The sequence below is a fragment of the Carcharodon carcharias genome, chromosome 17, assembly GCF_017639515.1.
Source record: "Carcharodon carcharias isolate sCarCar2 chromosome 17, sCarCar2.pri, whole genome shotgun sequence".
Classification (NCBI taxonomy): domain Eukaryota; kingdom Metazoa; phylum Chordata; class Chondrichthyes; order Lamniformes; family Lamnidae; genus Carcharodon; species Carcharodon carcharias.
The window spans coordinates 95,084,556-95,372,913 of record NC_054483.1 but is presented as its reverse complement, the minus strand read 5'-3'; the positions used below and the strand labels follow the sequence as shown (position 1 = coordinate 95,372,913).

General features: G+C 40.6%; 3 protein-coding genes across 10 annotated transcripts; 1 reads left to right on the top strand and 2 right to left on the bottom strand.

Moving 5' to 3' along the window:
- Positions 1-74,576: 74,576 nt before the first annotated feature.
- On the bottom strand, positions 74,577-81,113 carry hhex (hematopoietically expressed homeobox). Its single transcript, XM_041209834.1, has 4 exons — positions 80,606-81,113; positions 78,285-78,463; positions 77,713-77,763; positions 74,577-75,361 (listed from the first exon to the last, which is right to left on the bottom strand). The coding sequence occupies exons 1-4, from the start codon at positions 80,964-80,966 to the stop codon at positions 75,122-75,124; spliced, it is 831 nt and encodes a 276-aa protein (XP_041065768.1). The 5' UTR covers positions 80,967-81,113; the 3' UTR covers positions 74,577-75,121.
- Positions 81,114-94,829: 13,716 nt separating this feature from the next.
- Positions 94,830-135,010, bottom strand: kif11 (kinesin family member 11). Of its 2 annotated transcripts, none has more exons than XM_041210390.1 (24): positions 134,901-135,010; positions 127,173-127,268; positions 125,248-125,380; positions 125,065-125,162; positions 124,263-124,341; positions 122,935-123,120; positions 122,671-122,795; positions 122,171-122,261; positions 120,609-120,754; positions 119,895-119,991; positions 119,610-119,705; positions 118,805-118,893; positions 117,703-117,790; positions 115,698-115,886; positions 113,772-113,979; positions 112,138-112,310; positions 108,822-108,947; positions 108,234-108,392; positions 107,997-108,136; positions 107,512-107,791; positions 103,474-103,696; positions 102,144-102,301; positions 97,501-97,611; positions 94,830-95,303 (listed from the first exon to the last, which is right to left on the bottom strand). In XM_041210390.1, the coding sequence occupies exons 2-24, from the start codon at positions 127,241-127,243 to the stop codon at positions 95,181-95,183; spliced, it is 3,189 nt and encodes a 1,062-aa protein (XP_041066324.1). In that variant the 5' UTR covers positions 127,244-127,268; positions 134,901-135,010; the 3' UTR covers positions 94,830-95,180. The 2 variants fall into 2 exon arrangements, with proteins under 2 accessions (XP_041066324.1, XP_041066325.1); XM_041210391.1 differs by lacking the exon at positions 134,901-135,010 and adding an exon at positions 128,676-129,725.
- A 19,076-nt stretch (positions 135,011-154,086) lies between these two features.
- On the top strand, positions 154,087-287,291 carry ide (insulin-degrading enzyme). Of its 7 annotated transcripts, none has more exons than XM_041209437.1 (25): positions 154,087-154,198; positions 159,652-159,836; positions 164,084-164,291; positions 166,429-166,598; positions 179,230-179,352; positions 187,580-187,692; positions 193,896-194,058; positions 195,066-195,158; positions 195,727-195,818; positions 196,989-197,069; positions 198,553-198,656; positions 206,203-206,305; positions 209,697-209,819; positions 212,011-212,093; positions 221,379-221,523; positions 226,505-226,615; positions 233,198-233,318; positions 237,065-237,156; positions 251,526-251,637; positions 253,956-254,123; positions 258,550-258,822; positions 262,656-262,717; positions 270,897-270,969; positions 275,679-275,746; positions 284,284-287,291. In XM_041209437.1, the coding sequence occupies exons 2-25, from the start codon at positions 159,677-159,679 to the stop codon at positions 284,377-284,379; spliced, it is 2,937 nt and encodes a 978-aa protein (XP_041065371.1). In that variant the 5' UTR covers positions 154,087-154,198; positions 159,652-159,676; the 3' UTR covers positions 284,380-287,291. The 7 variants fall into 7 exon arrangements, with proteins under 7 accessions (XP_041065371.1, XP_041065370.1, XP_041065369.1 ...); XM_041209436.1 differs by lacking the exon at positions 154,087-154,198 and adding an exon at positions 154,230-154,461; XM_041209435.1 differs by lacking the exon at positions 154,087-154,198 and adding an exon at positions 154,551-154,771.
- Positions 287,292-288,358: the final 1,067 nt, after the last annotated feature.

The window sequence follows — 288,358 nt, the reverse complement described above, 5'->3', positions numbered from 1 at the left end:
ACAACCATCCATTATCACAGTAGGGTGCTTGCCATTTCGCAATTTGATTGACGACTACAAATGGTTACAGATTCCTTGATGTGGGGCTATGAATTCCAATACTTGGATTAAATGTTTGTTGTTATAAGGATTTATTTAGTTGAAGGAATGTAATTGTGATAAATGTTTTTTTTTATGAATCAGTATTTTCTTCAATATAATTAAGTTTGCAATAGACACTTAGAACTTTATTTTATAGAACTTTATTTTATCTCATCTCTGCATGGATTCTGAGGTCTGCCCATTATGGACCTTAGATGAGTTGGTATAGTAGGTGTTAGGGCAAAGGCTGGTGGGCATTGGGTGGCACTTAGTTGGCATAGGGGATATAAAGGCATGGGAGGTGGGTATAGGGGCATAGGTTGCCATGGAGGGTATGAGAGGTTATGGGGTTGGGGGACATGAAGTGGCATGGATGGGGAATGGGAGTGTGTAGAGGGAGTGAGGGGCTGACGGGTGAGGGCTAGAGAGATGTTTCATGTATTAATCTTTATTTTTAAACTTTGGACACAGTGCCAAAGCCCTAAGTCAGGTCTTCCACCCAGCCCACCTCTGCACCCGGCATCCTTCTCAGTTCTTCCTACGTTGCCCACCCCAATTTCTAATCCAGTCTGCCCTCCCTGGACTGAAAATCTGACATCCAGGCAGCCATTTTTAAAGGTCGGGTTCAAGCCAAGAGTTCACCCATCTCTGCACACCTGACCCAGGTGCAAAAATCTGGGCCTTTGTTACAACTTTGCTTGTTGGGTCTTTTTTTAATTCACTATTTCAACATATTAGAATCTGAATCTAAAAAATACTCATTTTGGACTAGTTTCACAATGAATTCAACTTGTATGATGATTCAAACAGGAGAAGTTACTGAAATTAAAGTTTGACTGTGTTCCTGAATCTACATCCATCAGTTTTCTGAAATAACACAAATAAGTTTTTACTCAATCCTATGGAATAGATATAGATTTTATTCATATTCTAACATATTACATCAAAAGAGGAGATATTCACATCCTTAGCTATTTATCCAAATAAACATGAAACATTGATAATCAATAGCTCAAGATTCAACAGCAAACACAATGTAGAGCTCTAGCTGATCCTAAGAGCATATGGAAGTATTCCTGAATCGTATTGTACTTCATATTAGATAATTAGCACAATAAAAAAAATATTTAAAAAGTTAAGATCTATATATAAAAAATATGTATGAATAAATGTAAAGTAATTCTATTCCGGCATTATTTGCATTATAGAAGCTGAAAGTCATATGAACATGCTAATAGATCTTTATTGTTCAAAGTTTAATCAATAAAGAAAGTCTTTTATTTATATGGCTCGTTTTAACTTTCAGGAACACCTCAATTATTGACTTTGTGAGCAAACACAGCAGCCATTTTGCACAAAGCAAAATCCCACAAATATCAATAAGGTGATGATTAGCCAGCTTGTATTGGTGGTGTTACTTGAGGGAAGAATGTTGTTTGGGACACAGGAGAACTCCTTACTCTATTTCCAATAGTGCCAGTGGATCTTTAACATTTACCTGAAATGCTGGAAAAGCAGGGTCATCCAAATGATAGTATCTCCGACAAAGAAGCAGTCCCTCAGAACAGCCCTGATATGGCACTTCTAAATTATGCATTTAAGTCCTGGAGTGCAATCATGTTTTTCTGAGAATATATGTTAAATTGTACATTAATAACTCTGCATCAGTAACAATAGCTCTACCTTTAGAATTAATTTTAACAAGCATTTTATGTTTAAAGGCAAATGTAAAGAAGGTAACATATTTTTCAAATGCAGTATGTATGTAAGAAACTATTATCACAGATTTGTGTATAGTATGTAAAATTCATAGAAACCTCAAAGCAGTACATTATTTATGACATTTAATAAGACTTTGGAATATAGGTGAGAGTACTCCCAAGATCAATAACCATTCATATCAGCAACAGAAGGATTAATTGTGTCAATATTATTATCTATGAACTGTGCTTTATCACACTAAACCATTTCTGTGTAATTTATTTGTTATGAGGTGTTCCTATCTTGTGATCATTGGATCATGGATTATGCATTGTTTATAGAAGTAATTCTATTGTACATTCACGTAGCTAAGTCTTCATTTAGAAAGAAAACACGCCATAGAAATAAAATATTGTATAATAGTTGTTTTTCCAACCTTGCGTTCTTTGTTTTTTTAATCACCACCCAGTATGAACAGTAGTTCAAGTTTGCTTGGGTCAAATTTACAATAATAATCCGCATCCGTAGGATCATTTTATAATGTTTTATGGAACCATGATTAATAAAATGGAAATAGTTCAGTATATCACTCAAGCATCTAATGCATTAAACTAACACAAATATTATAAATTGTCAATAGTGGAAAGGGGAAAGCAGAATCAGAATAGGAAAATCCCTGTGATGTCAGGAAGTAAAAGATACTTGGTTCCTGTTGCTTCACCCCTCCACCAACCACTGGTCAGAGAGAGCATATAAGGAGGTTTCCCTCAACTGTTAGATGGAGTTTGGGGATCTGAGATCCAAAAGGGAACTATCATTGGCCTTAGAAGAAGTGACAACTTCCATTTTCTTTAGATATACAGGGCTCGATTTTAACTCCAGAGTGGGAACATGATAAAGCAAACTGCATGTCCATCCAGACCCGGCAGGCAGGCTGATTTTTATGACTAGGCATCAGTAATATGCCAACATCCTGACCAAAGGGGCTGTTTCAAGTCCCACTCCAGAGACATGACACAAAACCTGGGCGGACTCTTCTGTACTAAGGAAGCACTGTACTGTTGGAAGTGTGTCTTTCACATCAGCTGTTAAACTGAGGTCTTGGCTGCCCTCTCCAGTGGACGTAAAAGATCCTATAGACCATTTTGTGGAGGGGAATTCTACTCGGGATCCTTGCCAATATTTTCCCTTCAACCACCTGTCTAAAACAGGTGATCTGACCAATATGCTGAAGCAGTTTATGGGATTTTGCAATGCACAGTTCAGCTGCCTACAATATAACACTAACCACACTTCAAAAGTACTCCATTAGCTCTGAGGTTGTGAAAGGTGCTCTAAAAACGCAAGTCTTTCTTACATTATCAATCCATCTTCACTAACTTTCCAAACTTATTCTTTCATGGGATGTGAGTGTCGCTGCCTAGGCCAGCATTATTACCCATCCCTAATTGCCCTTGAGAAGGTGGTGGTGAGCCACTTTCTTGAACCACAGCAGTTCATGTGGTGTAGGTACATCCATAGTGCTGTTAGGAAGAGAGTTCCAGGATCTTAACCTAGTGACACTGAAGGAATGTGATAGAGTTTCAAGGTGGGATGGTGAGTGGCTTGGAGGGGAAGTTGCAGGTTGCGGTGTTCCCATGCATCACCTGCCCTTGTCCTTTGAAGTGGTAGAGTATTTGGAAGGTGCGGTCAAAGGAGCCTTGATGAGTTGCTGCAGTGCACCTTGGAGATGGTACACACTGCTGCCACTGTGTGTTGGTGGTGGAGGAAGTGAATGTTTAAGGTGGTGGATAGGGTGCCAATCAAGCAGGCTGCTTTGTCTTGGATGGTGTTAAGCTTCTTGAGTGTTGTTGGAGCTGTTGTTGCCTTCATCCAGGCAACTGAAAAATATTCCATCACACTCCTGATGCATTGACTATGTATCGTCATTTTTGGCTTCAACTCTCTCCATTGAGTTTCACCCAATCTGTAACAGTTTCTAACTCTATGTACCAGGTGACACCTTCCATTCTACCCGCTCAGGTCTGCTGTGCATCCTCATCGACTATTGGGGGCAGAACCCCCAATCTTGAATTCTCCCAAACCTCTTCACCTTCTTACCTCTCTCTTTCAAAAGCCTTCTCAAGCTTATCTTTTTAACTATGCACTGACTACCTCTTCTGACTTATTCCCTGCTTCCTACTTAGCATCTATCCTACCACATGTGAAGCAGCTTAGGACTCAAAAGATACTTCTTAAAAATGTAAGTCACTGTTTTTAACCAGGCCAGTATTTAGAACATCAGAATTTGTGTCCCTGAACTTAATATTTTTTAACCAATAATGCCAGCTACAATTTCATTTAAAAAGCTTAAAAAATAGTTCCCTGTCAAATACAAATTTAAGTTAGTCATTAATGAGTTTTTGGCACTAGCCCTATCCTCAAGCTTCTATAGCAATCAATAGTATTGACTTCTCAATTCTGATATAATTAATCATAACTGGCTTGTTATCATTGCTTTGCAGTCACACAATTGATCCACTCTGAACAAGTTTCACCTGAAATCTGGCTTCAGTTCTCAGTGTATTTTACTGAAGGCCAGATAAGTGTGTCTATGAAGTACTGTGGTAATTATTAAGAAATGTCTGCTGACCTCACAGTTGAAGTAAACCCCATGTAGCAAGGGTAACTTTGATAAGACTTTGGTCACCATTGGTGACTGAGATAAACATAAGAGACATTGATCTCATCATACCAGTGCTAAATCTTGTCTCCTGACCTATGACTTTCACTACCACTTATAGTTAGCATTTAATGGCAGTAGTGAATGACAGAAAAAGTATTGATGACCATATAGCTACATAGGCTTGAGTGAAACCTGCAAGAATTCATCGTTAAGCCAACCTCAATTGTTTCTGTGTTTAGTTATACCTGCCATCACTTTAAAAATGAAACTCCAGTGGCCTCTACAATGAAAGCTAATCCTCAACAACAGTTTTATGCCTGGGCAATAAGTTTAAAATCTACCCCACCAAATATTTTTATGTTTTCATCATGTAGGAACCATTTTTAGGGTCATATATATTTGAATTTGAGGCAGAAAATGGGGGTGGCAAAAGACCTTTGGGGGGAAAATACATTTGAACAGTTTGACTTTTGTTATTTTTACTGGTAGATTTTTATTATAATTTGACACTCTTGACAGTTGTTTGATTTAGTTTTTGTTTCTTTTTTTTGTAAATTTTCCTCAGGGCTTATAGTATAGAGTTGGGATTGTTCTTTCTATTCAAGTTAATTAACTATTGTGACCCCCAGAGTGTGTGCAGAAAGTGTGACATAACAGACAATAAATATGCTCTATTGTGCTGTTTTAATGCATAATCAATACATAAATCATTTGAATTCACAAACAGGATTGCATTCTTTTGAACTGCAGACTGACTAACATTAGCTCATCACACCTTAGTGCTGAGGACTGGTAATACACAACAGGCACAAGAATAACAGGGATACACTTGTACTTTAGTGAACACTAGGGACCAGGCAAAGATGACTCAATCTTACTCAATATTACTGGGTAGGCTGGGTTCATATTAGGGTTAACATTTCTCATTTATAAAATTAATTGGAATAATCAAGTATGCCTAAAATTGACCTTTATTCATTTGTCTGGGTAATATTTGATTTTCTTCTTTATGAGCTCAAGTCCTAGATTCAACATTTGACTTCTGATGAGTGAGAAGTCCACAGCTGGGTCAGTGACGTATGACATTACAATTCACCTCAATGTTCTTAAACAATGGATCTACTCCCGGTTGTTCTGAAGTATATATATATCGACACATTGAAGGATAGCCACTGAGATGAGATTGCTATCAGTTTCTTTGAAGTATACCTCAATACGAGCCACCACCTTCAGGAACTACCATCATTTCTTTTCAGATTAAATGGCTGATCAATATAGTATTAGTCACCTTCAATGGTTCTGTTGAGCATAAGCTTTTGCATTTCATTTGAAATGTATGTCATCCCAACTTTGTTTAATTGTGCAAAGAGTAGGCCTTATTTTTTGATGGGGAGAGGATTAAAGCAGCATACTATCAAACTCTTTCCAACTCTGTGTATATATAGGCTTATGATTTTATTCCCATATTAAGAGGAAAGGACATAAAATCCCAAAAAGGGGAGAAGCAGAAAATCTTAGCTACCCTCTCTCTCAGCTGAATATCCTTTCTGAATTTAATGGAATACAAATCAAAAGCAGTAGAAGCTGTGTAACTAGTGTCATTACACATACTGTTTAAAATTAATTCCAAATAAACTTCATCTGAATAAATCTTTTGAAATTGTTCTCTAGCTTGACTTCAATTAATTTTTTTAAAAAACAACTGCTCATCGCTAAAGCAAGATGTTAAAATGTACTGATACACTGCACATATTTAGACTGGACAATTTGGAATCAATTTAAGGCAGTCACAGAATTGAGCAACATTAGTCTAAAACTAATTTTTAGGAAAGGGTGTAACCTTCAGGTTAAAACTTTAATTGAGGCATTAAAAGACAAAAAAGATAATTCAACAGACAAATGTAATCATTGTTTTTCAACAAAGGAATCTCCATAGAGAATGCTTACATAGCAGTTTTCAATGGACGGACAATCTAGAAGAATATTACTGTATCAGTGCAGGTAGAAGAAATAACAAACAATTTGTTTTAAAGCAAGTACTTAGACAGGTTAATGCCTCTAAGATATGAACTGTAATAATTTATTAAATAACACAAATTTCATACCTCTGCTTCACTTGCATGAACCATCTCCGACTGCTTCTCCAATCAAACTGTTCGGATCTTGATTCAAAATAAGCCCAGCAATGGATCTTTTTTAATCATGATTATTAGAAAAATCACTTTCGCTATTTTAACAGCTTGTCCAGCTTCTGCCATCCTTTAATAATAATCTCTTGTTATGAATAGATATCTTGCCAGAATCCATAACTCACAGTTTGGAATAATTTTACCATGCAATTCTAATGCCAAGTGAAAGCAGTGTGAGTGAGAAACATTTGCATAAATTTGGACTTCAGGGGCAGAATTTTACGGCCCTGTTTTCGGCGGGGATGGGGGCCGTAAAATGCGGCGAGCCATTATAAACCCCATTGGCTTCATTGGGAACGTAAAATCCCGCTGCCGTAAAATTCTGTCCCAGGTTTCTGTAACATGGGTGCCTCTCCAGCAACATAGCCATAACACAAGGCCAAGAGATTAGCCTCAAACAATATACAGAGACAAAGGTGCAGAGACAGATAAGAGATTATTCACAAACATGCATTGTTAGCACTCCATTGCTGTAACATTGCATGATGCTACAGTCCATTCCATGATATCTTACACAGTCCCATTTAAACTAGCCACTACCAAGAACAATTACAGATTAGAACAAAAGAGTTAGCTAAACTATAGAACAAGAAACAATCTGGTGCAGGAAATCCACAGGTCACCTTATGTAATAACATTGTAAATTTGTTTGTGAAGATTTTCTCTTGTGCTTTTTAGAAAATGTGTTTGATTCCCCTAGCAGCTTGGTTCATAGGAAATTTCCACAAGCTTGATGATGCTATATAAAATAATCAGGGGAAATTCTCCCTGCTTAATGTTTCTGTTAAAATGCTTCAAGATGGTCCTTGAAACCTAGCACTTTGTTTAAGCTTTTGGTTGCCTGTCCTAATATTTCCTCGAGTAACTTGGTGACAAATTTTCTTTTATAATTAACCCTGTGACGCACCTTGACATGCTTTTAACATGTTAATGGGTGTTATATAAATGCAATTTGTTGTCGTAGCTCCTCTCTTCTTTTTTTTCAGTCTGCTGTGACCCGGGTTTGATAATGGGAAGTTACATCAACATTATCCAACTTCCAGCAAGATAAATCTCTGCTGGTAGCACATGAAGAAATTGCCCTTTGTTGTTCCCACAGCTGCTTATATATCTTTGAGGTGCATTGGGAGAGCGCACTGTGTTACTATGGTGGCTTAAGTGAAGAAGACAAAGATCCCCAAACTACCCTTCTCTGTACACTTTCGGGTCTTTTTTGTGGCTTGAAGAAAGTTGAAATTCCTCTAATCCTCAAACCCCTACAGGATTGAATGAACTCAGAGGGTTAGAGTGAACTTGTATATCTCATCGCTTGTCACAGAAATATGTCAAAGCATTGCTTTTTCAGATGCAGTTGCTTGATATATAGGAAAGAGTGAGAGCCATTTTATATATAGCAATATCCCACAAACAGCAATGAGATGAATGACCCAATAAGTTATTCTTAAGTGGTGTAAATTGAGGGAAGAATGTTGATCAGAACCAAAGGAGAACTCCCTGCTCTTTTTCAAATAGTGTCAAGCAATCTTTAATATCCAGCTGAATCACCAGAACAGGTGGACAGGAATTGGTTTAAATGCCTTATGTGAAGGACGGCATCTCTCTGCACTGTATTAAATGACAGCCTAGGTTATGGCGGAATTGTCCCAAATTTGCACAAAGTATGGTAGAGGGCGGGAAAGAGGACATTTTACCCGCTGGCCGCAATGGCGGATTTTCACGTCGTATTGTCCCAATTCTGCCTCATTAATCATGCATTCCTGGGAAACACACCGTTTCTCTGGCAGGCGGCCTCTAATTCAGCTGCCACACCATCAACTCGCCGCTTCCTCATGCCGAGTACCATATTTTAAGTGCAGCCGTGTACACACAGTGCTTCCAGCCCAGGGCTGCTGTACAGAAGACATGGCCCCAAAAGGCAAGAAGACTGCAGCCTCCCCCAGTTCAGTGACGCATCCCTGGGACATCTTCTAGACACCGTTGGAGCCCACCACAACGTCCTCTCCTCTCGCCCTGGCTGCAGTAGGTCCATCAGTGTCACCACTCCAGCTTGGGAGGCGATGGCAGTTGTGAAGTGCAGCTTGCCAGATGCACGTCGCTTACGTACAGTTGTGAAGCATGTCGGCGTGATGCCTGCATGATCCAGCATGGAGGGATGATTCTGGCGAGCTGGGCTTATGCAGATGTATTACAATGAAGTTCTCAATGTGCGGCGGCAAGAAACACGGCCCACGGGAAACAGATGGAGTGGACAATTGCAAACTGGTTTCACGGTGTTGTGAAACCGATTTTTACCTTCCCGCCATATTGCCTGGTCACGTCTGCCGTGATGCCCAATGCCAGCGGGCACAGAAAATTCCGCCCTATGTGTTCAAGTGCATGGTTTAAACCCAGGACTAAGTTGACAAAGTAACAGTTGAAGCTTTTTTGTTGAATGAATATAGATCAGTTTGTAGACAGTTACTTGAAAACACATTTTGAATAAACTGCTTCCTTGTTAAATATATTGTTTGCATTACTAATTGTGAAATAAAGTCTCAATTTGCTAAGAAAACAACTTCAAAAGCAATCAACTTTTACAAATAATGATACATTTTTCCTGTAACCGTTCTGTAACTTGAAATTAAAAGGGCTGAACAACACTCCAACCAATGCGATTGTGCAAAACAAATTGGTTGTGTGGTGTGTAATGGTTGCTTTTCCTGTATTCTACCAGGGTTTCACAGAGGGAATATGTATTCCACCACTGTTTGAACATTAAATTATCCAAGTTCACACCAGTGATAATGTCTCCAAATAACACAAAAGATCCTAAATTTCTTTATGCAGTAATTACCAGAAGTATTCATACTCAAGTTTATTGTGTTTTACAGATCACTAACTGACAACAAAGTAATGTTATATGGCTTAGTACATCTTGCATACTGGTTATTGAATTCAGATGAACAATCCAGTCATGTGAAGTGGATGTAAATCTTACAGCAAAAGATGCATTTAAATGAATCCAATCCTGCTGGCTACTTACAAACAAAAATGCTCCTAAAATTAGAAAATATATTCTCCAATCTTTCCAAAATTAATCATGTATTTATCCTTTAACACAGTAGTAAGTTGTCCATATTAGTTTTTCAGGAGATCTTTTACCATAGCAAAATCCATGGTCCTTGAGAGATCTTCCATATTGTCAAATATTAAAAATGTATATCAGAAGAATATTAAAACTTGCCTACTAGTAATCTACCTTAGCATACCTGACAAAATGCCCAGATTTTGTGGTAGTTATGACAGAAAAACAGTCAGCATTCACCGCCATTACTTCTCTGTAACTGGCAGCAACATCTGGAGACCACTCATTCGTAGTTAAATGCGGGAATCCAGAAGTTACTGTCAGTGATTCTACATTTCTCCATAGGGTGAATTGTTGATGTAACCTCATGTTGCAATCAATTAGAAATCACTGAACTGAACATGCCCTTTTGTACTATTAGTCTCATTGTTAAAAAAAACCCTTGAAATTGTTACCTTGTTGTCTGAGCTGTAACTGAGTTTTTAATGGGTACTGAGTTCATAATTACGACTGGCAAACCTCGGTAGTCCTGAAAAACTAATTCTATATTTGTGGAATATCAAATTTCTCCATTATGATAAAAAGACATATTTAAAAATAACAATTTCTTTAAAAAGTATTTATGATGTTTCAACTTCAACCTTAATCATGTGTGTGTGAGGCAATCACTTATTTTGCTCGCTGTAAAATGTAATTAAATGTAATTGTTAATCAGTTCATTTTACTTCCTGGTTTGCTGTCTGCTCAACACATACAGTTGAAAACTCCCTTGACTTGGCCCCAGATTTGAACTAATGTTGGGAAAGAGGAAATCAAGGCCGCAGAGACTGCTACATCTTCTGGGCTGCTTTATTTGAGGTCAGTGGCAAGTGCCATTGCTTCACCACTGAACACAAAATATGAACCATAAAGTTATCACTGAACAAGTAATTGAGTCAGCTGAAGCTTCTATAGGTTTTCATTGAGAATTGGCCTTCTAACATCAATTGATATGTAAAGGAATATTTTAGAGTTCATCTGTTCAAAACATACAGCTCTATTTTCAATTTTTTTTCAAACTTTGTTACTTAATTTTATTAATTTTCTTTCAGCATTTCAGTTTTAATATTAATGTGGTACATGGAATATAAGGCACATACCACTGCAATATAGCCATTTACTATGATATATGGCTGCCAATCTCTAGGGGGAAAAGTTCTCCAATTATGGAAAACTGTCCCTGAACACCACTCTCATTGTGCCAATATGGAATCTCCATTAATAGAGGCAAACCAAAGACTTTCAAATTAGAAATAATGCCAAGAAGTTCTTCTTCACATAAAATGTGACCAAGAAGAGGGTAGAGTAATGGAGGCCAAAAGGCTATGAAATCACATGAGAAACAACTGGCAATAGTGATAGCTTCTTTCCAGGTGGAGGAGATGGGACGAATCAAAAAGCTATTTTAATCTGTACTTTCATTGTAATCTTGGTGAAGGAGGAGGTATGTGAACGCAACCCTAAACCACTCAAGTCTGCCCTTTCATTGACAGAAATCTTAAATGGTTAATAGATATTTTAAAAGTGGTTAAATTGTTGCACAAGCTTTACATTTACCATTAAGTTTTAGCTTAATACAAAGTATGTATGTATTTGCACACAATTGCCCATATTTCAGGAGCTATTTTTCTTCTATTTACATGGTTCAACAAAGCAAGGGAAAGGTTAAATTGAATATTAAACTGCTTTACCAGATTTATAGGTTAAATGTTTTTGAGACACTTTCATAGTAAAAAAAATTGCTGAGTGCCTTACGTTGGCACACATTAAAATCTTGCAATTATAGGTTAACTACAGAAGGAAAACAGGCAATACGTTCTCACTATAAAAACCACTGGGAAGGAACAGTTTTAGAGTGATTAATTCAAATAGTCTTAATGACCATTTGTTAATGTGTTGTAATAATCGAACAACTGAGGAACGTAACTGCACTAGCTGTTGACCTTGAGTAACCAGGCACCATTATGTAGTGTTAGTTTGATAAATTAGTGAAAGGGAATGTTTACCTTGATACTGTATCTTTTACTGTTTCTCAAACTCCTGTCAATAACTCTAATGTCACATGTGGCAAACAGAGGAAACTGATTGAGTACAGTAGATCCTGGCTCTGTAAATTGTCCAACTATAACATGGTAAATGCATCTTTATCAATTTGTATCTATAATTGAGAACATCATGACAAATGAGGCATTGAACAATTACTTTTGAAAAAAATAGCAAATGTTGGCCAATTTGGTAGCATGAAATACAGGGAGTCAAATATTTAATTTCACATTAAATTTATTTTCAACATCAGAAAGAGATTTCTGCCATATCCTGGAGTACAGTCTGGGCTCTGTCTTTATGCTCCAGTGCCTACTTTCAGCTTGTGCCCAGAATTCTACGTCTCTCTCTGACATCACAAATGTATTAACAAACACTTAAAAAGTAAATTGGTTGAATCACACACTATGCATTGTCAAGGTTACAGCAGAAAGCAGGGAGATCACAGGTGTGTACCAGCTCTGTTCATCTGTCAGAGCAGTCTTTATGCTGCCTTTCTGTGTTCATTTTAAATTTGTGATTGAGCTTCTGAAACACATCAGCTAGATTTAATAGAAACCTCCAAATAAGAACGATAAGAACTCAAAGACTGTATTGCTGCAAACTACAACTGTTCACTTCTTAGAGACCCTGAGTTAAAATCCAACCTGGGGCTTGGCATTAAACATTATTCTTCACTGATGGCTATTATGGATAATCAGCAGCAGGAATTTCTGGCAGTCTCAGTCTACTCACAGTGGATATGAGTCAACAGGATGGAGTTAATGCCAACTGCACCAGAGCTTAATAAATGAAAATATTTTTGTTAAAAGTAGTATAAATCATTGTCCTTGCTAACTGATCAGGACATTAATAGCTCGAGACGACCTTTTATCCAGCAGTGAGTTAGACTGGCAATTGAACATTTGATCACTGAACTATTCACCTCCTGCAGTCCTTCCATTAAAAGCTGAATTGTAATTTGAAACAGCTGATCACTAGCATGATAATATTAAGTATGAAGGGGAAATAATTTATCAAAACTTTATTTGCTGAGTATTAACTTTCTGTGGTAAAATATGGTGGCTGCATTTTTTTTAAATGTCTTGGCATTAGTAGTACTATCCTTTCGACAAAAAAGGATTGATAAAAAAACTATTTCTAGCCATAAAATACCAATACTCACCCCACTAATAGCTCACATAAGTCACCATTTAGAGGACACAGTTTCTTTGGCAACAGAAAAGTTTGATAGTTGCAGGGTTAATGCTGCACTGTCGGTTTTTTCCTCAGGTCTTTTAGAAGTCAGCATAGAAAATGTTAATAGAAAATCGCAGTCCATTTTTGAAATGTTATAATTATTTGATCTATTTTTTTTCAAAATGTATTTTGAACTGGATGCTCAATAACCAGGATGCTATAGTACAGGTTGTTCAACTAGAAAAGCCAAGTTTGAATTGTGATACTTCTCATGAGGCCATGATTGCCAATTTTATCTATGTTGTTTAAGAGGAAAAGAAAACTAGTGAAGAAGGAATGACTTCCCATAGTACCAAAGACTGCTTCCTAGTGATTGACCTATGAAACAGCATCAACATTTGGAAATGCCTGTAAAATTCCAAATAGTGAAAGTGTAGGCACGGTACTGAGAAAAGAAGCAAATTGCTGGCTATATAGTTATAATCATCCTAACACTAATAAGCCTTCAAAACATGTTCATGTAATAGAGTCATGAGTGAATAACTTTCTTAATTTTGAAAGACAAAGAGATATTCCACCTATATCAGAAGAAAATACATCACATAACCTGAAAAGCCAACGTTAATGTGATTTCCTTGATGTGCGAGTAACTCAGGATAACTGAAATATATTCGTCCTTTAAATATTAAATAAGTGGTCTCCGGGACATTGTTCACTGTAGTGAAGAAGACATAATACAAAAACAGAATTACCTGGAAAAACTCAGCAGGTCTGGCAGCATCGGCGGAGAAGAAAAGAGTTGACGTTTCGAGTCCTCATGATCCTTCGACAGAACTGTCGAAGGGTCATGAGGACTCGAAACGTCAACTCTTTTCTTCTCCACCGATGCTGCCAGACCTGCTGAGTTTTTCCAGGTAATTCTGTTTTTGTTTTGGATTTCCAGCATCCGCAGTTTTTTTGTTTTTAAGACATAATACAAAACTCTTTACTGTGGATCCCCACAGGGGATGGGCAGTGCAGTGGTGGGGTAGGTTTTATGGAGCCTGCAAGAGCGGATAACATAGCATGCAGGGTGACCGAATTAGGCAGGATCCAAAATTTCGATTTCCCTAGGCATGTTAAGATGCAGAGATTAAGTTAGTGGTGTGATTGTGGTGTTTCTGGCCTCATGCTGTCCTGTGACGGGTTCCCGCTTGTAATATAATTGCATCCATGAATATTCATTAGCATTAAAGTTTTTTTTAATTATATCCTCCGTTCAAGGTAATGTCATCAGCACATGAGAATCTTGTGGTATCCAGTTCACATTCCTTTAAAAGTGGCATGCACCAACCAGTCAGCTTGGTGCAGTTGTGTCCGAGATCAATGCTTTCCCTTGTTGAACTCTGTGGCACAAGGGAGGGGAGCAGGAGAATGGCAACTTGCTTGTAGGCTCGGTGAGTCAGTGGTGAGGGGGCAAAGTGGGTGTGGAGTGGGGTCATGGCTATGGAAGAGTGGAAGAGGATCCAAGGGAGGACAGAGGGCAGGATTGAAGCATGAAGCAATTAAGTAGAAAGGGCCTGGCATCCTGGGTATGTTGGGGACAGTCTGTCAAGGTAAGAAAATGAGGGGCTTAAAGGACAGTGTCAGTACTGTCCACATATGGGTACATCTCAAGCAGACTCCATACAGGGCTTCGAGTTCACCTACAACATTTCAATTATCCATGCTGAGAGTGAGGTCAGACAATGTCCTTTACAGTGCATAGATGGTAGGGCCTGCTGAGCCTGCAGGTTCAGCCATGTCCAATACAGTGGTGAGTACAACACTGGACACTAACATGAACATTCAATAAAGAGTGAATGCAAAAATACAACATTGATACTTCCACAATAAAGAAATATTCCTAACTCCCCTGTAACCATTAATTTGTGCCAACCATAAGGTGTGCCAGTACATTTAGCTCTCTGGCTAAGCTGGTCTCAACAAAAAATGATGATGCACATATGAATAAGGTGATGATTTTTCCTTTATTCTTTCATGGGCTGTGGATATCACAGGCAAAGTCAGCATTTGTTGCCCATCCCTAATTGCCCTTAAATTGACCTTGCCAGGTCACTTCAGAGGGCAGTTAAGAGTCAACCACATTACGGTGGGTCTGGAGTCACATGTAGGCCAGACCAGGTAAGGACAGCAGATTTATTTCCCTAAAGCACATTAGTGAACCAAATGGATTTTTAACCAACAATCAATAATAGTTTCATGGTCACCATTACGGAGGCTAACTTTATATTCCAGATGAATTAATTGAATTTAAGTTCCACCAGCTGCCTTGGTGGGATTTGAACCCAGGTCCTCAGAGCATTAAGCTGGGCCTCCAGATTACTAGTCCAATGATATTAACACGACACCGCCATCCCCCACCCCCCAATGTAATGTAAAATATTTATAAATGAAATTTAAATTTGAAGAACACCAATGCCACCTTTGTGTTCTCATTAAGTCTTATGTTAACGGCAATGGAGTTGGGCAGGAAAGTTGTGGTCATGATGAAGAGTCTCCCTATTTGTCCAGGAGGCTCTTCTATAGCCCGCCCATATCTGCAGCATCATCAGCTAATGGCGGATTTCACCACTGAAAAGCTTCCTCACCACGTGATTGTACGTGCCTCCTTTGCACTCCGTCAGAACTTTAAACTTTTAATTGGAATCGCACGGGAAACAAGAAAAAGCAAGAGAGCTGAAGTGGCACCCACTTCCTGCACCACCATCAGACACGTTCGCGCCACGGTTAAAATTCCACGCATAGACGTCCACCGTCTCCTTCAATCAGCTCATTTCTTAGGGCAGTCAGTTATAGGTAAAGGTGAATAGAAGTGAAGCACTTACCCTGACAAATGGAGAAAGATTTGAAGGGAGCATGTTGTGCAGAAAAGATTTTAAAAATTGTAAAGTGACATAATGCTTGTTCAGTTTTAGATGACCAACTCCACGGGCAGAACTTTAGGTTGCCCGCTGGAAGGTTTGTAGGCGGCAGGGGCTGGTAAAATTCCTCGAATGGCCTTCCCGCCAGGCTCCTTCCCACCCCGAACAATTTTAGAGTGGGACGGGCAAGGCCTAGGCCGTCCTGCCCACCCTTGCCCCAGTTGAAGGCATTAAGTGGCCAATTATTGACCAATTAAGGGCCGTTTCCCACCCAGCCTCAATTTTCAGGCTGATAGCAGAAATTCAGGGGCAGGGGAATTCCGAAAAGAGATCCTGCTCAGGCCTCACTGTGAGGCGGGGGCCCCTCTATCAACACCCTCCTTTCAAAACCGAGCATCCCTCCAAAAAAGTCCTTTCCTTGTGGGTGCTCTAACACCCCCAGCCTCTTCACCAATACCCCCACCATTCCCTCCCATCCCCGCCAAACCCCCTTGGCCTTACCTCTCCTCCCTGCCCTAAGACCCCACACTGACTTGGTCCTGGACTCCCACGACTTAGTCTCTGTGAACTGCTTCCAGTCCTAGTCCTGTCCATTGCAACATCTGGTGCTGCCAACCAATCAGATTGACCAGCAGCTCTCTGGGGCCGGACTTCCTCCTGAGTGAGGGACGGAACTGCCATCCCCAGCCAATTAACACTCATTGGAGCATGAAATGGCTGCAGGGCCGTCAGTATTGGCAGCAATGCATTGACCACCAACTCCTTGGAGTGTGGGAAGGGAAACCCCACCATCTTAAAAATCCTGGCCCAGGACTATAAATAAGCAATTAAATTTTCCTTGTTTGTACAGCAGAGGTAAAACAAAAGTGCTGACAGGAAGCAGTAAAATGAAGTGACATTATCTGTACATCTACCTTTTAATCCATGAAGTTTGGTCTTTATATGTATTTGCAGCAATTGAATCAATCAGATACTAAAATTAAAGTATGATAAATGCAGGATGTAATTAGTGTGAATTTCAGGTGCATTATATTGTACAAATAAGGAATGTATATTTTAATGACAGAGGATTTATAATAAAGCATTTATTTCGTGATTTTAAGCAAACAAAGTTAAAATTGTTCTAAAGGAAAGTGAACTTGCAATTTTCTGGGTATAATTAAGAGGAATTATCACATTCAGTTATAACCACTGTTCAGTCAAATGAAATCCCACAGCTTCTCAGCACCAGACTAGATGGCACCTAATTCAGTTTGGATAGAGCCGTCTGATGTAATACTTACACAAAAAAAATACATAAATCTGATGTATTACTTTTGGTTGGTTGGGAAACACCACCAGTTATACCATAGGATAGTTTTACAGATTAACAGAGAAAAAGAGGGCCATTGATAGGACCTGAGACTCAGCCTTGTTCACCACAAAGTATAATTTAAGAAAATTGTGTTTTGGAATTAATATTTACCTTGTGAAAGGGTATGCTGGGAGCTTGAATATAATTGCATTTCAAAAATAGCCCCTTTTCTCTTATACATTTCACTGTGACAAAGACCTGAGATAAATCCATGCACTTAACCCATAAAGAAAAAGAATAGCAAAGACAGTCACTCTGTCCCACTCATTTTTTTTATAATTAGTACATTCTAATGGACAAATACCTCTCTAGAGGATGTGTATGGTATGGAGAGACTGTTGGAAAAGGGAAGAAATGATTTTAAATGGTCAACAAAAGCCCCTGTATGGACTTCTATTTACTTTCTGTCGAAGGGTCATGAGGACTCGAAACGTCAACTCTTTTCTTCTCCGCCGATGCTGCCAGACCTGCTGAGTTTTTCCAGGTAATTCTGTTTTTGTTTTCTATTTACTAATGCTGGTTTGACTCCTCACATGGTGCCTATCCTCTCCTGTTGGATGCTATTTCTGTCCATTTAGCATAAATTCTTTAGGCCAGGATTGATTGATCCCAATTAAAACCAAGAGGGCTCTCCAAATACACAGATCTAATTTTTACTCACCCGTGGCCTGAAATCCAGAGGCAATACTAGGCCTTGGGTGGATGTAGTACCATCAGCCACCACCACCTTTCCAGTGGCGCTGCTGTTCAATCGGTGCTAGATCGTGGGGAAGGCTCACCTATGTACAGACAGGTGCCTGAATGGCACATAAATGGTGGGTTTTTCCTAAAAGAGGTGACGTGGGGCTCTCACCAACTCTCCAGCTGGGGGGTGAGACCAGTCATCTCCATTTAATATTGCCCATCGGCTGCTATCCCCTCCCTACACGCATCCCCACAGAAGTCACTAATTTTCACAAACTAAATATGAATTCTGAACACACCACAGAACTGATTTGTAATTCTAAACAACAACAACAACTTGTATTGACATAACATCTTTCACATAATAAAAGATCCTAAAGTGCTTCACAGTGGGAGTTATAAAATAAAATATGACACTAAGTCACCTAAGGAGATTTTAGGGCAAACGTTAGGTATTAAGGAGTAAAAACAGAAAATGCTGGAAATATTCAGCAGGTTGGGCAGCATTTGTGGCAAGACCTGTTTCAGGTCAGTGACCTTTCAATAGAAATGATGAAAGATCATCAACCTGAAATATTGAGCAGGCTTTTAGGCCCTGTTGGAGCGGGTGGTGGTGGTGAGGTTGGGGGTGGGGGGGGGGGGGGGGGGGTGGGGGGGATGCGGTGGGGGTTGGTGGTGGTGAGTGCAGAGGCAGGTTGGTATGAAAGTTCACGCCACTGGCCAGCATGCTGATTTGCTGGCTCCATCCCGACGTTGGGATCAGAAAAGTGGGACTGGAGTTGGCAGGGTTATCTATCCATAAGTGGTAGGTAGCTAATTAACAACAGTTAAAGCCCCTATTAAGGCCTAGTGTCAGGGGTCAGCTCGAATTTTGCAGACAACCCCCAGGCCCCCTGAGGTGTTAAGGACTAGATCAGCCTAGGGTGGCCACTGATGGAGGCCAAAAATACAAGACATCGGTGGGGGAAAGATGGCACCATGCACAGAGATTACATCATTGTGCATGGAGATGATGTCATCATGCATGGAGATCCAACACACCTTGCATTTTCACTCATTCCTCTCTCTACAGACACCTCACATTTCCATCTGAACAGTCAACATTCACACTCAACCTCAGACTATCGTGCTCTTGCACCCATGCCACACAGTCGCCCTCCACAAACATTGTCATTCGATCCTCACCACACAATGCATTCCCTGCACTCATAATCCTGCTTTCACTCCTTGCAGAGGAAAAGAGCACACAACCTCAGGGGGAGGCAGGCCACTTGACATGTAATGGCAATGGGTGCCCACCAGCTCCACTGGAAGGAGGTCTTGTTCGAGGAGGCTGCAGGTGGCAGCAGTGACCTGCTATGAGAGCCCAAGCCTCCTGAAGGCACTGTGCTCAGGCATGTCAAGTGAGCTGATCCTCTGTTTGTAGAACCTGTGCCTCCTTCCAGCTGGATCACTGAGTCTGTCCTCTCTATTCTGTTGTCCGGTGTGTGGCTGAGGAGAAAGCAGCTGGTGCTTTTGCTGGTGTTGCTCCTGGAGCTGCTAGTGTTACTGCTCCTTTTGTTCCTCTTCAGAAGTGCAAGGTAGAGTTGCATAAGCTGCTCCCATTCCATAGTGAAGACTGACAACAGGGAAGTGCAGCTCAAGGTGAACAAAGTGCAAGGCAGGTTAAATGACTTTCAAGCAACATCTGTCAAGCAATAAGGGCACAATCTCAGAAGAGATGCTGTGAGTAGCAGCCTCTCACCTGGGGCATGGATGCATCTGTTCCGTTATACTATTCAAAGGCTTCCCAGCCTGTCAGTTTCATTGAAGAAGCACTCCCTACTGCACCTCACCTGGTTGACCCTGGAAGGTTGGGAAATAGGTGCACTGCTGTTAAAGCCAGAATGGTTAGTTAGAATGACAGTCAATGACATATTTGCATATGACAATTACTTACCCCACAGCTCCAGAGGAGTTCTCCACTCACCTGCGGCTTTGCTTGGGTGAAACATGGAAGTGGACAGGGTGATGTGAGGATTCCAGCCCAACATCACTTGTAGGAGATTTAACTCTGTGAGCACCCAACCTGTCTTCTCTTACCCATTAAATTTCCCTCAATGCAAAAGCACTTGATGGAATAAAGATTAATTTCTTCAAAAAAGAGACATAAGTGACGGAATATGAATGGGATTGAAGCTATGGGGGTGAATGTAGCCTATGCTGGTTGCATATTCCGGAGGACATGATGGTGTACATTCATTTGCTGACTAGTCATTTGAACTAAATAAAATCTAAGCCAAATCTATTCTGAAATTGGGGCCTAAATTAGGGAACAGACATTATAGTTCACACTCCTGGATTAGGACCTCTTATTTTGGATACAACAAGAAGCTCAGAATATATATATATGGCCTAGATTTTTACAGAACCATGGAGACTCCAGGCTTATCCAAGGTGGGGCCAGAATCCCAGATCTGGAACTTTTGCCCCCATTTCTGACAGGTCCTAACTTTGCTGGTAGAGGAATGGGGGTGGGACTTAGACATGAGGAAAACTTGAACCCAGCGGAGCCATATAAACTCAGCGCTGAATTCAAACAGAGCCCATTTTTGCTGGAGTAAGGGCCTTTTCCTATAGTGTGTGACTTATAATGTTTTTAAAGTAGACATAAATGATCTTAAAAGGTGGATAAGGCCTGTAGAACTGTGAAGCTGTCAAGTTAGTTAAACCCACTACCCTTTAAATTTTGGGGGAAAAACAGCCTGCTTCTGTCTCTGAGTTGAAAAAATGGTGCTTGCAGTTTCAACAGCTGTTTGTTGACATAATCCTAAGAGTCATCATTATCACTGCTTGACTGCTTCCACAACCTGTCATTATCACAGTGGCGGCCTGTAAGTTCACAGTTTGATTCACAGCTCAATCAGGTTATTAAAGGCTGAACTGTCTTTGATGTGGGATTATGAGTACAAATGTTCATTTTTATAAGGGAGTAAGTACTTGAGGGGATTTAAATGTATTGAATAGGCTTTTGTCAATGAGTGTGTTTTTATATTGTAAAGTCTAATAGATATTTAGAACTTTATTTTATTTCATCTCAGCATGACTCCTGAGGTCTGCCCATAGGGGGTACTGGGTGAGTTGGCATGAAGGGCATTAGGGAAAAGGGTGGTAGGTGGGGGCATGGGTTGGCACTAAGTTGGCATTGGAGTGAAAGTCTTAGTCCTAGTCCTAACCTTGAAGAATGCCAAGGTACTGAAGGGTTATCAGCAACATGAATCCTATCATCAGCAGAGGAACTTAAAGGAGCAATATCAGAGCAGAGATTGACATTGTCTACCATGCTCCCATCACCCCACCCCCCACTCCCCACCTCAGCCCAAATACCGTTGAAGCCTTTGTCACCTTAATATTCAATTAGTATAGTGTTTCCTGGTTCAGCCTGCCACCCAACAGCCTCCATAAACTTCAGTTCAACCAAAACTTTGCTGTATGTATATATCCTAATCTGACCATCCACAGTTTTTCACATTCATCCTCATTGACCAGCATTGTCCGGCCCATCTCCCACGCATCCGCCCTCACTCCTTCTCCTCCCTCCCAGAAACATGATAGGGTCCCCCTTGTCCTCACTTATCACCCCACCAGCCTCCGCATTCAAAGGATCATCCTCCGCCATTTCCGCCAACTCCAGCATGATGCCACTACCAAACACATCTTCCCTTCACCCCCACTATCGGCTTCCGTAGGGATCGCTCCCTCCGGGACACCCTGGTCCACTCCTCCATCACCCCCTACTCCTCAACCCCCTCCTATGGCACAACCCCATGCCCACGCAAAAGATGCAACACCTGCCCCTTCACTTCCTCTCTCCTCACCGTCCAAGGACCCAAACACTCCTTTCAAGTGAAGCAGCATTTCCCTTGCATTTCCCCCAACTTAGTCTATTGCATTCGTTGCTCCCAATGTGGTCTCCTCTACATTGGAGAGACCAAACGTAAACTGGGCGACCGCTTTGCAGAACACCTGCGGTCTGTCCGCAAGAATGACCCAAACCTCCCTGTCGCTTGCCATTTTAACACTCCACCCTGCTCTCTTGCCCACATGTCTGTCCTTGGCTTGCTGCATTGTTCCAGTGAAGCCCAACGCAAACTGGAGGAACAACACCTCATCTTCCAACTAGGGACTTTACAGCCTTCGGACTGAATATTGAATTCAACAACTTTAGGTCGTGAGCTCCCTCCCCCATCCCCACCCCCTTTCTGTTTCCTCCTTTTTTTTTTCCAATAAATTATAAAGATTTTCCTTTTCCCACCTATTTCCATTATATAAAAAAAAACCCACTAGAGCTATACCTTGAGTGCCCTACCATCCATTCTTAATTAGCACATTCGTTTAGATAATATCACCAACTTTAACTTTAACACCTATGTGTTCTATTGTACTATTGTCATTGACATCTTTTGATGATCTGCTTCTATCACTGCTTGTTTGTCCCTACAACCACACCAACCCCCTCCACCTATATAATAATACCCCCTCCACCTCTCTGTCTCTCTATCTCTCCGCCCCCCACACACACACCTTAAACCAGCTTATATTTCAGCTCTTTCCTGGACTCGAACTCAAGTTCTGTCGAAGGGTCATGAGGACTCGAAACGTCAACTCTTTTCTTCTCCGCCGATGCTGCCAGACCTGCTGAGTTTTTCCAGGTAATTCTGTTTTTGTTTTGGCTCTCAATCCAGCAATGTTTCAAATCTAAAATTCTCATCCTCATGTTTAAGTCTCTTCTAGGTCTCAGCACTCAATATATCTCTATAATGTTCTCCAGCTCTACAGCACACCTTCTGTGACTCTGGCCTCTTGCGTATACACCATGCCACCTCCTCAATGACCACCCACTTCTGCTTATCATTGGCAGCTGTGCCTTCTACCACCTAGATCTCATTCTCACGTTTTCCCTCCCTCAACCTTCCCACATCCCTCTCCTCCTTAAAGAAGCTCAGTACAACCCACCTCTTTGATAAAATCTTTGGTCACCCCTCATAACTTCCCCTTCTTTGGCTTGAAGTTGACTTTCTGTACAGTTCTGAGAAGCACCTGAGGACAATTTTCAGCATTAAAAGGTGTTATATAAATGTCGTTAACTGCTGTTTTTTAACAGTAAGTTTAAAGTGCTTAATTCAATTGAAGTTGTCTTATAAAATCACTTTTGCAATGCACACTGAGAAAGAAAGGGTTGATGTGATATACGTGGAGGGTTTAAGAGGACCTCAAGTTATATCAGTTCATAATTTTTTTGCTTTAAAAGGACATAGAGCTGACTGTATATATTGACAAATGTTGAGGATAATTTATTATTTCCTATTAATTTGAAAATTTTGGTCTATGTTTCTTAAATATTCTTGCAAGAATGACCATTTCATTATAGAGTTCCTGCTGCTCAACAAATTTTGCTCATGACGTTTGTGTGAGATGCTTGAAAGGACACATTTGATGGTAAACTTTCATTGTACATCAGTAAGGATCAAAAATATTCTGCACCCCTGGGACGATTTTTTTAATTTCACACATACATTCGAGTGATGCTATTGCACCGTCACCTGATGACATCGACCGGAGACCCGATCGATTTTGACAATAGCGTCTTACTTAAAAATACTAAGGAGCCGCCAGCACAAAACAAGCACGAACATCGCGGCCGCCAGTTGGTGGGGGACGGGTGATTCAGCAGTCCCTCAGTGGAGCTGAGCCAGTATGAAGATTGTGAAGCAGGCAGCAAGGGGAAGAGGAGAGGGGAGACTATGGAAGGACAGACAGCGGGTGTATGATCTTAGTGAGCCCACGAAGAGCATTTATGCTCCTGGTCAAAAAGAAAAGTAGGAAAAATCTGAGCTGTATGTTTACTGAGCGGCCACTTTAGGACAACTAGTCTGACTGCTCTCCTTTCAGTTCCACCGGACAGGAGATGGGCAGTGTGTTTGCTCTGCTTAGCTGAAGCCCAAAATTACGTGTTGGAGAACCCCGCCCATTTCCAGCTGCCAAACTCAAGACTCGCATGAAATTGGGAACAGACAGCTCTTAGGCGTAAACTCGGCAGTAAGCTTGTTCCTTGAATTCATATCTTGCTACCGCCCCTGTTTGTGCTGTAAAACAGGGCCACTGTGGGGCAAAAAAATAATCTCCCCTAACTTTCACTTTGATGGGTACCAGTTTTTATCGACTCATTTCTCCACATATTTTTTCCGACTAGAGGAAATACAGGTTATCTCCTTTCAGGTTCTGCTGTTGTCTGTTAAGCTTTATTTTAGGAAGTCTAGTCATAAGCTGGTTTTGAGCCCGGAATGATCCCCACCCCCGCCACCTACTGCTCTCCCCAAATTAGCTCTTCCTCCTTAGAGTGAAGCACAGTGGTTCATGAGCACAAACTTGTGGTAGTTTGCAGTTGTAAAACGTTGTGTTGCTTACACGTTCTTGATTCTGATGCAAACTTTGGAGTATGATGTATGATCACGGGTGATCGGGTGAATAGCATATGTCACATTCACGACCTTTCAGAAGTTGTATTTTCCTTCATAGTCTGACACCTCATTTACGCTAAAGCACGTTTGTTTAGAAAATTTGCAGTTCATTTGCAACAAAATTCACAATTAACTTAGTGCTGGAGTGTTTATTCCAATCTGAAATATGTAGATCAGAATAAAAGGGTGTCTCCTAACAAAAGTAAATTTGAATTTGAACTAAGCTGTGCAGAGGAGGTTTCAATAGTTGGGCACAGTAACTAATGCAATGTAATATTGTTAAAACAAATCAAACACTACATCACTCAACCTGAACTGGCACAACAACTATACTTTGATGGAGACCGTTAAAGAATATTAGCTTTTAATGACTCTCACAACTTTCTGTTTACCTGTGGACAATAGTCTGCACTAAATGTTGAATTTCAGTTGTTGGCAGGTAAATGTTCTGTGATATCAGCTGGACTCAGGTGTTATGGGGGGACTGGGAAATTTCCTCTCAATTTTATGAAAGTTTGGTTTGCCAATTTTGGAGATTTGCCCTTTTCCCGGGAGAATTCCCCAAGGTCTGGAGCTGTGTGCAATCTCACTCACTCAGCAAAGGACCAGCCTTTGTGTCTCTCCATCTCTCATCTGCTCTAGGGGAAAAGGCTTGGTTAGAGTATGCACTGTGGGCTTTGGTAGAAGAGGCTGACAACAAAGGAGGACCACATGATGAGAGATGACATGCTCATTCATAGAGTAACCTTATTACAACCTGACTTGGACACTTCACATCCACGTTTATTAGTGAACAGTTCTGTTGAAGGGTCATGAGGACTCGAAACGTCAACTCTTTTCTTCTCCGCCGATGCTGCCAGACCTGCTGACTTTTTCCAGGTAATTCTGTTTTTGAGTAGAATCTCACCTTGATTCCACTTATAAACATCCAAAACATATGAATGTTTACAGGGAAAAAAGTCAGCTTGCTGTAGACACGGCATGGAAGTTACACATGAGGGAGTAATTTTAACCTAACTTGCTGGACAGGAACCCCGTGATTGGGCAGACTTCAACGGAGAGTAAAATGGGACTGAGTGTAAATCTAGTGATGTACCAAATCCTATAAATTTCCCAAATAGCATGTTGGATTAAAATTGTCCCCAAGTCTGTCCTACCTAGAAAAGTTAAACCTGGGAGATTGTAATCTCTTTTAGACCTAGGATTTTCTTTTCATGAAAGGCTGGGCCAGGAATCAATTCTGCAAGTGCCCCTTAAAAGGGCATCATTCATATAATAATGAAACAAGTGATCCAATGAAACTAAAATACTTAAAATAAACCAAGAAAAACAAACATAGCTTTACCAGTCCAGAGTGTTATTCTGAGTGTCTAGAATGCCTTGCAGTGCAGAGGGCTTCTAGTTTGAACCTGTTTTACTGGGCCAATGAAATTGACGCTGAATTGACCCAATATAAAGACGTGCATAAATTGGCATTTCAGAAATGTTCAGCATGCAGTCAATAATCAGAAGGTCTACGTAGCTGGAATGCAGATATTTTCTTCAATTAATTTTGTTACTACTTATCTACTTGACAAGTGTGAAAGGAATGTTACTAAGTACCTATCATGATTTACTGATTTTCCATACTACCTGCCAACAATTTTAGGTCTCTGAAAATCTTCTGCAACAAAGTAGTGCACAACCAGGATTGTGATTTGTGATCATTACATTCTACAATGTAAGGCAAATGTAGACCAGGTAATTGGCCAGCGAAGCACAAAGTTTTACCTTCAATTAAACAATCAACACAGTCAAGCATTAAATACAGTCATCCTTACATGCTTCTATTCCAGCTATCAAGTCAATATTTGATCAACTGTTGTCACGGTAACCACTTCCTCTACACTCCTGGACAGGCAGTCAGGGCCCACTCTCTATATCATTAATTCAATTAGTCTGGTGTAATTTGCAAATAATGGAACTCCTTCACTAAAGTAGATTCCACAAGCAGCTAAGGAAAAGTAAGGCTTTGATTCATTGTGCACTTAACATCATTATTTGTCCTGCAATTAGACATCTTCCACTCGGTGTTGTGATGAGCCAGCCGTGTTCTTCTGTCACTTAAAAAAATTACAGAATTTTCTGCTCGAATTCCCTATTTTGATAACTTCAAACAAGGCTGAATTAGAAAAGTATATAATAGAATTAACAAAACACTAGCCCTTGGGAGGATGTTTCTGTGTACATTAGGTGAGTGATGTTTTATTCTTCAATTACTTAACATTACCATTATATGTTTACAGTTTAGGCGGTTACAGCACCTCAAGAAGTGACTTCTTAGCTTTCAACATGCTTTATATAAGTCATTAATCCAATGCAACTATTAATTGGAAATCTTGACGCAAATTAAATGGCAACTTACATTTATAAAGAACTTTTGAAAAACAAAACATCCCAAGGCAGTTCATGAGGGATGTGACAGGCATTACGAAGTAGGAATAAAGAGTAAGGAGGGAAGCTTTATGAACAGAATTCTAGAACCCAAAGGCATGGTGGTTGAAGATAAAGATGAAAAGGGTGATGGGGTTTGCGTTGCTCAGTAGAGCAGAATCAGAAGAGTGGATGGCATTTGCTGGATGGGGTTAGATCAGTTGCAGAGTCAGAATGGAGTAAAACCATTAAAGGGATTTTAAAACAAGGTCAAGGGTTTAAAGGCCACAAAATTCAGCTTGGTTTTGGTACAGGTGCCTGAAGAAGATTAAAATGGCATCGCATCTTGCGGCACAGCTCCCACCAATCAGCATGCTTGCAAGGGCGGTGGCGAAAGCATGCAATTCATGCACCAGAAGCATGCAGACTGGGCAGATCATAACATCAGTCAATGTCTAACACTGCTCAGGCTCCCGACCTACCAGTTCGGGTCTCAAAGGTCCTGTTAACGCCCTCTCTTAAACACGCACCACTGAGCAATCAGCTGCAAGAAGGAGTTACCAACAACACTTTCAAAGGGGTCAGCTTGGAACTGTCAGGTGAGATGATTTTGACTTTCTTTTGCTGCTGCAGAATTAGTGGAGGCACTGTGTACTATGTTGTTGAAGGACCCCACACAAATTTTGTTTTGTTCATTCATAGGTTGTGGGTGTCATTGGCTAGGCCAGCATTTATTGCCCATCCCTAATTGCCCTTGAGAAAGTGGTGGTGAGCTGCCTTCTTGAACCGCTGCAGTCCATGTGGTGTAGGTGCACCCACAGTGCTGTTAGAGAGGGAGTTCCAGGATTTTGATCCAGTGACAGTGAAGAAATGCTGATATATTTCCAATTCAGGATGGTGTGTGACTTAGAGGGGAACTTCCAGCTCATGGAGTTTGAAGGTCGCTGCACAGAAAGCTTGCTCTCCGTCATGGGAGTTAGTGTTGCAACATAAGAGGGATATGAAACGCAGGCTGCAGAGAAGGGAAGTTGTCTGCAGAGGGAGGAGGGCTCTCAATACACCCAGGATATTCTCCCACCTCCACCTCAGCCATGCTTCACCAAGGAAGTGGTCACTGAGCTGTGCCACCTCCTCCAATCTGACCAGCAGCAGCAGAGCAGAGCAAGGATGATGCTGTCACTGGCTGCCAACTCTACCCCTCCCTCAATCTCTACACCTCAGGATTCATCCAGATTGGAGCAGCGATATCATCAGCATCACTGTGCACTGCTGCCTCAGGAAGGCGCAGATACCTTGTACATGAGGAGAGGGGACTTCATGGTTTTCTGTCTAACCAGAGAGAAGCAGGAGGAGCAGGCCTGTGTCTTTTCCAGGGTTATGGATTCCCAGTGGTGCAGGGAGCCATTGACTGCACATATGGCTCTGTGGATATCACATCTCAGAGAGAGAGTTGTTCCGAAACTGCAAAGGGTTCCATTCCCTTAATATATAGTTGGTGCGTGGCCAAGCACAGAACACCTTGTTGGTGAATTCACACCATCTTGGCAGCAGTCATGGTGCTTTTATCCTGCGCCAATCAGCCGCTCCCACCATCTTTGAATTGTCACAATCAAGCAGAGGGTGGCTGCTTAGCAACAAGGGCTATCCACTCTATACCTGGCCCATGACTCTCCTCCCACCTAATCACATGTGGACAGCAATCCTACAACGAGAGCCATTCTGTGACGAAGAATGTGTGGAGTAAGCCATTGGCATTCGCAAAGCAATTCCATTGCCTGGGCCTCTCGGGGGGGAAAGCTACAATACTCATTGAAAGACGTCTCCAGAATTATGGCGATCTGCCTTGCGCTACACAGCCTGGCCATCGTGAGAGCACCACTATTGCCACCAGGCCTTCAACAAGCAGCTCAGGAGGAGGAAAGGAGGGATGAGGCATCTGGGACATTGTTGTTCCAGACAAGGTGTCCATGAGTGGCTTATCAGACTCTGGTTCACTTGAAAACATCCTCACATCAGTATCACTCCAGAATTCCCCACCATTCCACCATTGCAGACCACCTCAGAATCCTCTTGGCCAAAATCATGAAATGAAAGACATCAACAAAAAAAAATGATTTCATAACAACTTTATCCAATACCACATCCAATAATACATACATAACTCAACTATTCACCCTTGTGAATTCAAATAGTGCATGCCTTGTGAGTGCCTTTGCCTGGTACATCTATGCAGAGCTAGCCTAGTGGCTGCAGCATAGCTGGAGGAAGGCTGCTAACTTTCACTGGGGGAGACCCTAGTTGGCCTTGCAGGACACCCACGGGCAGTTCTAGGTCTTGAGGGCCTGGTTTCAGACTGTACCATCTCGACATGGGTGGACAGTCTGGGCTGGCTGGCTGAGAGGATTCAGCAAGGGCACTGGAGGAGTGGCAAAGGTGGGAGCACAAGTGTCGTCATCCTGGGAGAGGACAGCAGGTTCGTGCTCCAGGGAGCAACCGCCACTCTCCCAGTGTGGAAACTCAGCAATTCGAATAATGCTGAATCACTCATTGCTGTCTGCTGTGAGAGTCTTTATGTCCCTTAGAGCACGGAGCCATGATGGCAGTGTTCTGAGCCTGCATGGCAACATGCTGAGGTCTCATGATATCAGTCAGAGTTTCCACTGCAGCAACGAGATGATGGGTGGCTTCTGCCTGTGCTGCAATAAAAGCTGAGGCAACAGCTGCCAGATGCTGTGTCACAGCTGGATCTGCAATTGCTGTCATGGAGTTGACCACCATCTCCAAGATGGAAAGGATGAGATCCAAGATCTACACCTAACCCTATACCAGGTTGGAGCTGGACTCTTTGACAGTGCCAGCAGGTTCTGTGGCAGGCTTGTCAATGCACTAAGCATTTCAACGTGGATGCCCATCAGTATTTTCCTCTCCAGTGCCCTCACATCAAAATCCTCATCTGAGTCCTCTGTAGCAGAAAATGTCTGTGACTTCATCCTCCACTGAGCTGGAACACACACTATCCTTATCCCTAGTCTTGCTTGTGCCTGATGACTCACCACATGCTGGAACCTCCATACTATTGCCTGCTGAAGTACATGCAGTGCCACTATTTGAGCTGTGACTGTGAGTTTCAGGTCAGGAGGCGATGCTTCTTCGTCAGGCCTCTGCTCTCTTCACCCTTCATTGTCAGGCTGCACTGGGAGGTCAGGTGGCAGCTCTTGAGGAAGTGGAGTGCTGGGGTGAGGGAATGAGTGGGTGGATGGTCCACAGTCAAACCATCTGCAACTTGTAATTCACAACAGATTGCAGGATGAGGTTGATGTGGAGTTAGAGAAGGTGCATAAGCATACCATCAACCTGGATGGTTTCAGTGATGCCAGTTGCAACAGCCTCAGTGACTGCTGTGCCAATAATTCAGTGTTTGGGGCCAGACTGCTTGCATTGACCAATGTAGCCATCTACCCATAAGCCCATTGCCTTCACAATGCATGCCAAGAGGACCTCATGCTCCCTGTGGAAACAGAACATTTCCTCCTTCCCTAAATGCTGCATTGGAGAACCTGATTGCCCTCTCTCTGGCCTGCTGTCCCCTTATACATTGTTTTTTTGCTTGTGAGAAATACTTTTTGAAATAGTTCCAGCACTTGTTGCAACCAGACTACACCTCCACTTTAAGAGATACAGGCTGGTTTTAAGAAGTGCTGGCTAGCTTTAAGTCATGCTAGCCTCACACGAATCTGGGCCCCCTGCTGAGTGTGCAGTCAGCAATGCGTTTAGCACTGGGCTGCATGCCATTATCATGGAGATGGCCAGAAAGCGCATTTGCGTTCTCCCTACATCACCTCAATTGGACACAAAGCGACTGTGTATTGCAACCTCCATGCCCACACATGGCAATATCCAATTTTTAGCCCAATGTACTGCAAAAGGGGACTAGTGGTAATTGGCTAGAGTAGTTGTGATAGATGTGGGAGATCTTGTACAAGCTAGGATAGAGAGGACAGGACTTTAGATGAGTTGGTGATTGCATAGGGTGGAGCTGGGAAGATTGATGAAAAGAGCATTCAGGAAATTGAACCTGAAGGTGACATTGCTATATGTAAGACTGTTACCGTTGAAGGGACTGAGGCTTAAATGAATGATATTCTGGAGGTTGGAATGATCTGTCTTAGTGATAGACTGGGTGTGGGGTTTGAAGCCCATCTCAGGGTTAAACTGAACATAATTGGGATCTGCAATTTGTACTAAATTTTCACCTCATAGATAGACGGTGCTAGCTGCAGACAATACCCAGTGGGAGAGATGATGCTGGCTATATAAAGGTCGCAGAGCATCATGAATAGGTTGTTCTTGCTGCATAAGACCTGCAGATAAGTGCTGGCTCCAGACAAGACACCAGAGCTTCACAGGCAGGCAGCACTGGCCAACATGATCCTTTCATCATGGTATATTGGTGTATTCTGGGTCATCCGCCTCTACCGTGGTTACATTCTCTCACCTGTTTTGCTGTGGTACGCACACATGGCAGCCTTCTGATGGTATTGGTCTTAGTAGTTGATTTTTCTGATAAGCAACAAACATGAGCAAAGTGGTTGGATTTTCCACAGGCTTTTTACTGTTTACCAGTAGCAGGACGCTCTGTCTGGAGTGGGTAAGCACCGCCACAGTCATTCTTTGGACAAGTCACAACTCTGCTTTGAGGTGGCTGTTATTGCTTTGCAGGTGGTTTCTTGGCATGTGAGCGATGAACAGTGTTCCCAGGAATTCAACTTGGAGTTTGGTAGTCGGCAGCCTCAACTTCAGTAGTTCTAAACTCTGAAAGCAATATTGATCTTGCTGACTCCAGCAGCTCTGACAGTTTTCTGTATTCTCTACTTATTTTCGGCATAGTTGACCAGAAGTACCACCTCTTATTATTTGTGTTTTGATTTTTCATTCGACATGTTCAACATCTTCAAAGTCACTTTTGGTTGCTAGTTGCCTCAATTGTGTGCAATGTTGATCAATTCTCTCATTTGTGTCTTGAAGACAATTCTTTTGGATATTGTATTTTTCTTGGGCATGAAACAGGTTGTTAGTGCATGTTTTCCTGATTTGTGGCCATTCAGAAACTGAATTGGACTATCCATATAAATACTGTGGCTACAAGAGCAGGTCAGAGACTAGGAATAGTGCAACTATTAATCCACCTCCTGAATCCCCAAAGCCTATCCACCATCTACAAGGCACAAGTCAGGAGTGTGATGGAATACTCTCCACTTTCCTGGATGAGTGCAGCTCCCGCAACACTCAAGATGCTTGACACCATTCAGGATAAAGCAACCCAGTTCATTGGCACCACATCCACAAACATTCGCTCCCTCCACCACCGATGCACAGTAGCAGCAGTGTGTACCATCTACAAGATGCACTGCAGGAATTCACCAAGGCTCCTTCGGCAGCACCTTCCAAACCCACAACCACTACCATCTAGAAGGACAAGGGCAGCAGACAGATGGGAACACCACCGCCTGGAAGTTCCCCTCCAAGTCACTCACCATCCTGACTTGGAAATATATCACCGTTCCTTCGTTGTCACTGGGTCAAAATCCTGGAAACCCCTTCCTAACAGCACTGTGGGTGTGCCCACACCACATAGACAGCAGTGGGTCAAGAAGGCAGCTCACCACCACCTTCCCAAGGGCAACTAGGGATGGGCAATAAATGCTGGCCCAGCCAGTGAAGCCCACATCCCATGAATGATTTTTTTTTTAATTCTCACCTTATGCAGGCATAAGTAGGAACATAGGACTAAGAGCAGGAGTAGGGTATTCATCTCTTCGAACCTGCTCTGCCATTTAATAAGGTCATGGCTGATCTGGTGTGGTCTCATCTCTGCTTTGCTGTCTACTCCCCATAACCCTTGACTCTCTTGTCTAACAAAAATCTAACTCTGCCTTGAATAAATTCAATGACCCAGCCTCCACGGCTTTGTGGGGAAGAGAATTCCTTCAACCTTTCTTCATAAAATAAGCCCCTCATTCCAGGAATGAGTCATAAAAGCCTTCTCTGAACTGCTTCTAATACAATTTTATATTTTTTTCAAATAAGGAGATCAAAAATGTACACAGTACTCCAGATATGGTCTCATCAATGCCCTATATAGCGGCAGTAAAACTTCCCTACTTTTATATTCCATTCCCCTTGCAATAAATGCCAACATTCCATTTGCCTTCCTAATCACTTGCTGTACCGCATATTGACTTTTTGTGATTCATTTATCAGGACACCCAAATACCTCTGTACCACTGAGTTCTTTTTTTTAATTCATTTACAGCATGTGGGTGTTGCTGGATAGGCCAGCATTTATTGCCCATCCCTTAAAAAGGTGTGGTGAGCTATTTTCTTGAACTGCTGCAGTCCCTGTGGTTTGGGTACACCCACAGTGCTATTATGGAGGGAGTTCCAGGATTTTGAGCCAGCGACAATGAAGGAACAGCGATATTTTTCCAAGCCAGGATGGTGCGTGGCTTGAAGAGGAACTTCCAGCTCGTGGTGTTCCCATGGGTCTGCTGCTCTTGTCCGTCTAAATGGTAGTGTTCATGGGTTTGGAAGGTGCTGCTTAAGGAGCCTTGGTGAGTTTCTGCAGTGCATCTTGTAGATGGTACACACTGCTGCCACTGTGCATCGGTGATGGAGGGAGTGAATGTTTGTGGAAGGAGTGCCAATCAAGCTGGCTACTTTGTCCTGGGTGGTGTCAAGCTTCTTGAGTGTTGTAGGAGCTGCACTCATCCAGGCAAGTGGGGAGTATTCCATCACACTCCTGACTTGTGCCTTGTAGATGGTGGATCGGTTATCTCTCTTCATTTAAGTAATATACTGCTTTTCTATTCCTCCTGCCAAAGTGGACAAGTTCACTTTTTCCCACATTATACTGCATCTGCCAAATTTTTGCCCACTCACTTAACCTGTCTATATCCCTTTGCAGACTACCTCCTCTGGACAGCTTACATATCCCTACCTATCTTGGTGTCATCGGCAAATTTGGCTACCATACATATGGTCCCTTTATCCAAATCATTGATGTGGATTGTAAATGGTTGAGGTCCCTGTGGTGCTCTACTTGTTATACCTTGCCAACCCGAAAAAGACCCATTTATCCCTAAAATGTGTCTCAAAGCTATCTTCCAATTCTTCACCTCCATTGTGGAGAAATGAGATCTTTTTCCTTTTTTCATCTGCCGATGATGACTCCAAATGCATATTAAAATGTGGTCAACTGGGCACAGGCAATGCTATCTTGATCAGCAATGTAGTGATAGTGAGTGATCAGGGATCCGTGTTTGCATTCATTTAAAAGAAAAACTACTCTGTGCTGATCATAGATTTTCTTTCCTTTAGATGATCATTTTAGTGAAATTGATATGTGTGTGTGTGTGTGTACACATTGCAGTTTTCCTGTCCCTAATTCTGAGCTGGAGTGTCTCTTGTGTATCTAACAATAGGCTATAGCCTCAATGTGTTCCCTAAATCCCCAACTTAAAATGCTGACTGAAGAAAGTAGACAAAGACCTTCCAAAAGTTTCATACCTGAAAGCAATGTTTCCAATTTCTCAGCATCTTGGTTGCCACTGTGAAGTTCTTGAGAAGAAACAGTAAGATTTGGCAAGATTCAGTAAGAAGCATTCAGAATCAGAGCTGCATGTACTGTTAAACAAGGATTCCTTTATTCACCTTCTAGATCCTTTGGCTGGTACATGGGTGTATGGTAGCCTTAAACGGGTAAAATGCACAATGCAATTTCCAATACACTACACCCCTCATCCATTATTTTGCCACCTCTAGCCTAGACTATTCCAGTGCGCTCCTGGACAAGATCCATAAGCTTCAGCTCATTTAAAATTCTGCTGCCTTTATCCAATCTCATACAAAATCCTACTCCACCATCCCATTGAGTCCTCAATACCTCAAATTTTCAAATTCTCTTCATCCTATTCAAATCCCTTTATGACTTCACCCTTCCTTATTGCTTTAACATCCTTCAGTCCTACTACTCCCTCAGAATTCTGTTTCTCTGAAAGGAGCCTATTGTTCAACCCCCATCCCGCCTTGTTGGCTGCTGTGTGTCTTCGGTCATCAAGACCTCAGTCTCTGAAATTCCCTCCTTCAATCTCTTCACCTCTCCATCTCACTCTCATATCATTTAAGAGCTTCCTTAAAACTTGTTTTGCTTTATCAAGGTTTGACTATAGCCCCTATTATCTCAATCTTGCCTTGGCAAGCTTTGTCACTGATTACACCTAGGTCCAAGAACTTTGTGACCAGAGCTGGATTAAGAATTCTTGGGGCCCTGGGACCGAGATCATTCAAAGGTCTTCGACTATACCCACACAACATTCTGCACCCCTCCCATATCTATTGAAACACAAACCTGTCATAAATGCATGAAGAAATAAGCTCATAGAATGTACATACTGCATTAATAAAGCAAATTATTTCTTGTATACTATGCTTAAATGAAATTGTTGTATGGCAAGGGCCCAATATTTGCTTGAGAACTCTGGGCTCCATAAACTCAAATGTAAATCCACCAAATGCTTTGGACAATTTTCTATGTTAATCAGAAAAGTAACAATTTAATGTTATGTTAACAACATATAATAATCAGTTGCTGTATAAGAGTGACATTTTGCGTAGTTGTTGGCTAAATAAGCTTAGTTCCCATTCATTCCTTTTATACAGGATGATATAAAGGACAGACTGCAGCAGGCAAGTGCCATTATTTACTATAACATATCATAGTTTAGTTTATTTCAGCCTTTATTTAATATGAACAAGTCCAGAAAGATAACAGATTCAGTGCAAGTATGCATGCACATTTATTGCAGCTTTTTTGTCAGAATGTTGCAATTCTTCAAAATTGATAAGGAGGAAGTGTTGAGCAGACTGTCAACACATAAAGCTGACAAGGAACCAGGACTGGACGAGATGCACCCAAGAATATTGAAGGAAGTGAGAGTAGAAATTGTAGGGGCACTGGCCATAATTTTTCAGTCTTTCCCAGGCTCAGGGAAGGGAGAGGACTGGGGAATTGCAAACATTACAACCTCATTCAAAAAGGCTGTAAGGATAATCCCAGCAATTACAGACCAGTCGGTTTAACTTCAGTGGTGGGCAAGATTCTAGAAACAATGTGTGGAATTTTCCCCCTGTTGGGTGGGGGGGAGGGTGTTGGCGTGGGCGGGTGCAGACCCGATCAGCACCCCAGGTCATTTCCACGCCGCCAATTTACGTGGGCAGGCCAATTAAGGCCTGCCCAGCGTGACACACACCCGGAAGCACTATGCGCTCCCTGTGCAGGCGCGGGGAAGGTGGAGTTCTGAGTCGGGAGTGTGCTCTTTCGCGCATGTGCGCAAAAGAGCACAGAAATCTTCCTGAGGCACCTCTGTGCCTCAGGGAGATTAGTTTTAAGTTTTAACAGTTCAATAAAGTGTTAAAAAAATTATGACATGTCCCCTCACATGAAACTGTCACATGTGCATTAATTTCAATGAGAAAATTTAAAATCATTCATGAAACCTCATCCCGCCCGTGGATGAGGTTCCATGAAAAATGCCAAGGCCGCCTGGGCTCTTCGCCCTGCCCACCAACCTTAAGGTTGGACGAGCAGCTCCGTTAATTATTTTAATTGTTAGTTAAATAGCCTTAATAGGCCTTTGACAGTTCAGCGGGCGCGCAGCCAAGTGTGCCCGTTGAACTGAAAATCTAAATGACACGAGGTGACATCGTGACGCATGCCCGATGTCACCCCACGTCATTTTACGCCTTGGCTAGCGGGCCCCTCACCCCCCTCCCTGAGCCAAAGATTCTCCCCAATTATTCGGGATAGAATTAGTAGTCAAATGGAAAAATATGGGTTGATAAGGAAGAGCCAGCATGGATTGCTCAAGGGGAAATTGTATTTAACTAACTTGCTGGAGTTTATTTGAGGAGGTAACAGAAAAGGTCGATGAGGGTAAGTAATGCTGTTGATGTGGTGTACATGGACTTTCAAAAGGCTTTTAATACAGTGCCCACAAGTTATTGCTCATGGAATAAAAGGGACAACAGCAATGTGAATACAAAATTGGCTGAAAAATAGGAAGCAGAGAATAATGGACAGTGGATATTTTTTGCACTGGAGGAAGGTTTGTAGTAGAGTTCCACAGGGGTCAGTATTGGGAGCCTTGCTGTTCCTGATATATATTAATGATCTAGATCTTGCTGTGCAGGGGACAATTTCAAAGTTTGCAGATAATACAAAGTTTTGGAGTGTTGTAAATGGCTAGGAGGACAGTGCAGAGCTTCAAAAGGATATAGACAAGTTGGTAGGGTGGACAAAAGCAAAATACTGCGGATGCTGGAAATCTGGACAGATTTCAAAAAGTGGACAGATAGGTGGCAGATGAAGTTCAGTGCAAAAAAATGTGGGCGATACATTTTGGTAGGAAGAACATGGACAGACAATATAAAATAAGGGGTGAAATTTTGAAGGGGGTGCAGGAGTAGAAAGACGTGGGTGCAAATGTGCATAGATCATTGAACGTGGCAGGACAGATGGAAAGAGGTGTTAATAAAGTATATAGTATCCTGGGCTTCATTAATAGGGGCATAGAGGACAAGAGCAAGGAGGTTATGCTGAATTTATATAAGACAATCATTAGACCTTGGCTGGAGTATTGTGTACAGTTCTGGGCATCACATTATAGGAAGGATGTGAGCACATTGGAGAGAGCGCAGAAGAGGTTTACAGAATGATTCCAGGGATTAGGAACTTCAGTTACAAAGATAGATTGGAGAGGTTGGGAGTGTTCTCCTTGGAGAGAAGAAGGCTAATTGGAGATTTGTTAGAGATGTTCAAAATCATGAGGGGGCTGGACAGAGTAAATAGGGAGAAGCTGTTTCCACTTGTGAAAGGATCAAGAACGAGAGGGCACAGATTTAAAGTGATTTGCAAAAGAAGCAAATGTAGCATGAGAAAAAAACTTGATCACGCAACGATTAGTTCGGGTCTGGAATGTACTGCCTGGAAGTATAATGGAGGTAGGTTCAATCGAGGCATTCAAGAGGGCATTAGAGGGCTATTTGAATAGAAACAATGTGCAGTGGTACAGGGAAAAGGTAGGGCAATGGCACTAGATCATAATGCTCATTTGGAGAGCCAGTGCAGACATGATGGGCCAAATGGCCTCCTTCTGTGCCATTAAAATTCTGTGATTCTGTGATTCTTCAATTATTCTAAATAGTGAAAACAAAATTGAACAATGTTTACAGTGAACTGAAGATATCACCAAGTTATTATAAGACTGGCAGATGATTGGTTAGAAATATGGCCAATCTGACACGATAGGAATGCAAATCTGCAATACCATCCATCTTTGTAAAAGCCAAGAAGTAACACTGAAAGTGCAGGAACAGACAGCCAAAGGAATGTTGCCAGCAGTCTGATTATTTTATTCTTTCGCAGGACATGGGTGTCACTGGCTAGGCCAGCACTTTTATTGCCCATCCCTAAATGCCCTTGAGAAGGAAGTGGTGAGCCGCCTTCTTGAACCGCTGCAGTCCATGTGGTGTGGGTACACCCTCAGTGCTGTTTGGGAGGGAGTTCCAGGATTTTGACCCAGCGACAGTGAAGGAACAGCGATATATTTCCAAGCCAGGATGGTGAGTGGCTTGGAGGGGAACTTCCAGGTGGTGTTTCCCATGTATCTGCTACCCTTGTCCTTCTAGATGGTAGAGGTTGCGGGTTAGGAAGGGTTTGAATGAAGATTTCCCAGACCATCATCAGCAGCAATCTTCAGCACTGCTCAAACCTGCAAAATCTCCCCAACAATCAAGACAATTAAGAAAGATTAATTTCAAAGCCTAATTTTTGACCAATTGCATGCACTCAAGCTGCTGCTGCTTGCCTGAGCGGAGTTATTTTAAAATCTGTTACAGACTATATATACATTTCTTTGCTCCAGCTACTTCCCCAGTTGTAGGGGAAGCTCTAACACAGCTGAGTGATGCTGAAACCACTTTGCTAGATGTATAGGGGAAGTGGGAGGGTTTCAAGCGCCATGCAGAAGCAACACATCCCGGGATTAATATTCCATTCTGCATGACTAGCATGTAATGCACAAGTGGGTGCTGGGAAATTGGGTGGGATCAGTTTCACCAGATCTGCACTCATTGTGCAACACAAATCATTTTCTAGCTGGGCCTTCAGAAAGACCGATGGTGTTCTTGGCAAAAATAGGCCACGATATCACATTAGTATTATAAACAATGTGAATTACAATGGAATCAGTGCAGACGTGATCCCCTGGAGTATTCTTGGCGAACGTATTGTGTTCTCAGTTCGCCCACATTAAATAGTCAGGCACATTCAGGCAGAAGTCTCTTTAAATGAACAGCACCTTACTTGGGTCATATGTAAAAGTGTAGTTGAACCTTTGGTGAGAGCTGAATGTTTCAGTGCTTATATTTTTTGGTTTTTTGATTAATTTTGGAGGTTTTGCCCATTATTTTCACAACAAGATTTGTCACTGCTGGAAATCCTTCTGTTTTTGCGCTATTTGCAGGAGGAAGGAGGGGATGAGAAGAAGAATCCGAACCAGATTTAATTGCTAAATTGTCTACATCCATTACCCCAATCCAAATCTACAGGACCAGGCACTTTGAGAGTCCAGATGCAGATGATCAGCTAGAAGCTTTCCTTACTTAAACAACATTACAGACAACTAGAGTCAAACAGTAAACTCTTATAGAGAAGGACTTCAGCTAAATATCACATCCACCCAATGAACGAACAGTCATCACAGGTGCAGTGGCCTAACATACCTTCAGTCACATTGGCCTCTGTGCTAACTTAATTGTCACGGATACCAAACATTCATCTACCGAAGCCTTATCTAACACCCTCAGAAGAAAATTCTTATTGCAGTTAAAATGAAAATTCCCTACAAATGATGACCAGCACTTTTTGGCCTTTGATGGTAGTATGCGCTTTTTGTGCTCTGCATCCTAATCTTCTCAATACTTCATTAATGACAGGAGTAAGTGAGGTGGACAGTTTCTGAAGGTCAGTGAAAGGCTCTTGCAATTGTACTTCCTTGCGCTGGGTCATGGGAGATGTCCCCATGACTGGTGCTAATGAGATGCTTGTTCAAGGCTGGCTGGAAAATTTATCATTTGGCAGGTAACTAGATGAACCAGATGTGAGGTCACTTTGAGAAGCAGCAGTTATCTGTGATTATTCCAATTATTCTCCATACTGCTGAGAATTTTCTCATTATGTACTTTGAGCTCTGTAGGAATGCAAGGACAGTCCTGTAGAATGACATTATCTAACTGATCACCTAGCCCACCTAGCCTGTTGAAGCTGGACACAAGAACGTGTTGCAGACTGGAGCCCAACCTCTATAGCTGTAGTCTCAGCATTCACAAAAGATACCCTAACTGGGATTAGGACCTCTACTACTAGGGATCCAATACAGGTATTCCTGTGGTTGCAATGTGTCCATATTGGATTACAATTCTATAAGTAGTCATAAAAGACGCATAGTAGTTAGTAGTGGACTGTTCCACATTCTGAACCATAATTACTGGGATGCTTAGCCTGCTAATGCATGCAAGAAATAGTGACATTCAGACAGCACTCTTCTCTTAAATGCAGGCCCCATGAGGTCCAAGTTCCAGTATTGCAAAACAAGGGAAGAAATAAAGTTACCCCTCAACAGTCAGGGTCATTATCCTCCACATCTGCCTACATTTGCTCACTCATTCTCTGTATCTCACCCACTGTCATTTCTCAAATTGACTATCTAAGTACCCCAGAATAAACTTTGCTACTGAAGAAGGTAATCCTGTGAGTTGCTGGCTTCTTGGGTACCATGAGCTCCATGGTTGGTTCTTTTGGTTCACCTACAGAAAACAAAAAAATATGAGAATGTGAGTTAATTATGTGAGGTGTGCTCAAAACTAAGCAAGTGAGTGAAGCACAGCAGGCAAGAGTAAAGTTCTTGTCCTAGCTTCAGGGAGGTCTCTAGATTCATCCTAACTCACTCCCTCTATGTTCTCAGGCATAAACTGACTCAAAGGTGTAAGATTACAGTGCCTGTCACCAGTTCAGGCTTGCTGGCTTGTTCTGCAAGAGAAAAGTAGTTGAGATGTGAAAGCTTGAAGAGCACATGAAGAGTGAATGCCAAATGTTTACCTGCTTCCCAGCCAATATATAGGAGTAAATGAACATGCATTAGGCAGGAAGGTTGTTCTGTAACATTGGTTTGTGGATTCACTGATCAAAATGGTAATGTAACAGTTGTTGTTTGAAGTTTACCCTGCTAGAGTATAGCCATGCATGTAAAGCCTGGAAACAGCTGTTTTGTAATGCTTTAGCGTGCAGCCTCAGTTATGGTTTAATAGAGCAAGTGGAAGCTTTGTGTGTCACGCATAATCAGCCCATCGAATTGGGCTGTTGCAATATTTGCCGGCCTCACTTTGGCAGATTTCCTGTTGCTGTTAAACTTTTTTTTTTCATCTGTTTCCATGTCCCTGGGCAATTAGATATGGAACTGACTCTTGTCCATCACTTCATGCCAAATAAGCTGAGGTAGAATTCCTGTGGGAAGAATACTCTGAGTCCCAGCTTACCTTTGCTGTATTTCTTCCAGAAGGGTCTCTGAATCAATATCATAAAACAGACATGCTCTGACTCCTTATCAGTCACTTGTAGATTTATACCTAGCAAAAAGTTAGCAGCCCTCTTTTAATAGTGGCTGCATCCTGAAAGAACTATGGCTGTGCATTACTTCCCATACCCCCATCTGTGAGTTCACAATGGCTGTTCCAACATTGACCAGTTGCTCACCAGGCTCAACTAGTCAGGGCAAATTCATGAAATCTAGTGAGATCTGATATGACTAAATCTGCATGAAATACTTGTACATGACTTGCTGGTTACCAGGGAGCAGCCTTGATGATACATGCAAAGTGGCCCAATTCACCCTGTGCTCTAACTGAAGGTGTATAAATAACAAAGAATTATCTTTAAAATTAAAATGTGCCCTTGAGAGTTGAATTCATTTTGACCTTTAAATGGCATTCATGATGCTATTGAAGGCTGTCTGATCAGTTTTTAAGCAAGTGCTGAAAAGTGCACTTGAATACTTCCATTTACATTTAACTGGAAATTAAGCTGTATGATATTATGGTACGAACATTTGAAGAAATTGTATCAAATCCCTTTGTGCATTATAGTAGAGTTTTCCCATTCATTATTTATAGTCTGTTAAATTGCAGACAGGGGATTTTGATTTTGCATGTGTTCGTGTGATAACGTTGCAAAGTGCAATTTTTAGACTTTAGAGTTGCAGCAATTGCAACTCAATGCAGCAATTCAGATAAGGATTCCTTCCCTTTAAGACAGAGCATAATCAATTATTTAGAACTTCATTTGTTTTGAATCATTCTGGGAGCTCCATTTAAATGTAACTTATTTTGATAAATAAAGGATAATTCATACAAAATGCCAGTCACATAATTAAGAAAGTAAATCACCTAACTATAACTCAGAGAATGGCCTGATTTTCAAAGGTCACCAACCGAAAGGATCAAAATAGTTGTACATAAACAATGGATTACTCACACACTTTCGAACTGGATTCAGTGTAGGTCTTCCAATCATTAACATTCTGCTTACCAAAAAGCTCTTCTGTGTTTATCTTTCTGCTAAATGATAACCTTTTTCAAGTCAAATTTCTGATAAAAGAGTCAAAGACAAGAGCAAAGTTGTGTTGTAAAGGTCATATAGATGCTGATTCAACAGTAAATAGCCAACAAGCAAACAAAGGAAAATAACTGGTTTACAGAGAAATTTTAAAGTGTTTCACTTGAAGTCCCAATACAAACTCATTTGTTCTGCCAATCCTTACACAAACAAAACAAGAAGTTCCAGGAAGAGGAAATGAGCAACTATTATTTCTAAAATCTAACTTTGTCAGATTCATTCTCGTGTCTTAATCCATGACAAAACAGATGTACTGTTCAAATGTATAAACATTACAATAATATACAGTGGTCCAGAAAAATCAGGTTTTGGAGCTAATGGTGTCTTGATCCTCCAATATAGTCAGCAGGAAGTTTGCACATATTCCCAATGGGAAATGTTCCACCCCTCATATTGGATAAAATAGATATGCTTGTAGTAGGACTGTATGGCAGGAACATTTTAATTACAGAATAGTTAATTTAAACTTTGTTCCTGCATATCTTTCAGGGTCTGGTTCTGATTTCTGAATGCCCTCACACTTCATTCACCAAGTGCTGAACTTGCAAAGCATAACATGATACTAACCAACAGGAAAGTCCCAGTACTTAGCTGAATGTTGAGCCAAGAGGAGCAGGAACAGGAGTTCCCCTCAATCCCACATTTCAAAATCATATTGCTGGCTGCTGACAGCCACTATCCCACCTTTCCACCAATTATCTGACAATCACCCCCAACCACTAATTGCTAATTCCTAACCTCCCCCAAAAAGGTCCAATGTACCCTCTCCCTGAGGCCCTATCTCTTGCCTCTGGGCACAGATCCTTCCCCAGATTCTGCTCCTTCCCACTCTACCCCTGGCCTTCATTTACCTGAAGGCCACTGCACTGTTAGCAATGGCATTATCCTGCTTCAGTCTTTGCCTTATTGACGATACTAATGAGGCGTGACAGCCAATATTAAATGTTACTCATACCTCTCCATTCTGATGCATGTATCATACCTTGTTTTTCCTGCACATCCAAAATTGACACCCACAAACTTCTAGACAATTGGATTCAAACAATTCCAGATCTTGCTGGAGCAGGGCATCTCGTATGCACCATTAGCTATAATGTGTGAGTTGGTAACAGCATGGCAAAGACAAGGGGACATTTGGGACCTGAGTAAATGACAGGACTAATAATGTATCTCCTGAACCAATGAGATTTAGAGATTGAGAAGGAAACAGAGGAATGCTGAAGAAAGAAATAGCGAATTAGAGTCAAATCAGGTACAGAAAGAGAAATAAAAAGACGGAAAGAAAGATTGGATTAAGAGAGAGAGAAATGAGACAGAAAGAAAAAGTAAGAGAAAAATTAAAATTCAAAACTTTACACTGTAAAAATGACTTAGAAGAACTTTGACTGACATTGGATTAACAATGATCATGTTGGTGAAAGGTACTTACACTGGCAATTACTAGACTTAACTTTCTGAGGCACTTTTATATAAAATTAGTTTGCAAATCCAGAAAGTTGTGAAAAATTAAGAGGAGGTTGAAGACAAGATGATGTTTATGTGAGGCAAATGGTGAAGTGGCATAAATCAAGCAGCAAGCTCTGGAGATTCATAACCTATGGCATCGCACTTAATCCCCTAAATATGCTGTCCAATTTGACCAATAATAGTAGTTTGTGTCATTAATATGCCATTATTTTTCCAGCAAGATCAAGTCAATATATTTCCACATTAAGCCATGAACTCAAAATATAATCAAAGTAAATGTTTTACACTCCATCAAAAAATTCACTTCTACACCAAGCATTTCAGGTTGTAGGTTTTCTTATCACTAGTACAGATATGCGGAACTCTCTTCTAGGCAGGGGTCATAGCTTGATACTTGCATGAGAAATGAGACCACAGGCTGCTATACTGCAGGTGGATGGCAGTGGAATTACCTGGCATCACAATAGACAGTATATCAATAATTTGAGACCTAACATATGGTAATTGCGGCATGTCAGGGAGGAACACATGACTTTGGACCTATGGTTCCCAAAGCTTTCCATCACTGTGGTTTTCCTTTCCACATGTCTGCATCTGTTGTGGACTAATTGATCAAGATTAATTGCCAAGTTTAGTCCGAAACCTCATTATCATTGTATCATGCAACTACAAGGATGGTAGAAGGTGCAGTTTTTTTCATTCATGGGATGTGGGCTTCACTGGCTGGGCCAGCATTTATTGCCCAACCCTAGTTGCCCTTGAGAAGGTGGTAGTGAACTGCCTTCTTGAGCTGCTGCAATCCATTTTGTGTAGGTACACGCACAGTGCTGTTAGGAAGGGAGTTCCAGGATTTTGACCCAGTGACAGTGAAGGAATAGCGATATATTTCCAAGTCAGGATGATGAGTGACTTGGAGGGGAACTTCCAGGTGGTGCTGTTCCCATCTATCTGCTGCCCTTGTCCTTCTAGATGGTAGTGGTCATGGGTTTGGAAGGTGCTGTTGAAGGAGCCTTGGTTTATTCCTGCAGTGCATCTTGTAGATGGTACACACCACTGCTACTGTACATCGGTGATGGAGGGAGTGAATGTTTGTGGATGTGGTGCCAATCAAGGAGCTGCTTTGTCCTGGATGGTGTCGAGCTCCTTGAGTGTTGTGGGAACTGCACTCAACCAGACAAGTGGAGACTATTCCATCACACTCTTGACCAGTGCCTTGTAGATGGTGGACAGACTTTGGGGAGTCAGGAGGTGAGTTACTCATCACATAGTTCCTAGCCTCTGATCTGTTCTTGTAGCCACAGTATTTATATGGCTAATCCAGTTCAGTTTCTGGTCAATGGTAACCCCCAGGATGTTGATAGTGGGGGATTCAGTGATGGTAATGCCAGTGAACATCAAGGGCGATAGTTGGATTCTCTCTTGTTGGAGATGGTCATTGCCTGACGCTTGTGTGGCATGAATGTTACTTGCCATTTGTCAGCCCAAGCCTGGATATTGTCCGGATCTTGCTGCATTTGCACATGGACTGCTTCAGAATCTGAGTCATTGCAAATGGTGCTAAACACTATGCAATCATCAGCGAACATCCCCAATTCTGACCTTACAATGGAAGGATGGAGCAACTGAAGATGACTGGGCTGAGGACACTACCCTGAGGAACTCCTGCAGTGATCTCCTGGAGCTGAGATGACTGACCTCCAACAACCACAACCATCTTCCTTTGTGCTAGGTATGACACCAGCCAGTGAAGAGTTTTCTCCCTGATTTCTATTGAGCCCGGTTTTGCTAGGGCTCCTTGATGCCACACTCAGTCAAATGCAGCCTTGATGTCAAGGGCAGTCACTCTCACCTCACCTCAGCAGTTCAGCTCTTTTGTCCATGTTTGAACCAAGGCTGTAATGAGGTCAGGAGTTGAGTGCCCCTGGTGGAACCCAAACTGGGCATCAGTGAGCAGGTTATCGCTAAGCAAGTGCCGCTTGATAGCACTGTTGATGACCCCTTCCATTAATTTGATTGAACTGCAGAGCTTAGATCTGATCCGTTGGTTGTGGGATTGCTTAGCTCTGTCTACCACTTGCTGCTTACGTTGTTTGGCACGCAAGTCATCCTGTGTTATAGCTTCACCAGGTTGACACCTCATTTTTAGGTATGCCTGGTGCTGCTCCTGGCATCCCCTCCTGCACTCTTCATTGCACCTTGGTCTTTTTGCATCTAGCAATTACTATGCTCCTATGTCTTTTCTGTTAGTTTACCTTAAAAAACATTTTTAATATCTGACATTTTGTCGTGACGGATTGTGAGGTATTAACACCTTGTATATAATAACTCAAACTTCTGGGAAGACAGAATAATTTGTCCCCATTCCCACATACAAGTGGTAGGCATGGGTGCAAACAAATGCAGGATTACATTCCCACATAGTTGACCCCTAGATGTTCCACAGCATTCCTCCTTACCCATCCAATTAGAAGCAGTGCTGACAAGGTCCACCAGAAAGAAGGTGGTGACTAATGAGAGCAGACTGACAGTACAATTTCATCTTTGGAGTTTCCCATCATCACATCTTTTCCTAAGCGAGGCCCAACAGCACAGAACAGTCAGGATGTAAGATTGCAAAGCAAGTTTCTGGAAGTTAGTTAAAATTACGGAGAATCTACAAAGGTCAGTGGGGAAGTAAGCTATGAGGAGGGTGCAAGGAGGTTGCAAAGAAATATAGACTAATTTAGTGATGAGGCAAGAAACTGGTAGATGGAGTATATTTCCATGTGAAATTACCCTCTTTCATAGGAAGAATGGAAAAGCAGAATTTTTTTTAAAAGGCGAGAGACTAATAAATGTTGGGATTCAGAGGGATTTGGACGTCCTTGTACACAAATCACAGGATGTTAACATGCAGGTGCAGCAATCAACTAGGAAGGAAAATGGTACGTTAGCCTTTATTGTAACTAGTTTGGAGTATAAAGGCAAGGAAGTCTTGCTGCAGTTATATAGGGCTTTGGTGAGATCATACCTGGATTACTGTTGGTCTCCAAATTTGAGGAATGGCATTGTTACCTTAGAGGGGCTGCAACAAAGGTTCACTAAATTGATTTCGGATGAGAGGGTTGTCACATGAGGAAAAATTGAGTAGAATGGCCTTATATTCATAGATCACAGAAGATGGCAGGGCAGTTGGAGAGAGGAGTTAATAAAGCATATAGCATCCTGGGCTTTATTAAAAGAAGCATAGAGTCCAAGAGCAAGGAGGTTATGCTGAATTTATGTAAGACACTCGTTAAACCTCAGCTGGAATATGGCACAGTTCTTGGCGACACACTATAGGAAGATTTGAACACATTGGAGAGAGTGCGGAAGAGGTTTACAAGAATGATTCCAGGGATGAGAAACTTCAGTTACAAAGATAGATTGGAGAGTTTGGGACTGTTCTACTTGGAGAGAAGAAGGCTAAAAGGAGATTTGATAGAGATGTTCAAAATCATGAGGAGGCTGGACAGAGTAGATAGGGAGAAGCTGCTTTCACTTGTGAAAGGATCAAGAATGAGAGAGCGCAGATTTAAAGTGATTTGCAAAAGAAACAAATGTGGCATGAGAAAAAACTTGTTCACACAACGAATGGTTCGGGTCTGGAATGCACTGCCTGGAAGTGTGGTGAAGGTAGGTTCAATCAAGGCATTCAAGAGGGCATTAGATGATTATTTGAATGGGAACAATGTGCAGGGGTATGGGGAAAAGGCAGGGCAATGGCACAAGGTCATAATGCTCCTTTGGAGAGCCAGTGTGGACACGATGGGCTGAATGGTCACCTTCTGTGCCGTTAATATTCTGTGATTCTGTAATTATTCTCTGTTGATTGGAACTACCACCACTGACCAGCAACCATTGGTGTAGTATTCACAAGGACTACAACTGCTGTTAAATCATACCCTAATCCATGCAGAAGACAGTACTCAGTACTTGCTCTTGTTAATCCATGTGAGAAATGCAAAATGTACATGGGGAAAAGTGTTTTTAAAAGCTGTGGGGGTGAAAGGTTCAACATTGCAAGAATGAGCACAGATTTACACTCAATGTTAAAACCAATCAACATTAAACTTTGAAACATGTCTTTGTTTTTGAATTTGTTTATGGAGATTACGATTGCCCTCAACATTTGTGGGCTAAAGAGATTAAAAAATGTTTGCCCAGTGTCTCTACTCTTCCAAGAAAACAACAGGAGAAAGTGTATGACAGCCATGCAGAGCAAAAAAGAGAGCACGACAAAACAGAAAACGTGGAAGCAAAAGACAGAGATGAACACAGAAAGAATTCGAAAAAAGTGGCAAAAAGAGAGATACATTTTTCAACCTTTGCCACTGTGCAATACTAATGTGATTCTTACAAAATCTCATTATCTCAATAAAGAGATTTTATTTACCAATTAATTGGCAAAGTTAGTTAAACACAAAATCACATCAATTTTACCCTTGTGTGTTCCATTTACTCCCAAAGACTAAGTTCAATTCCCAAGCTAAGAGCAAAACAGCAACCTCACCCAGACATTGATCTACACCACCCTAGAAGTGTCTGAGATAAGGTCTTCCCATTTCTGACTTTCCTTCCATCATATGAAAAATGACCAGGTGCTTATCACAAAGTGACCACTCCTCTTTGGTCTCCATGCGAGGAGGTAGCTAACAACATCATTGCCTGATATATGCATTTTCCCAAAATTTGTTTGTTTCCATTGGGAAAATCCTGAGTCAAAATTATTGCAAACTATTTTTTAAAATTTTAAAAAGGAACTGGCTTCACAAAGAAGCAACAGTTAATGGGTTAAACTTTTTGTATTGCAAAATACGTAATGAAGCCTGTAACGAGTAGTTAATGCTGTTATGTTGTTACCATGTATTTAAAATACTGTTTGTTTTTCATATGTGTTAAATAACTGGTAAACATCAACATATGGCTTAAAATTTAAAATCTATCACCTGCTAATCACTCTGGTGCATTGGTAATTACAGTTTTGGAAATAAGCCAATTTCTTGTAGTGAAGCATACGATAAGGTTAATGCTATAGTTCCATACCGGCATCAACATCATCTCTTAATATTACTGTACCCAATGAATGTTTTATACTAAATTGTTACAATATCTCATGAATGTTACCTGATAACAACATCACATTACGTTACAGAGGCAGCTCACTTAATCCCTCATCCAGCCAAGAAATCTTCCTGTTCATTTCTATTTGAAACAAAAAAACAGGCTAGTCCAACCGGGGAATCAGAAATGAATTTCCACTTCGATTTAAAACTTTGTTTTTGTTTGGATTTGAGGTTATATTTATAGATGAGCCCTGAAAATGTAATTGAAGCTCAGTTTTGAGGCTAGTGTCTCCCGCATAGGGAGTTGCCCTGTTTTTCCTAGGAAAGGCTCACTAAGGCAGGAAACACTTCAACCATTATTGAATATGCTAAGGCCCTCCTAATCTTTGAACACTACATTTTACTTCACCTACTGCTAATTTGCTTTGTTATACCACATAACAAATATAAAATAAACACAACATTTTTATAGAATTTAAATAACTGTCACCTGTAGGGTTGTGGACTCTCCCATACTGTCCTCGAGTTTCCAGGAATTGAAGATTAATCTCCAGGACACTGTTGCGGGTAACCTGGGAGCATTATAAAAACAGTTCTTTTTTATTTTCTTTGACTACTGCCATTTATTGGTTATAAAAATATAGCTGGGGAAAGAAAACATCTGTTTGACTAAACAGTCATCCAATCAGATAATAAAAAGTCGATTCACTTTCTAATTGGAAAAGCAGAAGGTCATGCGATGAAACCTCTGAGAATATGTCCAACCAGATTTGGTGATGCTGGTCACCTGGGGTCTATGCTCCATTATCCCTGCATCCAGATTGAGACAATCTTAGAATATTGACAGTAAACGTGGCGGGAATTTTAATTCCTGGGAAGGAACAAGCAACTGACTTCCACAGAAACACCCCAAGTTGTACATCTAGTTTTTAAAAACATAATTGCAAGGAGATATGAGATGAAGCGGAAAGACTGCAGGAGATTCCCCTGAACAGCAAAGGTAAGATAAAGTAAAATATCCATTTAAGAAGCAAACAAGTGGGGGGAAATCAGACATAAAAACAGGAAGTGCTAGAAAAGCTCAGTAGGTCTGGCAGCATCTGTGGAGAGAAAAACAGAGTTAACATTTCAAGTCCAATATGACTCTTCTTCGGGATTTCAGAGCTCTGACGAGTCATATTGAACTTGAAATGTTACCTCTGTTTTTCTTTCCGCAGATGCTGCCAGCCTACTGAGTATTTCTGACACTTTCTGTTTTTATTTCAGATCTCCAGCGTCTGCAGTATTTTGCTTTTAGAAAATCAGGTAATGTTGTAAATTGCATGGTAAACCTATTAGTAAGATCCAGGCAATCATGAAGCTTAATTGGAAAGAGGAAGATCAATTACTGAATGCATAGCAGCATCAACTTTTAGCATAAGTGGCTTACTCTCAAATTAAATCAATTTAAGAAGCCAAAGTAGTTTTGGTTGAGCTTGGAAATGGCTTCCAAGTTAACTTGCAGTAATAGTGCATTTTATAAATTGGTGTGTCCAGTACAGAATTGCACTGAACAGAAGTGTAAGCAACAAATTCAGCTATGGGGACTGGCAGTCCCAACACAATCTTTGACATTAAAATAAATCATTTAGGAAGTGCTGATTTCCATGGCAAATTCTCAATATGTACAGTTAAAGAGAGGAGTGTGAAATATTAGATACAATAAACATAGTGAGTGAGTAAGTACTGGAGGGACCCACATCCTTGAAGGTGGATAAATCACCATAGAACCATAGAACCATAGAAAAGTTACAGCACAGAAGGAGGCCATTCCAGAGCCAGATGGATTATATCCCAGGCTATTGAAGGAAGCCAGGGAGGAAATAATGGATGATCTGAGGATCATTTTCCAATCCTTACCAGATACAAGCGAGGTCCCAGAGGACTGGAGGTCTGTGAATGTTGTACCATTATTTAAAAAGGGTGCAAGGGATAGGCTAGAAAATTATAGGCTTGTTAGTCTGACTTCGGTGGTGGGAAAGTTATTGCAAACAATTCTGAGAGACAGGACAAACTGTCACTTAGAAAGGCACGAATGATCAGGGATGGTCAGCATAGTTTGTTAGGTGAAGATTGTGTCTCACTAACTTAATAGAATTTTTGAGGAGGATTGATGAGGGAAGTGCTGTGGTTGTTGTCTACATGGATTTCAGTAAGAGATTTGACAAGGTCCCACATGACAGACTGGTCAGAAAAGTGAGATCTCATGGGAAGGTGGCAGGTTGGATCCAAAATTGGCTCAGTGACAGGAAACAAAGGGTAATGGTCAAAGGATATTTTTGAAAATTGAAAACGGTTTCCAGTGGTGTTTCACAGGGCTCAGTGTTGGGGCCCTTGCTGCTTCTTGTATACATTAATGATTTAGACTTAATTGTGGGAGACATGATTGGAAAATTTGCAGATGACACAAAAATTGGCCATGTCGCTGATAGTGAAGAGGATAGCTGTCAACTCCAGAATGATATCAATGGATTGGTTGAGTGGGCAGAGAAGTGGCAATTGGAATTCAATCTGGAAAAATGTGAGGTAATGCATTTGGGGAGGGCAAACAAATCAAAGGAATACTCAATAAATGGGAAGTTATTGAGAGGGGTTGAGGAAGTGAGAGATCTTGGCATGCATGTCCACAGATACCTGAATGTGGTAGGACAGGTGGACAAGGTGGTCAAGAAAACATATGGAATGCTTTCCTTTATTGGGCGATGTATTGAATACAAAAGCAGGGATGTAATGATGGAACTGTATAAAATGCTGGTTAGGCCAAAGCTGGAGTTTTGTGTACAGTTCTGGTCACCACATTATAGGAAGGACATGATTGCTCTGGAGAGAGTGCAGAGGAGATTTACAAGGATGTTGCCAGGGCTTGAAAATTGCAGCTATGAGGAGAGATTGGATAGGCTAGGCTTGATTTCCTTAGAACAGAGGAGGCTAAGGGGTGACCCAATTGAGATGTACAAAATTATGAGGTGTCAAGATAGGGTAGACAGGAAAGATTTGTTTCCCCCAGCTGAGGGGTCAATTACCAGGGGGCATAGGTTTAAGGTGATTGGTAGAAGGATTAGAGGGATGAGGAAAAACTTTTTCACCCAGAGGGTGGTTGGCGTCTGGAATTCACTGCCTAAATCGGTGGTTGAGGTTGAAATGTTCAACTCATTTAAAAGGTACCTGGATCTACATCTGAAATGCTGGAACCTGCAAGGCTATGGACCAGGTGCTGGAAAGCGGGATTAAAATTAGTAGCTAGTTTATCTTCTCTCTTTTTGGCTGGCGCTGACATGATGGGCTGAATGGCCTCTTTCTACACCGTAACTTTTCTATGGTTCTATATACAATCATCACATGAATTGCTTAGCAGGAATGGAAATTCATAAAATCTATCTACCCTGTATAGGGCATTGTAAAATGCACTTGAAGATCACAGGCCTGAATTTTTAACATTGCGTGCAAATGCGATTGGCAGGGCTGGAAGTGGATGTGGAACCCACTCCTGACTGCAATCGGCTGTTGACCGTTATTTCATCCTGGCTGGCCAATTAACTGCCGGCCAGCATGAAATACGCGCTGAGGCAGGCTCAGTGCTGCCAGCGGGGGCGGGAAGAGGGCGGGCACTGGGAACAGGAACTGTGCGGGTGGGGGATTTAAATGCAGCTCTCTGCAGGCTGGAAGTCTCCATTTAGAGCCTCAGGGATCTTCTTTGCAATGTTTGGGCTCCGTTACAGAATGAAGTGCTGCTTCAACGCCTGGATCCTGTGTCAGGTGTGACAGGAATGCCCAGATCCAGTTTGACCCCCATTTCTCAGATGAGTGCCTGAAGATCTTACAGGAGGCAGTAAATGCCCGCCATCACCAAGAGAGCCTGGATGGAGTGGCAGCCCTGGTCACCGGCCATGACGTTGTAAGCCAAACCTGGAACCAGTACTGCAAAAGGTTCAATGACCTTCCCCAACAGGATGAAAACTGATTCCAGTTGGACCCTTGGGTAGATGTCTTTGTGGCTGGCAACACATTTTGGTGCTCGGGGTGTGAAATGCAGAGCACAATGTGGCATATCACGTGCCCTGATAGATCATGGCTGGCATGTACGTCAGGGTCACGTGCGACAATATGACAGACAACTGTTTCTGCAGCTTTGAGGGTGGGGAGGCTGTAATGTGGCTGTATTTTGCAGTGGACCAAAGCAGCATTTCTTTCCCTTACAGGAGAAGAGGATTCACAATTTGCTGGAGTGAGGACGGACTGGTGGGGGGATACCAAACCTGCTTATCTTCAGTCAGGCGGAGGAACAGGCTTTGGAAATGGCCTGAGAGCATGGAGCCAGGTCCACAGGTCACGGAGAGATGGGGTGTCAGATCAGGTTAAGAGTCCAGTTGAAAGGGAAGAGATTAGTGTCTGGTCTCAGAGAAGTGGGGCTGTTGTTGTAAGACTGACATGTGAAATTCATTTATTCCCGTTGCTCATCCATTTGAAAGTATTTGCTTAGCCAGATGGCAAACGTAATAAGAAAGCAGACTGTATGCACTTAAGTTTCATAATGATAGTCGATGCTAACATTTTTGCTTCCTCCCTCAGATGCCTCATTACCATTACCCCTGAAGAACCTCCAGCCCCACCTTGGCCCTCAAGGAGGAACATCTGCCAGATGCACCCATGTCACATCCTCCCTCTACACCATCCACCCAGCGCAAATATATGCCCACGTTGGTGGGCATAAGCATCTCGGATTGGATGGTAGTGCACAGTGGTGAAGGCACGTCACACTTGGCTGAGGAGCTGGCGGATGCTGGGAGTCCACTGGGCTCCAGAAGATGGAGGAGTGCTGGAGCCCAGGGAGATGCTGAGTCCAAGGCAGTTGATGAGCCTCTGTAGTCGTTCATCAGGCAGCAGTTGCTTGATGTCCAGCGGGAGGTGCGCAAGGGTCTGGAAGATCTGAGGGTCCGCATGCCATTGTGTGTGTCTTGGAGGAGTCCATGTGGAGCATGAGCCCTGTGTTGACCCAGAACTTAGAACGCAGAGCCTCTTCCATAGAGAGTGTGGCGACTCTAATGGGAGAGGCAGATCCAGGAACTCAGTAAGGGGTTTCTGGGGATGTGCTTGGACTTGCAAGCCCACACACTGGCAGTAATCTCAGCAGGTCACTGCCAGTGTGAGAGATGGATGAGGCACCTAGTGACTTTGCTAAATGCCCCTCCATCAATGGTGAGCAAGGAGGTTCAAGCCAACCTCACCCTGGCAGACCAGCTGCATGCCCCAGCTGCGGGCTCCTCTCAGGGTGCTCCGGATAAAGGCAGTAGCTCCTCCACCCCTCTGCCAGTGCCCGTTGCATCTGATGAGACCACAAAGACTGAGCAGTGCCCAATCATGGCACTGGATTCTCCCGCCCAGGCGAAGCCTACACAGGCTCCAGTGACCAGAGGATGGCCGCCAAGGTTATCAAGGCTGACAGGGCACCAAAGACAGCAGGCTGCCTTGAATCCAGTTGTCAGTGAGTGGGGGTGGGTGGCAGGTGCACCAAGAGGTAGCACTTGTAAACAGAAGTTTAAGTCTGATCACATAAGGGGTTGGCACAGGTAATTCATATTTCCTTGGCGTGTGTGCACTGGTTCATTTGTACATTTGCCTTCATTATAAAAATGTTTCATTATGTGCAATGGTCTTAGCATGCTTCATGCATTTGACAGGGAAGAGTTCTGGAACTTGCAAGTGACACAGAAGAAGGGCTGCAAAGTTTATTTCAGAGGTTGACTTAAGGGTGACACGATTGCCTTATCATGAGAGATCAGTAAGGTAGCATACCCTTTGCCATCACCTTGAATCTTGGTTTGGATGTCTAGCTGAAAGTCATTTGGATCAAGGTCTCCTTGGTCTCCCTGCCTCCCATAAGGATCCTCACATCAGGATCCTGCTCCTCACCCTGGGACTCATTGAGCTGGTCCTCGGACTCAACACTTGAGCCATCCTCTGCGGCCTGTTGAGCAGGATCACTGTCTTCATCCTCCAGTGGGTCCCCCCTTCACAGAGCCAGATTGTGCAGTGCACAGCAAACAGCAACAATAAGGAAAACGCACTCAGGAGGATATTGAAGTGATCCCCCTGAGCGGCCCAGGCAGTGGAACCTCATCTTGAGTAGGCCTATGGTCCTCTCAATTACTAACCTTGTGGAGGCATGACTGTGATTATAGCTCTCCTCGGCATCAATCTTTGGGGGCTCAGCGGCATTATGAGTCACCTTTGCAGTGCATACACTTTGTCCCCCGAGAGACAATCATCCAAATGAGCTGGAGCCACGAAAAGCCTTGCTCCTGGGAGTGATGGAGGATGTAAGCATCATGGCAGCTTCCTGGATACCTGGTGCAAACCTGCAATGTCTGAACCTTGTGGTCACACAATCTGGACATTAAGGGAGTGGAAGCCCTTCCTATTGATGATAGCCTTTACGGCCATATGTATGCGATCAATGGCTCCCTGGATGCAGGGAAATCCTACAATTGCAGCGATGCCTCTGGCTCACTCTGCCTGGCTGGCCTTGTCGGTCTGGAAGTGAATGAAGGTGCTGGCCCTTTGGAACAGAGTGTCAGTGACCAGCTTGATGCAGCTGTGGGCAGCCAATTGGGTGACACCGCGTAGATCTCCCACTGACCCCTGGAAAGAACCTGAGGCGTAAAAGTTCAGATCAACTGTCACCTTAAAAGCCCCTGGCATAGGGTACCAACTTACAGTTGGAGGCGATCTCTGGACCAATCAACTGGTATATGGAGTTGACAGTCTCCCTGGAGAGGCAGAGCCTTCTTCGGCACTGAACCTCAGACATGTCCAGGTAGCATGGTCGCTGCATGTAGATTCTGCCTGCTGGATAATGGTGCCTTCCTCAGACCCTTCTGCCTTGAACTTCCTGCTGGCCCTGCACCCTTTCTGGCTACACCTCTCAATCCACAGATCCCACTCTGGGTCACTGCCAATGGACAATTAGCTTCCTCTCCCTTCTGGCCCTCTCCTCTTCTGAGGGGTCCCTCCAGCAGAGTACACTATCCCCATTTCTGTGCTGATGTTTCCACAGGTTTCTGCGCTGAAGGGGCTTATTGTCTAAAGGTCTCTGCAAAGGCTAACAAAGCAGAGTTCTTTAGAACAACACAAAAATACCAAAAGCTATTGATAAACCAGCTCCAAACCACTCACAGCCAAACTATTCATCTTTGCATCTGCCCGTGGGCCTTTTATCCCACCCTGGATGTAGAATCCATGAAAAACGTGGAGGCCGAGTGGCTCGTGTGCTGAGCATAAGAGCGCACGGGCCACCTAAAATCCCAGTCAATTGCCATTTAAATCAGCTTAATTAGACCTTCAACTGTCGGCAGGCATACTTCTGATTTCCGCGCACGCCTGTTGACCAAAATATGAGGTGGCGCAATAATATCAGGGTGCCCTCCTGACAGCATCACATCCCATTTCACAAAGCATTGGTACCACCGCATGTCCGCACAGCGAACGTAAAATTCTGGCCATAGATGGCTGAAATTTTAGTCACTATGTAATCTCCTTTCCTTTCATTTATTTATTTCTTCCATTTTCTGTTCTTTGTTCCATACATCTGACATGCTATTAGACTTTTTTTTTAATTAAGAAACCAACTTGAGGGGTTAAAAAGTGTAAGACACAGTTGTGGGTGAAAAGAGCAAAATTTGGAAATAGAGATCTGGTGAAAACAAAGTTTTCCTGTAAAAGTCTGAAGTTTGCAGTTTAAAATGTTCCACAGTTTTAAGGGAAAGAATATGTAAAGAGGGAGAGACTCTTTAATATGCCTTGGTTTCAACATAATGATGATGTAGAAAAGAGGAAGAGCTTGCAGGAAGCTGTAATTTAGTTTAAAAGGACATGAAAGTTTAGAGGAGTCAGGGCTAGTGCAACCACTAGACATTCGAGGCAGGCGCCAAGGGTGGCAAAGTTTGGCAGCAGCAAAAAACTGAACTGGAGCCCCATAGAACTTTAAAATGATGTGAACAACTTTCTACAAGTGTCCGAAATTTCCACAGATGAATCCAAAACTCTGGAACTTTCTGAAGCTTTCCCAGCCCCACCCAACCCCTGCACATGCTTGTTAAACCTCCAATGACAGCAACACCGTTACCTCTGAGTTCGCTGATTCACCAAGCAAAACCTCCCCTTGCCCTTTGTGCTCGCTGATCCACCAATCAAAATCTCCCTTTGTCCTTTATGCTTGCTGATCCACAAATGACAGTTTCCCCTTTCCCTGCTCTGCACGCACCCCAGATGCTCACTGATTCTTCAATCACAGCCCCCTATTTCCATCCGCGTGCTCACTGATCATCCAATCATAGCTTTCCCTTCCCTTGCCCCATCCCGCTCATGCTCACTGATCCTCCAATCACAATTCCGCCCACCCCCCCCCCAACTTCTGGTTCTCTGCCACCGCTCATGCTGATTACCTTAGAGTGCCGTGTCTTCAACCAATCAGAAAGCTGCTGGGTGATCTCGTGCTGATGCAGGTGTTGAGGCATCTTGAAGTGTGTGGGAGAGTGCAAATCGAATGAGTGGCACTGAGGAAACATGGTGCTGCAGAACAGTGCAAGGCTGAGACTGGAGCAAGGGCAAGTGAGTTTGACAATTTATATCGGTTGCGTGAGAATGGGATTGGTGGGGAACAAGTGTTAGCACCATTTTATCGTATTCATTTTAGAAAGTTAATTTTGTGGGGTGGGGGAGAGGCGCAAGGCTAAAGGTTCACCTAAGGTACTTAATACTCTTGCAGCGGCCCTGATATTAATATCTATAAAATAAAAGTCAAGGAAGATTACAGCAGAAAGGTAAAACAGCAATGGCTGTTTAAGTGACAGACTTAGAGAGGGGTTCAATGTGCTTACCCAGATGTTTTTTTTAATATGTTTGTTCCTGCGAGCAATGCTGGAAAGGCCAGTATTTTTTGCCCATCCTTAATTGCCCTTTAGAAGATGATAATGAGCTGCCTTAACTGCTGCAGTCCATGTGGTGTTAGGAAAGGTGTTCCAGGATTTTAACCAGTGACAGGAAGGAATGGCTTTATAATTCCAAGTTAGGATGGTGTGTGACTTGGAGGGGAACTTGCAGGTGTTGGTGTTGCCATGCATTTGCTGCTCTTGTCCTTCTAAGTGGTTGAGGTTATGAGTTTGGAAGGTGCTGACAAAGGAACCTTGCCAAGTTGATGCAGTACATTGGTGCCACTAGGTGCTGGTGGTAGATGGCGTGAATGCGTGCAGTGGTGAATGGAGCACTGATCAAGTGGGTTGATTTGTCCTGAATGGCACGAGATTCTTGAGTGTTTCTGGAGTTGCAGTCATTCAGGAAAGTGGAATAGTATTCCATCACATTCCAAGATGGTAGACTGGCTTTGGAAAGTCAGGAAATTACTTACTTGCTGCAGAATTCCCAGCCTCTGACCTACCCTTTTAGTTACAGTATTTAAAAGTCTGGTCCAGTTAAGTTTCTGGTCAATTTTAATTCCCATGATGTTGATACTTGAGGATTCAGTGATGCTAATGTTATTGAATGTCAAGGGGAGATGGTTAGATTGTCTTTTGCTGGAAATGATCATTGCCTGGCACTAATGTGATGCACAAGCCTGAATGTTGTCTAGGTCTTGCTGCATTCGGGAACTGACTGCTTCAGTATCTGAGGAGTTGCGAATGGTGCTGAACATGGTGCAATCATCAGCAAACATCCCCATTTCTAATCTTATGATGGAGAGAAGGCCATTGATGAAGAAGCTGAAGAGAGTTTGGCCTAGCACACTACCCTGAGGAACTCCCGCAGACATGTCCTGGAACTGAAGTGATTGACCTCATGCAAACAAAACCATTCTCCTTTTACTCAGTGTGACTCCAACTTTGAACAATGTTTCCCATTGATTCCAGTTTTGCTAGGGCTCCTTGATGCCACACTCAGTCAAATGCTGCCTTGATGTCAAGAGCAGTCACACTCACCTCACCTGATGGGAATAGTATTCAAGTCTTGGACAGATTTAAACTTTATAGAGAGGCAAGAGTTTCTAAAGGGAGAATTAATGTTTGCACAAGAGAAGAAACTAAGCTTCTTGGAGGCAGCTTTAACAATTGGAGTTTTATGAGAGTTCTATTTGAGGTCAGAAAATGCTCATGAAATTCAGTTATGTAATGCCCAGTGCAAATGTATACTTCTGGCGTGGGCCATGTGGGTGCCATCTTGAGTTGGGCATTAGCATGGCCATAGGGAGTATGCACTGATAGTGTGCAGTGTGCATCACTGACGCAGATCATGATGTCAGTAGCGTGTAATGCTGATTTGGTGCCAGCATTGCCATTTTGGACCTCAAAGCTCTAGCTAATATTCTCTCTTAAGCTTGTAAGGCTGAATATGTGACCAGCAATAGGAAGGAACCCCCTGCCATTAGCATTATTTACAGGGATCGTCAGTGTATTTTAGGTTAGTTTCTGATTAACTTCTATTAACACTTTGAGATTGTAGAAGTGTTCAGTGATTTTTTTCGTTCATAAGAAACAGGAGCAAGAGTAGTCCATTTGGCTGCTTGCTGCTTCCACCACTTGCTCCCAGTCAGGGATGCAGTAATTTTCATCCTCTTTGGCCTACAGCATGACCGGGAGAATTAACAGAGGTGTTATAGAGCAGCACAAGCTGCTGGAATGGGGAGAAGGAGGAAAGGGAGAAGGAGGGCTCTCAGCAGGAGGCCTTATCTGCTCATGGTGTTTTGAAAGGACGTCTTGTGGCACACTGATAGCACCCATGCCTTTGAACCAGAAGCTCTACGTTCAAGTCCAGGACTTGATGTCCAAGGAAAGTGTGTTCATAATACTGCCAAACAGATTGAGTATCTACCTGAAAATCCTTCCGATATATACCAATGGCAGTGGTAAGAGCTGGAGAGATTCCTGGTCGACCAATGTGATGGAAAGAAAATTGGAGCCTCTACAATTGTTATTTGTAGTTCTGGTCTATAACATGCATGGAAAAGTACATGTTACGACAGCAACTCGGACTCCTTTTCGGGGATTTGGGATGTGGGGGGAAGGCAGACAGCCGGTGTGGAAAAGATTGGTGCCAACAGCATGGAGTTTAATCCCTGTTCTGGCTGGGGTGGATTCAGGTCCTGCCTCCTTGTCCCACCTATGATGGAGATCATGGTACTGTGGGTCGGGCATACTTTCGGGCAGAGAACAGAAGAAGAATAAATGTTCAGGAAGCAATTCTCCTACCTCAACCTCAGCAGGATACAGTGTGTCAGATATCTCCACTTTTCTAAGAAGGTGCTCATTGAAATCTGTCACCTGCTGCAGCCACAACTGCAACTTCAGAACAGCGTGTGGACAGGCGGCATTGCCAGTGAATGTGAAAATGAGCCCGGCAATTAGCTTTTATACATCCAGCTCCTTCCAGGCAGGTGGGTTGTTATTGATTGTTACATAAGGAAGCTCACTGAGGCTGGGTAAGCAAAGACACTGAATGCATTTCATTCTGTCTTGCCAGAGAGAAGCAGGCAGAGCAACCATGTGACTTTGCAGGGCTTGCAGGCTTCTCCATGGAGCCACTGCCTGATCAGGTAGCAATTCTTGGGTATCTGAAAGAAGAAAGGCACAACACTGTGTTGCAGTGAGTGAGAGGGGAAAAGGAAATGGCATGTCCTTACATCATCTGAAGCTTGCAATTCAGAAAAGATTGTTGGTTGAGAATGAAGTGGGATGTGAGAAACAGGATTAGGTTTGAGCATAACATTACCTTTGATGGTTTCAACCCCACTGCTTGCCACAGCCTCAATCATGGCCACTCCAATAATGGTGAGCACTGTCTCTTCCATGGGGTAAGGACATTCAACTGTGCCTGTCCCCACCAGTTAGTTGCTGCTGCTTCTGATTATGCATTATCTTGACCTGCAAGAGAAAGGGAAGTATGGCAGTGTGTATGATGCAATCTGTTTGGGTGATGTGGCTAACGTGGTTGAAATCTGATATGAGTATGATTGACTCAGGTTGAGATGAAGCTATGAACGTTAGGTATGAGACCTGATTGATAGAGTTTGTTGGTAGGTGAGTGACGGGAGGGTTTGAATGGAGCAGTCTCTGAGGTTAGCAAATCTGCTGATAGGATTTAGCATTTGCAGATGTATTTACTGGCCTTGACCACTGTTGTGAACTTCTTGTGGCACTGTTCCGAGGACCCTAGTCTAGGCTGGCAGCAGCAAACATGGCAGCTACCTGTTTCCATTGTCTTTGACCTTCAATATCTGTTTGGAGGATCTTGTAGCCCACTGTGAATAGAGAATATCAAAATATAGGAGCTTAGACATCACTCCTCTCCATCTTTTATACTAAGGCCTCCATGCAGTGTTTGGCTACCTTAGTGCATCAGGGAAGAGAATATGCTCCATCAGTCACTCTTCTGACAAACTTCAGCCACTTGCAGCCGGTTCTGGCCAGAATGCATCTCCCCTTTAAGAGGTGCAGGCTGGCTTTAAGTAGTACAGGCTAGCTTTAAGTGTGAGATGCAAGCCTCAAATGAACTTGTGTCCCCTACTGAGACATGCAACCAATCAACAATATGTTTAACACTGAGTTGCATGCTGCAATCAGTTAAATAAGCAGGCAGCATGTAGTTTGCATGTTACCTACATCGGAAGCATTAGGCATGGGTTAATCATGCTTTGCAATTCCCATGTCCCATTTACTGGGGCTATCCAATTTTGCCCCCTATGAGTTCAAGAAAGCTTATGGATGATGACATGCCAAGAGCGAGCCATCAAAATGAGTGGATGCACTGGTCAGATGTAAAAGAGACATCTAGAAATGACCATTGAACCACTGAAAGAAGCAAGATTTGTATTCTATTTTTGAAGGGTGTAGAATGCTTAATGATTGAGCAATTTTACTTAAAGTGAGAAGAGGTTGTGAGCTCAGGGCATTTGATCTAAAGGCAGTTGATGAATATGAACTGGGAGTCACATGAAAAGATAACGCTTGGAGGAAATCATTGATATGGAGATGGAATAGGATGAGAGATCTCACATACACAGAGGAATTAAAGTCAGAGGAGTCAGAGGATGAGCTACAAATTGCTCTGCTGAGTCCAGTGATTCAAGAAGTGAGATGGTCATCAGCTTTGGTGGAGGGTCATATGATGTAATTTGTTTAAAATTCCACAGTTCTGGGCTACGTCAAATCATCAGGTACCGTGACAGATAATTCACCAGAGTTCAAGAGCCTGAGTTCAAAAATCAACATTGGGGAGCAAGAGTGCTGCAAACCATACTGATAATGTGAATTATGTCAAACTGCTGATACGGACAAATTTAGGGATAAGCTGAATATGACTAAATCTCCAAGGAAGTAAGCTGGATTGGGAGAAAGAGATGGAAGAGCTATGGCTCGTACATCCTGGGGAAAGTGGGAAGAACATTACTGGAACCAAAGATCTTATTGGAGTACAGGAGGAGAAAATCCAACAGAGCTGGCGGCTCTGACACTTGATATTTAGACCATAAGACCATAAGACATAGGTGCAGAAATTAGGTCATTCAATCATGGCTGATAAGTTTCTCAACCCCATTCTCCCGCCTTCTCCCCGTAAGAGATTTGCATTGGAGAAGAAGAGTGAACAAATACAGATGCGCTTGCTTTTGGCAGAGATAACTATTCCTACATTGGGATGGCAGAGGAATGGGAAAAAACGGAGATAAATTAGAGAACATTTTGAAAAGTGACCAGGGTAAGCAGGAATGCTTATGGCTGCTGATGGTTCTTTTTAATAAAGCTATGTTTAGTAACTCTAACAATGATTTTTACCGAAGTTAGCAGCAGAGTTAAAGGTGATAAGTATGTTATTGGTGCAGATGAACTGCGCCCTCCCAACACAACAGCAATGCAGTTAAGCAATTACATGTTGACCCCTCGCTAAAATGTTAAGTCTAATAAAACTGAAGCAGAAATTTGACCATTTGGAAGTGATGAAAAATGGTTTAATGAATGGTTCGGGAGTTTAACGAGGAGACTTCCTTGTTGCTGTAGGTGAACCAGAGGGGGTTGTCTGTCTGTCTCCCAGTTCCAGACAGAATGTTTCTATCGAAACACAAGATGCAACGAAATAGCAGAGATCGCAGGGAAAATGTTGGCGGGTGCTTTCCAGGGTGGAGCAAAAGGTCTTTGGTTCACTGCAAGTTAGGAAAGGTAACTTTTGGATTTTCTTCTCCGTATTTGAAAATGAACGATTAACTCGATGAATTGCAAATTAACGTGCGAATTGTCTCGATGTCTATCATAATTTAATATAATTTCAATACTCCAAAGTGACAAGGATGAAGTAACAATTTACATTCTCCCTGGATCTCTGAAAATCTGAATTACTTTCCACTCTTAGTAAGGTTAGCGGACAATGGACTGAGCGAATCTGGAAGACATGAAGGTGCGATTGGATCAGGTTCCTTTAGTTAAATAGTAAAACTCGTAGCACGTGGCACGATTACCTGTCTGCTAAGTGAATTTTTAAAAATGTTCCCAAATATTCATTTAGTCACAGACAACAGGACTGCTACAAGAGGACATGCTACAACAGGCATGCTACAACAGACATGCGAGACATGCTACAACAGACATGCTACAAAGTCGATCACAAAAAAGTGCAAATGTTGGCAATCTAAATGATAAACAGAAATACACTGCAACATATTTAAATAGATAAGACTTGTGGTGCTATATCTTCAACAGAAGTGAATGCTTTTCTCTAGCAATGTTTTCATTCCATGATATTCTAAAACTTACTTCCTAGCCACGGTTATTCTGCCTAAAGTCGTGCATTCAGAAATGTGGCTCCATTCCCACCAAATCATTAAATTAGTGGAATTGTAACGAATAATTTATTGAGATAAGTCTAATATTTGGTTGTCTCTGCTTTTGAGCGCGACGCCTTTTTACAGCAGCATGTTTTAAGGACAGTAAGCAAACAGTGCGTTTCCAGTTTCTTTACACGGTCGGGCGCAACATTAGTAAAGGGCATTATGAAGTCCAACAACTCACCGCTAATCAGTAATCTAACATTTTGTATTAGATAACATTTGTAAATCTATTAATTTTTTACCGACAGCGGTGTACGTGCTCGTATTTATTCTAATTTTCTTTAAACACCGCAGTTCAACAGTAATCAAAAATCTTAATACATGGAACGATCTGTTTTGTAAAGGTCGGACTAACATATCCCTCCAGTTAGATCATTCTTTTATTCTCGGAATGCAATCAGATTGACCGAATAGTTAATAGAACTGCAATTGTTCAAGGTCGATGACAGTAAGGGGGGGTTGACATGGGTCGATAACAGTACTTTCAGCCACTTCAACACATCTTTTGAACAGTGTGTGCTCGTTGTAGTGAATAGTACAGCCAGTTATCAACTCATTTACTGTTAAGACATTGCAGGACATAATCGTCACCAACACTGACATTGCCTTTTCCTGTATTTCCCCTTTCTGCAGTTCTGTGCGAATGAGATCTGGATTTTACATGCCTCTTTTACATGTGATATTCGGCCCCCTTTCTATTTGTTAATCTGACTCTGCCAAAGTGAGACATCAATGACTTTACTGTACGTGGATTTGTGTCTACGGCATTGGCCATGACAATCACTGGCAGATTCATTTGACTTTCCAAAAATTTGGCAAGTCCGTTTAAATAGATACTATAACAAAACACAATGATCAAATGTGTTGTTTTTTGAATTGATGGCTGACGTAATTGCAACATTAATTATGTTCTTGTTTTCCGCAGATAGTCTTGGCCTGCTGAAGATTTCCATTTTTTTTTATCTTTCAGAGTTTCAGAGCTCTTTCAGTTTTTTGTAACATTTGTCAAGTGTTACTACACATCACACAGGAACTAAACAGCAATTGTCGTTCATACTGGAATTGAATTACATCTTGGGATCCGGTGGAGAGATGCAAACTACATTCTTGGCATTGCTCAATTCAATTTCATTTCGAATAACAAGCGAAGATGCAATGATAATGTTCGGCTACTAAACAGGAAAACAGGGGGTTAAGTACTGGACCAATAATAGACGCTGCTGGATATATAAACCTATTACATTTCATTGCGCAAGCAAAGTAGGCTAATAACACGGATTTATCTCGCATCAAATCATTTTGTTTTCCAAGGAATCCCATTCAATAATGGTAGGTTTTAGCAAAGAAAGCGAAACGACTGAAGGCTAACATCGCCTAAATGCTAACACAGTCAAGTTTTTTATTCAAAGAAAATGTAAATGTGTTCGTATCAAAATACTGAAACTGTATAACTTATCCATTAGTATCTTAACTTATACTGTATGGTATATTCATTAATCTCTAACTTATACTGTATAATATATTCATTAGTATATGTAACTTATACTGTATGACATATCTATTAGTATCTGCAATTTATACTGTATAACATATCTATTAGTATCTGTAATTATACTGTATCATATATCAATTAGTCTCTGTAACTTATACTGTATAATATATCCATTAGTATATGTAACTTATACTGTATAATATATCCATTAGTATATGTAACTTATACTGTATGACCATATCCATTAGTATCTGTAACTTATACTGTACAATATATCCATTAGTATTTGTAACTTATACTGTACAATTTATCCATTAGTATATGTAATTAATTATACTGTATTACGTATCCATTAGACTTTGTAACTTATACTGTATAACATATCCATTAGTATATTTAATTTATACTCTATAATATATCAATTAGTCTCTGTAACTTATACTGTATAATATATCTATTGGTATATGTAACTTATACTGTATAATATACCAATTAGTCTCTGTAACTTATAATGTATAACATATCCATTAGTATCTGTAATTTATACTGTACAATGTATCCAATAGTATCTGTAACTTAATCGGTATAACATTCATTAGTATCTGTAATTTGTACATAACATATCCATTAGTATTGGTAACGTGTACAGTATAGCATATTTAGTAAAATCTGCAACTCGCCCTGCACAACGTATCACTTATCCATTAGTGTTCTCACTCAAATTATATAGATTATGCATCAGTAGTTGTAACTTGCACTTTATAGAATATCCATTTATGTCTGCTGTAACATTAAAGCCAAGTCAAATTTCAAGCAAAATTAACTCTTACAAGTAGCAGCATTATTTAGGGTTTTGTTACATATATGATGCCAAAGACAGAATATGCATGCAGGGATGTAAAAGTAACTATGGAACAAAGTAGTTTAACTTCTAATTATCTTTGACAAATGTTGAACAAATTTGCACTTTCCTACATTTTAAGAGCATTGATCCAGTGAACCTGGCTACGAATTGCTAAAGACGTAAGGCATAATTCTAAATGAATGCTGTTATTGACTGTAATGACAACTTGTGCACTGCAGTCTGCATTTTGTTTCATTTCAAACTCCACTGTAACTTGTTCTCTTTGCATTATATATTAGGAAGCATCAATATTTGCCAATGTTGCTGGCAGTGCCAAAACAAGAGGAGCAAAATGTATTCTTCACAAATATCACCACTGATTGCATATCTGTATCTAATTATATGTATATATAAAATCAAACCAAGCTTTATCAAAATGCGTTTGTACCCTGTAACCAGCCATCTTTCCAATTTTGATACCGTGCCCCCTACATTTAAATGGAAAATCTCATGATCTGTATCGATTTTTCAAGGACAGTTTTATGAAAAAGAAAGCACATTGATTTTAATGTACATTTTCTGTCAATTAGAAAATCTGTGTTTAAAAAAGTGTGTTGATAACAATGTTGTAACTAGTAGCAGGGAGCTATTTGGTTTGATTTCGTACAGGAGGAGAATGAACTTTAATTGATATTCATTAATCTGAGGTACTTCAGTCATTTCAATTGTGTACTGAAATACCTGAAATCTAATATGTGAAAGGATATCAATTTGGAAACTCATTTTAAAGGAGTTTGAAGTTGTTTATATTGATTTAAAGTAATTATAATAGAATCAAAGTCCTCTGTAAGAGACGGTGAGTTAGCATTTACATTTTTTGTGTGTCTCTTTTGTGTAGTGGCTGCATTCTCTTATAGAACAGATTACTAAAACTTAGAATATATATCCATGTAGTGCTTTAAAAGGGTGATTGATGTGAGAAGAATATGTCCAGTTAAAGCAGCTGGAATGATAATGAGTAATAATTGGTCTTAAGGAGTTACAGAATTATTTTCTTTAAAGTTTTTCTTTAATTGGCCAAGGTTTCTTTTGCCTTTCCCAAGCAAGTGTGTGGTTAGAGGTAGGTAAATGCCGCATTTATGGCTGTACCCTTGTTCAGTGTGTCTTAAAACCCTGCAGCAGTGTAAAGGCACATTTCACTTTGCTTGTACAGAGAGAAGGAACAAGTGGTATCCAGCTTCATCAAGATGTCAACAGTTGGGCACAGGAGATTATGCTAGATAAAGTTCAGGTGAAGAGGAATATCCTCTTCCCCTTAGATGGGTACTGCATCCTGGAGAGTTAGAAAAGAGGTTAAACAGTTGGTCATCTACCATGCTAATGCTGCAGAAATACACCAGATCTGGCTGTAGTGCAGGACAAATCCACTGACCACAACAGATCTGCTAAGGTAGGAAATCCAACTCAACATTTCCCATTGTTTCAACTGTACAGAGGATGACCCACACCATTGCTTTCCCTCAAACAGTCATGATTAAGGAGAAACGAAGACTTCACTGAATCTCCGTTATGCTTTTCTTTGGACTCTGGTCCCCTGACAACTTCTTTATCTATCGTAATAACATGAAGCTTGTTTCTGTAATCTTACACAATTTTGTCAGCACACTAACACATAGTTCAGACGAAAGTCTTTTATTTACCTCTTTTAAATTTTCCGCAGGAGAAGACTGCATTTAAGAGAGAGTTGTATAGAAGGAAAAGTTCCTCCCCACACCACCCCAAACTCCAGGTTCCCTTTTAAAGGGGCTGCAAAAGAAGTTATAGTCAGGAATCTGCAAGGAGTAGGAGGTGGGGAGGAGAGAGAGGATGTTTCTGCCTTCTGTTTTCATGCTCTGTTCCTTGATTCGCTGCCTCATTTGCTTTATCTACATCAGCCAATGAATAATAAAGCCTTGCATTGCATTGAAAATGACTTACCATGCATTTGCCATCCACACTACGTCATGATCCATGTCCCTCTTTTAATTCCCTGGTGCACCAGGTGATTCACAGGTTGGGATACAGGGAAAGACCTTTAGATAATGTGCCCAGGAGCTTTCAGCAATTGGTGCTAAGTGTGGTGGAGTTCTGTTGTATGACATTGAAACTCTCTAGTTTGCCCGAGTGTCCTTAATCACTGCAGGGCCACCTGCAGAAAAGTCCACCATAACCAATTCCGTAACATTTCGTAAAACTATCTGTCAGGAATATTCACATAGTAGCCATTCAGGTCCTATTATCTCCTCCACCTTGGATAGTCTGGAAGATCATATGTATTAGGGTACAATGTTGTCTTTGAGTCTGCTCTCCAATAGATCGGTGGATATGCTGGGATAGCCCCAATAGCAAGGGCAGGTTTGTAACTGGCCTGAATGATATTGCTATCTCTATGGATGACAACTACTCTGTACACCAAACAATGTCTGCACAGGTGCCAGAAAATTTTGCATCATCAGATTATCCAGCAGTACAAAGTCGAGCAACTTGCTGCCAAGACAACTACAGACCTGTGTTCATAGAGATCAACAATCACAACCTCACATCACCATCTCAAAAGCTTTGATTGCAATTCAGCAACCAGTCCCCTCCCATGCACCACCTTTTAAAAGCATCAGGTTAGACACTACAACAAAACATTAATGGATGGAAATCAATAACAAGACAGAAAAATGGAGCAATAAAATAAGATGGCATTTCTTTTGCATTGTGTACAGAAATTTCTCCTACAATGTGAGCAAAGATTGAAATCTATAGGGAAATGGTTTTGGCAGCGTGGAGTAGATATTTTATGTGGTGTGGAAGATGCATCTTTGCAGGAACTGCCGATGGTAGCTAATACCAGGGAGTCATATGAAGGACTCCTTCAGTAATCAGATCTTGCTGAACAGCTCTGGTAGTTGACAATTCTTCCTCAGAATCATTCCTAACATTTTCCCTGTTTTGTAAGTCTTTACTCTTTAGTTGGCTGAAGGCAATGCTCCCCTGTTAGCTACATATGAAGTCTTAATTCCATAGCAAGGTTGTGTGCATGCAACAAATTATGACAATTCATGATACTCTGGCTGTGTTGTATTGGAGAAAGCCTTTGGATCTGTAAAGGCATCTGAATCAAAACCAGAAAATGATGGAAACTCATAGCACAAGTCAGCATCTGTGAAATTAACAATTCAGAGATGTGTGCACAATAAAGGTTTTTATGTCCTCATTGTGCCCCTGTTCAGCAGGTGTATGTGGATGTTCTAAATGTGTCTTGACCAAGGCCACAATAGATAGCCTTAGTCTCCAAGGAACCGACCATGCACTTATTGTCCAGGGTAAAACAGTGGAAGAATGGAGAACTGGCATAAGAGAAAGGCATGATGGCAGCTGCCACAAAAACAGGCAGTGACTGGCATGGCCCTGTGCAGATGGTGGCAGGAGTAGGTGAATTTTGATGGCCTGAAATACTTTGTGATTCATGAATAATGTAGGCTGTGGTGAGGAGCACTGAGGCAGCAAGTGCAGTCTATGGTCCATTGACTCTGAGGACTCTGTGCAATATCTTCCCCTGTTCCTTCTGCATGTAAATGAAAAATGTTATGAATGTGTTTGCTGTTGAAGGCAAGCTATTTATCACCTGCATGAAAACTATAGGACCCCCCAAAGCTGTTGGAGGTATAAAGAGTTGAGACCTTGACTGGAATAGCCAATGTGGTATTTGAGTTGGAGATTGGTTGCAGATCAAATTGGATCAGGCAATAAAAGGTGTTTCTCACTCACTCCATGGAGAAGCATGTCCTCCTTTTGAATCAAGCTTTGGTTAATCACCTGTACACTCAGTTACCATACCTCAAGCAGCATCCCTGTTTCCTCCTCTTCCTTGTCCTCCAATTAGGCCAATTATAATTACACCTGAATGACACCTCTAAGTGCAAAGGGTAGAAACGATGGCCTAACAGGCATTATGACTGCAAATGTCCTTCACTCACCATTTTGCGTGCAAATACCTATAATTATCAGTGAAACGTGCACATAATGAAAGAATGATTACAACAACAACTTTAACATGTGTCATTAGGCAAAATGACTTAGAGAGTGCATGACAGATGATAGGAGAGAAGGGCAAGAGTAACATTAGAGGAAATCTAGCCCATTGGGGTACGGAAAGGGAGGAAAGCCATAGAGACAGATGTTCATATGCTTCTCACATTTGCTGTTGGAGGAGACAGTGCAGAGGGATTTAAGAAGAGTGTCTATAGCAGAAAAAATAGGTTAGGTTTACATTCCAGGACAGACCTGGAATTGAGGGCTGCACCTGCTAGCAGCTACTGAACAATTTAGAAAATACACTTTTGAATCTGCCACCTAAATTGGAGTAATGTGCACAGTTTGTGGGCAAGGTCAGAACTAGGGTTATGGTGGCACAAACAATGTGAAACTGTGTCCACATTCTAATGATGTAATTTTGCTCTAATTACCATATATTGGTGAGTTCCTTCCCAATTCTGCCAAGAGATACCAATACCCACCTGAGGTCCAATCCGGAAATCCAGGTGAACACAAACAAGGCAGAATTTATTTCCAAGCAACTTCCTGGTCCATTATATTTTGTGTTGGTTTTGGGGCACAATGAACAATAATATAAGCACCGCTATGGAATATTTTACCATCTCAATCTATCAAGCACTTGATTGGCACCCCATCACAAACACCCACACCCTCCACCACCGATGCACAGTCGCAGCAGTATGTGCCATCTACAAGGTACACTGCAGGAACTCAACAAGGCTCCTTGGACAGCACTTTCCAAACCCATGGCTGCTACCATCTAGAAGGACAAGGGCAACAGATGCATGGAAACGCCACCACCACCAGGTTCCCCTCCAAGTCACACACCATCCTGACTTGGAAATAATTGCTGTTCCTTCACTGTTGCTGGGTCAAAATCCTGGAACTCCCTCCCTAATAGCACTGTGAGTGTACCTACACCACATGGGCTGCAGCAGTTCAAGAAGGCAGCTCACCACCACGTTGTCAAGGGCAATTAGGGATGGGCAATAAATGCTGGCCTTGACAGCACCGCCTAGATCTCATGAATGAATTTTTAAAAACTATAATCCATCGTGCCCAATTCTGGTCTAAAGGAAATATATTATGTTAAACACGTATTTAGAACCTTGGTTAGGCCACTTGGATTACCTTGCACTGTTCTGCCCTCCACATTATTAAAAAGATATCGAGGTCCTGGAGAAAGTGTAAAAATGTTTTACAAGGATGATACCAGAAGAGTAAAGTTATACCAAAGAGAGAAGAATGCACAGGCTGGGTCTCTTTCCTCTTGAAAAGGAAAAATAAACTCTCACATTTATGTAGCACCGTTCACAAACACAGGATATCCCAAAGTACTTTACAGCCAATGAAGCACTTTTGATGAGTAGCCACTGTTGTAAAGTAGGAAATATGGCAGCCAATTTGCGCACTCCAAGCAGCAATGGATAATGTCCAGATAATCTGTTTTAGCGATATTAATTGAGGATAAAATTGGTCGGGATACCTGGGATAAAAGAATTGGTGTTCTCTGAAATAGTAATTGGATCTTTTACATCCACCTGAGAGGACAGATGGGGAATTGGTTTAACATTTCATCTGAATGGCAGATGAAAGAAGACTGAGGGGTGACCCAATGGAGGTCTTTAAATTATAAAAGGTTTTGATAAAGTAAACACAGAAAGAATGTTTCCACACGTTGGGAAGTGCAAATCAAGAAGCTATTTATATAAAGGTAGTGACCAAGAAATAAAATAGGGAATTCAGAAGAAATGCCTTTACCCAAAGAGCGGTGAGACTGTGGAACTCACTATTACATGGAGTGGTTGAATCAAATAGTATAGATGCCTTTAAGGGGAGGCCAGATAAGTATATAAGGGAGAAAGGAACAGACAATGATGCTAATAGTGTTAGATGGTGAAGGATAGGGGGAAGCTCAAGTGGATGGACTGCTGGGGCAAATGGCCTATTTCTCTCAGAGATAAAAACAAAAAACTGCAGCTGCTGGAAATCCAAAACAAAAACAGAATTACCTGGAAAAACTCAGCAAGTCTGGCAGCATCGGCGGAGAAGAACTGTTGAAGGGTCATGAGGACTCGAAACGTCAACTCTTTTCTTCTCCGCCAATGGTGCCAGACCTGCTGAGTTTTTCCAGGTAATTCTGTTTTTGTTTGGGCCTGTTTCTCTGTTGTGTAAATCTATGTAAACCAGGTATTTACCTAGCTCATTTTCAACTCCAGGAAAACATTTTTGCTGGCTGTAAGTGCTTTCTGTTGCGCAAATTTGGACAATTTCAACTCAATTCCAAGCACACATGGGCCAGAGGACAACATTGATTCTAATGCAGCACTGATGAGCAATTTCGCTAAAGGCAACATCTAGGTGGTCAATACTGGAAGTGCAAAATGTCGCAGTGGTGCAGCAAAGGGTGTTCCTCAAGGTTGGATAAGACAATTTTGTGCAAAGTAAAGGGAGCTGTGTGATACTTGGTACTGCTTGATACAGACATTGCATACTTAGTTATCCATGGGATCTGATCAATGCTGGAAAAGCCATTATTTATTGTCCATCCCTAATTGCCCTTGGGAAGGTGAACCATTGTAGTCTATGTGGTGTGGTGCTACCATAGTGCTGTGAGCTAGGGAGTTCTAGGATTGTGACTCAGAGACAATGAAGGAATGGTGATACCTTTCAAAGTCATCATGCTTTGTGACTTGGAGTTGTCCAGGTCTTGCTGCATGTAGGCGGGGACTGTTTCATGATCTGAACTGTTGCAAATAGAGCTGAATTCTGTTCAATCTTCAGCAAACACCTCCACTTCCAACTTTCTGATGAAGGGAAGGTCAATGATGAAGCAATTGAAAATAGTGAGGCCTCAGATGCAGTCCTGAGCAACTGCTGCAGTGATGACCTGGGGCTGAGATGATTGGAGCTGGAATTGTAAAGTGCTCAGTACCTATACTGGCACCCCTCCTTCAATGCAAATAAAAGTACAGTGAAAAGTTACTGTTTAATTTAAAAAATATATTAACAATATGATGCCCAGCATAATTATCAGGCAAAATGTGAATCGATATTGGATTCTAAGAGAGCAAACATTTAAGATTTAAATAAGTGAAATAAATTCCAATCATTGCCTGTCTAATGTAATTTTTTGATTTCAGTTGCTGGCACTTGGCACTTTTTCTACTGTGCAAGTTAAAGGTTAATACAATGCTGTTAACTTCTGACCTGTTCTGAGCAGTATATTTATAATTGAGGAACATTTTATTCATTTACCATGAGGGACCTTGTGCTGTATGTGCGGATAAAAAATTGAAAACGCTGAAAAAGTCTGATTTTGTCTCAAAATAGAATGAGCTCTTAGTACAACCCCTTCTTTTACTATAAAACAAGCTGCTTGAAGGGAAAGAGCAGGCAATCTACAAAGCAGGCTCAGATCTTCATACCTGACGTATTTAGAAAATACACGTTCTCCAGCTTTTCCATGCACACTTTATGAGAACATTCGGGCTACAATGAACATGGAATGATCCAAAACTCCGGTGTAACGGGGAAAAAACCAATTGTTGTACATTGCAGCAAATAAAGTAAAAAGAATGCATTTGTCCGGCACTGTAATCCTTCAATGCGACAGCACATGTGTATTATGATCAAGGATTTGTTAATACCTAACGCTGTGACTTTAAATCGAACAAAACCTCATCATCGTATTTCGACAGTGACAGAGGCCTGATCTTGAATTATGTAGGTGTGCTGCAGATATAGTTTACACATTCCATAAATCTGATGCACCTTGTTAATATTTTATGCATAACTGCTAAATGCTATCAATCTGGAACAAGATTAGAGGCTCTTATTAATATAGGAATATGTGTGTGTTGATAGGTTAGATTATCGTTCAATCCAGCTCTTCCCTTCATTCCTATACCAAGTAATGGACTGTTGGATGTGTGTGTGTAAACTCATGCAAATGCTGTATAATATTCCATTGTCGTGTTTTACTGTAAGGCGTAAGATAAGAAACATTTAGACCAAACATTGTACAGTATGTTTGGTTATTGACACCGCAGCAAATGGGGATAGTTGATAACAAAGTACACGTTGGGACTGATAAGTTATTTCATGTTTTTTTCTGCATTTATTAGCCACGAGAGCGTCTCAACCAAACATGTATTTACACAAAATATACACAATACTTTCGGAGTATGAGGTATATAACCACTGACGAACTTTTACTGAAAGCTACCAATCAAATACACGGATGCCATAGCTTTGTGTGGTTGTATAAATTACTCGACTCTTTTTCTGCTGTCTAACAATTTTCTTACAAAATTGAATATTACAACAAAAAACATGTTCTGTACACGAGTATTAAAATATTCAAATTACAAAAATTATGTACTGTACATAAATATAAGACAGTGTGTTACTTAGAGTTAAACACAATCCTTCATTCGATCGTATTTAGATACCGATAGTATGGGCCCGTTCACTAAACATTATAACCCAGGCAAAAACGTTTTGAGCCTCACACCTTATACATTCTTCCCATCATTGAGGTTTTAGGAAACAGATCCTACCTACCAGTCCAGTCCCCAATAAAGTGCAAGGATAAACCACTATCCTTCCATTCTCCAACCGAATTGTGTCCCAAATGGTTCGATTATACATTTGCAGGGTAAGGACTCCTGTCGTCATCGATATCCACTTCTTCGTCACTATCCTCGGACACTTCCGATTCATTTTGCTGAGAAGCGGGGGAGGTCGAGCAGTGCGACCCATTCAATAACACCCCTTTATTCTGTTCCGGACTCAGGCAACTCTCTCGACCCTTCTCGCACTGGCTTTCGATGGATTGATCCGAATTGTCTGATTCTTCTCTTTTGGCCCCTTGAGGATTTTCCTGTAATTAAAAAAAAATTATTTTCTTACCTTACGTGCAGCAGGAGTAAAATATGCAAGCTAACTACTGTGACTGAAAGCTCATGATATCCTATGTCATAGCGTTTTAAGTAACCTTCACGATTTATCATTGTTCTGTAAATAAATTTCGACGCTGCATATGGTTAGAAAATAATGATCAGGTTAAGAATTCTTTTCAAATTATTTTGTTAAAACGCGCGCGAAGCCCCAAATTGCACCTGAGAAATTCAGTTGATATTCTGAAGTGTGAAGACTAAGTTTGTGGCTTGTAACTTTATTTTGAACAGCCAAATAAGATTGATGCTGTTGCTACATTCACACATCCATATTTTAAGATGCACATTTTGATTGCAAGGTGCTTGGAAAATGCTTTAACACATCCGAGGTTTATCTTTCTCATTGTAGGTGTTATTTAATTAGCCAGGTTACATTGCCAGTTTGCGGCCCATAGTACTGGAGGATCTAGCAAAAAACTCTCAGTAGTTTTAAGAAAAAGTCATCGACCTGTTTCTCTCTCCACTGATACTGCCGGCCTTGCGGAGTATTTCCAACATTTTCTGGTTTTAGCTCAACAGAAAATATTTTTCTGCGTTGTAACTTAGAGGCGGGCAGTATCATCCAAGCCAATGTTTTCCTCTCAGGCATATGTGGCAGCCTGAAAAATCAACACAAATACTCCTGCCATTTGGGCCAAGGTAGCAAATATGTGCCCAGAATGAATAACTGAAATGCTTCCTCTCCCTAAGACATGAACTCGTTTGCCTGGCACTCTCGACTGTACAGTACTTCTGTAGCCTTCGGTGGCGTTAAAAGGGAAGAATTATTTGGAACGGTTTGAAAAGCTATCCCCCCACTAGTAACTGTTACTTATACAGTTGCACGATACAGTGAAGGTACCTTAGCAAAGCGATAGAGCGATTTTGGACCTGATTGACTTGCCTTCACACTCTCACAACTCCATTACATGAATGCAGTGTTCCACTAGGTAGTCTCTAGGACTTTGTGGGGCTGTTTTTTTTTTAAATTAGTTCCTCTTTGGCTACGAGGGAATGTCCTGGAAAGCTGAAAAGTTAACGGCGGTGACGTTGTCGCTGTCAGCTTATCTACAGTCGATCACTTAGAAATCATAATGAGTTAATATAATTATTTCTACAGTAAATCTAAGACTTTAAGAACAATTTCGGAGTATTAGTACTTACCACAGTGTGTTATTACATTTAAAAGGCCTGGACCTCAACACAATGTTTACAACTCTCTTTCAAAATAGGAACGTCTGTAAGCCACTGCTACAAATTAAATCAAAAATTGGCTGGGTAAAAACTATCTGTACTATATCCAGAATGTCATTGTCCAGTATACTTTTTCCTGTTGTGGGAAATAACTGTGCTGTCAATAGTGTAAGGCCCCTTTATGAACGAGCCTATTTAGTTTTGGTATTTAAAATTAACTTCGACCAATTTGAGACTCTACCTAGAAGCAAGAGTGAACTGGCCAGTCTATGGGATTACTTCATTTAAATTAATTGGCTATTAAATTTTTGGCTTCACTCTTTTGATTTTTCTGAACTAAAAATACTTTTATTTTAAGAATATTAAAAATCTATTGTTTTAAATGTAGTTACCAATAAAATAAGTAGCAAAATGTCAAATTTGAGCCACAATGCCTCCAACTCCCCTCTAAACTGGACACAACAAACTTTTTAAAACTCACTGGTGAACAATGAAAGTTAATAGATTTGTAAAAAAAACGACATTTTTCTAAACGATACACATTCGCAGATTGTATCTAAGTTCCTAGTTGGCCTGTACTTTTATAGCCTGCTGCTATCAGACTACTGTCTAAATTGCTAGGTGCAGCATTATGTTCGAAGCCGAAAATACAATGAACCAGGTGTATTATGTAATGCATGTCAATAATTTAATAAATGCGTTTACTCATGTGCCCGTTCAACGATGGAATAATAAATATTCTTTGAATTGCGTGGATACTTTGTCGACATTTAGCAAGAATTAATTAGACAAACAACATATGGGATTGCTGAAGAATTAATAGATACTTAATGCAGAGAACGTGAAACGGCCAAAATAATTGATATAGGAACTACATTAGAAGCTTTTAACATTTGTGCAGCTCCAGTGCTTCATCCTGAATTCCAGCATGACTATTTGTCTTTTCAATCAAGGTAGAGAGGTTAAATAGCCTTTCAAATTACTTCAGCACACAAAATTTAATAGGCTGCAACAGTAAAGATAAGTTCATTAGAACATTCATTTCTATGACAACGAAAACCTCAGTCTCCACAGAGAGTAGATGGGAGCAGAATCTCCGTACCTGTTTGAGCCGCCGCCACTTAGCTCTGCGATTCTGAAACCACGTCTTTACCTGCAGAGAAGAACAAACAATCTGAGCTTTAGTGCAGTGGATAGTTTTTCTACGGATTCCTGCCAGAAATCTGTACATAAAATCAGTGTAACTGCTGCTTTGAGGACTATTACATAGAATGCATTCTAGAGTTCTTTTTTTAAAAAAAACTCAAGTAACGTGATCCCCAGAATTAACAGAAGCTCAAGAACGTTAAGTATAAAGAACAAATAAAATCATTTAAAAAAAAACTGAAAATGCAGTGGGAACATACTTAACAAGCAGTTACAGGAACTCTATAGAGTATAATATTCTAAATGATATGGTGGGGGGAAAAACATTCGGATTAATTTTAGTTTTGTGTGTAAAATTAACGATCCCTATATAAAATATCTTTGAACATTTTCATCATCAAATGTTGATATTACGTAGAATTACCCTATGTGCACCATCGCTGTTTGTACAAATGTCTACAAATAGTTTTGGCATGGAAGCTATTTACACAATTTTACATTCAGTTGTTTATCGTGCTTTTCATGTACCTGTCTCTCACTTAGTTGCAACATCTTGGCGAGTCTTTTTCGTTCAGGGGGTGAGAGATATTTCTGGGTCTCGAATTTCTTTTCCAGTTCAATGGTCTGATCGTTTGAGAATCGAACCTGCCCCCCTTTTCTTTTGTGCGGTGGCCTTTGAATAAAATGGCTCCATATCAACGGTTTTCCTGCAGGAAAATCAACCAAAACAATAGGAATGATAATGATATGATAATGATCATATCACAAAGTGCTAATTGAATCAAGGGATTAAAATTACATTTGAATGTTATTTCAGCAGCTTCTTTTGTATAACCACACAATTGCATGGGCTAATATTCATGTTATACGAATTAAAACGTCGACATAAATTACACAGAAGATGGAAATCCAGAACTGACCTAACTATTATTATAATAGAATTATATATTCACAGAAGGCTAAATCTGACGACAAATTGGTTGTTTATTTGTCGCTTATACCCCATATTAAACTTGTTCTTATTTATTTGCAGCGCTTGATAGACAGTGAATTATAAAAAGCTCCAAAAGCAAGTTAGGACAAGGACGTTGAAAACAGAGGTCCGGGGTCTCTTTCTCACAATACAGCATTGATTTCATACGAGCCTTGAAGGTTTGTGTGAAACCTACCAATTCAGGACTATGGCAACATTTCCGTCAATGTGTTTCCTGTTGGTCTATCTTGCAAAAGGGCTGTTATTTCCTTCTGCTCGTTGACAAAAATGAGTCAAGGAAGCCGAGATATGCTGTTTTATGGTTTCTATGTAACAGTTCACTATAGTACACTACAAGCAATCTTGAAAATGCGTTAAAGTTTTTAAATGCCTTGTAAAGATCGACTGGGCTATTTACTTGACACTTCTAGCACGAAGTCTAGTTGAATATAAATTAGAAATTGTGTATTCTTGTTTCCATTCCAGTTAACTCAGAGTAAATTTATCATGTGATGTTTTATGCTTATCAAGTTACTTTGCAATGATTCTGATTCTTGCTCCTTTCATCACTGAAAGTGCCCGTTTGTTTACGATAGAACGAAATACACGTCCACATTGCCGAGATAATTCCACCAAATCATGTTAAATTAATGTATTCAAAAATTGACTTTGGCGAGAATCAAAACGCAATTAAATCCTTCTAATTTCCGCATAACAGTTATTTTCCGAGAGTTTCGCTTGCGTCATCTCCCACTTCAATTGCTACAAAACAGCCGCAAAAAAAGGAAGCAACTGGTTATTTTAGCTGCCATAAAGTCACATCCCACACAGAGGAAATGAACAATATCAGAAAAACGTATCCCGGCTATCAGAACTCGAGTGTTTCCTGTATATGTCTGTATTGAGGATGTCGATAAAATAATCAGCAGTGTGCACGACTCCCGGGGAAGAGTCTGCCTCTGACTAAGAGGAAAACATTTAACAGCTCTGTAACCAGATTTACTCCTATCGAGAGCTCAAGATTTCCTGTATGAACGAAATAAGGTCAGCCCTTGAGAGCACAAGCTGTTGGATTAGCCCAAGGTGCAATTTGTACAGAATGTGACCTATCAATGAACGGATTTGCAGAAGCAAAACTCGCTTATATTTATCGGCTGCTGATGTTTATTTTTCGAATGGCTCTCTCAAAACATGATTTGGCAACAATTTTAAAAATAAGTACAACATCCTACGGCCAATGTTAGGGTTGGTAAAGATTTCTGACAATCCCCTTTCCTCTTTCTCCCAAGGGAGTATGTCGGGTAGAAGCAATATGCAAAAGAACAAACTGCGAATAGTTCTTTCATTTTCATTTTCAGCTCTTTAAAGCAATCTTCAGATCTCATGCGGCTTATTATTTAAAGAAAAAAAGGGGGGGCATAATTAGTTTTATTTCAATGGAAAAGATTTAGTTCCGTAATCCCATCGCTGGATGTCCCGTGTGCATGGTAATCAGAGATACCAGCTCCTTTTGGAAACTGTACTCGAAGTCATCATTCCACAAGCTCTTGCGAAAGAATGAAATTGTCCCTGGGTTTGATTCGCCAAACGGTGTTAAATCACACAAACTGCTTTTAAATGTTATATTTAAAATCACCGAACGAAAACGAGCGCTCGAATTATGCCCAAGTGTTCACTTTTTAAAAAATCCTTCAGCGCAACTAAAGGAGCAAAATACATTTAGTGGGAAGGTTGTATCATCTCAACACACCCACCCCCGTTGCAGAATTCCCCTCCTTTCTGGAACAAAACAAAAACATAACCGACTTTAAGAGAACTTAAGATTGCAGCATATCGTTGGCAATGAGAAGAAATCTGAAACTAAACTGGTTCTTACCCAGCGTGTCCTGTCTGAGGAATGCGTGCGTGTAGTCGTTAACAGTCCTGGCAAAGGGGTACAGGGGTCCAGTGAAGGCGCTGCTGCCGTACGGTGTCAGGGCCGGGTGGTGAAAGGCTGGATGGATTGGAGTTGGCTCGTAGATTGGAGTTCGGTACGGGGAAGCTATACTGGTGAAGGACGAATTGGGGGACGGCAGAGCAGGCCCGGGGGCCACTGTGGTCGAGTGAGGGGCCCCATTGCGTCCCAGGATGTCGTCGATGTAGAATGGGGTCGGGTGCACCGCTTGCATCGGGGTCGGCGCGTACAGCGGCAGATTCACACTCACGGCCGACGAGCTGGCGTGTTGCTGGTATTGCATCACGGCCGGTGTCCAGAGCGCTGTGTGTGTGTTTGGAGATTGGGAGGGGAGGGGCGGGGGGGGGAAAAGGGGGGTCTCCTTCAGCACCGCTCTGGATGGAGGAAAGGATGGGAACCGCTACAAGTCAGGACCGGGATATTCCTGCAGTGAACAACTTAAACTTAGCACCAGTGCAGCCAGAGAGAGATTTCTATGGGCCTGGGCGGAGCCACGGTGCCTGTGTCAATTTCCCTTCCTTAGCCACTCGCTGATTGGCTGCAGATCAGGAGCTCGTGCTCAGACTTGCTGATCCGCCCCTTTGTCCCAATGCGCAGCCGCACTGAGGGACCTACCTTCAAATGACGGGGGCTGGGGGAATGAAAACACATTATCACTCAGGTAAACACAGGCAGAGCAAAGCGTGCAGACAGTCAGAACATATAGAGGGTACAGTAAGGTGTTATGCCAAAAGGGCCCACAGATATTGCGACCTTTTATTTACTGACAATGCTACCTATGTTATTTACACATGAGCGACCTGGAACATGCAGTATTTCCATCCGGCAACTGTTTCATCTCAAAAAAGGCCACATTTAGAGAAAACAAAACAAGAGGTCATTCAGTTCATAGTGACTTGGCAGAATCCTGACATCCGAATCTACCCCTGTAGATGGCGGCAACTATGTTCCGCCAGCGGTTGTAGAAAAAAATGCTCGCGTACCTGTCTCTATTAAAATAGGCATGAACATTGGTGTCTCTGCTGGGAATTCGGCGCAATATTCACTTCCATTCTGAATGCTTCAGCAGAGCCGGTCACGAAATATTTGAAACTGTCGATGGAAAAACAAACCTACAACAACCCTGACCAACTTATTTGTTCCTCTCTTTTTATGATTTTAAGTGTCTAATTCCCAAACCTATTTTTAAACATAAATGGTATTTTGTGTTCTTCCATAACAGTGACCACCTGCTCCTTAACTAGGAGAAGAACATAAATTGTATCGGAAGTAAGCGTCACACATCAGAAGTGCGTGTTGCTCACTGTGATGAGTATTCAAAGATTTTCATGTTTGGCTGCCTGATGATGAACGGCCTTTGAGCTCATGGTGACAGTTTATTTCAGGGACTGAGACAGCCACAAACCAATCAACAATTTCAATCAGTGTTCTCACTTCTCCATTAGAGCGTTAGCAATACTTCAAGGAGAATGTGTATTACTAGGAATGATTGTGTTGTGGAATCGCGGTGTAGTGTTAAATGCATAACAAGTGGCTCCGAACGCTTCGGAGTTCTAATATACATTTGTTTACATTATATAAGGAAACACATTTGCACGAGTAAAATTAACATTTTTAACCTTATGGCAATGTGCTAAATTATTAATCTGGAAATACGTTAAAAATACACAAGGCGAGTTAAAGCATAAATACTTATAAAGGTTAGGGAAATTGTGCAACTTCAGACTTAAAACCAAAAAAAATCACTATGACACTATTGAGATTTAGTAACTGTAGTAAAGAAAGCGCGTTTAATTCCATGGTCGAAGAAAGGGCAGCAATTCCTAAGGTACTGCCTATATTATCCCCTGATAAAATAGTTAGTTTCATGAGTTCGTAATTTGTTGTAAAATATTTCGACTAAATGACGACAATAAATAAGTTAAAAGGCACAAATCAATCTGTCGGACTCTATTTCATCAATTACCATCACTGCCTGAATTTGACCCGATTCTTCATTATCCCGCTACAATTTCGGGGCGGGAAGCATTCTGAGCAACTGAGTGTGGAAATATTTCCAGCTACGCGGCATGTTATTCAATTTGTGAGCAGTATGTAATACGCTTCAATGCACATTCTATGGGAATACTCATTTAATTGAATCGACTGTATTTTGTTTTTCCAAGATCTCGCTGGCTGAGTTTACAGCGTTTATTAACACTGAAAACAGTCGCGGAAACAGAATGAAAGCAAATACCATCGGAACATGATGCCCTACTCTTTGCTGGATGACACTGGCTGTTTTATTTTTTTAAAAAATTACTTAAATAATCATGAAAAACAATTTAATTGTCAAGATAAACTGTCCGATATTGTAACATTTTGAATTGTCCAGAACTCACTTGTAAATTGGAGTGCAGATTAGAAGAAATGTATTAAACTAATCTAGTTTAACATTGGACCATCTATTCTGACTAACTTTAAATCGATGACATTGAAGCCTTGAAACTCCTTTAACTCGGCAATTGTCTTTCGGTTTGATGTAGTTAATACTAATTGCCTAATCTGGTGATTATCACCGATTGCTGTTGCCCTCAATGACTGCTTTCTATAGTGATTATATTATATCAGACAATACATTGATAATTGCAATCAAATCGCTTAATTCGTCAAATGACCCGAATAATACATCAGACTATATTTGCTTTTAAACTCATTGTTCATCTTGTGATGACAACGTTGTTTTTGTTAGAGGTGAATTATAATGTTTGCAAATTTCAGTAGATTGAAAACAGAACAGAATTAGCACATTAGCCATCAGGTACCAGCACTAAATCATTGCCTGCGGCAGTAAGATTCAGTTATCAATTGATTATTCCGCGATTGAGACTTGCAACAAAATAAGTTGCGCGTTCAATCGATTTCATCTCAGTAACTGGAAGGAAAAAAAATCGAAGGATTAATTATGAAAAGCTGAAGACATTAACAAGTTATGGTTAACTTCAGAATAACTGGGTTGTTCTGACAGTTTGGCAGTTAATGAGCCTTCCTAGTCTTTTCAATGAATACACTTTACCCTCAAATAATCTCTGCATTGAAATATATTGTACAGTTTTCAATCACTCATTTGCTAAATTTGTGAAAATTGTAAATATGCTTGGATGAACACTCTCTGGACCGAGACATAAGAGTTTCAGGATCCATCTGTACTGATGTAACTAACTACTCTTTAGTTGTGGAAATGATGGCATACGGCAATTGGCCTCAGTGTCCCAAGACTAAAGGCCGAATTTCTGGATTAATGACCCCGAGCATGTCAAGGCCCTCGGCGGAGGAGGGACTACTGTTTAATATTAGCCATAAACTGGTGAATAATTGTTGGTGAGCAGCAGAGTTCGCAAGCGGATATCGAATTCTGCCAGTACAGGAAATAAGTGATGCTCCGATGAGATTGACAACAATTTATTAAAGTTGTACTAGGGGCGCTCACCTTAGCCATCCACTTTACTATGTAATCAACCGACCTCTTACAAATCTTTTCAACACTGGCTATTTTCTGTCATTTAATGCTCGTAAAAAGCAGGCCAATTTACGTTGCTTCGAATGACAAATCTGGTTATGACGAACTACTTTGAAGAAGAGCTCCTTAAACTGTTCAATGATTCCGCCTCTTGGCGCCGTAATGGGCACCTGCCGCTAGAACGGCTCTTGACAGATAAAATAAATTATATTGAAGTCTTTCCAAATCAAAGACCTAGCAATATTCGTGCTGAAGATTCCAAGTGGGCCAAACGATGGAGGGTCAGGACGGCGCCACTGGTAAAACACGCCGGTGTTTAAACGAGGTTGCATCAGTCTCTTAAAGATAACTGTAATCTATTCTGAATGGGAGAGTGCTGGGGGCCATATAACATGTGAAGCGTTGTAAAATGCAGAGAGGCCACTGTTATACATTGTCAACACTTAAATCAGGCTTCAGTACCGCCAAAAAAATTCGAGTAGTAACTTCATGGAGTGTTTTCATTGAATTAGGCGTCTGCATATAAGTATAGTGGTGTGCAAAAATCTATATTTTCTTTGAGATAACAGATGCTCGAAAGTGTTCAAGCGGTTGTGACGCAGACCCTCATAGGTGCATAACATGGGGGGGGGCGGGGATGAAGATATGAGTTATTGAATTTGCACATATCCCGAGATGCTGATAAAAACAGATACAGGTGTTAGGCCCACCAAATTCCAATTAAACAAACCAGTAGGCAATAAATCTGAGCACAATTAGGATTGATCTGCCTGGGGTTGCAGAGCTGCCGTTTCTGGGATTCCGACACATGTCTGGACGAAAACAACAGATTCAATGGAAATCAAAGGACAAGCTCCTTCCATCAAAAGCACACTTACATAGAGATTCAGCAGCGCTCTGTCAAAACATCATTATATACTTTCCAGTTGGATTGCTGCTGTTGCTAGGAACCTAAAGTGACATTGTGCCCTAATTAACACCTCGTTTGAGGGCTAATTGTAATTTCATGGGTCATGCTGAAAAAGAACTATACATTGGGAGCTTGTCAGGATCTTTTTAACGCTCATTGTTGTTTAGGGACGTTACATGGTTAGTTTGCCATGAAGTAAATAATAATAAGTAAAAATATTCCTTAGTGAATGTGTTTATGAACAACATTTTTTTATCATGGGATGTGGGCTTCGCTGGCTGGGCCAGCATTTATTGCCCATAACAAAAACAAAACCAGAATTACCTGGAAAAACTCAGCAGGTCTGGCAGCATCGGCGGAGAAGAAAAGAGTTGACGTTTCGAGTCCTCATGACCCTTCGACAGAACTTGAGTTATTGCCCATCCCTAGTCGTCCTTGAGAAGGTGGTGGTGAGCTGCCTTCTTGAACCGCTGCAGTCTATATGGTGTAGGTACACCCACAAGTGCTGTTAGGAAGGGAAAGTTATTTAGATCGTAACCGCTGATGAAGATTTATTTACATTCATTCCGGGGACAGAACAATAATGTTAAGATATTCAGATCTGGAGTAGTGACATTTTCATGAATTAATTTCATGAATTATTCTAGCATAAATGGATAGGTTTAATTGGGACGTTTTAATGATTATTCAATCACCTCACATTACATCCGTAAAACTTCCTCCGCTATTTAAATTTGTATTTGGCCAGATGTCCTTTTACTTTGAGGTCAACTGTTCATCATCTGTACCACGAAGTAACATTGTGCATTTAATAACAAAGCTTCAATGATTTCAGATTGTAGGGAACAGCACAAAGCACAACATTTAAACAACTGATATAACTGTCTTATTTATCTCACCTAAACAACCTATGCACGAGCACTGTTTCCAAATAAGAATCCTATTTTGCCATATTACCAGTTCAATATCACATCGATCGCACACAGGAAGGGGTTTTGCTGTGCTCATGTTACCAATGAAAACCTTGCTGATTAATTAAAATGACCCCCTCCCAACAGAAAATGGCCACCCAGAATAATTGTCCTCATTTTAAGTCTGTCATGAATGCGTAGGCAAATCTATTCAAAACAAGCTTATTAAAATAAAATCCAAAATAGTTGAATACTTCTTAAAGCGCTATAGTTTTAATGCCTCGATCTAATTTTGAAATTGTTTTACCTCTAATTACGCTTACTGTATAACGGAATTAAATATAAAATGCCGCAAAACCTATTATTATTAGTGAAATCTTCAGTCAAAATTTTACATCTGACCATTTTAAGAAATCGGATATTAATCCAATTATATACCTGTAATCAAAACTTTAAATCCGCTCACAGAAACCTGTTCTCCTATACACTTGGTACTTCCTTTTGCACCAACTCCTCTGCAGCTGTGCGATTAATAGACAATAGATTGATAATTACTGTCTCTAAGGGAACAAGTCTTGACAGGTAGCACAAGGCCGTCAAGCGAAGGGAAGAGCTGCCACACTATTAGTTTGGAAAGATAATTGTCAAATGACCAACATTTACAAGTAGATGATCGGTGAGTTAAGCAAGGGTCCGAGCAAGGCAAGTTTCAAGCAAATATATGAATATTCTCGCATCATGTTGCAATTTATGGGATTAAAGACATTTTGGTTAAGAACTAATCTAATTAAAGTTGCCTTTCTATCGGACAGATTTTAACAAAAGCAAAATACAACAGTTGCTGGAAATCTGAAATAGAAACAGAAAATGTTGTTTATACTCAGGTCAAGCAACATCTGTGGAAAGAGATAGAGAGTGAGTTAATGTTTCAGGTGGATGATGTTTCATCAGAACTGGGAAAAGTTAGAGATATAGCAGGTTTTAAGCAAATACTGAGTAGGGGTAGGGAAAGAGGAGAGGCAAGAAGAATAAAAGGGAAGGTCTTTTCCTTAATCTTTCCTGCTTTCCACCCCATCACAGGCAATGTTCCCTCTAAATTACTATGCATGACCTGTTTGTTGCATTGTGTGGACCCGTTAAAATTGCTGCATGGCCCTGCATGTGAGTATGGGAATATACGAATTAGGATCAGTAGGCCATTCGGCCCCTTGATCCTGCTCTGCTGTTCAAAAAGATCATGGCTGACCTGACCTGATTGACCCGCCTACCCTCAATAACTTTTGGCTCCCTTGTTAGTCAAGAATCCATACCTCTGCCTTAAAAATATTAATTGACCTTGCCTCCACTGCTCTTAGAGGAAGAGAGTTCCAAAGATTCACTCTGAGGGAAAACATTTCTTCTCATCTCCGTCTTAAATGGGAGACCCCTTATTTTTAAACTGTGTTCCCTAGTTCTCATCTCTCCCACAAGGGGAAACATCCTTTCAGCATCCACACTGAAGTGCCCTCAGGATCTTATATATTTAAAAAAGATCATCTCTCGTTCTTCTAAACTCCAATGAATACAGACCCAGCCTATACAACCTTTCCTCATAAGATAAACCCCCCCATCCCACGTATCAGTTCAGTGAACCTTCTCTGATCTGTTTTTAATGCATTTATATTCTTTCTTAAATAAGGAGACCAAAACTGTACATGGTACTCCAGATTGGTCTCACCAATGCCCTGTGCAATTGTAGCAAAACATCCTATTCCCCTTCAATAAATGACAACATTCCACATGTACTTTGCATCAGTCTTCACGGTGGAAGACATGAGTGACATCCCCAAAGTTCAAGAAAGTTGGGGGGCAGAGGTGAGTATGGTGGCCATTACCAAGGAGAAGGTACTAGGAAAACTGAAAGGTCTGAAGGTGGTTAAATCACCTGGAACAGATGGATTACACCCCAGAGTTCTGAAGGAGATAGCTGAAGAGATAGTGGAGGCGTTAGTGGTGATCTTTCAGGAATCACTGGAGTCAGGGAGGGTCCCAGAGGACTAGAAAATTGCTAATGTAACTCTCCTGTTTAAGAAGGGAGTGAGACAAAAGACAGGAAATTACAGGCTGATTAGCCTGACCTCAGTCGATGGTAAGATTTGAGAGTCCATTATTAAGGATGAGATTTCAGAAGGGGCAAAGTCAGCATGGTTTCATCAAGGGGAGGTCATGCCTGACAAATCTGTTAGAATTCTTTGAGGAGGTAATGAGTAGGTTAGACAAAGGAGAGCCAATGGATGTTATCTACTTGGACTTCCAGAAGACCTTTGACAAGGTGCCGCACAGGAGGCCGCTCAGTATGTTAAGAGCCCATGGTGTTAGAGGCAAAGTGCTAGCATGGATAGAAGATTGGCTGTCTGGCAGAAGGCAAAGAGTGGGGATAAGGGGGTCCTTCTCAGGATGGCGCCCGGTGACTAGTGGAGTTCCACGGAGGTCAGTGTTGGGATCACAACTTTTCACTTTATACATTAATGATCTAGATGAAGGAACTGAGGGCATCCTGGCTAAGTTTACAAATGATACAAAAGATGGGTGGAGGGACAGGTAGTATTGAGGAGGCAGGGAGGCTGCAAAAGGATTTGGACATGTTAGGAGAATGGGCAAAGAAATGGCAGATGGAATACAAAGTGGGGAAGTATGAGGTCATGCACTTTGGTAGGAAGAATAGGGGCATAGACTATTTTCTAAATGGGGAGAGAATTCGGAAATCTGGAGTGCAAAGGGACTTTATATTCCTAGTCCAGGATTCTCTTAAGGTTAACTTGCAGGTTGAGTCGGTAGTTAGGAAGGCACATGCAATGTTGGCATTTATTTCGAGAGGACAAGAATATAAAAGCAGGGATGTGCTGCTAAGGCTTTATAAGGCTCTGGTCAGACCACATTTAAAATATTGTGAGCAATTTTGGGCCCCATATCTCAGGAAGGATGTGTTGGCCCTGGAGATGGTCCAGAGGAGGTTGACGAGAACGATCCCAGGAATGAAAGGCTTAACATATGAGGAACGTTTGAGGATCTGGATCTGTACTCAGTGGTGTTTAGAAGGTTGAGGGGGGATCTGACTGAAACTTACAGAATACTGTAAAGTTGTGATAGTAGGAGATTTTAACTTTCCACATATTGACTGGGACTCCCATATTGTAAAAGGGCTGGATGGCTTGGAGTTTGTCAAATGTGTTCAGGAAAGTTTTCTATATATATATATATATATATATATATATAGAGGTACCAACGAGAGAGGATGCAATACTTCATCTCCTGTTAGGGAACCAGACAGGTCAGGTGACAGAAATATGTGTTGGTGAACATTTTGGGTCCAGTGACCACAATGTCATTAGTTTTAAGTTAATTATGGATAAGGAAAGGTCTGGTCCTCGAGTTGAGATTCTAAAATGGAGAAAGGCCAATTTTGTGGAAATGAGAAAGGATCTAGGAAGAGTGGATTGGGATAAGTTGTTTTCTGGCAAGCATGTGTTCAGTAAGTGGAAGGCATTCAAAGGTGAAATTTTGAGAGTGCAGAGTTTGCATGTTCCTGTAAGGATTAAAGGCAAAGTTAACAGGCATAGGGAACCTTGGTTTTCAAGGAATATTGGCGATCTGGTTAAGAAGAAGAGAGAGGTGTATAGCAGGTATAGGCAACAAGGAGCAAATTAGGTACTTGTATAGAAAATGTAAGAAAATACTAAAGAAGGAAATCAGGAAGGCAAAAAGAAGACATGAGGTTGCTTTGGAAGATAATGTGAAGGTAAACCTGAAGGGTTTCTGCAAGTATATTAAAAGTAAAAGGATTTTAAGGGACACAATTGGTCCCCTTGAAGATCAGAGTGGTCGTCTTTGTGTGGAACCTCACGAGATGGGGGAGATCTTAAACAGTTTTTATGCATCAGTATTTACTCAAGAAACTGGCATAGTGTATAAGGAAGGAAGGGAAACAAGCAGTAGTGTCATGGAACATATCGAGATTAAAGAGGTGGAGGTGCTTGCTGCCTTACAGCGAATAAAGGTAGATAAATTCCCCAGGCCTGACATGATATTCCCTCGGACCTTGAGGGAGACTAGTGTAGAAATTGCAGGGGCCCTGGCAGAAATATTTAAAATGTCCTTTGCCATGGGTGAGGTGCCGGAGGATTGGAGAGTAGCTCCTGTTGTTCCATTGTTTAAAAAAGACTCCAAAAATAAACCAGGTAATTACAGGCCAGTGAGCCTGACGTCAGTAGTAGGTAAATTATTGGAAGGTGTTCTGAGAGATCGGATGTACAATTATTTGGACAGCCAAGGGCTGATTAAGGATAGTCAGCATGGCTTTGTGCATGGTAGGTCATGTTTAATGAACCTTGTAGAGTTTTTCAAGGATGTTACCAAGAAAGTAGATGAAGGAATGGCTGTGGACGTTGTCTACATGGACTTTAGTAAGGCCTTTGACAAGGTCCCACATGGGAGGTTAGTTCAGAAGGTTCAGACACTTGGTATCCATGGAGAGGTTGTAAACTGGATTCGAAATTGGCTGTGTGGGAGAAGACAGAGAGTGGTAGTGGATGATTGCTTCTCAGACTGGAGGTCTGTGACTAGTGGTGTGCCTCAGGGATCTGTGCTGGGACCATTGTTGTTTGTTGTCTATATCAATGATTTGGATGATAATGTGGTAAATTGGATCAGCAAGTTTGCTGATGACACTAAGATTGGAAGCGTTGTGGACAGCGAGGAAGGCTTTCAAAGCTTGCAGAGGGATCTGGACCAACTGGAAAAATGGGCCAGAAAATGGCAGATGGAATTTAATGCAGAAAAGTGTGAGGTGTTGCATTTTGGAAGGACAAACCAAGACAGGACATACACAATAAATGGTAGGGCACTGAGGAGTGCAGAGAAACAAAGGGATCTGGGAGTTCAGATACATAATTCCCTGAAAGTGGCGTCACAGGTAGACAGGGTTGTAAAGAAAGCTTTTGGCATACTGGCCTTCATAAATCAAAGTATTGAGTATAGGAGTTGGGATGTTATGGTAAGGTTGTATAAGACATTGGTGAGGCCAACTTTGGAGTATTGTGTGCAGTTCTGGTCACTTAACTACAGGAAGGATATCAGTAAGATTGAAAGAGAAGATTTACTAGGATGTTGCCGGGTTTTAAGGAGTTGAGTTACAGGGAAAGATTAAAGAGGTTAGGACTTTATTCCTTGGAGCGTAGAAGGATGAGGGGAGATTTGATAGAAGTTGACAAAATTATGAGGGTTATAGACAGAGTAAATGCGAGTAGGCTCTTTCCACTTAGATTAGGAGAGATAAACACGAGAGGACATGGCTTTCGGGTGAAAGGAGAAAGGTTTAGGGGGAACATTGGGGGGAACTTCTTCACTCAGATAGTGGTGAGAGTGTGGAAGGAGCTGCCATCTGATGTGGTGAATATGGGCTCACTCTTAAGTTTTAAGAATAAATTGGATAGATACATGGATGGGAGTGGTCTGGAGGGTTATGGACTGGGTGCAGATCAATGGGATTAGCGGAATAATATTTCGGCACAGACTAGAAGGGCCGAATGGCCTGTTTTCTGTGCTGTAGAGTTCTATGGTTCTATAGTTCTACTGAAAGGCCTGAATAGAGTGGACGTGGGGAAGATGTTTCCATTAGTAGGAAAGACTAGGACCTGGGGCACAGCCTCAGTGTAAAGGGACGACCTTTTAGAACAGAGATGAGGAGAAACTTCTTTAGCCAAAGAGTGGTGAATTGATGGAATTCATTGCCACAGAAGGCTGTGGAGGCCAGGTCATTGAGTGTATTTAAGAGCGAGATGGATAGGTTCTTGATTGGTAAGGGGATCAAAGGTTATGGGAAGAAGGCAGGAGAATGGGGTTGAGAAACTTATCAGCCATAATTGAATGACAGAGCAGACTTGATGGGCCGAATGGCCTAATTTCTGCTCCTATGCCTTATGGTCTTATGGTCGTATGCCTTCCAAATCACTTACTGCACCTGCATACTAACTTTTCCTGATTCTTGTACCAGGACACCCAGATTCCTCTGTTCCTCAAAGTTCTGCAAAATCTCTCCATTTAAATAATATGCTGCTTTCTGACTCTTCCTGCCAAAGTGGACAAATTCACACTTACCCACATTATACTCCATTGGCCAATTTTTTGCTCACTCACTTAACCTATCTTTGTCCCTTTGCAGACACTTTGGGCAGAATTTTATGGTCCTGTCAAAGTCAATGGACTTTTGAATGGCTCATTACATTTTACAGTCCCACTCCCACCTCAAGGGGACCATGAAATTCTACCCCTTATGTCCTCTTCACAAATTAATTTTCTTCCTATCTTTGTGCCTTCAGCAAATTTAACAACCAAGCCCTTCACACAAGTAATTAATAAAAATTGTAAATATAAATTGTGGAGGCCCCTGCACTCGTCCCTGTGGCACTCCACTAGTGCCAACCCGAATAAGACCGATTTATCCTGACTCCATTTCCTGTTAACTAACAATCCTCTATTTATGCTAATATGTTACCCCCTACGCCATGAGCTCTTATTTTGCGTAGGAACCTCTGATGTGGGACCTTGTCAAATGCCTTTGGAAATCTCAGTACAGCATATCCACAGGTTCCCCTTTATCCACATTGCTTGTTACTTCCTCAAAGAACCCCTATAAATTAGTCAAACATCATTTTTCTTCCTCAAAACCATATTGACTCTGCTTGATTGCATTGAGATTTTCCAGCAAATTCCCTATGTAAGATGTTAAGCTAAGTGGGCTGTAGTTTCCTGCTTTCTGTCTCCTTCCTTCCTGTCTTTAGTAGTGGACTCATATTTGCTATTTCCCAAAATGATGGGACCTTTCCAGAATCTAGGAGATTTTGGAAAATTAAAACCAATACATGTACCATCTCAGCAGACACTTCGTTTAAGACCCTAGGATGAAGTCCATCAGGTCTTGGGGACTTGGAAGCTTTTAGTTTTAATAATTTTCTCAGTACCCTTTCCCTGGTGATTGTCATTGTGTTAAGTTCCTCCTTCCCTTTCACCTCCTGATTCATAATTATTTCTGGGATGTTATTTGTATCCTTTACAGTGAAGACAGATGAAAAATATCTATTCAATTCATCCACCATTTCCTTATTTTCCATTATTAATTCCCCACTCTTACACTTTAGAGGACCCACACTCACTTTTTAAATATCTGGAGAAACTCTTACCATGTTTTTATAATTCTAGTTAACTTTCTCCTGTACTTCAATTTCTCCTTTCTTATTAATCTTTTAGTCATTCGTCACTGTTCTTTATATTCTGTCCAATTTTCTGACCTGCCACGTAAACTTACAGAATTATACACATTTTCTTTCAATTTGGTACTATCTTTAACTTCTTTAGTTAGCAATGGGTGGTGTGTCCTTCCCTAATTCTTCTATAATTATTTTATATCATGCTCAATGTGACAACAACCTTGAGGAATTTGATTACTACCAATCCTTTAGGTGCAGAATTAATTTATAATGTTTTTAACCACAGGACTGTTTTCCCATTGTTCCTCCTTCACATCCTTTTTAAAAAATATATAATATACATAAAATAATTTAGAAGTCCGTTGAAAGATTGATATAAATATACCCACCAAGGGTCACACTGGACAAAACTCCAGCAAGACCATTGCGGCAGCAAACTCACAAAATGGTAGAGCACTGATTGTTGCCCCAGAAAACTGCTCCAGCTCAGACTAAACCAGAAAATAAATCTAGAACCTCAGGTTGTAATGCATTACATAGCACTTTAATCCACTGGGTTATTAAGTGTAAGGCTTTCAGACAATAAACATTGCAGATATAGGCTGTGAATTCTTTAGAAATGCACAGAGTTCTGAGGATACATGAACCACATCATCAAAATAATCAAATAGCAAGTCATCAAGAGCTTTCCATTTGTGTTCAGATTCCATTCATGGGAAAGGGCACCTCACCAAGCATCCGACAGAATGCACGTGGCAGGACAAAAGAGCAATTCCATTCCATGCAAATGCCCCTCCCCATAGAAAACAAAATAGGCAATTACATCCAATGTCAGAGATCATCCTAGATCTCTGCTTGACTATCATGATCTAAAGCTACTTGCAAATGTGCCCAAGCATCTTAATCATTCTGTAACCACCTGTACCTGTTTTTAAGCAGCATGCACCATCTGGTGGTTCTGAGTTCAAATTCCATTGATACTTGAGCAGAAAAGAAATCTAGGCTGATATTCTAACACAGGGAGTGCTGCACTGTCAGATATGCTCTTTCAGAATGATATATTAAACTGCTCTCACGTGGACATAAAAGATCCATTGACACAAAGAGCAGGAAGTTATCCAGAATGTCCTGAATATTCCTCAATTAACATCACTAAAGAAAAAAATTGTCTGGTCATTGTCACTTTTTTGTAGGAACTTGTTGCAAATTGACTGCCTTTTTCCTGCAGCAGTGACTAATTTGTCATAAATCACTAAGACAAACTAGTTATGAAAAAGGGCTGTATAAATGCAAGTCTTTCTTTATTGGTAGGGGACAATTGAAGCAATCTCATCTGCTACTCAATCTCACTTTTTCCCCTTCATTTTTGATGTTTCTTTGCTGTATACGGATCAGAATGTTATAGGAGGACACTAATTTTATTGCGTCTGTGTTGGTTCTTCGAAAAAGCTATCCAATTAGTCCCATGCTCCTACCATAACCCTGAAAAACTTTACTCTTCAATTATATACCCAATTCCTTTTTGAAAAGAACAATTAAATCCGCACTTCTAAAGAAAGCAATTTACACCTTTTATACAAAGTTTTTGAATCATTATGAAATTTTATTTTGAAATATATACAACCAGATACAGTGAGATTAAGCCTATAAAGAGCTTTAGATTATCCAGCATTAAGATATACATATTTTGTAAAGACAGGATATAGAAAGTTTTTAAACAATAATTAAAAATATTAGAAATAGTATGGAACATTATTTGAAAGGATTTTTTTTGAAATGATTCAATGTTGAAAAAAGGCAATGCTTCGAAAGTAACAATATTTGGATAATTGGAATTTTGAGGCAGTGAAACAAAAATATAGACAGCAATATGCATAAAAGCAGAATAAACCCTGATATAGAAATGTAATTAAAATTACAAATCACAGATTCACTAATTTTGTATTCTGAGAGGCAACTTAGATTTTGATACTGACAGGACTGGGTTGTCTTCCACAGACTTCAATTTGTCAAAAGCAGTTCTGTTTTCTTTGTCCTTTTTGTGTCTCTTATTGTGCTAAAAAGGTGAAAGCAGAGATTACCAACAGATTTAGTACATTAAACGAACAGGTAAATACATTCATTAATTCTTGGAACTTCTAGCCTTTATTTTGAGGCATTTTTGCAGCAAAATATTGAAATGTCTATACAAATTAAAGCATATAAACCCATTTGCTTTGAACTTGCTAATTAAGTACAGTATGTTTAATCTACAGCACAGAATTCATAAACACATCATGGAGTGATATTTGACTATTAGGCAACAAATTGGATCATATTGGGATGCAAATGGCTATTTCACCTGTAAGAATCTAAATTAATTTAACCATATATGAATGAAATGTAAACTATCAAGATCAGAGATTCTGTATCCATTTGAGCTTGTTACAGCTTCCCATAGTGTCTTTCACAATTAAGTTCCATCAATATTTGTACCTCTTCACTCATCCATCTGACAATCTTTATACTTAGCACATTTTGTACCAAGTTCTAGCATCTAGAGGTTCCAAGAGTCAATTAAAAAATATCCACCTATGACACATTGATCATGGTTTTAAACATTGACCTTAATTTTACAAAAATATAATATAGCTCCCTCTGAACATATTTTCAGCCCATTATACTGATATTTCCAAAAAATATTACATGGGGTAAAATTCCTACTCATTTGTGTCCATTGATCTCTGAAGGCAGAGGGGCATGTTAGCGGGGTGCTGAAAAAGGCATATGGGACTTGCCTTTATCAATCAAGGCATAGATTACAAAAGTAGGGAGGTCATGTTGGAGTTGTATAGAACCTTGGTGAGGCCATAGCTGGAGTACTGTGTGCAGTTCTGGTCGCCACATTATAGGAAGGATGTGATTGCACTGGAGGGGGTGCAGAGGAGATTCACCAGGATGTTGCCTGGGATGAAACATTTAAGTTATGAAGAGAGGTTGGATAGACTTGGGTTGTTTTTGTTGGAGCAGAGAAGACAGAGGTGACCTGATTGAGGTGTACAAGATTATGAGGGGCATGGACAGGGTGGATAGGGAACAGCTGTTCCCCTTAGTTGAAGGGTCAGTCACAAGGGGGCATAAAGTTCAAGGTGAGGGGCAGGAGGTTTAGTGGGGGGGGGGGGGGATGTGAGGAAAAACTTTTTTTTACCTAGAGGGTGATGACGGTCTGGAATGCACTGCCTAAGAGGGTGGTGGAGGCAGGTTGCCTCACATCCTTTAAAAAGTACCTGGATGAGCATTTGGCATGTCATAACATTCAAGGCTATGGGCCAAGTGCTGGTAAATGGGATTAGGTGGGTAGTACAGGTGTTTCTCAAGTGTCAGTGCAGATTCGATGGGCTGAAGGGACTCTTCTGCACTGACATTGTGATTTGTGCTAACTTTCTCAGCACAGTACAAAAACAGCCATTCCAGCACAAAATTGAGGAATTTCAAGCACAGCATTATGTCGAATGCACACAGAGCATCCATGACTTTTTGCACTGTTTTAAATAATACCGTGCTGGAAGCCAGTCCCTCCCAGAAAACAGACCACAGCCCCATATCAGATTATTCACCATGGCAAATTTCTGATAATTGTGTCTATATATGGGTCTTTGAAGAGGCTCTTAAAATTAAGCTTTTTATTCTAGGTGCTAAGGCACTTAAATGCATGTTAAAATCTTTTAATTTGCTAAGAAACTAACTGCTGTACAATGTAACTAGCAAATGGTTCTGCATAATTTTCATGGTCATTTTCAGTCAAAAAAAAGTAATCCATTAAAGTTGGTGCACCAAATGGTAAACCCATTTTCAGCTGTATTAATATAACTGCACCGGGTCACCACTCAAAATGATTATGGAATACTTTTTAATGCTAACGTTTGCCAAAAAAAAAACCCAACCTAAAACACTGTCCGCGTGCACTGGCTCATGTAAGATTTTATGCTTTGCAATTATGTTTGAGTGGAAACTTGAGCAAAAAAAAAATTACACTTTTGAAAACTAGCCCAACTTTGAACACAATTTGCACTCAGATTGCTGATTGCACCCAAAGCACATGTTTATAGCATTCCAAGTGAGTAGCTTTGCTGAGATCACCACCAAAATTTTATAAAGTTTGTGATAAAATAGTTGCCCACTAGATTATTTTCACTTACTATCTCACCATTCACCTATTTTACACTAATGAAAATGAACCCAGCAATGCAAGTTAATGGCACAACTTTATTTACCTTGAAGAAGGGGGCACCATCACTACTAAGGTGTAAATTTTCTTCAGTACTAAACTTCTCACTGGTAATGCTGTCATTCTGGATGCTTGCTTGCTCATCTTCCACAGACTCCTGAAAAACAAAATTTTATAAACTTATGCCAAAATTAACTGATTTTGAACTACATAACTCCCTGCCACCCATAATGAATGCTCCTCCAATCAGACTGTTTCTTTCCTGCATTTGCTGCATTTAGGCTCAGAGCCTATCAGATTAATCTCTTCAAATTTACTTCATTGCTCCCACCTGTCCACTTTGGCTTTGGCAAAGGATGTATGTTCCTTTGTCTGGAGTCTTGGAATTGTTAATTCTTCAACCATTAAGAATCACAAAGGAGGGGTTGCAAGGCAAATCCTAGCAGACTGGTAGACTCTGGTGGCTTTTATGAAATGTAGATGGTTTTCGCAGAATTCCCTTTGATTTTGGTCTCAATAGTCACAGGGGTCATTAGCAACTCTTCAGAGATAACGAGGTGTCAGCTTCTCTGAATGCCAGAAAGTTATTTTCTTTGAGTCACAGACTTTAAAATGACTGAAGCCATGGCTGGTTTTATCCAGTTTTTAAAATTTTACAAATTAACCATGATGATATATATATTTTTTTTAAAAATAGAGAGGTCTTAGCCCTCTGACGACCCTTGCTGCCCTGGGAAAAAATGAATTCTTTCATTTTTCTTTTTTTTTGGTCTTAAGGAGGAAGAATAGGAAATGAAGTATATTTGCATTTTCTCATTAATACTGGCACACCAGACACAGCTAGTAGGTACATTAGCAGCTCCCTGCTGCATTTTCTTTGAAGTTTAAACCTGGCTCAGTGCATCAGCAAGGACATTGTCCAGTCCTGGGAGTTAGGTGACTTCAGAGGATTAAAAATTTATCTTTATGGGGAAGTCTATTTGGGGCTACAGTTCTGAATGCGCTCTGTTGGGGGCCAGGCATAAGAAAAGCCATGGGTTTAAGAACTCTGCTTGCCCAAATCCAAATTAAGTATCCTCAAAAGGGTCTGGAGATTTTTTTTTTTAAAAAAGGTGGTTAGCACTCAGGGCAAGTGATGGTCAAGCTGCTCTAGGCGATCCGCAGGGGAATACTAGGCATCTCACTGTGGGTGCCAGGCCTTCGGATTATGGGGCTGAGCCGCTCTTGTCCATAAAACCATAAGACATAGAGGCAGAAATTAGGCCATTTGGCCCATCGAGTCTGCTCCGCCATTCAATTGTGGCTGATAAGTTTCTCAACCCAATTCTCCCCAAAACCTTGTCCAGCTTAGTTCCTGCTATCCCACTTTGGTAAGCCATGGATTCAGCTATTCAGACCCAGGGACTATGGTTAGGCTGACTGTCAGGAGATTGGAATGTTTTAAAGGCACTTTGACCACTTTTGAGAGTTCCAATTCAGGATCCAACTCAGCACTAGCACAACTGGAGTGTTGCAGCTTCTGTTGCTGGATGCTTTAGGGAGACACAACAGGCAGGCTCCTGAACTTGGGCCAGCCTTTCTGGGCCCGATTGATAGGAAGATGGCCTTCTGGAAGGGGTCTCCCGCATCCATACCAGGTGCAGCTAACGTGTGTAGCCTGGTGGGTTGCTATGGATCATTTTAAATTAACTACTGCCCTCTGGCCTGGTGGCTCTTCAACTGAGTGAGGCATCACCCTTACTTTCTGGGCCAATTGGAGAACTTCCCTTGTCTACATTTAACTTTGCTATAAAACTTCCAGCCAGGCCAATCAATGGCTTTCTAGCTGGGGTCTTCAGCTTTGGAGGGGGTGCTCTCCTACCTTGTTCCATATCCCCAGGAACACTTCTGCTCTCAAGAGGAGGTGCAGTTCCAGCTACACTCCCTTGTGGCTTTTCGACTCAGGCATCTCACTTCCTTTCTGCTCATTGGTTTGGGGACTCCCTTTGTCCCTATCTATTGTTGTAAACAAGGTTTCTGCTAGCCACACTTAAGGAAACCTTTTCCTTTCCACGCTTAATAACCTGCCTTCCTTCAGGCTCTTCGGTTATATGGGGCATCAACCGCACTGTTTCTTCCTCAGCTCTGGGACTCCTCTGGACCCTTTTTTATTGAGATACTCAATTTTAGATTCTAGGGGCCTTTCCTAGACCTTTAACTTTACTGGCCTCAGTCTTGCTACAGAGCAGCCCTCACTCAAGGGTCATGATGCTATTTCACCCCTTTGAGCCTCCAGACCCGTTTCCCTCTAACTTTAAAGATCGAGTGGCCCGTGTCCCGGTCCGTACAATGGACTTGCTCACATTTTGGAACGGGTTGGGGTATCCTGTTCCCGACAGAGCAAAACTCCAGAAGCTTTCTGGGGGTCGGTCTGGCTCAGGCACACAATGACATGCCTTCCAAAGGGAAAGTTTATGTAGCACGAATCTCTGCCTGCTCTACTGCACTACCCATTGGGGCGTCCTTCAAGGGACTACTCGTACGGAGCCCTATTAGGCCAACGGGCTTGCTGCACAACCTCCAGCACTCGCTTCTGGAATGGCCTATTTTATTACAAGGACACTGACCTTCAACAGGTCCTCCTTTCAGGCTCCCGGAAGGCTTCCTGCACCCTTCTTTGGATTTTCTTTTCTGGGTTAGGGAATTTTCCTATCTAGAGCACCCTACTCATTTTTCCAAGGCTCGTGAAAATAGTTTGGAAAGTTCTGCCTGAGCTTCCAGGCCTCTGGGTGATATCATAGCTGTCTACTGTGACTGCTACATCCCTGGCTGTGAGGATTTCTCTGCTCCTCCAAGTGTAATCGCAGGTTGTAGGGTAGGCAATTTTTGAATTCCTCCAGCAATACCAATTCTCATAACCCCTCATAGGTGCATAGGGATCTTATCCATCAGTTGAATGCAATTTGCTTCAGCCATTCAAACTCGTGAGCTTATGTGAGTTTCTTACGAGCGTTCAGAATTTCTAGCGATATACCGCTTAGGTCTAACTCATAGGCACTTAGGATGGCAGTCAGGGACACATCAGGAGACAGCATGGGGTAGACCTCGAGCTCTCTCTCTTAGCTGCCTTTGAATAAAAAATGTCTGGATCTCTGATGGCCATTTTAGCTGTCCTGCTATTCTCTCAAAAAAATGACTGCACATCACACTTTTCAAATTTGGGAATAAATCTAGCATACTTGAGGGCCTCAGAGACCCTCCAGGGTAGAGGAATAGGAGGTGCTACTGGGTAGAGAGAAATTCTCCCTCGCAACTTCCAGTTGACAGGGGTCTCTAAGCCTTTGAGCTGCTAGCTATTTTACCAATTTTTGGAGCTGGAATTCTTCTCTTCCATTCTCTCTCCTGTTCCTTTGCACTCTCTTTTTCTTTTGCTTCTATTTTTCCCTCTCCTGAAATTCTAGCTGCAAACTGAGCTTTTCCAGCTCAAAATCAGTCATGATTGAGCTTTACATCTATCGGTAACATGAGACCCAAATGTTCTCCAAACTGGAGCAGTTCACTTCTCTTCACTGGACAATTTTAAACTATACCTCCCCTAGCTACAGCTTTTAGTTGTTCTGTGCTAAGGGCTCCTGGAGCCCCACTGTTCAAATTCCCTTGCTGAACAAACATCTGGGCATCAAAATTTGCCATTTTCTTAGTTTTAGAAGAAAAAGGAATTTGCTGCAGCAAGTTAGTTGTGTTTAAAATTCGTTCCAGTCACCAAGTTTTCCCCTTTCGGCTTGCAATTGACTAGTCTGTATCAGATTTGGCTTGTCCCTTAACTTTGACTCTGGTAGAGATGACTTCCACGATGAGATGGGCACGCAGAGGCGAATTAGTCTTGTAGATGATAGCACAGAAGTTGCAGTAGAACCAGCCTAGATGGCACCAGGTATTCAAACCAGGACAGACTCCTTTTTCAGAGCTGCTGCTTGGTTGATGGAAGATGGCAGACTGATTGGGAATACAGCAAGACTGTATTACAGGTTCCTCCAGCTACAGGGTCACGTCACATGTCTCCCACCTGTCCACTTTGGCTTTGACAAAGCATGTATATTCCTTTGCCTGGAGTTTTGGGATTGTTAATGTTTCAACCATTAAAATTTTCAAAAGGAAGGGTTGCAAGGTCCTTTGTCCTGGCATACTGTTAGACTCCGGTGGTTTACAAAATGTAGGCAGACTTTGTAGAATCCTCTTTAAATTTGGTCTCTGCAGTCACAGGGATCAGTAGCACCCCTTCAGAGATAATGAGGTGTCAGCTTCTCTGAATGCCAGAGACTTATTTTTGTCATAGGCAGCTATGGCTTCAGTAATTTTAAAGTCATTGCCCAGTTTTTAAAATTTTCTAAGTTAACCATGGTGATATATATATTTTAAAAATAGAGAGGTCTCAGCTCTGACACTGATGACGAATATCTTAAGCATTCTAGTCAGATTCAGCTCTCAGCAAATAGGAAGATATAGAAATCTATGGCAACTAATTCAGTTGCTTCTTAACCCAAAATTATTAGTTACCTGCTTCAGCAGCACTACCACGTGGCAGACATGTACAAAAGTAGTATTTTACTCCCAACATCTAAAGCATTGCTGACATGCAATCTGTGGGAAATGTAGATATAGGTTTAAGGGAACTATACCAACTATGTTAACATTTTCTACAATATTCACCTGCTCAGGGACCAGTTCCTCTTGGATGAACATGACAGTATCCAGAGAACTCTGGAATTGTTGCTGTTGTACTTTGTACTGATCAACCAAGACATCACGTGACTCTGTTCTCAAGAGGACTCGTGGATACGAATATTCTTTGCGCTGTGGAGTAGTACCTGAAAATCAAAGTGTAATTATCTTCAAGACAAGAAGAATTCCAGAATCAAATTCTTTACTGCCCAAACAACTCCCTCATAGGGATATGGGGCCAAAACCAGACAGACCATCTTTAGTAGTTTTCCTAGTGATCATTATTCATAAAAATGCATCAACGCCACACATACACTTCCTGTTATAATTGCTCCATGATAAGCAGGATTTGGACCCCAGCTCATCTATCCTTCCCTAAACCCAGGGACATTGACTGAAAGCAGCAGTCCTGTACTGACTGTAATTCAGACAGGCACCTTTCTGGTCTATATTGCTGAGTTACGAGGACACAGGCTTTTAAACTTAGATGTGCAGCAAGCAAAAAATAAAGGAAGTTACATCACATTGAGAGATAAAGATCAATTAGAGAACTTTTTTTTTGTCCATGCATTTTCAATGTAGCTCAATTATGAACCCTCATCTCCAATTCAGGTGTGGGTTCATGATTGATTCCATGGCTGGAGTACATAATCTGGGTAGATATTCCAGTGCAGTAACACATCATCAGCAATGCTGTCTTCTGAATTACTAATTAAAGCATTTATTTTGATGGTTTTAGCGAATGTAAAGATACCAGAGAAATATTGAAGAACAGGGAATCCTCCTGATGTCCTCGCCTTTACAAAAGCCACCAAAACCAGCTAACTGGTCATTCATCACTAGCATTTGTGCGATCTTGCTGTGACTGAAATAGGTTACTGCAATCGAAGTAATTCATTTTGAGATTGTTGAGATATGGCACTAAGTGTTTATTTAATGTTTTTAATGGCTTATGAATTACTTGCTAAGTACAAGATAACTTCATACAAATAACATTCAAATGAGAAAAGCTGTTCCAATTATTTACTGCTTCACGCCAACTTCAGTGCAGTTGAAAGATATATTTTGTTAATATGGAGGACAATTTAGTCCTCCTGCAAGTGGAAAGTCATCCCCTGCTTTTCATACAATTTAGTAACAACTTATTTCTACAATAAATTGCAAGTTTGAGGATAATACTGTTAGTAAGCTAGTGAGCTGTTAATCCATTCACTGGTTAACCTGAACATTTCCCATGTGCACTATACTTTTTAAAAACTGCAAATATTTACATTTAATCATCCTGTTCACTTCTTTTTACCAAAGGAGCTGATCATACCTGTTGGGAAGTCCTGTTGGAGTTCTTCATTTAAGAAGTTCAAGACGTTACTTAGTCCTGTCTGGGCTTGATCAGTTAGCTCTTTTATGCGTTGTATCATCTCTCCTTTATCATTATGAACCTGATCACATATGGTGCAGAGTGCTGATTCCTCAGTATCACATTGCTCCTTCAGCTGCTCTGTTACCTTGCTGACTAGAATGTCACAACTCTCATTGGCAGTCTACACAAAGAGGGATAAAAAGACTGTAGCGTAACTTACATTGTATACATTGAACTGACCTTGAATGTTGACACAGATTTAGAAAAAATGTCAAACCTTGATAAATTTTAAAACAATGCAATATTCATTGATGCCTAGAACTAAGATATTTACAAAAGTGAAAGATCAGAGGTTAAATTTGCTGTTTTATTTAATTACAAATTTCATCCCCAGCTCTCTGCGCTGTATATTTTTACATTTGACTCAAGTCTTCCAATTCATCTGAAAAGTTCTGAACCTCATTACTCTTGTGTACACAAACATGGGATTCTCATCAGGTCTAATTAAGAGAATGATACTGGATATGATCGAGGCTGCAAATTTCTAATCTCCTCCTTGTCCACAGACAGGAATTGTTACAATAATTCTGAGAAATTAGAACTTTTGATCTTTCAAAATTATTAGGAGAATTTCCACCCACAATGGCCTTTTATTCCTCAGAGGTGAGGGAGGAGCAGGGGGAAAGAGAAAGATAATCAGAGAAGAGGTGAACTCTCAGTATAAACAAAGGAGAAGTAAGTGAAGAATGTCAGAGCTCCAGGGGGTGGGAGGGTTATGATCTGAGGGGAAGACAAGGCAGCTGCCATTTGGAATGGGGAGAGAAAGGGGCTGGTAGGAAAGTATGCTTCTGTATCAAACACAACTGTCAAAACATTTATCAGTTAGATATGTAACTGAGAATACTAACCCATATTCACAATTTCTCTAAGAACTGAGGGGAAAATGACAATCTTTCACTATTACAAGTGATGGAACATTGGATAAACCAATACTTTAGAATTTTTAAAAAATCTTTCATGGGATGCAAGTATTGCTGGCAAGACCAGTATTTGTTGCTCATCACTAATTGTCCTTGAACTGAGTGGCTTGCTAAGCCAATTCAGAAGCCAGTTTCAGAGGTAATCACATTGTTGGGGAGGAGCATAGTGGTAATGTCACTGGATTAGTAATACAGAGGCCCAGGCTAATGGTACAGGCTAATGACTTCAAATTCCACTATGGCAGCTGACGGAGTTTAAACTGAGTTAATAAATCTGAAATATAAAGCTAGTCTCAGTAATGGTGACAATGATATCTATTGATTGTTGTAAATAATAACTAACTTGTTTCCACTATAAGTCAAATGTTGACATTCATGGTTGATCAAATGGCCAGGTTTTTGTGGGGTGGTATTAGCTTTTAAGGGTGGGCATTGCATTAGCTTTCAGTTTGCTACATATGCTGCTCCCTTATTCCAGCACTTGACTCTACATCACCAAGGAGGATCAGGAACGGTCAACCTGATTCATGGACCTACAGCTTGCACCAGAATGACCAACCTTGTGGAGAGTCTGCCAGATTCATGAACTTTGGGGTTAAGAATTAAGGGTAGCTACTAAATCCTGAAAGGGGTCTTTGAGTTGGACCGAGTAAGTTTGGGGCAGAAATGTGGGGTTTAGCCTGTAGTTCTACTTTTCAGTGGAGTTTTAGAAATGAGTTTGTGGTTTAGAGTGTTGTGTGACGACATTACACTAGTTTAGAGCTCTTGTATTAGCGGCAGTGGAGGTGTTCCATCAATAAATAAGTTTGTGGTTGAGCCTAACCCAGTGTCCCGGTGAGCTTGTCCTTTATAAAATCCTAAAGTCAAGAACCAACATTAAAAGGTAAATCAGCACCGATTGAACCCCTTAAATGAGTAATTAGACACACTCTGTAGATGACCTGAAGGCATATGAAATCAGCAAAGAGAAGAATATGCCAAAGAGTGTTGGTGCCAGAACACAAACCTGTCTGACCCCACTGCAGATCTCAAAGGGTTCTGAGGTTGCCCTGTCATAAACAATAACTAACTTGTTTCCACTATAAGTCAAATGTTGACATTCATGGTTGATCAAATGACCAGGTTTTTGTGGGGTGGTATTAGCTTTTAAGGGTGGGCATTGCATAGCTTTCAGTTTGCTACATATGCTGCTCCCTTATTCCAGATGTAGCTAACCTACATCTTATGCTCTTATTTTAATCAGTAAGGGAATCAAGAATTATGGGGAAAAGGCAGGAAAGTGGAGTTGAGGGTCATCAGATCAGCCATGATTTCATTGAATGGTGGAGCAGATTCGATGGGCCAAATGGCCTCCTTCTGCTCCTATGTCTTATGGTACTAGAAGTGAGAATTCCTATCTTGTGAACAAATAGCAATTCCTGCTTGCATTATTCCAGATTGTGGCAGGACCATTAGCTCAGAGTTATAATTAGAATCAACAGAAGGACCATGATAAAGAGACCAAATGTTACTTTGATTTGGAAAAGGGGAGAGAATTTCTGAGCTAGAAGATTAAAAGAATGCACCTTTGAAGGGAGAGCGAGCAAATGGCTATTGAGCTGCTCCTTGAAGAATGGATGGCTGCAAACTGTCCCTCAAGATTACGAGTCTATTAAATCGGGATTTTTAAAGTACGTGTTTAAACCAAGTCCAAATTGTATGCCCGAGTGTGAATAATTACCCATTTGTAACTATTAAATTCACTTCATAAGAGCTCTGAACATGGCTTTGTGCCTATATTACCAGAAAAATACAGTTTCCCCCCCAGTTGCTTATGACCCATTGCGGTTCTAGGTTAAATGACAACTTGATTTTAAAATTCTAAATAGTTTTTTCAAATCCCCCCATTTAATCTCCACCACCCTTACAGGCCTGAGATATCAATGTTCTTCCAATTCTGGCCAATTGATTTTCATCATTCTACCAATGGGCACTGTGCCATCAGCTGCCTGGGCTCCAAACTCTAGAATTTAATCCCTGTTTCTCTCCACCTCTGTTGTGCTGTTAAGGCACCCCCTGAAAATCTAACCTCTTTGACAAAAGCTTTTGGTTCTCTAACCTAGTGTGGCTGGGTGTCCAATTTTGTTTTATATTGGGCCTGAACTTCTGTGGACTGGCCATGTGTCAGATTGACAATCCTCTCCTTTTTTAACATTGTAATCTTTTCGATCCTGTCTCACACGACCTTTTGACGCAGGCTGGGTGAGAATTGTGCAGGGCAGTGCACTCCTAAGACATTCAACTGAGCATTGCTGAATCGGAGGCAAAGGCCATCTCACCCTTTTTTTTTTAAAAAACGGCACAGGCTGTTTAACGGTCCAGCCAAGGAGAAGGTAGGGTCGTCAGCTAAGCGGTTAGAACTTGGTGGTGGGAGGCAGGGAGGTTGAATTGCACAGACAGGTTGGGCTGACAGGGGTTGGGTGTTGGGGGTGAGGGTGGGGAGGGGGGGTATTGTAAGGAACCCCAAGGGTTTTGGTGTGGGCCTGTACAATATTTATCCAGAAGCTAGAAATGGTTTTAATTTTTCTGATATTTTCTGAATGTAAGACAGATCAGAACCATCCAAAGTTTGCAATTTAAATTGAATTTTCAGATGGTTCCCAGGGCTGGGCAATTGCCCATCAGAAGTTTTCACTTGCTGGCCAATTGCCATGCGATCCTTAGCTGGGATCTTTGGGGTGCCTCCCAGTAACACTGCCCCAGAGGTCAGAAGTTACAGCCCAATGCGCCTGCAAAGCATCTTTGGATGTTTTATTATATTAAAAGACACTATATAATTACAAGTTGCTGCTATTGCTGGTATTTTGGCAATTTTTTTTTTAAAAATAGAAAAACATGCTGAATTCCATTCCAATATACTCTTCTTAATAACTGGAAGTTTGTTTAATTCAATTAAAATACACTACTTCTGTCTCTTGAGGCAAGATGTGAGGTCAAAACCCAGGAAAGAATTATGATAACAGTTACAAACTCCTACCTGCTCATAGTTCTCTAACCTCCTCTTCTTACGATTAAGGAAACTCAGCTGATCCTGACTGAACAAGTTGACAGTATCGGCTGTTGATTCACACCATTGACTGCTTTCCTGGCAAAGTACCAGCATACCAGAACTGAGCTGTTGGCACTCATTGTTTGACTTATCTGCAGCCTTTAACTCTTCACTGAATGTTTTTCTGATTTTGCTTGCCAAACTGTCTAAAGTAGTAGTAAGTTTCTCTTGGTGGGAAGCAGTATCCTCCATAGCGTTCACAGATTGTCTAAAGGGGAAAAAACAAATCGAGCCCTAATGAATTAAGAATAGAGAGAATCCTACATAAAATCAAAAGGCAAGGTGCAATGTGAAGTTCTAAAGTGGGCACCAAAACTCCACTCAAACTGTCAAAACCTAAACATTAGAACAAATTTGCATTTTCAGCATACTTAAAATTATTGGAAGACAGAACAGCAAATCCAGTTACTTACTGCTGCACATCATCCTGAAGTATAGTCAACGAGTGTTGCACATTTCCATTTTGTTTTAGAATATTATCAAAGTTCTGCTGAGTTTGCTGGGCTAATACACCAAGCTGACTCTGTAGATTTGAGATGACTTTTGAAATACCCTATTTACAAAGAGTCAGAGTTCAATCATCAATCAATAAAAGAGCCCCACAGAAACAAAAACAAAATATTTTCAGAGCCAATTAATTTTCACAGAACCTCCATCTGCTGCTGCTGTGATTTTTGTAGTTCCTGCTGGAGTTTTTCATTCTCATGTTGAATGAGGACCAAGGCATTGCAAGTGGTTTCTTGTATTTTATGAAGCATCTTGCTGTGTTGCCCAAAGAAGGCACTAGAATCTGTTCTCATGACTTCCATCTGAAACAATTCAAAACATTCGTATAATAAATTGAATCTGGCCATTTTGTGGAAATGTAAAAGCATCACTGCAAAAGATCTTAACTAGTTGCGAGACTTGCCTTCAGTTTTGTTAGTTTGTGTGAATCTACAACTCTTAAATTAAGGTGTAAACCAAAATGGTCATCTACTGTCTTGCTAGTTTATTTCAAGTTACTTTCAATCTCATTCGATCCCCTCAAATGAAAGTGTTCTGCTGCACAATTATCTGCTAGTTACAACTCACTAACATCAGCAGAAAGCGAGTTAGCAGCCAGATTAATTCCAAAATGATAAAAGTTTAATGCAGCAGTTACAAAATATTTTAGAAATAGGTTGGGGGGGGGGGGGGCGGGGGTGTGTGTGTGTGAAAACTTCATGTAATTAGACAGATAGAGAAAATATTAGTACCTGCTCTGCTATGCCAGAATAAGTCTGAATGTTCAGTTTATGACAGTTGTTCAGTTCCACAATGGAGATAACAATGGGCTGTAAATTCTTCTTCAGCACCTTTTCTATTTCCACTTTATGTTCCTCCTGAAGATAAAAACAAAGAACATCATTGTAGAATTCTTCCCTAAATTATAAAAACAACCTTCACTGCTCCCCATTAGCTGCCTGTCCCAAATACAATAGCAGCAGGTTCTGTATTGAAAATTAACTGCTTGACAGAGTCTAGAATTTTCCTCTTTAGACAAATGGCCTGCATGGTTGAGCCAAATAAAATTGCTCAGACAACAAAGTTACAATCAAAACACAACATTCCACTGGTTCCTTTGGCAGTGGATTTGCTTTTCAGTAACATAAATACGCCTGGAAACAGAAACTTCACATCACAGAAGGAAGCCATTTCAGCCCATTGTGTCTGTGGTGGCTAATAAAGGGCAATCCAGCCTAACTCCATTTTTTTAAGCTCTAGCTCAGTAGCCCTGTAGGTTATGGCACTTAAAATACCTATCCAAGTATTTTATAAGTGCGATGAGGGCTTCTGCTGTCACAGCAGCCAAAAGAGTGTTATTTTATCCCAAATCTGATACAACTTCAAAAAATTAAAAAATATATTCAATAATCATGAGCAGAGCGTCCATGTACCAAAAAGCGAACTTCTAGTCTGTTGAAGACAACTGGTTAATAGGGTTATGTTCACAATATTGTTTGGGTGAAAATAGTTTGTGATTCAAGAGAGAAGTAAGTTTGGAGCTTGTGCAGGGATGTCCAATCTACTGCCCTAGCACCCCCTAGACCTGGCAATCTGACCCCCTCCCCACAACCTCACAAACCCCAGACAATTTGTCCCTAAATTTTTCTGGTTTGCCATAGCTGCATTTCACAGGTCTGGTGCTTCTGTTTTGTTTGTTGTTTTTTTTTTAAAAACAGCACTGGATTTTACAGTTGCTCACTCAGCATGTTTTCAGCCCTTGGGGTGGGTGGGGAGGAGGCCCCAACACCTTTCTGCCCACGTCCTAGCAGCCCCCCATTACATGTTAAGTGGACATGCCCAGAAATGGACAGCCCACCCCGCCTCATTTTTAAATAAACATAAAATAAGCTTGTTATCAAGTCAATTGGCTGGAATAATATGCTGGTCATGCCATCAGACGGTGGGTAGGTGGGCAATTATTTTACGGAAACTGCCTAAAAGGAAGTGGGTTATGTCCTTCAGGGCATGCCCTGTGCACATCAGAGGCACCCAACTCCTCCATGATGACACCACCCTTTGTTTACCCCTGCCTGGCCTCCAAAATCTGCCCCCCTGACTTACCTCCCTCCGGGATCCAAGGTTTCTTCATCTGTGGGTTTTCTTGCAGTCCTAAAAGCACCCATTATGAGTTCTGGCACTGCTGGCCAATCAGATTGGCTGACAGCTCGAGGGCAGGACTTCCTCCTATTGATGGGCGGAAATCCCACACTTAGTTTACCCCATCAGCAGTGCAGGACAGGCTTCATTCAGGTGCACAGGCTGCTGGCTGACTTGGATCTGGGGTTGTGGGGTGGGGGGTCTGTCAAATCCAGCTGTGAAATCCAGCCCATCATTTCATTGGCAACAAAACTAAGAATCTGAATGGTATGCAACCATTCAGCCCATAAAGACAGTGCCTGGATAACCCTGATTTAGAGTCTAATAGGACACAAGCACACTATGAGTCAGACGTTGTAGGCAATTTGCAAGTAACTTTTAAAAGGTTATCCTAGTGAAATGAATCTCTGGCTTTATTGTGTTGAATTAATGTAATGCAGAGACTTGCAGAAAGAAAGCTGAATATTTTCATTGTCTGAACTTTTACTAAAAAACTCATGTTCACAGATTTCCTTGGAATGAATTAGTTTCAGTCATTCAGGAGTGGGAAGTTGACCATAGTGTGAGCTCCTCACAATCTAAAGACCTATGCTGGAACCACGCATGGGTGGCAGGTAGTGCCAGGACTGCACTTGGATGTGATACTACTATCCAAAGGTCTGCCGACACTTGCTGTCAGAGCGCGTGTGCAAATATACACTCCGGTGAAGCAGCAGAAAGTGCCAGCAGTTATAGAACTGGAATTTATGATCCCAGTAGAGACTGATAATTTTTAAAAAAGAAATTTGAACTTCCTGTGGATGAATGAAAGGATTACATGACAATTAAGATTTAAGCCTTTTACTGTATCAAACAAAAGCCACATTGACTAAATACTATTTCAGTAGGCAACTTATACTCTAAACTACAGAAAAGACCCCGCCCATTTAAAATGGCCAAAATCCTACTCCAGAGTTATACTTCACTCTGTCCCTTAAGCAGGCACTTATTTCTCCAAGAACCAGTTCAAAGCAATTCTCAGATCCGTTTTCCTTTTCCAGCCAGATAGTTTCTATTCCCCTGAATTAACTTTTATGGTGAGGGACAAACTATAGATCTCTCCCTCTAGCCCAAGCTAGACAAATCTTCCAGCTTTATTTAAACTCTCATGAACTTTGTCCCTTCAAATTGAGTATGAGCTCCCACCTGCATCCTGCATAGAAATTGAACAATAGAGACTTGCTGTCTATCTCTCTACTCTCTCTTGGATTCTTGTAGACTGACCATGTCCATGATGTTCAGGGATCATTTAGGAAAGCCTACAACCCTATCCTACAATGGCTTCCTATGGATTCTTCTCCTCTCAAATCCCATCTCAATGGCAATGTGAGTCACATGGGCCTTGTATCCAGATAGAAATGCTCATTAGGTATCCCCTAGACGCTCAGCTTCATTCCATCTTGGAATTAAAATACATAGTAAAACATAACAGTTTACAAAGTCTAACAATCCTAACACCTCCCTTGAATTTGAAGACCAACAGTCCATCCATCCACTGTCAGCAGAGCTCAGGCCATTGTTACATGTGTGAATATCTTGCAACTTCTTCCAAGTAAAACAACCGAGCCACTCAGGCTTGCCGTTATGCAGAATTTAGAACAGCTCACATGACTCTCTTCATTCACCCACTTTACCCTGAATTAAACACAGTCCCAAAACATTCTTACAAACTTCATATTTGTAACAAGTTTCACAGGAAGTATTTTCAGGAGAAATGAGGAAGGAGAAAAAAAAGTGACAACAGGGACAAAAATGCAGACAGTATTGAGAGACATTCCAACCTAATAGACAGAAAAGGCTATCTACACTCTCAATGTTTTAAGTATAATGACTAAACACTTCCTGTCCCTCTCCCTCCAGCCCTTCCCATGCATCTCTGAATGAACTTACCAGGGTCTTCTGCACATGGGTCATTGATTGCTGAGTCAGACTTTCCTGTTTAAGCAGTTCCTGAAGACTTTGTGACACTTCGGAAGAAACCATTTCCTTGACTGATGCAAGAGAAGTGGCCACTGCAGATATGGTAGAACCAAATGCAGAGGCATTTGCACTCAGGGTATTACCTGAAAAAAACAGCTTAGTCAAGAAACTGAAGAGACCAGAGCAAAAAAAAACTTTTGTTGTCTACCATTACTGTCTTGGAACAATTAACTTGCGTCTTTAAGCACTTATATGAAACAGCGCAAAATTTTCCACTAGGAGGCCTCAGTCAACTACAATGGAGTTCATTTCCTGCCCCTCCGGTAACTGGAAGCCATCAGCAGCCTTTAGAAATGTTAGTAATTGAAAGCCAACCCTGCAGCCACACAGCCAATTCCACTGACTTCATCCTTGGCCTAATAAAAAGGTAACCTCAGGACAGGCTTGTCTAGATACTGGGCAGATTATAGATTTGATTCAGCTCACTCATTTGGCTCATGAAGAATGTTATCAGAATGTTGGCCTTCAATAGATCACATTTGTTTATAAAATTACAGCACCCCAACATGGGCATAAAAATGGATTCACATGCTCAATTAAACCTTTAATTTCTTAAATGATTCCATTGCTTTATCTGGAAGCCCCTTCCATGTACAATTCTTAATTAAAAACTCCCGATATTAGTCTTAAACTGCCTATTACTTTTAAAGGGAACATACATTTAAACTAAATTTCCAAGTATACTTATTCCATTTCACTTAGAATCTAATGCAGCCCCATATAGCCTCCTCCCAGACCAAGCAGTCCAAAATGTTTTTTACATTACTGATAATTCAGATCTCTGACACTAGGGATCAGGGACCTTCTGTGTCAGATCCAATATCGAAGTTCTTTGTTCATGGTGACTTGAACTGAACACAGTACTCAAAATGAGAGTCCAAGCAGTGCACTGTACTGTTTGATTAGGATTTTGTCTCCACTGAATTCCACATTTTCATCTATATTTGAACTGAAGATCTGGCTAAGAACTCTCTTCCATAACCCAAGAAACCCTATCAATTGCACCATAAGGCCTTACTAGAGACACACCCAGTTACAGCTGCAAAACATACTGTGCGTTTCATGCTACTGTTCTGTTCTTGCAGGATTGCCCATCTGCTAAGTGACTGAGCAGCACTTTTGGGGAACCGCTGGCATGAAATATGTGCTGCTGAGATGAACTGTTTTTCTCCTGCATACACAAGGTCCAGCTGCAATACACTTCCACCCTGAAATTACCATATGAAGTTACCAAAGTTGCCTAATCACCTGATCATTCATAAATGTTAAAGATGCAAAAAGCAGCAGTGCAGTTTTGTTTTTCCTCCATAGCTTTGAAGGTCTTGGGTTCAAAATATTGGAAGGAGACTGGGGTTTAATACACTTCACTTCTAGGTCAGTCATTTTAAACTGAAGTTATTGGAATTAAACAATTTTAAGCTTTATTTTTAAAGAAATAAACAGCTTAAATTCAGTCACATCACAAAAACAAACATCCATTCCAAATACGTTAACAAAGGTTACAGTCAGACTACAAAGAAACAACTGAATTAACTAAAACTTACCAATTGACTTTGAATAGGAATCAAACATTTCCTGCTGCTTTGCATGTGTTTCATCAGTTTTCCTCTGCATTTCAGTAAACAGGTCATTCATCTGCTTCACAAAGCCATCCTGTGCTTTGCTGTTATGAAATTCAACCTTTTTTTTGCGGTCAAGTTTAGCGTGGAGACCAGACACATCTTTTGTACTGTCTTCAACAGTTTGTAGCAACTGAAACAAAGCAACATATTTTTTTCAAATTAGAATACAACAGTAAAACACAACTGAAATGAGCAGATGGGAAGACAGACTTGTGGTGTGCCTATCAATCAGGCAATAACACAACTTGCACTTATGCAGGACCTTGAACATTATGTTCCACAGTGCTTCGCTGGAGCACAAGTCAGGCAAATAATTTGATGCTGATTCAAAGAAGCAGACAGAGATTAGAACAATCTTACACAAACTTAGCCAGAGGTAGATTTTTGAATGTGTCTTAAAAAGGTGGCAAAAGACGGGGAGAGGTTTAATGAATGAATTGCAGAGCTCAGGGCCAAAGTGGCTGAAATACTCAATAAACCAAAGAGGTCTTAAATATCAAATCAGCAAGTCTCACAATATGGCAAACAGCATCAGTGTATATTTCATGCTAGTCAACCAAACAACAGCTGCCTCTAATTTAAAACTGATATACAACAGATACCAGTTTCATCTCAGTATTCAGACTAGTACAATCAGCTTTTGCAATGTATTATGTGCTGAAACACACTTTTCCTATCCTGGAAATGCAGACTGAATATACATTGACAGATCAAGGTTCAGACAGGAAATGAGCAGTGTTTATTTACATGCAAAAGACAAGAGAACACTACATAGTACAATACACTGAATCATGCACTTCAGGATTCTCTGATGGACAACTGAGCTGATGCCATGGAACATACTGGCTAAGTTTCTCTGCCAGTCAGCACAAATTTAAAGCTAAACGTTTTTTTGCTAGACATCAAGTTGAAAACTGACTGTTAACTGGCAGAAGGTTAGAGCAGACACACGGCATCTGTGAAGATCTACTGAAACAAAAGGCTACCTTCGCCTCAATATTAAGCATTTTGTTATCAACACCACCATGAGATGCTCAGCATGCAATGTGAATTCAGGGGCCATGTAACAAAATGGTGAATGGGGTTCTGATGATGTCATGAATCTGAAATACCAACTGTAAATGCTGCCTGATCTGCAGAATGTTTCTAGCATTTTTTGTTTTTGTAATAAAATTAGCAGCTTGGTCCTGCTACCATACTTTCTTCAGTAATCTGTACCTTGTGATGCCTGCTGCAGCCAGTCAGCCAGCCTATCCGGTCTCTGAATTTGTGGCATTTCTCAAAAAGTAAAGCTACGGCTAACTGGTTTTTAAATGTTCCACGTGCTGCTCCCAGCAATAAATAAAGAAAAAATTCAACACGTGGAAATCAATTTGTCACAGCCTTTTTAAAAAATTAATTTTACATAAAAATTCAAGCTAGAGCTACATAAATGGACACAAAGACCCCATGAAAGTTAATAAAAATGCAGTAAATTAACAGATTCTGAACTAAAAAAGATTTTTTTGGCAGTCAAGAATAGAAAGTGTGTGGAGTTGAAAGATAGACAGACACAAGTACCAATGGAGCAGGTCAGATTAAGCAGTTTACTTTAGAAAACTTAATTCAAAGGAAAAAAGGTCCATCTACTTCAACACAAGATTATCCCGCTTAAACATCAGAGCAGAAGTATGGTCATTTGCAAAAAGCAGAACTACAAAGAGCAAGAGACCCCACAGTCACCGACCATCATGAAGCCTTGCAGAGGTCTGTCACGAGGACAGCCTGCCATGAAAGTGGGGCAGTGGGTGGTGACAAGAGGCATCTGTAACTGGTTTTGTCATGCTAGGAAATCAAACAGCCTCTTACCTCACTGGCTGTATTGTAGAGTTTTTCTTCAGTGTGAGCATGGGCATCACAAACAAATTCTTCCTCAGACAATTTTCCTTTGGTCAGCTCCAAATCTTGCTGAGTCTCCTGAAGTGCTTGTTCTCGCTGCTGCAGTTCAGAGGCACAATGTTCAAGCTCCTTCTTGCTTTCTATAAATAGATCATTGACCTAGAAATGAAAAAAGGAAAAACATCAATATTCTTTAAGAAATTGTGCAGCAGATAAATAATCAGATAAATGACAAATTAGACAAATATACAGAAGTATTTAAATATCATAACAGCATGCCTTATATGCTGCAACATGACAGATTTATAGAAATCCTAATGATTAAGGTTATTGTATTCCTTTGAAGCAACAAAGGCGTGAAGAGTATTCCTCTGAAATATCACAACCCTACATATTAATAAAAAAGTGTGCATCCTGACTAGGATTCTCCCTTGAACATTCACTACGCAACTAGTAAAAAATCACTTTTGCCAGTGATTAGAGAATGTTTGTGTAGTTCCTTTTTCGAACCACTGTGGGTCGCAATAGCATTGACAATATCTTGTGCCTTCCCCAGCAACCTCCATTCAGTTGCTTTAGGAAACCCGCTACAGGATAGGTTTGTGAGCAAGGATGATCGAGCCTTTTTGTACTGTAGACTTATGGACAACAGTAACAGGGTTGATTGTCCAAACAAAATCCAGAGAATCCATACAACTTGCTTCTATATAGTGTCATTAACTTAGCAAAATATTCTAAAGTGCTTCACAGGAATATTATCAAAAGTTGACACCACAGAGACACATAAGGAGATATTAGGACACGTGATTAAAAATTTAGTCATAGAGGTAGGTTTTAAAGAGCTTCTTAAAAGGAGAGGGGCAACACATTTTAGAGAGGGACTTGTAAAGCTTAGGCCCTAAGCAGTGAAGGAGAATATGATCACAGGATTTCATTCTGCTGTCTGGTTCCCAACTTTAACTCACCACCCACTTTAAAACAAGAAAATGTCATAATCGGACCTTATTCTTTACCTTATGTTAGTGTCTATCCTTAACCCCATTCTATTTCTCACTACATACTACCCCTTGGCAACAACATGCAAGAAAAAAAAAAAGGCTAGTTTCTGCATGTACACTAATAGAACTTCATGATTTGGCACACTGCTTGTTCAACATCCAGTACAGGGTGAGCAGAAACTTACTACAACTAAACATTGAGATGATCTAAGATATTATTTTTGGGCCCGACCACAAATGCTGTTTTGATCCCTCTCCCTAGTAACTGTCCAAAGCTGAGCCAAATGGGTTGCACCCTTTTGTGTTTGAACCATACTCACCATCACAGAATGCTCATTTCTACCTCCATAATGTCACTTGACTGACCCTGCCTCAGCTCATCTACTGTTGAGACCCTCATTCATGCCTTTATTACTCTGGACTTGATTATGCCAACACCCTCCAACCCAGTCTCCCATCTTCTATCCTTCGTAAACTTGAAGTCACCCAAAACCCTGCACCCACAGAATTCACCAAGTTCCATTCACCCATCACCCCTATGCTTGCTGACTTACATGTGTTGTTGGTCTGGCAAAACTTCAATTTTAATATTCTGATTGTTTTCAAATTCCTCCATGGCCTTGCCCCTCCTTATCTCTATTATCTCTACCAAGCCCTATAAGGCTTCAAGATCTCTGTTCTCCTCCAATTCTGGTATCTTACGTATTCCAGGTTTTAACTGCTCCAGCACTGGTGACTTTTAGCTGTCTTGGATCCAAGTTCTGGAATTCCCTCCCTAAACCCCTCTTTCTTTTATGATGTTCCTTAAAACATGCTCTTTTGTCCAAACTTCTGGTCATGTTGTGATATCTCTTTTAGTGACTTGATGTTGAATTTTGATTGATAATGCTTGTGAAGTGCTTGGAATATTTTGCCACTTTAAAAAGGTGCTACGTAAATGCAAGTTATGATCAAAGTATTCAGTTATGTTTCTATACCTGTTTCAGTTCCTCCTCCATAGCAGCAATCTTTTCTACATAGTCACTAATCAGTTCTTCCTGACCAACCACCTTACTTTGCATAAATCTAAGGAGGAGAACAAAATATGCAGTTAGGTCATTACTCCAGAATAAAGAGCAGCTGTTCCATATCAAATATTTAAACCGAATATCAATGTAGCAATTTCTCTGCAGGATATCCTTGTTACTTTCTATATTTTGAAGCAGCGCGGCAGATCAGCTTGAACAATTCAACCCAGTCCAGGAGAGGACGAGATCAAGCTCAACATTTTAATTCTTGTACAAGATTGAGAAACTGATGGCCGCATCATTCCACTTGAAATACAACTTGCACTGGCCAGTTAGTTCCAGTACAGCATTCAATGACTGTACAGAGTGTCCCCCTATGGCTGAGGTTACACAACATTAAAAATTCATCTGTATACACATACTAAAGATAGTGACATTGTCAGTTCAGCCATAATGCATTATTCAATCTGAAAACATGTAGTGTCATTAACCATCCCAAATGTATTTAAATAGTACCTACTACTTGCAAAAAGGACATTACTGAGGCACTGGATAAAAGGGGATCAAATCACTGTAAACGGAAGTGAAAACCTCCATAGCCAATTCTCCAATGCACATTGGCACCAAGTAAGGCTCTGCATGCAAAGATTAGCCCAGAGAAGACAATTCTGAAAGATAAAAGCTCAAATGTTTGCATCGTTTCCATGGCAATTCAGGCTCCCAACACATGTTCTAACAAATAATAGGGGGAGACCCTGGTGTAGTGGTAATGTAACTAGACTAGTAATCCGGAAGCACAGGTTAATGCCAAGTCTCAGTAATGGTGACCACGAAACCATTGTTGTAAAAACCCATCTGGTTCACTAACGTCCTTTAGGGAAGGAAATCTTCCATCCTTCCCCTAATCTGGCCTACACATGACTCCAGATCCACAGCAATGGACTCTTAACTGCCCTTTGAAATGGTGTGGCAAGACACTCAGTTCAAAGACAATTGGGGATGGGCAACAAATGTTGACCTTGCCAGTGATGCCCACAACTCATGAAAGAACAAAAAAAAAAAATACACTTACTCATAGTTTTCTGCCGACAGGTACACTCCATTTTTCTCACGTGCTGCAGCAAGATCCCGCTTCAGTCTTTCAATCTCTTCAGTGTATTCCTGAATAATCAATGCACAATTACCCAATTACACCAGATATGCAGTAATTTAGGACCTAATAAGAGCAGTTGAAAGTGCAGTAGAGCGGCGGCGGTCATAATGGTACATTTCATTTTAAAAAATATCATTGGAGAAAGGTCAGCGAATGCATTTATTGTGCTTTGTAAAAGCTAATTTACTATAGACGTTTAATCTTAAACACGTGTCAATATTTACTGTCTCAAATAATAATGCTGTAAGTGAGTTTATCATCAGATGGACAAGGCACCCAAATCATATTTACACTCAATTTTTTGGGAGACATGTTTGTGGCTCTGCTATGCATCCACACAGCTTCTGGTATGGAAATATGGAGAGTTTTTCGAATTTCACCGAGATAGTGGGAGGTCAGCAGTTGTACTACAGAAAAACAAGGAAGGGAGACAAGACAGCAACAGTAAATGAGAACAGTTCTATTACAGACAGAAAGGCTGGTACAACTCAGCTGGACTGCTTTAAGAGTATCACACTTTTTTTTGTTCAGACCAGCAAAATGAGAATTTGCTCTAAATTGATATTTTCAGTATCAAGGAATGTCCTTTCAACCAATATTAAAAATTACTTCAGAATGATGACTATAGAGAAATGCTATGTATCTACTTTGTACGGTTACCTTCTTGAATGAATATAAGACTGCACATAACTTTATACTTTGATTGAAACATCATATTGAATACCTTAATCAAGGCCCTCTTTGTGAGCTTCTGGTTGACTTCAGGTTTATTCATAATGTTCTTTGCTCGGTAGGCATAATCCAGAGTGCTGACAGTTTCCTATAATTTAGGAACATCGGACTGGATTACTGAACTATAAGCAAACTTGTCAGTTCCAGTTAAACATGCATTGTGAGCAGATCAATTTTTTGAGAACTACTTTAGAAGCAAACAGTACACAAGAACAATAGGAATTGAAACTTGCTCTATGTGGGATAATTGTCACTAATACTAGGAGGTCATACTAACTTCAAAATTCACAGAAGCAGGGGAAATGGTGGCAATGATGGAGGTTTTAGTCCGTCCTCCCAGAGAGTCCTGGAGGATCCTTGTTAGCTTTGATTCTCTGAAAATGTACAGAAGAAAGGAAGAAAAGATTCAAAGATTTGAGAAAGGTGGAAGTGCTCCACATATTCCCTCCCCTATATTGCATGGTGATCACTGCAAATGGCCAAACTTAAAAGGTATAAGAAGAGTTTAAGAGGCCTGTATTTCCAACAAGCAGTGATCTGCTGGAATCTATACAGTTTCTGTTATCTTACTCAGAATAATCCACCTTCATTTCTGTTTTGAGATATTCAAGTAACATCTATTCTAAAACGTTTACAATGGTTTTGGAAGATAGATTTAAGTGCACTGTCAATGATTAAAGTTCAGTCACAAAACAGTGCATCAGTCACAAAAAACAGAAGTTGGATCCCATTATCATGCAAATGTAGAAAGTCATTATCGCCAAGTGTCGGGAGCAAATGCACATTACTGCAGTATCCTAAATTCAGGTTACATTAGTCATGTTTGTTACAAGCAAAGGCCAATCACCAAGTGTTTACTTCAAAAATATCCCTATCAGTCTTTATACACACACCTTGGTATAAAATTTGATGGAATAGGCTCCTAGATATTAAATTCTATTGAGCATTCAGTAGATGGATAAAAGTTATTGAATGATGATTTGGTTTTTACCTGTATGGCACATGAGGGGCTCTCTCCACCAGCGCTGTGATTACTCTGCCCAAAGTAAGCAGTGATTGATTGATGTTGCCAGCTTCTCGAGCTCTTTTATCAACAGCTCCGGATCGGCCAATATTCTCACTTCCAGCAAGATCCACCTTTGCAGAGACAAGGAGGAGTTAGATCAAGTTATGTCATTGCCCTTTCTCACTGACTGCACAGTAACAGTTTTGGACACAGTTTCTACTTTTAAACAGGGCTGAGCTCAATTTATGGGATATTACAGCATAATGTTTTCAATTGCGAGATGGAACTTCTTCCCCCAAACATGATTTGTTTACAGATTATAGAATTGAACTGCATACACAACATTGCCCTATGCTTTATGATTTTGCGTGGGAGCTGCATAGTGAAGTATGCAGTGACATTTGATGGTGTTAAAAAAGTCAATTATTGGTCAAACTTTTTAAAATGTGATTTTAAATAAATTTATATCAGAAATGCAGCTTCAAAAAGAGTAAAAATGTTGCATTAAGAACATTTAAAAAAAACATTTTGTCCACACCTATTTTATCCCATTCCTATGGTTCTACAGGTAGCCTACAACATCCCACCCGAGCTGCCATTTGTCATCTAAGTTTCAACAATGGGCAAAGGTTATTTGATCCAAGAAGCCATTGCAAATGCTTCAGGTTCAGTCCTAAGGGGATGTTACTCTCTTAACATACTGTTGCATCAGAGGCTACTGGATGTTGATAAAAAAAAAAGGGGTTCTGGCCATTATGCACTTACTAACTTGGATCTGAATTGTGGCGTCCCACTGAACACCAGAGATCAACGGACTTGGCAAAGACCAGTGATAGAACCCGAGACCTGTACGTTCAGATACCTCATTTGATACACGTGTGAGCCATCAAGGAGACAGGTTTAAAAAGAAGTTAAAATGTAGTTTGTTATTCTAGTAGGAATAAGGAAGCTAGTACTCAGTTGCTGGAATCAAATTTGGAAAAAAAGTGGCAGATTAATTGAACCGATAAATAAATTAGGAAAAACAATTAAATAGACAATCTAGCAAGGTGAAGCCAAATAAGATGAAAGTGAGAAATGGATGTTGTAGGTTAACCTATAATCTCTCTGCAATATTTCAACTCACTAAATTGTGCAGTATACGTTTTCCGTTTCTGATCTGATGCTGTCCACTATCATCTGCACAAACCATGAAATGAAGCATACTTGAAAAGTAGCCAATGTGAAGGAAATGAGAAGTAGCATGAAAGGATTAAACATTCTCTGGAGGCTAAAAAAAAAAGGATCAAAAATCCCCAGCATCATTATAGGCTACCTATTCTACAAATAGAATTCAACAACACAAAATGACCAACACCTGATAGGGACAACGGTTTCACCGAGGCCTGGTCAGAGTACAGCTTTTACAGATCAACTTATCACATCAGTGTTTATGAAGCCAGCATATTCAGGTTAAGGTTTGCAGCTCCAATACAAGCTCTAGGCATCAACAAAATAATAGATGCACAAGCTGTGTTTAGGGCAAGTTTGCATAAAATGATACTCACCAAATTCAGTTTGCCAATCTTTACAAGCTCCTCCCCATCAAGTGTTGTCTCCTTCATATGGATTGTAATGGAAAAGACTGAATGGGAACGACTGGAAAAAGAATTGCAAATGTAAAGGTAAATACAAGCTTCTATAGATAACACTTCACTTTTGAGCAAGTTCACAATTCCAGAACATTGTTGCTAAGACAACACACTCTCTGGAATAGATGGTCTTTGCTCATTCAAGCAGGTTGTTGCAAGAGCATAAAACCATTATGTTGTGAAAGACAACATTAAAGACATTCAGTACAGAAAATCCAGCTTTCAGGGTTGGTGCTGAAGGTTTTTTCTGAATACCTTTAGCAACACTAATTAAAGGCCAACTAAATATGAAGGTAATAAAATTGCTAAAATATATCAGGTTGTATTGTGTTAAAAAATCTGCAAATTCATGCAATTAATTCAGCCCTCTGTGTACATAATTTAATGAACTTAAGACAAGACTCAACCAGCCATACCTTGAGTAAGCATTCATTAGAGTCGCTGCAGTTGTCCTCCTTGCTGCTCCTCTCTCCAGAATCTGATAAACTTCATCTTTGTTATGGACAGAAATTTCTTCAAGTCCTTTAATTATAACTCCCCTCTACCATTTCACAAGAAAAGGAAAAAAAACAGTATGTCACCAAGTCCTACATTCTGCAGAGAGAAGCAATCTGCTTGTAGAGCATCGGATTATTGCAATTTTACCAATCATTGCACGGTCCAAAGACTAACATGGCTACCTTATTGCGGGGATCATCAAACATCTGCAGCCTCTCACTAACATCCGAAGTGGGGCTCAAAAGATCAAAGAGTTCCTCATTATAAATTTCCAACAAAGAGACTTTCACTGAGAACTCAGCACCTTGCGATGCCAGCCTCTCAAAAATCTGATGCAGCGTACGTGGGATAACTCCAGCCAGAGGATCCTACAGAAAACATAAACATCGGGGAAACCCATTAATGGCAGAGGGATTAATAAAAGGTCCATTAAAAAATCTATTTATATAGCACCTGAGGGCATCCCAGAATGCTCGAAAGCAGATTAAGTACTTCAAAAGAGCTTAGGAAATGAGAAAGCAGTGGTCTGGGATCCAATAAGGTGAAAATACTGTTCTGCTCATTCATCAGCAGCTCTTGATTTTTAGTTTTTCCACAAGGCCTTAATCAATATTTTGCCTGTGGATCAATGGATCAGCAAATTTTTGGTTTGGAAAAACAAAAAGCCCTGCAAATAGGTCATACAATCTGACTGACAGAGTCAACAGTGCACAAAAGTGATGAAGGTCACAGTTTGAAAGTTAAAATTTCTTTTACTGCTATTGGCACAACTCCAGCAACAAATTTTACCCTTAAATAAATTAGCGCCTCTTCTCTACCATGAAATCAATTAGTATGCGCCAAAAATAACTCTCAGGACAGTATTTGTGAAGCCTGAGTTACAAATCAAGTAGTCAATGATCCTTACTGGAGTCCTGCTCCCTGCCATGAAATTAGGGGTTCAGTGCACAAACTTGGTAAACCTCAAGGCACAGAACATCAAAAATCAAACGGTTTAGAAACACCACAGGAGATCCTTCTGTCCCATGGCAAAAGGCAGTTTACACATTTTAAATCTTCAATTGCACTATATTTTCACAGATTATGAATTGCTTCCATCTTTCATGCCTGCTTAATAATTTTGATCTTCAGTCTTTTGAAATTGCCTGCCACATTTCCTACATTAGTGACTACACTTAAAAAGCATTTCATTTGCTGTAGGTTGCTACTAAATGAGAAAAATAATTTTTTTTTACTGAATCTTATTCAAATGAAGCTAGTTTTAACATTGACTGTGCCAACAGCATAAACTGCCTCAATATGTCACCAATACTTTAGGAAAATAGAGGTAAAGTCAATGGAATGGACATTAATTTACAAAGAAAACCTGGTGAAACCATTATTAACTGGTTTGCTGGAATTTTAGATGTCCAGTTTTTCACAACTAAAAAGAATGGAGGAATAATCTACCAAAAAAAAGAATCTGCACATCATTGGAGAAACTGCAACAACCAACAATTCTGACACTTACTTCCTCCCAGGTGTATTGTTCCTTCTGAGTTCTTTCACCTTCCATAGTAAAGGTTTTCCCAGTACCTGTTTGTCCATATCTGAGCCAAATTTAAAAAGAGATTAATTTAGGAGGTATCATGACAGCAGCTTGGAAGCAAACGTTCAGAGCCTTCAGTGATTGATCCCCATATCACATGGCTCAGAGATCCCAGCTTTCAGCCAAGTTAGCTGACTTCAGTTGAAGCATTATACCAAATACCCAGCCTGTGATGTTAGGGAGGGAAAAGTTGACAGGGATTCCTGCTCCTGAATAGTAAGCCGTGAGTGAAAAAGCATGAATACAGACTCCTGGTAAAGTTAGGTTTGGGCTTGCTTAATATACAAGTGTTTCCAACTGTATGCTCAATTGAGCAATAAAGAAAATGGCATATGAAAACTGAAGCATTTGAACAAATTCAGTTTTCTGGTGATTGGCAAGCAGTATCTTTGGAAAGGAAAATAAAAACTTTCACTGGTCAGTTTTCTCATTTCCACTAATCATTGCTTGACAGACTGGTATTCTTGAGGTGCAACACCTGAAAGGTGCAAGAAAGCAGAGGTCTGCTAGATTCAAAACTTTGAATATGAATTTGGAGCACAGGTAGCTGAGCAACGGATTAACAAAATATGATGATAAAAAACATTACATGCCTGTGATTATGGAGATCAACTGAAAATTAAGAATTTGATTTCATGGGAAAAGTCAAAATAGCCAGTGGCAAAATCTGAAGAAAAATTTAATTTCACAGTTTCCACTGATGTTGAAAAGTGATTAAACTTACGCAAAAATGGTACAGTTGTACCCCATGATTACTTCATCCAGGATGGGGTACACCACACTTTTGTACACATCTATTTGCTTTGCAGAGGGTCCGAATACCTGGAATTGAAAATATGTTGTTAAGTATTAATTTCTAGATACTTTCTTGATGATTTCTGTATTTGAGACAAACTATGGTTCTTACCATGTCAAACATATACTTTTTGGCTGCCTTTTCACTTCCTGGTCCAGAAGCACGTATAGTGACTTCTTTCTTTCCAGGATCACAGTCAACCACACTGGAGGAGTTTGCCTTGCGTTCTGCTAAACTAAAAGGCCTGTGGAAAACAACATGTCATGTGACATTTTAACAAATGCAGTGGCAAAGTTTCTGAGAAGGAAAGAAAAATATACATCTTAAAAATTAGTCTTGTTCATGGACAACAGAGTCTAGAATCAGATCTCAGACAGCAGGCTTGCCAATTCTACTTGACAGCACTGTAAATCAGCTTGTAAACAGAGAAGACACAACCAAAACTTGGTGGGACACTTGCTGAATTCCTTCTCCAGTTATTCACTCAGTGAAATATCTATCGATTTCAGCTCTGAGAACTGACAGCAAGATAAATTTGAGAATTTAAATTCAAAAGATTTTCTGAATCTTCTTTTCCATTTTTGAGTTTAACAGCATGAATTAAAGGCTTGCAAAGATGAGGCCAAATTGAGAAAGGCAGAGAACATCAGCAAGAGATACAAAAATAAAGAAAGCTTCAGATAACACAACAATATGGTGGTTTAAGAGAGAGTTAATTGAAAAAAGAAAAAATACTAAATTAGAATTAAATGGAAGACTCAAGATTGCAATATGTGTAGGTCAAGTTACATACGTTATTAAATGGCAGCATGAGGTTTAGTCAGGAGAAATTGTGAATTTTACATCCTCAATCCAAGTACAAAAGATATAGATATTGTCCAACAAAATTAAAAGGTAATTACAAACTAGATAGATCAAAGCCCTCAAGTGCCTAAACCGTAGTCTAAAAGTTCTGAAAATCTGACCCTCGGACTGCAGACAACTTTGTCCTGCCTGAGCTCATTGAATTTCCTTATTGCCAGTTTGAACTTTTGAGGACTGAGAAATTTGTAAAGGACCGAGTTTTAACATTTGTTGTTATATTCGTGGCTAAATCTCAAATCACATTACCAAAATCCACACCAGTAACCAAAGATTTATACAAATTAATGAAACTATGTACTTAAACTTCATGTGCAGTTCTGTGGCAATATCACCATACAACCAAGAGTAGACAAACAATTCCCACTATACATATGGACTGCAAGCCACACGACGCCACAAGTAAAAAAAAATTCTCTCAGGTGGGAAGTGGGAAACAGTTCACCCATAGTCTTTATAAAGAAATACTCATGAGAGTTATCATCTCTGGAATTTTTCTTCCCTTTCTCCAAAAACATTGGCCTAGATTTTGTGATTACATTTATTTTAAATGTGTTTTCAGCACCAAAAGATGTCTACTATTGTCTCATGCTATAGCATGGTTCCACAGGCTCTGGCTACTCGGTGTTCAAACCAAATGTCAATTTTTCATAGTTAGGCCCAGGCAGTGTAATCTAGGCTATTCATAGTGGGGGCATCAAAGCTGAGACAGCTCCAGTCATTATCCAATTATGGATACATATATACTCTTTGCAAGATTCACTGAATCGAAGTCTGGAGAAGAAACTCTGGTGGGTATTAATCCTTCATTGCCCAGGAGCGCAGAGGCCAATTGTAGCCTCTGTAGCTCCAACTGAAACGAAACCAATTCAGCACAGATCAGGAGTCAAATCTGGGACTTTCTGGTTTATATGGTTGTGTCACAATTTCGCTTTACCAGCTAAGTAACAAAACCTATAACACCTTTCTTGGGAACTTTAAGTGGTAAACAAATTTTTTTCAAAAATTCTCATTTGAGTTATGGCTGGCTTCAAAGCCACCATTTCTCTACTTACCTACAAATTCGAAGGCTGAAAGCAACAAGGACCAAATATACATTTCACAATTTGTTTCCTTTGGGAATTGGAGACTTACTAAACAAAAAGTTGGTAACACAACATGATTATTTCCATTACCTGCATCGTATAACCACTTGTATGTTCTTGCCCTTTTCTTCTTTTTTACTCGAAGAGTTTTGGAATGACATTTTTGGTTTTGATTTACAAGAGGACCTGCATTACAGAAATTCATATTAGCAAGTTCTAATATTTCACATGACTCATCTATGGTACAAATCTGGGCTATCCCAAGCACAGGCAAGTTTTCTTCAGCACCAATTACTACAGAAAATTACACACCATTATTTTTCCATCTCTAGGTGGGTTAAGGAGCATTTCCTTATAAAATTCTCCTTTGTCTTTCCACCAGACGTGTTTAAAACATTAAAAGGGTTCAACAGCATAGATAGAGAAATTATTTTATCTGGTGGGGCAATCAAGACTGAGGGGACATATCCTTAAAATTAGATATAGGTCATTTAGGAGTAAAATCAAAGGTCAATTTCACCACACGAATATCCACAGAAGCATGGAATTATCCAGTCCAAAAGGGTGTAGATTTTGAGACAATTGGAGCTTTCAGGGCACAGTAGATAGTTTTTTTTGTTAGGTAAGGATTTCAAGGGATGGGGAACAAAGGCAGGTAAATGAAGTTTAAGTAAAGATCAGCCATGATCTGGCTGAATGTTGATACAGGCTTGAGTGAGTGAATGAATGATTGTAGGAACAGGCGGAGGCCATAGAGTAAGAGGTGATAAAGTACAAACATCGCAGGGACATTAGTAAAGTAGTAGAGGAAATCTGAAAATGGAGCATGTTTGGAAAGTTGGGGTTATTTGTGTGATGAGAGGGCAGTCATTAATAGTAAAAGATCTGCATAGGGTTCAATCACTATTGGAACCCCAAAGGGAACCATGTTAGAACTGTTGCCCATTACATTGCACACTGATCTGAGCAAAGACTTTAGGGAATACTCAAGTTTGTTGAGGACAGTTTGCAGTAATTAGGACTAATAGGTAAAATAAATTGACTAAGTTTGATTTTGATGCAATAGGGGAATGTGCCCTTCACTGTAGCTAGATGAAGAGTCATGTCTTTCAGCTGGTCTAACACCAGGTATATGAAATCATGCAAGTTCATCTCATAAGTTTATTGCTGCAAAGTAGAGGCTGAGCCTGGAAGTCATGATTCATGAAACATGAGAGGCCCATGAACTTTCACCAGGCAATAAGCTAATAGAGCATTAGGGCATATCACTAGAACAGTTAAAGTATAAAACTAGAAATACATGGCTTTGTATAAGGCTGGGTACAGTCCTTTATTAAAATCAGATACTCAAGGAATCGGGTTTTTTTCATTGGAGAAGGGTAAACTTGAGTGATACGACTGCAGTTTGTAAAATGGGAAGAGAAGATTCCTTTTTGGGTTGATGGATTAAGCTATAAAAAGGGTGATTGCAGATATTGCACAAATAAGAGAATATACATAGGAAGAACTATTTCTTTCCACAGATAGTTATCAAGCTCTGACCTATTTCCAGAAGACATCAAGAATAAAATCTAGGATTTGGCTTCGACTTACCATCTGCATTGTCTCTAGTGATTAATTTATACATCAGCCTTCCAAGGTCCTGCAGAGTCAAGACCAACTGTAGTCTTTCTGATGAAAAAGTGGAATATTTGGACTGGGGCACAGAGATTAAATTTGGTCCCCATTTTAAAGGCACACATTCTGACCTAAATTCTATAAAAACAAAACCAAATGATATAACTAACAGGACAGGAACAGGTCAGAGGCTGCAGCACAGAAACAGGCTAATCAGCCCAACTGGTATATGTACTGTTTATGTTTATCATGAGGTTCCTCCTGTCTCACCCTATCAGCATATCCTTCTGTTCTTTTCTTCCACATATAGCCATCCAGCTTCCCCTAAATCCACCTATGCTATTTAGCCCAAACATCCCATATCAGCATATGGGATCCTGAGCTTTATAAGGCAGAAAGTACAAAAGGATGGAGGTTGTAGTGAACATGTATAAAACACCTGTGCAGCCTCAAATGGAGTATTGGGTCCAATTATGGGCATCGCACTTTAGATCGGATGTGAAGGCCTTAGAGGTGGTGCAAAAACAATTTACAGGAATGGTTCCAGGGATGAGGGACTTTGGTTACAATGATAGATTGGAGAAGCTAGGGTCCTTCTTAGAAGAGAAGGTCAAGAAATTGTTTGATAGAGGTGGTTAGGATCTAGGATGCACTGATTGAGAGTGTAGTGAAGGCAGATTGAGAGTGTAGTGAAGGCAGATTCAATGGTGATTTTCAAAAAAGGGTATTGGATAATTATCTGCAGAGAAAACGTTTGCAGGGCTACGGAGAAAAAGGCAGGCGACTGGGACTAGCTGAGTTGCTCTTGGAGAGCCAGCATGGATAAGACAGGGTGAATGGCCTCCTTCTGTGCTTAACCATGCTACAGATTATAGAAGTTCCACAATCTACTGTCTGGGTAAAGAACTTTCTCCTGATTAGATTCATGCTGGTCTTATATCTGTCTCCTCTAGTTGTGGACTATCACAAAAGCTAACATTTATTCTGTTTATTCCCATAAAATCCTTTCATAATCTTAAAAAAGCTCATTGAGTCACTCTCTGACTCCTAGAGAAAAGAGGCCTGGTCTGTTCAGTCTTTCCTGGTAAATTATAACCTCAAGTTATAAGCCTCTGGTATCATCCCTGTAAATTATTTTTGCACATTCTATATCCTATAGTTAAATTGCAAAATAGTCGCAATTTGCAAAGTTGATCTGGCTGAAGTATAGAAGGTTCTTTGAAATAAAAGCTCTGGAATTTGGGGATGTTAAATTTAGGTGCTAGAATGCCATCATGGCTAAAGGTAGTAATTACAATGTGACATGTTAACAGGCAGTATACTTTTGTGTGTGGGCATCGGGATTTAGAAATGGAAACTGTTGACAAGATTTGCAGATGGGAAGATGAAATAAATGCAAGGTGTTTGTTATATATTTAGAATATAAATATGGTCAAGTAATTAAATCATCCCACTTCAAATTGTGCGTTTCTCCAACCGCTTACGTCATCACTGTGCAATCTAAACCCTCAGTTCCCACTGGCCTGCTTCTTCCACCCCACCCCCCGCCGCCGGCCACTGCGGCCCTTGCCGTTCCCATTGCTTCTCCCCACCGTGTTGCAAAGGCAAGCCGCTGGCTGGGGAAACAGAAAGATGTCGTTGGGTTATCTGCACGGTGTTCATTTGAATGTAAGGAGCCACCCAGGAAGCTGGCGTCAGTGACGTCACAGGCACTGACAACATCTGGGCATGTGCAGGAAGTGCTCCCCCTAGTGTTACAGCACCACGCAGCACAGCCTTTTCTCAGCTGCACCCCTTCCCTGATGAGTGCACAAAATGTATGTATTGAATACTAATTGTATTATAATTGCATTGAAGCACCTCAGAGTGCAACATGATGTAAGTTGATAACTCCAACACCAAGTGCACTGTCTGACGTCTGATGATTTCATGTTGAAATGATTGTAATATTCATTGATCGTATTGAAGCACCTCGTGATCCATGTGTAAAAGTTGAATCTGATTGCACTTTTTGTGATGGCAATTTAGAAATGTTTTGTAATGTTCTTTCAGATATTTTATGAATAAAGGATATTTTTCACAAAAAAATGTTTCCAAACTCCTGACCAAATAACAATCTCCGATTAACTGGATCCTGGATTTTCTCACCGAAACCTGGCTTTCAGAAACAACAACTGCTGAAACTGTTTTCGGCACGATTACCCTGAAGATTCATATTAAAATACAGGTAGTATCTTTTTGTACTTCAGCCGAGGGGTCACTCATCATACATGAGCTTAAACAGTGAACGCCTGCAAATGTTTTCTCCCCCTCCCTTCATCAGAGGGTCTGAGGTACTAAATGAATACTTTGAGCTGGTCTTCAAGAGGACACTGTCAATATTGCATAGTAAAGAAATTGTACAGGATGAAACTATAGAGGTGGTACTGAAAAAGTTGGAGCACTCAAAGTAACAGAAATCACCCAGGCTTGATGGGATGCATCGTTAGCTGAAGAAAATAAAGCTGGAGATGGTAAAGGCTTTGGCAGCAATCTTTCAAGCTTCCATAGAAATGGGACTGGTACCACAAAACTGAAGAGCGTCCATATTTCTCTCTTTGAGGGGCATGAGTGAGATGGGGGAATAAACACAGCAACTGTAGGTTGGTCAGCCCAAAAATCAGTAGTACAGAACATCAACCAGATACAAAAATCATTTGGAAAAAAATGGGTTAATAAACAAACAACACAAATTTATTACAAAAACTAAAACTTTCAGCCTTCTCTTTTCTTCAGAAATCATTCATTCTTTTAGAATGATTATAACGTCTCAGTCCCGGTATCATCCTTGCTAATTTGTTGCACCTTATATAGAGGCACTAAGGAAGATGGTCAGAACTGTGTACAATACTTCAAATATGGTCAAAGGGTCTATAGTTTGAAATCACTTTTCCGTTTTTTTTAATTCCATCCCTCTACAAATTAACCTTCAGTGCTTGGTGTACTTTACTTCTACTGAATGGCTACATTAATGTTTTGCCATTTTTACAGGTTTGTGTATTTGTATCCCAAGATCTCTGTTTTCTCCCTATGCACCCTATTGAAACCGGTTTCTTCTAATCTGCATTGGTTTATTAGTGAAGAAGTCATAATCACCAAAATAAACAAGGAAGGGGCCAGGATGACTTTCTTTCCATATATGAGGGTTGCTGGGACATGTGTGTGTGAACAGAAACAATGGCAGAGGCAGAATGCATAACAGCTTTAAAAAGCGAAGTGGAAAAATGTAACATTATGGGGAAAGGTCAGGAAAAATGAAATTAAGATAGCTTTTTCTGAATGCCAGACATATGATAGATATTCAAATCACCTCCAATTGTGCTGCAAAATCCTACAAAACAAACCCGAAAACATATTTCCTTCATTTACAGATTCTACATTTTATGAACAATGCAGAGCATCCACATCAACTCCTGCAACCTTTTGCTCAATGTTTTGAGGGTTTTAGGTTAAATATTTGCTTGTGGTTCACATCACCAGCCATTCCTGTATGCGATCCATATGTTTGCTTAATCCCTCATTATTCATGTAAACAGCAGCAAGACTAGAGGATAGTAATGGAACCCTCGCTCTGTACATTGGCAATTGCAATGCACCATATGTCACGTAATAAAACAAAAAAAGTTGGAAATATTCAGCAGGCTTGGCAGTACCTGTGGAGAGAAACAGAGTCAATGTTTTAGGTCAGTGTCCTTTCATCTGTTCTGATGATGCCCTGAAGTGTCAACTGGTTCCCTTTCCACAGATGATGCCAGATTTGCTGTGTATTTCCAGCATTTTGCTTTTTATGTCAGATTTCCAGCATCCACAGTAATTTACACTTGTACATGCCACGGGATTGTTGTCTCTAACCATATTGAGGCTTAAGTTCTGAATCAACAAATGCTTTTATTGAATTAAAACAGTGAATTATACAGTCTACTCTCCACCTCTAACAGCAAAGATGCCATTTGCTTTCTCTCCAAACAGATATAAAAGTTACTTGCCGTAGCCTCAAACTGTCCCAACTTCCTCAAAAACAATTCCTCAGCTGCCGAGTACAACACAGACACTTAATGCAGACGGAGGATGAGGTTATACTGAAAGAAAGCCAAACTGTACTTCCCCGGTCAACAGCTACAAACACTGCATTTCTCTCATCAATACAGATGGATAATAATTGACAGTGGTGAAAACGTTGATGATTGAATGCGATGGTTCCAGCAATTCACACTTGAGAATTCCGATTGCGCTTGCCGAAAGCAACTTGCCCATTACAACCAATTCCCATGATAAAGGTCATTGACCCAAACATAAACTGCTTCTCTCAAATTGTTACATGACCTGCTGAGTGTTTCGCAACATTTTCTGTCTGGTTTCAGAGCTTGTTGTTTCTATCAATACAAAAGGTTCAGATAAAAAAAATGTCATCTGTATTTTTTCTAAACTCACGCGTTTGGAGCATACGACTTCTAGACTTAGAATACTAAGATCTTTTGACTCACTAGACTTCTGTACAGCTCACTGATTCCACAACATGCAAGTGTTCCATCACCAAATCAAGAAAGCTTTCCTACTGAAAAATTTGTAGAAGAAAACATCCTGGGACAATTAGTTTACCAATAGGGTCAAATTCCACTCCAGGAATTGACATTCCTAAGATTAAGATTTCCAGCATCCGCAGTATTTTGCTTTTATCTTACTGATTGTAAAGCACTTTGGGATATATCTGGTGGTTGCGTAAGGCTCTATATAAATGCAAGTGTTTCTTTTTCAATAACCTCTCATTCAATCCCCCACCCCCTTCACCTGCCAGCATTTAGCTGTGTTTTATTTCTAAGGTGAACCAATTGTACATTAATACACACAATTATTTTCATCCTGAAAAACTACATGGCAACAAGGTAATTCAAACAAATGCGTCGACTCTTAACCTGGATATGAAGTATTAGAATTTTGACACATCCATTCCAACTTGCGCAACCAGACAATTCAATCCTACATTTGTTTACTGGCTCCTTTTGCTTGAACGTTGGAAAAGCTAGTGGTTTGTAAAGTCTGTGTATAAACTCAAGTGCTAGATACACCACAAAATCAGAGCATTCGAGATGTGACGAGCATCTGAAACGTTAGGTTCCATCTCAGCAAAGTTTTAATCAATTGACAAAAAGTTGCTCATATTTTGAGCACATTACAAAACAGAAATTTCCAAAATTTACAGGCTTTACATTAACTTATATTCACATGTACACTGTCAAAAATTTCACTTAAGGTCACGAGCTTAATTTTTAAGCGAGATCCCCATAACGACATACATTAATAACATTCGATATACAAAATCGCTTGAGTAAGGACTTCATACTATATTCTAGAAAATGTACTCCTTTTCCGGTTAAATTAGTGTTTTGATCCATTTGACTGGAAGAAAAACTATTTCCAGGATTGAAACATCTTAGATTTCTCTTAAAACTAAGCTAAGATTCTTCGGGGAATTAAAAAAAAGTCTCAGGAGTAGATTGCGGAATCTGATTGAAACGTCTATACTATAAAATAGGGACAATTTGGGTTTCTTCTACAGATATTTAGGTAGCAAACGGCACGAAAACACGGCATGAAGCATCTCGCTATAAAAGCCCCTCAAACCCTTTCTCGAAATAGGCGCAGATCGCCAGGGGTTTTTTTTTTTGGGGGGGGGAAGAAAAAAATACGTTGCTGCCAAATTTAAAAACCCTCTGGTTTCAGAGCAAGTAATGTGAATCGGGTAACACAACCACAATAGGATGCGCAAGAACAAGCCACACGTCATGAATACCTCTTACTTTGGAGCCAAGGGCTCCAAGGGCTTGGCGGGGCGGGGGGGTGGGAATTGAACAATTCCCCCTAAAATGCGACTTCAGCCTTTATCAACATACAAACCTCAATAAGAGGCCAGACTATAACTCTGTCACTCCTATCGAATTAAAGCTGAGAGCGCTGTGAGGAAACGTTCACACTATAACCTTATGAATGAATCACTTTTTAATTCCGACGTTGAACAAGCTGAATACAACAACAAGACGACAAATGGCGGCGGCGGACAGTGAACTTCAATGGGCCATTCTCAGACTAGGTGGAGTGGGAGGGCAGGGGAAGAAGGCTTCTACATCAAATGCTTTCAGAGGCAGGCAGCAGAATTAATCTTACCAAAACGGAAGAAGTGTTTGCAAATCCCTTTTGCTGTAACTCTGCAGAAATGATTTTTCCCAGCGGCTGAGAATCTCGCCGAGCAGCCGCCCAAAATGCCGTCCCGTAGTTGCAGCTGCACATTTAAAAATTGCGTTTCCGGAAGCCTCATCCAATCAGAGCACGCCAATGCCGCTCTCGCGTTTCCGATTGGTTCGTGTCTGTTTGATCCGCGGGGTATGCCGGGAGAATTGATTCTGCGACTGCGCAGAGAAGGGCTCGGGCACTTGCGGCGGCCATGTTGATGAGGGAAGGTTTAGCCGGATGTACCTTGGAAGGCGTAGCTTTAACCTCTTCTTCTCCGAAAGGTTTTAAAAGGAAAAAGAACGGCTTCAAACTTAAAACATTAGGTCGAAGAAGCTTAGGCCTTAAAATCAAGAATTCCATTTAATTGTTAATATTCTTTATTTTTATATAGTTCTATCTCTCTGATGACCAGCATTTTTGTGTTCAGTTTCTCGCCTAAAGGAGGATTTGTTTGTACCTGCATAAGTTGAGGGATATAAATGATAGGTAATGGAATACATTTCGACACATGTAAACATAATCGGAAGGGAAACAACATCATGCATTTATACAACAATTTTAATGTACTAGAAAAACTTCCTCACAACTGATGAGGTCTAATGAAACAAAAATGAACATAAAGAGATAGAGGGAGATATTATTAATGGAAAGCCAAAAGCTTCGTCAAAGATGGAAGATAATTCCAGATTGTGAGATCCAGACAGCTAAAGTTGTGGCCAGCAGTAACAGCAAAGGCGGTGTGGGAGGTGCCAGAGAAGGAGCATTGTGGAGCTGTCAGAGAATTGTTGGATTGAAGGAGGTAGCAGACTAAGGGAGGGTCAAGGCACAAAGGAACTAGGACAGGAGAGTTAGTTTTTGTTATTTTATGGGATGTGAACATCACTGGCAAGGACAGAACTCATTGGTCATCCCTAATTACGCATGAGAAGGTGGTCATGAGCCACCTTCGCAAACAACTGCAGTCCATCTGGTATAGTAATATCTACCAGTGTTGTTAGGAAGGGAATTCCAGGATTTTGGATCGGCGATAGTGAAGAAAGGGCAATATAGTTCCAAGTCAGGATGCTGTGTGGCTTGGAGGGGAACTTGTAGGCAATGGTTTTCCCAGTCCTTGTCATTCTAGGTGCTGGAGGTCATAGGTTTGGAAGGTGTTGCTGAATGCGCATTGGTGAATTGCAGGAGTGCATCTTGTATATTGTAGACCCTGTTGCCAGAGTGGGTGGTGGAAGGATTGAACATTTCACTTGTTAGATGGGGTGCTGATCAAACAGGCTGCTTTGTCCTGGATGCTGATGAGCTTCTTGAGTGTTGTTGGAGCTGCACTCACCCATGCAAGCGGAGAATATTCCATCACACTCCTGACTTGTGCCTTGCAGTTGTTAGCTTTAATGAGTCAGGAGGTGAGTTACTTGCCTTCGAATTCCCAGCCTCTGACCTGCTACCGGTAGTCATGATTATATATGACTGGTCCAGTTCAGTTTCTAGTCTATGTAACACCCAGGATGTTGATAGTGGGGGATTCAGCAATGATAATGCCATTGACTGTCATGGGGAGATGGTTGGACCCTCTCAGTTTCATTGATTCCAAGATGGCTGATCAGTACACTGTGTGATCTGCAGACTCTGCCACATGCTTGATGAGTTGGGTACATGAGTTGTTTGAAGGTTTGTGCGGTCTCTCTGATGCCTTAACTTCCTCTCTGCCTGCTCCCAGCAATGTCTGTCAATGTATTCTGTGCTTTCCCAAAGGGGATGCTTTGAGAGCATCCCTAAACATTTCTGCTGTCCTCCTGGGAGCCTTCTGTGCGACTGAGTTATAAGTAGAGCAGTTGCTTTGGGAGTTTCGTGTCAGGCATATGAACAACATGCCCTGCCCAGTGACTAGCATCTTGATGCTGGACATGTTGGCTTGGAAGGGGACATTGTTGTTGGACCGTCTTTGGAGGATATAGTATGCAAGTTTATTTATTTTTTTAAATATACTTTCTTCATAAAATATCTGGAAGAACATTACAAAACATTTCAAAATCACCATCACAAAAACTACAATCAGATTCAACTTTTACACATGGATCATGAGGTGCATCAATACAATCAATGAATATTACAATCATTTCAATATGGTCATTACAGACAATCAGACAATGGTATTGAGTTATCAACATACATCATGTTGCATCATGAGGTGCAGTCCTCCAGTTGATGTTTGTCTCGGTGTGTGTCCCTGGGAACAGCCCATAGAGCAGAGTCCTGTGTCACAGAACTGCTCAGGATGAACCTCAACAGAAACCACTGCATCTCTCTCCAGACCTTCTTTGCAAAGGCGCCATCCACAAGGAGGTGAACAACAGTGTCATCCCCACCACAGCCACCTCAAGGGCAACGTGCAGAGGGGGTGAGACTCCTGCCGTGTTGGAAGGATCTGACAGGGATGGCCTTTCTCACCATCAGCCAAGCTACACCTTGGTGCTTGTTGGAAAGTTTTGGCGATGAGGCATTCTGCCAAATGACTTTGACAGTCTGCTCGGGGAACCATCGCACAGGATCCCCCCTCTCTTCCTCTAAGACGTTATGTGCCAACCACTGCCTGATGGATTTGTGGTTAAAGGCATTGCTCTGCATAAATTTTTCTACGCGGGACAGGTGGTATGGCACGGTCCAATTACTTGGAGCGTTCCGCGGTAGCGTGGCCAAACCCATCCTTCGCAACACCGGGGACAGGTAGAACCTCAGCACATAGTGATACTTGGTGTTTGCGTACCAAGAGTTTACACATAGCTTGATGCAGCCGCACACAAAGGTGGCCATCGTATGAGGGCGATGTTGGGCACTTTTTCTCCCCCCTTATCTTGTACATGGTGTCCCTGCGGACACGATCCATTTTCAACCTCCAGATAAAGCAAAAGATGGTTCGGGTGATCGCCATCGTGCAGGAGTCTGGAATGGGCCAGACCTGTGCCACGTACAGCAACAGCGAGAGTGCCTCACACCGGATGACCAGGTTCTTACCCGCAATGGAGAGGGAGTGTTGCTCCCACATGCCCAGTTTTCTTTGCACCATAGACACTCGCTCCTTCCAGTTTCTAATGCATGCCCCGGTCCCTCCGAACCATATCCCCAGCACCTTCAGCCCTGACGGTGAAGGGGACAAATGATCAGTCAGCCCAGTTCCCAAAGAACATGGCTTCGCTCTTCCCACAATTTACTTGGCTCCCAAGGCCAGTTCGAACTGGTCGCAGATGTGGATCAGTCTGCGCACCGACAGCGGATCTGAGCAGAAGACAGTGATATCGTCCATGTACAGGGAGGCTTTGACCTGAGTGCCCCCACTGCCTGGGATCGTCACTCCTCTTATGCCCGGATCCTTGCTGATGGACTCAGCAAAGGGTTCTATGCAACACACAGACAGGACGGGGGAAGAGAGGGCTGCCTGACTCCAGATTTAATAGGAAAACTATCTGATTCCCACCCATTGATTGAGACTGCACTACTGATGTTAGTGTAGAGCAGTTGGATCCAGTTGCGAATTCCCTTCCCAAACCCCATATTGGAGAGCATATCCACCATGTAGGTGTGCGATATTCTGTCAAAGGCCTTCTCCTGATCCAGGCTGATAAGTCAGGTGTCCACAACCCAATCCTGCACATAAGCAATTGTATCCCTGAGCAGCACAAAGCTGTCAGTGATCTTCCTGCCAGGCACAGCGCAGGTCTGGTCAGGGTGGATCACCAATTCCAGAGCAGACTTGACCCGATTGGCGATGACCTTGGACAGAATCTTATATTCCACGTTCAACAGTGAAATGGGTCGTCAAATTCTAATTTCCTCCCTTTCCCTCTTGTGCTTGTAGATGAGGGTGATGATGCCTTTCCTCATGGATTCTGACATGCTGCTGGCCAGAAGCATACTCTCGTACACTTCTAGCAAGTCTGGGCCGATCCAGTCCCCCAGAGCTAAATACAATTCAGCCAGCAAGCCGTCGCTTCCAGGAGTTTTACTCTCCTTGAAGGACTCAAGGGCCTTAGTCAGTTCGTCAGGAGTTAGCGGTTTGTCCAGGCTCTCCTGTGTACTGTTGTCTAAGACCTCTGTAATAGAGGAAGGAAGGACTGGGAGGCCATGCTGTCTGTGGGCTTCACGTCATACAATCCAGCATAAAAGGATTTGCTGATCCTCAAAATGTCGGATTGCAATGAATTTACTGAGCCGTCTTCTTCCTTCAGGCTGCTGATCACAGAGCTCTCTCTGTGTAATTTTTGGAAGAAGAAACGTGAGCACGTCTCATCCTGCTCCACGGAGAAGACTCTGGAACGGAAGGTGATCTTGGAGGCCTCTGAGGCAAAGAGCGAGGCTTGCTAGCTCTTCACCTCTTGGAGTTCCTCCTTGACATCGACCCCCATCGACTGCAGCCAAAGCAGGTTCTGCATGTTTTTCAGGAGTTGGGACATTTCCCTCTGTTCCTTTCTAGCTTTCTGGACGCCTTTGAGGATGAAAAACCTCTTGATGTTTCTCTTGATCACTTCCACCAGTGTGTCAAGGACTCAAAGAGGGGTTTCATGTTCTCCAACCTTTGTACTCCCTCTTGAGCTCCTCAGTGTTCTCTGGGATCAGCAGTTGCACGTTTAGCTTCCATGCCCCCCCGCGAACCCTCTGGTCTTCCTCTAAGTGACAGTCAGCCAGAAGCAGGCAGTTGTCAGAGAAGAACACCGGCTTGACGTCAATGGATCTGACTGCAAATGCAAGGGACACAAACAGGAAATCTATCCTGGAATGGATGGACCCATCTGGCCGCAACCAGGTGTCTGTATGCTGCGCTCCGTCTGCAGGGTTGCTGAAGACATCATGCAGCTTGGCATCCGTTACTGTTTCCATCAGGGATCTGGAAGTGGCATCCAATCTGCTGTCGGCCCTGCTGGATCGTCCAGCCGCATCGATGATACAGTTGAAGTTGCCGCCCAGAATGACCGGTCTGGAGGTTGCCAGCAGCAGTGGGAGCTGCTAAAAGACCGCCAGCCGCTTGGCCTTTTGTGCTGGGGCGAACACGTTAATTACCCGGAGTGGAGCATTCTTGTACATTATGTCTGCTATGAGGAGGCGCCCGCGCACCACCTCCTTAACCTTGGAGATGGTGAAGTTGCCTCCCCGCAGCAGAATACCCAGGCCAGAGGAACAAGAGTCGTTTCCTCCCGACCAGATCAATGGCCCGTGGGACCACCATCGTGACCATTGCCTGTAGGAGCTGAGGTGCGGTATCGCACACTCCTGCAGAAACAACAGGTCAGCTTTCACCTCGGTAAGGTAGTTCAAGGTTGCAACACATTGAGTAGTAGATTTAATGCTATGCACATTTATGGATACAATCTTGACACCCATTTTAAAGCATTTAGTCTCTTACCAAACCTTTTGTCTTTGAAAGTTCCAGACCTTTGGTCTGCTCCTGCATACCCATGGTGTTCACAAATTGCCTCACTTTGGATGGGCTGAGGAAACTGTCCTGAACCACCCCATTGGAGATGTTCCGCTCAGGTGGCATCTGTGGGTTCATGCAAGGAATGAGATTTGAATTGTTCTCTGTTGGAGAAGTTTCTCCGATCCTCTCCCATTCTGGGGCGTTGCTGCTCTTGGCTTCCCAGAGCTGGGGTACGCTGAGCGCTTCACTCCTCCCAGATTCCTGGGGCTAGGGTGCGCTGGCCTCTTTGGGTTGTGGGCAAAGTTGGGATGCGCTGCTCTCCACATTGGCTCCAATGTTCTGGAGCTTGGGTGTCTCGTCTTCTTTTGTAGGTGCCGCCCTTGCCCTTCTTCATCTGAAGAGCAGCTGCCCTTGTCATCTGTGTCAGATGGGAGACGCCTCTTGCCACTTGTCTGGGAAGTGGCTTGGTCCCTTCTTAGCCTGTTCTTCCTTTTGGCTCTCTTCACCAGCTGCCACTCCTCCTGCTGATTTTCTGCTGCTTCCTCCTCCATTGATTCGCTCTCCTGAGGAGTGGGAGGTTCAGGGGGCAGTGCAGTTGATTGGCTGTCTGCTGCCTCAATCTTTTCCTCCACTTTGTCTCTCTCTGTGCCCTCCTTTGTCCCGTTGTTCTCTTAGCCTTAGCCAAGGGGGCCTTGGTGGTTGGAGGGTTGCAAGTGTCCTTGGTAGTAGTGACACAAAGCATTTAATCTGCTTCCCCCTTGTTGGCTTTGGCTGCCTGTGCACAACTGGGGCAGCGTTTGGGGCAGGTACTGTAGAGGTGGCCTGCCTCGCCGCACAGGTTGCAGCACTTAGTCTGTTTGCAGTCCTTTGTCTGGTGCGCTTCCTGCTTGCAGTTCTTGCAGAGGGCGGCATTGCAGTTGGCTGCCACATGACCAGACATGCCGCATGAGCGACAAAGTTTGGGCTGCCTAGCGTAGATAAGGTAGCCATGGCTTCCCCCGATAGCGAAGCTGGAAGGAAGGTGGAGGATGGCTCCCTTACCATTGGCCTTTAGCATGACCTTAATCTGGCGTTTGCTTGTCCAAATCCCAAAGACGTCTTTAACCTCGGTGCAGCTCCCAACCTTGTCGACATACCTGGCGAGGAAGGTGAGCACATCGGCCACAGGGACGTGGGGGTTGTAGACATGCACAGTCACCACATGGTCCCGTTGCAACAGCAGAGCAAAAAGTGACTCCACCATCAGGATCTTCATCTCTGGCTGGTCTCTCTTCTCCTCGAACACCTTCAGGAACTTGACGCAAGCTGCTACGCTCCTGAAGGTCACGTCGAAATATCCAGCACTGTGGAAGTCTTGCAGGAGTAGATCTCCGCAGCTTCAAATCCACACAACTTCAACAGGATCCGCTTGATGAAGAAGGCGCGATCCGTGGGTGCTCGTCCTTCGTTGCCACCCGAACCCTATGGTTTGGGGCTCGACTGGTTATAGTCATCGCTTCACGACTACAATCGATTTTAGCCAAAAGGCTAAGCGATATAGTATGCAAATATGCCAATTATCAGCCAGAATCTGAATATTGTCTAAGTGTTCCTGCATGAGGACATGGACTGCTTCAGTATTATCCCATTCACTTTTAAATTGGAGTTATTGAGGGACCAGTATACAACGTATGCTGATGAGCCCAGAGATAATTGGTGAGTAGTACATGGTATAATTGAGTTTTTGATAATCTGAAGATTATGGAGGGATGAAGATGGGAGGCCAGCCATGGGAGTATTGGTGTAGTCAAGTATGGAGATTACATTGGAATGGATGAAGGTTTGTGATTGTGATCTAATGATATTTGCTGTAAAGTTATATGCATCAAGTGAGATGAGCAGGGTAAATTCTGACACCTTTCATATCTAAAACTAGGTTCATAGATGAATTATGATCATTTCAATGAGCTTCTAGTGATACCTAATGACCATGGAATTATAAACCTGTAGAAGTCAACATTTTCAGGTGAGGAAGTCAGAAAATTAGCAAAAAAGTACAAAACAATAGGCAAAACTGACTTAACCAGATGCAGCAAACAGGAGCAGAAAAATACGTGAAATTGATCAATCTATTTTACAACACTACAAAAAAATAATTGCCAGGCTCTGATCAATTTTAATAACGTGAAATAGTATCCAGCTTCACGACATCCTATTTTATGAATGTGTTGAAGGTGCTCACCGGCTCTGGGGAAGGGCCACTGGCAATGTATATGAGGTACATACAGAAGCTGCATCCACATTTGATGATGTAGAAAGCAGAGCTAACTGGCTACTTTATGCTGGTTGATGGTGAATTTAAAGTCTTTCCTCATCATTCAAAGTTTTTTATGGGTGATAATTATTTGCTTTATCCAGTAATTCAAATTCATTTCAAACTAAGAGAAACAGAATGCATCTAGACTGAACTGAAGATGGAATGGGAATTTTGATCAACAGTCATAGAGAGTGCAGGATTCCTTTATAAATCAAAAAGGTGATGGCAATGGAGGTAGGTGTATTTTATTGTGGGCAGTTTATACTTAACACCTTGATTTTGTACGGTGTGCTTGTTTGTGTCCATTCCTGTTGGCAAGTTAAGTGTGGGGGAATGCTCAAGTAGTAGCCGATCCATCTCTTCATGTCCTGAGTTGTGTATTCCCAAACCTGTTAAAAATGTGTATTTAGTTTGCTTGAAAGAAATCAAAATGAACAGCAATGAACATTTTGAGGGTTTGAACATCAATGAATAGAGCTTGAGCTCGTGCTTTTTCACATTCCCACAGTTCTGGGAACCTAGAGGGAAATCAGAGAAGAATTTATAAGAACAATCTCTTCTTGGTTCCCTTCTTTGATGTTTTTAACACAAAGATCATGACTTTCTTCTTTCTGGATTCAGTTTGTCAGGTCATCAACTTCTGCAAAGAGAATCTTCTCTGTCTCGAAAATGCTTTGTTCAGTCAGTTAATGCCTTCATACATGCAAATCTCTGTAGAATTAAACTGGTTTTCCATTTTGAGAACAGAGCCAGGAACCACTATTAAGCATGGTTAAGAACCAATCACACTAGTCTGCCAACCAGATTTTACAGATGTATCTGCAAAGGGAGTGTGCATTGAAAATTTGAAGTGGGAGAAATGGTATTTCTCATGAAAGAAAAAAATTACATATCTTATTCAACATACATGAATAACTAAACATAAATTAATAAAGCAGTTTAGATGGTACATGGGTACAGCAATTACATTGCCAACTGAGGTACTATTTCCTTAATAAAGTGCAACCTTTTTAAGAAAGTATAAACTGAACCTCAAATTAATGGCTTACTACTACTGATGCAATGCATTGGTGTTAAATATAATTTCTTGAAAAAACTGAAATTCTACTATGATTTTGCATTTGGTAAATCTGTTTGTCCCAACTTTGTTCAGTATGTTAAATTCTTTTACTCAGAGTGTAAATGGGTGGTTGTTACATTTGAATATCTTGTACCAAATATTTGACTGGGATTCAGCATTACCAACCACACCTCTAAACAAATCTTTCATACTCTATCACCCAGGGTGTAACTAATGTTATCTTCTTAATTGATAGCAAGATTCAGGGATCAAATAAAAGCCCTTTGCCACTGGCTTAAAGAAATCTACCATGTGGCATCATAGAATTTTCTTTGTCATTGGTGGGCAGATTATGTGTGAATGAGGTAACTCAGGTTATAAACCAACAAACAAACACAGCATTCAGCATAAAACAATATATTTACAAACTTTATTATCCTTCATGATACAAATATCAAAACAAAAATCAACCCTTTCAACATAATGTGATCTCTGAAAACAGTTGTGCCATGCTTGCACCCATACAGCCTAACAGATCCTTTGTTGGCTCAAGACTGCAGATCCACAGAAGTATAATTTCGAATCCATTTAAGATGTGCATAATTTCAAAAGTCCATTACTAAAGAAAGACTATTTCCTGTGTTTAATTTAGATAGTTAGCCATTTATTAGTTAGTCAAGCTGTTCCAGTACAGCCACAACACTGGCATCTACCCAGTAGAGAATTGCCCAGGTATGTCCTTATTCAAAAAGCAGGACAAATCCAATCCGGCAAATTACCACCTCATCAGTCTACTCTCAATCATCAGTAAAGAGATGGAAGGGGTCATCAACAGTGCTATCAAGCGGCACTTGCTTAGCAATAACCTGCTCACTGACACTCAGTTTGAGTTCTGCCAAGACCACTTGGCCCCTAACCTCATTACAGCCTTGGCTCAAACATGGACAAAAGAGCTGTACTGCCGAGGTGAGGTGAGACTGTCCTTGACATCAAGGCAGCATTTAACTGAGTGTGGAATCAAGGAGCCCTAGCAAAACTGGGATCAATGGGAATCATGGGGAAAACTCTCCACTGGTTGGAGTCATACCTAGCACAAAGGAAGATGGTTGTGGTTGTTGGATGTCAATCATCTCAGTTCCAGGACATCACTGCAGGAGTTCCTCAGGATTGTGTCCTAGGCCCTATCACCTTCAGCTGCTTCATCAATGACCATCCTTCCATCAGAAATGAGGATGTTTGCTGATGAGTGCACAATGTTCAGCACCATTCATGACTCCTCAGATACTGAAGCAGTCATGTCCAAATGCAGCAAGACTTGGGCAACAGCCAGCCTTGGGCTGACAAGTGGCAAGTAACATTCGCGTCACACAAGTGCCAGGCAATGACCATCTCCAACAGAAGAGAATCTAAACATCGCCCCTTGACTTTCAATGGCATTAACATTGCTGAATCCCCTACTATCAACATCCTGGGGGTTACCATTGACCAGAAACTGAACTGGACTAGCCATCTAGATACTGTGGCTATAAAAGCAGGCCAGAGGCTAGTAACAAGTAACTCACCTCCTGACTCACCAAAGCCTGTCCACCATCTACAAGGCACAAGTCAGGAGTGTGATGGAGGACTCTCCACCTGACTGGATGAGTGCAGCTGCAATAACATTCAAGAAGCTTGACACCATCCAGGACAAAGCAGCCCACTTGGTTGGCACCCTATTCATAAACATTCACTCCCTCCAGTAGCAGTATGTACCATCCACATTGTGTATTTCAAGAACTCACCACGCCTCCTTAGACAGCACCTTCCAAACCCACGGCCACTAGAAGGACAAGGGCAACAGACAGATGGAAACACCACAACCCCGAATTTCCCATCCAAGTCACTCACCATCCTGACTTGGAAATAGATCCTTCACTGTTGCTGGGTCAAAATCCTGGAACTCCCTCCCTAACAGCACATGGATTGCAGCAGTTCAAGAAAGCAGTTCACCACCACCTTCTCAAGGGCAGTTAGGGATTAATTAGAGATGGGCAATAAATGCTGGCTCAGCCAGCGATGCCCACATCCCATGAACAAATAAGAAATAATAATAAGAAGAAAAAAATCAGTTCATCAGCTACTGAATCCCTCATCATAATCCTTTGTCACCTCTAAGCTTGACTATTCCAACAAATTTCTACTTGGAATCTTGTGACTCAGGGGTTAGAGTGCTACCAACTGAGTCACAGCCAAAAGTCCTGTTCACCCATCGCAACTGTGTACACTGACCTGTATTGACTCCAGGTTAAGCCAGCTACCAGCGTCATCATGTCAATGATCTGATAACCTGATGGATTCTCCAATCGTTTTAATGGATAAGCAACAACTCAATTTTAAAACTGTCATCCTTGTTTTCAAATCCTTCCATGGGCTTGCCTATCTCTGTAGCCTCTTCAAGCCCCACAACCCTCTAAAATACCTGCGCTTCTCTAATTCAGGGCTCTTGAGCATACTTGATTTTAATCGCTTGACCAATGGGAGTTGTACCTTCAACTGTCAAGGGTCTAAGCTTTGGAATTCCCTTTCTAACCCTCCCTCCCTCTTTATCTCTCTTCTTTTAAGATGCACCTGAAAACTTACCTCTTTGACCAAGTTTTTGGATGTGACTGAGTGTGTTTTGCTTTATAACAATCCTGTGAAGTGCCTTGGGATGTTCTGTGCATTAATGGCAAAGGACGTTTGTATTCATTTGAATACCTGTGATAGTTGAAACTTAACTCTTCGCCTTTCCAGCCATTAAAGATGCTATAAAACAATACAAAGCTTATGCACTCATTAAATATTATACCATCTTTTTGATCCAGCAGAAACTATTTTAACCTAACTCGCTGGATCCTACAGGATCAAGTGCAACACTGACTTTACATCCCGCCCATTGACTACATGACTAGAGTGAAGAGTAAGATCTAGTGAGGTGTAAGGCTAGCATTGCACCCAATCCAATTGGTTTCTCCTGACAAGTCAGTTAGTTTAAAATTGACCCCCTCCCCTGTCCCCTTAACACATGTTAATCACCCTTCACCTGTTAATATTAAGAAGTGTAATTCCGTGCATTACAAACAGCTCAAAGAAACTTTAATTAACCCTGTATGTACTGTTTCTAGTAATAAGGAGCTCTAATTAATGCATAATACAGATAAAAATGTGTTTTTGTCACAGTGGTCTTTCGTCAACTTTTATGAAATTTTATCCCATGGCCCTGCTGAATCCAAAATAGCAGGAAAGTGCATCTTCTTTAAGATAAAAGAAGAGTATTGTTTTGCCTAGATTCCTTCTTGCTCCCCAATCACAACATTGGAACTATCAGGACAATATCTTCATTTAGTAATATTATTAATTTTCCTGAACTTAATTTAAAAACAGTTCAGTACCTGCTCTCCGTGTTACCTGCTCTGAAAATGACAAGCAAGAGATAGTAGGGAACAAGTCATAACTCTTGTAATTTAATGGAAAGGTTCCGATAGTGCACCGAGGGGATGGGAAAGGTATAGACCCCTCGGGCTGTACAGCTCACAATAAATGTTTGCATTGAATATTAATTGTATTAGAATTGTATTGAAGCATCTCAGAATGCAACATACTGTATGTTGATAACTCTAATACCATTACACTGTCTGTAATGAACATATTAAAATGACTGTAATATTCATTGATTGTATTGAAGCACCTCGTGATCCATGCGTAAAAGTTGAAAATGATTGTACTTTTTGTGATGGCGATTTAGAAATGCTTTGTAATGCTCTTTCAAATATTCTACGAATAAAGTATATTTTTTTTTTAAAATTTAATAGAAAGGTTCCTATGATATCACAAACTGAAAGCAGCATATAGATATCATTTGAATGTTAAGATTTGACCACAGCCTTCGAGTCTTTGTATCATCTGTTATTTCACAAAATAACATGTTTCTAAATTTTTTTTAATGTATAATTTATACTATTTCTGTGCTTCATTTTTAGATGTTCTTTGTAACTGACCATCTGTTCCATGTTCTTGATACAGAGTGATGTCCACTGAGGATCTAAATGTTCTGTGGCATTGTTATTACAGACTTGGTGAACTAAAACCCAAAGTTGAATACTCAATAATCCTATGACACTATATTTTGTGCAGAGGATACTGTATAGTTTTAAACATTATGAACATAATGATAGGCTGGGTTTTGTGGTATGTTATGCAAGAGCAAATGTTAATTGATTGACAGGACAGAAAGTTTTAGGAGTTAATGGGTATTGTTTGGATTGAAGAAGGGTTGGAAGTGTTGTATCCTAAAGGTCTGTCCTGGGTCCACTTTTGTTCTCAATTTGGACTTGGGAAAAGGGCAACACAAATTGCTGACAACACAAATTAACAGTTTCGCAAACAGTAAGGCACATTGTGACAAACACTAGGAGAATGTACACAGGTTGGTTGAATGGAAAAACAGAGAGCAGATGTAAATTAATGTGGAATATTTTGTTGGAACATATAGTAGGAGGAAGGACACAGAATAGAAGGCTGTGGAAGGGTATGGTTGAACAGAACAGAGTGACTCACACTTCAAAAATATAATTCGCTAATGTACAGGGGCAAGTGAATGAAGCCATGAAAAAGGCTGATAACATTTTTTTGAGTTAGATAAGTAGAGACATAGAGTACTGCACTAAAGAAGTAACAAACATTTGTACAAGACAATTGTAAAGTCGCTATTAGGAGTATTATGTGTAGTTTTGTGTACTCGATTGTAAAAGAACATTAGAAACTTAGCGATCGTGCAGCATAGATTCATCAGGATTATGCCAGGGACAGGAAACTATACCAGATTCTATAGGAAATACTTAAGAAACTGGGAATTTTGACCACGAAGCAAGTTAAGACATGATTAAGTGAAGATTTAATTGAGATTTAAAGAAATTTTGAAGTGGCAGAAGAGAAAGACTATTTCCTCTGGTTGGGCAGTAAATGTTAAAAAGTTATCAATTTAGTGTTATCAGCAAGAATGAGGAAAGAGGATAGAAGAAGTTTCTTTACTCAAAGGTTTACTTGAGCATGAAATGCTTTGTCATGGAGCAGTAATGCAGTGTAGTTTAAACATAAACTGGATGAGTTTTTGAAATAGAGAAAGGTATAGTGCTGTGATAAGACAGCAAGGCAATGGGATTAATCTTAGATTGCTCTAGCAAAGAATTGGCATGATAAAAAAAAGGCCAAGTAACCTTCTTCTGTGGTTGAGAACATAAGAAATGGGAGCAGAAGTAGACCATACAGACCCTTGAGTTTGCTCTGTCATTCATGAGGATCATGGCTGAACTTCTACATCAACTTTACTTTCCTGCCTTATACCAATATCCACTGATTCCCATAGCATCTAAAAATCTATTGATTTCATTCTTAAATATACTCATTGACTGAGTATCCCACACATTCTTGGGTAGAGAATGCTAAAGATTCACAAGTCTGAATGAGTAAATTTTTCTTAATCTCCGTCTTAAATGGCTGACCCCTTCCTTACCCTGAAACTAATCTAGACTCTCTCACCAGGAAAATAGCCACTCAGCATTCAACCTGTCAAGCCCTTTAAGAATTTCATATGTTTAAATGAGATCACCTTTCTTCTGAATGCTAGAGGATATGAACCCATTTTACTCAATCAGTTCTGATAGGACAACCCTGTCAACTCAGGGATTAATCTAGATTTATGACAAGTTGTGCAGTTGCAGAGCTGATTAATCCAAAGGTATGAAGGCCAGTTGTTGTGCTTTTACCATTTGGCCAAATTGATTTGGGAATTAAATCTAGAATCATCTTAGCTCAATACCACACTTTCTTTTAGTGAAGTGTTAGAAACGTGAACAAATCAAGTGCAATGTTTGATATTGGGGCAAATCCCTCAATTTACCTATTGCTGTAATGAGATATGTCAACAAACCATTGTTAATGGACAAAAACTGGCTTTGCAAGCTGAAGTTAGACTGGAAACAATTTTTTGTAGTTGAAATGACCAAGGAACCTGATCAACTATTGAAGAACTACAGAAACATTTCAAGGACAGTTATGAAGTGTAGAAGGACACACCCGAATCAGGCCTGATGCAAGACTAGTATATTGCAAGGCCAGGCCTGTTTCTAATGCTCTCAAAACTCAGGTTGAAGAAGAACTATAGACACTAGAGAGAATGGTATGTTCGTGGAAACTGACTACAGTGAATGGGTAACCCCAATTGTAGTTGTGTCCAAGTCAGACCAAGCCGTGAGACTATGTGGGGATGACAAAATCACAATCATCCAGGCAGTGGACGATAAGCAGTATCCATTACTGACTTCCTAAGATTTTTGTGCAGGATCCACGAATTCAAGAAGTTGGATTTGTCTTGCACTTATGCACAGCTTAAAATGGATAGGCGGAGGTCTTGTGGCGCAGTAGTAATGTCTCGCCCTTTGGGCCAGAAGCTCCAGGTTCAAGTCCCACTCTAGGACTTGATGGCCAAGGAAGTTACATTCATAATGTGGCTAAAACAGGTTGAGTATCAAATTGTAAATCCTTCCAGCATACACCAGTAGCAGGTGGTAAGAATGGGAGAGATGCCTGGTCAGCCATGTGATGGAAAGAAATTGAAGCCTCTACCATCATTATCTATACTTACACAACATGTATGTTGCCACAGCAACTCCTTTTTCTCAGGAGGCCAATCAGCTGGATGGCCAACAGCATGGAGCTCGATCCCTGTTCCTGCTGAGGTGGATTTGAGACCTGCTTCCTTGCCCTATCCGTGGTGGAGGTCGCAGCACTGTGGGTCAGACTGTGTTCAGGCATAGAACTCAAAAGAATAATAACAATAGTATAGATAGAGAGAGTCAACAGTACCTCACAATAAACGACACATGGGGTCATACTCTTCCATTACATTTACCTATGATGTGAAATCATCTCCAAAAATCTTCCAAGTTACAATGGACAAGATTTTGCAAGGACTGATGGAAGGAGCAGGAAATCTGGCAGGAGGCTGATACCACCGCAGGCTCAAGGGAATAGCCCCATTAAGATTAGCGCTGGGAAGTGGAGTCTTGAAAGTGATGCTAGTGGTGAGTGGGAAGGCCAGGACTGAAGAGGCCCAAAGATTCCTTGCAGGGCCCGGAGGAGCACTCCTGCTCTTCCTAGTCCAAAAGTCTGCCATGGGGAGGCAATGGCATAGTGGTACTGTCGCTGGACTAGTAATCCAGAGACCGCAGGGTAATACTCTGGGGACGTGGGTTTGAGTTCCTCCATGGCAAATGGTGAAATTTGAAATCAATAAAAATCTAGAATTAGAAGTCTAATGATGACAACAATGTCAATTGTTGTAAAAACCCAATTGGTTCACTAATGTCCTTTAGGGAAGGAAATCTGCTGCCCTTACCTGGTCGGCCTAGATGTGAGTCCGGACCCACAGCAATGTGATTGACTCTTAAAAAATGCCCTCTGAACAAGTGATGGGCAGTAGCCAATGATACCCACATCCCATGATCGAAAAAAAAATTACTAGTTCAATCAGGGCAATATATTGTTATGAAAAGCCGATTACAGCCACAAATTAGTTATATTGAACTTTTTAAGGAAGACGTGTGTTTGTAAAGAAATATGAGCAAGGGCAATGAGCAAAAGATGGCTGATGGTGTAAAGTGACCACTTTTTGGAAAATTCCTATGCAGATTATACTGACAGACCTGTCCTGAGAGAACTTGGAATATCATGAAAAGATGTCATGGCTTTCTTCAAGCAGATACACTTGAAAGGGAGATAGGAAAGATGCAAAAGACTGAACTTAAACTTGTGGTTGCAAAGACAAAGACTGATTACCACATCTCAGCAGTCACCTAAAGTCCATCTCCTGTTGATTTATATCTGAATGTGTAAAATGGTAGGAGATGAAAGAAAACAGATGTGGGTGCAACACTTGTTATTTTCCCTTGCGGGAATACTCAGGGGAAAATGGGTTAAAAAGCTAGCTGCAGAGCAGTGCAGTGTGTACTGGTGTGCTGTGTGTGAGACAGGAAGAAGAAGACCAACTAGTTACCCCTGTAGTTGCAGACAAAGTCTCTTTCTCTCTCTCTCTCTCTCTCTTCCTCTGTTGTTGGAGGCAAGGCTCAGAAGAAGCCACAATCAAAAAGTAAATAGAACACTTCTTCAGCCAACCTGCAGAATCAAGTGTCTCCAAACCAACTGCAAAGCTGCCAAAGTCAGCTCTACGGAATCACTCAACTTACCGGCCACAATATTTTGCCATCAACACCTCACGGACAAGCCACAGACTGATTTGTACACTTGTTAAAACTTTTATTTGGTCTCGTAACTTCTCATTTCTGATCTGTGTGTATGTGCGTTGCATTTTTATTATTTTTCTCAGGTGTGTAGTAAGTAATAAACTTACTCTTTCTATGACTCTAGAAAGCCTGGCTAAATTGGCTCCTTCTAAAAAAAAACATTTGAACTGGAAAAAGGTATCCAAGGGGGAAAGGGACCCTTTTTAAATTAACCATGTCCCAACCAACCAAAGGGGTTGAATAAGGAAGGGGAACCAGCTCATTCCTCCTCACCTAGGAGTATAACAAAATTGGGGTCCCATTTGGAAAGTTAACAAATTCAGGAACCTCACCCAGGGACTGGTTGTAATAATATTGATCACGACCGCAACAGAGGAAGAGAATCTTCATGTGTTGGAGGAAATGTTAAAAAGACACAATGATCACAATGTGAATTTGAAAAGGATCAAGTGTGCTTTTGTGCAATCTGAGATAATGTACCTTAGCCTGAAAATCAATGAAAAGGGGCTAGAGCCAGTGAAAAAAAAGATAGAGGCTAAAGTCAAGGCCCCAGAGTTAAAATATGTGGCTGGGCTTCGATCTTTTCTAGTCATGGTCCAAATTTGTGAGAACTACCTGAGCTTACAACAGTGTTAGCTCCACCATATGAGTTGTTGAAGAAATATGTCAAATGGGAATGGTCTAAATCACAACAAGATGATTATGATGCATGTAAGGGAGGCTGGACCAATGATGCACTACTCATTCATTATGACACAAATCATGACCTGAAGCTAGCATGCGATGCTTCAAAATATGGAGTTGTTCAGTAATCTGTCATTGTCGTGGATGATGGTCAAGAAAGCCCTCACATTTATATTGCATACACTGACCAAGAATGAATCTAACTATGTGCAAATAGAAAGGGAAGGGCTTGGAATCATTTTCGGAATCAAAAAGTTACACCAGTATTTGTTGGGTAGAAAATACTGATGGTGGCAGTGTCAAGGATGCAACGGTGGGCTGCACTTCTCTTTCAGTATGACTAAAACATTGAATATCGCAGTTCAAAAGAGAATATGATCGCTAAAGTGCTGTTGTGTTTGGTGCATGAGGACTCAGATGTAGTCTATTAAGATGCAATCTTCATAATACAAGTAGTGGATGAGCACTTTCCAATATCAGCAACTGAAATTACAGCTGGAACTCAGAAAGATTCTGTTTAAAAGAATCTACAAGCGGAGATTGAATGGATGGACAAAGTTTGACCAGTGTACAGATGAGGAACTGAAACCATTCCACAATTGTAATGAGATGTAATGTGAACAGGGCTGCATCAAGTGGGGTCACAGAGTGGTGGTACTGAGTTCTTTGAGGGATAGAATTATGGAATAGTCAGTATGAACTCCATACTGAACATACAGGAATAGTCAGTCCTAAATCCATAGCAAGAGGATTTATTTATTGCTTGGTCCAGTGACCTAAACTCAATAGTAAGCAAATCTTCTGCCAAAACTATAGAAATAAGCCACTCAAAAAAACTCCTTTACAATCATGGTCATGGTCGATTCTTCTATTTTAATGAGTTCATGGAGACTTTTGTGAAAAGGAAAACGAAAGATTGCAACTGAAATTGAAACGAGGCAGGTAGACTTCAGTCTGAGAGCTAATTATGAAAAAGCTAATTAACCAGGAACGTGCACTGGAAATACAGGCTTCCAATAAATTTGCTGAGATTATGGACTGCAAGTATACCCTGTCTTGTGAATGGAGATTTTAGCTCGGCTGGGTGGGGGTGTGCATATGTTGTATGAATTATGAGCAACACCAACGATATGATTCATTGTCCTTCCTTACTTGTATTTTACCTGAAGAGAGCAATGGCTTGGAATATGTGATCAGCAGCAAAGTGGAGGCATACGCTGTTGACTACATTTAAATTATGTTCTTACCCTTTTTCCGGGGGTGACCAGAACCAGGGTTCCGGGAGGTGGGGTGGTGGGGGTGTTGCGGGAGTGGTTTGACGCACTTCTTGATTTGAGAGGCCCGGGCAGCCCTGAGCAAGCCCGAAACAAATCAGCCTAAGTTTTCATGCTGACGATTCCCGGCGGGACCATCAGCGTGGGCACTTTTGCAGCCCTTGCAGAAGAACCGCAACTTCCGGACCTCAGCGTAAGTGGGCTTCCCCGTAAGTTGCGGTTCTGTTGTGGCCCGGAATAATGGCGAACTTCTCAGCCTTCGCCTCAAAATCCGGGCCATTAAAGTTGTGAGGTGCGGGCAAAGCAAGGGTAGTGACAAGGAATTGAATGAAGCTCAACCTTGAGGTTGTATTGGTTCAAGTGCCAAGCTTTTCCAAGGGGTGCATTGGGTGCGAGAGCCATCACTGTTTTAAACTCCCTCTCACCACCACCCCCATCACCATCTTATTATTTTAGGTGAGCTTAATACCATGAGCATGGAACAAAGATTCTGCGATGATGACATCATCGCGGGTGGTGTATATAAGGCGGTGATGTCAGCTTTATTGTGATGTCACACACGGTGAGGGGCGATATTACCGGGTATTACAGCAGGTGGTTGCGGGTCAGCGGCCCGTTCCGACCGTGTTCCCTCTCCCCCCCCGAGGCCTGCCGCCCGAAGCCGCTGCTGGGCACGGACGGTCAGGAGCCACAAACCGAGCGAGGGCCGTTCGGCAGGACACGGCCTTTAGAGAGAGAGAGAGAGAGAGGACGCTGGCGGGTTGAAGTGAGTAGGATCGCGGCGCGTCGGAGGGTCGGGTCTCTCCTTTCTCCCCCCACCACCAAATCCATCCCGGGAACCGGCGCCCGCCCTCCCTGTGAAGGTGGGCGGCCGAGTGAGAAATTGCGGGCGGACATGCAATGCGTGCGGCGCTTCCTGCAGCTCTCCTCCCGGCGCCAGCGGTAAGTGCGGGGCCCAGTCGGAAGCGCGGCGCCTAGTGAGGGTTAAGAATGGCGGGGGCTCGGCCTTCTTCTCTCTTTCCCCCCCCCACCCCCACCCCCCCGACCGATCGATCGATCGATCGCTGCAGGCCCCTGTCGGCTGGAGGTGTCGAGGCCTCCGCCCGCCATGAGGCGGGGAGTCATGTCGAGGGGTGAAGGTCATTTTTCTTTTTAATTGGTTGGGTTGACAGCTGTTTCGAGGGGTGAGCCGTCCATCCCACCATCGGGATTAAACCGGCTTTGGGCCTTCGGCGATGCCCCAGAAAAGCGGCGGCGGTTAGAGGTGGCTGCAGTTGGTCATTCCGGGAGAGGGCCGAGAATTGGGAACTTATGAGTTGGGAGTGTTAACACAAGTTTGAGTAGTGGTTTGTACCCCAGGGCAGCGTTGTTCCCCCTCTGGAATGCCCGAGTTTCAGAAGTTTATGTTCCTTTTACCACGAATGCCCCCCCCCCCCCCCCAGTGCAATGCCTGCCTGCCTGCCTGCCTGACTTTCTTAATGGGTTTTTTAACGGCACTTATTTTTAACGTTTATAATGTATTTCACGGTGTGAGTACAAAATAGGCTGAACGAGTTTAGTCAACCCACACCCCTTCCATTCAAGAATTTCTGTTTTTATTACGGTAGCAACAGGCTTCCGTAAAATCTGTGACATTTAAGTGGTGGAAGGAACTGAAAGTAGTTTGGAAGATCTGTAAATTTCTATACTTCTAACACATTTAGCCCAGCTCCATTTTAAGAGCATTCCATAACTCTTTTGCTAGGGCAATCCAAAGCTCATCCAACTGTCCTGAAGTCTCCGTACAGTTTTGATCTGCCCTGCTTCAAATGTTTGTTGATTTTTTTTGTTACGTTGTGATGAGCTACGACGAACGGCAAAGCGGCATAACAACATTTCTTTTAATCTTTGTCCTCCTTGACACTTTCTTCCAATTAAACTGACTTCCGAATTAAACCAATCAGCATTTACCAATTCACTCAAGTTTTTGGTGCGATTTTTTTTTCCGGAGCATCTGCATGTGTTTTACGCCTGCACAAGTCAGCAAAGAAGATTTTACTCTCAAATAAAACATACTGCTTGTGTCCTCGCCTTTTAAGAATTTCAAGAGTCAGTTACTTGTCTTTTTCCCTCTAGATTCCTGAAAGAAGTTTTCTTGTGAAAGTTCAGATAAACTATTTTACTTTTGCAACAGATGCCAGGCTGAGTGATCAGCTCTATCCAGCGAATGGGATGTAACTTCCAATTTCCTTGTCCGTTGCATGGTCCGCTGTGCTACTATGACATAGGATTGCTGTGCCTCTGGTAGGGACGAATCCGGGTTCCCGAACAGCTGATTCTCGGGTTTTTAGCTAGAAGTGAGCTTTTGCTTATAAGCAAAAATTTTAAATGGTATACGTGCCAGAGAATCATGTATTCTCCACTACACCCTGTGTCACTTGTACATTTTCATCACCTGATGCAAAATCCACCAGGAAAAGGATTAATTGAAAGAGGGAATGGGATGTTTTAGTGATCGTATTTCTCTTAGTAAATTTCTTAAATCATCCAAAATTGGCTACACTTGGCAGTTATTTCCCCCCCCCTTTACCTCCTTGGTGAATTAGGGCTGTATTTACACTATAACAGCAAGATTTCTACAAAATGAATTTGTTTCATAACGATGCTAAATGTGTACAAATATGCCATGGGTGTTGGTATGAAGAAGCTGTTTCGGCTTTGCAGTTTAATTTGGCTTTAAAAGTGCAACATTAATGACTAAATTGACTGAATATACCTTAAGAAATTGAGTTTTGAATGCGAAGTCACCACTTGCCTCTCAAGTAAATTATATAAAATCCATATCTCCTTTTTAATATTTAACTTTATTGGTGCTACAGAAAATAATTATCCCTGGCTGTAATTTTTAAATGAAGGATCACACTTGAAGTTTTTTGCAGTGATTCAAGCAGAAGGTCTGCCATTGCCTTACCAAGACATGGGCAATAAACGCAAACCTTGCTAGTGATGTCTGTTCCCAGCTGTTGTTCAAGTCTGCAAGAGTGACCCTTGGCTTTTGTTCACTTGCCATTTTAATTCTCTGACCCATTTCCACTCTGACCCCTCTTGTCCTTTGCCACCTCCTTTTATTTTAGTTCATGATATGTGGGCATCGCTGATAAGATCAGCATTTCTGGTCCATCCTTAATTGCCCTTTTAGTTGATGGTGAGCTGCCTACTTGAACCGTTACTAGCCAGTTGGTGTAGGAACACCCACAGTGCTTTGAGGGAAGGAGTTCCTGGACTTTGACCTAGTGACAGTAAGGAATCACAATATAGTTCCAAGTCAGGATGGTGTGTAATTTGGAGGGCAACTTGCAGATGGTGGTGTTCCCATGCATCTGCTGCCCTTATTCTCCTAGGTGGTAGAGGTTGGAAGGTGCTGCGCAAGGAACCTTGATGGTTTACTGCAGTGCATCTTTGTAAGGGGTACATACTGCAGATACAGTATGCTGGTGGTGAATAGGGTCCTAGCTGAGCAACTTGCTTTGTCCTGGATTGTGTCGAATTTCTTGTGTTGTTGGACCTGCACTCATCCAGGCATGTGGAGAGCATTCCATCACACTCCTGACTTGTGCCTTATGGATGATGGCCAGGTTAAAGGGAGTTGGGAAGTGAGTTACCTGCTGGAGATACCCTGGCCTCTGAGCTGCTCCTGCGGCCACAGTGTTAACATGGCTGATTCAGTAAGTTTCTGATCAGTGGTAACCTCCAGGATTTTGCTGGTGGAGGATTGTGATGGTAAGCCACTGAATATCTAGAGGTGGTGGCTAGATTTTCTTTTGTTAAAGACATTCGTTGCCCAGCACTTGTGTGGTGTGAACTTTTATCAGCGCAAGCCTGAATGTTGTCCAGGTCTTGCTTCATATGGAAACAGACTGCTTCATTATCTGAGGAATTAGCCCCTATCGTCAGTGAACTTCCCCACTTCTGACTTTTTATGATGAAGGGTAGGTCATTGGTGCAGTAGCTGATGATGCTAGGGCCTCGCACATTGTCCAGAGGAAATCCTGCAGTGATGCCCTGGAGCTGAGATGATTGGCCTCCAAAAAAAACAAAACTATCTTTATGCTAGCCACGATTCCAGCGAGTGGCAAGATTACCCCTGATTCCTGTTGACTTAAATTTTACTAGAGCTTCTTGATGTCACACTTGGTCAAATGCTTCCTTGTTGTCAAGGGCAGTCACTCATCTCCCTTTTAGAAATTCAACTTTTTGTCCATGTTTGGACTAAGAATGAAATGAGGCCTGGAGCTGAGTGGTCCTGGCAGAACCCAAACTGAGCATTAGGGAGCAGGTTATTCATGAGTAGGTACCACTTAGCAGCACTGTCAATGACAGTATTAAGGAGGCTGATTTATTTAATTAATTGGATTTAAATTTCCTTAGCTGCCATGGTGAGGTTTGAACTTATGTCTTCGGATCATTAGTCCCCTGGATTACTATCATAATGACATGACCGCTATGCTACTCTACCACATGAAGCTCGAGGAATAGGACCTCTCGTTTGATTAGGTACTTTACAACTGCCCAGACTCAACATCATGTTCCACAATTTCAGATTATAACCATTGCTTCCATTTTTTGTTTTGGACAGCAGGTGCTGTCAATAATGCTGCCATACCGTTTACACCTCATTGACTGATCTTTCATTTCTTTTATTTTCCCAGGTTACTGACCTGAAATGTTCACTTTAATTCTCCACAGATACTGCCTGATCTGCTGGCCATTTCCAATGTTTCCTGTTTATGTTGGATATTATGGGGATTTTTCCATGAGGGCCGAAAGTCTTTATATTTTGCCTGAGAAGTGAACCAGTAATGCCCAATATAACAATTAGCTTTTTTTTTTAAGAGAAAAAGATAAATAGTTTCAGAGGCATTATTTAATGGGATGTGGTTCCATAGTGCATGGCTCCATAGACTCATGGTCCACCTCTGGCACAAGGTGACCCTTCTTGGAGTTGTGGCACATCAGTGGGGGATTGTTCAACTGTGGGTGATGTTGCAGCCAAGCCTGATACTGTTCTGACTCGATGTCCACACTTGGGTGTTATCCAGCTGCTGTCAATGGGGTAATGGAACAGTTGTGAGAAACATTCTAATTTTTCCCCCTAGCCATTAGTGGTATGGTCACTTGGAGTGTCCCCTCTGCCACACGAGCAAAGATCAGCATTGACTGGCAATCAGACTGGCAATTGTAATTTGTAAAGTCAAGCTACACGTTGCCTTTATAAACTGAGTTATTGTGAGAGTTCCAGCTTGTGCTATCCAGTCAGATTCCTTCTATGTTAAGGGCTTTGAAAACACAAACTAGTTGCCATTTAAAATATTGCATTTGTGAACTATTTCTTTGTTGATATCAGCCTTTCATTATTATGCCAATGTTTTCCTTGATATTTGTCCCTGTTTCGTCAATAAAAGGCTTTCTTAGATCAAAGTATTTATTTGAAATTTAATACAAATTGTCTTTGAGGAACTGTATCCAATAACGTCTACGGATGATAGCACTTTCAATTTGAGATACTATTCATGACTTATATACATGGGTTTGTATTTCCACCAATAGTTTTTCTGCAGCAAAAGTACAGTAATTCAATATATTTACTGAACTGTCTCCCATTTGCAGCCTGCAGCCAACAAGAAACCTGAGAATGAATAATCCTGCAATCAAGAGAATAGTGACCAATGTTGTCAAATCTCCTGAGGATAAACGTGAATATCGTGGATTGGAACTCTCTAATGACGTCCGTGTATTACTCATTCATGATCCCACTACTGACAAGTCCTCTGCAGCTCTGGATGTTCACATTGGTATAAAGAGTTCATATCCTGTCTTAATATCAACTAAAGCATTAATAGTTCTTCTCTCTGCTTTTTTACCTTTGTTATATGTGAATTCTTTAGTAAACCTGTACCCCGTTCAGCAATTAAGTCATGTTTATGGTTATTATTGCTAGTTGGTTTTTAATTATTAACCCATTGGAGATTGATGGATTTTTGTTTGGAGCAGCTCAAAAAGAATGTGCATCCAGGTATACTTTTACCATACTCCTCAGACTGAGCCAGGCAAATGTGTTGTACTTTTACCTGTAATAGGCATGACACCCTTTAGAAAAGCGACAGAAAACTTCCAAATAAAGGTTATACATTGTGATCCTTTAATACAATATTAACTAGATAATCAAATTTGCCTGGATTTGAAGGCCTTCATATGTGATGCTGGGAATAATGAGTAAACCATTTTGAGTCTATTATAGCATTTGATAGGGCATATTCAACTAATAATTTAAATTAGCACAATTGTTTCTACCTTCAAAGTTGTTTTTCCCAGTTTTCTTCCCCTGTAGATGCAAACTCTAATTTATTAGATATTCTTCTGGTAACATGTTGTCTGTCACCCAGCCTTGGTTGAGCTGCAGTTTCCCCCAGTTAAACTGTGGAGAAAACGATGCTATTATCTTTGCCCTGCCAAAAACTGTGCCTTTGTCAATGATTTCCCTCCCTGGTCACTTTCTCAGGTTGAAGAAGGCTGTTTGCAACCTCTGTGCCCTACCTAACCCTGAGCTGTGCTTTGGTCCATATCTTCCATCGCAATGATGGCTAACTTCTAGATTTGCAGAAGCAATGCATACCTCAGACTCTTCCTCAGCCAACATGCTGTTGAACTAGTTATCCTGGCCTTTTTCCACATCCACACCTGGCTTGTTCAAATGCTGGCCAGCCTTTCATCATCCATACAAAAATAGCTGGAAAAACTCAGCAGGTCTGACAGCATCTGTGGAGAGGAAGACAGAGTTAACGTTTTGAGTCTGTATGACTGCTCATCAGAACTAAAGAGAAATAGAAATATGGTGAAATATAAGCTATTTAAGGGTGGGGGGAAGAGACACCAGGTGGAGCTAGATAGAGGGCCAGTGATAGGTGGAGGCAGAGGAGAGATTGCCAAAGATGTCATAAACAAAGGTCAAAGGGGTGTTAATGGTGACATTAAGTGTAGAAAACAGGATGAGCAAGTGACAGATGCCTTCGGTCTGTCCGCAAGCATGACCCAGACCTTCCTGTCACTTGCCATTTCAACACACCACCCTGCTGTCATGCCAACATGTCCGGCCTTGGCTTGCTGCAATGTTCCAGTGAAGCTCAACACAAACTGGAGGAACAGCACCTCATCTCCCGATTAGGCACTTTACAGCCTCCCGGACTTAACATTGAGTTCAACAACTTCAGATCATGAACTCTCTCCTCCATCCTCACCCCCTTTTTTGATACCCTTTTTTCTTTAATATACATATACATATAGTTTTCTTTTCCCACCTATTTCTATTAATTTTAAATATTTATTTCCATCCACTGTTTTATCTCCAGCTTTTAGCCTATTTCAATCCTTTCCCCCTACCCCGCCCCAACCAAGGCCATCTGTCACTTGCTCATCCTGCTTTCTACCCTTAATGTCACCATTAGCACAGCCTTTAGCTAATATCACCACAGTTAACACCCCTTTGACCTTTGCTTATGAAATCTTTGACAATCTCTCCTTTTCCTCCACCTATCACTGGCCCTCTATCCAGCTCCACCTGTCCCACCCCCCTTAAACAGTTTATGTTTCACCTCACTTCTATTTTTCTTTAGTTCTGATGAAGAGTCGTATGGGCTTGAAACATTAACTCTGTCTTCCTCTCCGCAGATGCTGTCAGAGCTGCTGAGTTTTTCCAGCTATTTTTGTTTTTGTTTTAGATTTCCAGCATCTGCAGCATTTTGCTTTTATATTATTGCATTCATCATCCATGCTCTGCAGACTTCAATTGATCCAAAACTTTGCTCTTCATATCCAGTCTGTACCAAGTCCTGCTCACTATCACACCTGTCCTTGTTGACCTTCATGGGTTTCAGTTCCCCAAACACAATTCAAACTTCTTTTACTGCCTTCGTTCTCCTCCCTTATTTCTGTAACCATCCCTAGTCCAAGAACTTTCCATTCTTCAACTTTGGCCTCTCGTGCATTCTTGTCTCCTTTGTCCCACCATTGGTGGCTATGTTTTTTAACTGTCTAGACACCACATTCTGCATTTCCCTGCTTGAATATGCAACATATTTTTATATAATTGTATTTCTACTTGCCTTCCTTAGTAAATTAGTAAGAATCTCTTCCTGAACAAAAATGAGTACTTTCCACTAGGGCTGGAGTATTTCCAGTTTTTAATTACCATATTCTTTGGATCTTAAATCCTTTTCATTTATCTCATTTAATAATCATCCTGTCTCTTTAACACCATTTTAGCTAATTAAATGTGGCAACTTTGTTACAAAACGCACTTACAGGCTCTTTAATATCACGAGCCAGTAACAATGAGTAGGTTTCTGGTTGTTTTCTGTCTGGTCTCCCCTTTCCCTTGTTCGCTGTGTTAGACAGTCACTTCCTTGTTTCCTGGAGCTGTATTTGCTGAGTTTCTCTCTTCTGATTCGCATTTCTCCCTTCATGTGACCTCTCTTGTCTGTTGCTTTGCACCAACCGCTGTCTCAACTTCCTGACAAGAAGCTAAGAAAAGATACCTGTAATGCTGCATGGAAAGAAAATACTTTGTTGCTTGCCAAAAAAACCTGCATTGTTTTTGTAACAAATTCCTTCTGTCTGTCTTCCTTGCTGAATAAACATTCCGTTGTAAAATGATTATACAAAATAGAACAGCAAGGTGTTTTGCTCTAAAAGATTTAGAGCCTAATCCTGCCTGTATACATGGACTTTCGGACCTGGGTACAGGAGAGCAGTCCAGAGGCCAGCTATAACACATCCTGACAATGACTGAAATCAGGTGGCAACTTTTCTAATTCCTTGCAATAGATGGTTGAATTAAATAATTCTCCTTTTTGATTAATGTATTTCCACCCATATGATTGTCGAGGAGATTGAGCTGAATTTGAAATTGGCTTAATTTCATCATTTGAGATTCTTAACATGTTGCACCTCCAGTGATGGGATTTGGATGTGCACCTGTCCTTCACCAGTGTTCCTAATTTCACATGTTTTGCATTGCTTGATTTTAAGCAAAACACAAAAACACCCAGTGATGTCTTGTGCATCACCTGGCAGCCAGTTCAGAGTGGAGGCCATAGAATAGATCAGTTGGGAAGGTAAAGGTGTACGAATGCCTGAAGAAAGACCAAGTAAAGATTTCTCCTCTTCTCACGCCCCCACCACCTTAGCCAAAATAAAGGAAACTAGAAACTAATTTGGAAGATTAAATTGAAGAAAAGTGTTCTTGTGTTTAATAAATTAAATAATGTTGACTGAAATCAATGTAATACTTATCTTGTCCTCTTTGGGATGCAATAGAAATACACTAATGCTGAATAATTGTTTAGAAGTTATTTAGATTACACTTGGTATCAGTGTGATAAATAACAGCTGAGGTCTGAGATCTAAATGTAGGTAATAGGATAAAGCAAATCAAAAGATTGGTGAATATTCTGATAAAACTTTTGGTATTTAACAGTCTATTTTGAAATGTAACCACTGAATATTTGCTTAGCAAACATGCAATTATTAGATGGGGCTAGTTGTTTTGGTGAATGCTCTATTGGATAGTTTTCCTAAAACATATCTTTCTTTTTGGGAGGAGTGGTGGCAAATTATACTCAGGATATCATGAGCAGAGCCTATTAAACTTAATTTTTAAGAAACATTTGCCAATGTTTTCATTAAATTCATTATCCAGCTGATTTAATTTGATTTTTTTTTGTACTCCACAAAAATTTTTGAACCAAATGAAGTCACCTATACAACTCAAATTGCTGCAAATCAGCAATTCGTGTCTAGTAATTTTTAAAAATGTAATTGTACAATTTTTGTTTTGAAAAACAAGCCCCTTTTTTTTTGTAAGTGAGACAGCTTTTGGCTCAATGACATTGTTCGGCATGTGTGTTTTCTATTATGCTTTTTAAAAAAGATACTCATCCATCACTTATTGGTTTCTGAATGGCATAAGGAAAATGTTCAGGATTAAGCACAAAATTCAGTTGACCCTGCAGTTTTAAATTTTCTCCTTTTTATTGGTTTTCAGGCTCCTTGGCAGATCCCAAAGATATACCTGGACTTGCCCACTTTTGTGAACATATGCTTTTCCTAGGGACTGAGAAGTATCCAAAGGAGAATGAGTACAGTCAGTTCCTCAGTGAACATGCTGGGAGTTCAAATGCATTCACCAGTGGAGAACACACCAACTATTATTTTGATGTATCAAATGAACATTTAGAGGGTGCCCTGAACCGGTAAATAATGACAATATAGTTAAGTTTCCCTACTTCCTGTGTGCTTGCCTACCCACCCGCAATCATGTGCTATCTTCATTATTGCTATATCCTTGCCAAGTTCTTGTCTCACGACATAACCGTAACCACCTCCCCTCACCCTTAGGTGAATGACCCAACTATGGTGCTACACTTTGTTGGTTGAGAAATGGAACAGCTGATTTCAGTGTATTTAGATGGGGAAGTTTACCTGTTGGCAAATGGATGTATATGTTTTGTATTCATGTTTTGATAAGGTTTGAATAATTCGTATAATTGTAATTTAACACTTTTTTTTGCAGAGGGAATTTGTACACTGAAGTTTTGTTTCTCCTTTCTCTCTCCCTCTCTCTTGATCTTGGCCTGCAATTAACTTTCTGTGCTGCAATTTAAAATGTGGGGAAGCTTGACAGAGGATGATCTCTGTAGTGCATTATAGCTTGCTTGGTATAATTTTTACATTTATTAAGTTTGATTTGTGATGTAAATCTGGATTTAGTATCAAACATACTATATTGTGGTGAGAACCATTTTGTCCTTCTTGTCCAATGTCAAATCAAGCATTTTCTGATCAGATTACCACCTTTTTCACAGACCATAGCCTATAGAACATTAATGAATATGGATCCTAAATGGATCAGTAATTAACCTTCATATTTTCCATTCAGATGGAACCTTATAGACCTTGTAGGACTCCTACATCCAAGCCTATGGTCCAGATTTTCATCTTTGAAGCAGGCATCATGAATTGGGTCATTTCCCAATATCGTGATCCAGCCTCTTGCCCGGTAGTGCCTGCCCATGTTATTTTCATGGTGGGAAGGCAGGGGCGGACTATAGCCTGAGGGGCTGCCTCCGGAAGTAGGCCCAAGGCAGGGGGATGCTGAGCTGGGCTTTTAACATCTCTTCACTGGGACATTGGCCTAATTCTCTACATGAGTGTTAGGGAGCCTAGCCCTTGCTTGGCCATCCCTCCCTCCTGGTATCCACTATGGACAGAACTCATAAACCCTATAATAACATAGGAAGTATTTGAGATGCTTATAAAACTATCAAACAAACAGCCATTCAAAAACCTTAATCTTGCTAACTACTTATGAACTATTGATCAAAACAAAACTCAGTCCTCTTGACAACTGTGTCAACATCCCCTGCTAAGCTGAATCTGTTAGTTGGGTTTGGAGCTTAGTCAAGTATTCATAATGAGATTCAATTGCACGGCTGTATAAACAAAGCCTCAACCTAGAGCTGAATACATCAAACCCTTTCTAGTAATGGATAATCAGTTCCACTGACTCAAAGGCTCCACAGATGGCTGCACTGTCAATCAAAGAAAAGGGTCACTCACAGGGTCCAAATGACACATTAAAATCTAAATCTCAATACTGTTGAATAAAAAAGAGCACTTTATGCGATGGAGAAAGTACTTTAATGCATGTGAACACTTTCATAATTCTGAACAATTTAATGGTCACTCTGTTAAAATTGTCTTTTACTTAATCATACACCATTGCATTGACATGTGAGGTTGTCAACGCCTTTCGAACCTGCCTGTCAAAAAGTTCCCAACTCCAGACTAGGGTTTCCCCATGGTTCACAATTCCTCTGAGGTGCCATGAACCACGTAACTTACTTAAACAGGCCTAACTAGAAGTCTAAAATGCCCACCCCTGTAATAGATAGGCAAGGACAGGATTGCAGCTTGGAGGCTCACTTCCTGCGCCCTTAAAAATCCCATATGATGGTAGGAGGGGTAGGAATCTTGGAATGGGGTCCCACCCGCAATCTTTAAATCCTGGCTCTTCTGTCCTGACATGGATAGAAGCATGAAAATCTGACCCTTTGTTTTTATTTTTGGGTCGTTGCCATCAATGAATTGTATGTGTTCATCTCATTAATCTAAGATCTGGTGGTAAGACATTGTTCGAACTCAATGTAATTCTTATCTTCTTTCCCACCCATGCTCTCAACCAGTGACATACAGTACACATGTATTATCTACGATACTTCTTATAAATAGTTTCAATATTGACATTTTGATACCTAATGTACAATGGAGTTCTATTTAAAACAGCTATAGTGGGATGTGGATGTAATTGTACTTTTTTTTCAAATCTAGGTTTGCCCAGTTTTTCCTCTGTCCTTTGTTTGATGCCAGCTGTAAAGACAGAGAAGTCAATGCTGTCGACTCAGAGCATGAGAAAAATCTAATGAATGATGCTTGGAGACTATTCCAGCTGGAGAAATCTACAGGCAACCCAGAACACCGATTTAGTTCATTTGGAACAGGTTAGTATTTAGTACTGGTTGTGATGAAAGGTCATAGAGAAACAGTTAGTGTGTTAGGTCTATCTACAGATGCTGCCAGACCTGCTGAGTATTACCAGCATTTTCTGTTTTTATTTCAGATTTCCAGCATTTGCATTATTTTGCTTCTGTATTTGTATTAACTGATCTCTGCTGTGGTGTTGACATCCATGTCACTGCTTGAAAATTAAGTATAAACCAGTGTTCCACCCCCAGGCATTCTTCAAAGATTAGTGCATGAAATATTCATGTCTGGGTGAGGGCAATATATGGCTCGGATGCGATGCCTTCTAGATGCATAGTATGCTAAAGTTCACTAACACAGGTGAAGAATGGCTGCTGGAAGGTTTGCAGATGCATTTTCAAAACTCATGTTTTGTGCAGAGATAGTCACATTGTCCTATTAAATTTAACACATCTCCTGTTTTTTGATTACTTAGGAAGCAGGCACATGTTCAGTATGTTATTAACTTGACACATTAGAACTGGAAACCCATTTGGAATTGGATGTTTACGTTGATATATTCATATTTCCTGGATGAACAAAATAATTGCTGTTACTCAAAGTTTTCCATTCCAAGCTCTAAACTATTCATAGATATAAAAACAAAAAAATGCGGATGCTGGAAATCCAAAACAAAAACAGAATTACCTGGAAAAACTCAGCAGGTCTGGCAGCATCGGCGGAGAAGAAAAGAGTTGACGCTTCGAGTCCTCATGACCCTTCAACAGAACTCAACGTCAACTCTTCTCCGCCGATGCTGCCAGACCTGCTGAGTTTTTCCAGGTAATTCTGTTTTTGTTCTAAACTATTCAAATGGTTTTCAAGCTTGTGCTTTGTGTTTAAGTAGACCTATTGATTGCATCTAAAAATGCTGTTCCTATTTGTGAAATGTTCACACTAATAGGCTAACAAAGTAATTTTGTTCAAAATATTATGCTTGCATTTGGATATTTTTAATTTATCTAGGGTAGTTAGGATCCTAGAAACTTAACACTTTCTTTATACAGTCTTTCAAATTACCACTTAGTTACTATATCAGTAATCTGCTGAGCACAGCAAAGCAGATATGTTTTTTGTGATTTACTTGAATTGTTACAACTAGTAACATCTGAACTGCAGGATACTTGACCTCAAAGTTATTGATATTTTTATGAGGACCTAAATGTGGAAACCCAGAGTTGATCTCTGTTTTTGTGTTATAACTTGAAATTTGAGCATAGCATATGACTCCTAAAACTATGCATTATACACTTCAGAGTGGTTTTCTAAATTGGTTTCATTAACTGTTTTTAACATTTTGATTAAAGTACCTGAGTGGCTCTGGAAATATTCTATTAACCACAAACACTGGTGGATTGGTACAGAATAATATGTAATCGGATCTGCTTTCCGTGCAGCATGGATCAGTCTTATTAGCTCAGCTACTGCAAAACAAAACTCTTAAGCATTTTAGCCTTTGCACTTCAGAACCACATTTTGCTGCTCACATTTGAAAGTTCACCAAGCTGTTGTTGTATTTCAATTTAATTGACTTAACTGTAGTTTGGATCAAAATTAATGACGACTCATTTCTAGTCTTCACCATATGCTCATCAGCCTGTGCCTTAGACCTAATGGTGTGTGTTTTCAAGTTGCCTCTGCCCTTGACTCCAACTGATTTTGTAATTGTCATTTCTCTCTCCTTGGAAAAGGAGGAAGAAATCAACTTTAAAATGTACAAGGCTTTCGATCAGTGCCCTTTTTCTTCTAGTGAGTTTTTATGCGATGGATTATTTTAAAATAACACAAACACCTGCAAACTCTTAACTCAGCTGTTTAAGGTTGGTGTGATCTGATTTAATTCAGAGTAGCTTCTGTGCTGACAAAACTCTGTATTTAAAAAGGGTTTACAAGATTTTAAAGAAACCTGTGTAAGTCAAGAAAATAATGAATAAATGAGTCATTACATTTAAGAACAAATGCGAAAACTGGGGGTAAAAAACAGTTGAAGCATTGTGTGACCATATGTACAATAAGTATATGTTGTTGTACCTTGACTTCAGAAAATAGTGTCCTTTGAAGAATGTCTTAGCATTACTTTTTAGATAAATCCCTCTTACAAATATACTCTATAGTAGAGCATTATGGCTTCTCCTTCGTTAAAATAACCACCACCATTTCTTTTGGTAAGAAATTTAATTTAAAACATCGGGCAAAAGAAATAGTGATTACTTCTTGACAAAACTCACCTTAGTCAGCAAGATATCAGGTGAATGCAAAATTAACCTGAACAGTTGCTGAATGATTTATCGGTTGTCTTGATTTTACTTGCGTGTGCATAGAGAATTTGAGTGCATTGAACAAGCCTTAAGAGAAAACGTGTGTATCTGAATGACTATTTTCCAGAATATCGAACTATCCTATGGTTGTGATTTAAAAACACCAAGATTTGTTTGAGAAAATCAGAAGTGGTTATATAAATTGGAGCATCAAAAATTAATTTAGACGCTACAAGATCGTAGAAGAAAGAATGTCTGTGCAGTTTCTCTGAAACTAGTAGTTTGCTTAATTTTTTTCTGCCTGAACTAAGTGTTAGCAGCATTTTTTTGTTTATGTTGCATTCATTATTTTGTTTGCTTTAAGCTATTTAAAAGGTTAGGATCATTGTAGTACAGAGGGAGACTATTCAGCCTGTTGAGTCTGTGCAAGAGCAATTTAGCTAGCCCCACTTCATGCCCTTTCCCTATATCCCTGTAATTTTATTCCCTTCAGGTACTTATTCAATTCCCTTTTGAAAGCCACATTTGAACCTGCCTGCTGTATCTCCTGAGGCAGTGCATTCTAGATCGTAATTGCTCATTGAATTAGCTTTTCCTTGTGTCACTTTTTTGGTTCTTTTAGCCTATCGCCCTAAATCCTGGGTTCTCTGTTTCTCAAGCCTTCAGCCGATGGGAACAATTTTTCCCTTTCTATTGTCTAAACCCTTCATGAATACCACCTCTATTAAATATCCCTTCAACCTTCTCCCAAGAAGTCCAGCTTCTCTGATCTGTGCATGTAACTGATGTCCCTCACCTTTTGAATCATTCTTGTGAATTTATTTCTGCAGCCTCTCTCAAGCCTTCACATTCATCATAAAAAGTGAAATGCCAGAATAGGTCACAATACTCCAGTTGAGTTTTATAAATGTTTACCATAGCTTCCTTGCTTTTGAATCTGCCTCTATTTATAAGGCTGAGGAATCCGTAGGCCTCATTTAACCACTTTTTCTCAACCTGCCCTACCACCTTCAGTGCACATAAACCTCCAGGTCCCTCTGTTCCTGCATCCCCTTTAGAATTGTACCCTTTATATTTCCTATTCTTATACATTTCACTGCATACTTTGCATTATATTTCTTCTGTCATGTGTCTGCTTATTTCACCAGCCTGTCAGCGTTCACTTCAATGCTACGTCTATCCTCCTGTCAGTTCACAATACTTTCAAGTTTTGGTATCTGCAAATTTTGAAATAGTACCTGTACACCCAAGTCTAAATCATTAATGTATGTCAAGAAAAACAGTGGTCCTAGTACCAATCTCTGAACTCCCAATGCATACTTTCCTCCTGCAGGAAAAACAACCATTCACTGCTATGCTGTTTCCTGTCACTCAGTTAACTTTGTATCTGTGTTGCTGTTGCACCTTTTCACTCCATGGGCTTCAACTTTGCTGACAAGCCTACGATGTGATACTTTTATCAAACAATATTTTCAAAGTCCAGCACATCACATCAACTACATTACTGTAATTGACCCTCTTGGTTGCCTGGTCACAAACTCAATCAAGTTAGTTAAAGACAATTTATGTCTAACAAATATATGCTGGCTTTCCTTAATTAATGCACACTTGTCCAAATGACTGGTTTTCTCTGAAATGGTGCCACCAGGACTTTTATGTCCACCTGAAAGGGCAGATGAAATCTCGGTTTAACATTTAATCTGAAAGATGGCACCTCCAACAGTGCAGCACCAGCTCAGTTGGAATATTTTCATTTCACAGAACAAAGAATGTTTTGCTATCATAGACTGTCACACAATTTTAGTAAAAAAAACTAGATGTGTTTTTTGTTTATTGGATGTGAGCATCTATCATTTGTTGCCATCCTAATTGCCCTGGAGTTGCTTTCTGAACCACTGCAGTCCATGTGGTGTAGGTACACCCACAGTGTAGCCAGAGAAGGAGTTCCAAGTTTTAGACCCAGGGACAGTGAAAGGTCAATAATGTCGTTCCAGGTCAGATGGTGTGTGGCTCAGGGGACTTTGCAAGTTGGGGTGTTCCCATGCATCTGCTGCTCTTATCTTTGTAAGTGGTAGAGGTGACTGATTTGACAGTTGCTATTGAAGGAGCCTTGGCAAATTGCTGCAGTGCATCTTGTAAATGATACTCACTGCACTGTTGTTGGAGGGAGTGATTGTTTAAGGTGGTGGGTGGGGTGCCAGTCAAGTAGGCTGCTTTGTCCTGGATGGTGCCAAACCTCTTGCGTTGTTGGAGCTGCAATTAGTAAGCAAGAGGAGAATATTCCATTACACTCCTGACTTGTGCCTTGTAGATGGCAGAGAGGCTTTGGAATAAGGAGGTGAGTGTTTATCACAGAATCCCTAGCATCCAACCTGTTCCTGTAGCCACAGTCTTTGAATGGCAGCTTCAGTTAGCAGTAACCACCAGGATGTTGGTGGGGGATTCAATGATGACAATGCCATTGAATGTCAAAGGGTTAGAAGATTTCTAGTTGCATGGTAAAAAGCTCTGATGACGAATCATATGGACTTGAAAAGTTAACTTGTTTCTGTCACCACAGATGCTGCCAGACCTGAGTTTTTCCAGCATTTTCTGTTTTTATTTCAGATTTCCAGCATCCTTAGTATTTTGCTTTTATCTGGTTGAAGATTGGCATCTGTGATGCTGGAGATCTCAGGAGGAGGCCGAGATGAATCATCTACTCGGCACCCCTGGCTGAAGATGACGGCAAATGCTTCAGCCTTGTCTTTTGTTCTGACATGCTGGACTCTGCCATCCTCGAAGATGGGGATGTTTGTGAAGCTTCCTGCTCTGGTTTGTTGAATTGGCCACCATCATTCACAACTGGATATGGGGGAGCATCAGTTTTTTTTTATCTGATCTGTTGGTTGTGGCTTTGCTTTGCTCTATCTATTTTTTAGTGCTTCCACTGTTTAGCATGCTGGCAGTCCCATGTTGTAGCTTCACCAAGTTGCCACTTCATTTGTAGGTATCCTTAGTGTTGCTGCTAGTATGCTTGCCCTACACTCCTCATTTAAACCAGGGTTAATCCCTGGCTTGAAGGTAATGGTAGAGCGAGGGATATGCTGGGCCATGCAGTTACAGATTGTCGTTGAATACAGTTCCTCTGTTGGTCCACACCACCAATGGATGCCCAGTTTTGAGCTGTTGGTTAAATCCCACTTAGCACAGCTGTAGTGCCATACAAAATGATGGAAGGTATCCTTAGCGTGAAGATGGGACTTGGTCTCTACAAGGACTGTGTTGGTGGTCACTCCTATAGTACTATCATGGACAGATGCACCTGGAACAGGTAGATAGAAACATAGAAAATAGGAGCAGGAGTAGGCCATTCAGCCCTTTGAGCCTGCTCTGCCATTCAGCATGATCATCGTTGATCATCCAACTCAATAGGCTGCTCCCGCTTTCCCCCACTTATCCTTTGATCCCTTTCGTCCCGAGAGCTATATCTGATTCCTTCTTGAAAACAGTGTTTTGGCCTCAATTACTTTGTGGTAGCAAATTCCACAGGCTCACCACTCTCTGGGGTGAAGAAATTTTTCCTCATCTCCATCCTAAATGGCCTACCTTGTAGCTTTAGAGTGTGACCTTTCGTTCTGGACTCCCCCACCGTCGTGAACATCCTTCCTGCATCTACTCTGTTTAGTCCTGTTAAATTTTTGTTTCAATGAGACCCCCCACCCCCCTCAGCCCAGCCTATTATTCTGAACTCCAGTGAATATAATCCTAACCAACTCAATCTCTCCTCATATGTCAGTCCTGCTATCCCAGGAATCAGTCTGGTAAACCTTCACTGCACTCCCTCTAGAGCAAGAGTATCCTTCCTCAGATAAGGAGACCAAAACTGTACACAATATTCCAGGTGTGGTCTCACCAAGGCCCTGTATAATTGTAGCAAGACATCCCTGCTGCTGTACTCTAATCCTCTCGCTATGAAGGCCAACATACCATTTTCTGCCATTACCGCCTGCTGCACCTGCCTGCTTACCTTCAGAGACTGGTGTACGAGGACATCCAGGTCTTGTTGCACACTCCCCTCTCTCAATTTATAGCCATTCAGGCAATAATCTGTCTTCCTGTTTTTGCTACCAAAGTGGATAACCTCACATTTATCCACATACTGCACCAGCCATGCATTTGCCCACTTACTCAGCTTGTCCAAATCACACCTGAAGCATCTCTACATCCTCCTCATCTCACCCTCCCACCCAGCTTTGTGTCATCTGCAAATTTGGAGATATTACATTTAGCTCCCTCATCTAAATCATTAATATATATTGTGAATAGCTGGGGTCCCAGCACCGATCCCTGCGGTACCTCACTAGTCACTGCCCGCCATTCGGGGAAAAAGACCCATTTATTCCAACTCTTTGTTTCCAGTCTGACAATCAGTTTTCTATTCATCTCAATATATTACCTCCAGTTCCATGCGCTTTAATTTTACACGTTAATCTGTTATGTGGGACTTTGTCAAAAGTCTTCTGAAAGTCCAAATAAACTGCATCCACTGGCTCCCCCTCATCAACTCTACTAGTTACATCCTTCAAAAATTCCAGTAGATTTGTCAAGCATGATTTCCCTTTTGTAAATCCATGCTGACTGTCCGATTCTGCCACTGTTTTCCACGTGCTCGGCTATTAAATCTTTTATCATGGACTCCAGAATTTTCCCCACTACCAACATCAGGCTGACTGGTCTATAGTTCTCTGTTTTCTCTCTACCTCCCTTTTTTAAATAGTGGGGTTACATTAGCTACCCTCCAATCTGTAGGAACTGTTCCAGAGTCTATAGAATCTCGGAAAATGACCACCAATGCATCTGCTATTTCTCGGGCCACTTAAGTACCCTGGGATGTAGATTATCAGGCCCTGGGGATTTATCGGCCTTCAATCCCATCAATTTCCCCAACACCATTTCCCTACTAATACTGGTTTCTTTCAGTTCCTCCCTCTCTCTAAACCCTGTGTTCCCCAACATCTCTGGTATGTTATTTGTGTCCTCCTTTGTGAAGACAGAACTAAAGTATGTATTTAGTTGGTCAGCTATTTCTTTGTTCCCCATTATAAATTTCTGTTCCTGTTTGTAAGGGACCTACATTTGTCTTCACCAATCTTTTTCTCTTTGCATACTTACGGAAACTTTTACAGTTAGTTTTTATGTTCCCTGCAAGCTTATTCTTGTATTCTATTTTTCCCCTTCATAATCAATCTCTTGGTCTTCCTTTGCTGAATTCTAAACTGTTCCCAATCCTCAAGTCTTTTTTAGCTAATTTGTATGCCTCTTCCTCGGATCTAATACTATCTCTAATTTCCCCTGTTAGCAATGGTTTGGCCACCTTTCCTGTTTTAATTTTGAGCCAGACAGGAATAACCAATTGTTGCAGTTCACCCATGTGCTCTTTGAATGTTTGCCATTGCCTATCCACTGCCATCCCTTTAAGTAATGTTTCCCAATCCATCATAGCCAACTTGCGCCCCATACCATTGTAGTTTCCTTTATTAAGATTCGGGACCCTAGTCTCAGAATCAACTACGTCACTCTCCATCTTGATGAAGAATTCTATCATATTATGGTCGCTCATTCCCCAAGGGGCCTTGCACAACTAGATTGCTGATTATTCCTTTCTCATTACACAGTACCCAGTTGAGGATGGCCTGTTCTCTCACTGGTTCCTCAATGTATTGTCCCAAAAACCATCCCGTATACACTCCCAGGAATTCCTCCTCTATGTTATTGTTACTAATTTGTTAAAATAGATTGGGGAAATCTATATGCAGATTAAAGTCACCCATAATTACAGATGTTCCTTTATTGCATGTGTCTTTAAATTCCTATTTAATGCCATTCCCAACATCAATCCCCGGACTGGTCCCAATGTCCCAGGAATCTGAAACCCTCCCCCTCATCATCTCTCCAGCCACGTATTTATCTGATAAATCCTGCTGTTTCCACTCTGACCAGCACGTGGCACTGGTAGTACTGCTGAGGTCACTACCTTTTGAGGTCCTACTGTTCAATTTACTTCCTAACTCCCCATATTCTGCTTTTAGGACCTCATCCCTTTTTTTTAACCTATGTCGTTTGTACCAATGTGTACCACGACCACTTCAGAATCCCTTGTAGCTGCTCTGAGACATCCTTGACCCTAGCACCAGGGAGGCAACTTATCATCCTGGAGTCTCTTTTGTGACCACAAACGCCTATCTTTTCCCCTTACAGTTGAATCCCCTATAACTATTGCATTCCTGCACTTTTTACTCCTCCCTTGTGCAGCGGAGTCAACCATGGCGCAACAAATTTGGCTGTTGTTACTTTCCCCTGAGAGGCCATTCCCCTCAACAGTATCCAAAGCAGCATATCTGCTGCAAGGGAATAGCCACAGGAGATTTCTGCACTGCCTGCCTTGTCCTCTTGCTCCGCCTGGTGGTCATCCATTCCCTTCCTGCCTGTGGACTCTTAACCTGTGGTGTGACCACCTCTCTATTCGTGCTATCCATGATACACTCTGCCTCGCGGATGCTCCACAGTGTCCCAGCTGCCGCTCCAGCTCCGGTACCCGGGCTTCCAGGAGCTGCAGCTGGAGACACTTCCCACACACATGCAGGCTCCGGGCACTGGAAATGTTCCCAGCTTACCATGTAGAGCAGGAGGAGCACGTCTCGGCTTTGAGCTCTTCTGCCATGACTTACCCATTTTAAATTAAACCTTTTGGAAGATACTTAATATCAAATAATGTCAATTACTCTAGGGCCCTTCTTCCCTGCCCCTCATTGTTACAGAATATAGCTCTGACAAATGATGAACTGCAAAATAAGACCTTTAAAAACCAAGCAATAGAAGTAGTAAATACTTACCCGACCGTACTCATGGTTCTCAAAGGATCACCTCGTTCCCTCCTCACCGAACTTCCAAAGCAGTACTCCAGTGCAGACTGTGATGCTGACTGCAAGACACTTTTCCCAGACCACTTCACAGCAATGCTGACTGCAGGGCACTCTTCCCAGATGGGTAAGGTTAAGAAGGTTTCTCCTCCTCAAAGGTTCTCTCCCCACTTGTCACCAGCTCAGTGTGGCCTTTAGAGCTTGATGAGTAGGATGCCACCAACCCACTTTTAGTAATGGATATTCAAATCCCCCACACACACTACATTCTGTACCCTTGCCATCCTCAATGCTGCTTTCAAATGGCATTAACTTGGAAGAGCATCTGCTGAGGGAAGGTGGTAATTAGTAATCCGCTGGAGGTTTCCTTGCCTATGTTTGACATGATGCCTTGAGACTTCATGGGGCCTGGAGTCAATATTGAATACTCCCAGGGCCACTCACTCCTGACTGTAAACCACTGTGCCACCACTTCTGGTGGCTTTGTCCTGCTGGTAGGGCAGGACATAACCAGGGGTGGGAATAGAAGAGTTTGGGATATTTGTTTGTAAGGTATGATTCAATGAGTATGACTGTGTCAGACTGTTTGACTTGCCTGTGGGACAGCTGTCTGAATTTTGGCAGAAGTTCCCAGCTGTTCGTAAGGAGGATTTTGCAGGGTTGATTGGGCAGGCCTTTGTTGTTTCTGGTGTCCAGGTTGATACCAGGTGGTCCATCTGGTTTTCTTCAACTTTTCTGTAGCACTTTAATACAACTGAGTGGCTTGCTGGCCATTTTGGAGGGCAATTAAAAGTCAACCACAGTGTTGTAGCTCTAAAGTCACGCACAGGTCACACTGAAAGTGAAGGTACATAAACAAATAAGAAATGGGAGCAGGAGAAGACCTTGTGGCCTGTCTTTGCCATTCATTATGATCATGGCTGATCTTGGGCTTCAACTCTGCTTTCCTGACTGTTCCTCATATCCCTTGACTCCTTGATCTCAGCCTTAAATATATTCAATGATGGTGCATCCACAAATCCTCTGGGGTAGAGAATTCCAAAAATTCACAGCCCTTTTGAGTGAAACATTTTCTCACCTCAGCCCTAAATATCCTGAAACAATGCCCCTTCATTATAGATTCCCCAGCCAGGAGAAACAGCATCTTGGTATCTACCTTGTCAAACCCCTTCAGGATCTTAAATATTTCAACAAGGTTACTTCTCATTCTTCTAAAGTCCAGAGAATATAGACCCAATTTTTACTCAGCTTCTCATCATAGGTCAACCTTCTCATCCCAGAGACCAATATAATGAACCTTTTGCTGTACTGCTTCCAATGCAAACATATCTTTAAATATGGAGACTAAAATTGCACACAGTATCCCAGGTGTGGTCTCACCAAAGCCCTGTAGAATTGTAGCATGACTTCTTTATTCATATACTTCAATCCCCTCACAATAAAGGCCAAGATGCCATTTACTTTCCCAATTATTTGCTGTACTTTATGCTAGCTTTTCGTGTGCCTTGTTCAAATGCACCCAAGTCTCTCTGAACATCAACATTGACAAGTTTTTGCTTTTCTATTCTTACGACCACGTTATTATCCATCTACCACCTTTGTCCACTCACTCAACCTGTCTATATCACCTTGAAGCCTCTTTGTGGTCACATCAAGCTCCTTGCAGCTTCCATTTCCACCTAGCTTTGTATCATCAGCAAACTCGGTACATTACGCCCTGTCTCTTCACCTGAGAGAGAGAGCAGGAAATGGAGTTAGATTAATTTGAATGGTGGTAGGTTTTTGTGGAGCTTCAACACTAGTACAGACTGGTTGAGCCAAAAGGCCTGTTTTGTGCTGTAATTCTCTGTATAAAACATGTATCTGAAACTTGGACCTCCGAGGCAATGAATTATAAAGTTTTTTAAAAAAAAATCACTTAAAGCCACTTTTCCTGGTGTGGGCTGAAATCACTAACATTTTAGTTAATAGCTGGATGTCCTGTGACACAACACTCATTACAATATAGTATATCAAATTTTCAGGTTGAAGTGACAGAGCAGCTGCCCGCTTCTAGCTTGCTTTTCAAAATTAAGTGTGACATTCATTCTTGAAACAGTGGAGTTGGTGCTCGTTTGGAGCATAAATGCTGACATAGGCCAACAAATACTTTTTTTCCCTTGTATGTTGGCTTTAAAATCTATTGACATTGACTGGCACTGAAGTTGACTCTGGAGATTTCCTTGGCCTGATTGTTATGCTTCTGGCTGAAGAAAAGTGAGAGTTGGAGGAAAAAGACTTTTTGTACCTGTATTGCCCTTGGCAGAAAATGCTATAGTTCAGCAAAGCTGCTTACATATATTGGTTTGCTTGATATTATCACCCACTTGATATTCTCAGCTTTGTGGTCACAACCTAATGAAATTGAAGTTGGAGTAGCTCAATGCTGACACCTTGTGCATTTGGAATTAGCTAAATACCGTAGTACTATTTTTAATACAACATGTACTCAGTGGGTAGTCTGACTTTAGGGGAGAATGGACTGGAGATCTCATGACAACACTCCAGTTCTCTGACCTGCATTCCCTTCAAATTCATACTGTACCTTTTTTATTGGAAGGTCAGGGTCAATGGACTGGGTTTTGGGTTAATCTTTGAGTGTCAATAGCTGTGTTGGATGCAAAAATAACTGGTTTGGTGTTTAAATGTAATTTTCACCGCAGTTTCGCTTTTTTAACTGGATTATTGTTTTTACACACAATTGCAGTACCTTGCTTTATGTTTACCTTTTACATTGTCAGTTGTGCTAAGTTGGTGACACTCTTGAATCTGAGTCAAAAGTTTGGGCCTTCAAGCTCCAATCCAGGACTTGGGCTGAAAAATCAAGGCTGACATCCAGTGCAGTATTGAGAGGGTGCTGCACTGTGGAAGTTCATCAGTTCTGATGAAAGGTCATTGACCTGAAAAATTAACTGTTTTTCTCTCCACAGATGCTGCCAGACCTGCAAACATTTACGGCATTTTCTATTTTCAGATTTCCAGCTCTACGGTACTTTGCTCTTGAGCTCTGTTTAGAAAGATTAGCACTGTAGGGGGAATTAATTGCCTGAGAGAGTGCTTAATTTAGTTACTTTGACCTCCTGAGACCTGAAACTGCAATATATAACAACAGTCTCTTATATGTACTGAAATTATAGTGTTATTTAGAGTTCTCAAACTTTAGCAACAAGTTTGCAGCTCCCTTTTTTTGGAAACCTTTTTCAAATGTGAAACCAGATGTTGACATGTAAACCCAAACAATAACCAGCTTCTTACAAAAATAGAACACAGGCTGAGCAATGGGACTCGAAACATTAACTGTATTTCTCTCTGCAGATGCTGTCAGACCTGAGTTTTTCCAGCTATTTTTGTTTGAGCAATGAGCTAATTTGTTAGACTGCTTAAAACTATCTCTCCATTTTCAATATTAGGCAACAAACTCACCTTGGAAACTAGACCAGCAGAGATGGGCTTAGATGTACGACAAGAACTCCTGAAGTTCCATTCAACTAATTATTCATCAAACCTGATGGCTCTCTGTGTCCTAGGGAGAGGCAAGTATTGTACTGGGTAAAACTTTTGTGAATATGTAATTCTTTATCTTGCATTGCATTTTATCTGTTACTCTGGAAAAAAATATTTTGAAATATGATCACTGGACCATTGAGCTGTTCACACAGCATAATTGATAGTTAATAGAGTATTTGGTAACTCTGTTGAGCAACCAAGTTACAAGGTCACTTTTCTGTCCAACACTGGAACCTTAGTTATCCAGAGATCTAGAGACAAAGCTCTCTCTTTGTCATTTTAGACTGCTAGGCAACATATCATCCCACAATGCAAAGAAGAAAGCAAGCTATCTGGAGTTAAGGGATCTGCGAAGAAAGATAAAACTTTGAAAATAATTTACTTCGATATTTTATCACTGAGGTATTTCAGCACAGAGTTCCTGCTTCATTCTAGATTGAGAGTGAGAACAAAAGTCACACGTCTATTAGCATTTTAAAGTTATATTTAGTCTCATAGTGCATTTTTAACATTGCCTTTAGACCACTAATTGGTGGATAAAATTTGATTAAAGTAACACTTGAGAAGGAAACCAACTGCTGAATATGTATGGTTCTACATTAGGGAGTGAATATAGATTTGAGATCAGTTGTACTGCTAATTTACAGCAGTCAAGATTTAAACAAACATCCTTGCTTATCACATTATTTATTGACATTTTTAAGAATTGTGTATAAGTTCGATACCTGACAAGTTGACTCTAGCAAGTTCTTTGTATGCAAGTAAATAGCTTACAGCAGACAGTAAATGCTATGTGGATTAATGTAAATTTTAATTTCTGCAGCAAACAGTCTCCATTATACAAATGAATGGATCAAGTTGAGAGGAGATTGGATGCAGGTTTTAAAATGTTATGGATTTTAATGGAATAAATAAGGATTAAACCAATTTCTTGTTGTAGTGAGGGGTCCTGTCACCTGAGGGAGTGACCTTGGGACAAATTTCTTGTCTTGTTGTAAATGACATTGACTGTTCCAATGCTGTTCCTGGTTGGCCTCCCAACTTCCACCATACATAAACTTGAGCTCATCCAAAACTGTCTGTGTCCTAACTCACACATCAAGTTATATTCACCCCTCACCCATGTGCTCACTGATCTACATTGGTTCCTTATCCTGCGACCCTTTTTTTAAAAGAAAATCTCTCATCCTTGTTTTCAAATCCCTCCTGGCGTTGCTGCGCCCTATTTCTGCAATATCCTCCAAACTACAACTCTCTGAGATATCTTCAATCCTCTAGTTCAACCTCTTGCGCACATCCTCATCTTTTATTTTTAAATTGCTCCACATTGGTGGCCGTGCCTTCAACTGCTTGGGTGCTCAACTTGGGAGTTCTTGGGCTAAACCTCCTCGACCTCTGATTCCTTCTTTAAGACACACTCTTTTAAAGTTACCTGTTTGACTAAGCTTTTGATCATTTACCATATCTCCTTATTTGGCTTTCTTTGGTCATGCTCCCTGAGTGCCTTGGGATGTTTTACTATGTCAAAGGTGTTTTATGAATCAAATTTGTCATTAAAACATGGAATGCTTTACCACAGGGGTAGTTAAGTAGAGACCATTGCATCTTCTAAGGGGAAGAAAAGGTACAAGACTATAGGGAGAGAGTGGTACAATGAAAGTTGTTTTGGATTGCAAAAAAACTGACACAATGGTTTGAATGGCTGCCTTTATTACAATACAGCAAGGAGGCTTATTTGGAGCTTAAACACCAGCATGGACCCGCATGCTGACTGGCTTGTTTCTGTGCTGTAAAATTCTAAGTCTATGGTTTTATCGAGGATTCTAATATTCTGATGAGAGATTATGATAGCTGCGAAGTTTCTTGAGGCAGCAAGGCATATTTGTAGGTAATCAGCAGTAATATTTGTTAGAAAGTAACAAAAACCAGCAGAACAGCCTGTAAATCATGTTCTTTGGTAATTATTTATGGGAACTGATATGCATTGTGGAAATCCTGTATCAAGTACTTGCTAATTTACTTTTGACAAGACATCTGAAATACTCTATGAAATAAGAAAACTTGCAATTGATTTGCCTGCTGGTGCAGTTTACTACTATAAAAATTAATCTACTTTTCCTCTCTTTGGATTTAATTGTTAGTCGAACTGGTCTCTAGCCAGTAAGTTGAATGCTTTAATGTAGTAGGGAAGAGGCCATAGCCTGCACTGGAGACCATCTGAAGGGATGAATGTTTGTTTTCCCTTTCCAATTTTTTTTTGTTGTAAAATTAATCATAATCATCTGAGCTGCCCACAGTTTCTTGTTGTGCCTTTTGTTTTGAGTATTTGAACTTAATTGAAAGATTGCCAGCACTTCTCAAAAGGACAATTCCATTGATGTGTGCAACACAGAGGATTTGTTGTCAGATGTTGGAGTTATCTAACTTATTCCCCTTTTGTGTGGATTTGAGTTTTGGAGCAAATCAGTATTTTCAATTAATTGATACAATTAATTGAACTTATTTTTATTTGCGTTTAGTTTTTGAATAAAATAAATAGTTATGGATTCCGAAATCCAAGTGACATTTAAAGTTAGATTTTATACACTACAGTCCAGCCATTTCCAAAGCCAGCTAATTAGTGTTAATACCCCAAAAGTTTGTTCCTAAGACTTATCATAGTATTACTGTAACTTTTTTTAAGAAAAGCCAAAAAAAGAACAAAAATGAATTTTGTTACTTTTGATATCCATCTTTTGGGGCCTGGCTGGGAGCAAGTGAAACTCCCAGCATTGACAGAAATGGCATTGAAACTTGGCATCCATTGCAAGTTGTTGTTCTGCAAGTTGAGTTACTTCTGGCAGATCATTAATAGTTTTGAGGATTTGTTTTGCTTCCTTAGCACTGTCATAATGCACAAATTTCTACCGTGGGGTGGGGTTGATGGGAAAGACTTTTAATCTTGTGAAAATACCATGAGTCACATTTTAAAGTGGAAATTAAGTTTGAAAAGAGTACCTTTTTTTGTTTAAAGAACAACTCCTTCCCACCTCGCTACATTAAAGTAACACTCAGAAGATTTTACTTTAATTCTTGTGTAACATTTCAGTCTCTTATGGCAACTTGGATCAGACCTTTGCCCTGCTGGGCCACTGTAGTGATGTCAGTGATTAGGGTACTGTGATCAATTAATTCCATAGTAAGTAATGAGAACAATGTCTTTAGACCAGCTCAACTGTGGGTGGAAATTTCCGTGCCCGCTGGTGGCGAGCATGATAGGTGGTGTGAGCAGATAAGCTGGTAGGATCGGTTTCTCCAAGGCAGGTCGCCACTCAGCTCACCAACAGTAGGCTGCGTTTCCCGCCATCGGTCGTTGGGAACCTCATTGTAATACATCAGCAGACCATCCCGCCAGACTCTTGCACCCCAGCTGGATCATCCAACCATGTCTGCAGGAAAGCATGCTGATGTGTTTCACAACAGCACAGGCGATGTGCACTTGGCAGCCTGGACTGTGGTGAACTGGCGGTGGGTGCACAGCAACATTCTGCAGAGCTCACCAGGATCGCCTGTTGCTTTGCAGGCTTCAAGGGCACTGGGGAAGTCGGGGTGAAGTGCTGCCCTACCCCTGAGGTGACTTGGGAGGGAGGGGGGTTGGGGGTCGATGCAGTGGCCACACATTCAGAAACCTGTAGAAAGTGACCATTCCTCTGCAACTGAGATAGTTCAGGCCAGCCACATTAACATGACCAGGATTGGGCTCCTTGCTTATCTGCTCACTCAAGCAACGCAGAGGCTTCTAAATGCCACCAAGTTCTCCAGAGCTCTTCCACCCAGCACAGACTGCAAATTTACGAGTACTTCAGTGGACTGGAGAGCAGTTGGTCTGCACAAGTTGTACAATCTCCTCGCTAAAGCTGGCTATGTAGCAGTTACTGCTAGAGGCACTTATAGCCCCTTGCAATGTCAACATCCTGGTTTGTACCAGTCTCCCCCATGGTTCAAGCTAACAGGGCAGCCATACAGCGCTCTAATCTCTGGCCATCCATGTGGTGGTGGTCAGCACTTTCCGGGAAGTGTTAAGGGCTATTACTTTTGACCAGAGCAGGTTCTTAGTACACCCATGCTAACCACATGTCTCTTTCATCCTGCAGGAGTACATCAGGATTATGGAGCTTGGTGAACTAGCTGTATGCCTGATGGCCTACACAGTGCAAAGAAGACAGAGGAGAGAGCGACTGAGGCTCTTGGCTGCGCAGAGGCAGGAGCAGCAACCTCAGTAAGAAGGGGCGGCTGGGGCTCCTGCACACGCCACCCAAGCGCCACAGCGAGCTGTCGCTGGTCGTCACTCAGGGTCTATTGACGCGCCTTTCATTCCTGCAGAAAACTGCGCATATCTAGGGAACTGGTTGGGAACTGGTCACTCACATCTGCCAGCTACTGCAGGATTTGATGCCACAGGGATATGGAGGGCATCCACTGCCAGTGGTTGTGAAAGTTACCATGGTGCTCAATTTCTATGCCAGTGGCTCCTTTCAGGGCTTCACAGGTGTCCTCCTGGGATCTCTCAAGCCTCCACCCACAAATGCATCCATGAGGTCACGGGTGCCATCTTTGCAAGGGCACACCACTTTGTGCATTTCACCCGAGATCAGGATAGCCAGGATGCAAGAGTGATTGGATTTGCCCAGATCTCGGGATTCCCACAGTTGCAGGACGCAATTGACTGCACTCATGTGGTGCTCTGATCTCAGCGCAATGCGGTGGACTACATCAACTGCAAGGGCTTCCATTTGCTGAATTTGCAGCTGGTGTGCGACCGCCAGAAATGCAGGCGTGTGCACGATGCCTACATCCTCAGTCGGTCACAGATCTCTGGAGTCTTCCAAAGTCCATAGAAGCTGCGGGGATGGCTCCTTGGGGATGAGGGCTATCTGCAATGGCCGTGGCTGATGATACCCGTGTAGCAGCTTCAGAATGCAGCAGAGTGATGGTATAACGAGGCTCGTACTATAGCTCACAACTTGGTGGATGGAGCAAACCATTGGGATGCTGACAATGAGGTTCCGGTGCCTTGATCGGTCTGGTGGAGCCCTTCAATACAGTCCGCAGACGGTTTCATGCATCGTCATCACCTGCTGCACCCTTGACAACCTGGCGCTCCAACGGGGAGGTGAACCGGCTGAAGAGATGGAGGAGCTGCATGTCTCCTCCAGTGAGGAGGACGCCGACAGGGTTGAGGCTGAGGAGGCCCTCGGAGGTGGTGATGACGGGATGAGGCACTCGCACTGGGTAGACGAGGCAGGTGCACTTGGGACGCCTTCATAGCTGCCAGATTTATGGAGGATGATAACATGCAGTGAGGTCAACCCATAATTCCTCACATTGCATTTGTGAACATTTGACTCCAGTCTGGCTTATTGCAGCACGAATACCCTCTGAGAATGCTCCTGTCATAGAGCTGCGATGGAGGCCCTAATAGTCACTTGATTGCAGGAGGATGATGTCAACATGCAGCGAGGATGCTCCATAAATCTCTCAGCCTCTGAGAAAGCCTGACTCCTGTCTGGCTGAGGGCAACTTGCTTGTGTTCAGTAATCAAGGTCATATAGAGACTCAGCCATGAAAAGCATCTAATGCTTTGTCTGCGTTCAGCACCTGAGTCCTTTGGGAGCTGGAGCACAGCATCAGTGGTCACAGATGCCGAAGAGATTGGGGCCAGCCCCACCTTAAAAGTGCTGAGAGCATACCAAGAGAATGAGAACTCTGTGATGCCTGCCCAATACATCCTGGCAGCAATGAAGAGCATCACAGAGGTGCAGGCATCAGTACTGTCTCCAGGGAGTGTGAGACTGGGCTATCACTTTGGTCAGAAGGCTGCACAGCACAGAGAAGAGGCCCTGGACTGAGACACCTGCCTTTATCTTGTGCAGAAAGGTTTCACAGCTGAGTGACAAGAACATTGGCTCATCACATAAAGGAGCCATAGGCAAGGGGACATTCTGGGGAGTTTATTGACAACAGTGAACAGTATGTGTAAGTGATTAACACCCGTGACCAGGCTGTGTAGTTAATTCTCCTTAACTGTCCTAACCCTGCTGCTATGTCTTTGTCCTCCTTGGATGTCTGCAGCAGAGATGGAGGCAGCCTGCTGACTGCGACGCTCTGTCTGTTGTGACTTTGGCGAGCATCCTCCTGGAGGTCTGAGACTTGGACGGCCCCAGTCTGCTTTCAGGGTCCTGCTGTATGGCAGTGGCACCCTCCTCAGCCTCTGGAGCTAGAGCTGCTGAGATCACAGGAAGAGGGGAGTTGCATGGGCCAGACACTCTTGGAGTCACCTGGATGGTTGGGCCTGGAGTGTGCACCTGTGGATCATCCTCCCTATGGGTGCCCTAGGCTGACTCCTTGAGGAGCAGGTGTAGCTGGAGTGAAATTGAGCTGCCTGGCAGCCCCCTCGCGTAAACACTGTTGGGGACCAACTATGGCATCAGCGATGGAGTTGAGCCCACGCAGCAGTGCAGGAGCAAAGTCATGGACAAAGGTCTCCATGGCAGCTGCCATCCTACCAGCACTGACCTCTGTGCGTAGGCATGCTGGTACTATCACCTCAGAATGAAGGCAGACGGACTCCTCCATCATATCTTGCAACCTGGAGAGTGCAGCAGACATTACTTTCTAATGTTCCTGAGCTTGCCTTTGCAGCTCCAGCAACTGTAACATGAACGAGCCCAGAGACTCATCATCTGACTTGGACTTGGCAAATTTCTGGCCTCCAGCAATCCTTCAAGTGCTGGACACCTAGGATGTCTCTGCCCCACCTGCAGTGGATCAGACAGTGTGATGTGCTCAACAGATTGTGATCCCAAGGATAATCTAAAGCTAGGTCTCTGCGCTGGTGGAGGGTGTGGGTGAGTGCTTTAACAAGACTTCAGGGAAGGTGCCTCCAGATTCTTCTTCAGCGGTCTCCTTTGGGGCTTGATTGGAGGCCCTAGGTCATGGACTCTGTTGGCTGTTTGGCAGATTTGCATGCGAAAGCAAAGAGAAATAATCAGTGCATGGCAGTGGCCTGTGAAAGAGGACACATCACTTATGGCATGGTTGCCTGATGGATGTTGTACTGCTGGATCCTTACTTGGTAGAGCAGTGCAGACCTCACCATTAGCACAGGACCAGTCCAGATTTTCACCAGCCAGCTGGATTGCTTTGTTTTCAAAGCATGAGGACCTTGATTTTAGGCCTTCGCCACTGGTCTGCAACCTCCCTCTTGTTGTGTGCCAGCTTATCCTGCATGGATAGAGATGGAGGAAGTGCAAGCAGGACGCCTGCTGGGCCAGATGGCAAGTATGCTTGGTCTGTGTGGGTGTTGAGTGATCCCATGCACAGGATGAGTACAATGACGATGAGTATGAGAGAGAGAGAATGGTGATGTCCCTTGAACTGGCAATGGGTGAGGGCCCTATGGATGTGTGCTAGTTTTGAACGTGAGAGTTGTGATGAAAAGAGTGACTTCTCCTGGCAGAACGGAGGAGATCATATATCCTCTTGCGGCACTGAGTGGCTGCCCTCTTAAGGGCGTTGGCGCTGACCACTGCTTCCCAAGCCAGATTGGTCACGCTGCCCACCCTGTGGCCAGAGCCAGGATACAGGACATCCCAACGGGCCTCCACGACATCCAGCATTCTCTCCAGGAACCTGTCATTAAACCAGCCGGCTGCAGTCGTCTTGCCTTTTTGAGGACTATGCCTCCTGGGCAACAGTGGTGAGCTGGAAGCAATGAGCGCTATGCTTGCGGCTGATCTTTAAACATGGCACCAGACATGATGTGATGGCGTGTGGGTTAATTTGGAGCCTGCCTGCCATGGAAATGGTGTGTTTACCGGGAGTGGATAAATAATTAAGTGGGCTCAGTGTGGTATGGTGTGAAAACCCACCATTGCCATCGGCAGGCAGCATACCATTTTACCCGCCTGCTACCGCACTTAGTGCAAATTTGGGTAAATTCTGCCCTGAGATACTGAGAAACTATATGGCTATTAGGGGAAGTAGGTTTTTTTGGTTTTGTGCATTTTTTTTTTGTTTGGATAAACTTCTCGCTCTGGATTCGTAGTTTCTGCTAATAATAGATAACCTTTAAAATGGATAGTTAAAGCTAAGCAGTATGGCTGCAACTGACCTGGTTTTTTTATATATAGCAGCTGTCACATGATACAACTTGGAGCTTCATGTTAACAGTGTAAATGTGATTTATGTTCAAAGCATCTATATTGGTTCCAGAATCCTTGGATGAGCTGACTGACCTGGTGGTAAAGCTGTTCGCTGAGGTGGAGAACAAATGTTTACCTGTCCCTGAATATACTGAGCATCCTTTCCAAGAAGAGCACCTTAAGGTAATTGTATTTTTTTTCTTCTTTGTAAACTTTCCCAGCTATTGAACATTGAAGATCTGTAAGAAAATAAATTCAATCAGCAAACTTTACAGTTATGATTGGACAAGGGCATTTTTTAGTTTGCTTCACAGAATTCTGAAACTTATGGACTGAAGCTTGGGGTTTTGTGTATAATTTTCAATACAGTTTGCAAAATAGGTAGAGATTGGTTGTAACTAATATTTAGTAGAGAATTTCAAAGTCACAAAGCTAAAAAGATGTTCTGTATTAATGTGACAATTTTAATAGGAAATGTGTTGGTTTAGCTTAGTCAGTGCCCACAACTAGGAATCTAATATGTATTATATAAATATTATTTATTATATAAATTATTATCCATATAAATTTATGGATCGTTCAACATTCAAGAATAGATGTAAAGCTGCTCCTTATAGCCTCAAAAACTTGCACCATGTGTGCCATAGAATTTGAACACATGGCTGCACACTTAATGCCCAAAAGAGAACAAATGAATTGACCTTTGAGGAATTGCCTACTTCAAAAATTAGGTCCCTTAACTTGGATAGTTTTCAATAATGGATTCATCTCATACATTTTCCAGCATAACTACTACCCTGAAGTGATGTACTGGTACAGCATTGCAGCTGCCTATATTTAAGTGATATACAGTAAAATTTTGCAAACCCTATTCTGCATAAGATTTGCAATTACTGCATTGCAGATATATCGTCATGTCAAATTATAAAAATTCAAGTAGTGAATGGAAGTATTGTTTTCTATATTTTGTAATTTGGTGTGAGATTTCCTCTATGCTATATTTAACCTTTAACAAATTTAGTGGAGCCTTTTGAAGAAATGCCTGATTGGATAAATAAAGGAGATCGAATAGCAGTAGTGCACGTTTTTCAAAAGGTGTTTGATAAGGGGGCAAACGAGCTTGTTAACACTTTGTTCCTTTGAAAGTGAGAGGGCAGGTAGACAAAGCCTTAAAATGGCCAATAGTATTTTTGAGTTTAGGAATTGGCAAAGACTAAAAAAGTAATCAATTTGTAAAGACTAAGTTGGACACCAGGTAAAGTATTTTGTGCAGTTTTGGGTGACTCATTATAGAAAGGACTTTAAAGCCATAGAACATGTAGAGTGTAGGTTTATGAAGGTTATGTCTGACATGCATGACTATAGTTATGAGGGGAGACTTGAGATACAGGGGCTTTTTGCATTGAATAGAGAAGACTAAGATTTCATAGAAGTTTTTAAATATTGAGGTGTTGATTAGGTGAGTAGGGAAAAGCTGATTTCTTCAGGTTCTGGGAATTGGTAACAAAGCTTTTAGTTCAAAGTAGTCACTTGGAGGGAGAAAGGATAGGAGAAACTTTTTTATTGAGTTGTTGGATCATAATGCTTTTTGCTAAGTGTGGACAAATTAGAGTTTGTTACATCCTTTAAGGAAAATCAGAAAAATATTAGAATTAGAGAAAAATACAGGGGTATGGGGAGATGAGGGAAGTGGGGGATTAGTTTTTAATTTTAATTTGGCAAAGAGCTGGTGCAGATATGATGGCCTAAGTTACTACTTTCAATGCTGTTTTTTTATTGTGTGCCACATCATTAACAGAACTCCAGAAGAAAATGCTTGCAAGGTAATTATATTTCTACATAATCTTGACACATTATCTCCAACCCTCTTCACTCCATTTCCTCACTTATTCAGAAGAGCTATGACATGCAGAAGTTGCCCCTCAGTGACCACCTCTATGAATCTTAGTTAATGCTTGTTTTGCAAAAGTGAGGCCAAAGGCATTGGTTCATGTGGTGTTGTCTGCCCACCCCACCTTCTCTTGCCCTGTTGGAGAATTCTGTATTCAGAAATGTTTGGGTCAAGCGGTCTGACAAATAGAAATTATTCAGGACACAAGATGGATGCAGATGAAGGCCACTTGGGACATTTTGACTGTTCCTGAAAGACCTTACTGTTACTACCCCAGTCTCTAGTGCATCCAACAGTTGCTTAAATGTTTGTTTTTCTGTTCACTGTAATATGCAGAAGTCCTCTTCTCTTGGGTCTTCTCTTTTTGCTTGAATACATTCCTGACATCAGCCATAAGTTTATCTTCTATTGTTTTGAAACTATTCCTATTTGTATCACAATGGGGGCTTCACTTTTTTCTCGCTATTATACCATTTTATGTAGATTCTAAATACACATGATCTCCTTTTGAAAGATCAGAAGCTTATGATTCCGATTGCTCATAACTCAATTTTCTGACACTAGAGACCAATGATGCAGCTTTTCTCTGAACCACCTTTTTATCTATATTTTATCTCTTGGTAACATAACAGGACAAATCATTTGAAGTGTGGTCTGACCAGAGTGTTATATTGTTTAATCATGATTTTCCCCTTTCATGTGCTTCACTGATTTGAATAAAGAGAAAGAAACTGCATTGATGTAGTGCCTGTTCCACCCCTCTGGATAGTCTAAAGTACAGTCACTGTAGCCAGATGCAGGAGCGATTCTTGTGTACAGCAATACAATAAATGATTAGTTTTGGTGGAGTTAGTTGAGAAGAATTGAGGAGACTGGGAAACAACTTAGTATTCTTCATGTGGTGCTTGAGGTCTTTGAGACAGTACTTCTTAGAGTATAGCATTCCCTCAGTGATGTACTGAATTATTGGCCAAATGTCATTCTGAAATTCTAGACTGGAACAAGAAACTGAAATCTTTTGACTCAGAGTGATACCACAGATCAAACTGTTTTTGGCTGTGTAGCTCAGCATTCTGTTTATTTTGTTGAGTCTGCTAAAATAACTTAATCGCTCCAGTTTATCCTTTGTTTCTTCTATTTGTACTGTAATTCTCCTGTTATTTTTTCCCTCCTATGTACAGTACTTTGCAAGTATCATCTTTCATTGTTGCACCCACTTAGATATTTTGTCTAATGAATCTGACTTTGTAACTCAAGTACAAATGCCCTTCCTAGTTTGGTGTTTGTCTAAATTTGCATTTGGCTTCTGAATCCAAGTTATTAATGTAAATTGTGAATAATGAAACAGTGGGGCAGCTTACTACATAAACTTCCAGAGAGAAAGAAACATCACAGAATTAGCAGCAGTCGAGACAATATTCTAGCACTAAACTGTAAATGGTGAATTGGTTCAAACAAAATCCCTTTGGATTGAACTGAGAAATGCAATGACGAGTCCCGTTAATAACAGTATATTGGAAAATGCTGGACAGGTTCAAAGCAATTTGTAGAGAAATTATAGAAGCAATGCTTATCCTCTTGTTCCTACGCTGCTCTGCTGGGAGCTCTCTCTTGGGGTCTCTTCTTTACACCTCTTTATCTACATGCTGCTCCTTGGTGATGTCATGCACGGATATGGGGTCTGCTTCCACATGTATGCTAATGGCACGCAGCTCTATTTGCCACCTGTCAGCCTTCTCTACTGCCTTGGTACTATGAGACATTTTAATCTGACATCCAGCCTTGAATGGATTGAATTTTCTCCAACTGAATTTTAGGAAGACTGAAATCATCACCATTGACCACCAACACCAAACTTTTATATCTTACCATCAACTCCATCCCCTTCCTTGGTCTCTATCACCAACTGAATCGAACTATTTGCGACCTCTAAATCCTTTCTGACCCTCAACTGAGCTCCTCTCCCAAAAGCTGCCTTCTTTCAGTTTCATGACTGAGGTGAAGGCCAACAAAGTTCATTGCCACTGAAACCCTCAATCCATGCTTTAGGAGGAGGACCCATTCAACTCCTCAAACCTGTTCCACCATTCAATCAGATCATGGCTGATCTGTAACTTGCCTCCATTCATCTGCTTTGACTCCATGTCCATTTATACTATTGTCCAGCAAAAACCTGTCAGTCTCAGATTATTAACTGAGCCAGCATTTAATGCTTTTGTGGGAGAGAGTTCTACACTTCTGCTGCCTCTTTATGAAAAAGCAATTGTTAATTCCTTTCCCAACGGTTCAGCACTAATTTAACATTGTCTCCAATCCTAAATTTCCCCACCAGTAGAAACATTTTCTCGCCTTTGCTACCAATTCCTTTCAAAATCCAGAAATCTCAATCCAATAACCCCCTTAACCTTCTATATTCTAGGGAATACAAGTCTAGTTTATGTACTTCTCCCCTCATAATCTAACATTTGAAGCCCTTGTTGTATTATACAGTATTTATTCTAAGACCAATATATCCTTTTTAAGGTGCAGTACCCAGATTTGTACCTAGTACTCCAGAGGTGCTCTAACCACAGCTTTTATAGCTGGACCAAAACTTTCATCGCTTTCTACTCTAGCTCTCATCTATAAAGGCTCACATTTTATTAACCTTTTTTGATTCATTTTTATGCCCAACTTATACAGTTGGTAATCTGTGTCACCCAGTCTGCCTTTTGGCTTCCCTGGGAAGTTGATTTGTTTTTTGGACCCTCTTTCCAGTTTGCAAGCATGACCATGAGCTTCTTATTGCTTGTCATTTCAATTCTTCACCTTGCTTCCACTCTGATCTTTCTGCCCTTTGGCCTGCTACAATGTTCCAGTGAAGCTCAATGCAAGCTTGAGGAACAGTACCTCATTTTTTGACTCAGCACTTTACAGCTTTCTAGACTCGCCACCGAGTTCAATTTTAGGTCATAACTTCTGCCCATTTTGCTTTGTGCTTTTTATTGCTAGTTCAGTTCTTCTCTTGATTCTTTCTTAACCCTTTTACTTTGTATTCAGACAGCTGCTATCCTGTCACTCAGACCTCATCTAGACAAATCTTTTGTTTCTTGCTTGTGCCAGTACTATTCTTTTGGCTTTAGTACCATGAAATCTTTTGTAATTTAAATTGTCCTGTCACTTCTTCCTCTAACTTTCCTCAGTTTTGGTGAAATTGTAGCTGTTCTCTCCACAGCTGCTTCCTCATCTGAGTATTTCCAGCATTTTCTGATTTTATTTCAGGGGTGGAATTTTATGCCCCCTCCCGCTGGTGGGATTTTCTGATCCTGCTGGAGTCAATGGACTTGCTGTATTTTCTGGCCCTGCCCTCATCGTGATGGGGCTGTAAAATACCACCCCAGGTTTCTAGCATCTGCAGTATTTTGCTTCTCTCCCTGACAGTGTTGTCCATAATATTAGAAATACAGAGTCTCATTCCTTCAGAAGTTAATTTGTGTTGGAGATTTAAAGTATATATTTTGTCATCCTTCTTCCCTGCTTGCCCCCTTACCCATCTTTCTTTTCCAATTTTTACTTCGATTTAAATCATGTAAAGAAAGCAAATTATACTTCCTGGTTAGATTCTGCGTGCCTGTGAAGATTCTTCAGGCTGATTGATTGAAGAGCCTTCCTGTTGCTTGTCCTACTCACAGAAATGACAGATGTCCTGTCAAGGATACTACATTGGATCAAATGCTGGCTAAAAGCCAGTCTCCATATCATGTTCATTCAACGTTAACTTCTGGAAGTTTTAGCCTTTCCTACAATGGCATGCTTGTAACGAATACAGTTTATTGACTGTATAATGCTTGAAACCATTTTTCAATGGGAATTAAAAAGTCTGGCATACAAGCCCACAAAATAAGGTGAGAATGGGCTCCGTTAAAAACTGAATCATAAAAACTGTGTTCCATACCCAGCTCTCCTCTTCTTTGATAAGATGTTGAGGAAAGTATGGAAACATTGCTATGGCATAGCAAAACCAAATTGGGACATGTTTAAAGCGCTCCTTTGTAGTTGTACTAGTCTTCATTGTCATCATGTTTAGAATAGATTCATCTGCAGGACTGCATTTTGTTACAAAAAAGGCTGATCACACATTTTATTGCTGTGCGCTCAGCTATTGCACATACAGTATTTATGTTTGAGAGTTTTGTCACCATGGTTTTGTTGCTTGCATTTTTGTTTGCATTTGTTGCTTAAAGAAATGCAACAAAATTGATTTGGGAGAGCAATTTGTGCATTCTTGCAGAAATGATAACTTTAAAGCATTTATGTATTTTTTTTAAAAAAGCTTTGTGCGTTACATCTGAAGCTATCCTTAACGAAACAAACATTGTGAACTTAGATGACAGCTATTTGTGTATGGGAAAATTACTTATGTTTTAAAAATCGAACTGTATATGTGCAGGAGAAATTAAAATCCAAATTAATATTATAGAAATCACTAATGGAACTAATTAAAATTATTTTACAGCAACTATATAAGGTGGTACCTATTAAGGACATCCGGAATCTTTATGTCACTTTTCCTATACCAGACCTTCAGAAATATTACAAATCAAATCCAGGCCACTACCTCGGACATTTGATTGGCCATGAAGGACCAGGGAGTCTCCTGTCAGAACTGAAATCCAAAGGTAATACTGAATGTTATACCTGGGAAATGTACACCAGTAATTTTTTATTCCTTTCTCCACCGCCCCCTTTTTTATTAGGTTTATATGTACTGTTGAAGTATTTTTTGTCAGCTACCAGTGATGCCTTTTGAGTTTTCAATGGACATGTCAGGGTATTAGCTTTTTTCTTTTTTTTAACTTGTCCCATCCCTCCCTTTTGCAAAGAGACACCTGGTCTCTGTTTCAATACCTCCCAGTTCAGTGTGACTTTTACAAGTTGGATTATTCAGATATTAAAAATGCTTGCTTATATTTGAGGCAGCGAGAAAATTGAGCAAAATTCAGAAGTTTGATTATAAGGAACTCCAAGTTTCCCTTTCTATCTTTAGTTTAAAGATCTGTTTTTTGTCTGGTTCCATTCTGCTATCTTCCCTCATTCTCGTTCTTTCTCTCTTTACTCTCCCACACAACTAAAAGGGAAGTATTCAGCTTCTTAGTGCTGAATGTTTATTGATCGTACGTGCACAAGTGGACATTGGTGACTTGCCGGTTTATTTTCCTGTCCTGAAACCTTGTCAGGATCGAGAGCTAACAGTGTGACCAGTATACAGTGCAAACCCTATTGCTCTGTAATATTATACAGCATGTTAATGGATTGGTATGCTGAGCTACTATATTCTGTTGTGTAATATTTTATAGTGCATCAGTACATCAATGCATTATCCTATAGTATGTTGGTACATCAGTACATTATGCTGTAGTAGTGTCATGTCGCAAACCATGCAGTAATGCATCAATATTGTCTCCTGTAACATTGGATTGTGCTGTTGTGCAAGACAATGTGGTGCATCACATTTGTCCTAAAGCACTATTTCGTTAACTGTTTCTAAATGTTGAAGTGTGAAATGCTAGCATTTCAGTTTGTTTCTCAAAATATCTAATATTGTTTTATTTATTATGGTGACTCTAGAGAATCATGTAGATTTTCAAAGTGAAAAGATTTAATTGCTTTTTCTGTTACTTTCCAGGTTGGGTTAATACTCTTGTTGGAGGGCAAAAAGAAGGAGCTAAAGGTTTTATGTTTTTCATCATTAATGTGGATCTTACTGAGGAAGGGCTGGGTAAGTACAGGATTCATTTTAAAAGCAACTATGTTTATGTTCTTTTAAACTTCTGTTATACTAGAGTTATAAGCAGACTTTATGTTTACACTCAAATAATGCATGTCAAAAGTTTAATAATGTGATATTCCAGTTTAAAAAAAAAATTAGAAAAATTAAATCTGTTCCAAGGCAGGGATGCCGTTGGAGTGCACTTGGCATCAAGGTTGGCAAAAATGAAGCTGAAGTTGTACTTGATGTGAGATGTACCCCAAGGTTTATAACTTTTTTGAAACTTGCTCAAGTATTTATTGGTTTGGAATGCATAAAGGTTGATTTTATGGGAACTGATGTTAGGACAGCATTTTTTTGTTAGCTAGAAGTTACTGGCACATTGAGTGTATTTGGACTGGAATCATGATTTGATTTGAAATGCTAATATTCCAAGCAGGAGGATCCGCTTCTTTCTTGCAAAGAAACATGTTCTATGTACGCTTAAAAAAAAATGCAAATGGAAGATTCAGGGATTTGTAATTCATGCTACTGATATGTAACTTTGTCTTTTCTTTCCATGCTATTATTTATGCAGTGCATGTTGATGATATAATTCTACACATGTTCCAGTATATTAATAAACTGCGTTCAGAAGGGCCACAAGAGTGGGTTTTCCAGGAGTGCAAGGTAATGACCAAAATCTGTCTTGATTTGATCATTGAACTCTTGCAAATCATATATTAAAAGTGAATCCGTAAAACACTGCAGAAAGTAAACAGGGAAAAGACCTACACTGTTGGGCAACTTGAGAATATAAAATAATTTACTAAATAATATATGGATCAGAAATTTGTGCTGCTAATATTTCACTTTGGGTATAGAACTGGTATCACTAATAAGATTTAGTAATTGGCTAGCGAAGCATGAAACCTTTTTACTCAGGGAACTATGTAGAGGAGAGGTAGGGATGTGTTTGCAACATTGCAGATGCACACTTTGGTCAGACTTTAAGATTGTTTTAAAAAATGAGTTAACTCGATTAGGGATTGTATTTATTCACGAAAAGGGATATTTTTAAAATTTAATTTCATGTTTATTCAAGCATGGAAATAAAGTGCACTTTTATTGAACAGTAAAGCAGTATTTACTAGAATTTGACAAGATAGTGTTATATTATCCAACCCAAATCATTTTCCTTTATAAAGATACAAAACAAAAATACAAACAAAAACAATTTGAGACTACCTTGAGGTAGTTGTGAATTGATTGAATTGTTTTGCCATCTCCTCTTCCCCCTTCGCGTGCCCCCAACCTCTATCTGAAGGTATTGACTCTTGCTGGAGTGTGGTTCTGAGGATGCCAAATGCCCTGTTGCCTTACCAGAGTGAGTGACCATTCTTGTGAGGTAAGGCAGTGAATGTTGATGGGCAATTTATTCTATTTTGGCGGCAGTGTGTCCAAGCCTGGTGTCCGGTCATGTATTTTCCAGCTGGGACCAGGGATAACCACTGGGATTGGGAAACCACAACTTTTTTTTCCGTATCATGAGGCCAGCTGCTACACCCTTCCCATCACCCCACCTAAAATCAGACAACTTGTCACGGATCTGAGCTTTCCAAGCCTTTGCAACTATTTACACAATGCATTTATCAACTGAACTATTGGGTCATAACAATGAAATGACAGTCTAACTTGAGAATCACTATAGCATTTTTCTATTGTTCAATGCTTTTTAATATTTGGGCTCAGGCTGTGACCACTATATTCGTTTCCAAAAGCTGCAGTAATTTGAAGCTATGAATACCTTAAGTTCCTTCAGCAGATGACTATTAATAGTTTTTTATTGTTAAAATTTAGGATTTGAATGCTATGGCATTTAGGTTCAAAGATAAAGAACGGCCACGTGGCTACACTTCAAAACTTGCTGGCTCGTTACATGTATGTAAAGATTCCTTGTTTGCAACTATGTTATTAATTTTATTTCTTTATTTTAATATTGTTCTCTGCAGTACTTCTTAAAAATTGTTGTTCTAAGATTAGCCACTTTTTTTTATAACCCTGTTGCTTTCAGCAAGTGTAATGACAAATGAGAATGCCACAATAAATGAAGGACTAGGGAAAAGGGGAAATACTTCAAAGTACGTCTCCCATGACCTCTGCTTTTAAATCTACTTATCCCTAATAGTTGACAGGTTCGATGGTTAGTGATTTAGATGCCTCCAGTGCTGTCCCTATTTGAGATCATTTTCATTCTCTCTGGCACTTAGAAGTCACAGCTTAACACCATTCTTGCTGAGCACTGATTTACAAAACATTGTTCCCAAGCAACATGTGGAGATGATTTTTTGGGAGCCTTATCAGGGTGGGGAGTATATAGAGTTGTCACTTGGGATAAATACTTTACTTTCAAAGGATGTTACTCTCAAAGTAACACTTTACCGCTGATTTCTACTGTACCTTGTCCCTGGATAGAACAAAATGGGTAAGCTGTAATCATAATAGCTTAAAGGATAACATAAGAGTTTCTTTTAAATTGGAAAGATGTATTACCTGACCCCCCCCCACACACGTGTATCTAGGTAGAGATTGTTGTACTTGACAACTCAGAGTTGTGGGATTCTGCCTCCTAATGAGCTTCATAGTGACTGATTTGGGTGGATAAGAGATGAACTTAGAAAAGGTGAAGTTGTTTTTAAATATACTGATCCTGCGGTGGTGGTGGTCCATTTTTAAACATGGTGTAATGTGAATGATGGGAAGCATATATGCTCAAAGAGCTTCTCATTTTGGTCTTGCCAAGAGGGCCCATAGAGCAGAGACTTGGGCGCTTCCAACAGCAAGAGATTATATTTTATGACTGTAGATTGAGCAGTGCCTAGCCATGTTTTTGTATCCGCTCCCTACTCAGCAGCAGTCAGGGTACAGTCCACATGATGGTCGGTGGCATAAGAGATACTGAAGAGAGCTTTTGTTTTCTCATCCAAATCTTTGTGCTCACAATTGAACACAGTGTTAAATGTGATTGAGTAAACGCTAACCATGACATCAACTGCAAATTTTCAGCATACTATGTGTAGCTTAACAAAGGTAGCTTGTGGAAATACTTTTATTAAAGCTATGACATGCCCATTGTGCTAATGTGGCCCAGTGCATAATCTGTACCATTTGTTGAATAACTCGTTTCATTTCAATTTAGGATTTTCCTTGAAGGAAATGTAAAAGCACTAGTGTTTGGCAAAAACCAAATTCTTTGCATGGGAGTCTGAAGCTTTTACCAGTATTTTGCAATTGCATTCTGAAAATTTGTCCCCTTTTGCTGTGTAAACTGTAACTCACTGTCTTTGAAATTGAGCGTGTATAGCCCATGGTCAATTTATGTTCATTTCTTGCTGTATATTCATATTTTTTTTTAACATCCCAGTACTATCCCATCCACGAAGTACTTGCAGCTGAATACCTGCTAGAAGAGTTTAGGGCTGACTTAATTCAAATGGTCCTGGAAAAACTTAGACCAGAAGCTGTGCGGTAAGTTACTCTTGTACTATTAGTGGCTGCTTTTCCAATCTTCTGGCATGAAAATGTGAAGTTTTTTTTTTTAAAAATGACTCCTATATTGTGTTACTGAATCAGCAGCTGTTTTGAAGTTGATCATCTCTCAAAGGTAGCCCAGTAACTTCCAAATCAACCAAATACTGATGGTTATAAGTTTTCCTCATCAGTGATTGAATGTTGCCGGCAATTCATTACATTTGCACTTGCCCATAGACTTTTTATTGGCTTTTATATGGTACATTCCTGTTAGCCAAACATCCAAAAATACAGTTCCTCTACAGGGTATTTGGAACTTGTGTGAACAAGGCAAGCAACATTGTGTCTCCTTAAATTGTTGTAGAATTGTTACTGAGCAGCACAGTCTGAACCAGCAAGTGCCAGTTGGAATATTGAATTCGTTGTCAATGTCGGAAAGAAAAAGATTTAACATTTTAAAAAATATTTTTCCAATAATTGAAAGGTGAAGTAATGAGACACTCTTCTTGTAAAAGCTAATTTACAGCAGTTGTTTGGTAGTAACTTTTCCTGCTGAGTTTAGTGCATATGTATGAGGTAAGTACAGGAACTCATGACATTCAATGTTCTTTCATGACAATGCCATTTTTCTCTCAGCTTTTGGAAGCTCAGGGCATCTTGAACAGTGACATCTGGATTTCTGCACTTAACTAAGTGTGGTTGCAGAAAGTTACTGTCACTTTGTACATAGGCTAACAATGTTAACTAACTTTTTTAAATGTTTTTTTACTGTAAAATTCTGTCTTACCTTGAATTTGAGGAATCTGATAGAAATTTAATTTGCATGGCAGCTATCAACCACTGAACTCTCAACTGCTCTGATTTAACTGGAACATTCTGATTTTTGCAATGATGGTAAAACCCTATTATGATTTTGAAGCAGAATTCCTGAAATTTTTTAGAACATAAGAAATAGGAGTAGGCCATTTGGCCCCTCATGCTTACTTCACCATTCAATAAGATCAGGGCTGATCTGATGGGGGCCTCAACCCCCTCCCCACCTCCCTTTTCTGCCTGCCTTCATAACCCTTGACTCCCTTGTAGATCAAAAATCTGCAATTTAAAACTGCCTTCCCAAGCTTAAAGCTATTCATCCCGAACTTAGGAAAAGTTAGGAAATTAAGAATGCCAAAATTTGCTCTCTTTTAGATGCCCACACTTCTCATGGTAAATCATTTAAAACAATCAACACAGATGTTAAACTCTGGAAGTGATTGGGAAGAGGCAAAAAAAATGATCACAATCCAAAGAAATGCTTAAAAAGTTTAAAATGGATTTGTATCTACCATAACAATATGATATTAGAAACAAATAATACAAAAATGAAAAAGTTTATTAACTTGCAAGTTGATAGCACTGTGTTGCAAAATAATGTCCATAATTTTGTGGTCTATGTTCTTAATTTTCAAGCTCACAGCTTGCGAGGAATTATTCTTAAATTTATCAGGATTTAATTGTGTCAGCCTTTAAAGATGAGGGATAACAAGAAAATGTGTTAGATTTTCAGTCAGTGATGGGTACTGTTGGTTATTTTGATTGCTTTGTCCTCCAAGGTTTTTACTAGCTACCTGCTGCTGCAAGATCCCACCTGCAACTCTGGACAGGAAACATGCGAGGATTGCTAAAAATGACCCTTGCAATGAATGCATATTTTGCACTGACATTACTACTTCTTTGTGGTGCCCCATAATAGATATATTGTGATGTAAAAATATGTTCTCTGGACAGACTTAAGGGCTGTTTCATGCCTTGCATTTGGATGATTAAGACTTTTGGTTAGTTTGGAAAAGACCTGCAGATTCTCCTTAAGATGTCAGCAGACCAACATTAGAGTGATTACTCACGTGTACTATCAGTTAATGAGGTACAGTTAAACATGAATTTAACAGTACTTTTAAGCTACTTTGCAATAACGTAAGGTAACAACTTTTAACGCCATAGCTGTGCCTGTACATGCTAACATTTTGCATCATTTGGTTACATGATGCCCATTACCTGCTTTGAAAACCAAATCCAGTTCTTTAGTTTCACAATTTTAAATGCATTACAGAAATTCCAAAAATTTTTCAGAGGCAATTTTCTCAAGGACAGTGTGAATGTTAGTGAGAATGATTTGTTTTTTTTTTTGCTTAAAGACACTTGAGTATTTGCAGTATCACTGTCAATTTTGATGTGTTTTTAGGGGAGCCAGTAATCCCCAGAATCAGTTAACTCTGTTGTCAAGTTGAGCTGGGCCATGTTTGCATTTAGAATGCGATTAGCATAATTGTGTTAAATAGCCTGAACAATTTATTATTAAAATTCTAGAAATAAATAAGTTGCCTAGAATCTCAGGCCTTTGCCAGATGAAAATTCCAAAAATAGAAGGGTCACTGTGGTTTCTTGAGTGTAGATTTGGGCTTGTACTAATTAATGAACTAAATCATACTCATTAAACACATTATAGCAAGTTAAATGTTTTCTTTTCAAAAACATTGAATACCTGAGAATAAGAGATTCTGTGGTGCAGGATTCTCCTAACAGATGTACATGAAATGAACTTGGACAAGGTTATACTACAAGATTTCTCTGAAGCCTTCATTGCAATCAGAAACCAATTGTCACTGCAACAGAGTGGTGGGGATTAGAAGAATAATGGATTTTGTACTGGGGCACTAGAGGGCACTTCTTCAGATTTAAATTTGTCATCTTTTATAAGAGAGTTGTTGATCATGCACTTTGCCTGATGAGTACATGCTTGTAATAATTGCTGGGTGCAATGACCTATCAGTATCTTCCCATTTCTGCAGTACAAAATTTCAATGTGAAAAGTTGATGTGATGCTGAACCTAACCCTGCATTGTCAGAAGACTGGAACATGAATGGTGATTAATTAAAGATGATAGTATTCTGATTCAATTTTTTTAAAATCACCACATAATGGTAAAAGAGCCATTGGCATAGTGTATTATTGTGACCTGGAATGGAATCCTTGAAAGAGTATTGGAAGTGAATTGTAACTTTCAAAAGGGAATTGGATAGATTCTTGAAGATAAAAAATCTGCAGGGCAGTGGGGAGAAAGCAGGTGAGTGAAATTAGTTGGATGGCTCTTTAAACGAGCTGGCAAAGGCATAATCGGCTGAATGGCCATTTCTGGTGATTTATCACTCCTGTGCTAAATGATTCTGTAACAATTGTTTGCTGTAGTCAGAGTGTTCTTCCTGACCATATGACTGGACTATTCTGTCACAGGGTTGGCTTAAAGGTGAAAATCCTCGAGGCTCTGATCAACCCAGTTTCTACCAGCAGGTCACCAAAACTTAGTTTAGTTCCCTAAATGTTTTGTCACCATATAAAACTCTGCAGAAATCTACTGCAAATTAAGTTTAGTTTCCCTTGGGCTGTTTTTATGAGCTAGTGAATCAACCATCACTTTTTGTTGCAGAAACTGCATGTTGTCAGCACAATTTTAGCTGGTTGCAAGAAAGCTTCCATAGTACACACTGTGATGTTTCCAAATTAATGTGGCATGCAGGGCATTCATACAGATGCTAAAGAAATAATTGAAAAAAGACTAAAATTAACACGATGCATTGATGGGTGAAAATGCAAGCTTCTTGGATGTTTCCTTTTCTACCAGCCTGTGCATCCACACAATTGATTTAAGTAAAATATTAGTATAAAGTATTTTTATTAAAGTTATATTTTGACTAATTTTTAGGCAGTTGAATTATTTTTTAAACCAAAAATCAAGGTCTGGTAAATGCCAGTATGATGCACCATGCAAAGATGGCACATAGATTTAATTTTCCTTATACACTCAAGTTGTTGATCGAGGGAGGTACCTGATGAAGTTTTGATGCTTCCCATTGGGATTGGGGAGAAACCCCCCTGAGGCAGCAGGAGTTAAAACTTTATTTTCAAAAACCTTGCCCTGCATGCCAGATGGGATTTTTTTTTTTAAGTTATATGGGAGAACCTGCAACTAAAACTAGTCCTGTTCACACCTAGGGCTTTTGTTGCACAATTTTTTTTAGAAATGTTTAACGATTTAAAAATAAAAACATATCCAGCACAATTTGAATAAAGCTTTCACTGTCAGAAGAGTAAAATCAGACACAAATAATAAAGCAAGCAAGAAGCTAGAACCATAAAGTTGGAAGTTGAGGTATAACCTGGTAAATGTTGAGGGTAGAAAGGGCCAAATTACCATTGGTAACGTGACCAGGCTGGCATTCAGGGAGAAAACAATTCACCCTGTTCTACCTGCTTCACCACACCCTGGTTGTAGGCAACCAAACATCACAATGATACAAATATATGATCAGGCAGTTCAAGAAAATTTTAAGAAATTGGGAAGGAGAAAATGGAGTAGAAGCCTTGAAGCAAGCTTTGATCATTTTATAGTAGTGGGAAATGGAGCCTGTCACTGACAGTTCTATGTCATAAATCAGGAGTTTTGTACAGGGAGTCTCCCAAGTACAGTTGGGTACAATAATGAAGAAAGGGAGTCAATATTGTCAAAAGCTTGAGCAGAGAATGCCTTAAAGTGCTCTGTCTACCTGTAGACTCAGCCAAGAGACTGGAATGCAGCTGTATAAAGTTAAAGCCCATAGAATAAAAGGGACAGTAGAAGTATGGATACAAAATTGCTTAGGTGAATACAGCATGAACAAGATGGCACAAGTAGTGCAACTTTCATCAGAAGCCCAAAAAGAAAGTGGAAATAGTTGCAATACTGTGATAGATTTTTGATTGGCTGTTGTGGAGGTATTTGGTTGTCAGATTTAATTTTCAGCTTATTCATATTATCTGTTTTAATTTTTGCTCCAAACCTTCAACATATGCACGTAGCCAGCATGGACATGATGGGCCAAACTGAGTATTGTCCACCTTGTTACTGAGCTAGCAACTGTGTTCAGTTTTCTGCAGCCTTTACATTATAGAATGGTTACTGCACAGAAGGAGGCCATTTGGCCCATGTCCATGCTGGCTGTCTGTAAGAGCAACCCACTTAGTCCTATCCCCCACCTTTTTTCCCTGTAGTCCTGTAATAATTTTTCTCTTTGGATGAAGACCGTGGTTGAACCTGCCTCGATGTTCTCTTGCAGTACGTTCCAGAACCTAACCACTTGTTGCATAAGTTCTTCCTCCTATTGTCGTTGCCTCTTTTTTGCCAAATACCTTACATCGGCATTCTCCGGTTCTTGATCCTTCCAACAACATGAACAGCTTCTTCCTATATGCTCTGTCCAGACGACTCATGCACCTCCTATCAAATCTCCTTGTAAACTTCTGTAAGGAGAACAGCCCCAGCTTCTCCAATCTATCCCTGTAACTGAAGTTCCTTCTTCCTGGAACCATTCCCCTGAATCTTTCTACACCCTCACTAATGCCTTCACATCCTTCCTAGTGTGGTGCTCAGAATTCGACCCACTACTCCGGTTGAAGCCAAACTGATGTCATATATGGGTTCTTTACTACTTTTTGTACTCTATGCCCATATTTAGAAAGCCCATTATTCCATGTGGCTTATTAACAGCTTTCTCAACCCGCCCTATCACCATCAGTGACTTATACCGCAGGTCCTCCTGCTGCTGCACCCTCTTAGAATTTATCAATTATTCTATATTACCTCTTCTTGATAGGAAGAACAAATGTAACACTTCACATTTCTCTGCATTTAAGTTCAGCTGCTACTTGTCTGCCTATTCCTTTTAGAAATCTATCACTATCTTCCTCACATAGGTGAATACTTCCAATTTTTGTCATCTGCAAATTTTGAAACTGTGCCCTGTATCCCCAAGTCTAGGTCATCAAGAAAAGCAGGGATCCCAACAGCATTCCCTCCAATTTGAAGAACCATTCACCACTACTTTTGTTTCCTGTTATTTAGGCAATTTCGTATCCATGCTGCTACTGTCCCTTTTATTCCATGGGCTTTAACTTTGCTGACTAGCTTGTTATGTGGCACTTTATCAAATTATTGTGTGTATTGTTGGAGAGTTTAATTTTTTATCAATTAGGTGAAAGACTGTGTCTGGAACACTTACCTGGCACAAGGGCAGTGACTCCGAGCCCAAAATCTCTAACTCCACTTCTTTGATAGATTTTTTTTTTTACCATCTATCATCCTGGTTTAGCTCGGGGAACTGTTGTCCTCTTCAATTCATTTGTAAAGGTTCTAACTCATTTGTTCAAAAGCAATCAGGCCATTTTTGCTCATATTTTGCTATCATAATGAGGCTAGCAGCACTCAAATGTTAGTGCAAGGTACATTTGGCAGCAACTTCTGGCGTCTGCATATGCACAGTTAAACGCAGAAATCCTGAAGTTACTGTCAAATATAGTAATAGATAAGCTGAACTTTTCCACTAGTTCTGTACTAAAAACAACTTTTTAAAAAAAAAAAGTTAGGGTTGTTGCTTTCAGAAGTGAGTGAGTTTTTAAAGAGTATAATAATTTATGGTTACGGCCAAACAACATGAAGTTTACAACTTCAAAATTAATGTTGGAGATATTAAAAGAATTAAAGTAAATTTTACATTTAGGTTCTGTCCATCTTTTATCCCCCTCCCTTGAATCCCTTCTGTATTTTCCAATCTTTATTTCACTTTCTATAAATCACTTAAATCTAATTTATTTAAATTTAATTTATATTTCCCACTTTACTTTCTGGTTTGTGTGCGTGCATGTCGCTGTTGCGTACCCATCTAAGGTATGCCACAGCCCCACACCGGATATGAGGAAATCTCTGCTGCCAAGTCCGCAAAACTCTGGGCAACTGTCAGTGAGGTGAATGATGAGCACCATTCCGTTGCCACTGAGAGCAAACTCCTGGCTGCTATTGTGGTTGCGGAGGGTAGCCGAAGTGAAAGATACACAGGGTAGGTAATTAGACTTTTTTGGTAATGCTGCAGGACATGTGAACTGATCTCGATTGAGTTGGATAATAGACAGCTTTGTTTTTTTGCAGGTTTTTGACTAGCCTGATTTAGGCACCTGGTTTCTTTGCAATAAGGATATAATAGGATAAAATAGTTATTGCTAGTCTAATCAAATTCTTTTCATTACAGAGAACAACATTTTTTTCCTCGTGTTTCTCGCCATGTTCTATTTGAAGCACAGCATGCCAAAATCGAAGCCGTGATAAAATAAATGTAATTTCTAAAAGGAAATATGGTCACCAGTTTGTCAGCTCCATTGCTGGCCTTTATTATCATGGAAATTTCCTTCCTTCCTCCCACCACTCTCTCTCTCTCTCTCTCTCTCTCTCTTTCCCCCCAGCCAAACATTCCGCTATTTCTGTACATGGCTAAATACAAGCATGGATCACAATCATCACTGGGCATGTTGTAATTTGATTAGACTATTTCCATCTGTTAACACTTTTTTTCTCAAAGTTTGCACAGTGACCAAGTGGTTTAGCAATACAGACATGAATCAAATTTCAGACTATATTGCATCTCAATCAATGATGCTAGTCACTAATTCCTTCATTTCAACTGTGCTTCCTCCTAACAGTGTGGCAGTGGTTTCTAAATCATTTGAAGGACAAACTGACAGAACAGAGAAATGGTACGGCACACAGTACAAGCAGGAAGCCATTGGTGCTGATGTCATCCAGGTGGGCAAAACACCCTTAGAGATAATGTCAATTGTTTTAGTTGAAGTCCGGTTCTTTTTAGTTTCTCAGTGCACACGATGATGTTGTTTGAAATGTACCCCAATTTCTGTTACACATTTTACACTGGACAATTTTCTCGCACAGTTCCACAAAAAAATAGTTAAGGAATCGGAAAACTATATATCCTAAAATATCTTTGAGTTTGGTTGTGCAATAAACTGCCAACTTGAGGAAAAACAAATAATGAATTTTTATGTCCTGTTTAGGTTGCAGGAATCAAAATGCTAATGCTGCCTTTATTTTCTATCTAATGCGCCATTCATATCTTAACAAATGTTGATGAACAGCTAGACAACTTATATATGGAGCATAAAAGCCAGCAATTTAATATACAATATTGTAGTCATGAAGATTAAATTAATGAGATTTGGATGTGATGCGCACTAAACACATTGATTTTATGTGCAGTTGCAGCATTTTTTGTAATGAGGGTGGGGCTGTTTAGTTTTTCCTAATGGCATTCTTGAATACACACCTTGCATTTAAAGACTGTCTTTAACATAGGATGTTCTGCTAAGCCACTTTCAAGGAGCGTCAGTTGTAAGAACAGACTAGAGGACTGCAGAGCAATTTGTGGCCCAGAGTGATTGTCTTTTCCCCTTTTTTTTCTGTACTCATACCATTGAGAACATGGTGAGAAGTATGGAAACAAATTTTGGAATTAATTTTTAAAATTTAGTCTTTAATAGGATGTGGGCATCGCTGGCAAGGCCAGCATCCCTTATTTCCCTTGATTTGAATGGCTTGCTAGACCATTTTCAGAAGGCAGTTAACTGCCAATCATGTTGCTGAGAGTCTGGAGTCTCAAATAAATTTGTGATGCATCTATCCTATGAGTGCAGAGTTACTTTTAAATTTAAAAGAAAATCTAATTTGGAGGAAAACCAATAACCTTTATCAGGTTTTATGACAATAGAATAGGTCTATCACGACCTAGTGCAAAGCCATGATTTCTACCATCCTAATTTCTCACTCTCGTTCAGTGTGCCCTTTGTGTTGCTTTAACACAGTGTCATATGTAATGCTGCTGAATTCTGTCATGAGTGGTTTAATGACTAGTGAGGTATTGAGATGAAGTAAAATGGTTCTAATTTATTTTTCCTTTGTTTAATCTGATGCTGGGGTTTTTATCAGGTGCATTCCTGCCTGTGCTCATATACCCAAGATTTGTTGTTCTTAGCTGCAGAGGATTGCTAATTCACTGGAGTCTTAGGAAAAGATAAGACTTCAAAATGCAATATTTACACATACCATGCAAACCCAAAAAATAAATGGAAAAATGTCAAGAATTCCAAAATGATGGTGGTAGTTATTGATACAACTTGCAGTATTGGTTGTTGAAACATGTGATGTGACACCTATAATGAGACAATTATTATAAAAATGAGCAAGCTTCCTGGATCACTGCAATATATGTCAAAGTAAGCTGGCTGGAATGAGATCTGTCTTTCTGCTCTTGGTACTATAAGTTTAGACCTGAAATAATGTCTGTACAGTGTCATATTTCAAGGAGGACTTTTGGACAATGGCAATGCGTTGACGTAAAGCTGAGATGAAAGAAGATAGGGAAATGTTCTACTGCACTTGACGTTTTTAAACCTCAAGGTCTGGCTTTCTGCTGCCTCAGCAAAGAGGAGCCTATTATCAACCGAGGCCAGGAGGTCATACAGTTGTCCTCCTAATCTCCTTCTTCGTGATGTTCTGCATTTAAGCAGCTTCACACAAGTTAGTTTCCAATTCCAGGGAAACTATTGCATGGTTTTGGTTTTCTGACTGCTTAAGGCCCCATCTATGTTTAGCCAGGATCTGATTTTTTTTTTTTCTCAGATGATTAACATTGTGAATAAGGATATTTAATCCAAGGCTTTGGATGACCTTATACTTGGCCACCAAAAATATGCTTTCCAGATCAATAGCCTAGTAATGTTCTCAGATCTGGTTTACAGTTGTGCTGTAAATTTAAAAATGTAAGAGTCCACAGCATCCCATTATAAAATCTGTTTTTGTCCAAAGTCAGTAGAATATCCTTTTTCTGATCTTGAAATCCTATTTTAAAGATGAAAGGATCCTTCACCGCACAAGGAGTAAATACTAAATCTAAAACTAAAAAAGGGGTCCCCTTTATCCTCGCTCTTCACCCCACTAGCCTCTGTATTCCAAGGATCATCCTCTGCCACTTTTTGCCAACTCCAGCATGATGCCACCACCAAAGGCATCCCCCCCACTTGCAACATCAGCATTCCATAGGGACAGGTTCTATCGTCATGCCCTGGTCCACTCCTCCGTCACTCCTAACACCTCATCCCCTTCCCATGCAATCGCAAAAAGTACAACACCTGCCCCTTTACCATCTCCCTCCTCACTGTCCAAGGGCCCAAACACTCCTCCTTTCAGGCAAAGCAGTGCCTCACTTGCACCTCCTTTTAATTTGGTTTAATGCATTCGCTGCTCCCAATGCATTAAGGAGACCAAACACAGACTGGGTGACGGTTTTGTGGAACACCTTCTGTCTATCTGCAAGTATGATCCAGACCTTACTGTCGCTTGCCATTTTAACGCATTATCCTGCCATTATGACAGTCCATGGCCTGCTGCAATGTTCCAGTGAAGCTCAACGCAAACTGGAGGAACAGCACCTCTTCCGATTTAGGCACTTTACAGCCTTCCGGGCTTAACATTGAGTTCAACAACTTCAGACCATGAACGTGCTCGCATCTCCATATCCACACCCTTTTTTATTTTTTATTCACTTTTTATATTTTATTTCATCCCTTTTTTTTAAAAATCCTTTTTCCAACCACCGCTCCCCCCACCACCACCACCACTCCACACACACACACACACACACACACACACACACACACACACACACATAACGAACAAGGCCATCTGTCACTTGTTCAGTCTGTTCTTTCACAGAGCCCTGATCCTTGTTCTGCCATTAACACATTCTGCTTTCTCACATTTATGCCACCATCAGCACTTTCTTTGTCTTCAACACTACCATTAACACTCCCTTTGTCTTGTGCCCATGACCTCTTTGTCAATCTCTCCTTAACCTCCACCTATTGCTGACCTATTCTGTTTTACCTACTCCACCCCTCTCCAACAGTATAAATTCCATCTCATTTCTACTTCTCTAGCTCTGAAGAAGAGTCATACAGACTTGAAACGTTAACTCTATTTCTCTCTCCATAGATGCTGTCAGACCTGAGTTTTTCTAGCATTTTCTGTTTCTATTTCAAATTTCTAGCATCCGTAGTATTTTGCTTTAGTTTTAAATACTCAACTATGCAGTTCGGAGTAAAGAAGCTTCTCTTTATTCTTACAGAAGTGGCAGAATGCAGACCTAAATGGGAAGTTCAAACTGCCGGTGAGGAATGAGTTCATTCCTACAAATTTTGAGATTTTACCTTTGGAAAATGATGCTCCACCATTTCCAACTCTTATTAAGGTAAAGGAATGTGCAGTGGAGTTGAAAAATACGGTGTGCATTTAATGCAGTTTTAATTTATATAAATTTGTTCAGCTGATTCGGTTTTTTAAAAAACCGTGTTGTCAATATTCACTTCATGAGCTGACGTGCATTACTGTTTATTTCATTGTTCACTCTGCTGAAGGAAAAAGTATTGACGCTATGGTTAAATCAACAGTTATTCAATAAGAAATTAATACATTTTTTATGCAACAGTCAGACTTGAGGGTACATTTCAAAAAAAAATTAAATCTGGTTCCCTCATGTTGAGAACTTAAACATTTAAATGTTCATTACTTTAAGAACAAACAAAACATGGAAGCTACTTTTTTATTTCACTAATGCTGTCAGGAATGAATGCATCTCTGATTACTATGGGCCTCCTGCCAGAGCAATTGTCCAGCCATGTTTGTTCAATATTTATTTCTTTTACTGCATGACTTGTAACCTTTTTAATATGCAACCTACTACAGCAGGATGCGATTAAAAGTACTTGATATATTCAAATAACTCATAGCATTACACTCCAAGCCTAGCACCTTACCTTTTAAGGCAGTGCGTGACAATGCACATGTAAGCCATTAGGGTTGCATGAATTGCTCAATCAAGATATGACACATTTATTACCAGTTAGTGTGTTCTTAGGTTGCCTGAAATTACACCATAAGCATGATTTAAGAGAGAGAATGTTAACAACACATGCTCTTTCGCGCTCTGGCCAAGTTTTGAGTTTATTCATTGGCCTGTAGACCATGGAATGTTTTCATTTGTATAGTGAGTTCCCAGAAATACTCAGTTCAATGATGTAAAACATACTTTCATTTGTCAAGAGGGCTGGTCTAAGCTTCTATCCTTGTAGTTCAGCAGTATAGAGATTTTAGAGTTGGTGGTTCAAGACACAACTGAAGCTGGGAATGTGACATTCCAGCAGTGGAACATTAAGATCCTATGTGAGAACAGGCTATTTCACCTCTCATATTTTGCTTGTGAAAAATCATATGAGCTGGAAATTTAAACCAGCTCCGTGATCGTGCTTTTAAAACCCTGCATTTGTTGGGATTGTATCGAATGAAATATGAAAGGATTTTTAACGATGGTGGGGAAAGTGTTTTGAAAAAATGTCAAGTAATAACCTAGAAATTCTGGTAATGATAGTGGGTGCCTACCATGTTTAAAAAGCTCAAGCTGAAATAAAAGTTTTTTTAAAAAAAAAAGTAACTGTCATCTAATCCTGGTGATATAAACTGAACGCCCCATTAATCAAGTGTGTAAATAAAATAACCTTTCTTCTGATCAATCCCTGGGATGTAGCAGTAACTTTTCAAATGAATAAAACATGATGGGAGATGATCATTAGGCCCTTCAAATTACACAATAAATAGCATATTGTGGATTCTATGCAGGTTGCTTAAATCTTGGAGATCATGAAGCACTCGTAAAAATTCCAAAAGTTGTTTTAAGTTTTGCATGGATTTTAATTCTTGCACTGTTTCTGATGAGCCTTGCCATTTACTAACAGCCCTCTATATAATAAAAATGTATTTCAAGTTGTCCTATCTTTTTTTAAAATATGGTCATCTTAAATTTCTGTTTTTATTTCGAGTCACAGACCAATGGAATTAGTTTTCCTGATTTTACCTTATCCAACCCCTTCCAAATTTTGGACCCCAAATCAAATCTCTTCATGGGAACAAAAGAGGTTTTTTTTTTTAAAAAAAGTCATGATTTTCTCCAGTGTATCCTCTTAGCTGAAGCCACTCATTCCTCATGTAATGTTAGTGAAATTCCTCTGCATATTTCTATATTGGTGATTTAATTCCTAAAGTAAAGGTGCCTAAAGCTGGACACAGTATTTCAATTGGGTCACAGTTGGTGCTTGGAAAATATTTAGTATTGCTTTGAACAAAGCTGCAGGATATTTGTATGATGTCTGTCAACATTATTGTACAGTGACCAGTTTCATCTAAAGGTGACTCTTCCATATTAGTTGCATTTCTCATTGTTAGTAACTTCCATAGCTTATGTGATCATATTTTCACTTGGCATTCTAGTTTTTAATATTATTGCCAGATTAGCCCATAAGTTAGAAGTGAGGATGCTTAATCTTTAAAGAAGGAAGTTGCCATGCAATGTTTGAAATAGCTTCTGATTGAGAATTGTATTCTTGCAGGACACTGCCATGAGCAAAGTGTGGTTCAAACAAGACGACAAATTCTTTCTCCCAAAAGCGTGCCTGAACTTTGAGTTTTTCAGGTATGTTCCTCAAACGGTAATGAATTCTAACAATGGGAGCAAGAATGCCATGTTTCTCATAGAATAGCAGTACAAAAGCTATGGTGAAATCATAAGCCTCTTATCAATTGTTAAAAATTGTTATTGTCTGGGTAAGTAACGCTTATCACATCCAGGTATTTACCACTAAGTGTCAGCTTGGGTCACTTGGTAACACCACAGCCTGTTGAGCTGTGAGGTGGTGGTTTCAACATAAAATGTTTAAGCACATAGTCCAATGTCTTGCTGAAAGAGTGATGCTTTTCATTCAAATAATACTGAATTTTTCAATATTTACATCTTCTACTAATGAAGTTGGTAGTCAGCTGCAAATCATGAAATGAGGTGCTAGCAAAAAAAAAACTGCCTCAAAATGCATGGAACTTTAAGTCACAGATGTGTAGTGATATAAAATGACGGGCACATTAGTTTGTAGAAACAGATTCAGGTCCTACACCAATATCACTGCCAAGCATTTGGACATTTGTAAGGCTGGAGGGAGGTGGTTAGGGAGGCGGGAAGCCATGAAGAGAGTTGAGAATAAGGACAAGAATTTAAAATATGTGGCTCTAGTGAACTGGAAGTCAGTAGGTTAATGAGAACAAGGGTAAGTGAGTCAGCCAGAGTGTGGGTTCAGATACAGGCAGCAGAGCTTTGGGTGAGCTGAAGTTAGTGGAACGTGGATGAAGAAAGCAGGCAAGGAATCTAGCCTGGAGTAACAAAAGGATTGACTGTTTCAGCAGTAGTTGGGGTAAGGCAGGGCAGAGGCAGGTGATGTTCGATGTAGAAGAAAGAGTTTGCCCTGGAGAAGAGGATGTTGGGTCTAAAGTTTAGCTGAGGATAAAATAGGATTCTGAGGTTGTAAACACAGATTAAAAACAAAAAACTACGGATGCTGGAAATCCAAAACAAAAACAGAATTACCTGGAAAAACTCAGCAGGTCTGGCAGCATCGGCGGAGAAGAAAAGAGTTGACGTTTCGAGTCCTCATGACCCTTCGACAGAACTGTAAACAGTCTAGTTCAGTTCTGAGACAGACTGAGGAGTGCAGGTGGAATTGGTGGCAAGGAAACAGATTGTCATAGGTTTTGGTCATAATGTTTAATTGGAGGAAGTTGTAGTTTATCCAGGGTCTGGCTTTTGCATAAGCAGTTTTGATTATACAGAGGCAGTGGAAGGGTCAAGAGAGGTGGTGGTAAACTAGAGCTGGATGTCATCAGCAAGTCATGGAACCTGACTGTGTATAGTTTTAGGTGTTGGCCTGTAACTTCAGAGCCCTAGGGCATTGAATTTGGGAGTTACCCCAGAGATGTGCTGTGGAGCCCCCTGGAAGTTTCCATGTAAGGTTTGCCTGGGAAATGCAAACTTTCCTTAGGCCATTGCCCTGCACTGGGAACTATCGTAAATGCAATTTAAATTGCAAATGTCAGATGGTTCTGACTGTCTTATTACATCAATTTTTCTAGTTTTCCAGAAGAAGTTAGAATTAAAACCACTTCCAGCTTCTGGGTAATTATATATTGTACTGACCCCCCCACCCCATGGAACTTTTCCTCTGTCTTCTGCCCCCTCCCCATTCCCAGGGGGCTACACCCTTCAACAGGAACTCTCCACCTCACTGGGGGCTCTTTTGGTTTTTGTCTTTCCTCCCCATCCCCTGCCAGGCCCAATCTGGCAGCTAGTGTTGGATTTTTTTTTTTAAAAGAGCGAGCGTGGCTTACTTACCTGCGGCTCTACAGCCCTCTCAAGCTAGGCCCTGGGGACACACTGCACTGCCCAGATCTCGCCCGGCCTGGGTTGGAATGTTGGGCAAGATAGAATCACCTGCTTTTCAAGGTAAGAACTTTGAATCAGCGTGGTGAGATGACTCAATCGCCACTCTCAAGTTACATCCCATTGTTTGAGGGGCAGCACGTATCTGAAATATCTGTGCCTTATTTCCTGAAAGTTGTGCATAGGTTAACTTCAAAATTTGATTGAAATAGGGAGATGGCAGTGGTATGGTACTTAACCGCACTGTGAACCAGTTGATGGTAAAAAATAAAGGAAAGACAGATTTGCATTTAAATAGCACCTTTCATAAGCTCAGGATGTTCCAAGTGGCCTACAGCCAGTGAAATACTTGTAAGATGCATAACACATGCTCAGAATCTTAACAGCACAGAAGGTGGCCGTTCAGCCCATCATGTCTGCACTGGCTCCCCAAATGACCGTTATGACCTAGCGCCATTGCTCTGCCTTTTTCTCTGTACCCTTGCACATTGTTTCTATTCAAATAATCATCTAATGTCCTCTTGAATCCATACTTCCAGGCAATGCATTCCAGACCTGAACCACTTGTCACGTCACACTTGCTTCTTTTGTAAGTCACTTTAAATCTGTGCCCCCTCCTTCTTGATCCTTTTATGAGTGGGAACAGCTTCTCCCTATCTACACTGTCCAGTCCTCTCATGATTTTTGAACATCTCTGTCAAATCTCTCAGCCACTTTCTCTCCAAGGAGCATAGTCCCAACTTCTCCAATCTATCCTCATAGCTGAAGTTTCTCATCCTTGGAACCACTCTTCTGCACTCTCCATGAGTCCGCACCCCTCATATAACATGGTGCCCAGAACTGTACACAATATTTCAGCTGAGGTCTAATGAGTGTCTTATATAAATTCAGCACAACCTCCCTGCTCTTGTACTCAATGCCCTTATTAATAAAACCCAGGATGCTATATGCTTTATTAACTGCTCTCCCCACCTGTCCTGCCACTTTGTATGAACTATGCACATATATACCCAAGTCTTTCTGCACCTGCACTTCCTTCAAAATTTCGCCCCTTACTTTTATATTGTGTCCATGTTCTTCCTACCAAAATGCATCACCTCACACTTACTTCTCCGCATTGAACTTCATCTGCCCACTCCACCAACTTGTTTATGTCCTCTTGAAGTTCCACACTGCCCTCCTCGCAGTTCACAACACTCCCAAACTTCGTATCATCTGCAAACTTTGAAATTGTCCCCTGCACACCAAGATCTAGATCATTAATATATATCAGGAAAAGCAAGGGTCCCAATACCGATCCCTGGGGAACACCACTACAAACCTTTCTCCAGTCTGAAAAATACCCATTGACCATTACTCCCTGTTTCCTATTTCTCAACCAATTTTGAATCTACTTTGCCACTGCCCTTTTTTATTCCATAAATAATAGCTTTTCTCAAGTCGTTTGTTGGCACTGTGTCAAATGCCATTTTAAAGTCCACGTACACCACAACAGCATTATCCTAATCGACCTTTTCTGTTACCTCTTCAAAAAAAAAGCTCCAGAGAGTTAGTTAAACACTATTTCCTCTTTAGAAATCTATGCTGACTCTTCCTAATCAACCCATATTTTTCTGTGTGAATACTAATTCTATCCCGAATAATTGTTTCTAGAATCTTGCCGGCTACAAGTTAAACAGACTGGCCTGTAATTGCTGAGCTTATCCTTACCTTTTTTAAAAGGGTGTAATGTTTGCAATTCTCCAGTCCTCTGGCACCACCCCTGAGTCTAGAGAAGACTGAAAGATTATGGCCAGTGCCCCTGCAATTTCTTTTCTCACTTCCTTCAGTATCCTTGGATGCATCTCGTCTTATTATGGTGCCTTGTCAACTTCGAGTACCGACAGTCTGTTCAACACTTCCTCCTTATCAATTTTGAACCCTTATGGTGACAGTTTTTTCGTCTTTAACCATGGCCTGGGTAGCATCTACCTCCTTGGTAAAGACGGATGCAAATTATTCATTTAATACCTTAGCCGTGGCCCCTTTGACCATACGTAAATTCCCTTTTAGCCCTACTCTTCCTTTTACCACCCTTTTTTTATTATGTATGTGCCTATAGAAGACTTTGGGATTCCCTTTTAATATTGCTGCCAGTATTTTCTCACAAATCCCTCTTCTCCTTTTTAATATGCTTTTTCACCTCCCCTTTCGTATCCCTCTTGGTTCTCAATTGTATTTTCTACCTGACACCTGTCATGAACGTGCTTTTTCTTAATTTCAATCTCCTTTTTCATCCAGGGAGCTCTGATTTGTGTGTCCCACCTTTTCCCTTTCGATGGAATATACCTTGACTGTGCCCGAACAATTCTATTTTGAAGGTAGTCCATTGTTCAGCTACAGGTTTTTTTTCTTCTACCAATCTCTTGTTCCAGTCTCTCTGGCCCAGCTCCGTTCTTGCCCCATCGAAGTCTGCTCTTGTCCAGTTAATTATTTTTACTTTGGATTGCCTATCGTCCTTTTTTATCATCATCCTAAAACTTACGATACAATGATCACTGTGTCCTAAATGTTCCCCAGCTGACACTTGATCAACTTGGCCGGCCTTATTTCCAAGAACTAGGTCCAACAGTGCGTCTCTTCTTATTCGATTGGACACATTGCTGTAGTAAATTCTCCTGAACACAATCTAGGGACTCTTGCCCCCCGCCTCTGCCTGTTACACTACCACTTCGGGTAATTAAAGTCCCCCATTATAATTACTCTATAATGCTTGCATCTCTGCACTTTCCCTGCAGATTTTATTCTTCTATGTCCTTCTCACTATTTGGCGGTCTATAGACCACACCAAGCAATTTAATTGCATCCTTTTTGTCCTTAGCTCTAGCCAAATTGATTCTGTCCTTGAACACTTTGTGACATCCTCTTTTTCTCCAGTACTGCAATGCTCCCCTTAACCAGTACTGCCACCTGCCTCCTTTTCCATTCTTTCCTATGACTTCTGAACACTTTGTACCTGGGAATATTTAACACCCAGTTCTGCCCACCCTTGAGCCAGGTCTCTGTTATCACCACAACATCATATTTCCACATTGCAATCTGTGCCTGTAACTCCAATCTTATTTACTGTACTCTGTGCAATCACATACATGCATATTAACCCTGATTTAGATTTTGTTATTATCTCCCTTGCCCTGACTTTACCTGTTAACTTGCTATTCTCTACACTAGTGCTATATGTCCCTCCTAGCATTTTGTGCACCCCAGTATTCCTTTGTAACATTTTTTCTTGCTTCCCACACCCCTGCCGAGTTAGTTTAAAGCCCTCCCAACTGCAAAACGCTGTGCAAGGAACTCTGTCCCAGCTCTGTTCAGGTGCAACCTGTCCGGCTTGTACAGGTGCCATATCCCCAGAGCCAGTCCCGGTGTCCCAGCAATCTAAAGCCCACCCTCTCTGCACCATCTTTCCAGCACGCATTCATCTGCTTGTCCTCCTACTTCTATACTCACTGACAGGTGGCACTGGGAGTAATCCGGAGATTACTAAAGTTAAGGTTCTACTTGCTAAGTTTCTACCTAGCTCCCTAAATTCTGATTGCAGGACCACATCCCCCTTCCTATCTAAGTCATTGGTACCAATGTGGAGCACGACCTCTGGCTGATCACCCTCCCCCAGAAAAATGTTCTGCCGCTGCTCTGTGACATCCTTGACCCTGGCAGCAGGGAGGCAATATACCATCCTGGAATCACATCTACAGCCACAGAAACGCCTGTCTGTTCCCCTAACCAGTGAATTCCCTATCACTATAGCTCCTCCTTTCTTCTTCCACCCCTTCTGTACAGCTGAGCCGCTCATGGTGCCATAAACTTGGCTCTGACTGCACTCCTCTGAGGAACCAGCGCCCTCACCAGCTTCCAAAATGGAAAACCGATTTGTGAGTGGGACCCCAGGGGACTCCTGCACTGACTGCCTGTGGGGTCACCTATTTCCCCCTCTGTCTCCAGGCTCTTAAGCTGTGGTGTGACCACCTCTCTGAACGTGCTATGTATGTAGCTTTCAGCCTCACTGATGCGCCACAGTGACTCTAGCTGCCGCTCAAGGTCTGAAACCCAGAGCTCAAATTTCTACAGCTGACAGCATTTCCTGCACATGTGGCCAGCTAGGACACTGGTAGCGTCCATGACTTAGCATATATTACAGGACACACATTCCACTTGACTAAGCTGCCCTGCCATGTCTTAACTCTACTTCCCTTACATTGACTTCATTCTACTTTGGATTATTTATATTACTTAATTATATTCGCCCTACATTTCCCTTATTCCTGGCGCTTCACAGTTAAACCCAAGTATAGCAACTTAAAAAAAATTGCACTTTTCTAATTTACTTACACTTTTGTAATTTACTCACCAGTTCCTACTTACCAAGGCTTCTGCTCTTCTTTGAACAAAGGTAGAAAAGGGAAGGAGCACCTCCTCCCTTAACGTTATAAAGTAAATATAAATGGGATTTTAGATGTGTAAATGGAATATCTGTTCTCATTTAGTGTAAATAAGTTTAGCCTGTACGTTTCAATTTTTAGAAATGATCTTGTTGAGCTTTCCGACAAAACAAGTAGTTTTTTCTGTTAAGCCTGAAGTACTTGGTCACACTTGATTGGATAGTGACACAGTTTTTAATATTGTTGGAAATTCATAACAATTGTTATTGCTTCATTTGTCGTTTTTGTTTTGGGCCGACTGCATAAGTGTTTGAACTATCTGAATGTGGGACAGCAGAGAGTGTCAATAGATTGAGCTGTGCTTTTCACAGTGAAAAGAGCAGGTTTTGCTTTATGCAGAAAGATGTAGTTGAGCAATTTGATTGCGAAAAGGCTAATTGATATATATAGTTGTTTATTTCTGTCTGCTTGCTTGATTCATTGCATGGCTTTCTCTGTTTGGGGGAGATAGAAACTGGCAAACATGGACCCTGAAGACAGTTGCACCTGCCTTCTGCAATTTGCTTGTCTCATAGAATGATTTGCTTCTCATTGGCGCACACTTCATAAAGTATAAGGAACCAACTAAGTCATGAAGCTTATTTTAGCAATATGGTTTGTAGCTACTGGTAATGCATGTAGAAATTTATCGGACTAATTGATGTTTTATAACCATATGAATAAAGCAACTAAAGCTAGCATTGCATGTTTATTTTTTGATAATTTTAATATAAAACATATCTTCCTCAGCAATACAACTGACTAAATGTTTCTTTTGCATTCACCTGTTAAAATCCAACTGTGAGCTGACACTTGAGCCTCAGCTCTTTTAAATGGAATTTCATGGCGAAAAAGGAGGCAAGATAAACAGGGTTAACATATTCAATCTTATCTTCATGGTAGAAGACACTAATAGCATTCCAAAAATACTAAATAATCAAGAGGCAAAAGTGGGGAGGAAATAAATACAATAACTATCACTTGAGAAAAAGTACTAGGGAAACTAATGGCGGCTAAAGGCAGATAGGTCCCCTGGACCTGATGGTTTGCATCCTAGGATATTAAAAGAAGTAGCTACAGAGATAATGGATGCACTGGTAGTAATTTTCCAAGAATCCTTAGATTCGGGGAAAAGTCCCAGAGGATTAGAAAACTGCCAATGTAACACCTTTATTCAAAAAGGGCAGGAGACAAAAACAGGTAACTATAGGCTAGTTAGCTGAACATCTGTCATTGGGAAAATGTTGGCATCTATTATAAAGGAAGTAATAGAGCATTTAGAAATGCATAATATAATCAAGCAGAGTCAGCATGGCTTCATGAAGGGGAAATCGTGCTTGACAAATTTATTAGAACTCTTTGAGGAGGTAAGAAGCAGGATAGATAAAGGGGAACCAGTAGATGTAATATATTTGGATTTCCAAAAGGCATTCAATAAGGTACTGCATATAAGGTTACTTAATAAGATAAGAGCCCCTGGTGTTGGGGGTAGTATATTAGCATGGATAGAGGATTGGCTAACTAATAGAAGACAGAGTTGAGATAAGGGGGGGCATTTTCAGGGTGGCAATGTGTAACTAGTGGAGTGCCACAGGGATCTGTGCTGGGGCCACAATTATTTACAGCGTATATTAATGACTTGGATCATCAATCGCCCAAGTTTGCAGATAATAAAATAGGTGGGAAGGCAAGTGGTGAGGATGACTAGAGTCTACAGAGCGATATAGACATGTTAAGTGAGTGGGCAAAAACTTGGCAGATGGAGCTTAATGTGGCAAAATGTGAGGTTATGCACTTTTGATAGGAAGAATAGAGGAGCTGAATATTTAAATGGAGAAAGACTGCAGAAAGCTGCAGCACAGGGATTTGGGGATCCTTGTGTATAAATCCCAAAAAGCTAGCATACAAGTTCAGGTAATGGGGAAGGCATGTGGAATGTTGGCCTTTATTTCAAAGGGAATGGAATATTAAAATAAGAAAGTCTTGCTAAAACTATACAAAGCACTATTTAGACCACACCTAGAATACTGTGAATAGTAGGAAAGATATACTGGCATTGGAGGCAGTCCAGAGAAGATTCAATAGGTTGATCCTGGGTATGGAGTGATTTTCTTATGAGGAGAAGTTGAGTAGGTTGGGCCTGTACTTATTGGTGTTTAGAAGAACAAGAGGCAGCATTGTTGAAACATAAGATTCTTAGGGGCCTTGACAGGGTCGATGCTGAGAGATTGTTTCCCCTTATGGGAGAGTCTAGGATCAGAGGACATAATCCCAGAGTAAGGGGTTGCCCATGTAAGACAGATGAGGAATTTCTTCTCTTGAGGGTAGTGAGTCTATGGAGTTCTTTACTGCAGAGGGTTGTAGAGGCTGGGTCATTAAGTATATTCAAGGCTGAGATTAATTTTTAATCGGTAAGGGAATTGAGGGTTGCAGGGAAAAGGCAGGAAAGGAGTTGAGGATTATCAGATCAGCCATGATCTCATTGAATGGTGGAGCAGACTCGATGGGTGGAATAGCCTACCCCTTCTACATCTTATGACCTAAAGAAATAATGTCAGCAAATGCAGTATTCGGGTGAAATTGTACATCATATCACACAGCCTTAAGACAAGGTTTTAAACTGATCTTTTTTCTCTGTAAAGCATATTGACACTATAAACCTCAACACAACATCGGCATTCCATAAACCCTTTTTTCTCCTATTTCCAATGTATTGCACAAAGTGAAATGTCTTATTATTTGAAATGCACAGACATTAAAATGACTGCGATTGCAATGTCCATTGTGTTATTTAAATATGCTCTGCTGTTTTCATCATTTGTATAGTGAGTGGGAAGAATTTATTACATGGAAAATGTTTTGGGTAATATGTTTATCAAATGTGGCTAAAGCTTAATATGTTCTTGACTAAAATTTGGAAAAATCAAATGCTTACTCATTTGCATAGCTGTATTGGCAGGCAAAAGTATTGACTTGTGTTTCATGAATTAAATTTATAGGAGTAGATTCTAATGTTTGGTATATTTTCTTCCAGCCCATTTGCTTATGTGGATCCCTTACATTGTAATATGGCCTATTTGTATCTTGAACTACTGAAAGATTCTCTCAACGAGTATGCATATGCAGCAGAGCTAGCTGGCTTGAACTATGACCTACAAAATACAATCTATGGAATGTATGTAAGTACCCAAATTCAGGCGATGGTAAAGCTCCAGAATTATCTTCAAGTTTTAGTTTCTTTTTTGTTTGCGCTTTTTTATTTTGCCACCCAAGTCCTCTTCCCCAACCCATATGGTAAAATATTTATTTCTTTCCTTCCATCAAGTAGGATTATTAGTTTAGCCATGAGGCTGCATATACATACTCTTCAACCATGTTTGCTTGGTCTGTTGTAATGTCATTGTTGACTATCAGCCTGCTTCCTGGGGGTTTATTGCCACATTTTATCTTTTGTTCTCTTTGTTAGTCGCTACATTTATGCTGATCCTCTTCATTGCAACATGACATACCTTTATATCAGGTTATTGAGAGATGATTTAAAAGAGTATACATATGCAGCTCGCCTCACTGGGCTGGTGTATGCATTAGTTCCAGCAATGAACTCAATTCTTGTAAGTAGAGCAGGAAGATATTCTGGCTTGAGATTGAAGTGTTTAAGGATGCACAAGCTGCTTGCAGTTCATAAATGAATTTTAAATTGCATGTTTAAAATGAACTAACAAGCCTGAAAGATGCATTTGGATTTGCAGTGTCTTGCAACTATTCAAGGTTGAAGACGGCGGACTTATTTAATGTGGCATAAAGTGGTGAATGATTACAAGTGGGGGAGTACAAAATCAAATTTGTCTGTTAGTTTCCATCGTTTGTAAACTTTTGACATTCCAATATGTTGGTGCCAATATCTCAAAGCCCCACTGAGCAACATTTGAAAACTATATATTTTTAACTTTGGATATAACATTGAAACTTGAGATGCACTACTTCCAATCCTTCATACCCATAAAGCCTCACTGTTTATTTTCTAACCACCCATACTGCTACATTTTATGTTTGAATTCCCCTTATCTAATCACTTACTACTTCAAAACAGATTATCAAATATGAATTTAAAATCCATTCTGGCTGTTCTTGATTATCCTATGTCTTCAGATGCTCAATTTAATTTCATAAGTGACATTAAACTGGTCTATAATTCATTCATTCACCGATTTTAGTGCCTTTTCTTACCTCTAGGCTTGACTATTCTGATACACTGCTGGCTGGTCTCCCATGTAAACCTGAGGCCATCCAAAACTCTGCTGCTTGTGCCCTAACTTGCACCAAGTCCTGTTCATCTTTTTGCTCATTGATAAAATGTCTTGATTTTAAAATTCTCATACTTGCTTTCAAATCCCTCCATGTGCTTATTTAACTCTGGCCTTTTCAGCATCCCTGATTTTAATCACTTAGACCCTTTAGCTCTGGAATTCTATCTCTACACCTCTCTGCCTTGCTTTCCTCCTTTAAGACACTCCTAAAACTTAGCTCTTTGACAAAGCTTTTGATTAGCTGACCTTATGTGGCTCGGTGGCATATGTTGTTTTATGACTGTGAAGTATCTTTGCTCTTTATTTATGTTAAAGGTGCTATATAAATAAGAACATAAGAAATCTGTGCAGGAGAGGACCATATGGTCAGTCCAGCCAGCTCTGTCATTTACTTTCCGGCCTGATATCCAATCCCTTGATTCGCTGAGACACCAAAAATCTGTCTATCTCAGCCATAAATATATTCAATGCTGGTGCATACAACCCTCAGAGGTAGAGAATTCCAGAGTCACAACCCCTTGAGTGAAAAAAAATTTCTCCTTGTCTCAGTCCTAAATGATTGCCCCCTTTTATCCTGAAACTGGTACCCTGATTGTTCTAGATTTCCCAGCCAGTGGAAATAATGTCTCTCTCTACTGTCAAGCCCCTTCATAATTTTGAGTATTTCAATTAGATTAAATCTCATTCTTCTTAACTGCAGAGAATACTGACCCTGTTTACTCAGCCTTTCAACACACAACAACCCTCTCATCCCAGAGACTAATCTAGTGAACTTCCTCTGAACTGTCTCCAATGCAAGTATATCCTTCCTTTTAAATGTAGAGGTCAAAATTGCACCGTATTCCAGCTATAATCTCACCATTGCACTGTAAAGTTGTAGCAAGACTTTATTTTTGTACTCAAATCCCCTTGCAGTGAAGGCTAACATGCCATTTGCTTTCCTAATTGCTTGCTGTACTTGCATGCTAGTTGTCCCTTGTACAAATGCACCAAAGTCTCTCTGAACATCAACTTTACTAGTTTCACGCTTTTTAAAAAACACACTGGATATTCCTATGACCAAAACTCATAACCTCACGTTTCCCTATGTTATACTCCAGTTGCCATCTTGTTGCTCAGTCACTTGACCTGTCTATATCTCCATTGTAACCCTTTTGTTTCATAGCTTGCATTCTCATGTAGCTTCGTATCATCAGCAAACTTACATTGCTATATCTTTGTCTGAGTCACTAATGTAGATTATAAATAGCTGAGGCCCCAGCACTGATCTTTGTGGCAGTCCGCTAGTCACAGCTTGCCAACTTGGAAAAAGTCCCATTTATGCTTCTTCTGTCCATTAACCAGTTGGCTATCCATGCTAATATATCACCCCCAATTCGAGTCCTTATCTCGTGTATCAATCTTTTGTGTGGCACCTCTTTATTGAATGCCTTTTTGAAATCCATCTACTGGTTCCCCTTTATCTATCCCACTAGTTAGATCCTCAAATATTTGTCAAACAGGATTTTCCATTCGTAAAACCGTGTTAATATGTTTTAACCATACTACACTTTTTTTTCTAAGCATATTTGTCAAGACTTCCTTCATAAAAAGATTCCAGCACTTTACCGATGACTGACATCAAGCTAACTGGCCTGTTGTTTCTGGTTTTCTGTTTCCTCTTTTCTCTTTCTCCCCCACCCTTTTATTGAATAGCAGTGATATTATTTGTTAACTTCCAATCTGCTGGGACCATTCCAGAATCCAGGGAATTTTGGAAAATTTATAGACATTGCATCCACTAGCTCTGCAGCAGTCTCTTTTAGAACCCTAGGATGTAAACCATCAGGTCTTGGGGATTTGTCAGGTTTTAGTCCCTTGAATTTTTCCAATGCTTTTCTCTGCTGATATTAATTTCTTGAGTTTCCTCACTCTCATTAGCTCCTAGACTACCTTCTATTTCTGGGATGTAAGTTTTAAGTTCTAATAATGAACTGGTTTACACTTGTCTCCCACTTTTTGACCAGGGACATTACATTGGCTATCTTCTAATCCTCTGTTGCAATTTATATTACTGTGCGGCACATCGTTTTTTGCCCTCCCTCAACTCATGGCCATGCGGTGTGTGGGTGTGTGTGTGTGTTCACTATTGTATGTATTACTCAAATTCACCATGCAGTAAACCTTGTTTACTGACTTTTATAGTTACTAAGCATCTAATGAACATTAACAATACGGCCATGATGCATATTTCTTGAAAATGAAATTCTTTTTGTGCGGTGAATTGGGAGAAGGGGATATGTTATTTTGTTTGTGCTGAACAGACCAAACTTTGGCTCCAATTTTACATCTGTTCAAGGATAATTATTTATGGATATTATGTTTATTGTGAAATAAATAATAAATACCATTTAAAATGTCATGAATACACTTGAACTCCTGACTATTCCTCAGGAGTATGGAATTATGGAGATAATTTTTGTCCAGCTGCTCCCTCTACTTTTAAGTATGAGTGAGCCATTGGTTGGGTGGGGGTGCAGGGGTGATGCTGATGGTGGGTGTTTGAAAGCCAAAATGTCCTACAAACTCCTGGATGTTTCCTTATTCTAAATTTTGGGCATATTCAAGTTCATGCAAGTAGCCAGAGCTCCTGCCAGAAAGAGATAATGACGACATCATCAAACCAGATGATGCTTATTTAGTCTGCACTTATTTATACAATAGCCTATTGATCCATAATTTCTTATGTTCAGATCACATTTGTCCAAAAATTTAGTTCCATTAATTTTTAAAAGTTACAACATATCCTTGATGAATATTCCAGCTTAAGAGCTGGTTGTGATCGTAGGTGGGTGATATAGTTTAAGGTATAATGGGATAACCCATGGTAGGAGGACCAGAATAAATATTACCCATTTTATACTTCATAGTTATGAGCAGAGATTATTTGGAGAAAAAATATTACCAACCTAATAGTGACAAGTGTGTCAAAAGGGAATGCTTGCTGTCTCAACTTTGTATGAATATTTTTGAGGACCGACAGTTTGACTACAGGCTCCTGATGAGTTTCACTATTGACAACTCTCTCTCTCAGACAGAAACTATCCAGTAACAATTACTCTCTGCTGTTGTATTCCTTTTAATAATCAGCATAACTCCACTTTTTATCGGTTTACTCTGTTATTTCCTTACATAACTCCTATTTGCCACAATGTTTGTGACACCCGTGAACTCCTGTCCTAATTTTGATATCCAAGTGGCCCAAATAGTGTTTCAGGCAAGCACTCCATATCTCATATAGGTTTAGTTCCATCTATTTATGCCTTGAAATATACAAAGTTTCTTGTTTTCCTAGATACCTCGTTTGTTCAGAATTCAAATTTTTTTTGTCATTCGATTTGACATTTTGCACTATTTTTATGTTCAGCCGCATCACTTAGTGGAATAGGAAATTTGTAATCAAAATAGTACAACATTGATTGGCAGTTTCCCTACTTGCCTGAGTTGCCGTTCTGTTATGGTGCTGCAGGGGAAGAGAAAATTAATTGTAATATTTTCAGCTCGCTCTTGCATCTTAGCTTTTGGGATGACTTTCAAAGAAAACACAACTTTGGCTTCACACATTTTTTGCCATCTGAAGAAAGTGCTGGTTGTAAAATGGTACCATTCATTTCAAGCTGTAAACAGTGATTTTTGAATATGCTTCACTCTATTCTGTAATTTGTAAAAGTGAAAATAAATTTGTTTTTAAAGTAACTGGCAAATCTGCCAGGCATACAGTAAGTTTAGGTGATAACTGTTCAGTGCCTTTGTACTTTAGTTCCGGCTGCTTATTTCTTGCCTGCAAAACCTCTATACTCTCCTTTGCCAACAGCTGGTTGTGAAGGGCTACAATGACAAGCAACACATAATTCTCAAGAAGATAATTGAGAAGATGGCCACCTTTGACATTGATGAGAAACGATTTGAAATAATCAAAGAAGCTGTAAGTAGTACATTTTATCAAATGTTTTGACATCACGAGCAAATCCAAATGTTTCAATTAACAGAAAATTAAGTTTTTTTACTTTGGTATCCAGTTTAGATCAAAAGCTAAGCAGGTGAAGAGTTTGATCTGTCTATATTTCAAATGAACAACTGATGGAGAACATTTACTTGAAAGATTTGCTTAACAAGCAACACTAATCAAAACTTCTAGATACTTTGCATTCTCATAGAGCATTTGAAAAGAGTTACGGAGAATTGGTGTAACAAAATTTGATTTCATCCAAACTTGCAATTCAAAAAATCTTGTATGCCGAAGCTGAAACGTTGGGATGTTTAGTTGGCAGATCATTATCATCTATGATAATTTATAAGAAATTTGGGCCATCATTCTTAGAAATGTTTTGGAAGAAATTCCTGAGAGGCAATTTAGTTCATTTGTTAAGGAATGAAAAGGCACTGGGTTCTGCGAATGTCATTTCTAACAGGATCTAAGTTTAAAATAAAAACAAAAATTGCTGGAAAAACTCCACAGGTCTGACAGCATCTGTGGAGAGGAAGGCAGAGTTAATTTTTCGAGCCTGTATAATTGGATATCAAAAACAGCAAACTTTTTATAAAAATCCATACATCAGATCTGTTCTCTGTTCATGTACTATGGTTAAAATATGGGAAAGTTCAATCATTTGTTTAAATAAGATCTTTGCAATGCACAGTAATTATTGGAATTCTGGTGATATATCACCGTTCCTGTATTGTGTGCTACTGGCTACCATTTGGATTGGATCAGTCCTTGTCATGTATATTTAAGAAAATTAAACACACAAAATGCTGGAAATACTCAGGTTTTTATTTTCATGGGATGAGTGTTGCTGGCAAGGGCAGTATTCCTAATTGCCCTGGAGAAGCTGTTGTGAGCCACCTTCTTGGACACCACCTTCTTGAACCGCTGCAGTCCATCTGGTGTAGATACACCCAATGCTGTTAGTGCTACAGGGGTTTTTGACCCTGTGACAGTGAAGGAACGGTGATATAGTTCCAAGTCAGGATGATGTATGGCTTGGACAGTACTTGCAGGTGGTGATGTTCCATGCATTTGCTGCTCTTGTTCTTGTGATAGAGGTGTTTGATAGGTGCTGTTGCATCTGTGGAGAGAAACAAAGTTAACATTTCAGGTTGGTGACCTTTCATCAAGTTATGACTTGAAACCTTGTCCTGCTTTCTCTCTCAACAGATGCTTTGTGACCTGAGTATTTCTACCATTTTGTCTTTATTTCAGAGTTCCAGCATCCACAGCATTTTGCTTTTTAGATGAATATTTCTGCTTACAAAATTATTTATTTTGGTTCTCAATCCTTCTCCTCCCTTGTAAGTAACATGAAGGTTAATAGTAAAAGCTTATAAATATGTTAAGAGGAAGAAAATGGCTCATGAGCAATATGGCTCCATTCAAGACAGACGCTGGTCATACTCAGACAACAGGATAATGGCATTTGTTGAGCATGTATTTTTGTTGGAATCAAAACAAGTAGATTAAAGAGATATTGGAGAAAATGTGACTTGGAATAGGTAAATCTCCAGGATTCAACAGTTCCACTCCATGGTATTAATAGAAGTAGGTGAAGAATTTGCAAAAGCATTCATCACAATCTTTCAAAATTTCCTTGCTTTTGATTTGTGGTGTTAGATTGAAAGCTTGCTGATGTAACTCCTTTATTTAAAAAGGGTGGGAGGGAGAAACCAGCTAACTATAGGCCAATCAATTTAACATCAGTTATGAATAAGCTACTTGAATCTGTCATTAGGAGTGGTGAGTGAACACTTCAGGAAATATAAGATGAACCAGCCTAGCATTGCTTAAGGGTAAGACATGTCTGACTAAACTAATTGAAGCTTTTGAAGAGATTACTAATAAGATATATAAGGAAATATGTATGTTCTCTCAATGAATTTCAAAGGGATTTAGTAAGGTTCTGAACAAGAGATTATTGGCAAAAATTAATGTGCAGTATTTATTGGAGGTAGTCTTTTGACTTGGGTTTGGAAATTTGTTGAGATGGGAGACGGTGAGGATAGTGGGCAAGTTCTGATTGAAGTGATGTGGCAAATGCTGTTAGGGAGGGAGTCCTAGGATATTGACCCAGTGCCATTGAAGGAATAGTATTTGAGTCCGGATGATTAGCTTGGAGGGGAACTTCCAGTTGGTGGTCCCATGTGTCTGTTCCTTGTCCCTTGTCCTTCTAGATGGTAGTGGCTGTGGGTCTTGAAGGTGCTGTCTAAGGAGGCTTGGTGAGTTCCTGCAGTGCACCTTGCAGATGGTACACACTGCTGCCACTGTGTGTCGGTGATGGAGGGAGTGAATGTTTGTAGATAGCGAGCTGCTTTGTCCTGGATGTTTTTGAGCTCCTTGAGTGTTGTGGGAGCTGCACTCATCCTGGCAAGTGGAGAGTATTCAATCACACTCCTGACTTGTGCCTTGTAGATGTTGGACAGGCTTCAAGGAGTCAGGTGAGTGACTTGTTGCAGGATTCCAAGCTTCTGCCCTGCTCATGCAGCCACAGTATTTTTATGATTAGTCCAGTTCAGTTTCTGGTCAATGGTAACTCTCAGGCTGTCGATAGTGGGGGATTCAGTGATGCCATTGAATGTCAAGGGGTGACGGTTAGATTCTCTTGTTGGAGATTGTCATTACCTGATACTTGTGTGGCACAATTATTACTTGCCACTTGTCAGCCCAAGCCTGGATATTGTCCAGGTCTTGCTGTATTTGGACATGGACTGCTTCGGTATTTAAGGAGCTGTGAATGCTGCCGAACAGCCCCCACTTCTGACCTTATGGAAGGAAGGTCACTGATGAAGCAGCTGAAGATGGTTGGGCCTGGGACACTATCCTGATGAACTCCCACAGTGTTGTCCTGGAACTGAGATGATTGACCTTCAACGAATGCAATCATCCTTTTATGGTAGGTATTACTCCAGCCAGCAGGGAGTTTTCCCCCTGATTCCCATTAACGTCAGTTTTTGCTAGGGCTCCTTGATTCTCCACTTGGTCAAATGCTGCCTTGATGTCAAGGGCAATCACTCTCACCTCACCTCTGGAGTTCAGCTCTTTTTGTCCGTGTTTGAACCAAGGCTGTAATGAGGTCAAGAGCTGAATGGCCCTGGCGGAACCCAAACTGAGCATCCGTGAACAGGCTGTTGCTTAGCAAGTGCCACTTGGTAGCACCGTTGATGATCCCTTTCATCACTTTACTGGTGATTGAGAGTAGACTGAAGGAATGGTAATTGGCTGGGTTGGATTTGCTCTGTATTTAGTGTACAGGACGTACCCGGGTAATTTTCCACTTTGCCAGATAAATGCCAGTGTTGTAATTATAGTGGAACAGCTTGGCTAGAGGCATGGCGAGTTCTGGAACACAAGTCTTCAGAAATATTGTCAGACCCTATAGCCTTTGCAGTATCCAATGCCTTCTGCCGTTTCTTGATTCGAGTGATTCGAATTGGCTGAAGACTGGCATCTGTGATGCTGGGCACCTCCAGAGGAGGCTGAGGTGGTAGTGCCACACAACACCATGGAGGGTATCCTCAATATGAAGACTGGATTTTTGTCTCCACAACGACTGTGTGGTGGTCACTCCTGCTGATACTGTCATGGACAGATGCACCTGTAGGTTGGTTAGGACGAGGTCAAGTATGCTTTTCCCTCTTGTTGGTTCCCTCATTATGTGCTGCAAACCCAGTCTAGCAGCCATGTCATTTAGGACTCGGCCAGCTTGGACATTGAAGTCCCCCACCCAGAGTACATTTTTTTGCCCTTGCCACCATCGGTGCTTCCTCCAAGTGGTGTTCAACATGGAGGAGGACTGATTCATCAGCTGAGGTGGGCTGGGTGCAGTATGTGGTAATGAGCAGGGTGGTTCCTTGCCCATGTTTGACCTGATACCATGAGACCTGATGGTGTCTGAGATGTTTTCTGTAAGGTATGTTTCTGAGAGTATGACTTTGTCAAGCTGTTGCTTGAATAGTCCGAGACTGTGCTCTCAATTTTGGCACTAGCCACCAGATGTTAGTAAGAAGAGTTTTGCAGGGTCACTAGGGTTGTTTGATATTGTGACCGATGCCAGGTGGTCTGCCCGGTTCCATTCCTTTTAGACTTTTTAGTGGTTTGATACAAGTGAGTGGCTTGCTAGACCATTTCAGATAGCAGTTAAGAGTCAACCACATTACTGTGGATCTGGAGTTACGTATAGGCCAGATCAGGCGAGGACAGCATTTTTCCTTCCCTAAAGGGCTTTAGTGAACCAGATGGGTTTTTCCAACAATTGGCAATAGTTTTATGGTCATCGTTAGACTTTTAATTCCAGATTTTTATTGAATTCAAATTCCACTCTCTGCTTTGGTGGGATTTGAACCCGGATCCCCAGAGCATTACTCTGGGTCTCTGGATTATTAATCCAGTGACAAAGGGAGTTCAAGGCAGCAGTGATCATAACATAATTGAACAGTTTGAGGGTGAGAAGTGTGGGTTTAATACTAGTGTTTTAAGCTTTTTAAAGATAATTGCAAGGATGTGAAGACAGAACTGGCTAAAGTGAACTGGAAAATTTGGTTAAAGGATGGAATAGTAGAGGTGCAATGCCAGACATTTAAGGAGATATTTCATAACACTTAGCAGTGAGACAATTCCAATGAGAGAGATTCTAAGAAAAGGATACACCCTCTGTAGCTAAGGAAGTTAAAGATGGTATCGAATTGAAAGAAAAAAAATACAATTCTGCAACTATTATAGTAGGTCAGAACATTGGGCAAAGTTTAAAAAAAAACAAACCAACTAGAAGAAACATGAAGGAGAAATTAAAAGTGAGAAAGCTTGCTAAAAAAATAAAAACAGTAAGAGTTTCTGTAACTATTTAAAAAGGAAAAGAGCAACTTGAGCATTGGCCATTAATGAATGGAGATAAGGAAATGGTGGAAGCGTTGAACAGAGTTTATCACTACAGAAGACAAAAATAACAACATCACGGAAATAATTGTAAATCAAGAGGTCAAAGGGAGAGAGGAACTCGAAACAATTACAATTGCCAAGGAAAGGGTACTGAAAACTATTAGAACTGAAAGCCGAAGTCCCCAGGACCTGGTGGCCTTCATCTTAAGGTCTTAAAAGATGCAGCTGCTAAATTTCCTAGGTTCTCAAAACGTCCCATCAGATTGGAAAATAGCAAATGTGGTCAAGAAAGCAGGGAGACCGAAAGCAGGAAGCCACAGGCCTGTTAGCCTAACATCTGTCATGGGGGAAAATGCTAGAATCTATTATTAAGGAGGTTATAGCAGGGCACTTAAATCTTAATGCAATCAGGCAGAGTCAACATGGTTTTTGAAATAAAAAATCATGTTTGACTAATTTATTGGAGTTTTTTGAGGAAGGAACAAGCAATCAAGCAATGTGGATCAAGAGGAACTAGTAGATGTGGTGTACTTGGATTTCCAAAAGGCATTTGATAAGATACCACATCAAAGGTTATTACACAAATTAAGAGTTTGTGGTGTAGGGCATGCTGTGTTAGCATGGATAGAGGATTGATTGGCTAACAGGAAGCAGAGAGTAGGGATAAATGTCATTTTGGTTTGGGAAGCTGTGATCAGTGCTGGGGCCTCAACTATTTACAATTTGTAACAATTACATTTAGACCCCTCATTCAATTAGGGTCAATAAATTTGCAGATGACGCCAAGATGGGTTAGAAAGTAAGTTTGTGAAGAGGACATAAATGAGCCTGCAAAGGGATATAGGTTAAGTTAGTGGGCAAAAATTTGGCAGATGGAGTGTATTGTAGGAAAATGTGAATGTGTCTACTTTAGCAGGAAAAATAGAAAAGCACTGTACTATCTGCAGTACAGATGGATCTGGGTTTCCCATACATCGAATCACAGAAATGAATTGCAAAAAGTTAGTATACAGGTACAACAAATAATTAGGAAGACAAAGAGAATGTTATTTATTTCAAGGGGTATGGAATATAAAAATAGGCAACTTTTGCTACAGTTGTACAGGGAAATGGCAAAACCATATCTGGAGTGCACCGGTTTCGTCTCCATATTTAAGAAAGGATATGATAGCATTAGAAGCAGTTCAGAGAAGGTTTACTCGATTTGATTCCTGGGATGAAAGGGTTATCTTATGTGGCTAGGCTGGGCTTGTATCCATTGGGGTTTAGAAAAATTAGAGATGGTCTTATTAAAACATACAAGGTCCTAAGGGGATTTGACGTGGTGGGTACTGAGAGTCTTTCCCCTGGGGGAGAGACTAGAACTAGGTGACTGAGTTTTAAAAATAAGGAGCCTCCCATTTAAGATTGAAATAAGGAGAATTTTTTTTTCTCAGTCGTTTGTCTGTGGAATTCCCTTCCCCAGAGAGTAGTGGAGGCTGAGCCATTGAATATTTTTTAAAGGTTGAGTTAGATTCAAATATGGGGGCCATATCTAAACTTAAATTAATTCATTTGTCAGAGGTATTTAACCTTACTTGGAGCAGGGTGAGATAATGACCGTTATTTAATTGATTTTTTTATTCCTTTTTATTTTAGTATATGCGATCCCTGAATAATTTTAGAGCGGAGCAGCCTCACCAGCATGCTATGTACTATCTCAGACTGCTAATGACTGAGGTGGCATGGACCAAAGATGAACTTAAGGAAGCACTGGAAGGTAGGAACTTTTTTGAATTGTAAATGCAATGCAAAAATTGGCATAAAACAAAATAGTTTAAAATTTTATCTGTTTGAATACATTTCACGTTTGAAACCTGTTGAGATTATTATACAATATGATTAATAGTCACTTTTCTTTTTCATGTGCTCATCAAAGTGAGGAATGCACCTATTTTAGGTCCCTAGGTAGCAGTAACAAACACTCCAGGTTAGGTATGGCAGTGCCAGATGCAGAGTAAAGCTCTACTTTGCTCCAATAACATACCTCAGAAAAGCACCCACTCTCCCACCAGTGTGACATTTTCCATTTCCTGAACTAGCAGCCTGAGACCTATGAATGAGTTAGCCCAGCAGGCAAACTCACTAATTTGGCAACCTTCTATAACCACAGATGTATAGAATTTCCATTGCATAAGTCTAGATTGATTTGAACCAGAGGTGAAAGACTAGTCTCTCGCCAACTATGCTATCCTGTGCGATCTTTGTGCATATTTATGGGACAGAAAACTGTATCAAGCAATGGCTATTGAATTCAGATGTACATAATTCAAGAAATTAACACTTATAGATTTTTTTAACTTGATTTGTGTTAGGCTTGCCGCTTTTGCAAAACTCCACCATTCACACTTCACTGAAGAAAACAAGAACAAAATTAATTGGGGTGAAAATATACCAATGCAGAAATACTTGAGTCAGATGTATCTTTTATTATTTAAATGATATTGCAACATTTAAATCCACTTCCCATAAATTGGAGTTCAGAAGGATGAGGGTGATCTTATTGAAAGATGTAAGATTCTGAGAGGGCTTGACAGTGGATGTTGAATGTTTTTCCTTGTGGAGCAATCTAGGATTAGGGGGCACAATTTCAGAACATGGGACACCCATTTAAGATGAAGATGAGTAATTTCTTTGAGGATAATTAATCTTTGGAATTCTCTACCCTAAGAGAGCAGTGGAAACTGTGTCGTTGAATATGTTCAAGGCTGAGTTAGACAGACTTTTGATCTACAAGGGAGTCTAAGGTTATGGGAATCAGGCAAGAAATTGGAGTTGAGGCCACAACCAGATCAGCCATGATCTTATTGAATGGCGGAGCAAACTAGAGGGGCTGAATGACCTACTCCTATTTCTTTTTTTCTTATTACTGCGTGGTAATGGACTGCCTTGAGTTTCAGGTTAATGTTGCCATAACTACATTTATAAACCCTTTCCAACCCAAAAAATGCAAGCAAGCTAAAATTAGATCATTACCAGAATGTCTAAATCTCAAGATCAGCACAGTAGAATTCTTCAGGATATGTGTGACAGTCTGCTACTTTATGATGGCAGTATTATATCAACTATTCTGCTGTGTATTCTGTTGCTAAGGTGGTATTGTGTGGAACTTGGTGACACTTGGGAGCACTTGGATTCTCTGAGCAGCATTGGAGCCAGTACTATGAAAGCTGCACAGTGCACTTAAGCATGGCTTGTGTTGCAGAGGCCAGAGTGTCTAAGGTGCTTATTGGCCCTAATGAGGGTAGCAAGCACCATGGGACTTGGAACTCAGTGCACAAGCTATAAACCAGACTCAATAGGTCCCTGGTTTTCCTTTGTGTGCCTGCCTCAAAATGGTAGAGTCCCTGAATAATGCTGCAGCTCCACAGAGCCTGTTTGAAATGAATACTAACCGGGAGGTTCCCCTTTAAATGGGGAAAAATAATCGGCACCTCTGACACAAGTGCAGCAAGAATTCTGATATTATGACAGAGGAAAGGTTATTGATGAAGCAGCTGAGGGTGGTTGGACTGAATGTTATAGCAAAGATTGTCTGCAGTGATATCCTGAGCCTGCAATGATTGACTTCTGCAACCATTTTCATTTGTGTTAGGTGTGACTATTGAGAGACTTTTTTTCCAAGCTGGTAGCCTTTTCAACATTTACTTCAGTTAGTTTGTTCGTCAGGATCTTTACAGTAACAACCAAAACATTTGGGCCCAGAATGAAGCAGTGCACATATTGTTATAGGGAAGATGAACTAACCATGAATAAGAATTTTTAATTTACATGGCCCCTACATGTTCCTTCTAGACTCTGTATGGCCGCGAAGCAACCTGGATGATATGCAGGCAGCATACAAGTAATGCACTTTAACATAGTGCACATGTATGGCTGAGCAAAATATTTAAAGTTACTACGCATATAAATGAACAGATTGCACAAAGAAGGATGTTGCCCCTGGGAAATCTCTCGTCAACTTCCCCCACTATAAAATTTAGTAGGATTACAGTAAAATTGTTGAATTTAACACTTAAGTCATAATGTTATGCACCACAGCCGGAACACTACTTGTCACTTTATCTGATTACTTTTTATTTGCAGTATGTAATGAAATGTTGCAATTAGAACCAAAAGGTAACTAACATGGCTAGCATTTTAACTTGCCCATATAGTTTCTTCGACCAAAATCTTGCAAACTATATTTAATTGCATTCAGTAGTATGTGCCGAAGAACCATTTTCACTGAAATGGTGTTACTGCATCTTACTCGTTTAAACATATATAGGGAGGTTTTTAAATTGTGCAGTAATATCTATTGATAGAAATTAGATGCAAGCCTTTCATTTTTTTCTCTATTAAGACCATATGACATGGGAGCAGAAATTAGGCCATTCGGCCCATCGAGTCTGCTCTGCCATTCAGTCATGGCTGAAAAGTTTCTCAACCCCATTCTCCCGCCTTTTCCCGTAACCTTTGATTGTATTGTACTTGAGTTGTATTTTAATTTGTGACAGGTGGCTGAAAAGGGGATTTTTTAAAAAAATTCTCTCTCACAAGGTGAGAGTTGCTGGCTAGGCCAGCATTGTTACCCATCCATAATTGCCTTCAAGAAGTTGGTGAGCTGCCACCTTGAACTGCTGCAGTCTATGTAGTGTACGTACATCCTGTGCTGTTTGGGAGGAGTACCAGGATTTTGACCCAGCGACAGAAGGAACGGCAGTACAGTTTCAACTCAGGATGGTGTGTGGCTTGGAGGGAACTTCCAGGTGGTGGTGTTCCCATGCGCCTGCTGCCCTTGTCCTTCTAGGTGGTAGCGGTTGTGGGTTTGGAAGGTGCTGTTGAAGGAGCCTTGGTGAATTGTTGAATGCATCTTGTAGATGGTACACACAGCAGGCACTATGCGCCAGTGGTGGAGGGAGTGGATGTTGAAGTTAGTGGATGGGGTGCCAATCAAGTGGGCTGCTTAGCTCATAATGTCATTTGTATGCTCAGCAATTTAAGCAATCTTAGTTACAGATTGAAGGAGATTTAAAACCACTTTGTCCTTTTAGTCTATTTATTTGTGCAAGTAAGCTCTGATGCTCCATCTACAACATTGTTTCATGATTTCTTTTATTTATGAAATCCATAAAATACTTCTCGCCATCACTGCTCAAGCTTGTTTTTCTGTGCTATCAAACAATGGTCTTTGAATCCAGGTAAGATGTTATATGAATTCGAAGCATAGTGAATGCAAGACAATTGACAAGTGTTGTACATTGGGGAAAACTCAGCTTTGAATTCATGATAGGTGCACATTCTCATTTTCTATATAATGCTTTGTGCCATGCTGTGTTGGTTCTCTGCAGCAATGATGTGTGTGTATGTATATATATATATATATATTTATATATATATATATATATTATATATATATATATATATATATATATATATTCTTTAGATGTGTGATTGATTTAGCTGTCTAAAAATCTGTTCCAGATGTCACTCTTATTCGCCTCAAGGCCTTTATACCTCAACTGTTGTCACGGCTGCACATAGAAGCTCTTCTCCATGGCAATATAACGAGACAGGTTAGTTAGTTACCTTCAGTTGTACTAATAGAAAACTTTTTCTTTGTTTGAGGATATTACCTATAGTTCACAAAATTCATGTACCATTTAATGAGGGAAATTGTTACTTAATCTCCCATGCATTTCTAATGCAATAGTTTTTCAGTCTGACACTAGGAGTCAAATTTGTTGAAATGTTTTTAACAGCAAGAAGAAAAATAGCATCATCTCCTTGATCAGTGTACAGCCTCAAAAACAAAACTTAATACACAAGTAAAATTAAGTTTGTGTTCAATACAATAGAATAACAGAATTGTTACAGAAGGAGGCCATTCAGCCCATCGTGTTGTCAGGTCTCCAATTGCTGCAGTCCATGTGGTGTAGGTACACCCACAGTGCTGTTAGGGAGGGAGTTCCAGGACTTTGACCCAGCAACAGTGAAGGAACAGCGATATATTTCCAAGTCAGGATGATGAGTGGCTTGGAGGGGAGCTTGCAGGTGGTGGTTCCCATGCATCTGCCCTTGTCCTTCTAGATGGTAGCTGTTGTGGGTTTGGAAGGTGCTGTCGAAGGAGCCTTGGTGAATTGCTGCAGTGCATCTTGTGATGTAATAGTTTTTCATTCTAACACTGGAGGTCATTTCCCCACCTTCCCCCTGTAGCTCTGTACATTGTTCCTTTTCCGATAATAATCCAATTCCCTCTTGAATGCCTCGATTGAACATGCCTCCACCACACTCTCAGGTAGTGCATTCCAGATCTTAACCACTTGCTGCATGAGAGAGAGTTTCTCCAAGGTCTCCATTGCTTCTTTTGCCAGTTACCTTTAAATTTTATATCTCCTCATTCCTGATTCTTACACTAGTGGGAATGGTTTGTCCGTATCTACTTTTGTCTAGACTAGTCATGACTTGAATAACTATTAAATACCCTCTTGACCATCTCTTCAAGAACAGCCCCAACTTCTCGAATATATCTACATAACCAAAGTTCCTCATCCCTGGAACCATTCTCGTGAATCATCTACTTTCTGGGAAAGATGTGAAGGCATGACAAAGTGTGGTGCCCAGAACTGAACACACAACTCCAGTTGAGGCCATACCAGTGTTTTATACAAGTTTAACGTAACCTCCTTGCTCCTGTACTCTATAATACCCCTATTAATAAAGCCTAAAATAGTGTGTTTTAATATTAGTGTTGGTTTGTTTGCAAGAATGAGTAATTCATGCCATGTTCCTAAAAATTATGCAATGTATTTTAGATAAAGGTTGTCATCTGATGACACAGTATGACAAACCATAAATGATTGATTAGCATTTGTTTTGACAGCATGTCGCTATTTGGAAAGCATTTTCAAATGAAACAACAGTGTGGCCTTGTGTTGTGTTTTCTCTCTAATACAAACTCAAACTATAAAATTCAGCAAAGGTAAATGAAGTATAACTTATGGTAAAATTAATCTTCTAATGTAGTTCATACAACTTACTATAATACCTTGGCTTTGATCCATCTTTATTAGAGGACTACAGTTCCTCTTGATTCCCTATACATGATGCCATAGGAGATCAACTATATACTAAAAGTATTGGTAATTTGCTTACAACAAAATTGACATCGAAATTTAGAATTGAATTTTTTTTAATTACAATGAAAACATGAAGTGGCACTGAACTTGCAAGTTATTGTCTCTGCTCCATTAAATTCCTTAATCATTTTGTTAGGATTATAGAATGTTTGCAGTACTACAAGTTTATACTGTTCTGCTTAATACTGTAAGGGACAAAGTGACTGCTTTGTAAAATGTTTAAGTTATTAAATACTTCAGAATTATTTATTTAATCACAATGGACTTTGGATAATGGAATACTTCACTGTAGAGGAAGTTCTAAAAATAAGGTTTTATTTTGAAGTTGGAACAAATTGCAAGAAGAGCAGCACATCACTTGACTCACATTAACACCCTAGCCAATCTTCAAAATTAAAATTGCTGTTACAAATTGCGTTTTGTCTTGACAAATGTCAAAGCTGTGCCAGTAACTTTGCAATAACAATGAGCTCTCATAAATATATCATTGATAGAAGCAAGAATTTTTTGGTAGGAGTCCATATATGTACAAAGAACTGAAGCCACTGGAATGTCATGAGATTGATATTTGCAGGTTTATTGGAAAAGAGCGGAGGAGTGGGAGTAAGTGGATAGCTCTTTCAATGAGTTGACACAGGCACAATAGGCTGAATGGCCTGTGTCCTGCAAGATTCTATAAGAGCTCACTCATACTAATACTTTGGCAGCTACATGGTTCCTTGGATCTGGACTGCTGTCTCTAGTCTCATCAGGAGATGTTAATTCTAAAAATGACCATTGTGCCTGTGTAAGAGATCAGCCATTTGATTTTAATTATGTACTGCTCTTTCTGAACTGATCAAGTTGTGCCTTGTGTCATCTGTTGATGTTGAACCTTTAGTAGAATATTGTAAACAATTGAATTTAAGCAATAAAATTGATTCATTATTTTGAGCACAGGACAAAGGCATTCCGAAATTATATAGCATTCTTTTGGCACAGGAATTCACCTTTTGCATGTAATCTTTCAGTTTTATAGGTGCCTAAACAAGTAATAAAATAGGACCTCTGATGTTTACGCTGTTCATTATTATACTATTAGCTTGGTTGCTGATAGAATCAACAACGCTATAAAATGAACGAACACCCAGCTCACAACTGGAAGAGATGCTGATAACCTACATCTCTGATGGCAGCATCACCTCTGATAGCAATACCTCCACTTGCCTTGTGAAATGGCCACATTTTTGGTGCAGCAGGTTGAGAAACAGAACTCTTTTTTTTCCCCCAAGTCTTGTGCAGGCCAGTGAAGCATTTTAAAAAGTTTGTTGATCAAGTAAGATACTTTGCCCTGCCATCAAGAAAAGTTGAGCTCCCTATAAATGAGACAAGTGATTTTTGAATAATGGCCTATGTGTTGCATTCGAACTATTCTTGCACTATTGCAAAACTGTTACCCCAGGAGGTATAGCATAAATCTGTAAACCGTTTTCTTGTTCCTTATTGCCAAAATCTGGGATTTTTAAACCTGGTGACCTGCTGGAGTTAAACTGAAATGAACAGTTGCTAATTTTCTTTGTTTTTCTCTCCTGGAAGCTTTGACTCCTTGTTGGGTAAGGCTCCATGAACTTCAGTTATTTATTGGCACCTTATTCAAGTTTATCCTTCTTGATCACAATCAAATGGCAATGGGTTGATTTTCTCCCTCCCACCCACTCCTCACTAACCCAAGGACTTTGAGGCCAATCATATTACATCAGGTGAGATCTGATTCAGCACTGACTATGGAAGATTCTTGGTCTTTTCTAGGCTAAGTGAGGAAACTGGTAAATGCATCTGGGATGTGCAAAACTCTTTTTCAATTAATGTTGCTCTTTGTGTGTTTCATCCATCATTGGTTTTATGGCACAGCAACTTTTTTTTTAAGGACCGCTACAACATTTGAAATAGAACATAATGGAAAACTTTGCTCACCCTAATGCTGTGGAATCCAACTGAAATGCATAAGGAGAAAAGACACTTTTCTGGAAAAAAGGAGAAAAAAAAACACTGCCAATTTTGTCTGTTCAGCCTACTGCTTCCAATGCATGTGTTCTCCGTCCTATCATAGACTGTACCCATTCATGAGGGAATGTAGATATTCATTTTTTTGTTTTTGCCTCCAGGACAAGGAATGGTGGGTAAGTGCTGTAAATAGCAGCATCACACTTGAATGGGTGGGCCAGATAGACTGCTGAAAGCTAAGTTGAACCAGACAGGTTATGCCCACTTTCTCATGCGTGTTCTGTGACATTTAGAGACTCATGTTCCTTTTGTATGCCACCAATGAGCTGCTGGTGAGTGAAACAGTTTTGCAGATTGGTGGAAGGCAATATATTTTCCAGCTTTCATTTTGGTTTGAGGAGCCAGAGGTCTATAAGCACAGGAGGTGCATTCCTCCTTTTCAGGATTGTTATTTGGGCGGTTCAGTGTCTGCTACACATGGGAAAAGCCTGCACACTAGTTTTCCACCCATTTGTACCTTGAAATTGTAGTCCAGATCCTATGCACTTTGTAGGATGCCAATTTGCATATTACTAGTTGCCTCCTGAAGCAGGCCCTCTGGTATTTCAGCAAGATAAAGCAAAAAACTGAGGATCTGGAAATCCAAAATAAAAATACATGGAAAAACTCAGGTCTGGCAGCATCTGCAGAGAGGAACATAGTTAACGTTTCGGGTCCGCATGACTCTTCAACAGAACTAAGTAAAAATAGAAAAGAGGTGAAATTTTAAGGTGGGATGTGGTGGGACAAGTAGAGCTGGATAGAGGGCCAGTGATAGGAGCAGATAATCAAAAGATGTCACAGACAAAAGGACAAAAGTGTTGAAGGTGGTGATATTATCTAAGGAATGTGCTAATTAATGGTAGAAAGCAGGACAAGCAAGGTACAGATAGCCCTAGTGGGGGTAGGGTGGGGTGAAAGGAAGGGATCGAAATAGGCTAAAAGGTAGAGATAAAACATGCCACAGACAAAAGTACAAAGAGGTGTTGAAGGTGGTGATATGATCTAAGGAATGTGCTAATTAAGGTAGAAAGCAGGACAAGCAAGGTACAGATAGCCCTAGTGGGGTGGGGTGAAGGGAAGGGATCGAAATAGGCTAAAAGTTAGAAATAAAACAATGGATGGAAATACATTTAAAAATAATGGAATAGGTGGGAAAAGAAAAATCTATATAAATTATTGGGGGGGATCGGAAAGGGGGTGGGGATGGAGGAGAGAGTTCATGATCTAAAATTGTTGAACTCAATATTCAGTCCAGAAGGCTGTAAAGTGCCTAGTTGGAAGATGAGGTGCTGTTCCTCCAGTTTGCGTTGAGCTTCACTAGAACAATGTAGCAGGCCAAGGACGGACATGTGGGCATGAGAGCAGAGTGGAGTGTTGAAATGGCAAGCGACAGGGAGGTCTGGGTCATGCTTGCGGACAGACTGAAGGTGTTCTGCAAAGCGGTCACCCAGTCTGCGTTTGGTGTCTCCAATGTAGAGGAAACCGCATTGGGAGCAATGAATGCAGTAGACTAAATTGAGGGACGTGCAAGTGAAATGCTGCTTCACTTGAAAGGAGTGTTTGGGCCCTTGGACGGTGAGGAGAAGGGAAGTAAAGGGGCAGGGGTGGCACCTTCTGCGGTTGCATGGGAAGGTCCAGTGGGAGGGGGTTGAGGTGTCGGGGGTGATGGAGGAGTGGACCAGGGTGTCCCGGAGGGAACGATCCCTGCAGAATGCCGTTGGGGGTGAAGGGAAGATGTGTTTGGTGGTGGCATCATGCTGGAGTTGGCAGAATTGGCGGAGGATGATCCTTTGAATGCGGAGGCTGGTGGGGTGATAAGTGAGGACAAGGGGGACCCTATCATGTTTCTGGGAGGGAGAGGAAGGTGTGAGGGCGGATGTGCGGGAGATTGGCTGGACACGGTTGGCCCTGTCAACCACCGTGGGTGGAAAACCTTGGTTAAGGAAGAAGGAAGACACGTCAGAGGAACTGTTTTTGAAAGTAGCATCAGAACAGACGGAGGCGAAGGAACTTAGAGAATGGGATGGAGTCCTTACAGGAAGCGGGGTGTGAGGAGCTGTAGTCGAGGTAGCTGTGAGAGTCGGTAGGCTTGTAATAAATATTGATGGACAGTCTGTCACCAGAAATTGAGACTGAGAGGTCAAGGAAGGGAAGTGTCATGGATGGACCATGTGAAAATGATGGAGGGGTGGAAATTGGAGGCAAAATTAATACATTTTTCCAGGTCCAGACGAGAGCATGAAGCAGCACCGAAGCAATCATCGATGTACTGGAGAAAGAGTTGTGGGAGGAGGCCTGAGTAGGACTGGAACAAGGAATGTTCCACATACCCATAAAGAGACATGCATAACTGGGGCCCATGTGGTTGCCCATGTGGTTACCCATAGCCACACCTTTTTATTTGGAGGAATTGAGAGGAGTTTAAGGAGAAATTGAATTACCTGGAAAAACTCAGCAGGTCTGGCAGCATCGGCGGAGAAGAAAAGAGTTGACGTTTCAAATCCTCATGACCCTTCAACAGAACTGAGTGAATATTAGGAGAGGGGTGAAATATAAGCTGGCTTAAGGTGGGGGTGGGGGGGGTTGGTTGTAGGGACAAGCAAGCAGTGATAGGAGCAGATAATCAAAAGATGTCACAGACAAAGGGACAAAGAGGTGTTGAAGGTGGTGATATTATCTAAACGAATGTGCTAATTAAGAATGGATGGCAGGGCAATCAAGGTACAGCTCTAATGGGGGTGGTGTGGAAAGACTAGCAGGGCATACAAGTAACAGTCCTGGAAACAATGGCTTTCTCTGCTCCTCTCACCCACTCTAACCTGTCTCTCTCTGAACTTGCTGCACTCTGTTCTCTCAGGTCCAGCCCTGACATTGTTATCAAACCTGCTGACAAGGGTGGTGCGTTGTTGTCTGGCGCACTGACCTCTACCTTCCAGAGGCTGAGTGTCAACTTGGAGACACTTCCTCCTACCTCCCCCTGGACCATGACCCCACCGCTGAACATTAAGCCATTGCTTCCAGGACTGTTACTGACCTCATCTCCTCTGGAGATCTTCCTTCCACAGCTTCCAACCTGATAGTTTCCCAACCTCGGACGGCCCGCTTCTACCTCCTACCCAAAATCCACAAACGGGACTGTCCCGGCAGACTGATCGTGTCAGCCTGTTCCTGCCCCACGGAACTCATTTCTGGCTATCTTGACTCCGTTCTCTTTCCCCTTGTCCAGTCCCTTCCCACCTAAATCCATGATTCCTCTGACACCTTACATCATATCAACAATTTCCAGTTCCCTGGCCCCAACCGCCCCCTCTTTACCATGGACGTCCAATCCCTCTACACCTCCATCCCCCACCGGGATGGTCTGATGGCTCTCTGCTTCTTCCTCGATCAGAGGCCCAAACGATCCCCATCCACCACTACTTTCCTCCGTCTGGCTGAACTTGTTCTCACACTGAACAATTTCTCTTTTAACTCCTCTCCCTTCCTCCAAATAAAAGGTGTGGCTATGGGTACCTGCATGGGCCCCAGCTATGCCTGTCTCTTTATGGGGTATGTGGAACATTCCTTGTTCCAGTCCTACTCCAGCCCCCTCCCACAACTCTTCGGTACATCGATGATTGCAACGGTGCTGCTTCATGCTCTCATCTGGACCTGGAAAAATGTATTACTTTTGCTTCCAATTTCCACCCCTCCATCATTTTCACATTGTCCATCTCTGACACTTCCCTTCCTTTACCTCAGTCTCAATTTCTGGTGATAGACTGTCCACCAGTATCCATTATAAGCCTACCGACTCCCTCAACTACAGCTCCTCACACCCTGCTTCCTGTAAGGGCTCCATCCCATTCTCTCAGTTCCTTCGCCTCCGTCGCATCTGTTCTGATGATGCCACTTTCAAAAACATATCTTCCTTAACCAAGGTTTTCCACCCACGGTGGTTGACAGGGCCCTCAACCATGTCAGGCCCATCTCCCGCACATCCGCCCTCACACCTTCCTCTCCCTCTCAGAAACATGATAGGGTCCCCCTTGTCCTCACTTATCATCCCATCAGCCTCTGCATTCAAAGGATCATCCTTCACCATTTCCGCCAACTCCAGCATGATGCCACCACCAAACACATCTTCCTTCCCTTCGCCCCCCACCGGCGTCTTTCCGCAGGGATCATTCCCTCCGGGACACCCTGGTCCATTCTTCCATCACCCCCGACACCTCAACCCTCTCCACGGCACCTTCCCATGCAACCACAGAAGGTGCAACACCTGCCCCTTTACTTCCCCTCTCCTCACCGTTCAAGGGACCAAACACTCCTTTCAAGTGAAGCAGCATTTCACTTGCACTTCCCTCAATTTAGTCTACTGCATTCGCTGCTCCCAATGCGGTTTCCTCTACATTGGAGACACCAAACGCAGACTGGGTGACCGCTTTGCAGAACACCTTCGGTCTGTCCGCAAGCATGACCCAGACCTCCCTGTCGCTTGCCATTTCAACACTCCACCCTGCTCTCATGCCCACACGTCCATCCTTGGCCTGCTACATTGTTCCAGTGAAGCTCAACGCAAACTGGAGGAACAGCACCTCATCTTCCAACTATGCACTTTACAGCCTTCTGGACTGAATATTGAGTTCAACAATTTTAGATCATGAGCTCTCTCCTCCATCCCCACCCCCTTTCCGATCCCCCTTTTTTTTCCCCCCAATAATTTATATAGATTTTTCTTTTCCCACCTATTCCATTATTTTTAAATGTATTTCCATCCATTGTTTTATCTCTACCTTTTAGCCTATTTGGATCCCTTCCCTTCACCCTACCCCACCCCCACTAGGGCTATCTGTACCTTGCTTGTCTTGTTTTCTACCCTTAATTAGCACATTCCGTGGATAATGTCACCTTCAACACCTTTGTCCTTCTGTCTACGACATCTCTTGGCTATCTCCACTATCACTGGCCCTCTATCCAGCTCTACCTGTCTCCCCCCACCTTAAACCAGCTTATATTTCACCTCTCTTCTATTTTTACTTAATTCTGTTGAAGAGTCATACGGACTCGAAATGTTAACTGTGTTCCTCTCCGCAGATGCTGCCAGACCTGCTGAGTTTTTCCAAGTATTTTTATTTTTCTCTGGTATTTCATCCTGATTTCAGGCCCCACCTAAAATGGCAGCATCCTGGGCACCAGTGTAAGCAGCATATAAGTGCCCAGACATCATTTTGATGCATTTGCTCTCCCTTTAACAATGGGTGTGAGTTAAGATCGGTTCAAAGTACTTTTCCTGTCCTCTACATGTATGCATATCTTCAATAATCAATTCTAACCTCTGTCTCTAAATGGTGTTTTATTTTAATATAAAAGCAAAATACTGCGGATGCTGGAAATCTGAAATAAAAACACAAATAGCTGGAAAAACTCAGCCGATCTGACAGCATCCGTGGAGAGGAATAAAAGTTAAAGTTTTCGAGTTCATATGACTCTTCATCAGAACTAAGGAAATATAGAAATGAGGTGAAATATAAGCTGGTTGAAGGGGGTGGATAGAGGGCCAGTGATAGGTGGAGGCAAAGAAGAGGTTGCCAAATATGTCATAGACAATGTGACAAAGGGGTGTTGACAGTGGTAATATTATTTTGCTTCCCCCTCGCTAAAGCAAACAACCATGTCTACTGTGGAGTATTTGATCTCTTTCTAATCCTGTGAATCCTAGTCCCAGCCCCAATTAGATATTTACCCACATCCATTTTAAACTAACTCATCTTAACTTCTTTTGCTTACTCATTGTACGCACTTGCTGTTAATTCTAATTGGGTTTGTGATTGCATCTAAGTTTAAAAAAATGTCAACTCGCCACTGTTATCTCCTGTTGAGCAAAGCGTAAGGTGTCAGAAATTGTTTCTTACTCCAAATGTGAAACACAGGTGACATTTTGCCATTTGTGTATTGGATATCCCTTGCATTTAGTCCCTGCTTTACGTTAAAATGTTCATATTTCTCCTTTTAGAAATCCCTTTTAACTATCTTATGAAAAAGACAGTAATAATTTCAAAGTTTGCAATTCCCAATATAGGAACTACTGCAAGGCTTGGAGCAGCTTTTAGCAGGATAGAAACAATTTCATAGTTTCTGATGAAACAGTTTGCAGGTCATTCAACCCGTTAATCCCACTCAATGTGATTGATAAATATACTGGTGCTGATTTATCTTGAGCGTGTCAAACATTACCTTGCGATGCTTTTGGTCAAAGCTATCTATTACTCCTGAATCACCTTGAGTAAACTAAATCTAGGCATTTCTTCTCAATGATCAGCCATCTTAAACTCCTCTTTACATAAACTCCTCTTAGTAGTTTTGTGTCCGTATAGTATGGAGCTGCAGAAAGGACAGTTCCCAAGCTAGCAAAAGCTATAGGCATTGTGGGATAATATCTTGCAGCAGGCAGAATGGGAGATGAGAGCTTTTTTAAAAAAAATTCTATTCTCTTCTCTGTGGTGTTATTGTCCTGATCAGTGGAAGAATGGTATTGATTTAGTCTCGTGCAGAAATAACATAATTTAACAGTTCAGTCTGATGCAAAAGAGTCTCCTCTCTGTGCAGTGCTGTCAGGTTGGATTGGAAGTTAATGGTATTTCTGTAGGGCAGCTCAATTGCATTTAGGCTTGTGAAGGATAGTGTGACATTGTTTACCTTGAATTCAGTACTGCCTGTGATCAGTTGTGGCATTTAGTCGAGCAATTTATGATGATTCACAACTCAGGAAGTATCACTTTCTTGTTTTTTTTTTTGTACACTAGTAACAGTTTGCACCTTTAATGCACCATTATTTCACCAGCAAATTCTGGCTTATTAACTGACCATTTATTTCCTTGCTGTATGTGAAACCTTGCTGCATGCCAGTTGACTGTGCTACCCTTTTCTAGATAAGTGAATATACTTCAAAAATAATGAATTGATCGTAAATGTTACATAGTATCACACAGTACTTACCAGAGCAGAAACTAGCCATTCAGCCCAGCTCCATGTTAATGTTTATGCTCCATTTGCTGCCTCCTATCCTTCATCTAAAACCCCAACTACATATCCCTTAATTCCTTCTCCATCATGTGTTTATCTAGCTTCCCCTTAAATACATCAATGCCAGCCACCTCAACTCTTCTTTGTTGTAGTAAGCTCCACATTATAGCCACTCTCTGGGTAAATAAATTTCCCCTGAATTCCATAATGGATTTATTAATGACTCTGACCCCCTAGTTATAGGCTCCCCTGCAAATAAAAATGTCTTCCGTGGCCACCCCACCAAAGCTTTTCCAAATCTCAAAGACTTCTAGGTCATCCCCTGAGCCTTCTAAGAGCCCCAGTTCAATCTTTCCTGATAGATATAACCCCTTGGTTCTCGTTTCTTTCTGCACCTCCTCCAGTGACTCTCTAACCCTTTTTTTTGTAATATGGAGACCAGTATTGTGGACAGCCCTCCTAAGTGTGGTCCCACTGAGGTTCTTTATGATGTAGGGATTTGGGCTCTACACTGAATCCCAGAGTTGGTTATTCCTCAACAAGAAAATTTTCTATGTTGACAAAAAGGACAATCATTAATTTAGAATGCAAACTAACAAGGTTTATTGGACAATAAAGATTGATACTTAACAGTTGAGTAGTCGAGGCATGGCACAAAACGCTTGTCGATCTGTCTTTCCCATGGAACCTGGGACTTATGGGATCTTCTCTTGGTTCCTTGAATCTGCTCTTTTGACTTACTATGTCCTTTTGAGATTTTAACTTGGTCAACTTAACTCCAAGATCTCAGACATAGAGATCTCTTTGCAGCTCTAAGACTTTAATTCTAGTGGATCCTTTTCCCAAGCCACAATTTCCCAGTCTACCTTTAACTATTGAACCTTCCATTCCACTGTAACAGCTGAAGCTGCACTTTATAGCTGCCTGCTGAATGTCCTCTCTCTGGTGGAAACAGCTTTCTAACAAAGACTCTAGCTTTCCCAAAATGACTAAGACTACTTTACTACTGGTTCTCCCAAGATAGACTTCAACTGACTGATTCCTGAGGAATCAACATGGTTATACATTTTCCTTCACTCTCTTGTATGGCAATATCTTTAGCCCTAGCAAACCTGTCTATACCGAGGCAATCCTCAGCCCTGTGACAGTTGCTTTAGTCACTAACTAAGTCTAAACTGGATTCTTTGGCAACCCATGACACATGCCTGTCAACTGGCAATGTCCAATGCAAATACTAACTCCTGAGCAAGTGCTCTACTCCCAACTCTCTCTTGTGATATACCCCATCTCTCTCCATACGCCCGCCCCCCTCCCTTAAATGTCCTGCAGCAAATGCTAACCCTTAGCAAGCACAAAGCCTCAGTGATGCACCTCTAGTTTATACCCTTTTGCAGGACACTTTGCAACATTTAGCCCAAGTATGTGCATCTGGATCAACACAAGTGACAACTTCTAACCCAACATTTACAACTCTCGACCATTGGGAAGAGCATTCCTAGTTTCCCCACAACAGTTTAACCTTGATTTGTATCTCTGACCCAGAGCTCCTTAGAACATTCTAGGCCTATGACCAGTCTTCTAGCCAATCAGTTTTGCAGCCTTGGTGTCCCTTCTCACAGCTAAACCATAGCTTGTATCTTTGGCCAGAGGCCATGGAACATCTAGTTCTCAGGCCATCTTCCTGGCCAATCAACAGTATAGCTTTGGCTTCTCGTTACTGCTAACCTAGACTCACTGGAACCCAAATATGCAAATGTGTCCTCGCTATAACTTCAGTTCACTTCCAAAGGAGCCACATGTTCTTCCTCAAAGCTACATCACAGTATTTGGCACTTTGAGATGCCAACTTTAAAACTTTTGTAACAACATAGCCCAAAATTCACGAATCATCCTGGTAATACATACAAATTCAGACTTTTTAATCACTAAGCTTATGTACACTGCAATTTAATAATTAAGCCTTATCAATTATACCAATGTGCCAAAAGGCGAAGTCTAACAACAGGTTTAACATAACTTCTCTGCTTTTCAATTATGTCCTTCTAGAAATGAGCCCTGTTGCTTGTTAATGTCCTTTTTAACCTGTGGCACTAATTTGATTTCTCTACTCCTGCATTTAGGCAATTTCCAAGAAGTATTCCTACCAAAATGTACAACCTCCCAATTGTCTATATTGAAGTTCTTGCTAACTACATGATCATTGTGCAAGGTTATTAATCTATCTTGTATTTTGTTGCAGCCTTCCTCTTTATTAACTGCAGCCCTAATTTGGTGACATCTGCAAATTTTGAATTGGTACTTCCAATTCCAGAGTTCAAATTCTTTCTGTAAATGGTGATCTTGTGGAACACTGTTTCCTACCCTTTTGCATTCTTTTAACCCCTACTTTATTTTTAATTTAGCCAATTCGGCTTTGTCTCATAACTATGGTCAGAATATTAGGAGTCATGAGATTACTGTGTGGTGCCTTTTTTATTGAAAGCTTTTTGGAAATATATATCTGTTTACAGCATTTACCTTTTGATCTACCCTTCCTGCTACTTCAAAGAATTCAGTAAGGTTGGATGAGCATAACCTTCCCTTGTGAATCTCATGCTGAGTAAGCTCGTTTTCAATTTCTAGGGGGGGTGGGAGATGAATGCTAACTGACAAAGCAGACAGAGTTGGGTAGGATATTTAAAAATCTGAATCTCAATACCAAACTGTTCATTTCCAGTTTTTAAGAGGCAAGCCTGGAGCAGGCAATCAGCCCATTCATAGAAGGCGAATTAACAATTTAAATATTACTATGAAGTTGCATTTCACTCACTCAACCACCATTTTAAGTTTAACCCTAGCCAGCTGAATTTTCCAGGCCTTGGAACCCTAGTGGATAAAGGGACCCAGGAGGAAAGTACCCTTGCACTTAGCTGCAGAATCCGGTATACCTCCATCACCAACTCGATCAGGCAGCTTCCTCCCCAGACCCTTCCAGTCCCCTCAATGAAGCCTCCAATCTCCAAACCCCATCGGATCCTTCTAGTCTCCTCCCCATGAGGCATCTGATCTTCCCGATTGTTGCCCTGCTCTACTCACCCCTGCTCCAGTTTGCCTGATTTCTTGGCTGCAGCCTGGTGCTGAAGGCCTATAGAACCCTCAACCAGCCAAACTCAAATCTGACTTGCTGTGGCCAGCAAATGGAGACAGAACAAAATGTCAATTGGGTCTTGCCATTAAATTTGGCAGAACCTTCTTTCTTCCAGGCTTCCCAACTGCAAACCAGCCCCCTCCCCTGCTCCAGGTTAATATTCAGCCCTAGATTTATTTTTTGCATCTTTGAGTAAGGATCCCATTATCTTTCTCTCAACTGACATTGAACTAATTATAATTAGTCCATAGATCTCTTAACTTCTTCCTTTTTAATTGTAGGAATTACAGTGCTTTGGTATGTCTTGATGTGAGAGGTGCTTTCTAAATGTGCTTTTTTCTGCTCCTCCCCCCACCCTGTCCCCCTTTTTCTTTCTCAGTCATACTAAAATGCTTGCTCATTTCTTTGGTCTTCAATTTTGATGGAGGGGTATACATATGAAATGTCTAACTATTTTGTTTCCTCTATTAAATGCTGGCTGATCCGTTGTACCTTTTCAGCATTTTCTGTTTTTATTTTAGTTTCTACCAGCAGTTAATTTTTAATTTTCACTGGCATTCTGAATTAATTTCAATCAGACATGTACAACTTAAAGGTGTTAGCTTTTAATTTTAATGTTTTAACATTTAATGTATTCTCTCCATTCCAGGCTTCTTTGAGTATTATACAGATGGTCGAAGACACCCTGATTCAGCATGCTCATACTAAACCTCTTCTTCCCAGTCAGCTTACTCGATACAGAGAGGTGCAACTTCCTGACCGTAAGTTAAGTTTGCATTCTTTTTTGCTCTTGGCTTGCCCATTTATGTTTTGAGATTCCACCTTTTATCTATTCATTGAAATTGAACTGAGACTAAGTTAAAACTAAGGCATTGCAACCAAACTTCAGAATAATGACTAATGCAGGATAAGGCTTTAATATAATTTTATGCTAATTATTCTAATACAATCATAGGATTACAGTGAAAATAAATAAAACAGTGAAAATAATCAACATAATATAATATGTAATTCACAAGTTACAATGAAGCTATGCACACCAGATTTAGCAAATGTATTTAGTGCCTCTGCTTTTTACTGAAATTATTTGCATTACGATCCCCTAATTAGACCAGCTCTTTTCTTTTTCATCAAACTACTCTGCATTAAGCAAAATATTTTGCACAATTTCAGCAGGGAAAAAAATAAGTCAACTTACTGACCAGAGAGGGAGATTCCTGTCATTCCTGAAGAAATATATCTCTACCTGGTATTTATATAGCTCTTGCTGTCATTGATAAAACAAAGGGAAGTGGGCAACGTCAGTTAGAGATGACAAAACTATCACAGTGAAGGGATTGTTGGAGGGGGGTTGTTGGCGAAGATTTAAGTGGTATAACTTTTTTTAGAAATATTCCCCTCATTCAGGAAAAGCTGCTAATTGAACTATTTTTGAGTAGATCAGGAGACTTGGTTAGAGGAAGAGGCTCTTTTGATTCAGATATTTTTGCTTTATCAGAAAGGCCACCATCTCCAGACTAACTGAATCTTGTAACAACTCTAGCCATGCTGCTTCAATTTTTCCCATTCCAGATGATCAGAAAATGCTGCAAAAATATATTCTGAAATTAAATATGGACGACTTCCAAAAAGGAATAATTCCATAATAAAAACAGTTTTATAGTAAAGCCATCATAGCATTGTATTCTGACATATATTCTTTTCCGGCAGTGATTTAAAAATAACCTGGTTACCATTTCTTAGTTTAAGCTGAATAAAGCAAAATTGAACTAATTGGTCCAAGCAAAAATCAGCGGCTACCAAAGTAAGCTGGGAGTTATGATTGGACATTAAATAAATTTAATAGTGCTGTACAATTGTTAATGTTAAGATATTGTTATCCACATTTGCAGCAGGAGCAATGTATTGCTAACATTGTTATTGTAAATGACTGTTGTATTAAAACGTTGCATTCTTTGAGGTACTTGCCCACATTAGTTTTTGTAATCTTATAATTTATAACCACGAAGCTTTTTTCAAGTCAACTATCATAAACAGTGCTCAGAATTCAGATATCTTTAAGGGCCCTAAAGTTTCAACATGATGAGGGATGAATAAATTTGGGCTCTTTTGTAGATAACTTTAGAAATAGGGCAAGTATTTGGCCCAAAGAACAGGTTGGTTTGTTTGTTTGTTTGTTTATTTATTTAAATCCTTGTTTCTTTGAACCTCAATTTGCTGTTATAGCATTTGCATTTAGCTGTGCAGCTCCCACTATTAATTAGCTGGAGGCCTTGGTGTGTAGGTTTAAAAGTATATATTTGTTGCTAGTGTTTGGAATATAATCAACAAATATCAAGTGCATCACCATAACCATAAAAGCAAATGAAGATCAAAGTCTTTATGCCACTCAAATATTTAATAGCATCTTTCACTAATGTAAATTGAGACCCATGTTTTAATTATACATTGTGTCATTTCAAAGTCAAAATCAGAATGTTTTGAGTGCTGTTTCAGATTTCTTAAGCCTATCTGAATTAAACTGCACAACAGGATATGGCCATAAAATAGCTGCCGATGAATAGATCCTTCAAGCTTATTTTAGGAGACTGTTCTGAATGAGTTTACTCAGCTCATCCTTTTTCATTTCAGATACAAACATTATATTTAAGCTGAGTGTTCTTGGTTGCTAGGGCATTGAGAATAATATTTAGGATGCAGCATTTTGTAAATCAAGCTGAAATAAGAATTAATAATCTAATTTTCAAAGTTTTCTGCTTTAATTCCTGCAACCTGTCAATTGTTGTATAGTATAATTAAAAATAACCAGCAATATTTCAGACTGCCTTGTAAGAAGAACCTAATTACTTTTTATTTTTAGCTCACTTGGAAGAAAATTGATTAAAAGAGATGTATTGTTTCAGTCTGTTGCTAATTGGTACTCCTCCTTGAGAAAGATTGCTGATGACGGTTTGAATTAGCTGCAAGTCTACTCGTCAGGGTTGTAATAAAGTAATTTCCTATCACTAAGATGCTGAGAGAGCAGGTGCGTTTCTGTACATAACCTAGTGATTGCTTTTATCCTGTGCACCATGTACAGGAGGATGGTTTGTGTACCAGCAAAGGAATGAGGTGCACAACAACTGTGGGATTGAGATCTATTACCAGACAGACATGCAGAACACCCATGAAAATATGTTACTGGAGCTTTTTTGTCAAATCATATCAGAGCCATGCTTCAACACGCTGCGGACCAAAGAACAGTTAGGTAGGTCAAGTGCCTTCGATTGTAAGATCAAAACGATGACCAGTTTAATGAGTAAGATGTTTCAATTGTATGTGGTCACTTAACAATTTAATGGAAAATCTTAGTGAATTTTTACAGTTAATTTTGTAGAAATGAACCTTTTGATTCTGTTAGCCATCAAAGTTCTCATGGTTTGACATTTTTTCAGATATATGCACAAAGGTCAGTATAATGGAATGCTAAGCACATTCTGTTTTTGATTTCCATGCTTTTAAAACTTTCTATAGTTAAGCAATACTAACTGCTGGTAGTAGAAAATGGCAATGGTTTTAACATTGTGACTTTACTTTGCTCCCTAAATCAATAGCATTAATCTTATGTCCGAAGTGATTATACTGTTCCTAATTTGTATGTGAGAGTATTTTTCCTAATAAACAGCTATTCATATTTTCTAAATCCAAGTTAATTTCATAATTACATAATGAACTGGAAAAACAATTAGCAAGTGTAAAATAATAACGTTATTCACATATCTTTTCAGAAGCTCAGTTGATGCAACATTGGATTCTGGAGCATTGTGTTGGAATTATAGTTTCAACACTTGAACTCCCCTTTAATCTTGAGCGGTTGGAGTCCAGGAAGTTAGAGAAGATGGGAGAAAAACAGAAGTGAAGCAGGGGAGTTAAGGCAGGAAAATTATCTCAGCCTGGTGGGGCTAAATCTTCCTCCTCCTAAACCCTGAAATCCCTATCATAGTGGGGCGAGGTGGGTTAAACTTCTGTTCCCTTCACTGACAGATGCTGAAAAGGGAGGAGACAGGTTTGAGCTTGCAGTAAAGGTTTCCTTGCTTGAGTCCAGAAATTCCTTTCCCCAATGAAGGAGCTGTAAAAGGTTCCAAAATCTTGCTCACCTAGGCCTTGGAAGAAGCTCCTCGGGTAATGAGTATTTTTTTTACAAGGTGTTTGGAATATCTGGAAACTACACACTAGAATGCTCTGCGGAATTCTTTGAAGATGGACCTTCTACCTTTCCCCAAAAAGAGGCAACTGACATCGAGGAATGCCAAGTGCATTGACTCAACCACTGTTCCAGCTTCAATGGAACTTAACAAAATGTTGAGAGGCAGTTATGCCTGATAAGATGAGGTATCCCAGCCCCTATCAGGGACATCCAGACTGTGACTGAAGCTTGGATCCCCAGAGATTGGCATGGATTTTTTTTTTTAAAACCTATCCACTTCCAGGTTGAGCATTTAATGTCACCATTTTGGTAACTTGGTTGGGCATGCGTGGGAAGTGGTGTTCAAGTGTAACCCCAAACTGTTTAAAGGCCCTATTCCCTTGGGTTTCTCCCTGTCTGCACCCAACCACCCCCCTCCCCAATGAACTTCTGTACGTCTTGGGTACAATTCTCCATTTACACCTGTCTTTTTAAAGCTAAGGTATAGGAATTTATATTATGTAAGGAAAACCCATTTCTGAAGACAAGACTAACTGATTTGCAACTTTTTCAGGAAAGGGAATAGCTGGAAAATTGAATCCTGAAAACGCATACTAAAAGTAGAACGTGACCTGCTGACTGAAATTACTAGCCTGATCTCACAACACAGCATTTCTGGGTTTCTTGCAAGGCTGAACACACAAAGTGCATGGCTCTTGCATATGCTCAGGGGTACCAATATTAGCATGGCAGGGTCTTGCACTGCTAGAAGAGGGAGGTAACCTGAGAGTCAATGCAGACCCTTAAGGCCTGCAGCTGTGTGTTGGACTTATGAGATGGACCTCCTGACTACTGATATCCATCAGCAGATATAAGGCTCAAAATGCCTGTAAACGTCAATGGGAAGTGAAGAGAGCATGTACCTTCCTTTCTTTAGCCTATCCCCGCACCCTTGCAGTAATTGGTTAGGGACGTTTATGAATGAGAATGTATTCATCCATTTCAGGATGCAGCTCAGAAGCGTATGTAACAAACTGAGGACATGTTGGCCCACATCTTCCAGTCCCAATGTTGGTGAACACTCAGATGTTCGCTGCTATTGGGGGCCGCAATGGCATCGAAGTTCTGGGGAGCACGTTTATGCCCCAATCCAGAAGTTTGCCAGAAATAGCTCCATGGGAGCCCTCATTGATGGTCCCTCTGGGATCTGTCAGCATACAAACTTGTCTGTTTGGGCAGCATTAACACAGACCTTTACCTTTGATTTAATTAGAGCTCTCAGGCATAAAGCCTGCTCATGAGCACAGCCTTTTAAATCAATGTTAGAAGTAGAGCACTCCAGCATCTCTGTCACCTGTGGCCCTGCCCCCCCCCCCCCCCCCCCCCCCCCCCCCCCCCACCCCGGACACACACACACCACCACCACCACCACCTTGTGCTGGGTGTGGTGAGCAGTGGTGGGGAGAGGGGAAATCTTACAATTAAAACTAGATGACAAGTGCATTTATAAATCACTGAAAGTCACTGAACTGAAGGTGTGAAGGGGAGATGGTGTGGCATGACTGCAATTGCATCTTGGGTCTCACTACACACCTCACAATGGATCTGTGCTGCAGGCAGAAGAGGAAGTTCCTAAGGTTCTAACCCAAAAATGGAATGCTGCAGTTTTGAATGCAGTAAGTTGTATGCGCTCCCGCTCTGTCACTAACTGGATGTTCTGGGCCATCCTTTTAAATAGTGCCCCACACATGCTAAAGGTTGTAACTATACTATACTGCACTGGCCAAACTCGAGCATGACAGCAAAATGTTACATTTTAACTGCAGGTGATAGCTATCAGAGTGCAGTTTGTATGAAATGTAGCAAAGAAAATGAAAAGTGGAATTTTATTAAACAAATGTGTGATCCATTCTCACAGTAGAGGAAGAGGGCAAGATACTAGCAGCTAAAAGGAACCTTAAAGTATGTCGGTCAGGAACTTATTAGATTTAATATGTTTCAAAGAAAAGTTATGAACACATGCCTCAACAAGTCTCCAGGACGTTTTGGTTTCCATCTCATGAGATTGAAGCAAATGGTTGAAGAAGTTGCAGTTACATTAGTTTATAATTTTCCAAAGCTTTCTAGAATCATGAATTATGCATTTTGGATCAGAAAACCACAAATGTAATTCCAATATTTAAAAAAAGGTGGAAGGAGAAACAAGAAGCTACAGACTTGCCCGCTTAATCCTAGTTGTGAAGAAGTTACTGGAATCTATCATCATAGGCAAAGTATCTAAGCAAAATAAGTATGAGCTGATCAAAGAGAGGCGTCTGACTTGATTTTTTTTTTTGAAATCTGGGAAGACGAGTGTTGTCTGTGTGGATTCCAGAGGGCATTTGATAAGATTCTACATGAGATTATTAGCAAAAATTAAAAGTGCTCAATTTGAAGGTAACCTTGTGACATGGGTCAGTAACTGGTTGGAAGTTAGGGAAAAAGGGATCATACTGATTGGTGGAATGCAACAAGTGGCTCTCCCCAGGGATCTGCACTATGGCCTTAAATTTTCTCCACATTTATCAATGACTTGGATGAAGGAAGGGAGAGTTCTATGTCCACTTGCAGATGATGCTGAGGAGGCAGTGTAAATAGGCTCTCTGTATACTTTTATAACTTCCTATTCCCAACTACGCTAAGTAATTGGACAGAACTGGTTGTTTCCCCTGGCTGAGAATTTAGAACACCGTATTACAACCTCAGGATAAGCAGTCGATCATTTAGAACTGAGGAGGAGAAATTTCTTCACTTGGACGGTTCTGACACCCTCTCAGGTAGATAATTCCACAGTGTGGTGAATACCGTTGAGCATGTTCAAGGCTGAGATGAATAGATTTTTGATTTCTCAAGGAATCGAGGAATATGGGAAGTGGCTATGAAAGTGGAGCGGAGATAGAAGATCAATCATGATCACATTGAATGGCAGAGCAGGCACCAGGGGCTGAAAAGTGGTGGATGACTCCTATTTCTTATGCTCTTATGAAATCTCAGCATTTCTTTCTCACAAACGGGAGTGGAAATTTGGGACTCTCTTTAAAAAGTTTTGGATGTTGGACAAATTGAAATTTAATGCTGAGATTGACCTATTTTTATTAGGTAAGTGTATCGAGAGGCATGCATCAAAGGTGGATAAATTGAGTTCATGTACACCCAGGCCATAACTTAATATAATGATGGAATAGATCTGAGGGAATTACCTAACTCCTCTTCCTATGTATTCCTACCCTGTTCCTTCTTTGCCACCTGACTTGGGTAACCTCTGAAAACAAATATTTGAGTCTTTATTGGCAACTGCAAGGAAATGTTTTAGCATGAATTATATCATCATTTTTATTTAATGTTGTGGAATTATTCAAACTATTTTTAATCTAAGATTTGAAATTATATAAACTGTAATTGACTTTTATATCTAAACAGTTATTTTTAAGAATTGCACTTACTTGAAGCCTCCTTTCCCTCATGGTAGGTTACATTGTATTTAGTGGTCCACGGCGAGCAAATGGTGTACAAGGACTTCGTTTTATCATTCAGTCAGAAAGAGCACCCAGCTACCTGGAAAGCAGGGTGGAGGCTTTTTTAAAAACCATGGAAAAGCATATAGAGGAAATGACAGAGGAGGCATTTCACAAGCATGTTCAGGCCCTAGCAATAAGGCGACTTGACAAACCAAAGAAACTCTCAGCTGAGTGTGCTAAGCACTGGAGTGAAATCATCTCTCAGCAGTACAACTTTGACCGAGGTATGCTAAAATAAATAAATGTTGTTGAGAATTTCTGAGTACTAATAATGTTGCCCTAACCCCAATACAAACTTGTTTCTTGTTTTTGGACTGAAACAATCGCACAATATAAAGCTCGATGATTTACTGAAGTCTACATGGTTTCCTTTCTTGAAAACAAAAAGCCAAAAATTACTTATTTTGCTTTGCAATTTGAGATTTCTTCCCATGTTCCTTATTGTGCTGCAGGCAAGACTGAAGGCAGGTGCCCTTTTCCCTTGGGCCTCTGCTAATTCTTTTTGTAGCCTGTAGAAAGCGTGAAAGTGGTGTGGCGTGATGGCTCGTTGGGCTTTTTTGGCCTGTGATGAGATACTTGGTGGTGCTCTGCAGAAACACAGCCAAGGTTTAGGAATTATGGTCACAAATTATATTCTGTTATGGCATTGGGCCAACATTGTAATAATTATTTAATACTGCTGAAACACTGTAGTTGTTATGCCACAAATTGATTTTTTACAATCTTAATCCATGATTCCTCTGATGTATGCTCAATCTTGAGCTGCATGGGAGAGGCACTGAATAGAGATGAACTACAATATTGGTCAGATCAGCTCAGACTCATCTTATAGCTGGCTACAATTTTGTAGAGGTGAAGAGAACGGCACCTGCTTACAAAAGAGTGCAGTGGCCCTGGAGTTGATTGCTGAAACTGCTGAGTTCACCTCTTTAAGTATCTTGGCTCCTCCTGATATGCATAAATGTACTCCTACTTGACACTAAAATGACAGCTTCATGCTGACTTGGTATTTGTTGGTTAGGAGCATGTCCAGGTGTTCACTTCAATTTACTGAATTTAACCAGTTCTTACATAGCCTATAACAGAGAAATAGGTCATTTGGTCCAACTGGTTTATGCAGACGTTGATGCTGACCATGATCCTTCTCCCTCATCTCTTCATCTAATCCTATCCACATATTCTTTCATTTTTCTCACTGTTTATCTGGCTTCTTCATAATTTCATCTTTGCTATCCACTTCAGTACTACTTGTGATAGCACATTCCACATTTTTATTTCTCTTTTTTTATATAAAGAGGTTTCTCCTGAAATCACTATTGCATTTATTGGTGACTATTTTGCACCTTATGATCTCTAAATTTGGACTCCCCAACATGTGGAAATAACTTCTTTACATTTCAAACCCTTTCATTATCTTTAAAAACCTCTCTATCAGGTCATCCCTCAGCCTTTATAGAGAAAAGAGTCTGTTTAGATTGTAAATACAAGTACCATAGATTGTGGAGTATAAGTCGACCTGGCATATAAGGCTTTCTAGCACCAAAATGCATTTTTAGGCCTATATTCGGTGTATGGGTCAATCTGCCATTTTTCAGCTAATAAGTGCATATTTAAGGCTATGCTCACATTAGTAATTGGCTTAGATTTTTCACCTGACAAATACATGTTTAGAGTTATGTTCACCTTTTCAGTCAGTGCATGCGATTATGCAGGTGGTGTGGGTCATGTTGTGAAATGATGTGTGGGAGTTTGAGACACCCACATAGAGCAAGACTATGCATGGTGACTGATGAACAGAAATAATCCTCCTGCAAAAAGTTTGAAGTACGAAGTTGGGTTCAAGCTAAAAGTGATGATGTTTGCTGATTTGTCAAATAATTGCTGCAGCAAGAAAATTCTGTTAGTGGAAAAACTGGTGCGAGAATGGAAAAAGGAATCCCACCTTGAAGAAAATGCAGAGAACAAATGCGTTTTGAGAACAGAGACCAGCCACTAACCTGATCTTGGGAAGTATGTATTGGAATGGATCCTCAAAAATAATCAATTTTAAATCATTGTCAGAAATGCAATGCGTATAAACATACTTAAGTGGACCAAATCAAACCCTGAGTCCAGCAAAGATTTCATAGCAACAGCTAGTTAGCGTTGCCGCTTCATGGAACCAAATTGTCTAGTGTTGCAACAGAAGACCAAGATCGCCCTGAGACTACCAAAAGGCCTGATGCCAAAATTACTGGTTTCCAGTCATTCATCAGACAGCTGCAAAAACACAGTAGCATGCGCTGATAATGCACATGTTGTCATCAGATCATTAAAAATAATATAGTATATCCGATTCAATGAATGGAAGAGGAAGATGGTTTGTGGAGGGATAATTATGAAATGGAACGCACTATACCCGATCCACTGTGGGATCTTTACAACGATGCCATAGCTAAAGTGACTCAGGAGGCATTTCATTGTTTTTAAAATGGTTATGATTGTAGTTCAAACTATCCTTTAGAATTATTTCATTAAATAAAATGTTGACATATTGATGTAATTTGAATTACTGGTGTTACTTTTTTCAAATTTCAAACTGGCGACCATTTACACCAACACCAGAGGTTCCCATTCTGTGTCTGTGCGTAAGTCAAGCCCTGTTTTTGGAAGGATTTTCCAAAGCTTCAAAGGTCAACTAATATGCCACAATCTATGGTATGGCATTTCAATTCCCCTATTGCCCTCATGAATCATTTTTGCACTTTTTCCACAGTGCCTCAATATCCTTTCTACCAGAACTCTGCAGGTACTCCAAATATGGACCAACCAAGGCTCTATACAGTTTAACACAACTTCTGTTTTGGATCCTGTCTCCAGAAATGAACCACAGTGCTTGGTTTGCTTTTTTTTTTTATGGCCTTATTAAACTATGTTTTTAGTTATTTGTATATCCATATTCTTTTGCTTCTTACCCCTTTTTTAGTCTATTACTATCCAGCAGTGTATGGCCTTATTCCTCATATCAAAATGCACCCCTCTCACACTTACCTACATTGAAATTTAATTTGCTAATTGCACACCTACTTTCCAAGTTTATTAATATTGTCTTGTATTTTGCTACGGTATTAACTATAACCCCATCTTTTCAGCTCCACCCCACAATTTGGTGGCATCTGTAAATTTTGAATTTGTACTCCCAATTTCTGAGTCCAGATTGAATAATCGTGGCTCCGGCACCAATTGCTGTGGAGCATTGCTACTTCATCTCTTGCTAGTTTGGATTGCTACTTGACCTACACTCCGCTCCTGGTCACCTGGCTCCACAAGCTTCTTCATTGCCTTATACTGTCAAAACATTCTGTCATTGAGAAAAGGGAAAAATTAATACGAACCTATTTTAACAAGGAAATATAATGTGTCATTGGCTATGTAGTAATAATTGAGGTGGTTGAGTCCACATTGTAGACTATTCTCTGTATCTAACTGATAGGAAGGATGGGTGAAACTGAAAGAGAGGAGGGAAAGGTCATCTATGAAAGTGAAAATCACATCCCAGCGACTTCAGTAAAAAAAAATAGCTGCCAGTGTTTGTTCTGTGAAGTTGACGAAAATCTATGCTTATGATTTTTCTAAAGGAAAGTGTTAATGTGTTCTGCAATACAAATGTACTTTGACTTCAGTCTAAGTGACTGTGTAATACAGAGCAGTTTTTGGCATAATTCCATCGGACTTTCAAGTCACTGATTTTAAAAATGCCATTTCAGAAGTGTAACATGAACATCCGGCTAGAGCAAAATACTGTGTCAGTATCTTGAATGATTGCTTAAACTCCTGTGGTTTGTTGTGCCTCCTTACATGGTACATAAAGTAATTATTACCACACTTAATTAGTTACTCAGTTAATCTGCATAATACATTTATAATTGGTGAGGCAGATTTTTATTGAAGCATCTATATCACTATTGTGAACGAAGCATAATTAGACTAATGGGCTGAAAATGCTTTCTGTAACATCAGAATGTTCAGATATTTGGTATTGAAAATGTATAATTGAGTGCTTGCTTTATGATTACAGACAACATTGAAGTAGCACACCTGAAAACACTGACTAAAGAAGATATCGTAAGTTTTTGCAAAGTAAGTTATGTATTTTTATTACCAACCAGTATTGAAGAAGTGAGGTCTTATAAGCACTTTATGACATTCTCTATGCATCACAGGAGTTTGCTTCTAGTCCTGAGTTGCAAATAACAAATAATGGCATAGTCAAGTTCTGCAGAAATAAGCCTTGTAAAGGGTGTTACAGCTTATGCTGAATAGTAGCTATAATTTGTATTAAAAAACCTGCCTACAGATCATGAATAAATATTGTCCTAGCACTTCAGTTTGCTGTTACATTGTAGAAATACTTAATTCAGTCCATGAGAAATATGCCTGAAGCTTGATAATTCTAATACAAATGACTAATTTGTTTTTATGGTGGAATAATATTTATTTTAAATGATAGGCTTCGTACACAATAGAGCAACTTGGATAATAGCCATAGTCCCATAGAAGTTTCCTTCTGCCTGATCAGCCTAAACTGCAGCATTAATGTTGAAAACTTTGGAAATTAGCTGTAAAGTGGATAGAAGTATGGGATAGTAGATACGTTCTTAAGGCAACATCTAACATGTTTGCCTTCTGTCGAGCAATACGTCCTGTAACACATTTACGATTAGAACTTGCCTATTAATTATACTTTCGACAGTCTTCCAAAGTCGCCCTCTTAAGTAGCTGGCACTGTTGCTTGTTGACCCCTGGGACTCCTAATTGCATGTCCAGACAAACGATGTTACATGCTATTGTCTTCTACAATACTGCCTACCCTGACGTTCCTACTATTTGTTTCCATGCTACTGCTGCTCCTGCTGAACAAAATTCCATTCTACCTTGATCCCTCTACCTGTCTTCTGCCCCCACCATACCAGCTCTTTCTACTGCCATCCAACTCTTTTTCTGCCGCAACTTTGGAGCTGGCTCCAGGGCTCCATGCCCTTGTTTTTGTTTAAACTCATCTTAGTGCAGAAACCTGTATTTATTTGTAATAAATTCTCAGCTGAATGTTTATCTCAAATAGGTTTCACGTTCTTCCAATTGCTGGGGTAGTCCTTTTGAACATATATAATTCTACAAGCACAACCAGACCATAAGTACCATTTCCTGACCTAGAGGGTGGGGGATTGCTGAAAGGAAAATCTTTTAAGAACTGCCTTTCGTAATATAACTGGACTTCAGGCCTTAACCCTATGTGGCCCTAAAAAGCTGCTTCAAAACTTGTGTGGGGGTATGGGAGCATTGTGAAAGCTGATTGGCATCTCGATCATTTTTTAGTAATTCCACATCACTCTCTTTCCCCCACACCCTGCCTTTCCCAAACTGAACCTATTCTCAATGCTCTTGGTTGTCAAGACCCTTTCCTGATTTCATACTCTGTGCTGCATTTTCCTCCTTGGTCATTCTGCAACTTTTGACATAGGCTCATTGTGCCTGCAGCTGTTTTGGCTTATACTCTGGAATTGCCTCTTTGAAAGACCCTGTCTCTTCACCTCCATTCTCCCCAAAACCCAGTTCTATAACATACGTTTTGGGGGTCACCCCTCCTAATGTTTTCACCTTTGTGCCTTTTTTTTTAAGGCACCTGAGGACATCCTATGCACTGCAGACACTATGTAGAATACTGTTCTTATATTACCACCTCCTATTTCTGAGTGTCAGCCATGTTTTGAGCTGGTACCCTTGTCCCTGAATCACAAGATTCCAGGTTCAAAGTCCAGGGCTCAGTTAACGTCACGAAAACAGATTATCTGTTTATTGTCACATTGCTGTTTATGGGAGCTTGCTATGTTGCAGCCTTCCCTACATTAACACAGTGACTACATTTCAAAAGTACTTCACAAGCTGTAAGGCGCTTTTGAGACATCCAGTGATTGCTTCCCAAGTATTCCCACATGGTGGAACATAGCTCAAGAACGGAAAACAAAATAGGAAGATATTTACAGGACATCAGTAAAAGGAAGGAAGGCTGGGGATGGGAATAGGACCATAAAAGGGATGGGTAGAATTATACACAAGTAACAATACAGAGATGGCAGAAATATTAAATAATTATTTTGCTTTGGTTATTTACCAGATAGATGGGACAGGTAGGCATGACAAATGATGTAATGAAAAATAATGGAATCACAACTAAAGGAGAGAATAGAAGAACATCTAGAAACAAAAAATATATTATAGTCTGTATGGATTTCAAAAGGGAAAAGCTTGCTTATGCAACTTTATTGAATGTTTTGAGGACATAACCGAGAGTAGACAGTGGTAATGCAGTAGCTGTAATTTACTGGATTTTAAAAAGGCTTTTGATAAGATGCCTCATAATAGACTAATGGATAAGGTCAGAATGCGGAGTCAGATAAAAAGTCATAGAATGATTGCTAGCCAGCTTCAAGACAAAGCAGCAATTGGGAGTTATTCAGTGATTTAGAAGGTGGAAAGTGGTGTTTCACAAGGATTAGTGCTGGAATCCCTGCTGTTTACAAATATACATTAATGATTTGGACTTTGAAATCAAAAATACAATTTCTAAATTTGCAGATGACACCAAATTGGAGGGTGATAATTGATACTGAGGGGGAATGTAACACATTACAAGAGGATATTAACTTTGCAGAAGGGCAAGTAATTGGAAAATGAAGTTCAAAACTGATAAATGTGAGGTAGTGTGTTTTATTAAGAAGAAAAGGGAGGTCCCTTATTACTTGGAAGTTGAGTCTAGGTGGGGTCGAGAAACAAAGGGACCTTTGAATATAAATGCGTCAAATCAGTAAAGGTTGCACCATAATTAGAAAGGCCATTTTTTAAAAAAAAACTAACCAAGCACTTGGCTTTATTTCTGAAAAGAGAGAACTGAAAAGTAGGGTAGTTATTCTAAAGCTGTATCGAACCTCCTATTGCCACACCACACCAACCTCCTCCCCAGTGTTTCCACACCCTAGGAGTTCCCTCTCAACACTATCCAACCTTTCTCTGTCTCCCCCACCCCATCCCTTACTGCCCAGCACTTAACATAACCTGCAACCTGAAAGATACTTTTGTACGTCTATGGCTCTTAAAGTAAAAAGCTTTAGTGTGAAAGGGGAAAGGTTTAGGGGGAACAACTTCACTCAGAGTGGTGAGAGTGTGGAATGAGCTACTATCTGACATGGTGAATGCAGGCTCACTCTTAAGTTTTAAGAATAAATTAGATACATGGATGGGAGAGGTCTGGAGGGTTATGGACTAGGTGCAGGTCAGTGGTACTAGCGGAATAATATTTTGGCACAGACTAGAAGGGCCGAATAGCCTGTTTTCTGTGCTGTAGTGTTCTATGGTTCTAGACATAAAATTGATTGTGTAGGTAAACTTAATAATTATGACTTTTAATGTCGGTGAAAATAGCCAAACCTGAAAATACCACCAACTATCTGCCACTAATACTTTGGAGTAAAAACTCTATTTTGACTTATCGAATTCCAATGAATCAGTGAGCCGGATGACCTTCTGTTCCATCAGGAACTCAGATCCTCAGGCATTAAAAGCTCTATGTTTATATATACAGCTGCAAACTGCAGTTTACCTTGTACCAAATTATAAACTGCAGTTCTCTGAAATACGTGAGCACCTTTTGAGGGTTGTTTCACTTGGCTAGATTGTAAGGTCTTCATAACACAAAGGTGTACCACATTTCTTTTCATGCTTTAAATTAAATGCGCATGACATCTGTCATTTTGAACCATGACTACATTAGCTGCAACAGCTGTTACTTAGTGATTCCTAGTGTAAAAAGACCTCAGCAATCATTAATTCAGCACATAACCTTTGCAGCAAATTTGGTGTCTAATCTAGACATGGTTCTCATCTAGTGTTAATATAATTTTTTGTACATTGTGTGACACTACAATATTTTTCCCAAATGATACAATGGTTTCTCATTTATTCTTATCAGGGAATGGTTTAATATGTATTCAGATGCAAATGTAACAGATTGCACATTAATGAAAGATGAAAATATAAAATATGACTCAAGCCGTTACCTAGCAACAGCAGGGATCCTTGACGCAAAATTCAGTTTGAATATACACATTCATGTCTTGGAGCTCATGAGCTTTAGTGAAAAATTAGATGATTGTGCTTGAATGTAATTCTTTGCTTTGTATGTCATCAAAGAGTAGTGTTGAGTTGTTTTGGTCATTCTGTTTTACAAGGATTAGCTTCCACAGTATCTTGTCATCAAAATGTGCCCAGTCTGAGTAATATTAACTGTTAATCTGTGTCTGCTGCTTTCGATGTCTTTTTGAATTCATTTTCAACATGAAGCATCACTTGCTCATTCCCTTTCTCTTCTTCACCCCACTCTACCTCGGAACCCCCCCCCCCCGAAAAAAAACATTGCTGCTGTTCAGGGCATTGCAATAAGCTCTCCCCTACAGCTGTTCTTTTTTTGCCAAGTAATGACAGAGAGGATTGATTTGCTGTTCAGAGATTCACAGCACATCACTGACTTTGTCCAGTGCTTTATCTACACCATATACTGGATTGTTGCCAGGTCTCATCACTGCAGCAAAGGAGCCAACAATCCGTATGTAGTACATGAGAATCTGCCATTTGTCACATCCACACAGGTTGTTATTTTGGACTTAACTTTGCCAGATGGCCTACAGTTCTTTCATTGACATTTTTGCAAGATGGAGAGCATGCCTGCCATTTATCCAAAAGACACGACGTGTTTGTAATAACCCATCGGGCAGAATAGCAGTGGTACAGACCTCCAAGGCAGAAAAAATGCAGTTAATTATGTTTGTTCCATTTGTAATTTTTCCAATGTGCAAGGAGTGCACAGATGCAGCACTAGGGTAGGTCATTAACCAATGATTCAAGCCATGGCAAAATGGCTGGAGTGCAAGATTAGTTTTTGAGTAAATCAGAGTGTACTGCAGAATTTTACAGCATCTGCACCCCAATTTGTGTTGGTCAGTTTAATTTCCTCAGCACCCAGGAATGCAAATAATCTCAACCTTCGTATTTTTGACAAGCCAGTCACTGATATTAGTTGAGCAGGAATTAATTGGTGCACTGATGCAAAATTTGAAGCCTCCATTGGGACAGATTACCACCTTCATTTATTCAACAGCCAAATATAAGTAGGGATTACTACAATCCCACCAGGAATGAATTGCCAGAGACCTAGTTCTTAGAATGGCAATGTCACATTTATGGGCACCTTGGTAGGTACCTTTTGTCTACCTTTCTTGCATTTTCAACCACCCACAACAAAAAATTGTTTAAAGACCTGCTTTCCGACCTGCAACCATGGCCTTTTACTTTTTTCTTCAGTAATAATCTTGATTTGTTTGTCTAGAATGGAAAAGCTCTTTTTAGCTGTTTTTTCTTTGGGTGCAATCTCTCCATACAGTTTAGTTTATTTTTCCACAGTCATTAGATTTTTTTTCCAGAATTTTAATCATGCTTTGGTGAAGTTTTATTTTTATTTGACCTCCGATACCCATCTCCCTGGTCAGTGATGACCATGTTTGTTTTTGCCATTTCAGGTTATACCCATAATTTCAGTCTCATTAAACTTTTACCTTCAACTGTCAAAGCTAATTTCCAGTTTCAACTTCTGCATTAAATGTGATGGACTTCCCAGTAACCTGTACGTGTGGCATTTATATGACTTCCAGAAGTGTGATAGTTATTAGGAGCTCAGCCCATGCCTTTTTTTAAATTTGGAAACATGTCCTGACTATGAGCATTCTTGAGGTTGTAACCAGCTCCACAAAGAGGTGCCAGTTCTACAAAGGAACATGCCAACTACTTTAGATGAGATGGGAACCAAATGTAACAGTGTACTTCCCAGACTGACCATAAAGAAAATGCACTTGTCATCTTGTTCTGAGATCAGCAAATCTCAGTAATAATTGCTGGCCTGCCCAATCTTCAGATTTGTTCAGTACCATTAGTCACCAATTCTAGTCAGATAGCAGAGCACTTGAGACTCCCAAATAGCTTATTAACACAATGGGAGTAGCCTTTGACAAGACCCAAGAGCAGTTTCCTCAAGCCTTGCGCCTCTTAGTGCATATCAGAGACACAACTCAGTCGGGGCTGAAAGCTAGAAAAGCTTTGTTACTTTGGTTGAGGTGACTATTCGTCTAGCCTGGTGGGTTTTCCTGTGGTGGTTTAAGTACAAAAAAAAATGTAGCTTTCCCAGTATGGACCAGCTCTCTGTCTCCCGAGAGGAGAATACCCTTCTAAACTAAACTGCTTTAAATAGCACCAACAGGGCATATGACCCTTTCCAGGAATGATTCTTAAGAACTCTGCTAGATTAGAATGTTGAGAGTTGTACCAGCAGGGACCCAAGAAAGGTTTCACCCTGAGGCCCTAGATTCAAACCAGAACAAAGCAATCACTTAGCCCTTTCACTGTCTGTCCTCGTTAATGACTCCAAGTCTGATTCCTAACTCTTGCTAAATGCACTTAAGCCTTGTCAGCTCATTGGGTGAGTTAAACTGGAAACGATGACACAGAACTGTTCTCCATTTTAATTGCATCTGGAGGAGACACTGTAATGCTGTGAACAATTGAAGAGTGTATAGAAGAGGAGGAGTTGTGCAGCTAAATTCAGAAGCTGCTGGCGCAACAAGAAATACTATGAAACTTCGCTGAACTCTGGCTTTTTAGTCTTTTGGGTTGCTTGGGTTTGAGCATTCTGGCTTCAGGGCCCAAGTTTTGTTTTAAGACTGCATACCTTTTGATGGGTAGAAAACTATGTTCACCTAGTGTCTGGATCATGTTTAACACTACCAGATACAAGATACATTGATTGTTATGATCCATACAATTTGCCTCAACTCCAATACAGAAGAATGGCTTTCACTACCATAGTGTATGTTTAGTTTTTCTTCCTACATTAGCAATCCTTATGGCAGCATTGCAGATGAACAACAGATGCTACCCTAATCTATGGCAATTAGTAAAACTGAATTCAAACAGTGATTTGGGCTGGCAATGAGATGAACTTGGGCCTTTTGGATACAGGGTTTACCCTACTTTTTAGAGCCATTATGTTATGGGATGGAGAAGAAAAACCCTTTATGTATAATAACCAGATGGGAATATATTATGGATGTGTTGGGTTGTGATGATGACTAGGGTTATTTGTACACTTGGAACTTTAATGTTAATCCATTTGCCCCAAACCAACCAAAAAGGTGACACCACACGCACTGTTGTGATTCCTTCCAGCTATCTACTACATTTGTGTATTCATTCATAAGATTTGGGCCTTGCTGGCAAGGCCACCATTTATTGCCCATCCCTAATTGCCCTAGGTGGTGGTGACACCTGAATGGCTTGCTAGGCTATCATATGGCTGTGGGTCTGGAGTCACATAGATCAAACCAGGTAAAGACTGAATGTTTCCTTTCCTAAAGGACATGAGTAAACCAGATGGATTTTTTTAACAACAATCCAGTAGTGTCATGGTCACTATCACTAAGACAGTTTCTTTTTTTTTAATTCCAGTGTTATTTCATTATATTGAATTTAATTCCCCAATTGCTGTAGTGGAGTTTGAACTCGTCTACTATTATTACTGGATTGCTAGCCAAGTAACATGACCACCATGTTGCCGTACAAGTCTGTGCATGGGTATGTGTGCATATTCAAAATTGTTCTTGTGATTGAACTGAACAAAGTTCCGTCCAAGTTTCATGTCATCTTGACTTGGAAATATATCACCATCCCTTCAATATTGCTGGAAAAAGATCGTGGAACTCCTGACCTGACAGCATTGTGGAGCATCTTCATCACACACTGCAGAGCTTCAAGAAGGTGTTTCATCACCACCTTAAGGGCAGTTAAGGAGGGGCAGTATATCATGGCCTTGCCAGTGATGCCCACATCCTGAAAATTAATATATGAATTAAAAAAAACTATTGTAGAAATTCTAATGATTAAGAAATTGAAATGCTGATATCTTATTATGGGCTTGCATCAGTGTTAACTAAAAATGATTTTAAGAATCAGGGATGTTTGTTAGTGTCCAATATGCAAACAGCCTTGGCGGAAATCATGTGCAGTCAAGTATTCGTTCTTTGAGAGAAATTATCTCAATCAGTTCTAAACCCATTTTGATGACTTATCTTGGTCTTCTAGCACAGATGAATCTTTTTCACAAAGTTAGATTCTTATTTATCATAATGCAATTAGTCAATTAACAGCTTTTTATTTACAGGAGCTCTTGGCTGTCAATGGTTCCAGACGACGCAAAGTCTCTGTACATGTTCTGTCCCGGGATATGGATTCCTGTGAGTATCTGCAGATGTTTAAACTGACTAGTTCATTCTTTGAGCTTGGGTTCAAAATATCAGATTTAAGAGTATTCGATACATCAACTGCAACACTCAGATTTGTTTTTGTCTTAAAATAGCCTCCAGCAAAAATGTTTTTGTATTACAACTTTGTCATCTGCACTGAATATTTTTAACGCGCAAGTATTTTTTAAAAAATCATTTGAATTATTGAAAATGGACAATACCGGTGAGATTATATCAGTATATTGGCGATTATTCCAGATGATCACAATATCCTTTTAAAGGTCAGGACGTATAAATTCAGCCTATGGCAAGAGATGTTATTTACTAAGAGCCCTTTATATCTGAACGTAATTTGCAAAGTGTTAACTTTGCTCTGACTAGGTTCATTTTTACACCATAAAATTATCCACATGAGCATTAAATTGCTAGTCTCAGTTTGCGTAGCCAAAAGTTTAATTGATATAGGAAATTGAAAATTTTACTCTGCTGTTTTGAGATTAGGGCAAAGCAGAAGGTGCTTTCATCTAGATTTGGCCATGCCATACCTATATTGGAAGTGCTTGAATGCTGATTTGAATTCCTGAAATGTTCCACGTTTAAAAAAATTAGATAAAGAAAATGCCTTATTGGCTCCATGTAGTCAGATTAAAGGGCAATGAAATTACATCTATCTTTCAGCTGGTGATAAAAACATTTTAGAAATCTTTTATTTTCCAAAACTCATGGAAAAGGGTTATAACAAAACAATTGAGGCAAGAAGTCAGTTTAGTTTAATTTCTTGTTTGTCAGCTATGTGTCAAACTTTTTTGGAAAAATATACTTTATTCATAAAATATCTGAAAAAGTTACAAAACATTTCAAAATGCCCATCACAAAGTGCAATCCGATTCAACTTTTCCACATAGATCACAATGTGCTTCAATACAATCAATGAACATTACAGACATCTCAACATGGTCATTACAGACAGTCAGACAATGCAAAGGTTATTCAAGTTATTGACATGTTGCATTTTGAGGTGCTTCAATACAATTATGATGCATTCAATGTGAGTCATACAGCCCGAGGGAAAACCTCAATACAAACAACATGGACACTCATACACAATTCCACTTGGTGTTTAAAGTGTCTTCTCAAGTACACTTTTAGCTTGAAATAATGGGGTGGGCCCAGTACTTCCTAGAGATGTTTACACCTAACAATGTTTGAATGATTTGCGTTCAAGATGTGTAATAGAGGGCTTGGCTCCTGCAGTATTGTTTTCATAGCTCTAAAACAAGCTGGAGTGGCAGATTTTCTCAAGTGGTAAGTGATTTATTGGGCCAACAAGCCAATCCTCAGCAGAGAGAAATGAGGTAAGGGGTCAGAGGTTGGCCATTACCTGCCTATTTCTCTCTGGATGATAGTCCACAATGAGGTAGTGAGAGAGACCGAGATCTCACTTCTAAGTCCTGGTGCCAGTTAATTTGGTTATTACACTTTGCTGCCAATATCTAGCTAAATGATGGCATGACCCAAAGAGACACCTCTGCTTATGGAGAATGTAGGCTAGCAGAAGCAGTCAGTGGCACTGAACACAAGAGGTGCAGACACAGAATCTGTAACAAAGGCTTGTGTCCCGTGTAATATTCTCTCCATTTTTACCACCTGTGTGTTTCATTTCCTGTGCTTGGGTGATTTTTTTTTTTTAGTTTCTCAGTTGAAAGAAATATACCACCTGGCTTTGAACCTCTTAGTGTCCCTATCTACAAGCTCAAAATATTTCTGCATTTTATGTGAAAACATTGAAACTAAGGGGTTAGGCAGGTCTGGACACTTCACCTAAAATGTCCCTTTCTAAGAAACGTATTTATAATTCTCCCACTACTCAACCATGTGCAGGTCCCCATCTCCTGTAAACTGAAACTTATGCAGTTTTTGTGGGCAGCATATGGATTCACTCACTATATGAATCTCACCCAATCATAGAGAAGATACCTGCCCCCCAGCAAAAAAAAAGTCACCTGCAATTTCAAAGTACTAATGCATGTTCAAGCTTGTGGAACTGCATTTGTTTAAATGTATTGCTGGTTCTAATATAATAAATTAGTTTCTGCTGCACAGGATCTCCCTGACACAGTTTTGAAATATTTGTGGCAGCATTCACACCCCTTTTGTTTGTCACAGATATCCTGACACTATAAAGTTGGGTTCTTTCCGATGGAATGTTGCATCTACTATTCCCATTTTAAAAGGAAAGGGAGAAGTCTCAAGGGTGTGTTTCAGTTTGAAGAAGCAGTAGAAATTATTGCATAGAAACAGGCTAGTTGGCCCTTTTCACCTATGCAGGTGATAGCTTTCAGTCGGATCTATCTATTCTAATGACATTTCCCTCTTTTCCCCCATATCCTGTCACTGTTTTTGTTTTTAAACATTTATCCAGTACCCTTTCAAATAATGTTTTAGACTGCTTCAATAGCCACTTGTGATAGGCATTCCATGATCTAACTTGCTGGAAAAAATATTTTCAAATTTCTCTTTCAATCTTCTAGTAATGATCCTGAGCCTATGTCTCCACATTACCGATTCACTATCCAGTATAAACAGTTTTTCACCATTTATCTTCTCCCATTTCTGTAATTGTGAAAAATTGTTTGATCATCCTCTAACATTGTTGATGAAAAAAGCCTGTTTTTTTTTTTTCCCCAAATTACGTTTGGAAAAATATGTGGTGCCATTCCGTGAATTGAGTCTCAGGAATTGCAAGCAGTGTTCATGGCTGTAGCTTAACCAATGTTTTATATAATTTCATTGGCACCTTGCTTTTATATCCAATGCTCCTATGTATAAAACTGGAATTCTGTTTGCCTTTTTGATTTTTTTTTCAACCTGCATTTGTACTTTGAGAGCTATTTATCTGCACCCCTTGATCTGATTGTTCCTCAATCTATAAAAATATTGCCATTTAAAGTATAGCTGTTCCTCAATCTATAAAAATATTGCCATTTAAAGTATAGCTGCTGTCAACTGTTCTCTTTCCCAAAATGTCATTCACATTTCTCTGCAACTATTTGCACCTGCTGCCTATCTGTTCACTCAACTAGTCCGTCTGTCCTCCACCCAGTCTTTTATACGTTTCCTCAATTTGTAATGCTCACTAATTTGGGGAGACAATGGCGTAGTGGTAATGTCGCTGAATTAATAATCCAGAGACCCAGGCTAATGCCCCGGGGACATGGGTTCAGATCCCACCACGGCAGCTGGTGGAATTTGAATTCAGTTAATAAATCTGGAATATGAAGCTAGCCTCAGTGATGATGACCATGAAACTATTACCGATTGTCATAAAAGCCAATCAGGTTCACTAGTGCCCTTTAGGGAAGGAAATCTGCCATCCTTGCCTGGTCTAGCCTACATTTGACTCCAGACCCACTGCCCTCTGAAATGACCTAGCAAGGTCAATTCTAGGGTAATTAGGGATGGGCAACAAACATTGATTTTGCCAGCAATGCCCACATCCCATGAAAAAATAAATAAAACAACCAAACTTCAAAATCATTCATATAAATGCCAAACAAAAGCTGTTCTGGCACACATCCTTGGGAAATAACACAACACTTGCATCCCATTTAGCATCATCCCTACTGGCTGCTTTCTTCCTCCCCAGAATATATCTGTCTATCCATGTGGTTATATTTCATTTCAAGGACTGATTCAAATTACTCGGCAAGTATCTGTCCAGAGGGAATATGCAATAACATACATTTGACCATTGCGGAAATGTTGACATTGTTAATATTTTGGGATAGAAACAGAAAATGCTGGAAATTTTTCAGCAAAATGCAATGTCTGTAATAAGGAAAATAGAGTTAATGTTTCGGGTTGATGACCTTTCGTCAGAACTGATATTTTGGGGCTCTTTGGCTCCAGAGCAGTTGTATAGTTCAGCCACCTGGGAAACATGCTACTGGAAGCTACATGTCTAAATTCACAGCAACATAACCTGTCTTGCTCCCAATATTTTGATTAAGGAATTAAGTACAAGTTGAGCAATCATTTTCTTACTTACCACACCCTCCTACAGTTTTCATTTTAAAGCATCCTGACAGAATGGTGAAAAAGCAGAAATTGTAACTGAATTAATTACAATTGGAAAAATGACACTTTTTCTCAAACATGCAACCTCCACGACCTAGAAGGACAAGGGCAGGAGATGCATGCAAGCACCACCACCTGTAAGGTCCTCTCCAAGCCACACAACATCCTGACTTGGATCTATATCACCTTTCCTTTTGCTGTTGCTGGGTCAAAACCCTGGAACTTCCTCCCTAGCAGCACTGTGGGTGTACCTATACTGCATGGACTGCAGCGGCTCAGGAAGGCCGCTTACCACCACCTTCTCGAGGGCAATTAGAGATGGGCAGTCAATGCTGGCCTAGCCAGCCTCGACCACATCCCATGAATGAATAAAAAGAAAATTGAGTTTTGTGGAGTGAAGATTGAATGTCAACCTCTGCAGATCCTGTATTGAGAACATTTTTAATAGATTTTTGTATATATTAATGATTTTGCATAAAATCCAGCATTTAATACTACATTAAGGCAGTTGATTCATTTTTACCATATGATGCAATGATCTGTCTTTTTAGAAAAAAAACTTTACTAAACCTGTCCCTTTTTAAGTGCTGATCATTTACATATGACTATTAATGTAATTCCAGGCCCTGTTGTTGAACAAGCACCATGTCAAAATGATGTCAACCTGACTCCTGCACCACCCTTGCCCCAGGTAACTGAGATTATTGATTGCATTTATTTCCTCCTCCTACTTCAGTAATACATATTGAAAGTTTCCAAATTGACTAATGAATAAATATAGTTACAGTTCTTTTGGTGTTTTTGAAGTCCTAACACTAATTATTAAAATTTGTTTATATTTGCCCATTACACTCATGGTTCTTTAAAGCTGTTCAGTGCCAAAGTTACAGCATTGTCAAGCTTTGACCACTGCGATTTTTTTTTTAACAGAAACAGTGATATTGATTGGAAAGCCATGAAAATCAAAAGAGCTCAGTAAATTTTACAGCAAGATTCAGATGACATTTTTCTACGTTAATAGGAACAGGAGTAGGCCATCAGCTCTCCAAGCTTGTTTGGCCAATTTATTAGATTATGGCGAATTAGTATAGCGACTCCATTCACCTGCCTTCTCCATATCTCTTGATAACTCGCCTAACAAAACTCTATCCTTCTCAGACCTAAAAATTCTAATTGGCTCAGCATATGCACCTTTTCTTTGGGATGGGTGGGTGGGGCATGTGGTGGGTGGATGGAGTGTAAGTTCCAGCTTTTTACTATCCTTTTTTGTGTGGAACACAAAACTGCTTCCTGCTTTCACTCAACTGGTCTAGATATAATTTTAAGATTATGCCTTCTAGATTTTTCCACCAAAGGAAACAGTTTATCTCTCTATACCCTTTCAAATCTCTATTATTCTAAACCTCAATTCAATCATCCCGCAAACTTCTAAACTCAGGGATGTCAGCAGAACAATCCTTTTATTTTTCCTTTAAGGTACTAGAATTACCTTCACCACAATTGTACCCTAATTTTTGCTGGTGCATAAATTACTAATTCCACCCCTCCCAGATTGATCTCCCCCATACTGTGCAAAATCAATGGTTGAGACAGTCCAGGGACTTGCTGCCATGTTTCTAGTATTACCACTCTGAATTGCACGATGGTTGCTTCAAAATGATGCTATCACTTGTCATTTGGATCCCTGTCTCTGGATAAATTTCCTGGCTTCAGCTTACTGTTTCACTGTAACAGTAATGTTTTGAGGAGGCAAAGGCTGTTGGCTGCTATAGTGTAAGAGACAAACTTCCTATCAGTTTCTCTACTCCTGGAACTCATCTGCTCTGAATCTTGCTTTCTAAAAGGGATTTGCTAAGGTCCTTTATATTAAAAAAAAAAATCTATTTTTTGTTCCAGCACTCCTAGTAATCTATTTCCATCATTCTCTGACTGAAAGGATTTTGTCCAAGTTTCCATTCATTTCCTAACTTTTATCTTGTTTCTTGTTTGAATCCTATGCCAACAGAAAAACTTTGGATCTAATTTCTCCATAGCCCTGAAAAAAATATTGACTACCTCCAAATCCATCAGGTCCAGGGTGGACAATCTTTGCTCATAACTTAGCCTTCTTAAATTCAGAAATCAACCTTGTCTCCCTACTTTGGACCATCCCCTGCTACCCAGTAATTCTTTATCTTTCCTGTAATAAAGAGACCAAAATTAAACACAGGTACAGTCCTGCCAATGCCAGAAACAACTTCAAAATTGCTTATTTACTTTCTTGACCACCTGTGAATACTGAACTGCTTTAATGACCTAATCATCAAATTCCTCTGTTCTTTTACCCTGTTACCACATGTTACTGTTTGATTCTCAACTTTTACCTAATCTCATGACTTCACACTTGTGTTGAAGTCCATCCACCACTTTTCTGTTTATTGACCTAACTTGTTCAGGTCCTTTTGAGATTAACTGCCTTGCAATGTTTTACTTTTAAAAATCTTTGTAGCTTTTTCATGTCTATTGTACATCCTTCCCATTGACTAGTCTTCCCATATTATTTCCTTTTAATGCAGTATTTAATCCCATCTCCCACCCCTCCACAAATATCATCTCCTGAAATCTCTTTTCTTAGCTGATTTGTATTTTCTGTTTATTCCTCATAGAAGCAGCACTGCAATCACTGAAGTCTAAGTTTGATTTACTTCAACTTGGTTTATTACTGTTTCCATTAGTTCAAAACTAATCCAGCATTCCTTTTCCCTCGTGGGTTCCTTAACATGCTTAAGAAAAGACACTCTAAGTACCTTGAATAAAATCCCTTGTGCATGCAGATTTACCCCATAATAAATCCCAAACTATGTGAAGATGATTGAAGTTCTCAAGATTACAACTCAGGCCTCAGTACTGAACTTTTTAAAGCCCTCCCACAGCAGTACATCCATTCCTTTTTATTTTGCAGTGTCCTGTAACACATTCTTAGCAGTATCTCTCTTACCCTTTTCTATTTGTAAATCCACTTGGAGACACTCTGCCATTCCCTAGTGCCCCTTCCTCAGTGATGTTTAAACCTTGCCTGTCTCCATACAATTTCCCATTCTTCTCTATTTTTCCTAAAGCATACATACCCTGCAAGTCTGTTGTTCACTTTTTTCTTTTTCTCTTTATAGCTCCTAAGAAATCTGAATTGCCTTTTAATTTCCATTCATTTTATTTCTTGCACTGCCATCAGTTTCTGTCTGCTTGAATGTCTCACTTCATCATTCAAAGTATATTCCAGATGCGCTGCTTCCTTGGATACAGTGCACAGTAGAAAGTTAGTTAGTTAATTGTGCTTCATGGGCTTCAGTTCACTCATCAGATGATCCACATTCAGCATATAGCTTATGCTATGAGCTTAGTATCCACAACTACCAACTCAAAAGTTTTTGAATATAAAGTTAGAAAATCCCCTAAGTGGATTTGCTCCACCATCCTTGGTGGAGGGAATGAGTTAATAGGGGGAGGCGATGGCACGGTAGTATTGTCACTGGACTAGTAATGTTCTGGAGACCCAGGTTCGAATCCCACTGTGGAATTTGAATTCAGTTTAAAATCTGGAATTAAAAGCCTAATGAAAGTCTCATGGCATCAGGTCAAACATGAGCAAGGAGACCTCCTGCTGATTACCATGTACTTACTGCCCTCCCTCAGCTGCTGAATCAGTACTCAATGTTGAACATCACCTTGGAGGAAGCACTGAGGGTGCAAAGGCGCAGAATGTACTCTGGGTGGGGGACTTCAATGTCCAAGACCATTAGTGGCTCGGTAGCACCATCGCTGACTGAGCTCGTCGAGTCCTAAAGGAGACAGATGCTAGACTGGGTTTGCAATGGGTGGTAAGGGAACCAACAAGAGGGAAAAGCATACTTGACCTCATCCTGCCTACCACAGATGCCTCTGTCCATGAGAGTATCGGTAGGAGTGACCACTGCACAGTTGTTGTGGAGACAAAGTCCCGCCTTAATGTTGAGGATACACTCCTTTGTGTTGTGTGGCACTACCACCGTGCTATTGGGATAGATTTTAAACAGATCTAGCAACTCAAGACTGGGCATCCATGAGGCACTATGGGCCATCAGCAGCAGCAGAACTGTATTTGAACACAATCTGTAACCTCATGACCTGGCATATCCATCATACTACCTTTACCATCAAGCCAGGGGATCAACCTTGGTTCAATGAAGAGTGCAGGAGGGCATGCCAGGAGCAGCACCAGGCACACCTTAAAATTAACTATCAACCTGGTGAAGCTACAACACAGGACTACTTGTGTGCCAACCAGCATAAGCAGCAAGTGGTAGACAGCTAAGCGATCCCACAACCAACAGATCAAATCTAACTCCGCAGTCCTGCCACATCCAGTCGTGAGTGGTGATGGACAATTAAATAACCCGATGGAGGAGACTCCACAAATATCCCCACCCTCAACGATAGAAGAGCCCAGCACATCAGTGCAAAAGGTAAGGTTGAAGCATTTGCTACAGTCTTCAGCCAGAAGTGCTGAGTGGATGATCCATCTCTGCCTCCAAAGGTCCCCAACATCACAGATGCAGTCTTCAGCCAATTTGATTCACTCCACATGAAGGCACTGGATAGTGCAAAGGCTATGGGCCTGACAATATTCTGGCAATAGTACTGAAGACTTGTGCTCCAGAACTTGCCACTCCCCTAGCCAAACTGTTCCAGTACAGCTACAACACTGGCATCTACCCAACTATGTGGAAAATTGCCCAGGTATATCCTGTACAGAAAAAACAGGACAAATCCAACCCAGCCAATTACCGCACTATCAGTCTACTCTCGATCATCAGTAAAGCAATGGTGCTATCAAGCAGTACTCGCTTAACAATAACCTGCTCACTGATGCCTAGTTTGGGTTCTGCTGGGGCCACTCAGCTCCTGACCTCCTTTTGGCCTTGGTTCACACATGGACAAAAGAGCTGAACTCCTGATGTGAGGTGAGAGTGACTGCCCATGACATCGAGGTTGTATTTGACGGAGTGTGGCATCAAGGAGCCCTAGCAAAACTGGAGTTGATGGGAATCGGGAGGGAAAACTCTCTGGTTGAAGTCATACCTAGCACAGAGGAAGATGGCTGTGGTTGTTGGGAGGTCAGTCATCTTAGCTCCAGGACATAATTGCTGGAGTTCCTCAGGGCAGTGTCCTAGGCCCAACTATCTTCAACTGCTTCATTAATGACCTTCTTTCCATGAGAAGGACAGAAGTGGGGATGTTCATTGATGATTGCATAACATTCAGCACCATTCACGACTCCTCAGATACTGAAGCAGTCCATGTCTAAATGCAGCAAGACCTGGACAATATCCAGGCTTGGGCTGACAAGTGGCAAGTAACATTTGTGCCACACAAGTGTCAGGCATTGACCATCTCCAACAAGAGAGAATCTTAAGCATTGCCCCTTGACATTCAGTGGCATTGCCAACACAGAATCCCCCACTATCAACATCCGGGAGGTTACCATTGACCAGAAACTGAACTGGACTAGGCATATAAATACTGTGGCTACAAGAGCAAATCCGAGGCAAAGAATCCTGCAGGATGTAACTCACCCTTTGAGTCCCCAAACCCTGTCCACCATCTACAAGGCACAAGTCAAGAGTGTGATGAAATACTCTTCTTGCCTGGATGAGTGCAGCTTCCACAACATTCAAGAAGCTAGACACCATCCAGGACAAAGCAGCCCACTTGATTGGCACCACATCAACAAACATTCACTCACTCCACCACTGACGCACAGTAGCAGCAGTGTGTACCATCTACAAGATGCACTGCAGGAATTCATCAAAGCTCCTTCGACAGCACCTTCCAAACCCATGACCATTACTATCTAGGAGGACAAGAGCAGCAGATACATGGGAACACCACCACCTGGAAATTTTTCTCTCCCCTGGCCCCCCCAGAGTCGGTCACCTGACTTGGAAATATTTTGCCGTTCCTTCACTGTTGCTGGGTCACAGACCTGGAACTCCCTTCCTAACAGCACTGTGGGTGTACTACACCACCTGGACTGCAGTAATTCAAGAAGGTAGCTCAGCATCATCGTATCTCGGGCAACTAGGGAACTAAGCCCACATCCCATGAATGAATAAAAAATATGGGACACTCAGACGCTAATAAGGTGGTCTGCATCTTTGTTATCAATCTGCTTTCTTCCACCAAAGTCCCAGGTCTTTGGAACCCACTTGAGCTGGCCAGATTATTTTGTATTTCACTTTCTATTTATGCACCCACTTAAAACTCTGTACCATCATTTTTTTAATTTATTCTTTCACAGGATGTAGGTGTGGCTGGCTAGGCCAGCATTTGTTGCCCATCTCTAATTGCCCTTGAGATGGTGTTTGTGAGCCACCTTCTTGAACAGTCCCTGTGGTATAGGTACACCCACAGTGCTGTTAGGAAGGGAGTTCCAGGGGTTTGATCCAATGACAGTGAAGGAACGGTGATATATTTCCAAGTTAGGATGATGAGCGGCGGGAAACTTGCAGGTGGTGCTATTCCCATGAATCTGCTGTCCTTGTCCTTCTCAGAGGAAGAACTCAGGTTTCGAAGGTGCTATCGAAGGAGTCTTGGTGAGTTGCTGCAGTGCATCTTGTAGATGGTGCACACGGCTGCTACTGTGCATCAGTGATGGAGGGAGTGAATGTTTAAGGTAGTGGATGGGGTGCTAATCAACAGGCTGCTTTGTCTTGAATTGTGTTGAGCTGCTTGAGTGTTGCTGGAGCTAAACTCATTCAGGCAAGTGGAGAATATTCCATCACACTCCTGACCCATGCCTTGTGGTGGACAAGTTTTGGGTGTCAGGAGGAGAGTTACTCGTCACATAATTCCCAGCCTCTGACCTGTCTTGAAGCCACAGTATTTATAAGGCTAGTCCAGTTCAGTTTTCAGCCTATGGGAACCCCCTCCAGGATGTTGCTAATGGGGGACTCAGCAATGGTAATTCCATTGAATGTCATGGGGAGATGAGATTTTCTCTTGTTGGAGATTGCCTTGCACTGGAGTGGCACAAATATTACTTGCCACTTATCAGTCCAAGCTTGAAAATTGTCCAGATCTTGATGCATATGGACGCTGACTGCATCAGCATCTGAGGAGTCACGATTGGTACTGAACATTCATTGTACAATCATCAGTGAACGTCCCCAATTCTGACTTTCTGATGGAGGGAAGGTCATTAATGAAGCAGCTGAAGATGGTTGGGCCTAGGACACTATCCTGAGGAACTCCTGCAGCCATATCCCAGGACCGAGATGATTGACCTCCAACAACCACAACTATCGTCCTTTGTGCTAGGTTTGACTCCAACCAGTGGAAAGTTTCCTCTGAGCTCTGTTTGAAGTATGCAACTTCAACTTATTTGATGCTCAAAACTGAGCTTCTGGCCTTGTCATCTGCATAACAAAGACAGCTGCATCTCTACTTCAGCTCATCTGCTGCTGAAACTCTCATCCATGCTTCAGTTACATCCAGACTCGACTAGTCCAATGCTAGCTGATCGCCAATCCTCTACTTTCCATTGACTTCAGTTTTACTCTCCCATCACCCTGTCCTCCGTGACTTTCATTGATTCCTAAAACCTCCATGCCTACTTTAAAATTCCCATTGTCGTGTTTAAATCCTGTTTTATGCCCCTGGCCCTCCCTATCCCTAACTTCCTTCAACCCTACTTGATCTCTGGCACCTTGTGCATCTGCTCCTCCTTTGTCCCACCATTAGTAACTGTGCTTTCAGCTGTCTTAACACTATCAACATCCTGAAATTTAACTGGACCAGCCATATAAATATTCTTGCTACAAGAGTTTATCAGAGGCTGGGAATTTTGTAGCTAGTAACTCACCACCTGACTCCTCAAGATCTGTCTACCCACAACATAGCTAGAGTCAGGTGTGTGATGGAATACTCTGCACTTGCCTGGATCAGTGCAGCTTCCAGAACACAAGAAGTTCATCACCATCCAGGTCAAAGCAGCCCACTTTATCGGCACCCTATCCACCACTGGCACACTAGCAGCAGTGTATACCATCTGTGTTGCAGTGCAGCAACTCACCAATCTCCAACAGTACCTGCAACCTCTACCACCTAGAAGAACAAGGGCAGCAACTGCATGGGAACACCACCATCTGCAAGTTCCTCGCCAAATCATCCACCATCCTGACTAGGAATTATGTTACCGTACCCTCACTGTCGCTGAGTCAAAATCCTGGAACTCCTTTCCTAAAAGCATTGTGGGTGAACTTACATCACAGACTGCAGCAGTTCAATAATCACCTTAAGGACAATTAGGGATGGGTAACAAAATACTGGCATTGCAAGCAAAGCTCATATCCGATAAACAAATAATCTTAAAAAACACTTCGCTCAAAGTTCAAACTGTCCACTTCAAGTGTTATATTTTTGGGGCCTAATTGTATGCCATTTTCATTCATCCAAGAAAACCTAACTGTGAAATCTTTGTTGAATGATTGCACATTGTTGAAAGGATGACATGAACGCTGATTAATTGGGATTTTTAAAGTGGAAAGTGGAATTAATTGGCAGCTTTCTGAATTTGGGGCTTGGATTCTAGGTAATTCAAAGTAGTCTGCAATAAGGGAGTAATATACAAAATATTTTTAACCAACTGCCTGAGAAAGAAAACCCTTGACTACCACAATACTAAACAACTGTATTTAAAATGTTGCAAAGCAGACAGCTTCATACTTGGTCAAAAACATCCACATTTCATTCAGCCCCACCTCCAGTGGCCACAAAAAACAACTAGTAAATAAAAAGCTCTATGGTGTTGAGAAATATTATAAAGTAGGGCTTAATGTTAGCCTCACCCAAAATGTTATTAATGAATTCCAACTTTTTTACAGTGCTAGATAATTGGGATATTCTGAGATAGGAGTAATTCATTTCACGTTGAAAGTTGATGGAGCTTGGAATAGATTACCATGGTTTGGTTGAGGCAGACATCATTGCTTCAAATATTTATCCCAAAAAAGATGCAGAGGGACATAGATGCAGGGTTTGGGGGCGAGCATTGGAATTGGTGTGGGTTGCTCTAGCAAAAGAGCCAGCACTGATATGATGGGAAAGTGGCCCCACACTTATAATTTTTTGTGCTCTAGGTTTGTGTGGGTTTGCAGGTTTTTTTGTTTTCAATGTACTAACTGAATAATCTGACCCTATTTTCCTTTTTAGCCAACCATAATTGAAGACATGACTGTGTTCAAGCGCAGTCTACCACTCTTTCCACTAGCAAAACCTCACATCAATTTTATGGCTGCAAAACTTTGAGATTATGGAATGCTGATGCTAAAGGAGGAGACAACCTGAATGAAAAATGTGAATGACTGTATCCATTCTACGGGGGGTGCGGAAATCGTCAATCCAAAATCATTTATTTTAAATGAACTCTTCACAGTTAGGAGTGTACAAAGTTAATTAGTTCTGCATACTTCTGCCTGTTAATGGTTCAGCTAGCTGAGCGACATTTTAAATTACTTGTCCATAGAAACTTCATACATAAAATTGGAATTCTACAAAACACTAATGTATAAACCAGTGAAATTACACTGTGTAATATATTTGGGACAAATTTCTTTTGTGATAGAGCTCGAGCTTTCTAATTGATAACTATACCATGTTTTTAATCTTGTATACAGGTTTTGTAGTTTCAACATTTTATGTGCTCATACAACTGGTAGTGAAATGCTGGAAACATTTTTTCTTTTCATCTCAAAACTACTTTCTACCACACTGCGTAGTTCAAACTTCAGAGAATTTGGAAATTAAATCTTCGAAAACGATCTGGTTTTTGACTGAATTTGGATTTGTTTTACATGGAACCAGATACCTTGTTTCTTTAGGTTGGCGTGTTTTCAAGAAGTCAGATGACCATGTTTACACAGTACTGCTAGAGCAGAGTCGATAAACTGCTGCTGTTGACAGGAAGTTAGGCCAGACAATTTATTTAGTCTGAGATTGTGTTGAAAACCTGTCAAAAATGACCCGTGTTGAAAAACACATTAATATTTCGGGTTTCTGCCCAGTAAAACTGGAAGATTTTTCAAGTCCATTTCTTTGCATTACCAAAGTCCAGTTACAGGGGATAGCACTTTCATCTTGTATTTTAAATGTGTTTATTTTATCATAAATAAACAAATATGAGGATCCAAAAATTCCATACAAAACAAATTTATTGCTTCCACTTTATTTGTGCCTCTTATAGCTTAAACATTGTTCAACATTCAAGAAAGACCATGTAATTGTTAACATCATAACCAATCTTATGTAATATTATGCACCACTGCTTAACACTTTACTAGGTCTTAAAACTATCATCTAATTAAGTCCATAAAGTAATGGGCAAGAGGCTATTGAGGGTAGCACAAAAAATGGACCTTTGAATGGCATATAGCTAAAGCAGAAGAGTACATTGAATATTATCTTAGCATCAGGACTGTGTTGCAACCTTAAACATCCAACTATTTGACTTTCAGCAATAGCAGTGTGTATGTTAGCTGCTGTGCGATACCAACATGAATGTCAGTTGTGTGATCAAGAGATAAACAAAATGACTGAACTGATTATTCTCTAGCATGCACTATCATTGTAATATGCATTGTGCACTATAATAAGCAAAAGGTGATAGGATAGAGAGGCAGAATGGGAGTAACAAAAAAGAGCTTCAAAATTTTAAGGTCGAACTGTGTTACATTTAAGAATGATTGATTGGCAGTGCAGAAGAGAGCAGCCTTCAGCTAATAACTAATTATTCCAAACTCTTGGTGGTAATTCGTTAAAGTCCCTTTATTTGTTGCCTACCACTAAGTTATTTGCGTGAAATTGAAATGTATACAGTTCTCCAAGCTTATTTATGAAGATCAAGTCTGAAGTTCACCGCTTCAGAGTAAAATCTGAGGTATTGCTATTGAAAGCCATCTTTAATTTCAAATGAATTGTGTACTGTGCTTGTCATTTGGTACAATGTCAATTTTATACAAGCCACCCTTGCTTGTACTAAATTAGGTCAGGACTTTTTAACCAGCATACTTATGACCAGACTGTTCTAGGGTTTAATAACTATTTGTAACAAGCATTTGGATTAGCAATAGAAAAAACAAAACGGCTTTGCTTCCAAATCACAGCAGTTATCAATTTTCTTATGGATGGAAAAATACTTTTAGGATGGATATATTTGACTTTAAATAATATAACAGTGTTGAATTTTAGGATTTTTGTGTCTTTTGCTTTTTTACTGGGCTTGATTCCTCTTCTCTTCCCACCCACCCTTAAAGGGGCATCTCTTTGCTTTGTGGGATTGCGCAGCAATATTCCAGAAGTGCACATCACCTTGAAATAGTGGTCCTGCAAAATTTTGAAAGGTGTTCAATAAGTGATTTTTGGGAAATCATGGCTGACAAGTTTTAAAATTTGATTAATATAGTCTTTGGGTCATTCAGTCCTGCAGTAAGCCTAAGGCAAATTTTGTGATGTCTGCATTATATTGGACAAAATTAGAAACACTAGCCCAGTTTAAGTTTTAAAGTATTAGAACTCAAACTTATACATTTCTTGCCCATTTCACTTGAACAGGTAACCCAAGTTTAAAAAAAAACCTATTTTCTTCTAAACCTTTTAGATGATAAGTGATAGTTGTACATGGGCATTATCTGCAATATTGTTGCAGGCTAGCAACAACTTTTGCATTGTGCATACTGAATAGCCAACTAAACTATGACAAACCTTTGGCAGTAGTGTTGGAATTATTACAGTACGATGCATAGTTTGACAGCTAATTCTCTGGTCTAACAAAAAAAGTTCTTTAAAGAAAATATATTTTGCTGTGAAAGTTTTTCTAGCAGGCTCAAATCCTTTGCAGTGTTACTTTTTTCTACCATGTTTCCAGCATTTTACAGCTGTGTGTGACAGTGCAGTTTGACTCAGGCATATCCATGGACTCTGAAAAAAGGATCCAAAAATGCAGCTTTTTCAAGCAATAACAGCCAACAGAGTATAAACATATATTCAGTCTGTTTTTATGGCTTGTGAATAGATGTATCAATTTTTGTTGTTTGTGAAAATTACTTATACCAACATCATTTTGAGGGTTTTGGAACAGTTGATTTAGAACTGGATGCAAATAGCATAGCTACTGTATACTGAAAGAATGTTTGCAATAAAATAAACCTATGATCATCCTGTCATTGAAGTATATCGTCCAGTTCTTCCAACTTTAATGAGCTCTCAATATGATCGCAATTTTTCAATTTAAATGTATACCTACCATTTCTCAACAATGAAACGCCAAGTGTAGAGCTACAGATGAAATCTTGAACTATTCATTTTATGAATTGGATCATTCTGGCATCTGGATGCCCAACTGTAAAGAGTACAGATGTAAGACTTAAATCAAAACTTCTAAATTTGCAAATACTCAAAAGTGGGTTTCATCTCATCTGACTGTTCAGTTTGAAAGCAAGCACTCTGCAAACTCAAGTGAGAATTTGTTTTCTTCATCCACTTGAAACTGGTAGCACTCATGTCTTGTGGCTTCAAATCTCACTCCAGGATTTGAGCATGTCATCTATACAAACTCCAGAGCAGCACTGAAGGAGTGCTGCACTGTTTATGTTGCCATCTGTCCCTTTGAATGGGAATAAAAGATTTCATGACAACATTCAAAAAATGGGAGTTTTCCCATGTCCTAGCCAAAGTTAATCCCTGCACCCCCCTAGCCAACATAACCAAATAATCTATTTTGGTCATTTTCACACTGCTATGTGGGTTCTTACTGTGTTTCCTACATTAGAACAGTGACTACACTTTAAAAGGTACCTTTTGAAATAAAGTGAATGATCTCTCATCATTGTCAATGCCTATTTTCTGCCTCCAACCCCACCTTTATTTCCTTTCCCTCTTTATATCAATGTATTTGCCTTGTAAAGATTGAGACTATATAAATGGTTATCTTAAAAATTTGGTTCATAGAATGCAAAAGTGTTAGGAAATAGATAGTTTAAGTAGGTTGCATTTGTGGGTGTTAGGAGTGAGTTTTAGTTTTAATGTTTGATTTGTATTTCTGTATGTGTTAAGAAAATGTCAAGTTGAGTTTGTTTCACCTCAAAAGGTGCCTATATTTCTAATGAGAGTTTACAACTAAGAGAAGTTAAAGTTAAGCAAACACAAGTAGAAAAACAGGGTTGTTGCCTAGCAACACAGGTCCAGAGAGGCAGGTCCCTCCCACAGGCACGCACACAAACTAGAAACAGCA

What these genes read in the sequence shown, in the direction of transcription:
- hhex (XM_041209834.1), bottom strand. Translation starts at nt 80,966, where the DNA reads ATGCAATACCAGCAACACGCCAGCTCGTCGGCCGTGAGTGTGAATCTG. An exon ending in CCTCAGACAGGACACGCTGG is followed by an intron (nt 78,464 to 80,605) that starts GTAAGAACCAGT and finishes ATTTTCCTGCAG; the next exon opens with GAAAACCGTTGATATGGAGC. An exon ending in TGCAACTAAGTGAGAGACAG is followed by an intron (nt 77,764 to 78,284) that starts GTACATGAAAAG and finishes TCTTCTCTGCAG; the next exon opens with GTAAAGACGTGGTTTCAGAA.
- kif11 (XM_041210390.1), bottom strand. Translation starts at nt 127,243, where the DNA reads ATGTCATTCCAAAACTCTTCGAGTAAAAAAGAAGAAAAGGGCAAGAAC. An exon ending in CAAGTGGTTATACGATGCAG is followed by an intron (nt 125,381 to 127,172) that starts GTAATGGAAATA and finishes TGTTTTCCACAG; the next exon opens with GCCTTTTAGTTTAGCAGAAC. An exon ending in CTTCAGGATGATGTGCAGCA is followed by an intron (nt 107,792 to 107,996) that starts GTAAGTAACTGG and finishes TTTCCCCTTTAG; the next exon opens with ACAATCTGTGAACGCTATGG.
- ide (XM_041209434.1), top strand. Translation starts at nt 154,901, where the DNA reads ATGCAATGCGTGCGGCGCTTCCTGCAGCTCTCCTCCCGGCGCCAGCG. An exon ending in AACTTGCTGGCTCGTTACAT is followed by an intron (nt 197,070 to 198,552) that starts GTATGTAAAGAT and finishes TTAACATCCCAG; the next exon opens with TACTATCCCATCCACGAAGT. An exon ending in GTCCCGGGATATGGATTCCT is followed by an intron (nt 270,970 to 275,678) that starts GTGAGTATCTGC and finishes ATGTAATTCCAG; the next exon opens with GCCCTGTTGTTGAACAAGCA.